Source organism: Vigna unguiculata, chromosome 6 (assembly GCF_004118075.2).
Source record: "Vigna unguiculata cultivar IT97K-499-35 chromosome 6, ASM411807v1, whole genome shotgun sequence".
Lineage (NCBI taxonomy): Eukaryota > Viridiplantae > Streptophyta > Magnoliopsida > Fabales > Fabaceae > Vigna > Vigna unguiculata.
In genome coordinates, this window is record NC_040284.1 from 28,033,480 (window position 1) to 28,275,159 (window position 241,680).

Sequence of the window (241,680 nt, forward strand, 5' to 3'; positions counted from 1 at the left end):
CTTTTCGTTAATACAGCTTTTACTTTGGGGTGTGTTTGGTTAAGAGAAAATTGATTCTAACTTAATTATTCAATGCAAAAGTAAAAATTTGTTGTTTCTCATTTAATGTAATTTTTTGACTCTTTAATTTATTTTGAAAATCAAACACACACTAATTTTATCTTAAAAAATTAATTATAATGAATTGTACATCAATTTAATCCATAACCCAACACGCACTTAATCCTGGTAACAATAACTTCTCATATTTCTACAACTTCATGGAACTTACAATTCTATCTATCTGCTCCATTTCTCAAGCTTAATTTTTTTTAATTGCAAACTATAATTACACTATTTTGATAAATAAACTTTCAATGTCGATAAGATTTTTCTAACAGCGTTTACTAAAAATAAGCATATTTCATAAAACTACTTTTTTAAAATCCAAAATTTGGAATAACTCGCTTGTTTTATTTATTTTTTTTTTCACTTTCAAATTCAACATGGCGAATGTCCTTCTTCAGCCTCCACAACATTTTTCCCACTCCCAGTCTTAATATTTCAAAATTATAAATATTTAAAATCCCAAAATACAAAGACACCCTTAATTTCCAAAATATACAAAAGCCATACACGTGTTTTCTTGGATCAACATTTGTCTGAACAATGAAAGAGTGGCGAGTCAAAAGTGTCAGGCCATGACAATAATATTTGAGGAATCAATCTCGTAACAGTAGTTATAAATACATTTGATAACACCAAAAGTCAAGACTGAAGATGTGTTGTATAAAAACAAAATAAATGCGAACAATAATGTGGAGTTTGGTGAATTTTGTCTATTGATATAGTAGAATTTACATGAACAGATAGAAATGGTAACAGAGAGAGAGAGGGGATGAAATTCAGGGTATGGTATTACACGTGGCAAAGGACGAAGTTGTTTGAACGAAGAAGTAAGAGGAGTGAAAAAAAAAAGTAAAGGAAAAAGCGAGATGTATTGAAGAATGAGCAGTGATGTGCTAGAAAATGTCGAGGATCTCGAGGATGGAGCGATTGCAGAGGGGACAGGACCCTCGATTCAGCCACAGTTCCCTGGAACACACTCTGCAAAAAGTGTGACCACATGGGATGAAGGCCGCGCCTTTCTTCCTTCCCATGCACACGCAGCACACCGAATCATTCCCCACAACACCACCCTTCTCCTCCTCCTTTTCCTTCTCCACCGCCGCGGACTCCCCTGCTTCGCTCTCCTCCAGCAGTCTCATCAGCGACACCCTCCACGGCGTCCCCGGCGCCCTCGCCACCTCCTCCTGCGGCCCCCTGATTTGCCGCTCAGCCGCAAGCGCCGCCGCCAAGTTCATACCCGAACCCGCCGCACCGTGGTCCACACAGTCCAAACCCGACCCTTGACCCGGATCCGTTTCCTGCTGGTTCGCTTGTTGCTGGTGCTGTTGCTGTTGTTCTCCTTGGGAGAAACTTAACGCGTCCGAACGGAACCCCCATGTGGCCCCGCAACAGCCGATGCCTATGAATCCGAAGCGTTCCTTGAAGGTCTTCCTCCTGCGTGCCCCACCCTCTACACCGTCCATCTGATCCCTCAACAACCCCAGAATGGTTCTGGGCTCCCTCTGTAGCGATTCCTGCAACACCACGCCGAGTTGACTCATAGCTGGCGCGAGTGAGAACAGAGGAGTTAGACAGAAGAGGAAAAATGGTAAGAAGACATTGTAGAAGAGAGGTTAGAGGTTAGGGCCACAGAGATCTCGTGAATTGGAGAGAACGAAAGAAAGAGAATTGGGAATTGGAATAGTTGGCAAACGCAATGCGGGGTTTAATTAATAGTGTGGGTCTTGTGAAACGAAATGAAGTAAGCAAGGACAAAATAGAAGCACCAAGAGAAGGAACGTGCTTCCCTTTACAGAGTGTGACCCTCCTTTATACTCTCCCACTTTCACTAACACTGTCACGCAATACTTCTTTTTTTTTTCTTCCTTATAATTACACTTTGTTTTTTGTTGTCAGTTATATATATAGTTCAAACCCTTATATCTTACGTATCCTCTTCACAATATAAACCTTTTTTTCTTACTTTATTTATATAATAACATCTTAAAATTTTGTATCATATGAATAATCTTATATACCTTTGTATTTCTTTAGCTTATTTTATATATATATATATATATATATATATGAAAAATTGTAAAGAAATTATTCAAATCTATTTCCTTAGCTCATTTCTCAACTTACGTACCGTGTGTATTCTACTTCTAATTTATTTGAACACGCGTCACTGTTCCGTTGGCCGAACTTGCTATTAAAGTCAAAAGCCAATGAAGCCGGCACTCTATTAGTTGAATATTACCCGTCTTTTTTTGATAATACTCTTTAACTAAGATTAAAGTTTCATCTAAAAATCACGTGACGAAAGTCCATTAATTGTTGAAGTAAAACTTTAATTCCAATTAAAAGTTATACTTATTACGTAATTTTAGTCTTTTGATATTTCTCTGTGAAAGTAATTTTGATCGAATCAGTAACTTCTTGAACCCTAGTATCTGAAAACCGTAATTTTCAACTAAAGTAAAATAATTTTGAATCTCTGAAGCTAATTACCCGTACCTGAAATTATTCATGAGCCCGGAATAAATTTGGATGAAAAATAATAACTTAAAGAAGAAGAAAATTGAAGAATTAAATTTGCTTAATTTAAAAATAGAATATTTGAATTGCTTCATAAAGTTTTGTTAATCTAGCGTCGCACGCAATCAAATTAATGAACCCATAATAATTAAGCCTAGTTAATAGAAAACACACGTAAGAGTTTTTTTAATAATCGATTCATGGAATAATGTATAGAAATTGAAATACAGAAATGGGAAATTATTGTATTGACGGAAACATTGTAATGTTGATAACGATAAGGACATAGTTTAGAGAAGTGAAATAGAAGTGAAATTGTTTATTCCTATCCAATCTCGGGTATCCTTAACTGCACCAAATGTCACCTAAACCAACATTAGGTTTGAAGATTCTTTAACGCCTGCTCAACCTCATTACTTAGTTGCACCAATGTTACTTCTTAAACCACAAAATATACCCTACATGCATTTAAAATACAAAAATTCAACCATCTCTCTCAATTAAGTATAGTTTATCTCAATAAATTATACACTCTACACAAGCTACATGATAATTTTTTTATAACAACACATATTGTGTAAAATGGAAAAGAAATAATGAATGAGAAGTTAATCTGTTGAGCTACTTAACCATAAAATAATGAATCATACATAAGGGTAGTTTGTTGGATGAGAAAGGTTTATGCATGAGGACGTGTGGAAGATAGGATAAAGTATGAAGAACAAAATAAGGTGAATTCAGAAAAGAAACACATGGAAGTGAAGTGAAGAGAGAAAAAAAGTAAGAAAGAGAAGGTTGGTTTGGTGTGTGGGAGTGGTACCTCTCGGTCACAGCAATTATTTTCTGGAGATTCTGCTCAGAATTCAGAGACCAAAATTAAAGTACCCCATGTTATGGCCATCATCATCATAATCATCCTCCGTGATTAAAGCAATATTTAATTTCTTCAAATAAAATTTATTGGAGAAAGATTAAGGATTTTGAAATTTGATTTAAAGAATAGAATGATTGTTAATTTGAATGATGATAAGATTGTTTAGTCCTGATGCAATTTTAATCAATGATTGGTGTTGGTTAGTAGATGGAGTCCAACCAATCAATCTATACGTGGACGTCCTATGACTCTTCAAAAAGCAAAATCTTCTGCCTCCGACCATCTAAGCACGGTAATAATGAATAAATAATTTTTCAGTATTTTAATATTATTATAACATCGAGATTAAATATATGTTTACTTTTTTTTTTAATAATAGGCGTACTTAAAAAAGTTACTTTTGAACCATTTATTTATTAAGAAATGGATTCTAAAAATATGCTTTCCGATGAACAATTGAGGTTTTTTTTATCATAGTATTAAATATTTTATCACATATATCATGATATCAATTAAAAAATATTTAGAAATAACGAAACGCTTTTATAGCTAAAATTTTGAATTGTGATGATTTTAAAAAATATTTATTGCAGTCGTTGTTACTGACTTTGAAACAAAAATGGCAGTTGTTCTCCGATGTAAGGGAGAGGTTGACCAAATTACAAACACTTAAGGCATCAAGCCCAAAAGGAAGGGAATTAGGAAAATGCCCAAACACGAACCGAATTGGGCCCAAAATCTTGAAATGACTTACCAATAATAATGTGAAAAACTTATATATGGTGAACCTCCTCCTATGACCGTTGGCTTATGTGTTTTTTAAACCTATAAACTTGTTTATATGCATTTTTATAAAACAGATCAAGTATGTATGTTTTTTTACGTTCGATCCACTTCAAAACATATCATATATACCATATCTTAATTTGGTATGGGAAAACTAAAAAATAAACTCAATCTTTGTGACTCGTGTCAATCACAATTAAATAATTTGGCTTATTTTCACTTATACATATATTCAACTTTTGCCCTGTTGAAGATAATTAGTATAACTTAAGTGAACAGTATTTTAATGGATATCTAGATTGACCGGTGATTACTTGAAGTTTTAAAGAGATGATATGTGAATTTTTGTAAATATATTTAATTTAATTTTTTTTAAAGAAAATTATTATATCGATAATGTAATGTTTTACCCTAATGTTTATTAGATTTTTTATAATAAATATAGTTTGTCTATATTTTATGAGGTATTATTTTTTATCATGAATTTGGTTTGATTTTTATACTTTGTATTTATTTATTTTCTTTTTCATTTTAATAAGTTTTCATAAAATAACAAATAATTGATAAATTTTGAAATATCAATATAATTGAGATATCAAAGTTTATAAGAATATCTAAGATAAAGTTATTTGAAAATTATAACATGTATTTATATATAGAATGGTGCAATACTCATCCTAATATGATAACTAATTGGGTCAAAATAATATGATAACCTTTTATTCTAAATTAGACTGTGTTGACACTAATACAGTGATTTTTACTAGTTGAATTTTTCAAGAGAGAATCACCAGAGAGATACAATTTCAATAAGACATGAGTCCAACTCACAAATAAGGATTGACATCACTTCTGACCCAAAACTTGAAAACAATGTGTTTATGGATATTTATCTTTGTATAATGCTCAACTTTTTCATTTTTACTCGATGTAAAACTTTGTCTCACACTTATATACCCAACTGTAAAACTAAGTTGAGAATATTAAAATATTTTTTTGGAGCAGGAGATAATTTGTAATCTTGAAAGAATTTATATTTATCAACAAAAATATGCATTGAAATTTTGAAGACACATGTTTATTAGGTCTCAAGTCTACGAATTTTTCAATGAAACAATACGATAAGCTAACATTGTTTGTGACTAAACTTGATCTTGTGTACTTTGTACACAATTTATTTTAATTTATGTACAAATCTTGTGAAAAGCATTGAGAAACAACCTTTATTAGATGTTTGAATAAACATTCAGGATAAGGTATTTTACTTGAATAAAATAATAAACTAGAACTACAAGATGGTGTGATTCAAATTGCACGACTTTTCTTCTTACTATACATTTTTTTGATTGACCGAATGGTACTTCATGATTTTTCTACAGTGTCTTGAACTAATAAGAAACAAATAATTGTATTTTTTCTTTTTTATAAAAGTTAAATATCATTGTATAACAACGACTACTTGTGAGTTAATGACTTAAACAATCAGTTGGTTATTTGGGGTTACTAATTCTAAATATATGTAGTCGTACTGTGATAATTAGTCAAACTTACATATTGATCGAAATTTATTATTTTGTGAAAGAACAAAACATATCAAAACAAGTGATATCATTTATCCTCACATGCACAACTATGAAACAATTTTGCAAAGATCTAAAAAACATAACTTGAATTTTTTCTTTGCAAGCTAAATATTCAAAATATTTATACTCCAGTAAGAAGGATATTGACATTATTGATATATTATTATTATAGTAATTTATTTTGTTATTAATTATGAATTATGTTGTTGATTTTTATGATCATTTTTAGAAACCATATATTTTCTTAATTTAAATTTTGAGTAAGTATCTTATTATATGTATTTATATAGGTGATTTGATGAATAGAAAAATGATAAATTTTCTTACAATAAAACTTATGATATATTAATTTTTGTTCTGAAATTATATTATTTAATTGACATATGTTTAATAAAAAATAATAATAGATATTTTAAATGAATGACATAAAATTCGGTTGCTAAGTATTTATAGTTATTATTTTTCTGAAAAAAAATGAATTAGTTGACAGATCTTATAAATAAAAATAAAAGTAATTTTTAATAATTTTTAAATAATATAACACGAAGTGTTAAAAAAACCTAAAAAAAATTGTCTTAACCATCTTTCTTGATTATAAATACATGGATGACACCGCATAGCAATGTGAAATTGGCGAGAAATGCAAATGAAAACGAAAACGAGAACGAGAACGAGAACGTGACAAATGTTGAAATTTAAGCTTCAAAATCAACGAGGAAACGGAAGATTCTAGAGTTGTCACGACACATTAGAGTGTCCTTTTTCACTTGAACATATCAGAAAACGATAGTTTAACGAGTGGCTCAAACTTTCAATTTTTTCTTGGCAAATTGAAAGCCTCAAAGCAAGTCCATAATCAAAATATCAGCCCTGGTCCATTTGACATGACTCATAAAATTGGGTACAAGGTCCTTAAGGATTCTACAGTATCACACGTCTCTTCTAACTCTTATTTTCATATATTTAATTAAATTTTTGTTTTTAATTGATTAGATTACTCATTTTACCTAACTAGCATATTTATTTATTTATTTTATTAATAATATTTGTAATTGTTAAAATAATCAAATTATGTTCACATTTACATGAATTCATTAATGTTTTTATAAACAGAGTTCATTGATAAAAAAATTAATCATGTGTTCAGTTCCACCCACCCATCCAGACAAACAATTGTATTCATGATTTGTCAACTTAACAGTATTTTAAATTATATGTGTTTTTTTAGAAGAAATTGTGTTTATATTATAAATCATAATATAGTGAAGCATTTATGTTTTTAGCACCTCCGATTAATGATTTTCATTCATTTACATCTTCTTTTATTTTGAAGCATATTTCATAACTAGTTAATTTATTTTTCTCATTTTATATTTCGTTTACACGCTTGATCTTCATAAAAATGTATCCTTCTGAAATTATTATTTTTACCTTTTATGATTAAACTAAACTTTATTTTTTATCAAATAAAAACATTTTAATGAATTTTATATACAATATAAATTATTTTTATTAATGTAACTATAATTTATAAATTTATAAACATCTATTCAGCGTAAAATATAATATATAGTATTTTTTTGGTTAAAATACTCCATTGGTTTACATTTTTGTTCAAAAATCTCAATTAGGTCATAAAATTTTTTTTAGTCCCAAACAGGTCCATATTTTTTAAATGCGTAATAATTAGTTCAATTCCGTTAGTATGATGGTAAAGGTGTTAAGGATGTTTCACGTGTCAGCTCCTCATTTTTTAATTTTTTTTTGAAAATTATTCATGCCATGTATCAAGTCAGTAAGGTGACACATGTCAAATCATTGTTTGAATCTCAATTTGGTCCATATATTTGTTATTTTGATTATATTTCAGTTTATTTTTTAATTATTTTTAATTGTAAAAAAAATATGTTTTTGGTTCCTTAAATTTCAGTGAATTTTGGAATTAGTCTATTTTTTATCAAAATTAAGATTTTTGAAAAAAACGTGAACCAACGGAGTATTTTAACTTTTTTTTTCATTTAAAAACATATACAATGTAATTAAATTGGGACACAGATATTATATTTGTTGGATATCTTTTTGTTTTGAAGAAGTGTAAAATACTATGCTATATTATTTTTAAAATCCTATATCTACACATCTACACAACTCGTAAAATATTGATTAATGATATATTATTTATGTTTTAACTCTATTATTTTATTATAGAATATTTATATGAATTAAAAATTCCTCTTAGTGTAAAAAAAATTCTTTTTAATTGTAAAAATAAGAGTTTTATTTAAGAGTTAAATATGTTTTTGGTCCCTTAATTTTCAATGAATTTTAGAATTAGTCTATTTTGAAATTTTTGACCAATTTAGTCTTCATCTTTTGAAATGCGTGGATTTAGTCCTTTTAATCAAATTTTGTTAGGTTTATTTGATGTTTTGTACGCATTTCAATATTGTATTTAAGTTGTTTATACAATTTGACACATTTTTACTTTAATATGAAGTCAAATATTATTATGAAATACGTTTGAAATATCAAATAAACTTAACAAAATTTGATTAAAATGACTAAATCCACGTATTTCGGAAGATAAATGACTAAATTGGTTCAAAGTTTCGAAATGTGTTAATTCAAAATTCATTCAAAGTTAAAAGACAAAAAACATATTTAATCCTTTATTTAATATCAAAGATTTTAATTTTTGTTATCATCTCAATATCGATTAATTTAGAAATTTTATAAGATCCGGAACTTAGAAATGGAAATGGAACTATTTATGTCTTCTTTTGCATTATTTTGTGTTGTATGAATCTAATTGAAGACTCTTTCATTGATGTCATAAATTCAGTTTAATTTCGAGGTTCTGCTAATGAATGTTCTAAGATAAGATTAAAAAAAATTAATATATATTTAATTTTATAAAAATATATTAAATAAAATAAAATTTAATAATTATTAATATAATTTTATTTTATTTAAAAGATAAGAATGCCCATATATATTATATGATATATTTAATATTTTATTTAATGATCATCGATAAAAATTAAAAAATAATAAAATTATAAGATAATTATATTTTAATGTTGCTGCAAATTAAATATAATTAAATATAAAAAATTTTAAGTTAATATAAAAATCAACGACAATAAAGTTAAACATTTAAAATATAAAAAAAAAGTTAAATATAAATATTTTCTTTTCTTTATTGATAAAAATTTTAAAATTTTTGAAATCCTTATTTTATATCTTATTGTTTAAAAATTAGAAAATATAACATTTTAAGATTTATAAAAGGTTTAATGACTCCCGCTAAAATAAGTGTCAATTTAGTTCCCAGATAAGTTTAAGTGCCATCAAGTCTATCCCGTAGATTATCAGAAATCACATTAAGATTGTGGTGATGTGGCAATGAAGAAGTCATTCACCGAAAAACAAATTATTTAGGTCCTCACCGATATTGCTGTCAGGAATGTCATTGGCGTCGATCGAGCCTTGCTTCTTCCTCTTTCTCGTAAGATACCAATTTGACACACTTCAACCAAAGTGAGTACCATACGAATAATTAAATCTTTATAAAATCTATTATATATACTAGCGAACACACAAGTGTTATCGCGCCTGTGTCTTCGTATTTTTTAATTTTCAAAAAATTTAAGATCAATAATAAATATATAATTTTTAAAATAGTTGTTAAATATAAAATTTTAAAAAATAAGATATGTAAAAAAAAATTTAAATAATGATTTAAAACAAAAGAGAGAAATGATTAAAAAAAATAAAATATGTAAAATAAATGATTAAAAATAAATTATTTATAAAATAATTAGGATAAAACGGATTATTATGAAAATCTCTTTATTATTCTAGAAGATAAATATATATATATATATATATATATATTAATATTATTTTAATTATTTCTATTTTTAATATAAAAATAATAAAACTGATGCAAATTAATTATTCTTCTTAATATAATATAGTTAATAGAAGGAAATTAATGTCTTCCGAATCCGGACGACACGCTCTTTTCATTTTACTGCATTTTCAACCTTAGACCAATAAATTCTGATTTCTCACTTGTCCTTATAAATCCCACTGTTTTGCTTGGCTCTTCTGTGTTCTGTTCTCTTCTATTTTCTCAACAATGGCGTCTCTCTCACACCTCAACAATCTTCTATGCGTTCCACCGCTCAACTCTTCGGCCTCTGTTTCGCGGCCACCACGCTCGCTTGGGAATTGGACCAAGCCCGTCAGAAGGCCGAGGATGGTCGCCGAATCAGCGACTTCAGCGTGGCGCGTCCGAGCGGTGACGAGCGAAGACGAGTGGGGCACGGAGAAGGAGGAGGCGTACGGCGGTGGCGTGGCGGTGGAGGAGAAAGTGGCGACAGAGCCGGAGACAGAGAACCTGAAGAAGGCTTTGGTGGGTTCGTTCTACGGCACGAATCGTGGACTGAAGGCAACGAGCGAAACGAGAGCGGAGATCGTGGAATTGATCACTCAGCTTGAGGCCAAGAACCCTACCCCTGCTCCAACCGATGCCTTGACTCTCCTCAACGGAAAATGGATTCTCGCGTAAGCTACCTTCTTATACCAATTGCGCCAAACCCTAACATCAACTTCATCTATATATTATACATAGACCAATACAAAAGCCTTAAGCCTTCTTAATACACTTTTATTTTTCTCATTTCAAAATTACCTTGGGGTTGAATGCAAAAGGACTGGGTTTCTGCTACCAACTTCGGTTTTTTAGTTTTAGCATAATTTAATCCCCCAATCTGTCTGTCACGCCTTTTGTTCAATTCAATATTTTGTTGTCACAATATATTTTAAGGTTTTAATCCTTTTCTATGGTGGAAAACACCTTCATCCAGTTATTATAGAATTGAATGCTCTTAGAAACTGAAGTTAATACATTTCTTGTGTCGCTGGCAACATGTTTTATGTTCCTATAAACATAATAATTGTAGGTTTTTTGTTTTTATTGTTTGCTGTCATGGTGTGTGAGTGAAAAAATTATAGGAATAAAAAATTAAAAAATAATTGTATGGGAACCGAAAAGAATAAGCTTTAATATTGACAGGAACAAAAAACATATTTGAAGTTTTTTAGTTTCTTCTATGGATTGTGTTCTTTCCCCAATATGTATGTGTATGTGAAAGGTAGAGGTTGTGAACTGGAACTTACGAGCTCATGGGTGGACTTGTGGTGTTCGCAGATATACATCCTTTGCAGGTTTATTTCCGCTGTTGTCAAGGGGAACACTTCCGTTGGTGAAGGTAGAGGAAATATCTCAGACAATCGACTCGCAAAATTTCACTGTCCAAAACTCTGTTCAGTTCGCCAGTCCTTTGGCCACCACCTCAATTAGTACAAATGCCAAATTCGATGTCCGAAGTCCAAAACGCGTTCAGGTTTGTGTAGTGAATTGAATTTTGACACTCATCGTCGTCTACTTTAGCATCTTGATTTTGACTCTTGTTTAGCTTCACAAGTAACGTTTTTCTGATGTTGCATATTGTTTAGATAAAGTTTGAGGAAGGCATCATTGGCACACCACAGCTTACAGACTCGTTAGAGATACCAGAAAATGTCGAGTTTCTGGGTCAAAAGATTGACCTTACACCTTTCAAAGGCATCCTCACCTCTGTTCAAGACACAGCCTCATCGGTTGTGAAAACAATCTCAAGCCAGCCTCCCTTGAAGATCCCAATTTCCAACACCAATGCCCAGTCCTGGTTACTCACTACATACCTTGACCAGGAATTGCGTATCTCAAGGGGTGATGCTGGCAGTGTCTTTGTTCTCATCAAAGAAGGAAGCTCTCTTTTAACAATTTAAACACAACAATCGACTCTACTTCGGATTAATATCCGGTTAATGTCTATAATAAGTACAGGATCCCAGCTATGTATACAATGATTCTGAATATACATGTGTAGAACAGAGTTGATGCCGTGACGTGAATTATTGTTCGTTAATGAGAAATTTTACGGGTAAAAGCGAATGGCATCAAGCAGCTTCAAGTAACATCATAAAAAGTTTTCTGCTTTTGTTTTGCCGATTTTCTTGTCTATCTATACGGGTCCTCACCAGAACCGAATACTTTAATTTCAATATTTAGGATAGATAATTAAAATGCAGACTAATATTAAAAAGGGAACAAACTTTCTACTTATCCCATTTCCTCTGCTACTGACTCTCTTCTTTCGATCCATCACTCGCCCATCCCCTATCTATTTTCCAGCGGTTTATTTTAGAGAAAGAAATGGTCGCAAACTAGAATATCATTTCGTTTAGTCCAATGAGAAATTTTATTATAATTATGGAATATTGTTGATGTACACCCATTCAAAAGCTCATAATGTTTATTGACAAAATAATCTTTTTTTTTTCTCTTATCAAATACTTTTATTGATTTCTTATATCAAATAAAGAATGAACAATTTTTTTAAAGAAAACTAAACGTCAAGACACTTTGTTATTAATAAAAATGAAAAATGAATAAGGATGAAACATAAAAAAAAAATCTTCGAAAGAATAATACTGTGTAAAAGTATCTTAATAAAGATTCTCAAAACGCTCTAGTGACATGTCATAAAAAAACGTAAAACGTAAGGTAGAATAAGAAAGAACAAACTAGTATTAAACAAATGTCAAAATACTTACATGACACATCTTTTTGCAGATCTTAAATAAAGTGCAAAAAATTAAACATCATATATATAAGGACATATTTCACAAACATTGTATACTTTTATAACACCTACAATCATGATGAATGAAAAAAGAGTTAATATGGATTTTCTCTTCATTTTAATTATGGATTTATTTGTTGTCTTATTTATCTCCACTCGCATTTATTTGTCACTTAAAGTCCTTTATTTTATTTTCCTTTTGATTGCTTTTTATCTCATTGTGGTTAACTCTAAATTTGTAGTTCTGATACTTTATTCTTCAAAGTTATCTCGTTCTTTTTTGCATCATTTGTTTTCCCTTTATTTACAACTCTGTAAGTATGTTTGTGGAACTTATCATTCAACACCTTACCTTTTTACAATTTGCATTGGCAAATTCCTTACATTTGGTTTGCTATTTTTTTTTTTTAATTTACATACAATATTTGTAATTAATGTTTCTCGAACTAAGTAATTTTGCTTAACCTTTATTATCTTTAAAAACTTCTTCAATTTTTTTTTATGAATACTTTCTTTCAAAATTTTAAAGTTCTTATAAAAGGAAATAAAGGTAAGATAGTTAAATTTTAATCCTGAATATAAATTTTAATTCTTATAACAATTAATCAAGTATTAATATTGGTCATTCCCCATTAAACTTATTGAATCTCAATAAAAAAATTCCCCAAAATTATATAATAATTCTAATATAAATAAAACAACTATTTTCTTTTATTTTCTTTTTTACTAAAATGTCCTGATTTATATTTTTACGAAAAAGCACATTTTAATTCATCTTACCAAAACGTAGATGTGAAATTATTGTTGCACTTAAGGGATGTCAAAACAATTCGTATCCACGAGTACATGCAGATAAAATTCACAACGAGTAAGAAATTGATATTGTAAATGGATATCCACGTGTAACGGGTACGAGTAACTTTTATACCCGTTTGTTAACGGGACAAGTACCAATATCATAGTATTTGTACCCGTACCCGCTATACTTTAATTTAAATTAAAAAAAATTATTAAAATATTAATACATTGATTTTGAATGAATTGTTTTTTACAATTGGTTTTAAAATACAATCTCCATTTCTTTGTAAACTGTCATCCAACACTATTTAGATGTGTTCTTTGACTATATGAATGTTATGTATATTTCATTTGAATTTATGGTCAAGATATATTGTTAAATATTTTAATTTTTAATTTTTAAATACCTGTAGGTACCCGTGAATGTCCATAAATATTTAAAAAATATGTGGGTACTCACATGATAGATACATGTACGTATATGGGAACGAATACGAAACAAACATTTATCCAGAAAAAAACTACTACATGTAACCTACCTGTCTCATTTTCATCTCTAGCTGCACCCATCTTCCTTATTTGCTGTTGGTCAATTTTTAAGACATTCATTTATTTTTCCTGCACATACTATTTACTAGATTCTATATTACATAACTCAATAATTTATTTATTTCGAATTTTGTAATCCGTAAATACATATTTAAATTTTAGATAACAAAATTTGAAAATATATTATTAATGATAAAATAAAAAATATATTTATAAATTAAAAAATATGTTATAAATTAAATAATTTAAAATTTAAAATACGTGTTCAATTTACATAATTTAAAAATATATTTTAAATTATACGATCTAAAATATGTGCGTAACTCAAAAACCATTATAAATTAAATAAGTTGAAATTTGAGATGTTTTTTTCAAATTCAGAAATTTATTTTTTATTTTTAATTCAGAATACGTTATTGGGTTACGCATGTTTATAATGCATCTCAGAATCCAAAAAGGGGTCTTTCTTCCTACACCTCCAAGCATTTCTCCTGCACCTCTAATTTTTTTTTAAATTCCTAAAATATCTTTGACCATTTCAGGATTCTCACAGACATCACGATTCACACCCCCAAAAATACTTTTGGAAGTTTTCCGGAAGTCAAAATATATGACTTCCGGAAGTTAAAATATATAACCGGAAGTCGACTTTCGAAAGTCAAAATATATCACCGAAAGTCAGCTTCCGGAAGTCAAAAATCATTACCGGAAGTCCACTTCCGAAAGTCAAAAATCATTATCGAAAATCGACTTCCGGAAATCAAAAAACATGAAGTCGACTTCCGTAAGTAAAAAAATTAAGTGATTTTAAATATTTTTAATTTTTTTAAAATTTATATTTTCTAACTAATTTTATTTTATTTTTCAAAACACATATTAAAAATTATAAGACACGTAAATTTTTTAAAAAATTACTTTAAAAATAAAAAAATAAGTAATAAAAATACTAAATAAAATATTGAAAAATAAAATTAAAAAATAATTTAAATTAAAATAACAAAACTTTAAACTTAAAAAATAATGAAATATATATATATATATATATATATATATATATATATATATATATATACATACTAGTGTAAACACAGGCGCTATCGCGCCTGCGTGTACACATTTTTCGAATTATATTTATAATTGATGATATTGTAATGTTATTAAGTTAATGAACAAAATAAAAGTATATTTATAAAAATTAAAGTGAAATGTATGGAGAAAATATGAAAGAAATAATTGTTGATGAATTGTATGAGAAAAAAGAAAAAGGAGATAAATAAATAGTTTTATAAGAACTTGTAAAATTAACCGTTAATTTTTAAAAATTTAATAAATAATTAAATTGTAAAGGGTAAAATTGGAATTATAAAATGTGGACACAAAAGAGGGAATCCCCTTTATATATAGTTATATATATATATATATATATATATATATATATATATATATATAAACGGATCCGTTTATATATTTATACTATATATACTGGAAGTTGATTTCGTGTATATATATTTGTATATTTATTTTCTTTTTTATTATTTTTTAATTTAAAGTTTTATTATTTTAAAATGAATTTAAATATTAAATAAAATTAAATGATGGAGAATAAATTTTTATTTTTTTGTTTTTTATTTAAAGTTTAATATTATCTTAATTTTACTTATATTTATATTTATATTTATTTTTCAGTATATTAAATAAAAATAAAATTATATATATAAATATTAATATTTAAAAAAAATATATATATTAAGAAATATGAAAACATAAAAAATAAATAAAATAATAAACTAAAAAAATCATTAAAAGTTAAAAAATATAAATTTTAAAAAGAATTAAAAATATTCAAAATAAATTTTGTTTTTTGACTTACGGAAGTCAACTTCCGGAAAATTATTTTGACTTCCGGAAGTTGACTTCCGGGAATATTGTTTGACTTCCGGGAATATTTTTTGACTTCCAGAAGTCGACTTTCGGTGATAATTTTTGACTTCTGGAAGTCGACTTCCGGTGATTCATTTTGACTTCCGGAAGTCGACTTCCGATGATATATTTTGACTTCCGAAAGTCGACATAGTTTTGGGAGTGTGGTGTCTGCAGATTTCTTTAAATGATCAAAGAGTTTTTTAGGAATTTAAAGAAGGTTTGAAAGTGTAGAAAAAATGTTGGAGGTGCAGGAAGAAAGACCCTCCAAAAAGTAAAGTGCAAACACTTTAGACTTTTCCAGCATTTTCCATGAAAAAACTATGGGGTGCAAAAAGTAATTTATATTCTTCTGAATGCCAAATTCTTTTAAGGGCCGAACCTGTTTTTGAACTGCCAAAAGAAAGTGGAGTAGGCCCATTTAATTAATCGGTTTAAATGTAGGTAATTTATGTGTATGTATATCCCACACAATTAAATACTGTAGCTTACATAATTATTCTACTTTCTATTATTTTCTTCATTACCTTTCCGTTTTATTTTTGTTTTCCAATATTCTTCCATAAACCAACCTGCCTTAATTATTTCATAATCATATTTCAACTATAATCTCAACCTAATGAATTTCCAATGGTTTCTTAGAGCCCTCTCCCTCCCTTCCTCGATTTATTATCAACTTTGCGTATAAAAAATACAAAAAATACTATTTTGTTCATAACTTCTTTGGTCTTTGTAATAGCATTGGCTTCCTAACTCAATTTAGATTTAGGATGGAAATATAATAAATAGATAACGTAAGATAAAAAATAAAATACAATTATAACATATTATTTTTCACTATAAGGTGTGATGTCGTTGAATTATTTGAAGATGTGAAATCAATTAGTTTTAAGTGAATGTTTAAAATCAAGAGGAACTCAAATGATAATATTGAGAGACATAAGACTCGTTTAATTCCTAAAGACTTCACTAAAACACGAAGAGATTGATTATAAATAAATATTTTCTCCACTTTCTTCAAAGATTCTTTTAGAATAATAATGACACTAATAATTCATTATGATTTAGAGTTCCAATCAGATGTAAGTTAAGACTACATTTTTAAATGGTGACATTGAAGAAACAATTTATATGGTGCAACTAGAAAATTTTGTGTATGATGATTCAAAGTCTATGGTATACAAACCAAAGAAATCCATATATGATCTCAAACAAACTTCTCGTCAACAGTGTCACAAATTCCATCAAGTTATTACCTCATATGATTGAGGTAAATATAGTTGATGATTGTATTTATCATAGATTCAATGGGAGTAAATATATATTCTTGGTGTTATACGTTGAGGATATAGTGCTTGCTGGCAACCATATATGCTTATTGCATGAAACTAAGAGATTTTTGACAAAGAAATTTGAAATTAAAAATCTTCTCTTTTTGTATTAGGTATTAAGATACTTCTCATGGTATTCTAAAGTTATCACAAAAGAGTTATATCGATAAAATTTTAGACAGATTTGACATGAAAGATAGTAAACCAAGTGATACCCCTATCATTAAAGGAAACAAATTTAGTCTCAAATAGAGTTCTGATAATGATCTCAAAAGAAATGAGATGCAAAAGATATGCAGAAAATTAATATCAAACCCATCACTTGTAACCCTTTCAACCTTAACAAATCACTCCTCTAATTAAATGATTAGATTATTAGTATCATGTTTCAAATTATGTAAAAGAGTTGAATATTTATTTTGTTTTCATCTTCATGAATAGTTTCCCTTTTATTATTTTTAAAAAATAAATGTATTTTTTTATTCTTCACCAATTTACCTTTTTTTTTTTAAAAAAAAGAGTTTAAAATTCAAAAATAGTTTAAAATAGTTTGAGGGACCATGGCCCTCCTACTACTAAAAATTTTCATATTACATGGGATTTTTCTTATAAATTTTGTTAAATAATTCACAGGAAAAGATTTTTTCTGTTATATTTTTTAAGAATCTTAATTGGTATGTAATTCTTTTGTGGATAATTATTTCTTACAAAATTATAAAATTCGCAAGTATTTCTAACAAAATTTGTTGTAAAAAGTATTTTATACAAAATATTTTGCAAAAAAATTGGTGACAATTTCTTACAATTTTTTTTTCATAACAAAATTTATAAGTATTTTCTATAAATTTTTTTTAGTAGTGATCGTATAAAAAGATCCATTCCTAATATAAATATTTCATTACAATTTATATTTTATATTTTTAGTAGGGATCGAAAGTATATGTTTGACTATTTTAAGTATAATCTATATTTCATTGACTGAGCTATTAATAATTTAAATTTAATAAACTTAATAAATATTAACAAAAAAGTGTATGAAATATATGTATTATGAAATCATAAGATTTTCAATTTTTTTTTTGGTAAACTCCATTTTTAATTAAGTGTTTATATTTTCAAAATAAGTATTTTCCTTAATTTTACTTTAAAAATATCACCGTATAGTTGATCTCGGGTAATAATACGTAAAAACTACTATTACAATAACTCTGGTAATTTTTTTAAAGAGAAGACATAATTTTTGTATTTCATTACCGCATGATTATGTCAGTGTAATGACCGTATAATCACATTATTTTCATCAACTATGTCAGTGTAACATATTTTTGTTATGTAAGTACAATTTTTTTTAATTCATGAATAGGAATTTTTGGTAAAAAATTTATGAAAGTGGTTTAAATTAAGAGGGAAATAGTAAGGTAGTTAGTAAAACTAGTAGAAGGACATAATCACAGTCATGGATTAAATTTGGTTGAGCTAACATTGCCTTTAAGAGCATCTTTTATTACAGTATGAGCATTAAAATGAATAAAATGTGGTAGAAGAGAAGGACACATGAAACTGACTGAGATCTGATTTTGAAGAATCTGGTACAAATTGCAATTGCAAAAGCAGAAGGCAAATAATAAAGATAATTAGGGAGCCTGCAAGCAATATACAGAAACAATTATACGTATACCATCACACTATATATGTAAATTGTTAAATATACATTATGGTTTTAAATTTTAGTTGTTATCCATTAAATGATACGTGTAAATTAATAAAAATGAATAATTAATGAACTTGCTTGAGAATGAAGTACATGACGTGCTATAAAGTTGGCTTGGCAATAAGAAATAAGTGAATGGAAGAAAATTTGGGTTAATGGTGGGTTCAAATTCCCTTCTAAAAAAACCAACATATTAATAACTATATTATTTATTGATAAAGAAAGTACATCTATACATTTGAAATGTCCTAACCCATATAAAATAAAAAATACATAGAAAAAAATATTGTGATACCAAAAAATACACTATGGACCTATATATTTGTTCCCATAGATGTTACATTACTCTTCTTAAAAGATTTCAAATGTTGTAAGAAGATTCCAAATGTTTTACACATTTGTAATAGAGTATGCATTTTTCATATAATATGGACGTCTTTGTCTCTGGTTGATATTGTTTTGCATTGTTCCTAATATGTTTTCTCTTTTGGAGTAATTATTGTAACTTTCTCCCAGTATTAAAAATTCAATACCATTTAAAAAAAAAAACACTATATAAAAAGCAACCTTCTCATACTTCAAATGATGTAAGTGTCCCAAGGTTTAGCATATAATTTATTCTTAATTAAAAATTTAGCAGAAAATTAGATTGAGTAGTGGATATATAAACAAGTATTTGAAAATATGTGATATGTAATTATTTTGAAGTTGCGAAAGGAATAATTGAAGAGATAAATAAAAGTGAAGATAACTTTTAGAATAATATGGAGTAGAATGTGAAAACAATAGTTGACAGAAGTATAATATTTTGTAATTCTTTACTTCAAATATTAGTGTACATGGTTATTTACAGATCTGTGAATATTTATAGACTCTATTTTACTGACATAATTATTCTAGAAAATGTTAATCACAATTACTTATTTATATATATATATATATATATATAATCCATTCTTAATTAGAAATTTAGCAGAAAATTAGATTGAGTAGATATATAGAAAGTAATTTAACAATATGTAGTGTAAGTATTTTGAAGTTGTGAAAGAAATAATTGATGAAATAAAGAAAACATGAAGATAAAATTTAGAATAATATGGAATAGAATGGGAGAGCACCGACGGAAAGAAATATATTGTACTTAGTTGTCTATTTCAAATGTTAATATACTTATGTATTTATATAAATACCATTTACTCACATGATTATTCTAAAAATCGTTAACGGCTACATAGAAAATTCTATATTTTTACCTTCTATCTTACACTTTTTTTTCATTGTTTTAGAATTTACGTTAACATTCTAATATATGAACCTAAGTTTGTGATTGTTTTTGTTGCATATTACTAAAGTTTTAAAATTAAAAAAAGTATTAAATAAACTTTTGGAATTGTACGATAACGGTACAAAAGTAAATAAATTTGTGTAACTTTGGCAATAATATGTAAGAACTGACATGATATTAAATATTTAAAAGATGTATTTAATATATTTTTTTCTTAATTTCAAAAGCTAACTTGAAGGGTTAAGTTTTTAGACCGAAAATACAAATGAATAAAAAGAAAAGTAACCAGTAGTTAGAAAATGCAAATGGTTCTCTGTAGAACTGTATCTCACCTCGAGTTTGTGCTAGCAAGCAACTCAATAAGCAATTATGACAAAAACATATCTCCTACCACAATCTACGACACACGTATTGGCTCCATCGATCAATTATCAGTTGCTGGACAATGATACGCAGTTCTGGTTTGTTCTTAAGGTTATTATTATTCTTAAATAATATTGTATCAGTCATGAACTGTCTTTTGGTTTAGACCGTTTGGTACCAAGTTGTCAAAAGGAGTAACTACACTGAGTTCAACAAGAAGGAACAACTTGCTCTCATATCTTCTCAAGATCCAACATTTTCAGAAGGATCAACCCTTACCCAGAAGCATAGTAAAAATAACAAAACCAGTATTTAAAAAGGTTAATGCTCAGTACTTTCTGTGCAAAACTCCTATTACTACTAGTACTTACAAGAATGAAGCTTTTGGAAGGAAATGGATGAAAAAAGCAAAATTTTGAAAGATGAGCATGTTACAACTCAGGAAAGTAGTTAGTAATTGAAGTTGGAATGTTGTAATCTATCAGGAAAAGAAAAAAGGTTGGAAATATGTCATTTCAGCGGAACAGTTCTCCGTTATTTATACGTGTGTGTATATATATAATAGTGAGGTTATGGGTGATGACCACATTGATGATAATAATGGTTGTGCACCAGAAATGATTTGTGGAGTTAATGACAGAGACTATTTGGCATCTGTCTCTGCATCAGAAATAACCTTTGAGATTTAGTTTCTATCAACTATACTATCGGCTATGCCAAATTTATGAATAAATATTGATGAAAGTAACCAAAATTAGGAACAAGTGGTCCAAAGATTTAGCAGTTAGCAGTGGTAGGCTACACTCCACGTATCATTGAAGTTAGTTATTGGTCAGTTTCAGTACTTGGTTTTGAAATCTTTACATATCAAATCAAATTAATTGACTTGAGGGAGCAGGTTGAAACAAGATTTTAGTTGCTTATTCTTTTATGGGTGTGTCTTTACTTTTTTAGTACATAATTTTTAGGGTATGGTTTCTTCAGGTAAAATTTTAATTGTTGAATGTAATTGAGCCGATTCATGTTTCGCAGCACCCTTGTCGAGTTGTGAAGACTATCACTTGCAGATAGAACCATCTTTGAAGAGTTAGTTCAGTTTTTAAAATTCTTTTCTATTTGGTTGGTGGAGTCAGAAACAACTTATAGTACCATACATTCATTTGTTATTTGTTAAGATGTCGATCAATGATTCAAGGTGGAAACTCTGATTTAGTTTAGATTTGAATCTATTATCTAAGTTAATTTTTATAAGTAATTTTTTTGTAGTAAAGACATAATTTTAATAGTTCATTAATTCATGGAAAATTTGATAAAAAAAATGATGAAAGTGGTTAAAATTAGGAGGGAAAGAGTAAGGTAGTTAGTAAAAATAGGAAAAGTATAGAATCGGAGTGATGGATTAAATTAGGTTGAGTTTATAAGATTGGCTTTAATGGCATCTTCTACTACCACATGAACATTAAAATGAATAAAAGGTGGTAGAAGAGAAGGACACATGAAACTGACTGAGATCTGATTGTGAAGAATCTGGTACACATTATTTGGGATCTGCAGTAAGAGATGACAGAAACAACTACCATCTAATATTGGAGAGACATGTGTGTCTTAGGGTTTTTTATCTAATCTATTTCAGCACACTATTCACGCTGTTAGATATACATATTCATTATTTATTTTAGTTGTTATCATGGAAGGATATGTGGAAATTAATCCAGATGAAATAATTAATGAACTTGTCTGAGAATGAAATGTATGACATATTAAGGTTGGCGTGGTAATAAGAAATAAGTTAATGAAGGACTTGGTTAGTGAATTGAAATTCCCTTCATAAAAAAAAAATTAACATATTAACGATGATATCTACCGATAAAAAAACTATATGTACAAATAGTAGGTAATGTAATATTAGTCGAACGGTATTATATTAGTTGTATTATATTACGAAAAAATAAAAATACGGAAAATTCTGATTTTCAATTCAATAAAATTTCACATTGTGTAAGAAGTAATAGAAAAAGTATTATAAAAATAAAGAGTTCTTTTTGAGTTGTCATCATAACTTAATAGGTCTATTAAATGTACAGGAAAACGAGTAGTGTATGTTGAAGGATTTGTAGTTTTGTGATTTTTTTACAAAAATGGGTCACTTTACTAATTAATTACATGACATGGTCAGTTTACTAATGATTTGACTACTCTTTATTTATTTTTAACATTTATATAATTTCTAAAGTTTCATATATATATTTTTAAAATTTTTTAATAATTTGATTAAAAACATTAAATAAAATTTTATTAAAATTTTGATATTTTAAATTTTATTATAAAATTTAATTAAAAATATTTTAAAAAAATTATTAAAATTTTGATATTTTAAAACTTAATATTTTAGATTTTATTATTACATTTTATTGTAAAATTTACAATAATAAAATTTGATTAAAAATATTATAAAAATTTTGATATTTTAAAACTTATATTTTAAATTTTATTGTTTCATTTTAGTATAAAATTTTATTTAAAATAATTTTAATCAAATTATTAAAAAATTATTTAATATATATATATATATATATATATATATATAAAATTTTAGAAATTATTATAAAAGTTAAAAAAAATAGAGAGAAATCGTTAATCAAATTTGCGATGTAATTAATTAATAAACTGACAATCTTTGTAATAAATAAATCAAAATGACCCAATTTTGTAAAAAAAACTAGTCAAATCATTAGTAAACTGACTCTATCATGTAATTAATTAGTAAACTGACCTATTTTTGTAATAAATGGGTCAAAGCCATCCATTTTTGTAAAAGAACATAGTTTTGTGAATAAAAGATGGTGTATGAGTATGTTTCGGTTTGGAGAAATTATTTTTTTAGTGTGTGATTCCCAAGAACTAATAGTATTTTTTTTAAAATATAAAATAAAATTTTAAGAAAAAATATATAAAAACATTTATGGTCTTCCACCAATAATATTAGATTGAAGTTCATATATTTGTTGGTTAAACAAGTTTGATTTGTTACATTAAATTTAATATGTGAGTAGTATAAAGAGATGAAATTTTCAAAGTAACAGGGATATTTAGATTTATCTAATATTATTATAGGGTGGTCTAAGTTCCTATATAGGACACTCTAAACTTACTTTATAAATTCCTTCAAATCACATATCAAGTGGCCAAAAAACCTCACAAGCACCTAAATAGGCGAGTGTCATTTCTGTTATTTTTTATGGATTTGCAAATAAATAGAAATGATGATTTGAATGAGAACGAGAGATGATCTTCGATATGAATAACAGATTGGAAGATGATTACGGTTTAATTTGGGTGCTTTTACTTTAGTGCATGCTTACTTCCATGCTAACTTGTTGTCCCTTATTTTTGATTGTACATGTATACTTTTCAAGAAGGTGGAATCGGTTTCATGTTTGAGGACCGATTCTGTAATTAGGAGACTCAATTGGAAAATTGATTCTATATTATTGGAATCAGTTATACACTTTGAGGTGACTTTACTTTCTTTCCACTAGTGATGATAATCCATACATTTTTGCACTCCTCTTGCATCAATGCAACTTCTTATAATAAATAATGAAAATAATAACAATAAAAATAATAATAACTATAAGACAAAAAAATAATTTTACGTTTTAATCTATCACATCCATCAAATGTTTCACAAACTTCATTCCAAATTTCATCCATTTTCACTTTCAAATTTCATTAAAAAAAAAACATAAAACTTTTACCTTCAAATTTAGCCAAATTCATTCACTCACTCTACCTAAAACTCATCAAACACTTGTGATATCAAACCTTAATTTTGTTATATTAAATACACAATTAATGTAATTCCAAGATACTTGCAAGATTCCTTAAACACACTCTTTAAATTAAGGTTAATTTCGGGGAAAATCCAATCCTAAAGAAAAGAAGCAAAAAGTTGATCAGGTCATCCAACCTCCTTGCGGTAAAAAAAAGTATATACTAAAACTTCAATAATGTATTTAAACGAAACATTTTAATCATTTCATAAAGAATTGAAAAGTTTTGTTCAAATTATTTTTGTAACTGTTTTTTTTAAAATATTTTTGTTTAAATAAAGTAATAAAATCTTTATATTTTAATTTTCTCGTTTGAATAAAAAGTTGAATTTTATTTTAAAAAATTATTTCAAATTATTTATTTTAAAATGTAAAATTTTAAAATTAAATTTTACAAAAGAATATATTATCCAAATTTAAACATTTAAAATTTTATTATATATATATATATATATATATATATATATATATATATATATATATATAAAGAGAACGAATTAATTGTGAAATGTTTTTAGTGACTTATAATTTTTTTTCAATTCTTTCCTTCCAATAACTTATTTCATTTAAAAAAATTATTTTTGTTAAATAAATAAATTATCCTTGGAATTATCTTATAAAAAAACTGTTACAAGCGTGATCAAAAAATAAATTTTATCACCTTAAAAACTCACTTTCGGCAAAATATTAAAATATTTTTTTATTGATACAACATATTCTTACGACATTTTTTTAATAATATATTACTATGGTACTAATTTCATCTATTATACAAAAATAGTAAGTGTAATTAATGTACACATTTGATTTCTTAGTCTAAGTTATTTTTACCAGCTTACCACGAGAATATGAATTATTTTTATTATAAATTTTATTTTTATAAAATATTATTTTTATCTAATTTTAATCATTTCAAATTAAATTGTTAACTTTATTAATCTGAAGAATCATATTGTTAAGTATCATGTGAAATGAAAATTTTAATTTTGAATATATTACACACTTAAATAGCTTTAAATTTTGTTTTTCTTAGACTAAAAAGCAATTAAGAAAAATTACAAAGCACACATGATGAAATGTGGATTCTTCTTAGCCAGAAGATATATTCTTCTAAGAGGAGACAATCGTGATTTGATTACAGTGTTAGATTCATGTAACCTAAAAAAATATTAAAAATAATTTAAATATGAGTCAAAATTTTATAAAAAAAATAAAATTAAATATTATATAAAATGAAAGATTTATAATTTTATTACCTTAAAGTTTTAAATTAATATTAATGTCAAATATTTTATATATATTTATATAGAACTTATATAAAAACACAATCTCTCCATAATTATAATTCATATAAAAATATATATAAACCAAACCATAGCTTCGGTGTGATGAAATAAGTAATATTCAACATTGACACAACAAAAATTCTTCAACCCAGAAAATATTATACTACATTATCTTTATATATGTCATTGTCATAAATATCGTATGAATTTCAAGAAAATTTCATACCTAAGTTGTTACAATAACTTTATTATAATGTTAGAAAGTTGGAAGTTTCAACCGAATAAAGTTGAGAAAGATAAATAATTTATAAATAAAAAAGATAAAAAAAATTGTTACTTTTAATTTTGAGTTGAAGATATTACTAAAAATTAATACATGTGTAGAAAATATAAATTAGATAAGGAACTGTGAACATGTTTCTCACATCTTTCAATTATTTGAAGATAAATAGTATTTTTTTAAAATACTTAATATAACAAGTATTTTTGTTCAAGTACGAAAACAAACTTTCTAAATACCAAAAATAATCTGTGGTAGGGGAAGTATTTTTAAACTATACAAATTTTCCTGAAAACATAACTTCTAGCAGCACGTAAGAAAGAGAAAAAGGCATAAAAATGCTAAAACAGAATTTTGGTTTCTTAAATACATTTTCATATGTAGGTATGATCTTTTAATTCGACTAATATCGTGACAGGTAAGAGAAGTCACATCAGTTACAATTGAATAGAAAGTTTATGAAAAAATTCAATAAAGGACTGGATTCATCAGACGCAAATACCGAGAAGACCAGACTGAAAATTTCAAATAAAAAAAATACTGAATCTAAAAAACCTAGAAAAACATTAAAAACAACTGAACCAAAAAATATAAAAGAGAAAATATATCGGAAATAGTATGAAATGTATGCAAATGAAGGAAAATAAATAGGGGTGCCGGTGACTTCATGGGAGACAGAAACATTATGATTTCCGAAAGTCCCAACTAACCCACGTTCGTTTTCTCCCATGTTTTTGCTTTTTATCTTCTTTCTCCTTTTGCTTTAAACTCTGACGTATTCATGGCCTCCAACAACAAAACTCCTCCCGACCCAATCATCTCCTCTGCCCACACCCTCCTACCACAGATTCCTCGTCACCGGAAACATCGAAATCCCGGCATTGCCATCGCTTTCCGCCTCAGAGGTTCACACAACAAAAAACACTCTGCACGTGACAACACTTCCCCTGTCAATTTTTGGAAAGGATCTCCGAAAAACGAGATTTCAGCGAGGAACCTCGCTGCAGAGTGGTGGCAGTGGCAGTTTATGACCGGTGACGTGTTCCCATGTGCATCACCGTTGCCTTCGTCTAGGTTTCAGGTATATATATAAACGGTGTCAAATTTTGGATCGTATTTATGACGTCACTAAAAGCAAGAAAAGATACATTCATACGTATATGTAGTCACCGTTTCGTGCTTCTTCGTATCAAAGAAAGAATACTAGGTTAGCCAATACTTTGTTTTGTTTTTGTTATTATTGCGCGTTCTAACTAGTTATTTATTATTAGCAGTATTACCGTGAGTATATTAAAAATTATAAAATTATGTACGTGGATTAATAATAGTATAAGTATGAGTTAAAGTCCCATATTAAATAAATAAAATTAAATATTATATAAGAATAAAAATTCATAATACTATTATCTTAAGTGGTGTCAAAGGTCTTATGTGTGTAAGACTTATATAACTCAACATATCCATAACACTATTACCTTAAGATTTTGAAGTTAAAGTGGTGTCAAAAGTCTTATATGTGTAAGACTAATGTCATATAATCATATGGAACCACAATCTCAACGAGTATAACTATAAACCATATATATGAAAATATATATAACCCAAAAGTTATATACTGAGAAGACAACAAATGTTTATCCTCCTTTGCACACTATTCACTTAGTCTAGGAAAGCAAAAACCAGGATATGAAGATTCATAAAGAATAAAAAATAGCAGGCCCTAGCACAAGCTGTGATTAATTAAGTCAAAGTGTTGCGAATGCAGGCGTATATAAACTGTTCCCATTGTAGCAAGTAGAAACTCTTCTGAGTTCACGCACGTATTAGCATATGTTTTACAAAATTTTCACTCTAATTTCTTTAAAGTAACATTTTACAAAATTAAGAACTAATGGGAGATTATAAAATCTAAAAAATTAACTCGGGGGTTTATTCATTCTCTCTTGTGCTATTTTCATTGTCTCTTATATCATCATCTCCTCACGCATGTTTGCTTCAGCTTGCTAACGGGATAAAGCCCACGTTTCGTCATTCTCACAATTCTGGAGAAAAACTAAAAGAGAGAAAAGATGAGAAAATGAAGTCAATAACCATTTTGCGTTCAAGAAATGGACTTCGCCGAGAGGTATATATGATTTACATGCTTCTTGTTTTTCTCATGCATCTGGAAGGCCGTTTTAGTCAACTTAATTATAAAGTTCATTTCTATTATCTATTCATAGAAAATCGTATTAAAGATTAAACAGTAAAACTTCAATTATATCATTCTTCAATCAACGGAATAAAAGTTTATTATATATTTTCTTTTCTTAATTTCGAACCAATTTAAACTTTATTTGTTCCATTTTCAAAAGTAGTAAGAGATTATATTGAGTAAAAAAAATTTTACGATATATAATACATGTAAATCTCAATTTATAAACTAATTTTATAAAGTTAAATTATGTTTAAAATTTACTTTTTAGAATATCAAAATTGTTTGAAATTTATTGTGTATATTACATGCTATTAAACTATTCATCAATATCAAATATCACGTCTAATATATATATATATATATATATATATATATATATATATATATTATAAATTAAGTTAGATTTAAAATTCATTATATTGTTAAGAAATATACAAAAATAAAATATGTTTCTAAAAACTTTTAATGTAGTCATAGAAATTTAAAAGTATTGAAACTGTTATTTTTTTTATCAATATTCGCATGAATTTAATATTATTTTCTCTCTATTTTATGTGTACATATTTGTTTAATTATTGATTAAAATAATTGTACCAAAATGATTAGATTTCTTTTTTATTATTATGAAAAAGTTTAGCCAACGCAATCCCAACATCAAAGCTGGATAACATGTCTTAATAGAAAATTTCTATTTCAAATATCATTTGTAAACTAAAAATAAAATAAAAATTAACCAATTAGCTAAAAGACGAATTGGAACTTAAATATATAATCATATATATGTTTCGCCTCCTGAAAACAAAATTCAGATACAACAATTCAATCTACATATCCTTGACGTGGTTTGTTTTCTTCAGCTTGAATCTTCAATGCAATGTCTCAAGTGTTCAAAAGAAGTGGCAACAAAATCGAACCCTGCCCTTAAAGATGAAAAATCCAACAAGTCTAAGCATCTTGAAGACAAAGAAATTGGTGGTCACCATTACTTTGGCATCACTAATTTGCTAGAACTCCTACGCTCTCAGAGGGCCATCAATGAACTTAAAGCCACACAGAAGTCCTCCAAGAAAATAGTGGAACAATTGTCGCAGAATGTTGAAGACAATAGGGTCTTCCACAAGTGTAGAGAATGCAAGAAGAGTGAAACGGTGTTAGATGACTTAAAAGACAAGTTGTCAAGGGAAAAAAGAAGTAGAGAAAGGACGGAGTTATTGAATGCCAAATTGGTACATGAAGTGGCTAAAACCAAGATATCTTCGAAGCAGTGCATGACAAACTACAGTAAAGAAAAGAAAAAAAGAAAAATGTTAGAGGAAGTGTGTAATGAATTAGCCATGCAAGTGAGAGAAGACACGGTTAAACTTGAGGGGTTGCTAAGCGATTCCGTGAAGATTTGCAAGGAAGTGAAAGAAGAGAGGGAGATGATGGAAATGGCTGAGCTATGGCGAGAAGAACGTGTACAGATGAAGCTAGCTGATGCACAGATTTTACTTGAAGATAAATATAACGAGATGGTCCAGTTGATTGCTTTTCTCCAAGTGTTCTTGAGATCAAGGGGTGCCGAGATAGACACCACTGAACTAGAGGACGCTCAGTTTATCAAACAGATAGTTGAATCGGTGAGTATTAAACGCATTGTGGAGCTTTCATATGATTTCTCGAAGTCAGATGTTGCAGTTGAAACATTCGAGGAGCTAATTGGAAAAGACAACACTGGTTCCTATACAGCATTTACTAGCCCCTTGTCCAACATACACATTGAAAGTCTCGATGAAGTGCAGAATAGAAGTCCTAAACATCATACAAGTCCTTGCAGTGATTATAATATTGGCTTAGAAGTAGCTAATTCGATGGAACCTATTGGGGTTGATTTTAAGCAAGAAAAGGATATATTTGGTTGTGAAGAAGAATGTAGTGAAAAGGCGTGTCTGGAATCTTTGAAGACAGGAATTAATGGGGTGTGTTCCGCATCTGTGGGAAACTTAAAGAGGAAAGCTTTTCTTACTTCTAAACAACTAAAGTCGTGCCTCAACGGTGGAATAACGATTTCGTCGTCAAAATCGTGTCGGTATAAAAGGGTAGGTGATGGTTGGCACAAACAAAAGGAGTGGAAGCATAGAATTGGAAGAAGCCCTATTCAGAATGCAGGGAGTAGTTCTCAGTGTGAAGATTGCGGTGAGGGTAGCTTCAAACCCTCGGAGGTGTTGGAACAAGGAAACTGTGCATACAATAACATGAACCCACACATAATCCGTGGGATGAGAGGGTGCACAGAATGGCCACCACGTCTTCAAAAACGATAAACATTTCACACCAGCAAATTTTTTACACCTATTTAATATTACTCTTAAGTATCTTTTATTTTATTTTATATTCCTAAAACATCACTTTTGTTAGGACCGTTCATCTATAATGGGTGGTTAAAGGAGAGTAACCAGTGCCCAAGATTGTTTTTCCATTTAGAAATGTAATTTCAAAGTCAACTGTAGCGTAAGAAACAAAGTACAAGTACAGAATTTTTATTGAATTTTTTATGTTATTTTCTGAAAAGATTTAAAATATTGATATTTTAATTTTTTTTGACATATTTAAAATGTTAAAATAAGTGCCTTTCGCTATATTTTGAAAGTACTGAAAAATTTGTAATAAACGAAAATTTAGTAAAGAATTCAAATTTGTAAAAAAAAAAAATAAGAGTCTTAATTTTAAGTTTTATTGAAGAGATTTTATTAGGGAGATACAACATTAATGAGATATGAGCTTAACCATATAAGGCATTTACACCACTCTCAATCCAAAATCTTAAAGTAATGAGTTTATGAGTCTTTATTCTTATATAGTTTACACTTATATAGTTCACACTTGAATTCCTAACACTTAGATGATCCAGACAACTAAAGAGTAGGAATTAATTATCCATAATCATTAGTATTTATAGGGGATAGATGACTTGTTGATATAGGAACATATTTAATATATATCAAATATTCATTCTTTTATTTTGAAATCTAAAACTATAAGATATATGAAAAAAATGATTTCTCCATTTATGATATATGAGATATAGATATTTCTACTGCTAAAATTGAAGTATATTTCTTTTTAAAACATTATTTGTTTTAAATAGGCATATTTGTACACTTCAGAATAAATTTTAATTTTAAGAAGTATTTTTTAAAGTCAAAATATGTTAATAAATTGCATAAAAACAAATGAGATTATGTTTCTTATGGACTTAATTAATCTAATATTTTGAAATATGTTGAAATAAAATTTGCGATTGAATTTAACAATATCAATTTGAGAATTTTAGTAACAATTCAATAAAAAAACTTCCCTCCTTAATATTTTATTTTGCTAAGTTTTTGGTCTCTCCCAAATTACGTATCCATTGTGAAATCCCAAATTCATTCAGCAACACCTTACGTACTCAAGATATTGTGTATTCGTAAAATTTTTTATTGTTCATAAAGCTTCAAGTTATAGTATTCATACTGTGAAAATTTGAATTGCTTCATGTATCCAATTAGAGGAATAACATTTCGAGAATAAAAGAATTAAAAAAGTAATGTAGAGATGATTGATGATGATGAAAATTATATATGACAATGCCGTTTCATATTTGGCAAGTTAAAAACGGATAAGTACTCCTTAAAAATTGAAAAAATTTAAAAATTTAAAAAAATATAATCAATTCTTCGTAATTTTCATTTTTAAATTGAAGTTTATGTAAATACAAAGATTTATTACTAGGTATAACTATTATAGAAAAAAAAAACTTAAAATAGTAATATTTGTTGTAATCTCAAGTATTGTATGATTTGGAACTTGTATTGATCATTCTAAAAAAAATTAAAATTGACTGTGAATATTTGTATTTAAATAATTTTTTTAAAAGATAGTTGTAATCCTCGTCGAGGAAAAGTTTTTAAGATATTTAGTTATTCCATGTATTTAAAGTGTGAGATTTTTAAATTTTGTTTTCATACATAAATATAAATAAGATAAAATGGTGTAAAATCACAATATAAAAACTCTTTTAAATTCACAAACTCTGTTTTGTAGGACTAAAAATAAATAAGTTTTATCATAATTAAAGAAATATTCCAAAAATAATTGATATCGAGAAATATTTATTCATTTAAATTTTTAAAGTGACATCTTCTCTTTATTTCATAATAATATTTTAAATTATTTTTTATCATATTTATTTGTCATAAATAAATAAAATAAAAATTGTGAAATTAGTCAATATAAATCAATAAAAAGGACATTACATGTTGAAATGAATAATTAAATGTAAATATAAATAAATAAGAGTAGAATGTAACTAACTAAACTAATAAATAAATAAATAACATAGATGCATAACGGAATATAAATATAAATAAAGAAATCAATAGACCGATTTATAACTAAAGGTAAACATAAATAAATAATTAGGATACGAGAAAAAAATATATAAATAAATGAATAAATAATATCGATGTGTAAATGGATAACTATATATAAATATTACTAAATAAATAAATATGTGAATAAATAATATTAGAGACTTTTTCGATGAAAATATATAAATAAAATATATGAATAAATATGTGAAATGAGATGAGAGACACCTGAATAATTACAATCATAAAATAAATACATAAAACAGATAATATAAAAGAAATTTCATTCCATTAATTGAGTAGTGGTAGAACATACACTTAAATAAACATATTTTCTTATTTCTTTTTCTCTTTACTTTCTCTCTTCGTGTAAACATTTATAAGTTATTATGCATACATATAAGTAAATTTTTATTTTATTTTATTTTATTTAAAAATTTTATAATTATGAAAAAAAAATCATTTTATTCTCTTCCTTTTCTTGTAATTATGAAAAATAAATTTTTATCTTTTCCTTATCTCATATCTTAAGTGATAAATTAATTCAAGAACAGTTTTAATATATTATATATCTTATATTATTTAAACAAAAATAAGAAATATTTATATAATTTATAAATAACATAATTATAATATATTGTGTAAAAAAAATTATATTACAAATTTTGAGATACTACAAATAACTGAAGTCAACATTTTTAAATTATATGAACAAAAAGCATTGAATAAATAAGAAAGAAAAATGAAAGAAACGGTGATATTTCAGGTACATAAACACATTTAACTCGATACAATTTATGAAATTATGTTATTGTATATTCAATTTTACAGACAGCAACCTAAAGAGACGCTAAACTGTTATCGAACTTAATAAAAGTTATAACTATAAACATTTTACTTGGATCTGAAAATAACGTCTACATTGTATTACCAAAACATGTTATCAATCATAAGGCACGTTATTTTGTAGCAATGCGGAACCAAACATGCTGTAACATTCATAGTTAAAAAGGATAAAAATAAGAACATAACCTTTTGTCCAACCAACCAGTTAAAGGGAAACAGATCCACCAAAGTTAGGTGTGATTTTTGAATCATTTCAAAGTTAGGTGAACATGGGCTCTTTTCTTGAATTGGGTGGGGAAGGATGGGTGTTGCTTACCCAAAATAACAAAGACCATTTGAAATGACCATGTTTCGCAATTGAAAATTAAGTCTTCAGAACTAATCTTAATTATCAATTGAACAAAAACATTTTTTCATATAAAACCAAAACTCATCAAACGTATCAAAATTTTCAAGCCACAGACGCATCTATAATAACATGTGCTGCTGGGGGCTTTTAAGGAATACTACCTGTGTGGGTAAAATTGGTTGATTTGATTATTCTTTTTAAAGCTTTAAAGCATCTTTAATACAGTAGTAATGTAATTTTATGGCTTAACTAATTTTTTGTCCTCATTTTCGTAATGTTTGTTGCGGATGATCTCATTTTGACAGAATGTTTAAAATAATCATTATTTTTTACCGAATGTTTATAATGATCCTTATTTTCGCAATTCGTATTTTATTTGGTCCTTTTCTGTGACGCACAGAAAAGAACCAAATAAAATACGAATTGCGAAAATAAAGACCATTTTAAACCTTCGATAAAAATAAGGACTATTTTAAACATTCTGTCAAAATAAGGACCATCTGCAAAAGATATTTAAACCTAATTTTATGATATTCACTTTCTATGGTTCTTTCCTTTTCTCTGACTTTATAGGTAAATGTAATTTGGAACAAAATTTATTTAATATAATATTATCATTTTGTTTATATATGTCAGTTTAATATCATTTTAAAATAACGTTTAATAATTTTTATTTTTTAAAAAAAATCTAATTAAAACATCTTCTTACATATTAAAACTCAATTGAAATTTTTTAAAAAACGGATTCTGATACATTAAATAAAAATAAATATCATCTCATTAATTAAATATAAATAACTAAACACATAATTGAAATAGCATCTCCGAAATTAATTGAGGATTTTGCCAAGGTGGCACAAGGACAGTGTGGGTTTTACCTTCGCTATTAAAAGCGGCGGATAGGTATATTCAAGACCCTTTTCAAACCTACTTCACCTCTGTTTAAAACATACCAAACACATTTCTCATTTTAGATTCACGCTCCCACTTCACTCTCTCTGCAACCAAACCAACCAAATGGCACCCGTACCTAACGGTACCGTTCCCTCCGCTCCCGTCACTGGACGCCTCTCCGCCGTCTACAGCGAGGTGCAGAAGAAGCGCGTCGACCACGCGCTTCCTCTTCCCTCCGTCCTCAAACATCCCTTCACCATTATCGACGGTCCTCCAAGCTCTGCTGCCGGAAATCCAGGTCAGTCTCCCTCCATCATCTCGATCCGTTAAGTCTCCTTCATTCTCATCGCGAGTGCCCGCGTGCAGACGAGATCGCTAAGCTCTTTCCACATTTGTTCGGCCAACCTTCCGCCGCGTTGGCGCCTAGCGATCCGCGTGTGGCGCAGACGCACCATAAGTTGAAGATTGGGGTGGTTCTGTCTGGAGGCCAGGCTCCTGGAGGCCACAATGTCATTTCCGGAATCTTTGGTAACGCTCATTTTCAAATCTGATTTAGTGAAACGTGTTTTTCTTCTTCTTCTGTTGAGATGTAACTTCTCTTATTGTTTTCTGCGTCTTAGATTATCTTCAAGAGCGCGCACAAGGAAGCACATTGTATGGTTTCAGAGGTGGCCCGGCTGGCATTATGAAGTGCAAATACGTTGAACTCACCTCTGAGTATATTTATCCTTATAGAAATCAGGTCATTTTTTCTCTGTTACATCTTTCGAATGCTGTTTAATTTGTTTTTTGCTGAAATTTGGAGGATCGTGATAGTTTGTTAGTTTTCTAATTTTATAAGTATATCTGGTGATTTAATTGATTGGAGAATTATAATTATTATTATAATCATAATGATTAAAATAATTATAATTATTGTTCTTATAATATTCTTTTAATAATTTTTGTATGTTTGTGATGGTGTTGGTTAAACTATTTTTTAAAAACAAAATTTCATTATTTTAATTGCTTTTCGTAAATAAATTATTGGACAACACAAATGACTCTCCAAGTTACTTACATTTATTCATTTGGCCCGCTACTCACAATGACTCATGTCTTAAATTCAAACTAAATTAATATAAACATTAAATTTATAAATTTACACTTATTTATTCATATATATATATATATATATATATATATATATATTTCAATCATTACTTATGAACAAATCATTGTCTCATAATAATGTAAACTAAAATTAATATAAATAGTACATTTTATTTCAATAAGCTAAAACTTTATAAGTATTTAATTTTCAATTCAACTAAATAAAAGGCAATTGTTTTCTGAATTACTTTTTTTATTAGAGTAACGGTATTAAGAATGTTAAAATAATTTGTACACGAAGGAGACAGAACAGGAGACCGGAAGAGGGGTGTGGTGTGGGAGTGATCTAGATTTCTTCAATTGATTTTTCATGCATTCACACACTGTTATTTGGATGGCTATATTTAACGTTAGCTGTACACTCATATATGTATTTAAAACTGAGGAATTGTATGCTTTATACGATAACAAACCGATCTATATGATCGGATTATGAAAAAGCGCTTCGAACAAAAGCAGTTTGGTATTGTTATTTACAGTAGATTGTCAGAAATCAAGACCTATGGAATCCCATGATTGTGTGATTAACTGTTTCCGAAATTTAAGAAACTCTGTCTATTTGACCGAAATGCTTGAATATTTCCGGTTGGTTGGGAGCAATATCTAGCCAATAAAATATTAACTTGATTATATAACTATAAGATTACCGGAGGAGCTTTTTATATAAATAAGCTTTGAATTATTAAAAAAAAAATAACATACACTCGAATACTTTTAGTCTACTCCCAAGATATTAGAATAGAACATTAGTAAATCAGCGTTGTCAGTTATAACACATTTTGAAATCTGAGCATTCGGGATGAGAATTTCATGCTTTAATGAGAAGAAAAATAGGATCACGACCCTTAACTTTTTTTTTTTTAGTTATTAAGTTATTAAAACAGAAGAATTTTTTTTTCCAGAATAATGACTGCAGGCTTGACTGACTGAAACTTACCTGACAGTAGTGAATCCAGGTCTGCCCGGTTCCGAGGGAAGTAAGATAAGTGCTAGTGAGAGATTGAGGGAAAAAAATGAGTGTGTAGAAACTGTCGCCATAATCTGTTGTAAGAGTACACCATTATTGATTTTTGTAATCATCACAAGAATTTGACATCTAATAATAATCATTTCTGTTGGCAGGGTGGATTTGACATGATTTGCAGTGGGAGGGACAAGATTGAAACTCCAGAGCAGGTAGTTTTATGTTGCTACATGTTTAGTATTCAATTAATTCGTCTCGGTACTTACATTACATGACATAGTTTAAACAAGCCGAAGAAACAGCTAAGAAGCTAGACTTGGATGGGCTCGTTGTTATTGGTGGTGATGACTCAAACACCAATGCATGCCTCCTTGCTGAGAACTTCAGGTATGTTTTAGCTGGTATAGATTATAATGTTTCCTTGGATGTTTTTGTATGAAGTAATGTTTTCTCGTTGGATTTTTATTTACATTTCAAGACCCTTTTCCTTTTATCAGTATACTTATTACGTAATTTAGTGGATGGATGGTAATAGTATTTACATGCGAAGAGGACATTTCAATTATGAATATGTACAATGTTTCCGATTGTTCAATGCTTTAATATGGATCCATGCAGGAGCAAAAATTTGAAAACACGTGTAATTGGATGCCCTAAAACCATTGATGGTGATTTGAAATGCAAAGAAGTTCCCACAAGTTTTGGGTTTGACACTGCTTGCAAGGTGAATGGCGATAAGCATTCGATCATTTATAGTCTTATATGGTTCTGGTCTCTAGTCTACATATTTAAATTTAAATAATGCTACAAATTTGTAATTTCTCTTTTTATCACCAGTTATTTGTTAAGGAAATAATGCTACATTTGGCAAGAAACTCTTAGCCATAAAATAACATTCATTTCATTTTGTACATTGATCTCATTCTTGCAATTCTTTCTCTATCTCAATAAAGTCTTGAGAACCCTTTCTTCTATAAAGTTCTCTTCTCTAGAAGTTCTTCGAGTAAGAGTATTCCTGCAACTGAGTAAATCTTACAACACTCTTAAATTTATTTTCGCAAGCTTTCTCTTCTTGGTGGATTTTCTGTTTCTTTTTTGAAAGGGTACGTTGTAACTTTTTTCTAACACTTTACTTAAATTTGTTTTTTCTTCATGATTTCAATTTCCTTTAGTATTATGATATTTACAAATTTCTATACTAGAAATAATTTTAAATATTAATTTAGTAAAGCAAATGTCCTAATTGCTGAGTGTTGTATAGTGACCTGACTATTTTAGATATATGGCACATGATTACATGACCTGACTATTTTCCTATTTTTATGTTAATGTAATGCAGATATACTCTGAAATGATTGGAAATGTTATGATAGATGCCCGATCAACTGGAAAATATTACCATTGTAAGTATACAAAATTGAGAAACTCTTTAGATCTATATAGCAACTAAAGACTGTAGTCTTTGAAAGTTGTAGATACTATGCTGTACTGTTTTTAACGCTTTTCTTTTCTGACAAACTGCTTCACTCTTTAAACATTTTGCACTTTAAAACTCTGCTATCATCTGTTCTTATTCTATCATGTGAAGACCTGAATTCTTATTGAGTTCTTTTCTTACATTAATACGGCCAACAAGATATCTAACAAGTTTTCCAGCTAAATGAAACACATGCTATCTCCTTTTATAACAAATTACTCATAACATTTGTCATTCTCTTCTCCACTTTTATCAATTATAGGCCAGAACATTGAGATGGAAGATGGTTATGTCTATTCTTATTATCACCAATTTGTTTATATGGTATCAACATTTTACTTTTGAGTGATAAATGACTAGTTCATTCATTCATTATCCTTGTAATAAAAAACCAGCTTTGTTTTGTGATTTTTCTGCTTCTCATTTTTTATTTGCTTGAATGGTTAAATTATATCTAAACTCTTGCTTTTGTGCTGTTGAAGGGTTTAAATAATTTGAAGATGTTTTTATTGAATCATTTTCAATTATTGGAATATCATCAAAGCCTTCAAAATCAGAAAAGAAGTTCTATACTTTGTTGAGATTCTTCCTTTAATACCTAAATAAAATGTGATATTCATAAAAAGGTTGATGCTTCAATTTATATGGCTGATAACAGATAACAGACATCATACTTTCACCAGCCTACAGCTCTCTCCCTTTATATCTATTCATCGAATGTGTGTGATTTCATAATTGAATAAATTTCAAGCAATAAAACATGCAATCATCTGTCTGCAGTTGTGCGGCTTATGGGGCGTGCGGCTTCACACATTACACTGGAATGTGCTTTACAAACTCATCCAAACATTACAATTATTGGAGAAGAGGTTCCTCCTATATTTGATCATTTTATCTATATTTCATACATGCAAGTGGTTGATGGAATCGATTAAAGAAAAATGCTTCCATGTTAATCTTATGATTAAAGTTTTCTAAGGGGAAAGCAGCCCTTTATCAGATTTGATTTAACCCATAAGTATACATTTCAGGTAGCTGCAAAGAAGCTGACGTTGAAAAATGTCACAGACTATATTGTTGATGTTGTTTGTAAAAGAGCTGAAATTAATTACAATTATGGTGTCATTCTTATCCCTGAAGGTCTAATTGATTTCATACCTGAGGTATCTATTACTTTACACAAGAGAAAAAAATAACTGTGTTTCTCTGTGTATTTGAGATATGTATTTGTGTTGTTCTTGTACTATCAGTATTAAATACACTTTGATGATACTTATTTGTTCTTCATATTTTGCTGTTTGCAGGTCCAGCATCTTATTGCAGAACTAAATGAAATTCTTGCTCATGATATTGTGGATGAGGGTGGATTATGGAAGAAGAAACTCAGTGATCAATCATTGAAGCTTTTTGAATTTTTACCTCAAGCAATTCAAGAACAATTGATGCTTGAAAGAGATCCACATGGAAATGTTCAGGTGCCTAATGTTATTGCTGTGTTTATTTGTCTCCTCTATGGAATTTGAACCAGCATCAATGTTAACCTTGCTTACATTCCCATATAGGTTGCCAAGATAGAAACAGAGAAAATGCTTATTCAAATGGTTGAGACTGAGTTGGAGAAGAGAAGGGAAGAAGGCAAATACAAAGGCGAATTTAAAGGGCAGTCCCACTTTTTCGGGTATGTTATCTAGTTTTTAAATTATGATTTTGAGTGGTAAACTTTAATACATATTGCTGCAAACTAAAAAAGTTTCCGGGGACATGCTTTTATTCCTCTTTACTTGGATTGAAATTTATTTTGCTCACATATGTATGTTATGTGTGATCTTTTAAATGACACTATGTAAGAGTTTGTAGTTACCGATTCAAATTCAAAATATGCAGTTACGAAGGGAGATGTGGCTTGCCTACTAATTTTGACGCTACTTATTGCTATGCTCTGGGTTATGGCGCTGGAGCCCTCCTCCATAGTGGGAAGACTGGACTTATATCATCAGTTTGTGCTTCTTAACACGCCTTTTTTTTATGCCTATTTAACTATCTTAGACTAATTGGCGTTGATAATTGATTGCACTTTGAAGTTGTGCTTGTTTTTTTAATATTGAAGTCACCAACATACTTCTTTAACTTGCTTTGACATTTTTTTTATCAGGTTGGGAATTTATGTGCTCCAGTAGAAGAATGGACTGTTGGTGGAACTGCACTCACCGCACTGATGGATGTGGAGAGGAGACATGGTACACGTTTTGACCTTGTGCTATATTCCAATGACTATTCACAGACTTAATTTTCATGCAATATTCTGCTGTAATTTGATAAGCCAAATCTGATTTATGCAATTATAGTTCTTTGGTAGGAAGTTATTTGGCAGTTATTTTTATATTACTTAAGGATCGTAGAAATATACAAGCTGTGTTACATCTATAACAATATATAAAGGGGATTCCCCTTTTTGTGTCCACTTTTCAAAATACCGATTTTACCCTTTAAATATAATAATTTATTAAATTTTTAAAAATTGACCGTTACTTTTATAAACTTTTTATAAAATCAGATGCCTCTGTTGTTCTGATATATTTCACTTTATTTTTAATAAATATAATTTTAATATATATATATATATATATATATATATATATATATATTTACTTAATAACATTATAATATTATCACTACTAATAAAATATTACGTATATTTAATAAATATACACACAGGCGCGATAGCGCCTGTGTTACGCTAGTACTTGTAAAAGGGAATTACGTTGTCAGTTGCTATTCCCCATGTTTTGTTAAACCTTATGATTTTACTCAAATGTGGCCCAATATTCATAATATTTCTATATTTATTCATAGCTCGGTGTATTCTTTTTTTCTCGAGGCCAAAATAATTAACTCAAAATGTGTTTTGGTTAGAGATATTCTTCTCCTGCAATTTTATGTGACCGCTTTGTTCACTGTTCAACTCTTTACGAATGTGTGATTTTCTTTGCAGGTAAATTCAAGCCTGTGATCAAGAAGGCAATGGTGGAGCTTGAAGGTATATTTATATTCATAAAAACATTCTTTTGGACTCGATAGTCCACAAACGTAGTTAGCAAGGAAAAATAAATGAAAGGGAGGATAAAATATTTTATTTCTTATGTTCAAATGTGGTTCGAAAGATTAACGCTTCAGTTGTTTGTTTTAACTCATCCCTATTACATACTGAAACATAGATTATGCAATATTGAATACTATACCAATTACAGATTTAAGCTTTTAATATAACTCCAGTTATCTTTGGATACTGAATAAAAATATTTATTGTTGGATCACTCAGGGGCACCCTTCAAAAAGTTTGCCTCCTTGCGGGATGAATGGGCCTTGAAGAATCGTTACGTCAGTCCAGGTATGCTATATGATTATTGATTATTGTTTCACCTATTTTTTCTGCTTGCTTCACTGAAGTCATGTGTTGAACTGGAGTGATCGATTCTCTCTGCAACATGATTAGTTTAAATGCTCATGATGATGATGATTTTCCTTGTAGGTCCAATTCAATTCTCTGGCCCAGGATCCGATGTAACTAATCACACTTTAATCTTGGAGCTTGAGGCGCAAGCTTAGACATAGAATGAGGTCCTTGTTTTGACGTTGGCAATTCATATTGTTTTTTGGGTTCTTTTAATAAAATATTGAAACTAGCTAGGGATTATTGAGTTACTTTTGAAATTTACCAGGTAATGGTTCGAGTTAGTTGATGAGTTTTGATTGCTCAACTCTATAGTTGCTTTCAACATGGGCAATTTATTTTCACGACTCCCATCTTCACTTTGCCTGAACATTTGTCAGAGTTAATAATAGTAATAATTAACAAAATAAATATTTTCTCATTGGTTGAACTCCATGACATAGATTGCTTTAAGTAATTGAGTTTGGTTAAATACTTAGTCTACAGGAACAATTTATTTCATCGGGTTGTAAAATAGTTTTATTAACGCCAAAAAAAATCTGATTAGCATTTACCTAAAAAACATCTTAACATTAGTTAAGAAATAACTCAATCTGCTAAGTTTAATTTAGTAAGTCACACACATTCATTTAAGCATATGTAATTTCAAGACAATTACAAAGATAGACTTTATTGTTGCATTGTTTACGTTTTGGAAATATGAAGTTTGACCTCCTACCGTGTTTTAGACGACTTTATTATACAATTATGTAAATCCATTTATTTGATTATTTTATAATTCTTTTGCGATATATATATATATATATATATATATATATATATATATATATATATATATATATATATATTATTTAGTTATCTAGTGAAATTTTACATTTTAAAATTTTATCATAAAAATATATATTTCACTTACAGATAAATAAAAATGGACACCTTTTCCTATTATATTAAGTAGATCATGTAAAGCGAAAAAACAACATAAGTATAAATAATGAAAATGTAATTAATATGAAAGATGGGAGATCAGTAAGAAGCTGCATAATATTTTTATAAATATTTTGATCAATAAGAATGTAGAAGGTAGATCTCTTGACCAAAACACTTAATTGTTAATTGATAATGTTGGTCCTTTTTTCTTTTAGTCTTTCTTTTTATATTCTTTACTTATACTTCTGTCTTCCTTTTTGTTCTTTCTTTCTTTTAGTCCTTATTAAGTTATTTAATCCCTTTTCATTTTATCTTCACGTCACCCTTTATTGGACCTTAACATGTCTTGTTGTACTAATCAGGTAAAAACCTATCATACTTATTGGTATTGGACATAATCCAAAACCTATCTTACTCATCGCTAATCGACCTACCACAACTAAAAAACTAAAATCATCAACAGGGACTATATTATCAAAATTATTTCTCCTTGTTCTTTTCATTTTTTTCATTTTCAAAGTTGGACTTGCTTTCTGCAATAACAAGAGGGTGAGGCTGCAGGCGCAATTTGAAAATGGATCTTTTTATAGGGGAAAGTCTGTCTGTAGTAACTTCTACCCTATATTTTTTATGATAGACACTTATATACTCTCTATTTTGAATAAATGTTTATTTTTTTTATATTTTTGATAAATAACATTCACATTTTCTATCTTTTGTAATTTTTATTTTTAATCATGTGATACTTTTTTTTTATAAAAGGAAAAATAATTTGTTTATAAATTTTTTAACTTATATTTTATCATTTAATTTTTATTTAAGATTAAGTAAAAAAATTATTGTTCAAGTTTTAATAAAAAAATTAAGTATGACTGTATTAAAATTATGAGAGAAAGTATGTGTCATTTATTAAAAAGGAAATACCAAAATAAGAATGTTTATTTAAAAATTAAAGTAAAATGTTAATACAATTCCATTATAAGCATAATAAATATGAATTTTTAATTTGAAATTAGAAAAATTACGAGTATATTTTTTTTCAGCAATATCAAAATGCATATAGTGTACCATAAGGTAGGTAGAAGAAACTCCATTTCAAAAATAAAATAAATAAGAGTATTTTTACTTCACTTAATTTTGTTGAAGTTATAGATGTAATTATCATGTAGGGTAAGTATATCTTTCAAATATTTACTTTAAAGGAAGACTCGGATTTGAGTAACTTATAAGCTAAAAATCAACCATTTATATGCAAACATTCTCACACACTCATCGCAAAATCTCAAAAGAATCTGGAATAAATCATACTCATATGTCTTCTGATTTTGATACAGCAGGGTTCTTCAGAAGTTGTGTCTGCCATAAAATTCTGAACCAAAATATTCTACATTGATTCATGTTGATAAGTGGAGATGAGGCCAAGTGGCATGGTATATGAAAGATATGAATGTGGGAAACATAAGATTCAACGAATTATGATTGCATTATGAAAGATTGGTTTCTACTTTTTGGGGTGACTACACAGACACAGACCCAGCACAGCTAGTAAGACGTTGACGATCAAACGTGGTGGGCTTGGAGTTGGGTGAAGGGGAAGGGTTCTTTTGTTGCTGGCTCTGTCTGTGACAAATCAATTGACACTTTATGATTTTGGTTCCTAGTAAAATATTTAAATCCACATGAAAAAAATCTATCACTTTCCCTTCATCACACACATTCATCCATGCAGATACAGCCAGAGAGAATGCTGATTCAGCACCATCACTCACTAATTGGTAAGCATGTATTAAGTTTTTTGACTCATAAATGTGTAGTGGACTTGTTCAACCATGCACATGACTTCTTTTATGTCTCACCAACATGGGTCCATGACACTAAGCTTCTAATTGAGGTGATTTGGAAGGTAATAAGATAAGCACAAGCATTCAATTCTTCTTGATGCTTTCTGCTTCGTTTCTTTATCTTTTGCACTGAATTGGTATCTTTATCAGTGACTCAGAGTGAGTTAGTCTTGGTTTCATTGTGTGAAACTGAAAAGGACAGGTTTTTTTCTTTTTTTCTCTCCAAGACACAGCATGCAAGGGTTTATCTTTTGGTCTTGATGGGTGCCTCTATGTGCAATGCTTGTTCTTTCACATGCCATGCTTATTTATTTGTGCTTTTTGGACTGTTCCACTTACCATGTTATGGAACATCACCTGACACCTATGATGTATAAACCCTCTCAACCTCCTCTGGAGAACTTTTGATGTTCCTGTCATCACTCAAGATTCTGCTAAGAACCAAATTTTCAAAGTAAACGAGAAAGGATAGATCCATGCAACTTTACTGTGCTTTTGTTTTGAAATTTGGTGGTTCTTGACTTGTGTGTATTCATGGTTTTTTGTTGTGTATTGTGGCAGGCTCTACTCTTTTTGATTATGTTTCTTCTTATTATAGATGTTTTTGATGATGGTCTTAACAAAACAACCCAAATCAAATCCAATTATATTAACAAAATGCCAAAACCTGTCACGTAAACTAACTTAATTACTCTATGGAATTCGTTCTTGACACAGCATACCCTCAATAATTGTTTAAATTAGTGGAGACTTGGTGAAGAAGCTTTGACTTGACTGCATACATACATACAAATTATAAAAGAAAAGTTTGAGATTAAAATATATACATTGCATCTTTATTATATCTTTGTATTTATTTATATAATTAAAGATTTTTTATGACCATTATTTTTGTCAGTTAAATTAGATAGTTTAGTGGAGGTTCTGATTGATGCAATAAGCATAGTATTATGAATTTATAGTATAAATGACAGTATATTGTTTTAAGAACTAGGTTTTGTATATTCATTAAATTACAATGGATTAAAGGTAGGTTTAGTCATTGATAATTTATCTAGATGGGTTGGAAACATGAAGATAGTCACCTATCTAAGACCCTAAATTAGTAGGAACAATTAAAAATTATTTAGATTTTAATTAAGTAATTTTTGAAAATAAAAATAAAGAATTAAAGAGAACAAAATTAAGAGAAACAAATATATAAAATTAAGAAAAAATATATAATTTTTTTTAATATTTAAAAAAAAAATTAAAAATCAGTGAGTTTTTGTCAAGTTTAGTTATATGTAATTCTGCAAAATTACATGAATGAATGAAATTGAAGTGAATTAGGGTGAGAAATTATGTGAATAATTTAGGGTTTGAAAAAACTATTGAGAGTGAATCCTTGGTGCCTTACTATTTTTCTTTGTTGCACTAAAATTGGGAGGAAACGAATATACTTTCCTTTCTCCTACAATCAATGAACCAATGAACGTGCTCTATATACACATGCATGCTTCTAAACTCAAAAAGGCAAACAAAACAGTTTTCATGTTCGATCAAGTAAACCTCTTCTTGAAGTGTTTTTTATTTATTTATTTTAGTTATTAATGCAATATTTTAATTAAAACACGTTTCACAAAAATATTTGTTTATTTTTTTAGTTGACATGAGTGAAGACCTACGTATTTAATTATTATACTGGTAAAATCGGTTTGGATTGCAAATTGGGTTATAATCTCATCCATCACACCAGCAAGTCAAAGGCGGTGAGACACAGCTGCAAACATGTTTTTTTTTTTAATTTAATATTATTTGAATAACGTAAATATATAATAATTTAAATTATATTAAGTTAGCATATAAAGTTATAACCATTTTATTTTATTTAAGTAAAAACATTAATTAATTCAAAAATTATAAAATATTATAATCTGTGTTTTTAATATATATTTGTGTGTATATGCATATATAAAATAAAGTTTTAAAAAAAGTTATGGTTAGATGATCAAAATTCAGTTCATTTTATTTATCATGAATCGGTTCTCTTCATCCTATTCCATTTTTACAGGTAGCCAAATGAAAGTGGGTCCGTCTGACACATGGTAAATAAGTAAAAGTTGAATCCTTTTCAAATCGTCAAAAAAATTATATTGCACATCAAGTTATTTTTTAAAAAATAATTCCAATACTAAGAATAATTCAACTTTTTAATGTATATTTTTAATATATTTATTTTTGAAATAAGTAATTTCATATTTAATTGACAAATCTTGGACCAACTTGTTTGTTTGTGTTCATTAAAAAATAAATATTGTTTAATAATTAAACAATCAGTTTATTTTAATACGTACATAATAGACGAGTCTCAAAAATGATTTTTAAAATAAATTATTTAGAATTCAGACAACTTAGTTTTTATTTATTTTTTTAGTGTTACATCTCAGATCAAACCCAACAACACCTACTATTTAAGCAAACTCGATTACATTTTCGTTACAACACATAACAACAAAACAAATTAATAGCAAACCAATTAGAATTTCCGTTGTCATTAATCAAGAAAAGGAAAGAAAAAAAAAACTTTTCTTGTTTTGGTTTTCAAGCAACATTTGTTGAATCTTGGTACGGTGATCACTCCTTCCACTTTATCTTTTTCAATAAGTCTTCCTCCTAACTCTTAATTAACTCTTCAATTGTTTTTTCCTTCCTTAAAAAGATAAGAGGTTAGCAATATATATATATATATATATATATATATATATATATATATATATATATATATATATATATATATATATATTTATTTATATTAGTTAAGGTCGTTCAATTCCAATTCAAATAACTACATTCTTAGACAATCTATAACAATATATAAAGAGGAATATATAAAGAGGATTTTCTCTTTTATGTCCACATTTTAAAATACCAATTTTATCCTTTAAAATATAATTATTTATTAAATTTTTGAAAATTGACCATTACTTTTTACAAACTTTTTTATAAAATCATTTATCTCTACTCTTCTCTTTTTCTCTATTTATTAATAGTTATTCTCTTATCTTTTCTATATATTCACTTTATTTTTAATAAATATAATTTTTTATATATTAACTTAATAACATTACATTATTATCACCTACTAATATAATATCACATATATCTCATATATCTAAAAAATGTGTACACATAGACGCGACACGATAGTATTAATAAAGAGCTTCAATTCGGTTCTCAAAGACTTTCAAGAAATTTCAATAAAAACACACCATTTGTGTTTATGTCTTCCACGCACTCAATATAATCATGTTTAAATTGAAATATATATATATATTCTTATGTAATAAAAATGTTGAACAATTTGGTGGAAAAGAGCATAAGTTAGAGTGATTTAATGAAAATGAAGGCACGTAGATAAAAAGGGAAAAGGTTGATAAGGCAAGTGGCACAGGAAAAAGAAAAAAAGGTTTACATTGGCGAAACATCTTGGAAACACACTGAAACTATAATTATGTTGAACAACTTGATAACCGAAAGTTTATATAGAAGATTAATTGAGCTATAATTATAAATATGTAGCTTTACAACTCACTAAAAAAGTTTAGGCTTATCCTAATCACTTGGTGTTACGGTGTGTTCTCTGTTTCCCCTATATGTACCTAATTGAGTGGAGGGAGGGAGACAAAGGAAAGAGATTACAACTTTAGTTCTACACTGTTGCACATAAGATCTTTGTAATTTAATTAAATTAAGATTAAAGTACTTAAGTACTGAACCCTCTTCCTAAACATGGACCAGCAATAATCATCAAAACTGTTTCTCACAAACTGACACCCTGCCTTCAATTGACAATTCAATTTTACTTTTTCTTCTTACTTATAATGTTTTATTGATTTAATATTTTAAGAAAATAAATCAGAAAGATCTCTTTACTTTGCATCAGGAGCTAAATTCCAATGATTTTTGTCTTTTCTTGTGTCTGGAGTAGGTGTAATCAGAACTAATATGATTCTGTATAATGTTTCCGCCAAAATTGAAAAGGAACACTGGGATTTAGTCTATGCTTCTATTCAAACTTAAATACAGTGTGAAGAGAAAAAACTACAAATAACCATGATTATTAAGAATTTACTTTTATTACAAATATTTTTCTTTCATGAATATGTTATTTTTAAATAATAAACTCGTTTTATATATTGTTTTTATAGTTTTGTGTTTTAGCTAAACTAACTAACACCTATAATTCACTAACATTATCCGAATAAAATTGAACTTTTATCACACACATAGCGTGGATAAGAATAGAAGTGTGGTTAAAAAACTATTGAAATTGATTAGGTTTTCAAATAAAAACTATCCATCAAACTATTGATTATTTTACTTCTTGATGCACACACTTTAACTTTTATGATTCAGATCTATAATTTATAATTGCAATTTCTATTCGTTTATGGTATTCAACCTAATAAATATCATAAATAATAAACCTAAATCACTGTTTTTAAATTTCGTACTCGTGATATCTGCATAAATTTGCAAATCTATTTGGATGAGTTTCTACCTACACACTTACAATATACAAAAATGGAGAAAAAAATGTGTATAAATTGTGAATAAAAGTTTAGGATAAAATATATAAATTTTGTTAACAACTTAATTTGTGTATAAACTAATTTTAGTTTAAAAATATATTTTTTTTCTAAAAACACTCCCCCACACATATTCTTAAAACATTAATATAAATAGTTTACTCATTGGACTTGTTCTGATCAGGAAAGGCTGCTCACCTCCACTAATATAATTTTCATTTATTTTATTCTTTATATTTAATTTAATATCATGTTCTAATATAATGCCATGATGTGATATTAATAGCATGTTATAACCTTATCTATCTAATGACGTAATATATTTTTAAAATAAGTAAAAATATCTTACAAAATTGAATCAAATAGCCAAGTGTTTGAAAGCCACAATGAACACTCGTCCAAGATTAAATAGGCCGCGGAGAAACTGACAAATCACATCAAATCATAAAAAATGCTGTAGTCATCGTGCAAAATATTTAAATTTATAAAATATTAGTTAATATTTAAATGCTTAGTTTTTCATTTAAAATCATCATTATAGTAATGAAAATTGATTAATGATTAATAAAGTATTTATTTCAATAATGTTAAAATAGGAGAAGTATTCGATACAACTTATAATAATTATTTTAAAAATTCAAAAGATCACCTTGTTATTGATTATTTGAGGAATTTTTTTCCAAAGGTCTTAAATGAAGTGAATAGTCTTGGTGACGAGAAGTCCACCTTAATTTATTTTTAAATTGTCAATTTTACTTTAATAATTTATGTTGTATTCAGTCAATTGCGGTGAAGAAGAATTATTTTATTTTAAAATGATTATTAAACGCCTTCATTTTAAAGTAATATAATTTGAGATATCATATGTTTAAAGTAATAAAATATAATGAATATTGAGGTAAAGTTTGTACGGTGTTGACTAGTGTTGAATAACGCAAATATATAGTATCTTAAATTATAATTCTATCTAATTAGTTTACTCAAATTAAAATATACTTAAGTAATTGGAAAATTAAAAAAAAAAAGGTATAGTTCTGTATTATTGGGAAGGGACTGATGGAATGTGGTTAGATTTTTAAAAGATAATAAAATATTGTGAATTTTAGTTGAGAGGTGCAAACAAGACATTTCAAATGGTATTAAAAAAGTGAAGAAAAAACAAACTAAAGGTGAGTTTGAAGTGGAGCCACATTCATTGATGAAACACTGTTTCATTTCGTCCACACAGGCCACAATCATTTTTCCTCCAAACAAACGCTGTTTTTTTATTTTTCATAAATAAATAAATAAATAATATAAGAGTAGTTATGAAATGTTATAACTCTTTTTAAAAAATACAGGAAAAAGAAATGCAAAGTTTGATATCATAGCCAAACAAACGCTGTTAACAACCTCAACTCAACACCGTTCCTTTTTTCTTCCATGATTCTCATTTGCAACTAAATATAATAAATAATTTATCTGTCTATTCTTTTAGTTGATACTATTAATTTACTTATAAATTTCCTTCAAAATAAATAAATGTTACTAATAAATATTTTTAAAAAGAGTGAGATGGTTTATTATTATTCAACGATTGTGTTTTACTTGTGTATTATAATTTTATGTTCCTGACATGTATTCAGTTATTCTTTTGAGTATGGCAAACATTAAAAAAAGTTACATAAGATCCTTTTCCAGGAATTCACATCTATGACCCCACACATTCCTCATTAGTCTGCAGCCACCTGTACGTTAAGTCCTTCAGTTGGGCCCCACCCCGTTTATTACTTGCTGTTATAACGGGCTTCTTTGTCGGCCCGTTAATTTTGGGCTGCTCTCACCGATTTCACACCCATTTCTACCCAATTTCCTTCCTTTTGACTTTGAGAGCAAGTAGAATATTTCATTAAAAAATTATAAATCTTCGTAGTCAACCTTAAGTTATGGAAAAGAGCGTAACATGTAAGTTTGACTCACTGTGTAACAGAATATACGAAAAAAATAATAAATTAAATTAAATTGAAAAATAAAAATCATGTCATGATATTTATTAACAAATTCAGATTTGTTGAATGTATTATTTTTTGTGTATAGATTTAACAATTTATTTTTAATGTATAATACAGATAAAAGGGTTACTAGTGATTTTAAAATCCCAAACTTCTGAATCATAAGCTTAATTTGAAAGCTATTTTTAAACTTATTTATTGTCGAAAATAATAATTGAACACTTCATAAACCAAAAAACTTATTATTTAATAAAAGAAAAAAAAAACACATATATAAGTGAAAACGACACCTTAACCTATCACATCTTTCTAATGATTATACTAGAAAAAGACATTTAACCATGCCACTAAAACCTCATCAACTTTCTCATCTCTAATAGAACTGCAATTCAGGGTTTCAAACCCATTTCTTGTGATACTATTTGTTTATAGTTTCACTCATGAACAAATGTGTATTTTAAATAAGTGAATGCATTAATAATGGATTGTTACTGAAAAAGTAGTGACTGTGATATTCTTTCAAAAGAAATAGTGATGATGATAAGCGAACCTGACAAATGATATATTATTCATGATGGTGTGAACCCAACCCAAATTAAAAACATCTAATGATACTGGAATAATAACACTTCGAAGGTAGAAAATTCCAATTACGTGTTAAAAATTTTGTTGTGGGGTTAGGATAATTAAATTAGGAAGTGATTAATGATTAAATTGTGATAAAGACATCTATAAAAAAGGTAATGACGAGGGAGTATGAAGCTGAAAAAGCTTGATTACATGTGATTAAGATAGAAAATGGAAACGAAGCTTTTAGCAGAGCATCATGATCATGCGTGTAATAATAGAAGTAAAAGTCAACACTTACATGTTTATACATCACGAGCTTTCCAATTCATTTGTGTGTGATTCCACTCTCTTAAATTATCCATTCATTACAAATTACAAATATATAACCAACAAAACATCAATATTCCTTGTACTGAAGAAAAAAAATTATTAATATTCATGTCACTATATGTTTCATGATACGAAGGTAACGCAACAAATATATATTTGATGTCGGCTTGAAATAGTATATACGAATTATTATTGATTTGTATGTTACAAGTTGGCTCCCATAATATATAGATATTTTGAAATTACACAACATCAATATTTCATGGACCGTAGTTATGAACTCATTATCTTGTTTCAAAACTAGATTGGGTAATCATAATTAGGCAAAGAGATTAAAATAAGTTAGCTCCGGTAAGTGATTGATTAAAGTAATTTCACTTTCTAAACTTTGATGATTGACGTTTGCTTACTTGAAAATAATTATGATTCGAGAAACAAATAATCTTAATACTGTTAATTAAAAATAATTAACATTAATATTAATTACAAAAATTCACTTATAATGGTTAAAAAATCTTATTAACATCAATAAAAAGATTTTAAAAGATGTTGGTTGAAAAATATTTTTGTTTATTTTAATAGAAGAAATCTTATAGTTAACATTGATATAAAATAATTTCAATTCACACCAACAATAAATGACATTTGTTGACGTTAATTAAAAAAAAAATCGTATTTGACGTGATAAAAAAAAATTGTGCTTACGAATAAAACCTAAATAAAAAATAATATTTACATAAAAAAAAATTGACAATAACAATAGAAAAACAGTTATAATTATTGACTTGGCATAAAAGAAATGTCTCTTCAATGAGTTGAAAAATATGAAATCGAGTTAATAACGTTTTAACATTGGTCAAAGTAATGACTTCCAAGAATATATTAACTGAGATTTAAAAAAAGTACACTAAGAAAAGGAGACATTAAAAAAATGAGAAAAGAGAGTATAAAAACTTTCAAATTCTTGCTTTCTAAAATTAAATTAAGCTATTTACTTTTAACTAATCAAACTATTCCTATAACTTATTATAATTTTCATTTTTTTTATCTAAACTGCATGTTTTATTATAAAATATTCTAACTTTCTTAAAATTATTCTTTAAAAATTTCTGATTCAAATTTGCATGAAAGTCTAATTTTTTTCCGTCCAAACATAAGGTTAGTATTTTCTCAAGTATTGTTGAGTAGCGGATTCATTCATTTAAACAATTAAAAGAAATTTAATATAACATAAAGTTAGTTTTTAAAAAATAATTTGTATATATGACATAAAATTTCTTAACAACAAAATCTTTTATACTCGTTAATTATATATTCTTTACGACAATAAAAACTGAAATATTTTTACACCCACAATCGTGTATAACATCAATTTATAACTTATTTCAAATCGTTGCATTCTAATTTGTCTAACTTCGAAATATATTTCCAAATGTTGTGTCGAATAATAGGTACCTTGTTTAAATATGCCACATTTTAAAATTATAAATATTCTTTTTATTTGTATAGTATATATACAGTAAGATTTAATTTCTTAGAATCTACTCCGACATGTTTTTTTTTTTCTACTAGCTATCTTATATTATTGGTGTGAAATATTTGTTATTTTTAAAATTATTAATATGTGTAGAAAAAATTGGTTCAACGTCATGTCTAAAAGACTTGTAATATTAGTAACCTAACTGTTGTTCTACTTTCCCTTTTGCAATAATTTGTTGGACTTGTTCCTTCTCAATCAAAGTGAGATTTAACAAGATTTTGCGAAGCCATAAAACCATTCCTTCGTGTGGTAGAGATTGGAATGAAGGGAAAGAGTTAAACAATAATTTTGTCATAATTCAACAGCATTTAATCATTTCTTATTTATTCTCGAGTGGTTGGTATCAACGAGTTAGTGCTGAAAACACACTACTATCTTACGCAATCATCCGCGTCAACCTCTGTGGATCACACTCATACAAATGTTACAAACCTACGCATTAACGTTGTAACGCTTCGAAAATTAAGCACTTCCGTAATAATGTTGTAAGAAGTGATTCGGTGTATCGAAGTGATTAAATGCAATTTCGGTGAATAGGAAACTATACCAAATTGAAAAAGTTATGATTTAATCATCTTAAAGAGCTTTTATTACAGTTAATGATGATTGTTCATGCATGACGTACTATCTTTCAATTTGGATTATACACTTATTCACTTTCTATTACTTTAGCTGTTTGGGCTTAATCGTTTATGGTTATTTTAGTCTTTTAATTTTAATCATTTACTATTTACTATTTAAAGTTAACAACTTTTATATGTTTAGTGAAACTTAATTTGAAAATTCAAAGCAAGGACTAGAATAACACTAAATTGTTAAATTAAAAGACTAAAACGTTAATAAATGATTAAATCTAGAGATATTGTCGTTTAAATCTTTTACGTGATGTTTTTTTTTATAAATCTGTTAAATAAGTAATAAAGTATTGACGTGTCTCAAAATCATATCCTTTTCTTCATATACAATATTTATTTGTGGTTAATATAGTACTCGAAGTGAATTTAAGTTTTGAAAATATAATGATATTGTGGTAGAGTTGTATATATAGTATTAGAAATGAAATAAGAGGGAATTGAAATTGGTTGGAGGAAAGTGGAAGAGTGAAATGTTGGTGATTAATATAGAAGAGAATGAAGGATTAGAAATAGAGGGCATAGCATGTGCACCCCACACATATCCACCATTATCTTTTGTTTTCCTCGGTGATTGGCGAAGAAAGGCAGATATAAAGCTGCATAAGGAGGTGATTATTATGCACACACACACACTCTCCAAACACCAAATTGTATGGCACATGCTTCTTCCAACTCAATGGACCCCAACACCCTCCCTTAAAATCTATGCCATCCCTTTCCCCTCTTTCTTTCTTTAATGCCTCATTCTCTCTCTCTCTCTCTCTTTCTCTCTCCTCCTCCCCTCATCTAACATCGCAACACAAGAACCTTCAACCACCGCTGCAAAACGCCATAAATTCAACACAACGCAACTTTCTCAACACGCAGACATGGACAAACCCCAAACACTTCTCTCCCCCAACGCCACCAACTGCAATTCACCGGAATTCGAGTTCTGGATGCTCCGAAACCCTTCTTTCCCTCAGCCCCATCTTCTCTCCGCCGATGAACTCTTCGTCGACGGCGTCCTCCTCCCCCTCCACCTCCTCCCCAACAAACCACACCCATCTCCCAAAGCCTCCACCTTTACCCCTCCGATCCACGAACCCGACCCCGAACCCGGTTCACCGCCCGACCCAGAACCTTCCCCTTCCATTTTAACCGAATCCACCACCTCCTCATCCGCGTCCAAACGCTGGAGGGACATTTTCAGAAAGACCGATAAGAAAAACACGGAAAACGCAGAAGACAAAGAGAAAGGGAAAAAGAGAGAGAGAAAAAGTGGTACTTCAGCGAGTTCCGCGGAATTGAACATCAACATATGGCCCTTCTCCCGGAGCAGGTCCGCGGGAAATGCGGGTACCCGACCCAAGCTCTTCGCCGGAGCCCCGTTGACCCGGAAGGTTAACAGCGCGCCTTGCTCCCGGAGCAACTCCGCCGGCGAGTCCAAGTCCAGAAAGTGGCCCAGCAGTCCTGGCCGGGCCGGCGTCCACGTGGGCCGGAGCAGCCCGGTCTGGCAGGTCCGCCGCAAAACCTCCGACCCTCCCAAATCTCGCCGGAGCAAAGTCGCCGTCGGAGGAGGAACCACGAGGGTTTTGAATCTGAACGTCCCCATGTGCATTGGCTACAGACACCACCTGAGCTGCAGAAGCGACGAGAACAGCGCCGTGGGTGTTAGTGGCGGCGGCGTCATCACCAACGGTAACAGTAGTACTTCTATTAATAATAATACTCATAATAGCAACAGTGGAGGCAATGATGGAGGAAGTGGGGGTAACATTTTTAACCTGCGCAACCTCTTCACCAAAAAATGCGTAGTAACTTCTCACTAGTGTTACTTTTTAACCGCGCCATAAGTTGTATAATTAGTGTTTTTTTTTTTTTTTGGAGGGGTTTATTTAGATTTTCGTATACGGAAAGCTATAGTTTCTCTTTTCATTTTGTGACTTTGTATGTAACAAAAAAGGTATCTCTTTCTGACTTACAGAGGTTAGGAGTTGAAATTAGATTCGTCGTGTCATAGCTCGTAAATGGTATCTTTTCCTTTGTGCTCTTCCTCGTGTAATCTGAAATGCTTTATCAGAATGTATTTACTATTATATTATATATTATTATTTAAGTTCAGTTTGGACTTTCCTATGTAACTTTTTGCTGTTCTTAGTTTTCTCATTGCCTTTTTTATGTTATGTTTTCACATCGCTAGAACACAAAGCAGACAACAAAAAATTATAATGAAACTTGTCTGAGGTGGCTGATAGATAAAAATTGTTTGAATAATTCTTGATTTATCGTTTATGATCCACTGAATGGCATCTCAAAGGGAAAGGTAGAATTTGTTGAGAAGGATTTTGAATGTGGTTGTGTTGAGTCGAGAGAAGACTTTTAACGAAAGGGTGTGTTAATGATTGTTGAAAGAAATGAATGCTCTTTACAGTTGTGTCAGCAACTATTTCTGCATCTTTGCTGTCATGCATGGCATGGCATAAGTTGGATTGTTAGGCTTTTAGGTGCTTTTGAGTTTTACATTGTTGCTGATACACAGACCCTGAAAAATGAAAAGAAATTAAAAATGACAGAAGAAAGTTAAATTTGTGGAAAAGCCTCCCCTGAAATAATGATTACTGTGGGTGAAAGAAAAATCACCATGTTTGTTTGTTCTAAAATGGGTGTATATACTGCACTTTTGTGTTCTCACTTATTTTTTGGAATTATGATGAATGTAAGTAAGCTTGTTTTATGAAGGTTTTTAATGGGTTGAATGTTCTTTCTGAGTTATCATCACCTACTATTAATTTAAAACCAAAATAGGATGGAACAAAATGAATTTATTTTAACCCCTGTAAACATATAGAATTAAGTTACTTCCCAAATAATTTATTTTCATTCTAATCATTTATGGTATTGAAATCTAATCGGTAACTGATTTTAATTATTGGGTCTTAAAAATGAAAGGAGAAGAATAACTTCATAGTATTTTTTTAATATAATAATAGAATAATAATATGAAATATATATTTTGAAAAGTGCTTTTTTTTTAGTCTGGATGATGCATGAAATGCTGTTCGTAAGAATATAAAAGTAATAATTTTGAGAATTTTTAATCGAAAAAGTTAAGAGAATAGTTTCCTGTCTAAAACAGATATATTTTCCCATGTATAGTGTAAGAATAGATAATTTAAACTTTAAATGAGATAAAGATTTAAAAAAATTAAATTCGTGTTCGTAAAGATGTTTAGTCAGGGTCATTGTGTACGAAGTGAGAATAAAAGATTTAAGTTAAATATATTTTTGTTACATGAAAATTGAAATTAGTCTATATTTTTTTTAAATTTTGATTTAATTTAATTTTTAATTTAAAAAATAAGTAAATTTAGTTTTTTAATCAAAATGTATTAAATTTATTAAATTGATTGCATTGATTGAAATATTTATGTTTTGATATTAGTTAAGAAATCCATTTAAAAAAATAAAACAAAATTTATTTAAAATAATTAATTCAATTCAATATAAACAATTTATATAATGTCACATACTTCTTACCTTAAAAAGTATTTCACAAAAATGAGTATGTCTTAAAAGATATAAGTTGAATAAGTTTTATTATAAATTGATATTTGACTTATATATAAAAAAAAATCAATTTCAATGTTAGATACTAAAATGGACAAAATATCATGGCTAGTGGTTTTTCATTTATTTAATTACTTTAATATATCATATTTAATAATGAATTTACTTGAAACAATTAAACAATCGCATTATATATATCTTTACTATGTAAAAGACTCTTTTTAAATAACAAAACATAAGTTTTAAAATAGAGAGATATTACTTGCACGAGACATCGTAACTTACTTAAACATCTTTACCTAATACATAAAAAAATAATCACGATTCTCCTCCCTTCAATCAATAAACTTATAGTTTGAGCGATATTTATGATGAATAGTTATTTTGACTTACTGTTTACTTAAATTAGGAGTTATGTTTTAAATATGAATGGAAACAATATTTTGTCTTCTATCAGGAAAATATGAATGGAAAAAAATAAATAAATATCTAAAATTTCTGGAGAGAAAAAAAAATGGAAAATAATTGCTTACAGAAAATGAATTCGAAATAAAATACAAACAATTTAAAATTATGTCAACCTAAGCTGTACTAATATTTTGCTTACATGAAATCGATAATGGTGGATAAAATGTGCAATGATAAAATTTCATCTCTATCAAACTTTGAAATATCGAGATTATAAAAGAAAAGGAGGTGAAATGCCGAAAGGTGCTTTTTGTCGAAAACTATATCCGGCTTTCCTTCTTCCAAGGTTGTGAAACATGGATCACAAATTTTTGTTTGCTCAAAGAAACTAATATTTTAGTTAATGCGTGTTAATTACACGAGAAGAAGCTTCAAACACGTAGCGTGCTTAAATTGAGTGAAAATTGCAGTGGACAAGTGTGGTATTATTATAAATGTACCATGATTTGGTTACGAAGGTAGATTTTAGAAGATGCCCATACAAACAGGGAAGCTGCAAGAGTGGTGTGAGTAATAATTGAACCAACACCAAATGCGAAAAGGTTACAATTTCGTACACAGTGCATGTGGCCCATTACATAAACCCATATGCAATGCTTCATTCTCGGTCAAACTAAACTACGAGGGAGTCAAAAATTTCAAATTTAAATTCATGAAAATTAGAAAGAAGAAGAAGAAGAAAAAATTTATTGTTAGAACAAAATAAATATGCAGTTTTTCATATTATCTCATTCACCTATCTAACGTAAGGCCAACAAAAAATCTTGTAACTTTGGGTCTTTTCTCAAATATTCGGTTTATGAATCTACTAAATTTATAAACCTGTTAGATATAGTAAATGTTAGTTTGGGTTTGTGATCTGGATAGTGATTAGTAAGTTTAAGAAATTACTTTAGGTATGTGAAATAATTAGAATGAAACAAATAATTTGTAGTTATAAGAAAATTTATGATTCTACGATGTATAGAAAAGACATGCAATTTTTAATACATATATTTAGAGGCTTAAACAATTTTTTAACTTTTAAAAGACATGCAATTTTTTTAGCGTTAATATTACTTATTAATTTAATCATTCGTCTCACTATTTGATTTTCTACAACCTTATAATTTTTAATGTAGGTTCGCAGTAATAGAGTGTTTTCATTTTAATTCCTACATATCACGTCACTTTGTAATTTATGAACACGCGTCAGGCTCTTCTATTGTGTTATTTTCTCTTCAATTTTTCGTTTCTCTCTCCATAAAGTTCTAGAGAGATATAAGATATAAAGCGGGAAAGTTGAAGAAGGACTTCCAGAGCACGAAAGACGGTGCGGTACTGTAGTGTAACGAACTATACTATTGTAGTCACGTCAAATTCACTTTCGTTTCTTCGTTCTTCAATGTCAATGGAGCGTTTGGCTAGGTCAGCTCGAGGGTGGCGTTGGTATTGGCGTTCGTTCTCCTCTTTTCAAACCCTAACTTCTCGCTCCTCACGTCTTTCTACACATCCCAGTAAGTTCCTCTTTCTTTTATTTTCCAGAACTCATTTCGTCGCGAATGCTTCATGTTTGTTGTTTTTTCTGTAGAATTTGCGTCTTCTTGGTTTTCCTCGCCCGATGTTTCCATGTCCAGAGTCTTGTCCGAGGATTATTCATGGCTTCCGGTCTTCTTTGCTGGTGTTTTTGGATCTGGATTGGTGGGAGTGGCTTATGCGGATAATGGTGCTGTGGATATCCAAGAAAGAGCCAAGAAGGAACGCGAGCGAATTGAGGAGTTGATTAGAAGTAGGGGAATTCGATACGGTTCTTATCCTTTATTTTCTGTAGCCGTTAAAGGCCAGAAGGTTGGTGCACATTGTTATTCAGTAATTTGCTTCAAGTTCAGGACGATTTTCATGGGAGATAAAACTACAAGTGGTTATTGATAACTTCTTGGTTTATGTTTTCCAAAGTTCTTATGTTTTAAAATGGTATTTGGTTAATGCCCGTAATTACCAATCTTTCCCGTTTCAAGATTGTTTCAAGATTGTATTCTAATGAAATCTGAACTCTACCGATATTGCATTATTTATATATATTATTTTTCAATTTGAAGTGTTGTCTTGCGTGTCATTGTTAAACTTCAACCTTTCATTTTTCTTCAGTCACATTGATTTGGGCATTCTACTCTTTTTGTCTAGAAAATAAAAAGAAAGAAGTCACAACCACTATGCTCTAGTTTTGATGATGCAATCTTCAAGTTCTGTTACTATAATAGAAATAAAAACTATCTGATGGTGGAGTTACAATTATAGGTCAGTGTTAAGTTTCAAATTCCTCATGGTTGTGATATTTCACAACTTATTGCAAGTCTTACTGCACATCTTGGGACGAAGGCTGAAGGCCATGGAGGTGGTTCAGACATGTTGTTACGAGCTTGGAACAGGTAATTCATTCTATATTTCTGTGTTTTAGGGAATATTAGTTTGCATGTTTATGGCATTTGATATACATATTGAGTTTTCTCATTTACAGTTTACTGTATTGACGCACTCAATTCATGATCCTCAATTTTCTTGTGACCTATCCACAGCCCAGTTGCTTGGCAACTTACCCTTTCTAATCCATCAGAACAAAAACATATTCCAGAGAATGGCATTGACATGTCATCGAAAGATATAAATACAGAAGATACAGATCTATGTATACTCATATTTCATTCTCTCGTTGGCTCAGATAAGGCTGTAAGTATATTTTTTTTTTCATATTTCTTAATTTGATCTACTCATTATTTTTACTTTTTGCATTGAAAAAAATGGTCATTGTTCAATAGAAAAATGTGAATATTGCAGGAAATTGAATTCATTAAGCAAGGGGAATTGAGTCCTGAAGAGCTTGATGCTTTCATCTCTGTTTTACAATTAGCCGGTAACAAGTTGGGACAAAAAAGCACCCTGGAAAGAAAACCAAGGGAAGAGACTGAAAAGGTGCCATCTGTAGATAAATCTATTTCTGATCTTGAGGGTATGGGAGTGAGAATTTATGGACTTGATGAACCCGTAGGTATATTGAAAGATGCTGAGATATCATGGGACAACATTGCTGGTTATGAACATCAAAAACGGTATGTAAATCTGGACATTTGGCTTGTGCTTTTCAACTATCTGAATTTTCTATATCTAATTTTGTGAAACGCAAATGTTTTTCATGATGCTTTTCAATTTTATGGTTTTTGACACCTCCGTTGCAAGTGGGCAAAACTGAAATAGACGTATATATTTCTTTTTTCTAACTATTTATGTTTATATTTCAGCTAATGTGATTAGATTCTAGTATTTAAGGGAATGGGAGTTTTGTCTGTCAATCCAGCCAACTGGGTCATGCTTATATGATTAATGTGGTTTCTATATCTCACAAGAGCTCTGTAACACTACTTTTTAACCCCTAGTATCATTTATAAACATGGTGTGTTCAGCTTTTATTTCTCATTATGCACGAAAGTAAATTTACTTAAATCTTTAATTTCGTAGATTAATAGAAGATACAATACTATTGGCATTGCATAGTCCTGAAGTATACGATGATATTGCCCGAGGGACTCGTCATAAGTTTGAGTCAAACAGACCTCGAGCTGTGCTATTTGAAGGTCCACCTGGTGTGTCATTTAGACTCTTTTACATGTTTTCTGTATAATGTTGTAATCCAAGCAGGGCATATGCTTAGTTTGATTGAATTTCTATATTCTGTTTTGCTTTTTCCATTCTTTTATAAAAGCCAATTTTTCTCACAAGAAATAGAATCTGAAAGGGAAAACATATGTATGGGAAAAAAAAAGTTCTCATTAGGAAAGCTATTTTCTCAAATACAAACTGTTGATAACCTAAAAAACCATTTACAAAAAGGTACTAAGATATGTAGAATGGCAAGCTGATGATTCTCTAAGACTGTCATGAGGCAAGCTGATGGAGGGAGTGGTGGCAGCAAGGCTGAACTGAAAGCAAAGGTCTGAACCATCTTGAATTATACAGCAGTAGGTTGCCTGCAGCAGCAGCAGCAGCAGCCAGAAACTATCTTGGACATGCTAAAATACATGTCAAGGAGATTGAAACCTTGAGTAAATGACAGGACCCAAAATTGTCTAACGCATTAAAATTAAAATACGTGGGAAACTGGTGAAGTAGATAGTTGAAATGAAGAACAAAGCTGATGATCATGAGGATGATAAAATAGTTGTGACCTAATGCCAAAGAAGAAACAGGCAAGAGAGACAATACAGTTGAAGGGAAATCATGAAAATGTTCCTGAGTTGAGGTAATTTAGCAGCTAATTAGTGGTGAAACAGGTCTTATGATGGTATCACTTTGATACCATGTTGGAAGTATGTGATTTTGGATACAGAGGGGGAGGAGATTGAGGGAAAAATGGGTTTTGCATAATATTCTGTTATGTAATGGAATGTCTTGCTAAGTTTGTTCTTAAGACCTAGATCTATACTGATCATAATCTTAATTAAAATTAGTGAAATAAATTGTATGAACATGACAGCCAATGCTAAGATACTTTTGAAATATTTTCACATATTCTAATTTCTAACAATCATTTCATTTATTATGTGAGCTTTTGGCATATCAATATACTCATGATCTCCGAAGTTTGAACTGCGTTTATTTCATGCGCAGGATCCTAGATATTTAGTAGATTTTGCCACTGTTTCAGTAAGAAACTGCATCTTTGAAATTTGAATCTCAATAGAAGTTACTGGCATCAGTATACAGCCTTTAATATTCATTATCCACATTAAATTATGTTTGATTAGCACATTTTATGGTTTCAGGTACAGGGAAAACATCCTGTGCTCGTGTTATTGCCAATCAAGCGGTATGTTGCTTTTAATTGTTTTACAATTTTACCCCTTAGCTTTATTTTTAAAATGCTTTCTGAATATCCTGCTCTATCCTCTACCAACAGAAAAATATACTTTAAAACTATTCTTGAAGTTACATTTATGGAAGTTGTTGCTTTGGGTACTCATGTTCCACTTCGATGTCAAAATTGGTTGTTTAGCTCTGTCACTTACCAGGAAGTTGAATCTTGTGTTTTTCATGGGGAAAGCTCCTCCATGTATTGACTACTGCTGATTAATATTACTATATATCCTTACTTTGTTTGTGCATGTTTTCATTCCTCATAGTTTGGTTTGTATGTCTGTTCTGTAAGCTTTGAGATTGTGATTTTCTGTATTTTACTCTTTGCCAGACAGAATTATTTTTTATTTCAGAGCTATGCTTTAAGAATGTTGTTGTGGTCAAAGTAAAGAATGAATTCATTTGATGAAGTCTAGGTGCTTCAAAAAGTCTTGCTTCAATATTTGCAATTACCTCTTCTTTTTGCAACTGTGGTTGCAAGGAGGAGGAACAAGGGTGATTGAGTGGGAAATCTTTTCATAATTGAAATATAGTTACTATTTGGACACAGGGGAAGAGCTGGTCTTCTTGCCAGCTGGAATTCTGGGGGTAAGGGAAGTAGATTGATCAAGTTGTATCTCCATCTTTGATTTGGGCTGGTGATTTGGGCGGGGTAGGGCTGATCAAATTAACTGGTTGTAAATTAAGTTAACCATAACTGTACATAAACTTTTTCATGTTATCTGGTTAACTGAAAACAGCTATAGCTTATGGTTCTGAGCTCATGTGTAAAAGAGCTGTATTCAATATGGTCACGTACAGGGCAATGATAACTATGCTTATGATTCTTGATTGTCTGCAATATGGTATTAATTATGAGGGGTAAATATAGAGTGAACTGAAATCGGTGAACTTGATTTGGCAGGGTGTCCCTTTACTATATGTTCCACTTGAGGCAATAATGTCCGAGTTCTATGGTAAAAGTGAACGTCTTCTAGGGAAAGTGTTTTCGCTGGCAAACAATCTTCCAAATGGTGCTATTATATTTCTGGATGAGGTAACAAAATGAGAATGTTGATATGGAGTTGCTTTGTTCCACTTGTTGATTTTCTGGAAAACTTCTTTACGTATTGTTTGTGTTTTTACTTTTTGCGATACAGATTGATTCTTTTGCTGCTGCACGTGACAATGAAATGCATGAAGCTACACGTAGAATATTGTCAGTCTTGTTGAGACAGGTTAATCTTGTTGGTTACTGCTTTATGATACATATGTCTTTAGAAAAGGATTGTGTGCTGGAGTTTTGAAGTTCTATTTTGTAGTGAAGAGTTTATAAAGACTTATTTTCAGTTTGTAAGTTTTATTTAGCATTATATTATATGTACTCGTCAAGATTGATTTACGATATGTTCTTTGACTTTAACAGCTTTCTAGTATTGGTTGATTTACTAACCATTTACTGGGATAACTTTTGATTGTTGTGGTAGCTTTTTATAATATTGAAATTTTAGTATTGCCGGAACCAAAGTAATGGACTTTCGTATTAAGACAGTAAACAGCTTGATAATTCTTAAATGTAGAAAAAAAATCATTGTTAGGTAGAAACTCTTGTATCAATAACTCGTCTAAACTAAATAAAAACACGCTGAAAGGTTACTTTTTTATGCAATTTGACGGATGGATGAAGCAAATTTTGCAGATAGATGGCTTTGAGCAGGATAAGAAAGTAGTAGTCATTGCTGCCACAAATAGAAAGGAAGACCTTGATCCCGCATTAATCAGGCGAGCATCAATACAAATTACGGTTAAGCATGGAGGAATTAAACCCTAACTGTTTTTTTCTCCTTTTGCTTGTAGTCGGTTTGATAGTATGATCGCTTTTGGCTTACCTGATCATCGGAATCGTCAGGAAATAGCATCCAAATATGCAAAGCACCTGTCCAAACACGAACTAGAAGAATTTGCAAGAGTTACAGAAGAGTAAGTTGGGTTAACTTTAGAAGAATTGACCTCTTATTTTTACTTTCGCCATGACACATTCTTAAATCGTTGAAATCATGTATAACTGCTCATAAGCCTTTTTCATAACTTGAACACTCAACAGGCTCCAATTAACTACATTGTTTTACCTTGTCTCAAAAATGTTTTGCTCATTTTTTTGTGACTTTTATCGTTTTTTGTTGTTTCAGTATGTCTGGAAGAGATATCAGAGATGTTTGTCAGCAAGCAGAACGATCGTGGGCGTCAAAGGTAATCCTCTTTCTTTCCGATTTCCACCAGTCTTAGTGTTCAGTGGATATCTTAGTATTATTAATTGATGGACAGATTATTCGAGGACAAGTGCCTAAAGAGGGGGAAAAAGCGAAGCTTCCAGCTCTTCAAGAATACATAAAATGCGCCGAGAGTCGACAGGAGGCGCTGCGTAGTGCTGCCGCAAACAGGAAGGTTCCAACCTCTTCCCATCCCAAGATACTATACTAAGCGACTGAGACCTTTTTTTACGCTACAAAATACAAATGTTTGTCTGTCTGTTCATTATTCAATAGAGTCGCTGGATTTGATTGGTTTCGCATGGTAAAAATAGAAACCAGAGAATATAAAAGTAAGTGTCACTAGCATTTTCTCTTCTATTTTCTTTGAAAGGGAGCATTAGAATTCTTTGTTTGACTGTGATCTTAATTTATTGGGATAGAAAACTGGTTTACCTAGTGAAATTCTGACCTTTTTTTCCTTTTCCTCTAGTAAGTAGCTCAGTTGAAATGCGAGGTGAAGTTTAGAAGTTTAATTATTTACGCTTTTTGGTTCTCAAACTTGTTTTTGTATTAGTTACGTCATCAAGAATAAGTTTATGCATCAAGAATAAGTTTTTACCGGGTTATTCAATCATATATTGCTAATGTTTTTACATTGAAGTACTTTTATTAAATTAGTTGTAAAAACAATTTATCCAATTAATTAAGTTTGCTTGACTCTTTTTCTAATCTATATTTTTAAATTTAAATTCAATCTAATATAAATTAGTTTTTTCGGATTGAATTACTTTTTTTAGTCGTATTTTATGCTTTTTAGAATAAAATCTTATATAAAGTGTGTAAGATGTACAATAAAGTTTAAAAACTTTGCAATTGTAAAACTTGGATCAGATTTACTTATCCGACTTGGATATGAGCGATAAACCAGATGTTAGATCAAAAAATTATCTGACTAATAATAACATTAAGTTTCAAAATACATTGCGACTACGTATTTTTGTGATTCAGAAATAATAAAAAAAGTAAAATATACTTTTAATAGGCATTTACACAACTTGATATTATATTGAACTTATATATTCAAATTTATATATTTGCTAAAATATATCTAAGTTAATTATTTTCATAACTAAATACAAGTTATATGACAATTTCATAAAAAAATTACCAACATAGATAATATAATAAATTCAAAGATAAAATATATTTTATTTGCAATATGTTCGACTCATTATTTATTAGATTTTAAAATTTTATATCATTGTTTATCACATTCGGTTTTTAAAAATTTCAACAAAAAATACCTTGCATTTATTGAGTATAATGAGAGTATTAAATATTAGAGCGCAAAGCAAAAAATAGGCGAGTGACTCTTTCTCACGATTTTTGTGAAATCCTGATCGACATGGCCTCGCGGGACAACAAGAAGGCATCGAGGGCGTCGAGCAGCCAAGCAGGCAAAATTCGCACTCTCTCCGATCTCAACCGTCCTTCCGCCGATTCCGACAGCGACTCCGATGGCCCTCAGGAGTACTACACCGGCGGCGAGAAGAGGTTCTCTTCTTTCTTAGTCATTTTCTTCTTTTCTTCATATCTTCTCATCCTTCAATTCTTGAATTCCAACCAACAGAACACAATTAGAAACAACAAATGGCGTTTTATTTCACTCGGTATATTTTCAAGTCCACGCTATACAAACTCTAGCAGCTTCCTAATATAATTTCTTGTATACATATTCCCTTGCCAATTATTACTGTAAAGATTGGTAGAGTTGACTTGCATCAAGCTGGCGTACCACCAGTCCAAGGACTAGGTTAGATTTTGGGAACAGTTTTTTTCGATCGTATGAATTTCTAGTATGATTTATGTTTATTTGAATTCAGAATTGCGATTATGCTTGCATGTTTGCTTTTGTCTTCCTGTAGTTGTTATTATTTTGTTGATCTTTTATGACCTAAGTTGTGACTGTTTTGTGTGTGTGGATTGGTAACCTTTTCCCCCATGTGCTCTTGCATGGGTCAACATTTACATTTTGTTGGAGATTCCATATGATGGACATGACCAAATCATAATAGACATGAGTGCAAACCTCAGACCAGATTTGAGAGGTTGAGTTATGCATAAGTCTAGTCAAGTTCATTGAAACTAGTTTGCCGCCTACAAATATCTAATCCTAATTTAAAGATATTGAGCAGTTTTGTTAGAGATCTATATCACTTAGATATATTACCAAATCATAATATATAAGTGGAGTATAAACTCCATTTTACAAGTCAATTTTGTGATATTGAGTTAGACACAAATACATTTACCAAGACATTTATTGGCATACTGCTGTGATGGTACTCGGACAATTTTCTTAAACCGAAATTAGTGATTAGATTTCAGCTTATCACTTGTATGTGTTACTGTTGAAACTGTTGTAGAGGTCCTGATGCATGTTCAATTCATAATCAACGGGAGTAGGGGGGTCTTCTGGAAATGCAAGGTTCAGTGAATGGTAACACAAACATGCACGTATTCTTTGACACTTTAGTAGTGTAAAGTGGTTTAAGATTTTTATAAAACTCTTTTTTGGTTTAAGAATTTGAAAACTTATCTTAAGGCATTAAAAGAAATAAAATCATGCTTATTATGAGAGGTTTGGAACTTTTGCTTTGAAGCTATTCTGCTTAAAGTTTGGTTCCTTTCTTCTGGTATAGAAGTTGGTTTTTCAAAACCATTCAGATCCATCTCAGCTAGTTAAAGAATGGGACAATGAAGTGATAGCCTTCAAAGTCTATAATACCAGTGTAGTTATATTATGACTTCAAGCATTGCCCACTTGATTAATGCTTTAAGCTGGTTTAAGTTCACAATATTTGAATTTATCAAACTAAATAGCCTAGTAGCTTGGGGTACCTATATGTCTATATTTTTAGTGATATTTTCATATAGTATGTAATGTATTCAATTTTAAGCTGTGTTTGGATGGGTGGAGCAGAATGAAAGAGGATATTCCCATTTTCAGATGGTTAGGGATGGGAACCAAAATTGTCTCACCATTATGACTAATAATTTCGATACTCTCTAATTTAGAGGGTTTTCAGTGGTTATAATTTGAGGTTAGCCTTCAATAATTTCAACCCAACACCTTAGCCTGTTTGCTAAAAGTAAGGATATTAAAAGGGCAATACTAGAAGATGAATTTGTAATATACTCACTTGGGTAATTATTATTTTTACTTTCAAATAAAGGAAAGGGGATCTCCACAATCCCTCATTAGAAGTTTCAAATAATAGAGTGGCACCATGCCATCTCCAACCGACTCCACTTCATCCTCTTCAAAATTTACAAATGTAGCTGTATGCTTCACTTGTATTCTTGTTTAGATCATCAAGCACCATACAGTGAAAAATCACTTTGATTTTCTTGATAGAAAGTATTTCACATTTGGAATTTGAAAATTTAAAATTACTGGTACATCAATTTTTCAAGAGATTTGCAGATACACTTGTTCAGTTGATTTAACAATTTGATTATTTTCTATCCAGTATTTAACCATTGTACATTGTATCTTCAGTGGAATGCTTGTCCAGGATCCTTCAAAGGGAAATGATGTGGATGCGATTTTCAATCAAGCTAGGCAACTTGGTGCTATTGAAAGGCCTCTTGATCAGCTTCAGGAACCTCCAAGGTCAACTAGCTTTACTGGAACTGGTAGGTTACTCTCGGGGGAAACTGCACAGTCTACTACTAATCAGCAACCTGAGGCTGTTGTTCACAACATTGTTTTCTGGAGTAATGGTTTCACTGTAAATGATGGACCTTTGAGGAGATTGGATGATCCTGAAAATGCATCATTTCTGGAGGTGATGCTGTTTAAGATTCTGATTCCATTGATGGTAAAATAATTCGGAAATAATGAGGTTGAGTTCTTGGAAAGACAAATCCTGATGTTGGAGTATTGACCTTTTAATGTTTTTCGGGAAATCGGGGACTATCTTAACAAATTCCACTTACATTTTCGTGAAAATTATTTAAATTCTTTCTGAAATCCAACATATTTTATTATATAAGTATTTGGTTAGTTGCTTTCATAATTTATTTCCAGACCATGTAAGAATGTTGCCCCAGAAATGTGTTTGGGCTACTTTTAATTTCTTATTGGTTGCATAAAATGGTTTCGTTGTGCTTAATGATATTTGCTATTTTTTAATGCAGAGCATAAAAAAATCCGAGTGTCCCAAAGAGCTTGAACCTGCAGATAGGAGGTCATCTGTTAACGTTAACCTCATCAGAAGGAATGAGAACTATCCTGTGAGGTTTCTATTTGAGTTTTTTTATTCGTTCCTGTCCCATTTATGTTAGACTGCACTGAATTTTGTTGACATTGTTTACTAGTTTTGGGGCTTTTTAACTTTTGAATTCAATCCGGGTCCTTTTGTTATGCATAATTACTTGAGTCTGAAACCAAACACGCCCAGAGTGTAAATTATAAGTGCATTTGGTCATGGTTACAGGAACCCGAAAGGCAGCATGTTCCATTTCAGGGAGTGGGAAGAACTCTTGGAAGCAGCTCTACATCTGTGCCAACTGCTTCCTCAACACCGCCGACCACTGCGCCAACTCCTTCTGCGGGCCTGGTTGTTGATCAATCACTGCCATCGACCTCAATACAAATCAGGTTGGCTGATGGAACCCGCTTGATATCACAATTTAATCATCATCACACGATCAGCGACATCCGTGCCTTCATTGATGCATCTAGACCTGGGAGTCGGCAGAATTATCAACTTCAGATGATGGGTTTCCCCCCAAAGGTTCTAACTGATGAAACTCAGAGCATAGAGCAGGCAGGACTTGCAAATTCAGTTGTTATGCAGAAATTCTAGCAGACTGCCGTTTCATATTCGTCGTTGCTGGTTAAATGCTGCATTGAAGGGATGCAGTTTTATTGGGGATGTAGAGGTGAGGTACTTTTATTTCCATCATAAATATATTGAGATCCCCTGTGTTGGGGAACATTTTCTTTTATTTTGCTCAATGTTACCAAGTAATTTATTTGCTTTAGGACCAGTTGGATGACTTGACTTAGCATTGTTTTGGACCTAATTTCCTATTCTATATGATGACTGTGTTATTCTATTTCTAGCTGTGCCTAGAAACTTAACAACATATTATATTCAACACTTTACCACTGAAATATTTTCTTACCTTTGAAAATGTGGTAACGACTACATGTGTGGTGATATTGTATTATATTTCTTCTAAAGCTAACAAAAAGTGTGGTTATCTATTTCTACACACGTTTATATGTTTTTAAAGAAATTTTATTCCATCAACTAACCACATAAAGTTAATGTATACGGAACGGAAGTAATTATGACAATATATAAAATTTAATGTAATTTGAATATTCTTTTTATAGTATGATTTTAATTATAAATTAGCCTAATATAAATTATTTCACAATGGGAATAGATTATTTCTTATTTGAAATAATCCATCCATTTTACAAAATAATTTTAATTTTTTTTATAATTATTAATCATGTATATAAATTTAACTTTTTTTAAAAAAAAACTTTGTTAAAATTACACCAACAACAATTTTACTTAATTCACAATATAAAATTATTTAATCATTACATATTCATTCAAGTTTTTCTATATTTATTTAAGTGCATATAATTCAATTTGAATTCATTTTTTTAAAAATCAAATTCAAACATCAATTCAATTATCAATTCAATTGAACTACAAAATGTTTAATTTTTAGATAAGCTTTTCAGTTTTAATTGCATTAGATTTCGGAAAATATTTTATATTATAAGAAAAAAATTCGTTACATTAACTACTAACAAATTATACTGTGTTAATAGTTAAGAAATTAGAAAATCCAAATGTATTGATGATACAAAATATTGTATTTTTCCCTGAAAAAACAAATTGCTTTTAATGTTGATATTTAAAACAGTTGTGAGCAAAACGGAATTACATACTACTGGGCTGAGCTATCTCAGAAGAAAGACACAGATCAGAACTACTTGGCAGCAACGCAAAGGCAAAACATTGTGTGTGAAACATGCCTCAGCCTCACTCTTCTTAGGACCAAATCACATACTCCCTAAAACTCTCTCTCTCTCTCTCTCTCTCTCTCTCTCGCGTTTCGCTGCGTTTCGTCTTGTGAAATCTTCATAGGCATGGCGTCACGGGACAACAAGAAGGCATCGAGCAGCCGAGCAGGCAGAATTCGCACTCTCGCCGATCTGAACCGCCCGTCCGCTGATTCCGACAGCGACTCTGATGGCCCTCAGGAGTACTACACCGGCGGGGAGAAGAGGTTCTCTTCTTTCCCAATCTATCTCCTTCTTTCTTCAATCATTCACTGACGCTTCAATTCTTGCATTCTATCACACCGACACAAGAAAACTAAAAACTATGAATAAGTTTTATCGAAATCACTAGTTTTAATGTTAGTCCGCATCTTAGAATAGAAACTTCTTAATATCACACTGTATGAATAATATATTCCCTTACCGATTATTACTCAGAATTATTAGAGTTGACTTACAATAAGTTGGCGTCTCACCAGTCAATCAAACTAGGTTAGATTTTCGGAACATTATTTTTCAATTATATAATATTCGTGTATGACTGAAATCAGAGTTGCAATTTTTGCTGGTAGGTTTCATTTTGTCTTCTGAATTCTAATGTGTTGGTTTGGTGATGTTATTGTTTCCTTAGCTTCGCGTGCATATAGATTGTGACTGTTTTTTGTTGGTGTTGATTGATGACTTTTCTTCCCCCATTTCTATTGTCTGGGTTAACTTGATTGATCGCATATTGCTATGATATTGCAGAGGAAGATTTTCTAACAGGAATTTATCAAATTATGTAGCTTGGTAGCGTGAACGTATCGAAAGGGATAGCTATATATCTGTATTTTTAGTGATATTTTTTTTGTAGTGTATAGTATATTCATATTTAAGCTGTGTTTGAATGGATGGAGCAGAATGATAAAAGGTAATCAACCCACTTTTACAAACCTTTTTAGGTAATGAAGTGGAATGGTTAAGGACGGGAACCCAAACTACCTTACCACTCCTAACTTTCAAAATTTACGTACTCTCTCATTTAGAGGGTTTTGGATGGAACACTTCTTTTTATATTTGGAGGCAGTTTTTTATAGTTGTAATTTACTCCACTCAAGTAATTATCATCTTTAGTTCCAAACAATGGAAAGGGGGATCCCCACCATTCCCTCATTAAACAAATTTCAAGTAGAGTGGTATCTTACATCTATGCTTCACCCTCTTCAAAATTTCCAAGCATAGCTGTAAACTTAACTTCACCTGTATGCTTTACTTTTCTATAACCTCAAGCACCTTACAGACAAACAATCACTTTTGACTATCTTCGGTGAAAGTGTGACATTTGGATATTAAAATTACTGCTGTAACAATTTTTCAAAAGATTTATTGATCCACACATCTAATTCATTTGATTTTTTGATTTAATTATTTCCTACAAAGTATTTAACCATTATGCATTATATCTCCAGTGGAATGCTTGTCCAGGATCCTTCAAAGGGAAATGACGTGGATGCAATTTTCAATCAAGCTAGGCAACTTGGTGCTGTCGAAAGGCCTCTTGATCAGCTTCAGGAGCCCCCGAGGTCAACTAGCTTTGCTGGAACTGGCAGGTTACTCTCGGGGGAAACCGCACAGTCAACTACAAATCAGCAACCCGAGTCTGTTGTTCACAACATTGTTTTCTGGAGTAATGGTTTCACTGTAAATGATGGACCTTTGAGGAGATTGGACGATCCTGAAAATGCTTCTTTTTTAGAGGTGATGATATTTGGGATTCTGATTCCTTCATGGACTGAGGGTTAAATGATTTGAAAGTAATGAGGTTTTATTCTGGAAAATGCAAATTCTGATGTTAGAGGATTTAGAATTTGGTGAATAATGTTCAGGAAATAATGAAACACCGTAACAAATTTAACATGCAATTCACCGTTTTAGTTACATTTTCAGAAATCAAGCATCTTTTCTTATAGTTATTCTCTCAGTTGCTTTCGTACTTTATTTCTGACCATGTAAGAATGCTGCCGCTGAGTCGTGTTTGGGTTACTATTACTTTCTTACTGATTACATAAAATGGTTTTGTTTGTGCTTAACTATATTTGCTATTTTTCAATACAGAGCATAAAGAAGTCTGAGTGTCCCAAAGAGCTTGAACCTGCTGATAGGAGGTCATCTGTTAATGTTAACCTCATAAGGAGGAATGAGAATTATCCTGTAAGTTTCCTGTTAGTTTTTTGGTTTGTTTGTGCCCGATTTACTATTAAACTACAATGAATTTAGTAGGCATTCTTGACTACCTTTGGAGCTTTTGAACTTTTGTATTTTGAAAAGCAATGCTGTTATCTTGTTGTGCATAATTACTTGAGTCTGAAACCAAACACGCCCAGAGTGTAAATTATAAGTGCATTTGGTCATGGTTACAGGAACCCGAAAGGCAGCATGTTCCATTTCAGGGAGTGGGAAGAACTCTTGGAAGCAGCTCTACATCTGTGCCAACTGCTTCCTCAACACCGCCGACCACTGCGCCAACTCCTTCTGCGGGCCTGGTTGTTGATCAATCACTGCCATCGACCTCAATACAAATCAGGTTGGCTGATGGAACCCGCTTGATATCACATTTTAATCATCACCACGTCATCAGTGACATCCGTGCCTTCATTGATGCATCTAGACCTGGTGGTCGGCAGAATTATCAACTTCAGATAATGGGTTTCCCCCCAAAGATTCTAACTGATGAAAGTCAGACCATAGAACAGGCAGGACTGGCAAATTCAGTTGTCATACAGAAATTCTAGCAGACTGCTTTTTCATGGTATTGTTGCTTACTGGTTAAATGCTGCGTTGAAGGGGTACAATTTTATTGGGGCATTATAGAGATGAGGTACTGTTATTACCATAAAATCAAAAACAGATAGGAATATTCCCCAATGTTGGAGGACATTTTCTTTCTGTTGCTCAATGTTTACCAAGTTTGCTTTAGAACCAGTTGGATGGCTTGGCTTGGCTTTGCTTTGAACCTAATTCTATATGCTATGATTATTCTGTTGTGTCCTCTTTCTAGCTGGGGCTAGTGACTAAAATTTTATATTATTGAATACTTCACTGAAATATAGGATAACCCTCGGTTACTCAATTCAGTTTTTGAAAATGTGCTACCAACTACCAATTTTTGTTATACTATGTCTTCTGATTGCAGGGCACGTTGTACATATTATTTGTACGAATCCAAAGATTTTAGGAGAAGCAATATTGAATAGAGAGAAAAGTTCATTTTTTTTCTCATTTTAGTTGAATGGAAAGGAAAACAACCTGTATATCACTGTATCATATTTACATTTATTTTTATTCATTCACAAATATTGTTACTTTACCCTTATATGATTCCAAAGAAAACGTAAATAAGGACATTAGACCCTTCACAGTCCATTAGAATTGTTTTAATTTAATTCTTTTCATATTGAGAACCAGTTTGTGTTTTCAAAAGGAGTCCCTATTTGAAATATAATTTAACTACCATTATGACTGTATTATTGAAACGTATGATTTGATGTATGTTTACAATTGACGTGCAAAGCTTTCTAATAAGAGATTACACTTTCCTCGTTAATATAAAAATAGGTTATGCTAATAGTAAGACTTTCATTGTTTTGGAAAGGTTATTCTTGTGGCGGAGTTTATAGGTCGCGAGGAAGCTATGTATGACCCTCGAAATTATTTAATTTTTAAAAAGTTATGTATAGAGAGGAATATGGAGAAGAATTTTGAGAGTAAAAAAATGTAATATGATATACAAAATTAAAATGAATCATGCGAGTAAGAAAAATGTAATATGTAACTATTTGAAAATATTTTTTATTCAAATTATTGTATTTAATTATCAGCATAAGTATTGTATAATTAATTTTTTTTCTGATCAATGCGCTCTTATCTCCCTTCGATGTTCTTCAGTCTCAATTTCTCATTAAACAAGAGAAATTTTCTCTGCATGGTTTTATCTCTAGGTGTTAACATTATTAGGAATATATGTTTTACGTGTTGTAGTTTTATAACTACAAATTTCTCTTAAGTTTTATATATATTTTTTACTTAAATATGTTTTTATTACTTCTGTAATTATACAGACTTTTGTTCATTACCATCGCTAAGAAAGAGTTTTTATACGAAAGTATAATTAGAACGTATAAACACAACAATTAAAACTACAAAAAATATGTTTGTTGTTGCTCTACTATAATTTTAAAATAATTAATTTTGATATATTTAAAAAAGAATATATTAAAATAATGTAACTTGGAGGTTGTACAGATGAAACTCAAAATGGAAATTCAAAATTAAGGTTTCAATAATAATAAGATATAGGTGAAAAAGTAGGATTAAAGTAACATATGTGGGGGGTGTAAAAACAAGGTTTAAAGGGGGTATACATTCTAATTGTAAAAAGAATTTAGGTACGGTTGGAGAATACAAGTGTAAATACCAATAACCCAAGAATTTATAAGTTTTAGCCCAACAACATTTTTGGCTTGGGTAGACGTTAGTTTCTGACAACCAAACCAACCAACGGATTTAGATCTTAATAAAATATTTACAACATTTTCTAGTTTATCCTTTTCATTAATATGAAATTCAAGTTCTGTTTGTCTTAAATAGCAATAAAAAAATTAAAGATGATGAAATGAAGAATTAAATTTCCAAAAATTAGAAATGTCAAAGTGTGCTGCAGCCAGTATGCTAAAATTTAAACAATTAATACTTATAAATTAAGATAAAAATAAATTATATTTCATTTGTATTATATTACTGATGTAAATCTTTAGAAAAAGATTAGAAAAAGAAAATCTTTAGCATGCCTTACTATATTCATATCAGCATATACTTTTAATATAAAATATAAAATTCGACAATAGTTCACTCTCTACATTTTTTTGCTTATTTCAATATAAGTTATAATTTTCTTTTGATAAAAGCAAGTTTTCAGTAGAAAATACCATTTCCTTTCACAACCATTGTCAATTACAAATAATTATCAAATTACATCTGCTGTTCAAGACTAAAGAGATTGGCAGAGAATCTAGGGTACGCAGAGAAACAATTTTCGTGAAATATAAAAACAATATTTTCTGGTGAACTGGAAGGATAGATATCGAAACATTAAATCCAGATGTGCCCTGAAACATTATGATAGTTTGATATTCTTTCAAGGTCATTCACTATCATTCTGTGATAATTTGCAATTGTTTCAACAAAACAAATGTCCTCCATTGTCATCAGCTAATGATCATTTTGTTAAAAAATTCAGCATGTTCAGGAAAATACTCTATCAATTCATCCTTTGTCACCCAAACAAAATCCTCACACTCTGCAATGTTGAACTTGTTTTTAGCAATTACTTGAGATAGAATAAGCACGGGAAAGGCTAGTTTTGGAATCATGTGACAACCAAACAAGTTAAAGTCCTAAGCACTTGAAAAAATAAAGTGCCAACATATACTGATATAAATAAGAATATTATAAAAATTGAAGCTTCAATAAGTAAGCCAGAAGTACAACAAATTTCTTATAAATATACCTTGTAAGATGTGGATCCAGACTGGTCTTCTGTAGGCTGAACAACCATATGGCCCATTGGAGCGTTTCCAACAAAATATGTATTAGAAAGATCTCCTATGATTGATTCCAATGCAGACTCTGCACACTGCAAAATTAAAAGAAGTTAATAGGGAAAAGTTATAGAAGAAGAAAAGGAAAGCCATATGCCAACGTTCACCTTGCGCATGGTGTCCTCAGATTCATAAACTTTCTCAGGAAAATGCCACACAGGCTTTGCACTAGGAGCCCCATGTGCATTACCATAGATGAGAAGGTAGAGTCTTCTATCAAGAGCTCGTTGTAATGACCTAAGTAGACATGTGGTAACAAGTAAAAGAATGAACAGCCATGAAAAAATGATGTCTGAAAGCAAATTCATTTGTTTAAAATAATGAAAAAGAGAAGGGATAAGTATAGATAAATGTAGGTAAGTGTCTCTCTGTTTTCTCAGCATTGAAATTATGTTTTAGTTTTGACTATGTTACCTAAGACACAGAATGAGGATTGGTCCTTGACCTAGCATCAGTGTATTCTCAGTTTGAAATAAGAGCTGTATACATTACTATGATGACTTTCATAAAGACTAAATGCGAGTATGAGAATAAACAAATGGCAAGTTTGCTCTACATTATATAATCAACAATTTATCAAAGCAAAATTCATTCACTCGCCACTAAAGCAGGCAAGGGAATAAAAATGGAATTTAAATTCTAAATAACACTTGCTAACAATTATCCGTAACTAAACAACATGCTACAGAAAATAGACATTGGTCCACTCCCAAGGAAGATGAGATCAAGTAAAAACCAATATCTCATTAGAGAATCACACGTACTGAGATGATGGCTTTTCTTTTATAGCATTCGTCTTCCTTCATATGCTAGTGAAATTTAGCATTCTCTTATGGTAAAAGTGTATTCATATTGGTACATACCTTTTATCATTGTTTTTGTCAGCTTCAGTGAATCGTGGTGCTGGCACATAGTCAATCTGATAATCACCTTTTCCCCTGAGAACATATGAAAAGAAGAAACTATCTGTATTGCCAGGTATGATAAATATAAGCATATCAACACTTTGAGAAGGAGGAAAAAAGAATATGAAACATGTGTCATTGCATCATAGTCCAAGCCACTAAATTACATTTGGCGAACCAAGTAAAATAATCTAAAAGGCGTCATCAACTTTATAGGTTTGGCAAAAGATCCAAATCAACTATATAGCCAATGAAGTCATTATAAGGCTTCGGCAATCCTTTCCTACTAAACTAATTTTGTAAGATTGAGTTAAGCCATATAAATTTTAACACCGTGACAAGTTTCCTAGATCTGTTATTGGGTCACACCCATATAAGTCAATGCTTTAGGAAGAGGGTTTGTCAGGCCTTCGACAGCCAGCATAAAACATGCCAATATAACACATGGATCACTCAGTATTTGAAATGCCACCTTGCGATCTCTCTCTTCAAAACTAATTAAATGTAAATACCAAAATATTCAAACTATAGACATAGCCTTGAGTACTTATACCTTGCATCAGATTTGTCTAGAAATTCTTCGGGATATCTGCGCTGATATTGTTGTCGCCACCGAAACCTAACAGTTTAAACCCCATACAAAAAACCATTTAGCACGATAGTCACTGCCAAAACAGGTTCTTCATCAGGTTAGATAACTAAAAAAATTCACCAGAATACAAGTTTTTCATTTTCCATATTTTCTCTTTTGAAACTTCGAGGAGATGGAAAATAGGATATTCATCACTAGAATTTATCTAAACATCACCCTGCACCTAGTTTACAAATCACCAAATTCATAAAAGGAGAATCTAAGTTCAACAATTCGGGTTCACATGACATCCCTTCCTCCTCTACAGTCCTCCAGCGGAATCACATTTTTTTGCCTTTAAAAATGAATTAATATCTTCTATGACTACAAATCCAAGACTCAATGAAGGTCAAATTACCCAATTCATTTTATCTTTACTAGATAACTTTTTATTCAAGCAGACCATAATATCAAAGTCAAAGCAGAGAGAAACTCACGAGAATTCTTGAAATGCGTAAACTACAGGGTCAATTTTGGGAATGACCACCGGCAGTCTCTCAAAGAGCACAGAAGCAACGAGGTTCTCAGAGCTTGTGCTGAATCCTCGTCTGGTCAAGAGAGGTCGAACCAATGACAACTTCATCCTAGATGTTTGCAGAACCATCAGATGCAGAAAAAGAAGCAAGAGAAATAAATCTAAAATCTTTGCGGAAGAGGATTACACTCTCTTCAGTAGAAATACAAATGCTCAGTTTATTAGGAAAAATATTTTCTATATTCAATTTAATTATTATTGCTGTCATGATTTCTTCCCCAACTTTGTATGCGAACAAATTTGAAGATCAAGTTTATACAAGTACACAATAATGCTATTTTTTCTAAGATTTGACAGAATACATCATATAAGCAAATGCTTGATGTGCAATAATACTCAAGAGCACAGTAGCCATAGCTTCATAACAGATCACGTGTACCTATATCCATGGTAGTAATAATTAAATTAATAAAATCCAAGCCCAAGGTTCTAATCTTCATCTTAACGTACACATGAATTAGTTTAAGTGTCAGATATTCTATAGATGGGGGTTAGGGGGGTAAGGTCCTACAGAAGGATTCATAGCTTAATCATCAATGCAGTCATGTGCTTCTGTTCTAGGAAAAAAAAAAGTAACACACAGTTTATGGTTTTGAAAAAATCACATCACCAGGCACCAACGGCTTCTAATATCTAATATGAGTGCTAAAGTTTCAAAGACTGACAATTAACGCCATGAGCTTGAAATTCTGGTCACATCCGCAGATGAAAACATATAAGAAACAAGTATATAAGCAGGCAGCTGATAACTTGAGGTTTCCCAAACTCAAACAAAAATTCAAAATTAATGTTTTCATGAATTTGATGCAACGCCATATCACTTTTCTGATGGCATTGGGGGTTTCCTTTAGATCAGAATCTATAATCTATAGAAAGGGAACAAAAAGCAGAGAATACAGAAAGAAATGGCAATGCCCAATCAATCAATGAGGTCCCTAAAAAGAAAAAGAAAAGAGCTTTCTTACGTTAACGAAAGAACGGTAGCGTACAGCCCGAAATATCATTCCATTCCGTACAAAATACGAGAGAGCTGTTGCAGCAAAGGTTACTAGTGAAGGGAAGAGAATAGGGGTTTTGAATGTGGGGAAGCCATAGACACCAAAAGCATAAACACCGAGAGAAGGAAAGAAGGTTCTGAGAGTACTTTATATTCTATATTACACTCTCCAGTAAAACATACAAATGCTCTCTTATACAGAAATTCACACTCTTCCTTTCTTTCTTCACTACCAACTTTTATATCAATCCATTCTTACAAATTTTAGTCCTTTGATTATGATGAGATTGCCAACATAATATAGTTAATCTTTTTCATATATAAAAGTTAAAGATTCCATTTTCGTATATTTTTTTAATTAGTGATAATTAATAATTTAATATATGTTTTTTCAAAATTATGGACATAAATTAAAATTATAAAAATAATGTGAACTTAATAACTTTTTGTATCTGGAAAAAATTAAATCATAATGAAATGAAAATAAATACTAAAATTCTAAATTAATTTCTTTTAAATTTAAATGAACTTCTTTTGCCTCTCATGGGGACTCCCTAGTTACAATATTGTGATGCTAAATTTTGGTCCATATTCATCAAAGCATAAGTTATTTAAAATAAAATGAAACTATAAAAATTATTCAATAGATAAAATGACCATTAAAATTTAATTAAATGCATTAACTTGAGTTCTTATTAACAAAATCCCCAGCTCATAAATTTAATTAAATTGTTTTATCAAAAATAAAAATGTAAATACATATAAAATTAACTCAATTACAGAAACTAGTTTCCATATGGGTCTTCGATTAAGCAAACATTATAGCCCACGAAATCCATTCTATGTACAATTTTTTAGGATTTTACGGTACCTTTTTTATATTTCTATTAATGCACTTCGGTAACACTCAAAACTAAATTATAGTTATTCATGATAAATTTGTATGAATTAAGGGTAGTTTGTGGACCGGGGAGTTTGTTCTCGTACACCTTATAAGTTTTACATCGATTAAGAGTTGAGGTCAAACGTAATTTAAATATTTTTTGTTCATTCCATCATCTGAGACATCTTTAGAAAACAAAACCGTGATAGAATTCCACGTTTCAAAATGAACTACATCTCGAAAACGTGGTGGATATATCAGTGTGTTGTTTATTAAATCCTTGCAAAAAAGGTTTATTGTTCTCGACTAAAACATGACAATTAGAATTTTACAAAATAAATTTGTCTCTTTTTTATTTTATTGATGTGTAAAATACTAGACAGATACCTTATTAAAAGATTTTTTTTATGAACATATGCACAATTACATCATATTATATTATTTTAATTTTAATATTTACTGTTATAAAGTAAACTTTAAGCCTAATCCAATCCTAAAAAACTATTTTGTAAGTGAGGCTTGTACCCCACTTATATATATTATGAAATTATCTTATCTCTAGTCAATATGGAACTTTCAAGACTTAATTCTCTTATATTATAGATATAGCATTATAGTTTTGCATTTTGCATCATGCTTTTAGATGGTGTAATATACCATAAGGGAAAAGTTAAACTTGAAGTATGATGTCTTTAAAAGTTAAAACACTTAAAGCTAAAGTGAATTACTTATGTACAAGAAAATGTCATGGGTGAAAGTATTGTATATTTGGTATCTAATATATTTTAGATTTTGATATTTTGATTTTAATATTTATCTTTTAACAAGATTTTATTATATGTTAAATTGATTTAATGTGATATCTTTCACTAAATTGACATTATTATCGTTTAAGTCTTTTTAAAAGGTTTAGTGATTAAGTTAGTCTCTTTATAAGTCAATTGAGTTTTTGTATTGTTTAAATAAATAGATAATGTGGTCATTTTTGTGAAATGAGCTTTAAATTTGTTAGTAGGCGACCTCTCTAACCTCTTCTTTTTCAGGGACACAATTTCACTGAAATCTTCTTTGTTTTGCCTCCTGCACTGTTGATGATGGGCACATGAACCCAATTTAGATTTGTTTCCCAAATTTGTAAGGATAATATTGACATAAATAAAACCACATTGTCTTTTATGTAAAAAATATAGAAAAAAAGTATAGAAATCAAATTACTAATTAAACTTTTTATCCAATTGATACATGATAATATTTTAAATAACTTTAACACCAATTTAACATAAGATATCACATCGAATAAATTTAACGTGAACTTGAACAAAAACAAATACAATGAAAAAAAATCAAAATCAAAATAGAAATTAAATCAATCTCCTCTAAAAATTGTAATCCACATAAATAATGGGCAAAAGCTGCCTATTTCTACAGTAACTTACAACTAGACTCCGGATACCTATACAACCTTAAGGACATGTTTCATTGCAATTCTTATAAACACTTTTTTAAAGAAAAAAAACATTAAGATGACTTAAAATTAGCTTATAGAAAAATAACATACAAAAGATATTAAAAAGATTTTTTCACAAACTAATTTATACATTACTTAAATTGTATTAATAAAAACTTAATTTATTTAGTTTATTTTTTTCTATTTAAGAACCTTAACATACTAACTTAACCTTAGTTAATAAGAATTTCATTATTGAAATATTGAATAGCACAATTGCGTAGTTTTTCTATATTATTGAATTATACATGTAAGCACACATGTATATACATATTTGTCATGTCAAATATCTTACTCAAATCAAAATAATATAAATCTTATCTTTCTAACTAATTTTATAAAATTGACTAACTATCAAAATGTATTATAAAGAAAATAGATATTCATCCACTTGTTGGGTAGACATGGAACCACCAATTCCTATTCATGCGACTCAGTTCAACTCATTCATACAATTACATCCATCTAGTATTAGAGACAAATATACCTTCGAAGTTATGTATCATACCAAATTCTAGAATTTTACCACTTCTGATGGGCAACAAAAATAGGTCACAAATAAATTATTGCTGTAAAAGATTAAATTATTATAACTACAGAAGTAACAAGGACTTCAACATTTTTTGGAATTTTATTTATTCATATAAGGTTGTGAATATTATGTTTGAGTAGATGATCCACACCTGCGTACAATATATATAGCAATCTAGGATTTCTTAGAATGCTTACATGAGCTCTGGGCATATTAATATTAATAACATAAATATAATATTTTTAAGGTTTTAGTGACAACAGCAGTCTACGAGAATCCGAGGTAGAAACTATGATCTTGCTAGAGCATGGGATGTGAGAGATCCATGGGAAATGGATTGGCCATAACAGTATCCACGTAGTAGTGTGGATGGCTTGGATCCATCACCACAAACTGCATGTCCTCCGAGGGTTTCCAGTGTCGTTTCCTTTGATTAATAAACCAGTTGTTGATTTGCTTCTGATCCAAACCTGTGGACTCTGCAAGAGCCAGCTTCTGTGACTCCTGTCAATGAATAATAAACCTTCAATCAAAACCTTGTTTTTTTCTAACTATTGTTATGTCGAAGACATTAGAAAGATTGAACAACATACGGATGGATAAGGCCATTTGTAATGTCTGCTCCACCATTCCAGCAATTGTTGTCTTGCTTCTTTAGGTAGCTTTCCCTTTTTCCTCTTTTTCATGAACTCCTGCTTCAGACTGCCCAAGTATCCACTGTACTTCCGCAGAAGCTGACCCTTTAATTCTCTGTCTTCTGCCTGAGGATCTATCATGCTCTGTAGATCAACATCTTCTTCAGATGATCCATTCCTATCACCCCCCTCATTACAACCTGAACATAACATCATTCAACTCGATTACGATAAGAACAGTCACCAAAAACATTCTCTAGATATTTCTCAAGCAATAGGTTTTATTCAGACTATAGCTTTAAAGAAAAGAATAACTAGAAGTACAGCTTGCAATCATGAGGAAATAATTGATCCACACCACTGAAAGTATGCACTTGAATTGGTGCATAGGATAAAGAGCCGGGTGACAAGTTGAAACATTATTCTATCCATTTAAACTCAGAAAATGGACGCTACGTTTTCTTTATGTCCGACAAAGTTATGGACCAAAAAGTGTACTCGTGTGTGTGTATATATACTGTTCCAATGTAACTTATGAATGGCTACTTTATCGATATACATACCCTCACAAACTTTCCATTGTAGTTTTAAGCTACAATACAGTGACTCATTCTACTTAAGAATGGCTCGTGATTATAACCAGAAAATATGCAAAAGCTTTTACACATTTCATCTATAGTCATCAGCACAATTGCAGTAAAGTTTGACTAATATGGATGGTTATCAAATTCAAATGTAGATTTCATTGAACAATCAGCATTATGTAGATATGACAGCATGCATATCCATTTTCAGTTTAAGCTATGTAAATAAATAATTACCACAACTCTATGGTTAACAAATATGACAAATGCATCTGAAGATTTAGTACCTATGGAAGCACACGCAGTCACAGGAAAGGCAATATGCATTGACCAACTTTTGAAATTACACATAATAGTTTGAGTTTGAGGAAACAAATAGGGCGAGACTAAAAATATATTTTGATTTTCAATTGATTTTTTTTTTGTACACAACAGTTTTAAAATGAGTTGCACATCATCGAGTGACTATCATCCTGATAAACAATAATGGAAGTTAGTATAAAGTGGTATCTCATCAATGATGTTAACCCCTCACGCCAAAAACCCTTTAATGCTGTGAAGTGAAAGATGGGATTGTAATATCTCACATCTACAACAGCATCATATCATATAGAGGAATTTGGATGGAGAAAAAACAAAATGTAAAAGATCTTTTATCGCTTGGAGGGAAAACAAAGGAGTGGAGAGCTAAAAGAAAATGAATCAAGCTAAATTGCATTCAAACCCTTCCTATATAGCAAAATGTAAAGTAAATAGCATCTTTAATGCTTTACTTTTCTAATAGCTTTAAATTAGCTCTTCTTATAAAACAATAAATAGGAAGAAGATAACCCTCTTTAAGTCCATAAACTACCAATTTTTCTGCTCACGGTTGAAATCTTTTCTATGTTTTCACACCATTCTCAACGGTCAGAAAACATCTCACCGACAGAGTTCTTTGAAGTTATCAATATATCCAATTTCTTTTATTTCCAAATGATGCTAATTTGAATCCACTGAAATAAATGATTTTGCAGATTCATTTATTGATCCATACCTCAAAATCATAACGACTAGAAGAATTCAGATCACACCTACCCTTCATTTCTTTTTTTATCTTTGGTTAAGATAAAATACAAATATAAGAAATACAATTACTATAATTATTTATGTATAAACTATTCTGCTATAACCCTCATTGTTCAAGAATGAAAAGAAGAAAAAAAAAATACAACTGTACTCCAGTCTCTGTGTTTTAAAACAAAATTATGCAAAAACAAAGGTAATAAATTATTTTGTCTTCATGAAATAGTTGAGATTATCTTTCTCATTTTTACATCATTACACACACAATATAGACACACACATGTATTGATTAAAAAGTAGGAGTATAACAAACAAAAAATAATATCATCTTTAATTATTATAAACCAGAAAACAAAGCCAATAATAAAAAAACATTTTTAAAAACTGAACTAAAAAAATAAAGTATATAGCATTTAATATTCCAAATGTATCTCCCCACAGTTTCACTAAAAGCCTGCGATGTAGTGATAAACAAGAATAGAAGGTTTCCTCTATTGTTTTTGTTGTAGTTAAAATATCAAAAAATATAATAGTAGTATTTGATGCTTAAATTCACTCTTCCAATTTAAAAATTCTGCACTTATCCCCAAAGAACTTTGGTCTTTTGTGCTACTTTTTAGTCTGCATATTACGTTTCCAAGGAGAGCATGTAGCTAAGTTCCTAAGTTCCTACCCAGCAATTACCACTCCAGGTCAAGAAGAAACCCTAATCCCTAGGTTATTTACCAGACCTAATTTTACCAGCAAGCTTCCCTCGGCCATTTCATCCATCATTCAACTCTATTCATTTCAAGTAGAATCTTTAACGCATAAAGGAAGCAAAACCAGCCAAACCTGAGAATCCCGGTAAAAATCAAATGGGGAAATAGATGACAAGAATGTAACTAAAGTCTTATATTTCCAAAAAAGACAGCTGTGTACATGTCAATATCAGGCACACACGAGATGACGAATTAGCAAGATACCAAAACAGTTTAATCAATGCACTAACACCAAGAAGACGATACAGATATGTACCACACCACCATCTACACTTTCACAGACAAAGCCACGCTTTGAACAAGGGCACCCATGCCAGTATTTGAAACCCTCACACATACAAAGACTAGGGAGCAAAATAAAATACATCGTTCAAAGAGAGCGTATAGCCCAATCATTGTTAATTCTTAAAGACATCTAAAGTTGAAAAGAAAAAGTGGTGCTTCATCAACTTTAGGCACCTTTCAATCCTCACAACACACATCCTTAAAACACAACACAGGCATGCATTGGTAGTCAATTAATCAAACATCAAATACTAAGCAATTAACGTTAGAAACAACCTGACAACGTCGATATACTCCTTAGGAGTTGTTATTTAAGAACACTTTCCGATGTTTTTAAAAAATTTTCAATTGGAATTAGAGTTTTATCTCGATAGTTTATGTAAATCTTTTGATAAGTTCCAATTCTGACAGGAGAACAATACTTACTCACGGAAGGAGTGTATCCAATTTTTTCACCGAACTTAATAGATCATGGTATTAAATATGAACAATAATTTCAGAAGATAGCATAGATATAGAGAGAGAAAGAGGGTCATCACCGAAGTCGGAGGAAGAAACTGTAAGATTTTTGAACTGACACTCAACCCGTTGAAGGAAGAGCATGGCTTCTTTTAAGGGTTTGGAGAGTTCTTGCTCGTACTTGGTCAGCATCTCGCAGTAAGCTTCCATGAACTGATCCAGAGCTGGATCTTCACCTATGGAGCTCGATCCAGCTGCATCTCCGGCCATTGTCACCGCAGAAGCACAGGCTTCCTCTAACCTTGCCACCACTTCAGGCGGGGCTCCAACCTGCAAAGAACGTGTGAAAACCATGTAGGGTGTAATATGTGAAGGTGCCACAAACACATGATATAACTTCCATGAAGTAAACTGTCTTTATCACTTCTGCTTTAAAGGGTTTTTTGACTTCTTTGCAAATTCTCTTTCTTACGAAGGAACATAACTTATCAACATAGTGTTTTTAATAGAAAGAAACAAAAATACAAGTCCACAAATTCACAGTACACATGCCACACAACTCAGATCCGAAATTGCCAAAGAAAGGGAGTGTGCAGAAAGTAATTAATTAAGCATCGATCGTTTTCAACCACAAAATCTGTCCACCTTTTTTACACAAGGAAGGGGTGTTTGAGGTGAACACATACATCACACAAGACTCAACAAGTTAAAAGAAAGCTTTTTCTTCTTTTCTCACCTTCTGACAGTTGACGTAAGCAGCCAAGAGACGGTGATAGTGAGGATGGGCCATGATCTTGGCCTTGACAGCAGAAGAGGAAGAGGAGGAGGAGCTTCCATTGTTGTTGTTGTTGCGGTGGTTGTGGTGGCCACTCTCCATGAAATAGTACCCTACCCCAGTGTTGTTGTTATCATCGTTGTTGTTGTTGTTGTGGTTATTGTCGAGCATGATAGAAGGAGTTCCACTGTTACTGCAGTTGGGAATGAAGAGACAGTTTGTGTTTGCATTATTATTGGTATTATTACTAGGATTAGGATTTATTGGATGATGACCAGCATGATGGGAAGTCACCAAAGGCATCATCGTCATTGGGCATAGCCCACCACTGTTTTCTCCAAAAGCCAACAAATAAGAAGTGCCATTAGAACTACTACTACCCTCCATGGTTTGCTTGCACATTCACTCACTTGTCAACAACACACAAACACACATTCATTCACTCACTCACTCACTGTCTTATCTTTTTGCCAACCAACCTCTGTGGTTCACTACAGTTGTTCGCTCACTACTTGCTAGTCTTACGACATATAACTAAAACAAAGGCACTCTCTATTTGATGAAGTCCGAAGATGTTTGTCTTTCAGAGCTCTCCCGGGTTTTATGGTAAAAGTATCAGGCTTTTTACAGAAAATCCTAAATAGTGATAGTGGTGGCTATAGTCAGTTACATGAAGTAAGTAGTATAGAGGTTTTCCCACTTGGCTTTTCTGGCAAAGCCTGCACAGAGTTTTCCTTTGGAAAATGAGTGTTAAATGTTAAACTTAGTTTGGAGCATTAATGAATGAAATGATTTTCTCTCTCTGATTCTAGTGGTTACACGGTTACACCTGTGAGTGAGAAGACACAGCAGAGCGCACGCGGGGCACACTGAGAGAACGATGAGTTAGCGAAGAAGAGAAGGGGGAGAGGGTTCGTATAAGGCACTGCTACAAACAAAGGCTTTTACCTTCCCAATGAAAGCTCTCCCTCTCTTTTCCTGCACTGCCACTGATACGCTGCCATTCCTGGCATAAAACAAAACAGAAGAGAGAGATAGAGAGCCCAACCAAGTTTTTAGTTTGTTTAGGAGAGAAAGGAACGATCAAATCGAGGAAGAGAAAACAAGTTACCTACTACTGACCATCAATGGAGAAGAGATAGATAGATGGATAGGTTTATGTTTATGTTTATGGGGCACGGAATCCACCCTTCCCCTCTTCTCTCTCTCTCTCCATCTTTGATGGCAATCCTTCCACTCATTTAATATTCTCACTCCCTTTGTCCTCTTCTCACCACAGTGATTAAAAAATTCTCTAGTCCCACAAGTACTAACCCGTATTTATCACAACATTAGGGATTTAACATCTTTGCTTGATTTGGTTGATTGCTGTTTTAGCTCCAAAATAGAAGTTTTATGTCTCTAAAGATGAGCGTTAATCAAGAATACTTACTTTATTATAAAAATTGTTGCATGTGCGGAGCTAAACATAAATGAATACACAGTGGTTGGTGCGGTAGCATATGATCTAGAAATACGATAGAAACTAATAATAATTTAGCACAGAAAAAGCGCGTCTGTGACTAGGTAAATAAAGCTGGCAAAGTTTGTGGGACAGTCCGAATGTCTCTTCCTTTCAATCTCTTTTTCTCTATTTCCAGCACAATAGGTTTTCTCTATATCCCATCCCATCCCTCGGTTCATAATAAAGGCCTAGAGTAGCATCACTTCCCGTAAAATACCGTAGTGAAAGCACCTCCATCAGGTTACGTACACATTGTCGCTTCCCATTGTCCCCCTCTCCCGGTTTCACTCTTCATTTTTCTTCGCTCATTTATTGTTAACAAGTACATATATCACTTCATTTCCTTTGTTTAAAATAAATATGTAACGTTAGCAACAAATAACTCTTTTTGATTCAAACATAATAACTCATATCAGGTGGTGTATAATACGCGTATGTAACTGTTGGTACATTTGTGAAGATAGTCGTAGTTCTTGGAAGTTCTTAGAAGTTGTTGTTCTGATAGTATTTGTGCTGGGGGTGATGATGATGATTTCAGAAATTGTGAAATGCAATTTGCAGAGAGATAGTGTACTGTAGCGGGTGTGGTAGGTCTAGGAATCTCCACAGTCCATCGCGCCATGAATGAATGACCACTTCAGGCTGCTCCGCTGAACTGTTATCTGTCTCTCTACCTATTTTTGCATCTTTATTCTTATTGTAGCCACTCGCCACACTTAGAAATAATTCTATCTTTTTAGCTTTAAATGTACTTTTTTTTTATCAGCATGTAATGTATTTTGCAATTAACATTTATTTTATTCTAAAATCTATTCATCCATATCCTTTATTATTTCACACATATTTTTTAGCGTCTTATAAGAACTGACCAAAAATGAAAGTTATTATGGTAGAAAAAAATTCATTAAGTAGGTATAGTTCATGTTTAGGTTTGCCTTGTAAAATTGATTTTTTAATAATGAATTAGTATGTATTTAGTTTCCAAAATTAATTAAAAAATAAAAAATTCACCTTAAATAAAAATCAACTAATTCCTACTTCTACATTAGAAATTTGACTAATGTTAAACCAAACACACACATAGTCTCATAAATATATTGACAAATTTTTACCAAAAATCAGTAACCGAGTATTCTAATTTTTACCTAAACTTGAATTTGCATATTTTTCAAAGTGAATTGTGTTAGTTTCCAAATAGCCATCTTAGAGCCTATTTCTAAGAAATTAATATTAAAAACACATATACGATGATGTTGGTATAAATATACTCGTTAAATGAAAGTAAAAGAGACAAACAAAAGTTTATATCTATTAAATTAGGGAAAAAGTTGAAAATAAACATTACTTCAATATAGAAATGAGATAGTCAAATTTGACTCATCAAATGTCATTTTTAATCTTATATAATAAATAAGATGGTATTAAAAATGTATATTTTTTAATTATTAATTCTGAAAATTATAGATATAATTTTAGAATTTAGGATTTGAAATAAAAAAAATTCTTCTATAAATAATTTTGTTTTTTTTATATTTTCTGTTAAAGTCGTGTCGTAGTGCGTGTAATTTAATTTATACTAAAACTTCTACTAACAAGTTGAGTTTAACTTCTTGTTCCTTTTCAAAATGATAATATAAATTGAGTTTAATTTTTTTTAGTTTAGCTTAAACATTAAAAAATGTAAAGGAAAAGTACACCATCAACTTGAGAACAAAATGCTATTGAATGTGTATAAATAAAATGTTAAAAGAAATGAAAAGAAGTTATTTATGATTGTTTGTCAGTTAGGTTCTCATTTCCATTCTTATTGGATAATGTGATTCTACAAAGTTTTAGAATCTTTGATTTTCTTATTATTTGATTTCCTTGCTTTTGTGTTATATTTTTAATTTAATATCATTCTCAATCCTAATATACAACAGTTAAGAACCAACATTTCAAAAAAGTCAAACACTACTCACACACACACACACACACACACACATATATATATATATATATATATATATATATATATATATATATATATATATATATATATATAATAAGATGAAGAAAGTAATTCGAAATAAGTCAATGTAATATTTTTCCAACCCAACGAAAGTATTAATTGTTGGTGGAGGAGGAAATTAGCACATTGGATTTCATTGAGATCACCACATATTAAATGAAGTATGTTTTAGACCTCGATATGCATTTCTGCAACTTGCAAGCTTAGTCAAATTTTGATGCTTTGAAACCAATAGGGTCGTCATGTCAACTTTGTTCTAGTACAGAAACACGTTATTGATATGAAGTTTATGTAAATATCAATGCCTAGCACCATCATAGAGCAGGACTAACAAATTTGTGGTGAGATTCAGCAGCGATAGAAAGCTTCCATGAAATCTAAATGTTCCAATTCTTTGTTAATCATAGCCACTGATTGGTCTTCGCTCCATTCTTACATTTTCTACTTAACTTTCTTTTAAACATTTTTTATATACGAAGACAGTATATATCAATTTAAATTAGATGGTAAAAGTAAGTTAAGACATAATAAATCTGGATTCTTAAGATTTTTCTTTTATACCTTTCAGTTCAAAATTTACTACATTCTATTTGTACCTCCACCAAGCATGTACAATTCTTTTATCATTTGTTTTATTTCTCTTTTTTTCTTTATTTGTTTTCTCTTACAAGTCTTCTATATTTTTATGGATGTTGAGCTACTTTAGTTATTTGCATGGTCTAGTCCTTATCTTTTGGATATTTTAACTTCTTATATTGCATGTTAATCTTGATAGTTACCTTGTTTAGATTTGTGTAACTTTCATTCTTTTCATCACTTTTGTGGTAGCAGGGAATGTGTGAATGTGCACGTAATGTCGGTTATGTTATGGATAAGTTTTTTTAGAAAGTCAATATTTTTTATTTTATAAAATTTAAACAAAATTAAGAAATCTATTTGTTCACTTTTTTGTATTATAGTAATTATGGAACTCATTAAACTTTAATTATTTTTATTAAAATATTTAATTATGTTATGATTTGACTTAATATTGATTTAGTTTAATTTCACTTTAGGTATATTTGCTCTTATATGAGTTTAAGTTAATTTGATTTTATTTAGGTTCAAACTGATTCCATCTAATATGGATTTTAGTTGTTTTGATATAATGTAAATTTTTTGATTCACGTGAAATCAATTTGATCGAACTTGATGTGGATCTATGTTGGCTCAACTTGATTTGGACTAACCTGTTTCAACTTGATTTGGTCTCATCATATTTTCTCAAACTTTGACTCACTCAATTTGGTTTTACTTGAAATTAACCCAACTCAACCTAATATATATAATGGCCAACCCACCTAACCTGAGCCACACTTATCTTACTCTTATGTGGATCCATGATGACTTAGTTATACATTAACTAATGTTAAATGATCAATCTAAAACAAATGTAGGTTGAATTAACCAACTTTGGCATTATCTAACTTGGTCGAATTAGGTTTGATCAAACTCTACTCATTTTAGGCTCTGTCCAATTTTGCCTAACTTGGACTCGACTCAAATTGGTCTTAATTGGGTATTTGTTAACTTAACTTGACGTCAACCTTGGTCATCTTAATACAACATAAAATTATAATTGATTTAGATCTTACCAAACCTAGTCCCAAGCAACCTTGGTCATCTTAATACAACATAAAATTATAATAGATTTAGATCTTACCAGACATAGTCCTAAGTAGACTTAACATGACATAGACTTTGATCCAACTTGATGTGAGTTACACCATTATCGGTTTACGCTAGTGTTAACTTGGCTTGTCCTAATTGGGCTTAACATGAATTCTAATTAATTTGTTTAATAAAAATTTAACTCAGTTCAATCTAACTTGAGTCTGACTTAACTCAAGTTGTTCCAAGTATGATTTGATTAAATTTAACTTTTGTATCGATTAATCAAACTTAACTTGAGTTTTAACAACTTAACTCATCGTAACATTGTTTAATATAAATTGTGAGATTATTTTTCTAAATATTAATTAAAAACTCTCACCTGATTAAAAACATATTTTGTCATAGATAAAAATATTACTTGTTATCATTCAAAAAACAGTTCTATTAATGTAAATAAAAAAAAAACCTTAATCAACATTAATAAAAAACAATAATGGTCAACATTTAGTGAAAACAAAATTTATTAAGATTAATTGAAAAATGAATTTAACATTAGTAAAAATTCTACATTAGCGTTGAAAATAAAAACTTTGATAAATGTACCTATTGACTCATATATGCTAAAAAATACATCTTTTATGACAACAACAAAAATAATTAAATTCGTTTTTAATTTCGAAGAGGATCTCACAAAAATCACGAAAAAAGAGAGTTAAATTTACTATACTGATAGTAGGACCGAGCCTTAGAAAAAACATAAATTTAAGAAAATGAAATACAAAAAATCCCAGATACTTATTGGTTTTTGGGTAGAACTAAAAAAATTATAATTTAATTAATTAAATAATTTTATGAAGTACTACTAATTTATTTTTTTAATTATTTTAAATAACATATTTGGTAAAAAAATTAAATTATTTTATAGATAATAACCTCAAAATAAATCAGTTGTCATGATTTAAGTACCTAAGTTTGAGTTGCATTTAATTTCTAAAGGAAAAGAAATGTCAAACATAATGACGTGATATTTCATGAGACTAAAATTTAATTTAGTGTTGGAACTGAAACTCTTATCACTTTATTTTACTTATTTTTATTTCTATACATAATTATGAACTCTATATTTTTTAGTATTAATTAATGCTAAATAATTTTAATTCTATAAATTAATCTATAATTAAAGTTCATAAATAAATAAATTTAATTGTAATATAGAATTATTATGAATTAAAATAAGTGTGTGGTAAGGAAAATTAAATGTGATACTTTTTTAATTAAATTTTCGATAAACACCTGGAAAAGAATAAAAAATAAATAAATACTTTTTAAAATAACAATAATTTATGTAGTTAAAATATATTTAAAGAAACTATACAAATAGGGAATTTGCATAAATTAATTTACTTATAATTAGTTTTAGTTTTACCGAAAAGATTTCATAAATTAAAATTACTTTTACAAAACAATTTCTTATATATTAATTTACTTTTATAAGTTGTTATTAATTCTATACATATAAAAATAAAAGAAAGATAGATTTATATTATTGAAAAAAATATATCAAATTTTTAAATTTTGTGAAATGCAACTTCATAAAAGAAAAAGAGACACTATTAAGAATTTCTAAAATTGGTGTTAAGAATAGTTGTTACGACTAAAATCTGAGATCATGAGAATAAGTCTTAAGGGTATGTCCACTTTAAAAGATTTATTGTTTAAAATGAAATTAGACGATGAATTAGCAGGTTATTGTGATGTTCATTTCGGATGAAATAAAGGTAAGTGATTGCAGTGATTTGTAATATGAATGTATTTTGTAATCTCGCAGGATAGAGCAGATTTGAAGGATTGTTGCAGTAAATATGGTACCCATTATCATGATTTTTTCACGTGTTGTATGTAGAGTGAATCGATCTGTGTAAAGTTGGAACCAATCCCAACTTCGTAGATCTGGATCCCCTCTTGTTTGGAACGGAGATGGTCAATTGAGAGAGTGGAATGCAGATACAATCCCTTACTCGTGGATCTGCTCCCATGGATTATTGTGGAAATTAATTTTATATGTGTAATTTGTGGATTGTTGTGACAATTAATTTGTATATTTATTGTACATTGTCTTATTTTGTGAAACTTTTCTTGTTATATAAATTTTATAATAGTCTTCCATACTATTGTTATTATTTAAAATAAAATGCCATTAACCATTGCTTCGTAGCATTTTTTGCAATACTATGAAAAATTAAATTGTTTTATTAATTTTTGTAATTTATTTTTTTAATTATTGTATTAAATAAAAAATAAAAAAAGTATAATTCATACAAATATTAATTTATATTATTTATTATATAAAGGACAATGTGGTAATCTATCATTTTCATATATTAAAATATTTTTTTAATCTATCACATCAATCAAATCATTACTCTCACAAATCTTAATTTATACACTTACAATTACTCATAAACTCCTTAAAAAAACAACATATATCTCACTCTCAAATTCACTCAAATTCATCAATTTCCTCTCCTTCAAACCTATCTTCCAAATAAACAAAGCATTTCTTTATGAACTTTTTGTAAATCTATAAACATTTGTATTAATATAATTTTCTGATACTCAGAAAAAAAAAGTTAAAAAAAATATTTTAACTTATTTTTTATATATATTTTTAATTTATTACTTTTATTATTGTTAGATCATCTTATAATATTAAAATAAATCAAAATATTATTATCCTTAAGTACAAAATCCAAATTTTTCGAATAAAAAATATAATATACCATTAAGAAAAATCTCCATGGGGTAAATAACGTTACTTAATGAATTCATTATGTGTACAGAGTGAAGAAGTGAAATTAATGAATAGTTTAATAATTACACGCGTGAGGTGATGATTTTGACGTTGTTCTGCTACGTTGAAAAGGAAATTAATGATAAGTAAAGAAAGGGATTGACGCAAATGAAGAGAGAGAAAAAGAGTGTCCCCCGGAGGCGGAGGAGAAGTAACCCAACCCTACCAGAGAACACTTCACCACACCAACGTTTAGGTTTTGATTTTCGATTTTGATTTTGATTTTGATATCATGGCAGAGACAGCACCATCTCCTCTCCATCAATCCAATCACTGCCTCCTAAACGATACTCATTTCTTCATTCATTAATGTCAATTGACTGTTTAAGTTGCCATAAATCTCTGCTTGTGGTTGCGATTACCATTACGATTACAATTAGGGTTAGGGTTTAGGGTTGGGAGAAAGGGATAGATAGAAAGAAATAGGGAAATGGGTGATGAGAAAAAGCGACAGAAAGATGAGAGACGTCACTGGAGCGAGGTGTGATAGTGGGTGGGGCATAGCCTTATAGCTGGGACACCAACCCTACAATAGCTTTCCTTTTATTTTATTTTTTTCTCCATTCTCAAACTTTAAGTCACCTCCATCCACAGTTCCATGATTAGACATAAAACAGATCATTTCTTTGATTTCACCTACTCATTTTTCATTTCACAACCAATATTTATATAATATATTTAAGGAAAATACTATCTCATTTATCAAATATGATAACATTTAATTATGCATGACGCAACCTGATGTGCAAAATGCATTAAATTGATCAATTTTATAGTTTATTGTATATTTTCTTTTATAAATTCATAAACTTTAATAACTCAATTTTTTGTATCATTTTATTGTTAATTTAAAACAATTAGAATAAATGTTAGTTAAAAAAAATATTAACTATATAAAAATCTATCACTTCTGGTTGGTAATTGAGTCCGAAAGGTGAGAAAATGAAGAACTCAATTTAATGTTTTAAATGGTATATGGTGCATCAATCTTTATAATTTCAGATTAATTTATTTATTTCTCCCTTTGAATTCGCATTTCTCTTTTATTCCTTCCTCATCACTGTAGAATTTTTGCCATGCTCTACTTATGGAGTTCATCATGCAACCACACCACTTTTACTCCCTATACAAAATGCTAATTTTAATCAACACTTAATAATAATAGTAATAAATACGCATGTATTGATCACCTTTTTTTTTTTCTAATGAAATAGGCATTGTCTATCATAATGTTGCCATATTCTTGACACCTTAACTGTTACAATAATATAATATATTAAATGTTAATTTCTAAAACTTACTTTTTATTATTTAATTTCAATTTCAATAATAATATTTTGCATCAATTGCTAAAGTTGCTGCTAAGAAAAACTATAATAGGTAAAAACTGTTCGGAGTTTGATTTATCAACTTATGTTTTCTACTTTAAATTTATAAAATAAAATAACTAAAAATAAATTTATTTAAGCCTACACGTCATAACTTTATTTGCACTTGCATTAATACCGTAGATTGTAATGTTACTTATATTATCCTTTGAAATAAAAGATTTATTAAAAATTACTTTTTCAATAATCTTATTTACAATTTTAAAAACTAAAAATTTAAAGAATATCTATAAATATAAAATAATCTCGGGATAATCTTCATACGGTATAAATTAAAATAAAGCGAGTTGGTGTATCCAAGAATGACTGACACAAACTTTCTACAGAGAGTAACACACTTCCTTGTTGTTTATACATTGTTAGAGAAAGATAAAGAATCGGTGAAAGGGAAAAAGAAGGATAAAAAAAATGATGAACTACTCTTGGGTACGTTACGTGATATATATATATATATATATATATATATTAGAAGTTGCAGAAGTTTGAGTTGATTTGGTGGATCATTGACACAGACTCACATGACATGCAAATTGCAATGCAATCCTCTCCAATTCCATTCTCTCAATGCTATGCTATTGGTGTCTTCATTGCCTTCTGCTTTTGCCTACAGCGACACACTTCGCACCATTTTTGTTTCTTTTCTTAATGTCTTCCTTTCTACGTTGTTCTTTGTTCAAGAAAAGAAAACAGCACAGAATCAGTTAACGTTATTTTTTACCATGTCAGCCTTTCATCATCTCTTCATTTCATTTGCTTATATGTGAAGAAACTTTCCCTCTGCACTCTATTCCAATCTTACTTTTCTTCTCTCGTCACACTCCAACAAAACATGGGACTAATTCGATGCTGCTTACGTAAGGTCTGCATGGTGATTAATTACTGCATAAAGAAGAAATGAAAGACTATAAATTTATCCATTTTAAAGAAGAACTGTCTTAAAAACAGAAAAGAAAGCTGAATTACGAATCTATTTGTTATGAAGATATGTGAGTAAATTGGTATGTTGCATGCAAATGGTTATTAGAAAATGTTGGGTAATTAGTGTGGGGTCCATGCGTGTGTGGTTAAATTAGTGAGGTTTGCAGCAGAAGGAAAATGACAATTACTAAACTTTTGTTTTTAGGCAAATCAATCAAAAAGGTGTTACATAGTATATACTTTTGAACGAAACAGCCAAAAGATGGTTACTAACACTGTCATAAGAGGCTTTAAGGAGACATGCAGCTTTTAGAATGGTGTTAACTCAGGGCAGTCATTCAAAGCAATAGTTTAAACATGACAATAAACATCAACATCAACATCGAACCATAATTTGGTGCTATTGTTTGATTGATATTACCATCCTGAGTCATCATTTGTGGTTGCTTTTTATGCTATAGCTTGTAGATATCGTTGGTTTTCCCACTTTGTAAACGACTGTGGTAGATTCAAAAAAGTAAACGTTTATTATATTGAACTTCAAATAAGATGACCCTGTTACCTGTGGCAAATGGAGTTAGGGTAAAAAGACCAATTACAAAACAAAAGTCGTCTATTCCAAATAGGTATGCGTCTAATCTTTTTTTCTTTTCTTTTTTTCACTTTTGCTTCTTTTTGGACAGTGATCTCCGAAAGATGACATTATAACACTGTTAAAAATTGAATCCATAAGAAAATGATTGCAAACTGATTTAAAAAAGAGTGTTTTTTTCACATTTTAGGGGTGATTTCACAAAGTCCCCCAAAAAGAATACAAAACTTTAGTTCTTGAACTTCAATTCGAAGGTTTCATTCCAAATTCAAATGTCTCTCCTACTAAAGTGAAGGGATAAAAAATATATGCACCAAAGATTTGCCTTTTCCCCTTGTTTAGGTTTATGATACAGTACTAATTAAGAAGATTGTTAATTTATCTGAGATGAGTTTGGTAGAAGAATAAATGATGAGAAAGGAGTGGTGGGTCCAAGGCACATTTGAAATTGCACATTATGTGTAGACCACAGAAGATGATAAGGAGAAAAGCACCCACATCACATGTTGACTATCTTCAAATGGGTAATTTTATTTCACTTAGTCAGAAGGCACCTTGCTACTTCAAAAGTTGGTGTCATGTGTAATTGATATTTCCATCACTAGTGTTTGGCTCACAATTTTCCAACATAAATCAAATCTTGCTTTTTCTCCTAACCATATCTATCTATACTGTGCCTTTTGCCTTTTGGGTCTTCTTCTCTTCAACATCTTTTTGAGGTTCCAATACCAGATTGTGGTTAATACACATTGTTCCCAAGACATTCAGCTTTATTTCCGATTCAAAGGTTAATCTGTGTCTGGTTGGATGAAAGAAAATGCTCAGGATTTTATTACCATTCTACGAATCACACAATTGTGGGTGGCTTTCACAATTATTTTCATAATGAATATCCTTTGTTGTTGTTTTGAATGGCTGCAACTTTTTTTATTTTCTACCTTTTATTCTTGTGTCTGGTTCATGTCATGTCATACCACTTGGAAAGGAATTTGATAAGAGGAGTCATAACACTTTCTCATCAGTTGATTTTTTTTCTTCTTTAAATCAGAAAATTCCTTAAATAATCAGTGAAGAAACCCATAAATTTATATTTTAATTAGTGATATAAATATATATTGTTAACATCTTCGTTGCAAAATTCCTTTGGAGGGCAACATAACTTAGCGCTGGTTAGTATTTAGGGCCCAAATATTACCACTGGACCAAGATTTAAAACGTGCTGCTCGCGCTAGCGATGTTGCTACTTCGTAATGGCCACTTCTTCCTGGATTTCATCCTGCACCCCCCCCCCATTAACATATGAAACTATTTATTTACCCTTACTTTCTTTTCAGCATCTCTTTCTTCCTCAATCAGCGCACCCCTCCCTTCACTTTTAACCTAAGCCCAGAAAGGCCCATTAACAGAGTCACCCTTTGTTGTAAACTGTAACGAGCTCGAGAGCACCTTCCATGGAGGCAAAGACGGAGACGTAATAATGAACCGGAGAAAGTACAGATTCTTATTCTGAGCGGAATTTGGGGCAGCAGCGAGCTAAATCCTATATCATCATTACCTTACCTCTCTGTACTGTCTGTGGTAAATCTTTTTTTTTTTTTCCTCACATCTTTATTTGCTCTGTAGTTGTAGTGTAGCATCAGATTATTGTCTTTGGTACTTGTTTCATTTTTTACACCGTTTTTATAAATTGACGAGGTACCTTCCCTAGTGAAAATACCTAGATTAGTGAGATTATAAATGTAGTGGTTGATTTCGCAAATTTAAGTTGCGTGCAATGCATTTGACGAAATGTCTCGCTTCCTTCTCTGCTTTAGTTTGAGCCCTTTTAGTAGTTGCATTCTTACCGTTGCTTCTGCTCTGAATTTCAAATGGGAAGGTGCAATATAGAGTAGATTGTTTCGTCAGTTATGGCGGCGTTGATTTCCAAAAGGCTACTACGTTGTTCTTCTGGGTCCTTGCCTTCACTTGGACGATGCTACTTTAATTCACCTAATCCTGGGTCTCCCCCTTTTTATAAATCACGTGGTAAGACCTTTCATGTAGTTCCTTAACCGTGGACAGTTGCCATTTCCCGTCAATTTGATTTTTGTTCTTTTTTCCAGCTTTTGTAAATCTTTATATATGCGATTATTTTTTGTGCACAGATGTATACAGCAGATTATCTGGGGAAAGACTTCTTTCTGCAGAATGTTGTTTGGTATATTGCCATATCATTTGAATATACTTCTATATTTCTTACTACTTTCAGGATGAAAGCATAATCAATGCAGTTCTCTCTTGTACTGGCTTTTACTAGCTCTTCTTCTTTAGTAATGTGGTATAGTGTGTTTAAATGTAGGTCAGATCAATGATCCGACAATTTTCTACTTCTATTTTAACTCCTGGGCCTGATGAGAGCGCATTTCCGTCCGATTTATTGTCCAAGAAGACTCTAGCAACATCTGAGCGTACTATAGGTATGAAGGATAGTTTGAAGCATCTTGTACCAGAATATAACTGTGCTTCTGTTTTGCTGACTTTGATATTTATTTCTGAAAGGAGAGAGTCAATCGACTGCAAGGCACGAATACCAGTGTGGTTTAGATTATGAGATATTTTTTGTTGTCTATTTTGTATGATCTAGACTAATATCTTCCGTGTCTATGTTTCTTCTTTATCTGTACTTCTTCTGAAAATACAAAATTTACACCAAATAAAAACATGTGCGATTGATTGAATGCATTTCTACATATTTACATGTCAGAACTTGCATATAGTTTGTTCTGAAATTGATCCTGTAAGTGAGAACTTAATATTTATTCATACTTAATGATCTTATTCTGCTCTGAAATTAAACGAACTTTGGCCCAGTCTTTAACTTTTTTGTGTCCTCCACAAAAATCATGTATTTAATAAGTTACCGATAGCTTTCCCTAGTTTTTAACTGCATGTACGGCCACAACCTTATTATTGGAAAATCACGGTGGGGTTGCATTGGAATCGTGGTGAAGGTGCTTATGTAACACTCTTCCATAAAGCCTGACCTAGCGGCACTGGTTAGGATTCTCCCTATTATAAATCAAAATTTTGGAGTGCTTCTTTTGATTGTTTCACTGTTTGCTTCACTACCTACCATCTTTGGTGACAGACTGTCTACCATCTTTGCTGATTTATGTCTCAATAAGATTCTAGAGTGTCGTAATCAAGTTCTATATATTGTAGGGCTTTGCCAGGATCTTTTGATTCCAGTTACCAACTTTCATAATGAAGACAAGGGCTTTATGGTTTTACCTGGAGATGTTTTTGATTTGCCTATTCGGAAGGACATTATTCATCGTGTCGTTAGGTGGCAGCTCGCAAAACGACAACAGGTAGTGACATATTTATTTCTTAGTCAAGATGGTGATATTTTTTCTATATTGACTTTTAATAATTTTGGGATGTGAAGCAAGCATTTTGGTTTTGGTCAAAACTATAATTTAGAATATCTATAAGGATAAAATGTTTTCACTGTTGTCTTATGCTTAATAGTTAAATACACACACACACACACATATTATCTAGGAACATGGATCTAAATTTAGCTATGGAGTCTCCATGAGAATGTTATGTATTTTGCTAATTGATTTGGTCCACAGGGGACTCATTCAACAAAAACTATCAGTGAGGTCAGTGGGACTGGAAAAAAGCCTTGGAAACAAAAGGGAACTGGTAGAGCAAGGCATGGTTCATTGCGTGGGCCTCAGGTAGTGGAGCATTCTCCTCATCCTTATTCCTTCACATTTCTTTTGTTCTTTGTTTTTTCACCTGTTTGAAAATAATAATTTTTATGAATTGTAACAGTTTAGGGGTGGTGCCACTATGCATGGCCCCAAGCCTCGAAGCCATGCTTTCAAAGTCAATAAGAAGGTTCGGCGTCTAGGGCTAAAGATTGCCTTGTCAGCTCGTGCAGCAGAAGGAAAGGCAAGTTTCCTCTCCCACCCATGACCTTATTCACCGTCAAAAATTAAAATGTGGCATCTCTACATGAGCGTACATGCTTATACTCATTATAGTGTGATTTTTCAGTTTTCACTTCTTGAAGATTTCGTTTCTATAATTTACAAATAAATTGTTTGATTGTTTTGTAGCCTAACTGAAAAGATATAAGATGTTCTTATTTCTTCTAAGGGTTTCTTTTGTTGACATCGAAATTAAAAGTATGACATAGAAGATATAAGATATTCTTAGTTCAGTGAAATGGATTGTGTTGTCATCCTCACCTCAGCCTACCTGGTTGACAATCAATCATAATGTTTTTATTACCTCTGACATTTTAATTATATCACTTAACGTAAATATATTTGTGGAAGTAACTAATGTGAGATCTTCTTTCAAATGAACACCTTCATGTGTATAACTTCACAGAATTGTGGTTGGGGTGTAGGGAAAATTGAAGTAGGAACAAAGGAATCATGCATCTAGAGTTATGACGAGGAACTGATTGGAAAGACCTTAAGATCATTTATAATATGTTAACTGTGCTTTCTTAGGCCCTGCTAAAAATGCATGCCCCCGTCTAAACTCGACACTCTAGAGTCTGGTTGTTATCAGCTAGAATTGTGATTACAGAAATACAATAAAGCCTCATAAAGGAGCGTAAAGGGAAACAAAAAAAAAAAAAACTCAAATCATGAAAAGACAATGCTCGTACGATAGCTGTCCTGTCCTGTATTGCCTTCTTCAAGGTAAAATGGTTATTTTTGGCATGTATCCCTATCCTGATCGTGACAATCGTTTATGATAGATTGTATTTCTTTTAACTGTTTAGTATATGGCGTTTTTTCTTTCATCCAATAATTATCTTGTTTGTCCTTATTTTGTTTTTTATTACTGCATTATATCTCACATAAGAGTTTCTTCGTGCTAATGTTCCGGTGAACTGTGTTTATACAGCTTCTCGTGCTTGAGGATCTGGAGGTTCCCACACATAAAACCAAAAACATTGTGAATTACTACAATCAAATGGAGAATACCAAGAAACTTCTGCTTGTCGATGGCGGGCCTATAGATGAAAAGTTAAAATTATCTACACAAAATCTACACTATGTTAACATACTTCCCTCCATTGTAAGTTTCAGTTTTTATCCATTTGAAATTTATATGTTTCTTAGAGTCAAAGCATTTCGAACAGTGACAACAGGTCCACGGATTAATAATCTATCGACACAATTGAGATCCCACATTGACTACACATTAGGCAATAGATCTTATAAGGTTGGGCAATTTTCATTTCGTGAGCTAGTCCTTGGAGTTGAGTTAGACTCAACCGAAATTGAAGATAATGTCAGCCTGTAATATTTGATATTGGGTCTCAACTGTTAAAAAAAGAACCTGGGGAGTGCGATAAAATCACACATAGATTATGTGTCTAAAATAGAGTTTGTAGGGCTTTGGGCAATCCTCACTTCACGAGTTCGCTTTTGGAATTGAATTAGGTCAGCCTAAATTCAAGAGACACCATTGGGTCCATCAAACAACATTTTTAGTAAAACTATTTAGACCAAATTATTTTTTAATGGTGTGTCACAGCTGCTTTATTCATTAGAACATCTTTATGATCAAACGGAAGATGGTCCTAAACGTGTTTGAGTAGCCATCCTTGGAGAAAATAGTGGTAACTCTTAAAGACGGACCCATCTCCGTTCGATCAAATAATCTGTACCAGTTGTGGTATGATTCAAATTATCCCAAAATTTCACCTCCGAAACATTGGTAATTCATACCTCATTGAATCTTGTAGATGTTGCTAGTTCCAAAGCTTTTCCTAAAACAGGTGTTTTTTTTAATATTATATAGTTATGTTTTACATGTTTTTTTGTAGGGCTTGAATGTCTACAGCATTTTGCTGCATGACACATTGGTGATGTCCCGAGCTGCGGTGAACAGAATTGTTGAGCGTATGCGCACTCCAATAAATCGTTGAGGCAATAACTATTTTTTTGTGCTTTAACTTCATTTACTCGGAATAGGAATTGTATCCCATGTCCCCATTTCTGTAACAACATAAAGGGATCCAATGAGAATATCTTTGGTACAAGATTTCTGTTAAAAGTTAGGCAAGTTATGCCATTTTGCTCATGTTGAAGGTAAACTCTGGAAATTGTTGGTCGAATTTGGATGTTCAAATTGTTAAGTTGATCATGTTTTCCGATGACTAAATCTCTTTTTCTTTTCTTTTTTTCAATCTTTTCATATGCATAGGATCTGATAAACCGGCATGTCATTCCTGTCCTTCGATCATGAATTTAACCAATATAATGTCTTTTGCTTTCAATGGTTGATGTGGATTTGGCAGAGCAGAAGCGTGTTCCCTTCAGAAGTTTTAGTGCATTTTGACTCTCCTCTGTTTCCTCATATTTGGATAGTTAATATTATAGGTATTCTCTTACAGCGGTATGATAAAAGAGCAGAATCTTGAAAAATTAAATGGAGTGTAGATATTTAATATAGGAAAACAAACATTTCTCATTCAAAATTAATCATATAGGTTTATAAATTTATCATTTTCAAAAATGGAAATGGTCTCATTGTATTGCATTTCAGGAAGAAATACATTCTCATAAATTTTCTAATAATTAACACATTATTATTTTTATTTGAAAGAAACTGTCAACCGTAAAGTTATGATGACACTTAGTTGTGACAATGGAATAAATGTGATTTATAGATCTAAAAGAAGACCAGGAAAAAAAGTTATTTACACCTCAATAAAATTGTGAATTTGGAGACTACGTATTAAAAAATTACTAAAACTACCTGATTAGATACTCAAAGAAGTGTCAATCTGTACGAAGTGATTTCACTAGATTGCCAATCCTCCACTCAAGGGTAAAAGATCGAAGATTCTCAGTAAGTTTTAACATAATTATTAATTTAAACTCCTTAAAATAAATATTTAAAAAATTATCGTACAAAACTAATTATCTATAAAACACTTGATACCTATCTTAAATACTTGAAAGAACATTTGCCCAAAAATAAATTTTTACACCAACTTAGTTCAAATACGATTAACAGTATCCAAACAAATTGAGTTACAAAAATACTTTTACAAACTCCAATGAAAAATGAAAGTTCCTTTCCTATATATAAAATGAGAAGAAAATCATTACTCACAAAGTAAAAATATTTGCAAACTCTTAGTTTTTTAATACAAACATGCACCGACCCCAGAACTCATCTTGTTTGTTTGTTTGATTACCAGTTTAAACCAACCAAACCCACTTTCCAGATCAGTGACAATTTCTAAATTCTCCATTTCATACTATGAAACATGTGAACGTTCCAAGGCGACCCAAACATGCTATAACTAAAAAGGAAAAAAAGGAGTTTGCTGTAAATTCAAAATAGTTCCTAGGATTATGCAGAAGAAGACAAGAAAGTGCTAAAAAATGCAAGGAAAAGGCCAAATGCGTGTCTGTTAGAGAAATGGAATGGAATTATAGAACAGTGGGACCGTGCACCGCCCAATAATAATCCAACTCATTACAAATGAATAGCATCCACACTCTTTTCCGAGGCCTTTTATGTCGGTGGTTGGAATTTCATCTGTGCTTGCCAACAAAACCTAAAACTCATAAAGTTGATTTCTACAATTCTCTTTTTATGCGACTATTTTTGCATCAAGGACTTTAAAATTATATATATTACACCATGATGAGTTAACTAAATATACACTTTATTTTCCAGAGTAATTTCTAAATGTTGTGTGAGAAAATCCAACACGTAAGTAATTAGTATCTTAAAATTACTTGATACATTTTCACAAACTTGCTACTCCTTCCTTGCTTCCTGTGTTTTATAGTAGTAAATTTTAGCCGGGGCAACTGCACAAAATTGCAAAAGAGTAGAGGCACCAACACTTAAAATGACATGTCTATGGCCTCATGTTCTGGGGTCTTATGACCAATGCCAGATTCGTCACTGGGTCGTCTTTTAACCACACTTGCTCTTTGCACCAGCCGGACTAATGCTTGCACCACCTCAGACATTGGAGGTCGAAATTCAGGTTCCGGCTGTGTACAAAATCAAACTCATTAACATCTTCTGAAGAATTGTGGTGTTGGCAATAACACCAAATAACTATAACTGCAACATATTGGTCAACAATACAAATAATTACAATGGTCTCTTTATAAGGTGCATTAAATACACCCTATTCAATGCATCCAATGACTAGTACTACTATTTTTCTATAGTAATTACTTTGCAATCAAACTCTTCTCCCACAAGTTGGAATGAAAAAAAAAAAAAATGAAACTGTAATGTTTTGTTGTGAATAATTTATATAAACAATCCATTCACCATTCATTATATTCTAAATAGTTTTTCCTGTAGTTTTCCTCTGCTTTCCTTTACCTATATAGGACTGTTCTCCATCCGATTCAGATTTAGTCTTCTTATGGAACCTCTGTCAAGTGTACTCCACATATGTCCACACAATCTTAGGCAAGATTCTTATGTTTGTTCTTTTAATAATAAACCCTACCTCAAGTTTCTCTCTAGTGTATTCATTCTTAATCTTGTCTAATTGGTCCACATCTCCCTTTACCTCTAGTACTAGGACTATCCACTATCTTGTCGTAGTCCTCTTAGAGGAGCCTATTTGGACTTTTCCACGTCAGATGATACCTCAGCTCTCTCTTTTAATACATTCACCTCTCTTACTGTTTTGTATGGATACTCATCCAATGGAACATTCTTGTATTTACTATGTGAATTTTATCGTTTTGTTGGCTTTTTACTTCCCAACACTCAACTTGAGCGGCATCTTTTGTCATGTATAATAACACTAGAGGCATTCAATAAAAATTTCTTCTTTCGTTTCTTTTTTGGTACCAGTTATAGCATTTTCTGTATTATAAAGACTAAACTAGAGATCAGAAATAAATGCACTACTGCAGCAAATGAAATAAGTACTAAAACAAGTTGCTAGCAATCAGTCGTTCAAGTTTTACCTGAACACAGAGGGCAATGATATCAGCAAAGCGTGACAGTGACTTTGCAGGATACATGCCATTCAAAGTAGGATCCACCATTTTTGCCAAGGCATCTATATCATGGAGTTGGGGTGTAGCCCACCTCACAAGTGACTGCTCTGATCGAATTCGTGAACTAAACTTGCAAAAATTTCATATGCATGTAAGAAGCCATACAGAAAAGGAAGAAAAAAATAATAATCATGATGAACATTATTAATTTCCAAAGTGTATGCAGACTCACCTGTCTAGTGGCTTCCGACCAGTCAACAGTTCCAGCATAACCACCCCAAAGCTGTAAACATCACTTTTTACGGTGTATACTCCTGATAATGCAAATTCAGGAGCACTGTAACCAAATGAACCGACCATCTGAGTCGATACCTGTTAAAATTAAAACTCAATGATTGTAATCAATGTAGTAAGCAAATAGCAAAGAAAATATACAATAAAAAAACCATGTTCATCTGTTTAAGAAGGAAATAGTATTTCACCAACCTGCCGCTCTGTGTTTGGTGTCAAAGCAGCTAAACCACAATCAGAGAGGTGAGGATTTAACTCCTCATCAAGTAATATATTTGCTGATTTGAAATTTCTATGCACAACAGAGGGCAAGCACACTTCATGCAAGTACCTGATAGACAAAGCATAACTCAAGAAATTAGCCTTTATGCGATATACTAACTCTAACTCGCCCTACAGGCTAAAGCAAATAAACTAGAGGGTAAAAACAAGGCCATGCTCAGGAGAGACTTAATATACTCATGAAACATACTCTAATGCTCGGGCTGTGCCGAGTGCTATGCGAACACGAGCATTCCAAGATAAAGCCTTGCCGCTGTTTTCTTCAGCAAAATGGAGCATGTCATGCAGATTTCCATTTCCTATATACTCATAAACTAGAAGTCGTTGGCCATGCTCAGCACAATATCCGGTCAATGTCACTATGTTTGGGTGCCGCAGGCGCGACATATTTGAAACAGCTTCGAGAAAATTGTCTTCCTCCTGTAATGACAGTGCAGAGTTGTCGATCTTCTTGATAGCCATTTCCTAGACAAATGCAAATATCAGAACCATTAGAATATTATAATGCCCATAACTTTTATTTCGTAGGATTTAAAAAGAATTTTCTCCAAGTTCAAATTTATAAGACAATAAACATCCATGATGGACAGAAAATGAAGAAACTGGCAAAGATAGATGGATCATTGTACAAAAACTGTGTTAAATGACAAACGGCCTTTGTGAATGAATAAGTAGATGTAGAAAAAATGTCCATAAACTCTCGTGACATTCATCCAGCACTGGTTCAACAATTTCCCATCTATTAGTTTGAAAGACATTTTTCATCCACAGATAAAGACAATAAATTCCAAAAATGCAGTGTAAAGGGAGATAACAAATGTAACAGTAAAAGGTGTTACCTTCCCATTTGGGAAATCAGCCTTGTAGACACGGCCAAGAGAACCTTCACCAATTATAAATTCTTGACTAAAGCTATTTGTAGCACTTTGGAGAGAAGCAATTGTGTACGACGTTGAAGTTATAGGGGACTTCATATGCCTTACTGATCCACTTTTAGTAGGTAATCTCTCAACTGATACATTTTCTGCTGGACGTGGCTTCAGGTCTGTAACAATAGCAGCGCTCTTTACCCTCTGCTCTTGCATCTGAGGAGTTACTGCAAGCAACCCAGAAAAAGCTAAACTAGTCAGGATGCATAGATGCCAATCAATGCACATTTGCTATGTGCATTTGTTGGTATATTCACATCAAAACTCAAGTTTACACAGCAGCTACAAGATAATGTGTTGGTATTGACATAGATCTTACTTAATTAACGTTAAACCAAACATGCTATAAAACTATAATGCTTTATGCATGGAATTTACACCGAATAAAAAGCTCCAAATCCTAATTTTCCTTAAAAATGTCCTTCTAAACACCTTACTTGTATCTGCTCCCTTTAGTGCCTCCAAATATAGAGGCAAATTAATGCATATAACATACTAAACCACATTTGACAAAGAACCAAAATTACAGAGTCATAATATGTGTGTGTGTGAAAATAAAAAGGAAAAAGGAAAGGAATTCACCATTAATAACACCACGAGGAAGGCTCCCACTAAAATTCCTTGCACCCTTTTTCTTCCCCTTTTGCTTTCGGATGCAGAAAACAAAAGCAAGCAGTAAAATGGCAGCCACCACTACTGAACCTAACACAATGCCGACAACAGCCCCCACTGACAAACCCGTATGGCCATCAGAATTTTCATTATCAGAGGCTTGTGTTTTATTATGTGAGCCAGATCCAGAATGATGATGACCATGAGATCCACTGGGAGGAGAAGTTACTGCTGGTGGAAGAGGAGCAGGAGTGTTCTCAAATGAATTTCCATCATATCTAGTCCATGTTTAAAGAGTCACAATAACCACAATGTTAAAGCTATTAATTAGAAAACACAAAGGCATTTCAAACAAAAATCCATAATACTTACATGAAATGATGTATGGAAGTAATCTCACGAGGTAGCCATCCACTGAAATTATTGTTAGCAACATTTCTGGAAAAATTGTAAAGCAACATTAGAAACCGATATGCAGATAATCAAGGCCAAATGGGAGAAGAACTTACAAAGTATCCAAAGGCAAACCAACGAGAACACTAAGAGAACCAGTCAACTGGTTTTTCTGCAAGAAACTACAAAAGAATTTTGATAAGCCTTAACTTAACATTTACTGCAAACCGCTATCAGTCCATCAATTAAAATATCAACCAACATACAGAGAAGAAAGATTGGCCAGTCCTCCAAATGAAGGAGGAAGATCCCCGGAGAAGTTATTGAAAGATAGATCCCTGCATCATTGAAAATGAATGCAAACAATCATCAGATAGAATTCATCATTCCATCATAAAACTATTATTAGTAAGTCCATAATATCCAATCAACCAATTGACAATAGAAGGTTTCTGTATGAAACTATTCCTCTTTCTCTAATTCTATCAGATTTCTGCCAGAGCATTAGCTCTATGTTAGTGTGGTAAACTGATTCAGATTCTGATATATGATATACTAAAAGTATGAGTCAAGTATAAAGTCAATTTAAGAGCATGCTTTAAGGCAAAAATCCAAAACTCAAAAATTTGGCCCGAAAACAACACTAGCTCAATCCTAAAATGTAAAAGTTCATCTATTCAGCAAAGGAAAATGCTTATTCATATATTTTGAGGGGTAAAAACCATCAGAAGCTGATTAACCATTGCCATAAATCAGCATTATAAACATTCATATCTTAATTAGAATAAGAAGAAAATGAAATGAGGGGAAGTCGGACTTAAGACACTATGTACTATATCTTACAAGACTTACAGGGTATCTAGATCTGAAAGATTAGCAAAAACATCGCCAACTGTCATGGAGAGTGCATTATTGCTTAAATTCCTAAAAACAACAAGAAAACACAGTAAGCGGCTCCAATGTATGATCAAATTGAATATTATGAAATAAAACTATATACACCGAAAAGAAACTTACAAATAATTGAGAGAAGCCATTGCAGAAAAGGAATAGGGAAGATTTCCAGATAAATTGTTTCTTGCAAGATTCCTGATTGTCCCAATTGAAAAGATATGACACGATTCAGAAAAAGAAATAACAGTCCTAGTAAAGAAGCAAACTAACAACGATCAAGAGATGAAATGAGTGGGTAATTGGAAGTTAATATTACAGGCTTGTAAGATTTGGCGGCAACTGGTAGGGAATTGTATCATGGATCTTGTTGTCACTCAAGTCACTGCAAAAATACAAAATAAAAATTGAAAAACCAATAACCAAGTTACCAGCATATGTTAAAACAATAAAGATTATATGTAGTGTGGCACGAAATTACAGAGTAAAATGATCTCACAGCTTTCTGAGTGACATAAGGTCCGAAAGCAGGTACCCCAGAGTCCCATCGAGTCCTAATCCTGACAGCTCACTAGCCAGCATCACAAAAAAGATGAATTAGTTTTCTCGGCCACAAACAAGCCTGAAAAAAATCGAACAGCAACCGCGATTCCGGTCACAACAGCAAGGTTTCCAGCACATTTGTCTGCAATTTCCGGCAATGTCAAGGATTGCGACCAAATCATAGCTGATAAAACCTTGGCAATAATAAAGACGCTTTAAAAAATACAAAATGAATAAATTAGAAATCTGCAATATGACTCTCATACATGGAAACAACGGCTGAACCTTCACAAGTTACCCCTTTCCATGACTCTCCACATGGATCACCACCACCGATTCTCCAACCCGTTAACTCAGTTGAACTATTCAACGCATTGTACATAACCTCGAGAGCTTGAACTGCAACAGAAACAAAACATCAATTAAAAAAAGACCATTTTGGTATGAACAAGCACCAACCCACAACTTCATTACTTGCATTACCACACACGTCCTCTGCACCCAGAGTCCAGAAACCAAAAATCAAAACCCAATGCCCTCGACGCAAAATCATATTTTTTTCCCCAAAACCAATCACTCCCCAGTTCCCATCACATGACTACATTAAAACCGAACCCTTCAATCAACCGCCGCATGATCACTCAAAAAAAACAGAGAGAGAGAGAAAAGGGAGCAGCAGTAATATATTACCATCGGTAGGATCAGTGTTGGCGAGGGACAGCAGAGGAAGAAGAGCAAGGAAGATGAAAGCGAGGGAGGGAGAAAGAGAAGAAGGATGAGCAGGCATTGCGGTCAGAATCGTGGTTCAGGTGTGGAGAGGCACATGCAGAGTACCATGGAGGCGAAAGAGATGTGAAAGGAGAAGAGGAAAACAGGGGTAGCAGTAGTAGAAGTAGTACCGTAGTAGTTGAGTTTCAGATCGCGACTGGTTGTACAAGGCAGGGCCATTAAAGAAAGAAAGGGACAGATATTAGAGATTCGAAGCTTGGTGTAATGAAGAGAGAGAATAACCAAAAGCACACAAGACTGTTGTGTTGTGCTGTGTCGCTTTGAGTGTGTGAGTTTGTGTGTGTCGGCGAAAATAAGAAACTCGGAAAAATTAATACTACAATGTACTACTACATAATAATGCTGGAGACCTAATAATAATTTAGAAAAAAGCGAAAAATAATAATGTGAAATGGGTGGATGTTTATTTTATTTTCTTGGGTCCCACACCTTTTTCCCTTCTGAGGTTTTGGATTTTGTGGCTTTCGTTTGCACAGTCTAATTCTACACCTTTCGGGCTTTTACCCTTCAAACTCTGTCATTTCAGCTTTCCCAGCTTCTCTTCATTTCATACTACTTTTGTAGTCTTGTTTTCCCTCTCCAGTCACATCCCTCTTACCTGCTACACGGGGCAAATATCATTCTAAATTACTATCAGATTGGTCTTAATTAAAAATCGCAATCGCGTATGTTCAAACATGAAATCAACCATAAATCAGTAACTTACTAGGAGCAAAAGATGGAAAAGATTTGGAAATGTATTAATGTAAGATAAATATGCAAATAATCCCTATCAGCAAGTAATATGGATTTTTAGGGAATGAGAAATAATGATTGTCTTCAAAATTACTATCAGATTTGACGCATTAGGTACTCATCCAGCTTTCCGTTGTTGAGGTGCCAAGTCTTGTATATGTTAGAAGCAGTTTATACCGTGTAAAATTTGAAATGTGAGTTTGAATTAGTTGGAAAATAATTTGTTTAACTATGCTTGATATAATATTAAAGGATGATCATACTTTAATCTATTTCTTTATTTATTTTTAATTTATTATTTTTATTATTTTTAGATTATCACATCACATCATAAAAAATTAAAATAAATAATTTAAAGATGATAAAAATATGAATTAAAAATGAATAAAAAAATAAGTTAAAATATTATTTTTTAATATTAAAATAAGAGCTGTAGTTACAACTCATCGTTCATAAGTGAACCGGCAGGAAACTAATATTAGCGGCAAGTAGGTGGTTTTCAGCCGACTTATGTCCGGTCGGACATTAAATTCTGAGACTACTTAGAAAAGAATTAGCGAAATTAGTATAGGATCTATATTAGTTTTTTACATCTGAAGATAATTAAAATATTGAAAAAATTATAAAATTATAAAATTCATGACGTTAGGTGAGATTTTTTTAACAGGTCAACCATAGTAGATATTAAATTCATTAATATATTTGGACAAATTATTCATATGAGTTTTGACTCTTGAATATGAGATGCTTTCCTTTTTTTCAGTTGACTTCTGTCTTTTGAATGTTTACTATTTATGTTATTCAAGAAGTTGTTTATTTTAATGAGTTTTATTTAAATTATAACCGTGGTATATGTTTCTTTCTCTATAATTAATATTGTGAACTACCGCACTGCATTTGAAAAGGAGTGTACTAAATACATGTATAGTGTAATTTAAAAAAATGTAAAAAGAAAATATATTGTATATTCTCTTTTATATATATATATATATTATATACTTTATTTAGTTATCTAAAATATATATAACTTAAATTCAGTTTGATTGAATATCTCCATAAACTAAACAAAGTAAGCCAGATATATATATTTAATCTGACGTAAACCAAATAAAACTCAATTAACCTAAATTTCACTAACCAATTTAACCCGAACTTAATTCTACCTAATTTATCTCGATGTAATTTGAACTTGGATAACTTAGACATAATTCAACCAAATATTGTAGGTTAAACTCCACCACCAAATCTAAACACCCGTTTTAGAGGCTACACGAATGAAACCACACAAAAACAACTCAATCCATATAAGATCACAAACTCTAGTCTCCCTGGTATTTTATGAATTTTACGAAACTAACCATAGGATGAAGCACATTTTCTTACGTTTCTAGTCACAAAAAGACAATAACAAAACCATGTTCTCAATAATCTTGAAATCGATCTTCGAATCATTTACCATCACTCTTCCTTTTCGCTTACATTCTCGTCATTATGGATATGTTGATAAAAAAACAAAATAATAACTTCAATAATGGTAATTTAGCACGTAGGAAGAAGCTACGGCTTTCTCATTATCTCTTTTAGGAAAACCACAATAATTTTCAAACTTTGATGTCTGCTCGCTTTACAGTTAATCCAGATATGAATTGTTACATAATTGGAAAGTGTTAGTGATGTAATCATTATTTTAAAAGTTGCATTTAGAACATTGTTTTTACTATTTGGCGATGTAAAAAATTTACACCAACAGTATATCAACGTTAGAACAACTTATACGAATTACTAAAAAATAGTAAACAGGGAAGTTGTGTATATGGTGAATAAGAGTATAAAAAAAAATACTCCACTACGAAATTTGGATTGAATTCTATTGTTAATTTCGAATATATATAATAAATTTAATATTGTTAACTAATTTATTTAATATTGAGAATAATAAATATCGTACACAATTAATTGGTTAGCTTTTACATAATTAAAAATCAATAGAATAGTAGTAAAGGAAGCAACACTTTTTTAAAACCGGAGTTTTGGCATAAAAGTTATAAAATGGAGGTGTGGAAAGTAATCATGTAAAGACTAGGAAAGTAAGAAGGGAGAAAAGAATAACTCGTGAAAAGTGTTCTCATAATTGCATGGGGCCAAGGGCTGCTCACAATAGTTTAGTTTTAATTGCCCGTGACTTATCATAGATTCCTTCAATACATTAGGAACACACAATTCCATATATTGCCCACGTGTCATGCACTTTACTCAATACCAATAATTAGTAATACACTTTATAATAGTTTAAATTCATTAAAAATTATAAAAATACGACTGAAATTCGATAAATTTTAAATTGATAAAAAATTAATGATTGGACAATTTGTACACAGTTCCCGATAACAATTATACTAAAATTAGTTACACTTGAATTTTAAAAAAGCAAACATGTCTAATTAACGTAGAGTAAACATGCATTAAGATATTAAAAGATTTAATTAATAGGAAGGTACCTAGTTTGGTACTAGTGTGTCAAATTGGTATCCGCTTTTAAAAAAGTGTCAATTTCATCTCAATTTTTGAAAATTGCTTCAATTAGGTCCCTTTTAGACAGAGTTGACTAACGCCGTTAGTCAACGTGCCACGTGTCAATCTGTGGTTTTTTTTATTTAAAAAATAATAATTTTTTTTTTAATTTTTATTTTTTTTTAACTTTTTTCTAAAAAAAATAAAAATGTCACGTGTCAAGTCTCTGTGTGTGACACGTGGCATTGTCAGTGCCACGTGGCATTGTCAGTGTCACGTGGCATTGTAATGCCACGAGTCAGTGTCAATGTCATTGTGTTGATTTCGATTTAGTCCCCACATATGTTTTTTTGTTACAATTTAGTACCAAAGTATGTGTATCTGATTCAATTTTGTCCCAATTTTTTTTAATAATTAAAATATTTTTGTAATCCATTTTTTATAAGATTAAAAATAATTAAGTATAAATATTTTTACAAAATTAAGTACTAATATTTATAATGTTTCTCTCAATTTCAGACCAAATTTATTATTTGTATGAATGTTATGCTATTTTTTTTTTATTAAAAATGACTTAATAAAATGACTTTTACCACTAAATTTTAATATAAATATCAAATACTTAATTTTTTTAAAACTTTTATACTTAATTACTTTTAATTTTATTAAAAAATATTTTAATTATCAAAAATTATTAGATCAAAATTGAATCAAATACACATAAGTACTAAATTGAAACGAAAAAACATAAATGGGGACAATGACATCTGATAGTGACACTAACACGTGGCATTACAATGCCACGTGGCACTGACAATGCCATGTGTCACACAAGGGACTTGACACGAGGCATTTTTAATTTTTTTTTAAATAATTAAAAAAAAATTAAAAATTAAAAAAAAATCAAAAAAACCACAGATTGACACGTGGCACGTTGACTAGCGGCGTTAGTCAACTCTGTCTGAAAGGTACCTAATTGAAGCAATTTTTAAAAATTGAGATGCAATTGACACTTTTTTAAAAACGGATAACAATTTGACACACTAGTACCAAATTGGGTACCTTAGGATTAATTAAATCATATTAAAATAAGCGTGATTTTGGTTTGGATGACTAGATTAACAACTATCCAAGTGATGTAGTAATGCCTTGTTAACATGGTTTGTCATAATCACTGAGAGCCAACAACTAGAATCTCGAATCATGATGTTTCACATTCAATAATTATATTATCGAAAGCACTCACCATAATAAGTAACCTTGCTCAGTTGTCACTACTAATAAATCCGAACGTTAATTGTCTTTTCAACACCCGATTCATTCTGTATATTTGATGAACAACTTAGTCTTTTAAAAAGCAAATAAAGCATCTTTTGATCCTTTTTTTCATAAGCATGAGGAAAGACAATTAAAATCCGCTATGTTGTGTTGAATGAAAACATTCATAAAAGTTAGACCGAAATGAAGATGTTTTTAGTTATGATATATGCCTATTTACAAAATGTAATGATGTTATTCTAATATAAAACGACGTCGGTGGTGGCCCTTGCGGTGAGATGGACGTTGCAATTAATTTGGTGAATGAAAACTCCTCTCTTTCTCTGGGGATCAAACGATGAAAATAGAGATTCAATCACGGATTACGGAACAAGCAACATTCACGCCAGAGGAGATCCGGTCAACGCGTTGTGTATCAGTTTTCCATATTAATGCCAACAACCTCAAATTTCTGACCCAAACACCAAGACAACATCAGATCACACACCCATAATACTTTTACCTAATCAAAATTTCCTATGAAGATATTTGTGCGCTGTAATTGTCGTATCGTAGCATCATTTGCTTTCATATATATTGCATTTAACTTATTTTCGGTGATATTTTGTCATTAATTAATACTAGGTTTAAAGAGAAGATTTTATTAAGGAGATATAACATCAATATCATCTAAGAAATTAATATTATTCTTTATCCAAACCTTAAAACAATAAATTTATGAGTCTTTATTTTTGTATAGTACAATATTTTCTCATTTCTATTCGATGTGAAACTCACATAAAAGAATCAATGACTCACATTAAGTCATTTTAAGAATTAAATGATAGAAGTAAAAAAAATAAAAATTAAAGTATAATTTTCCTTTATTATTCATTTGATAATTTAGCCATTATTGAACAAATTATTTTAAGTGGAGATAACCATTTCAACAAATCAAATTTGTATGGAAAAAGGTAATGTAGAAGAAGGGAAGAGTATTGGTGAATGAGAGCAGAGGAGCATTTTTGAATATACTGTAAATGGATGAAAATCAAAGAAAAGAATGTGAGCTATCCACAACCATTTGTCATTTTCTTGGATTGTAAGTAAGATATATGCATATTTACAGTGACCACATGCTAGCAACTAGCATATAGCATTCAGAATAAAAAAACCTTTTCTCTTTATTCTCTTCCCTCTAATATTTTTTGCATATCCTCTCTTCTTCAGTTTATCGTATTACATTGGTAAATTAGATGACCAAAGTATCTTCATTGGCTCATTCATAGTACATGTTTTTTATATAGGTTTTAGGTACTCCGTACTTTATTTTAATTCATGATTTACAAGATAGAGAAGAAAAAAAAGTGGCAACTTGAATAAAGATAAAACAAATAATGTCCATTGTCCAAAGACCGTTCCTTATTTCAAAGGAATCAACCCAAGTATACGAATAAATCAAGGAATAAATGTGACGCAACTTTTTAAAAAAATAAAATAAAGGAATGAAATTCTAAATGAAAGAGGAAAAATCTTTAATTATATTTGTTTGGGTTATTGTTGGAAATCTCACATTGACTAGAGATAATGTCAATTCATAATATATAAGTGGGTGTAATCCTTAACTTACAAACCGGTTTTGTGGGGTTGAGTTAGGCTTAAAACCCATTTCTAACTTGAAATCAAAGCCAAATTAGAACCTATTTTAGCGACACATTATGTTTGTTGTGCTTTTTCTCCCTACTTTATAGTAATTATTTTCTACATGAAGTAAAAAGATAGAGATAATTGACTACATTTATTTTGGACTTTTAAATTTTTGTAGCGGGTAATGCTTCCCAAGTTCCATGTTTTTTTTTTAATCTTTTGGGAATTTTGCTTTTATCATTTATTAAGACGTAAGACATCATTTGCAACGATTCGTTCATTACAAAACAAGATAGAAACTTGCTTAAGTAGCATATGGTAATGATAAAAATCGCTAAATAAGGAATAATGACACAATGCCACTCTACATTATTTTCCCACAAACTTGACATTTTTCCAATGTAGAAGTCCAATTTAGCTGACCCGTAAAGGGGTTTCTTCCTCCACCCAATTGTTTTCTTCCTGCACCCCAACTTTAACTGCAGTTCCCACTTTACCCTTACAAAATATATGTTGAATAAATAAATTATTGTTATATGTGTGATATGGGGTGTATGAAATCCGGAACACACATTATCAAGTTCAGGACTGCATCGTATTACAAAATCTGCCTAACAAACACGAAAATTCACATAAATAGATTTCACGATAAACAAAAAAAATATATACTTAACCGGATTTTGAAATCTGACGAACTAAAAGATTGGCACTTAACTGGATTTTGAAGTCTTGTAAACAAAAAATTGATGCTTAATCGAATTTTGAAAACCGATTGTGTATTTTTTTTATGTTTATCTTATTTCAGAATCTGACTATATGGATTTTTGTGTTTATTGAGCGAATTTCATAATCCGATGGAGTCCTGTTTGGGTGTGCAGAAAGGAAACAATGGGGTGCATGAAGAAACTCATAAAGTAAAGAGTCCAATTTGGTAGCATTTTGGGTCATGGAGCCCAAAACCTGAATTGGAGAAAGCGCGAAAATCTACAGTGATGTGGATAGTCAACGTCGGACGTTGACCTAAAAAAGGAATAAAAAAATGTGTGTGGCTTGCACGCAACGCGCTTGCTACCTCGGAATAAGAACTTAAAACAAAAATAGTAGGGGTTGTTGCCAAACAGCGATGTAACGCACGATCCAAAAGCAGAAAGCAAACTTCATTATTCACTATACCAGTAGTTGATTTCGATTGTCGAACAGCTTTCACCCGATAAATAGGAGAGTAATAATAATAAAAGAAAATGTGCAAAAAAGCTTGGTCCATTTTGATGCGCGCCAGAATGAAGCCCAACGATCGTACAAATCTTTCTCTCTCTCCCATCCCTCTAGCCGTGAGTAAAATAATCTTCCACTTACACTTCTCTTCATTCCTTCTACTTTCCCCTGATTTTTTACTGTGCAGATTTGACTCATACGAACACTTTGTTTTGATTCGATTATTCAATCAAGTCGATAACATTTTATGTGCTTGAATTAGCTTGGACTTTGTTTCTTGTTGATTTGTGGTTCTTTCGATTCGATGAATACACAACAGAACGCGACGAGTCAAACGCAGCAGCAGAGTTCCCGCCAAAACGGATCTCCAGGTGAAGGAAATGCGCTGCCTAATGACTCCGGCAACTCCGAGAGGTTCCTATTTTTCAGTTATTTTCTTAATTTTTGTTTCACATACCTGGAATTGGGTTTTGCTTACTTTATTTTGCTCATTTTTTTGTTTTCTGTTATTTGTGTTGTTCTTTTGACTTATTCACAGAGAGTTTAAGCGTGTCCGTTCCTCAATGCACTCTGCTATATCAATGAACAAAACAGAAGTTCTGGATGATGTTCTTAACAACTTCTCGGAGGTAGTCTAATTTTATATTTTAATTAATGCGGTGAAACTTTCTCAATTCTATTCTTTTTTGTTGTCATTGCTTATTTCATTTCCATATGCCGGTGATGATTATGTAGGGTTATTTTAGTCTTTCTCATGAAAACCGTCGCAAGTTGCTCCTTGTCCTTGCCAGAGAGTATGATCTCAATCGATCACAAGTGCGTGACCTGATAAAGCAGTACCTTGGACTTGAACCACCTGCTGGTGAGTTATTATGTGGCGTGGGCGTGGGCATGCGCGCTTGTGTGTAACTCTTTCAATTATTGCTTTCAAAACTTTGGTTTGAAAGAAAAATGATTGGATTGGCAGACAAAACTCAAGTGAGTGGCTCTGAAGATGAAGGCTTGTTTTCTCCTTTCTATCGCATTGAGAGGAATTTGAGGCATGCCCTTCAGCCAGTTTATGAAGTTCTTTTTGAGCGTCTCAACACTCATCCAGGAGGGTTGAGGATCTTATCCATTCTTCGAGAAGATATCCTAACCATTCTAGCGTAAGTTTATGGCTGGTGCTACACGATTTTATTTTGAACAATTTTTCTGCTATATCTGTTTCCTTTAATTTCCTTATCTTGCAATGACAGAAGGAGCAAATAAAAGAAATCTTAGTTCATCATTTTGCTCTTTGAAATTTAGTTACCTTTGTCTGCACAAGGAACTTTTGCTACGAGAACCTTAAAATAAAATAAATTTATACAAGTATAAATTTTAGATACCTGTAGTTCATAACGTTTCTGGAGGAAATGAAGAAAGAAAGATAAGAGCAGAACAAGAGCTCAACCTGCTTTCCTGAAATTTTGAGTCTAATGATTCAATTCTTCCATTACAGAGAGGAAAATATTGCATCTCTGAGAGCATTGGATTCTTATTTAAAGGAAAAATTTGTTACATGGCTTAGTCCTGCTGCCTTAGAGCTTCACCAGATTACATGGGATGATCCTGCTTCTTTGCTGGAGAAAATTGTTGCTTATGAAGTACTTTTCTCCTTTTTTCTTGAATTGTTATTCAACGTATCTCTGGTCTTCCACTATATGAATAATCTTTCATATCTTGTGTAGGCTGTTCACCCAATTAGCAACCTTCTAGATCTCAAGAGAAGGCTAGGAGTTGGCCGTCGTTGTTTTGGGTATTTACATCCAGCTATTCCTGGTCAGCAGTTCCTCTAACCCTTTGTTACTGAAAGATAGTTCTCTACCTCTCACAGTTTTATAATTTGTACTGGTGCACTAACCAACATCCTAGCAGTAATTGGTTTCACCTCTATTTAATATTTTGAGTTTGTATCATCAGCTCAGGAAGTTAGTAACGTCAAAATGCTTTCTAGTGATCGTATTAACTAGGCAGTACAGTGGAATTTCATTATTCTCCTGTGCTTGAAAAATTAAATTTGGTGCAATACTTTCTATAGTCTACACTATTTGCCCCTTTGTGATCCAGTGCAACATTGGTTTAAAATATGTCTTTATATACCTTTTCTCAAATCCGCTGTTCGAAAATTGTGATTGTGATTAATATGTCACTGAGAATTATAGGAGTTAATTTAACATTGGTAAGATGGCCAAAGGAAATAGTTTAGTTCTTTATTGTTATGATAATTATTATTATTCTTGTAAATGCAAAAATAATTTATTGTTATAAATATCAAGGTTGCTGAGTGCTCCTACCCAACAGTTCACTTAACTTCTGTGTCTCATTTGAAGAGGTCTATTCTTAAAGCTTCAAGTGTGTTTAAGTACGTTATGTGGTCTATATTTTCCTCAGGTGAACCCCTAATTTTCATTGAAGTTGCACTGCTGAAGGATGTTGCTCAGACTATACAGGTTAATGTTATTAAAATTCAACTGGACCAAATCCTTTTTCAGTAACTTAACAGTGTTTATTTATTCCACAGGAAGTTTTGTGGGATAGTCCTCCTATACCTGAAAGTGAGGCAACATGTGCCTTGTTCTACTCTATATCATCAACTCAGGTATGCTATGTCTCATGAAAGTAATGAAAGTTATGGCTAGTGGAGATTTGACTAAATATCTAAACATTGTTAATTATTACATCATATATCATGGTGAAGTTCAGCACAATCATTCTTAATGCAAAGTGAACTGTTTATCTTTGGCTTTTTCTCCGACTGGAATTATTGCTACAATTTGCTTAAGTTGCCCACTCTCTTTTATGTTCTGTTTTTATTCATGTTTGTACCTTTGATCTGTTTGCTTTTCTGTTTATATCATTGTCAGTTTCCCCCTCCTGATTCCCTAAAGAAGAATAACGATGGAGGTAGTTTTATATCTGATATGTTATAATTTGCAGCCAGGCTTAGCAGGGATCAACTTAGGAAAATTTCTTATCAAACGAGTTGTAACACAGGTGAAAAGAGAGATGCCGCACATTTCTGTAAGTATTTTATCAATTATTCGGAGATTCATGGGGTTTTGTGAATGCACAAGAATTAATGAAATCTTCATATTTGATGGGAGGTTTCAAAAGAGAGATGCCGCACATTTCTTTTTTCTTTTTTTAATCTCAGTTTCTTACCTTTTATTTTCATGGTTTTGATATAAATGGAAATGGCTAAACAAAAATCTGTTGTTTTCCCTTTAAATCTTCATATTTGATGGGAGGTTTTCCAAGTACTTCAGTACAACTTTATGGTTTCATTGTTTAAACCCTGGGTTTTAAAAATTTTTCCTTGCTCTAAAAGATGTAGATTTCTGGAGTCATTGTTCGAAAAAGCACTATAGAACTATAGACACGTGGCACTTCGGCGAAAAGACTATTCTTCAAATTGATATTCCCTTGTTCTTTGTATTGCAATCTAAAAGTAATATACTTAATCCCAGTAGTTATTGGGCACAGGTGTATGAATTTTTCTTGATAAATGTCATATTTCTTAGGATAATGCAATTTCTTACTTATGCCTTCCCACATCCAAGATTGCTGATCATATTTTGGCTGTAGACCTTTGCAACTCTGAGTCCCATCCCGGGATTCATGTCATGGCTTCTATCCAAGTTAGCAGCATCTCAGACACCACTTGCTGAAGGAGGCAATTTGTCTCAATCACAAGCCGAGGAATCTAGTTCCACTTTCTACGAAAATATACTTGAACCCGAGGAAGAAGAATCACTTATGAGTTTATCTAAGTAAGATGCATACTGTTCTATCTTCATATTTTATGTTATGATATTCTTGGATATTTTTTGGCAACACCACTGTCGCATATTTATGTAAAATAAACTGTCGTAATAGCTGCATTACATTTTTTTTTTTGTCTTTTTTTGTTTCTCCTTTATGTGTCCAATTGGCTCTAATGTGTTGAAAAAAAAAATGTAAAAGATTTGCGCAGTTATTAAAAGGGCACGATTCAAGATTCAAATTGCATGATTAAATATGGTATGATTTGACAAGTTCACAATTCATGTATTCTGATGAATCAAAATATGACCTTGAAACGTGTCATGCTTGCGGAAACTGTTGTTATTCCCCATCATTAATATTAACTGCAACATTCAGTGGTTCAGTTTTTTTCCTCTTCTTTTTTGCTTTTCTTTCTCATTTACCCCCTACTTTGTCTCTGGGTTACTGTGAAGTGACTAATATGAATATGAAATACAGGGATATTGCATCGGGAAAAAATGGAATGGATTTGATGTTCAACTTGCTTACTTCTACATCCTCTAAGTGGATCCATTCTCCAGAAATTCGTTCAGCATTAAAAGCCCCATTGATGCGTTTGTGTGCCAGGTATTGGAACACTGGAAACAAATTTGGGAAATAAAACAAAGCCATGTTACAAATGACTTCTTTGAAAGATCATATTGAGCTAGGCTGGTTGCTAATACTCATAATTTAAGTCAAGGTAACCTGGAAGCATTTTGGGTTCTTTCGTATCACAGGTACCTTCTGAAAGAGAAGAAAAGAGGAAAAGCTTTGGACTCTGTAGCAAATTTTCACTTGCAAAATGGAGCGGTATGTTTTACAACCATAATGTAGAGCCAATAAACTTCATTGTTATTGTTGATGGTATTTTCATTCTGAAAGCTGTAGTTTCCATATAGTACGTTATACTTTTTGATGGCTTTTTCGCGGAAGTCATTGTATGGGTTGTTTTCTTGGTATTTCTTTCTCTATAATCAATATGATAAAATGGTTCTTTCATGTAGCAAATTTGTGTCCTAATTCAGTTGTAATTTGAGTAAATTGGTGTGAATAAAATTTTGCTTCTCAATGTGGACAGATGGTTGAAAGAATTAATTGGATGGCTGATCGATCAGAAAAGGGTCTTTCTCAAAGTGGAGGGATCATGGTGAACTATGTATATAGGTAATTGTCCTATGGCTGTTGTTCTGGTCGTACCATAGTTACATTTATAGTGTCAATTTACTCTGTGAAGGCCTTTTTGGTCGTACAAAGAAATCTTGTTTTCTAAGATGAAAGTTCCTCTTTATCCGTTTTGGTTCTGTTAGTAAAGCTAGGAAATCTTACCAACATGAAAGGAGCAATGACTGTACTTGTCATTTCATGCTTTTGAGGGTCACTAGTATTGTCTATATATATATATATATATATATATATATATATATATATATTGATTTGATCAAATTTAAAATTTCAATTACTTAGTCAAATTTCAAGTATATGCTGCTAATGACACGTAATTTTGCAGGTTGGATCACATAGAAGAATATGCCCATTCATACTTCAGCAATGGTGAAATTCATGCCTCAAGTGATCTACATCGCTATGTTGATGAAGCGGATACTGCTTAGTATCAATTCAAATTTGATAGAAGATAAACTTCAACGTATTTTCAACAATATCATATGTGCATGTGCTTTGGAAACAAATCTCGTCGGCAGCGGACAACCTTATTAACACTAACCTTTACCTTTTTCTGTCTCAACCTCTTTGCTGTCATCTGCAGCCACAATGACAAGTAATTGTGAAGTCTGCTAGATCGGAGCATAATGGAAGATTTTATTTAAACAATAGGACAAATGCATTGAACTCTAAAACCGAGGATGCTTGTATCTTTAATCATTGATTCCTTCTGCCGGAGAACATTGTGTTGCCAATCCAATTCTTTGGCAAAATTGGGTAGGAGACAGCTTCTTAAACTGCACTACTTTATTTGGTCATAGCACGAGAGGTGAGAAGTAGACTAGTTATATTGAATAGGCTATGCTTGGTAAACCTCAAGCTATACATCTGATGTGATATTTGTAGTTGGTATTCGACAATAACAAACCCTATATCTTAGTGAAGATGGTGATTTTGGCTGTGTTGGTTAGAAATCATGAAGTGTAAACTGTAAACCATCAAAGATAAACTATTTCGTTGAACATTGAGGATTAAAAGTAATGCTTGTTGCTTGTTTGTTTCATCCTTAGACATTTTTCATTTCAGATGCAAAGGATAATTAGTCATGCATTATCTGTCTTTCAGAATGAAGCCTTGAAAACAGCACCAATATTTGTCCCGAAATATGACACTTTATGTGTGCTTGAAATGTTTACATATTTGGACCAGACAACTCTTCTACTCCCAAGTAATTAAGCGTGTTTCTATAAACGGCTTGACTTGAATTGAAAGGGATTTCACACATTTCAAGCGTCAAATGCGTCTTTAAAATTTTGAAGCTTTCAAATACAACCGAAGTTTTCGAAGGTTTAATAATATATCTGCTGATTATCAATTTGTATATCGAATTTGTCCAACCATTCTATGATCTAACTATTTTTTTAATCATAACCTTGCTAAAGCTTAAGTATAAAATTGATTGATAACCGTGTGAACGAGTTCTTTCTGTACATATAAATTGGTACATTGCCCTAGCCCCTGATCGGAAGGAATAAAGGGGCTAATGCTTTGGTTGAAGACTATTCACTTCTCACTTTCAACATGACTGGTTTCTAAGACATATTCCGTCATGAGCTTCGTGTTAGATTCCGTGACCATCTACAAGACGATAAGGGCAGAATTATAAACATTTTTCAATCATACAGAAAGTTGAATAAACTTCTGCAGGATTCCTGAACATAGACGTTATTGAGTTACGAACCTTGAGGGCTAGGCGCTTCAAGTTGTCCCATTCAAAATCACTTTTGCAGTATGCTGATCTCACCTATAATCATACATCGTTGTATTTAATCATAACTCCTTAACATGTGATGGATAATCAAATAATATAAAAATAATCTCCTTACCTCCATTATACGCAGGGCTATTCATGTACATGCCAGATTAGTTCGGAGATTTTGTTCATACAATGGCAATACACAACAAAGTTGCTAATCAGATATTAATAATTAGATACCAATTGAGGATTGAGTAGCTTGATAATAGCCGTTACCTAAGTTCTTATGTCCTGATGATTCTCTGAACATGGCGGCACAAAATTTGTCACCATCATTCAACGAGTGTCTACCAAGAAATTCAATCAGCTCATCATATGCTTCACGGTTGTAGCTCTGCTACGGAAAATATTATTTGACAGAAAAAAGTATTAAATATTTAGTTGAACAACGTGCATCAAAGTAAATCCACTGACAAATCATTGTTATTATTATTTAGCCTTGGATCAGATTGACAACTAAATCTCTTTAAATATAAGTTCACAAAAATTTCATCCAATAATAAAGGGATTGTCAAAGCCAAAAAGGAAAAGGAACCTCAAGTTGAGCAGCAACAATCTTCACAGCTATGTAGGTGAAGAAATTGTGAAGGTTTTTAGCCGCCTTTGCTTCTGGTGATGCTTCTCCAAATCCTGCATCCCAATCGATATAACCCAACCCCATTACATACAATTAATGCTAATTTGGTCACAAGTCAATGTATCAGTGACAAATTTTTTTCATTGCCAATGTTTTGTGGTTTAATGTTAGTTCCTTTAGTCATAATGGAGAAGATGAACAGAGTAGAAAAGTAACCGAACCAATTACCTGGTACAAACATCTTGTTGCAGTGTAAGCGTGTTGGCTGCGAGCTTCTTCGCTTGCAAGGCCAAAAGGGGTAAGCTTTGTTGCTCCTGGGTGTTGCAGGGTACACAAAAGGAAGCTGAGAAAGAGGTAGAGTTGCAGAGGATTCCATGGCTAAACAGTGTTAAAATTTTTTGTTCTGTATATTGGAAAAGAAAAAGGCCTTAATTTTTATGATGACAATTTAAGCATGTGAACACCATGGTGAGGTTGTAGTCACTGCAAAACGAAAAATATCTACATGCTTCAATCCACGTAGAGAAATATCTTTGAGCTTACGTGGAAGATTGAAGGAGAACCTTTACATCCATGGTGGAACCCACCGTTCCTTATATCTGTATTAATTTGAAGAAACTTCTCCTTTTTCAGCTCTGAATTTTTTTCTGCAACCTTTCTCCCATACAAGAGACACATTTGTTGTTATTCCTATATATCTAACAAAGTTCTATTTATCTCTTGAAAATGTCCTTTTTAGGCCTTCTTTCTGAAAAGATTATTCTTCAACTATAATCTCAAATATCTCACTGCAGTCCAAAAGGTTACATCTGGCCTCATTTTTCTGAATTTATCATTCTTGCTTAACTTAAATTTCTTACCATCAATTGAATATGATTATAGTTAATTTAAAAAATCTCTTCTAACCAAAATTTTAATACCTGGCCCAAGTAAAAACAAAAAGAAACTAACAAACCATCATATTGTTAAATAAACCCATACTATTAAATATTGCTGTACAAGCTATAGAAAATTCAAAATTTTCGTGTTACCGAAGAGTCCCTCCTTGAGCTTTTCCTTTCATTTTCACGAGCTCGTCAAAGTATATTATCTTAAGAAATCATGTGAGGTGAAAGGAAAAAAAAAAGATCGAAAAAAGCAAGAATGAAATCATAGTTAGTGGTTCACAATTATTTAAGAAAATAATGTTAACTATGAAAGGATGAACACAAATTAAAGAGCAGGAACGACAATTTATATATATCCACTCACTTACAGAATTAGCTTCTAAACAAATTTACTCAAGGGAAAACAAGTTGGCTATATAATAGAAAAAGGACTTTTTGGAGAGAAAAAAGTACAATAAAAACAAATAATTGAGAAGTGACGTATAATTCCTTAAACTTTTTTATTCATAGTTTAACCTTTAAAAATCCAAGACACGCCCATTTGGAGTTGCTCTCCATCCCCTTTTCATCTGAAGCGTAATTGGAAGTCACATTCTTCACGTAATCTACAAATTTTAAATTAAGCATCATCGTCCCAAAAGTATTAGAAAAACACCACCATTAACAATAACAACAGAGAAGACTGGTTCAACACTTACACTGTCGACCACAACATTGACGTCAATAACATCATCAATCAATGAAGCTGCACATAAAAAAGCAGTAGTGTAAATCACCTATAATCAATAACAAGTTTTCAAGCTCCTAACTCTTCTATTCCCTAACACACAAAATGACCACACATTCGACAACAAAACCAAAGCCACACCATCTTTTCCTTCTCTTAATTCAGTTGTTAATTTCCACTGGAGTGAAAGGTGGCTGTGATTCTGGTTGCGACCTTGCTCTAGCTTCCTACTACATAGCGGAGGGCCGGAACCTCACATTCATTAGCAATCTTTTCGGAAAGCCCACATCGGAGATTCTCAAGTACAACCCAAGCGTGAAAGACCCCAACGTCATTGAAAGCCAAACGCGGATCAACGTGCCGTTCTCGTGTGAGTGCTTAAACGGGGAGTTTTGGGGGCACACTTTCTTGTACCGGATCCAACACGGCGACACCTACAAGGTTATTGCGAATACCAGTTTCTCCAACCTCACCACCGAGGATTGGGTGAGTAGGGTCAACAGTTACCCGTCCACTCAGATTCCCGACAACGTTAACGTCAACGTTACCATCAACTGCTCCTGCGGAAACCGACACGTGTCCAAGCATTATGGGCTGTTTCTGACTTACCCGCTTCGGCTGGGTGATGACTTGCAAGGGGTTGCGGCGGAATCCGGTGTGCCGGCGGAGCTGCTGGTACGCTACAACCCCACCTCCGATTTCAGTTCTGGGAATGGACTTGTCTTCGTGCCGGCTAAAGGTAATTAACAAACACTTATTACATTTTTGCTAATTAATTAATTAATTAAGAACAAAAACCGTCAACACTAAACAATTAATGTACCTCCTTGTTCATGACTCTTTCTCATACATGGGTTGAACAGTGAAGTTTTTTTTTTTTTTTTTTTTTTGAGAAATATTGTAGCTTTTGCTAAATAGATTTGGTATATTCCGTCCATATTTGGAAACATCAATCTTGACAGCAATTAACCACAGAGATTAAAAAATACAGAAAAGTTACATTTTATTAAGGATGATTAGTCCTCTGGCTATAAAACAAAAGAATACAGATCACTGTTTGTTCATATGTTATCACTCTCTTATGATTATTTTGTTGATCCATGCATGACCAATAACCACAATTAGACAGATATAGTAACATTTGAGAATTATTTATTTTGAAGATAATTTTCTTCATAGAAAACAAATAGACATAGGTCATCCATGCAATAAAGTTTGTCATTTTGCAATGATAGTATACGGAATTATAATTTTGTAAAAATAGTTTACAAATGATAAACAGTAGTAGTTTAAAATGAATATGTTATGTGTTTGAATAGAAAACCTGTATTATTAATTGTTTTATTAAATAAATTTTTTATTTGTAAAAAGATTAAATTATCTAATTAAAAATTATGTAACACATAATTGTAAGCAAATGCATTCATTCTATGCAATGCCGTCGATAACAAGCATTATTATTTTGTACTTTATTTTTTGAAGTTATATTTTTCTACCTATTGAATGACAGGTTAAATAGTTAGAAACAATACGGAATGTCGTCAGTTATACATGTGAAATTATCTATCATAAATAATATTTAATGTGAAATAAATCAGAATTTTAATAAGATTTTGAAGAGTTTTTATATTTTATTTTATTCCGATATAAGTAATGGGGTCAATTATAAGGTAAAATAAATACCGAAGTAGAAGGATGCCATAATTAATTTGTATTAATTTGGGTTATCCACTAATAAGTATAGATAAGTATCAATACAATGAAGAAAGTAGCTTAATTGGTAAAACAATTTTAAAAATAAAAAAATGAAGTGAATTAATTAGTTTTATTGATAATGTATATTTGAAAAACAATTAACAAAATCAAGTGAAATAAATAGTTTTACTGTGTTTATTGTCATGTTAGAAGTATCTTATATACAAACAAGAAAGAAAGGACATGTTGTATTAGCAATTATGCTTTCTTTAAATAAACTCTAAACAGATAATGGATTTTGTGTTTAGAAATGTCAAAGTGGGTTAGACTTATCAGTATGTCAAGAAAAAATAGGTTGGGTTAATTTTCCAACCTGCCAATCCATTATGGTCTGGTCTGTTAAACTAGCAGATCAAAGGTGGTCAGTCTATCTTGGCCCGCTGATATTTTTTAAATTTTTTTATGTTTAAAAATTGAAAAAAAAAGTGACGAGCCAACCTGATTTCAGACAAAATAGATCGTAGTGTTTAACCCATTTGTTAGTATCGGATTAATCCTGTTTTTAGCGAAACAAGAAATGGATGGACCAAAAGGGGCTAGATCAATCCATTTTATCACTCCAGTTCATGTTACTTTGACAATTGTTCTCATGTTTGTATATTCAAGGAAAGTGATTTTAATTAATTAATTTTTAAATTAAAGCATGATATTTGGTAGTCATTTACTATGAATCATACATTTATAAAGGGTCCAAAACTTAACTAATCCAATTTAAAAACTAAAGATTGAACAAAAAAAATTATAAACTGAAAGAAAACCTAAATTTTGTCATATTGCATTTTTTTTCCAAATTAGGCAGTTTGGTTAAATTGGCAGTTTGTGGTTGAAAATCAATCCAAATGGACCAAAATAATCTGCATAATATTATATATTATTTTAAATTATGTTTGTTTTTTTTTTAAAATATAAGTAAATTTCATTTAATTGAGCTATTGATTTAATTTGATTACATTCTAATTTATATATATGTTTATGTTTATTAATTATAACTATTCTTTGTGTTGTTTCTTTTAAAAAAAAATTTACGATGTTGTAATGTAATTGGCTTTTTTAAGTTTTTAAGCTTTCTAATTAGTATAGTACAAAATTAATTTTTTTGAATAATTATTTCACTGTGATTGTTATAATATTATGTCTGTGAAGAACAAAAATATAATAATATACTTTGCATAGCAAAATCGTTTTGAAATATTCTAAAACTCGAACTACACCTCACATTTCTTTTTTATTGGTTTGAATGCTTCTTAGTTGAAGATCGAACTAAACCTCACAACCAAAACTGCTGCTTGGTGATTTAAATAATTGTTTGTATGAGAAAAGTATAAGAGAAGAATAAGTAACATCGCCATTTCTTATTTTTGTTTAGAATTGCTATTTGATACAGTCTAAATCTTCTGATGCTTTATATTACAAATCCTATTTTGCAGATGAAAATGGAAACTTTCCACCTATGAAGCTGAGGTAAGTTGAATTTTATATACTAAGTTTACATCCCAATCCTATGTTGGCCAATTTGATTAGATTTCTGAAATTTACTCTTTAAAATAATATCTATGTTTCTTCCAACCTTTGGCAGATCAGGTGATGTGGACACTGTGCAAACTGCTGCTTCATAAATGATGGTGGGTTAAATTCCTATGACATGCTGACATTGTTATGCAAATTTAAGTAGGAATATCTGGTGGAGCCATTGCTGGCATAGCCGTTGCAGGAGCTTCTGTGGTCTTAGTTTTGGCACTTGTTCTATATGTTGGACTACACAGAAGAAGAAAAGTGGCTGAGGTATCCCTTCTCACACTCCCAGGAGCATCTGAAGATCAGTGTAGTCCACTCTATCATGGTATATTGCTATGTCTTTTCTTTCAATGCTATTTCTAAAACACCCCTTTCTTATTTTACAATGTTAGAATTAAGGCCTTGTTTATTCTAGATTTCAGGGTTTTTTGTGTTTAAATAAAATGTGAAACTGTAGGTCTTATCTGATACATGGATTTAGGTTTGGGAAACAGCTTGGACAAGGCATCGGAATCTTCGGTTGTTGCTTCTCCAAGGATGACAGGGATTACAGTGGACAAGTCAGTGGAGTTCTCATATGGGGAGCTAGACAAGGCCACTGATGGCTTTAGTGTGGCTAATATAATTGGTCAAGGAGGCTTTGGATCTGTTTACTATGCTCAGCTTCGGAATGAGGTTTGTCATAAACAGATATCGTGCATTTGCACTCACCCCATACTTGTCATAAGTGAATTGATCTTATTTTGAAGCCAAGAAGTTACTGCTAATTAAACACCATTGTTTTCTTGCATTACATAGTATTTGCTTTAAGATTGATTAACATATACTTATCTCTTGTATTGAATCCTATTTCTTCAAAGTCTTATCATGCAGGTCTAATACTGATCTTTTGTAAGAAATGGAAAATTGAAGTTATTACTACCAACGCTTTGTTTTTTTTTTTTACTTTTTGCAGAAAGCTGCAATTAAAAAGATGGATATGCAAGCATCAAATGAATTCCTAGCAGAACTCAAGGTTCTAACTCATGTCCATCACTTGAACCTGGTATGATCCTAGGCTTGTTTGTTATATGTAACTAACTAATTAACTAATCAGTACTATACTTGAATATATTTCATTACACATTTCCACAGTACATGATTTCTTGCAAACATATTCTACACAGGTGCGGTTAATAGGATATTGTGTTGAGGGCTCCTTGTTTCTGGTTTATGAGTATATTGAGAACGGCAATTTAAGCCAACATTTGCGAGGCTCAGGTTTCTTTTGTCTTACTCATAGATATAGTTCATCTTAAAATGATGAAATCATTTTGATTTCAAGGGTCTGAATGTAGTTGGTTGCAGGGAGGGATTCGTTAACATGGGGAGCTAGAGTGCAAATTGCTCTTGATGCAGCAAGAGGATTGGAATACATCCATGAGCATACAGTTCCTGTCTACATCCATAGAGATATTAAATCAGCAAACATCTTGATAGACAAAAACTTTCGTGCAAAGGTTTGCAAATAAATTTCGAGACTTTTCATACGTAAAATTTGAATGCTGAGTCCAATCTTTTTCCCACAGGTTGCAGATTTTGGTCTCACAAAATTGACTGAGTATGGTAGTTCTTCATTACACACGCGTCTTGTGGGTACCTTTGGTTATATGCCTCCAGAGTAAGGAACCACTTATCCTTAACTTTAATTTATACGAAGTTTGAAGCTATTTTGACCAAGTGTAGTGGTTTTGGTGTAGATATGCACAATATGGTGATGTTTCCTCGAAAGTAGATGTATATGCTTTTGGAGTTGTTCTGTATGAACTCATATCAGGCAAGGAAGCTATTGTCAAGACAAACGATCCTGAGGGTGAATCAAAAGGACTAGTCGCCTTGGTTGTTTTTTCATGCTGCTCTTAACTCAACAATAGTTGTAACTCATCACTTCTACATTCCTTAACTAAATTTAGGACTTGTTGTATCAAATGCAGTTTGAAGAAGTTCTTGGTCTGTCAGATCCAAAAGAAGATCTTCGTCAACTTGTTGACCCTAGACTTGGTGACAACTACCCTCTTGACTCTGTATTCAAGGTAGGTAACCAATTTAATGAAAATGCATCAACAATCTAAAAGTAAGATAAAACCATGAATAAAATGTATGAGAAACAGTGATAGAAGTGTTACTATTGCAGGTGTCTCAGCTTGCGAAAGCATGTACACATGAAAACCCTCAACTTAGGCCAAGCATGAGATCAATTGTTGTTGCGTTAATGACACTTTCGTCTGCAACTGAGGATTGGGATGTTGGTTCCTTCTATGAAAACCAAGCTTTAGTGCACCTTATGTCTGGAAGGTAGATCATGTTCCCCTCCTCGACCCATTTTTCTGAATATTTAAATTGTAAATAAATGTTACATATCTTACCAATTTCTTTCTTCAAAACCAAATACGCAGATATTTACACATTAGAGTTGATGTTGATGATTACATTTACATTTTATTTTTAAGAAGGAACGAAATTAGGATATATTGTATACGACAAAATTTACAAAAAAAAAATAGTATTGTTACTAAAAACATTTTACAATAAATTCTTATAATTATATTTGAAAAAACTGTATTATTGACCTAAACATTAATTAATAATCAGAGAATAATATGATTGCTTCGTGACAAAAATTGTAACTTTAACGTTATTTTATGCCAAACCTCCTATATCTACTTTTGTTTTCTTAAGATTTATATATTATATGTGTTTTCACTCGTCCATTTAAAATTGGAAATATGTTTAAACCTCCCAATGAGAGAAAAAAGAGATGTAGGATAAATAAATAAAATGTAAAAGTGCTAATAGGAAAATGAAATATTTATCGACGTGACTCAAAATTTAGAATTTTGATTAGGTATAATATAGTGATTTCATTTATTAAAAGTTTGATACATAATTTTTAATTCTTAAATCAATATGGAATAACTGTTAATCTAGTTTGATTATAAATTATAATTGTTTATAGATTTTAATTAATAATAATAATAATTTAATATTTTATGTACAAAACATTAACAACAATATACCTATCTCTATGATAAAAATTATAATTAAAGAATAATATTTAACACTTATACATGTAAATAACATAAATTAAAAGGATTTAATTATATTTTAGTTTTATTATTTATTTATTTTAATTTGGTTCATTGTTAATAAAATGTTAAATCAAATTTTTCAATTTTTAAAAACACAATAATATATCTAATTTTCATTTAATTGGCAATAACGAAATTAACAAATAAATATTTAAGATTGTATATTACTTGTAATATAATAGATAATTAATATATTGCAATAATTTATGAAATTAACCAAATAATATGGGTAGAGACGTTGTAATTTATATTGAACCAAAATTTTATGAAATGTGAGTGAATCTATATACAACAACCATTAGTTTCCTTCAATTTTACCTTAGGAACTCTCCTATAAAATTCATAAATATTTTTATGTTTAAATACTGTTACTTAAATGCAGTTAGTTTCTATTTAATAAAAACTAACCAATAAGATAAAACGTAATTTTGTAGTCCAAATTAATTAAATTTGTTAAATTTGAAGTATCTGAGAAAATTAATTATTCAATTAAATGATGAATGCGAAACGATATATAACAATGCCATATAATTTATATATTTTTGTTTTATAGAAAAAATGTTTATTTTCTTCTACTATAGTTATATATGCTTAAGTATCTCACTTATACACAAACGTAAATAATTAACTTTAAATAACAAATATAGTAAAAATTGGACAGATACATATTTAGTTTTGTTCTTTAAACTTAAATACTAAGTTGTGTATATATAACATTATTTCCATATGTAAACAAAATTATATGATTAAACTTTCTGTGAAGAAATAGTTTAGTTTAAACTATTTATCAATAAATAAAACAATTTTAGTAATTTATTAAAAGTAAGGAAATTTATTAATATCTTTTTGAAATTTAGTAGAATTATTATAAATAAATACTTGCTTATCTACTCACACAAGATGGATTATTTTATTGTTTTTTAATTATGTATTTGTATAATATAGAAATATTTATTAATAAATGGTTAAATTAATATATTAAATTGTTTTGTTTGTTTATGTTATTATGATATAAAATTCTATACATATTAATATTAATAATATAATTATTTAAATAATAGAATACGTAAACTTTAATAATGATAAAAGGCTTAAATTATTTTTTTCGTCATCATTTTTGCAATTTTCGCAGTGTTTGTTGCGGATGGTCCTCATTTGAACAGAATGTTTAAAATACTCTTTATTTATACCGAATGTTTAAAATGGTCATCATTTTCGCAATTCGTGTTTTATTTGATCCTTTATACGCAATTTAAATCACTAACGGAGCATTAGAGTGTGTTACATGTACTGTACATGTGTGGTAATTTAGAAACCATGCAGAACATCACAACAATTCAAGCACAAACAAACCCAAAATAGAATTACGAAAATACTAACCCACGAGCAAACACAATCCAGAAAACCCTAAACCTACTTACCTCGTTGATGATGATTAATTGGAAAATTGAAATGAAAAGCGCAACTGCAAGATGAAATGACAAGTATTAGCTTCCTCTGCAAATCCGAGCTCAAGAAAGACGAAGATGAAGAAATCACCTCCAACACTGAAGAGTGCGACTGCAATCCAACTCAAGCCCTAATTGCAAAATTTCTCCCAAATTGAAAAGTTAAAGTTGATTAGCCATCTGTACAGTACACGTAACACACTCCAATGCAACGTAATACAAAAAGTGCTACATGTACAGTATTCCGTTACTGATTTACACAACGTCACATAAAAGGACCAAATAAAGTATGAATTGCGAAAATGATGACCATTTTAAACATTAGATAAAGATGAAGACCTTTTTAAACATTCTATCAAGATCATGACCATCCGCAACAAACATTACAAAAATGAGGACGAAAAATGTATTTAAGTCATGATAAAATATTTATATACATTATATTGAAATAATTATGTCGTAATTAATTGTATTATGATTCGACTATTTGAAATTATTATGTGTATACCTTTTTTCCAAATATATTCTCAATTATGCAGGAAGTTAAATTTATAATTTTATCTTCTTTTGTTTTTTTGCTTTTTACATTTTTTTAGTACATTCAATTTCGTTTTCCTCCTTCTTCTTCTTTCAATATGTATGAATATCATTTGAAGGATCCAAACAGAGACCACGATGAATGAATTGTTTTCTGTTGGTGCACGGTTTGAATGAGTTACCTTCTTTCCTTATATGCGATTATTATACTATACTTTTTCTGTCACAAATCCCTATTTTTCTTATGTCATTCATTCTCATCACAGAATCTTCATACCAGCAAAGAATGTTGAGTTTCATTTGCTGAAACATTCTCTGAATTTTTTTTCATAATTACCAGGTTAGTTTTCTTTGTTTTTTTTTCCCTTGATTATATCCATTACTCAGAAAATTTCATTATTACATTTTATATAAAGTTTGTCAATTAAGATTGAAAAGATTTGAAGAAATATGAATTTCTTGTAGTTAACCTTATCTATCTGCACCTTTTTTTGCTATATTTTAGTTAAGGCAGCTGAAATTTCAGTTTCATTATTTTTTAAACTTTTGGTTTTCTATTTTAGGCTTTTGGATTAAAAAAGTCATTAAATGTTCTGTTTTTAGCAGAATTTGAAAAAGTATAGTTAAAATAGAATGAATATTTAAAATTAACTTTATTCCTTTTAAAAAAAAATCAAATTCGTTTTTTTAGATTTAGAAAACATTATCTTTTTGCTTTTGGTTTTATCATCTTTTTATAAAAGATGATAAATTTAAAATTAAAATCTATAATACTATTTTAAAATTATTTAGAAAATTAAATCTAATTAACACATTTCTTAATTAAGAAAAAAAATGAATAAATTGTAAAAAGATAGGATCGAAGATTATTAACTTATTTAAGATAATTGCAATATCTTATAGATCAAAACACGTTTTACCCATGTTTATATATCCTTATCATATCTTTATTTTCACAGAAGACGGATGCACATCGCACTGAAGTATACGTATACAAAAGTTCTACGTTAAAATTTAATCTAAATATATATGGTAGGCATTTTTTTTTAATTGAAATCGGACACACAATTAATCGTAATACATAAGATCTATGAATTGCATTTTAATTGTTCAGAAATTGCTTTTTTTTTTTTTTTTAGAGTAGGTTATTATGTTACTTTTCATGTTCATTTATCTATGATTGTGGTATCAGTATCAGTATCTAAAGGATTTTGTGGAGAGTAAATTTTGGTGGAAATCAAGAAACTATAGAAAAAGTTGGCATGTTTATTGTTGAAACACAGTTGCAGAATCTCAGACATAATAGAAATATACGTTGAATTATAAGAGGAAAAGAAGAAGAGCATTAACCACCATCTAAAACTAGAATTAACAAAATTAAATTAATCTCTTGACATTCATAGTTGAACGAGTGATGTATTCATGGTTAATACATGAAGTAATGAAGCCTTTGCAATGTCTTGATACTAATTAGTGTTCTTTCTGCAGTGAGAATGAAACAAAAGAAGTCAAAGGATCATACTGATTATAAGACCAAGTTCTCAAGTCCTGCAAAATCCTCTGGAATTCGAAAGAGATCGAATGAGCAATACTTATCTAAGTGTCCAAAATCAGGAGAAAATGGAGAAGCTCCTATTGTACTAGAAGAACTGTCAAACCGATATACTGATAACCTTATTGGAAAAATACCAAGATGCTCAAGAGGTTTTGGAAGTTCAAAACGGAGAAAGGTTAAAGAAGACTATACTATAAAATCAAACCCTGAAGTACTTTATCATAATATTTTTTTTCTTGGTTTGAATATTGTATTTGTGTTAACAGGATGCAGAGACAACTTCTAAAAAGTGTCATCAGTGTAGGAAAAAGGAAAGAGCAGTATTCGTACCTTGTACTAAATGTCCGAAAATGTACTGTTTGTGGTGCATCAGGAAATGGTAAAGTAGTAGTTCACAATTAAATAATCATTGAAAGACTGTGTATTTGTTCGTGTTGTGGTTTATAAGACACTATTGCAAAATATAACAATTTCTCATTTTACACATAGGTATCCAAATCTTACAGTATCAGACATTTCACACGAGTGTCCCTTTTGCCGAAACAATTGCAATTGCAGTGTTTGCTTGCGCTCAAGAGGAACGATTAAGGTTAGTTTTCTCTGCTTTCTGGTAGATACAATTAAATCAATTAATAAATTGAAAACTTTACCCAGAAGAATTTTCAGTACTTTTTAACTCTGCGTTTTCCCATCTGATTTGATGTGTTCAGACATCTAACAGCAGCATCACAGACGAAGAAAGGGTTCAACATCTCCAATACATGATTAACTTACTCATTCCATTTATACAACACATTTGTGAAGAACAAAGTCAAGAGCTCGAGATTGAAGCTAAAATACAAGGTATCAAATTTCAGCATCGGTGGGGCTAATTTAACTATGAATACATAACTAACAATAATATGTCTTGCCAGGAAAATCAAGTTCTGAGATTGAGATACCACAAACATCTTGTGAGAATGAACGTATCTATTGGTATGGTATTCCATTTGCCTATATAACTAGGTTTGATTCCTTTCACATTTTTCTAAGTATTTTTTTTTTTTTGGAGCAGTGACCATTGTGCTACTTCATTTACTGATCTTTATCGAAGCTGCCCCGAGTGTTCCTTTGAAATCTGCCTTAACTGTTGCAAAGAAATACGCAATGGAAGTATATCACCGCGGTGTAATATGAAGTTTCAATATGTGAATAAGGGGTGTGATTATATGCATGGTGGTGATCCATTACCAGTGTCTAGTGATTTTGGGACTTTAAGAGGTCATTCTAAGATATTTAGCAAATGGGAGGCCAACAGTGATGGAGGTATTAGATGTGCACCAAAAGAAATGGGGGGTTGTGGTGGTCATGTGATGGAGCTGAGGCGCATTTTTTTAAACGGGTGGATATCAGACTTGGAAGCCAAAGCTCGTAACATGGTAAAAGGTTTTTCTAAAACTGAACAAACAGTTCTTCAGAAAGAAGCAATATCAAGTTGCAATTCTAAGATAAGAGCAGCTTTTAGAGATGGCACAAGTGATAATAACTTATACTGTCCATTGTCAAGTGACCTCATAAATGAAGGGTTGCTTCTCTTCCAAAAACATTGGACTCAAGGAGAACCAATCATAGTTCGTGATGTTCTTAAGCAGGGTACAGGTCTTAGTTGGGAGCCAATGGTCACATTAAGAGCCCTATGTGAAAACGGGGTTCCAGGAATCAGCTCAAATACTACTGAATTAAAGGCCATTGATTGCCTTTCTTGTTGTGAGGTTTGCTTCTATCGTCTCTTTTTGGCTTTTAATACCAAAATATGCTTCTAAAGTTTCAAATAACAATAGTGATCATGTTTTTTCTAAACCTTTGCAGGTAGAAATCAATACTCGTACATTCTTCAAGGGTTATACACAAGGAAGAGCATATGCAAATCTCTGGCCAGAGATGCTGAAGTTAAAAGACTGGCCTCCCTCTGACAAGTTTGATGATCTTTTGCCTCGCCATTGTGACGAGTTTATCCGCTGTTTGCCATTTCAAGAGTATTGTGATCCTCAAAATGGGATCCTCAACCTTGCTGTAAAGTTGCCATCCCATGTTCTAAAGCCAGACCTTGGTCCAAAAACATACATTGCTTATGGGATTAAAGAGGAACTTGGCAGAGGAGATTCAGTAACAAAACTTCACTGTGATATGTCTGATGCTGTAAGCAACACAACCTTAATTTCTATTCAAGCCTTGTTGTTTTGAGGACTTACAACTTGAATTCTGTTTGTACATTAAAACCAAATATCACTGGAAGATGAGCATTCCTATGGTTAATAACTCTACTATCCGTATTATTCAACCTAGTTCAAAGTTGTTTTCATGTGGTAGTAACTTAAAGTTTAGTCTCCTAATGTGTAAAGATGGGACAATGATCACGTTCAGTTTGCTATGTATTTCTTGTTAACTTAATTTAAACTTTTAGACTATGGCACACGGGATCACAAAATGTACTTCCTTGTGAAGAAATTTAAATTTACTGCACATTTACTTTATTTTTCTAACTGGTGTTCAATAATTTCCAAAGGTGAATATTTTGATCCACACGACTGAGGTAACATTGAGTGATGAACAACATTCTGCTATTCCAAAACTGAAAAAAGCACACATTGCCCAAGATGAGAAAGAGGGACGTGCTCGAGGAAGGGTCGATGAATTCCTGAATGAAGGACTTTGCAAAGACAACAGAGAAGAATATAAGAGTTCTGTTTCTAAAGAAACAGGTGGTGCTCTTTGGGACATCTTTCGGAGAGAGGATACTGAAAAGTTAGAAGCATATCTAAGAAAGCACTCTAAAGAATTTAGGCATACTTATTGCTCTCCAGTTGAAGAGGTAATTTTATATTTATTAGTCTAAATTTCTTCCTATCCTTATTTTTTGCTCTGGCTCATTTATTTCTATGTTGGTTAGGTTGTCCATCCAATTCATGACCAATGCTTTTACCTGACTTTGGAACACAAGAAGAATCTGAAGAAGGAGTTTGGTTAGTATTAATATTTGCAAATTGCTTGCTCAAAGAATGCCATTATTTACTAACATGAATCTTAATTTCCTAGGTGTAGAACCTTGGACTTTTGAGCAACAACTTGGGGAGGCAGTATTTATTCCTGCGGGATGTGCACACCAAGTCAGGAATCTTAAGGTGAAACGTGTTTTGACTCATTGAATTAACTCATATTGTCGGCATTTATAATTGTATTTATAACATCAAGTTCCACATCATAAACCTTGCAGTCATGCACAAAAGTTGCTGTAGATTTTGTGTCCCCAGAAAATGTCCATATGTGCCTGCATTTAACTGAAGAGTTCCGTCGTCTTCCCAAGAATCACAAGGCCAGAGAAGATAAACTTGAGGTGAGATTAATTTGCTTTCAGCATGTTTTCTTGATTTTTTGGTTTTCCTTTCTTCCTTTTCTTTTGAACTTCAAAGTTTAACCTTATAATATGTTTGCTTTTTATGTTTTCATTTTTTTCATGAAACAGATACAGAAAATGATAGTCTATGCTGTTGACAGTGCTGTCAAAGAATTAGAAACTTTACGTTCTTGATCGAATCTGATGAAAGTATGCTCATTTTGGCATGATAGTTGATTTTTTTCATTTTTATCGACGAATGTTAAATATTAGTTTTTGTAAGCAGAGGAATTGAACCACAAATTTTCTCACCCTCTCTTCTAAATTCACCGAACCAACCTTATTTTTTCAATTTGTTAGTCAGAAATGGAACCCACGACATTTTCTTTCCTTCTCTTCCATCTGACTATTAAGTCACCTGATCAGTCCAAATGACAATGGCGTGATAAAGACTTAGACGATGGTGGCGGTTGGAGTTAGAGAACAAGGAGGAGAAGGAGAGAAGGAAAAGAAGAAAAAAGAGTAGATCCGATTACGATATTTACGGATAAGTTTTATCGAAAAAAAAAATCATTAATAAATTAGTAAATTACCGATAAATATAAGACATAAACATGAAATAAATTATAAAAAGATAGATATAATAAACAAACAAATATATAATATAATATAAAAATAAAGATAGAAGATAATAATTTAAGTTTTAAATTGAAATATTGTCAAAGAAACGAATTGAAAATACACTATGAAGATGTAATGGTGGAATTTAGAAAGAAAAAAAACACTATTTATATAAATTACTTAAAAGTAAACTTATATTTATAAATTGCAATCTCATTATTAATTCATTAAATCATTCGAATCTTACTTTTCTTTTAAGTAAATAAACCTAAATTAATTTGTACGATCTAAATTATAAGTATTAAATTTTCATTATACATAAGAGTTTCAAACATTTATTAATTTTAATTATGAGTTTTTGATAATAATTTTGGTTTAAAATACGTGTAGGTTAAGTATGTTGTTAGTCCGTAAATTTTGATGCGAAATTGGAAGTTAAGTATAAAATTTTGATATATTTTGGTCTTTAAATTTTGAAAATGAATGTATATACTTATTTTAATCTCGTAAAATTATGTTGACGTGTCAAATGCGTTTTTCAATTAAAATTAAAGTAAAAATGTGTCAAAATAGTTCAAATATTAGTATGAACATGTTTGACACGAAAAAACAAAATACTGATGCTTTTAATAATAATTTAAGGCTTAAATACCTTTTTGGTCCTCATTTTCGTAGTGTTTGTTGCGGATGATCCTCATTTTTACCGAATGTTTAAAATGGTCCTCATTTTCACAATTCATGTTTTATTTGGTCTTTGTCTGTAACGCCGTTTAAATCATTAACTGAGCATTGTACAGGTGACACGGTTTGTATTAGGATGTGTTACGTGTATTGTACAGGTGGCTAATTAACGTTAATTTCTCAATTTAGGGAAAATTTTGTAATTAGGGAAATTTCTTCATCTTCGTCTTTCTTGAGCTCGGATTTGCAGAGAAAACAGCTAATAATTGCCATTTCATCATTGGATTGCAGTTGCGCTCTTCATTTCAATTCTCCAATTAATCATCAACGAGGTAAGTGGGTTTAGGGTTTTCTGGGTTGTGTTTGCTCGTGGGTTAGGGTTTTCGTAATTCTATCTTGGGGTTTATTTGTCTTTCGATTGTTGTGATGTTCTGCATGGTTTCTAAATTACCTGCTGAGACTGCACCAGATGCCTAAACTGCTGAGAATGCACCAACTGCTGAGAATTCACCAACTGCTGAAACGGTTGAGAATGCACCAACTGCTGAAACTCAAACAACTCAACCACCAAGGAATGAAGTGGAGAGTCAAGCAGCACCACTACCAACACTAGAAGAATCATCTCAACAGTTTAGGATAAAATTACAGATTAGGAGGAGACCATGATAGCATCTACAAAAGTCTTAGTTATTTTTTGGAATTTCTGATGTAGAATTCATTATTGATGTATTGCATTTTGACTTTCCTTAAACTTCGTTCAATCTCACTTTTGCCAAACATTGATGTAATGCATTTTGATGAGGATGAATTAACGTTATGAATTTTACTTCTTCCAGACTTAGATCAATTTAATTTTTTCCAAGTTTAGATCAATATCACTTACTTCAATGCTCAGATTAAGATGTCATTTTAAACATGTTGGGACTAATATCAACATAATCAAACTAATTCATTTCTTCATTTAATAATAATACAAAATAAATTGGACTTTAAAAGATTACACACAATAACAGTACGAATAATACAATAACAACACAAGTGAACCATATTACTAATTGCAGCCTCTTCTCAGCAACCTTCAATGACTTCTCCAAATCATTAATCTGTCTCATTTGTGTCATGATGATGACATCCTTTTCATCAACACCACCATTTGAAAAAGTTGCAACCCACATTATTGGAACCACCACTCTGTAAATCAATAAACCAAAAATTAAAACCAATTTATTATTAACACAAAAATAAAAACAAATTGTACCCAAAATTTTCTACCAATATTCTTTGGAGTTCTTGTCATCCTCAAAGCTGCCATCTTTCCGCAGCTACAACTCGGGGTTAATCTATTTCTCGTTGAACCACCAACAGTGCACGAAGATTGAGACCATAACATACCTATATAATGGGATTGCAGCAACATCAATTGGGAATGGAGGAACAAGATTGCCAAAACTCATTAAGTGCCCAAACATTCTTTACCATAACCCTAGTTCACTTATTTATCCCCGAATATCTAATTATCTAATTACCACACCTGTATAGTACAAGTAACACACCCTACTACAAACCGTGCCATCTGTACAATGTTCCGTTAATGATTTAAACGGCGTTACAGAAAAGTACCAAATAAAACACGAATTGCGAAAATGAGGACCATTTTAAACATTCGGTAAAAATGAGGACCATTTTAAACATTCTGTCAAAAAGGTATTTAAGCCATAATTTAAATTTAAAATATTTCCAATGAAACAAATCCACTGGTGATACATGAAAAATTAAAGAAATTAAATCAAAGTTAGTGTCCCTAGCTACATTCTTATTAAAACTACGAGTTAGTAAATTCATTCATTGTCGTGAATAGTTCTACCTTTTCTTATTAATAACTGTATGGTGTGGTGGACCAACTCTTGCTACATATAAATATGTTAATAAAACCTATGAATAATAAACATCTATCGGGAGCAACATGTACATTTACTAGAAGAGCTTGCTAGCAAATTCATCTATGGCAATTCCTTCCCTACGACACGAAGCAGACTTAGATGCAAGCTCTCTCAGCTGAAACCCGCTTCTTCCCAATTGCATAGCCACCTTGTTCTCAAACACTTCACCATTTTCTCTTTTCTCCATATCTTTCTCTTCGAGTGTTGCCTCAACACTTTCTTCCAACAAACGCAAAAACCCTCCACAGAATCTGTACATTTCAAACACCATTCCCACTTGCCCTCCATGCTCAAAGGAGTTAACTATAGCACCCAGAGACCCCGCCAAAAGGGTCACCAAATATGTCCAAGACCACCACCCTATATTCTCCACAAACACTGACCCAATTGTTGCAATGCTCATGAGCAAAGGCCCTAACATGGCCAAACTCTTGCTCATCTTCAACACCATGTTTCCTAACCTCTCATAGTCCTCAAAATCTTTTCTCTTCACCACTTCAACAACCTCCCTCAGTTCCATTTCTAGTTCTTCGCTCCATCCATTCATTAACTCTTCTTCCATCTTCTCTCTCTTTCCTTTGTGGCTTTGTGAAATCTTATTAGGCCTAGGCCACCACACAACAGGCTCAAACTTTTCAGGGAATTTCTCGATCATAGCTCCCAGAAGGGGAAGTGGGTAAGCTCTATCAAGAGCCAAAACCCTCTCTATCACATCGTTCACATCTTCCTCTGAAGGACTTCCAAGAGCAACAGTGCCTTCCATTTTTGTCTGCAGGCACTTAAACAGTCTCGTCGCGTTTCGTTGTTCCTCGGCCAGCTGTGAGGGTTGGATCTTGTTCATCACGAGTTGTAACCCCGTGGCAGCACAAAACAAGAGCGTGGAAGATAGTTTAAGAGCCAGTAACGGTGCACCTGAACCTGGACACGTGGCTGCAAGACCAGACATGGTTGTGGCTGAGAGAGTAATCATGGTGATAGAGTTCAAAAGAAGGATGTTCCAATTGTCTCGTTGCTCCCCAACGTTGTGGTGCATTTCTATCCTGTCGGTTACAAACTCTAAAATTGCAAGGAATTTAGTGGTGGTGGTGGTGGTCTTATTCTTGTTGTTGGGAGTATCAAGATTACGTATACTTTCATCGTACAATGTTTTTGGTTTGACATTCTCTTCAAATGGGTTTGTGTCAATTGAACCGTTGGTTTGGAATGAATTTCTGGCTGATATCTTTGGAACTAACAGAGGCATTGGTCTGAACTTCGACACAGTAACATGTTTTCTCTTGAAGGAAAAAGAAGAAAGATGCATAGATGAGATTTGTAAGGAGGCCATGGAATTGGAGTTTTGGATTACATTGAAATGGTGATTTGATTTTTATACACAAAACCAAACTGATGGCAAAGGAAGTGGTCGTGAATAATGTTGAGGACTTAGCCTTCTCTGACCCTTTCCCTCTTTTATAGCTTCCCCTTGGGGTGTGAAATCCCTCACATCAGTTACTGTTTCTTACTTGGTTACTTGCAAAGACAAACAATGCGACGTAATGAACATTAGGAAAATGGTATGAACATTTGTTCTTTACTCATTCTGGGTTAAATTTCAGTCAGAACGCAAGTGTCAAGTTGAGCTTAGAATATGACTAAGTAAGTACTCTTAAGTACTAATTTTAATGAGTGCATGAAAAGTCAACAACCTACTACATGGAAAGACTACTTCGTATACTCTAAAAAACTGGCTACACGTAAGAATAAAAATCTGCAATTACTTTAGTCGTCTTAGGAACAAATGTTTTTTTTTTTTTTTTATCATTTTTGGTTTTTTTTTTGTTCGAGATTCAGATTGGATCTTATATGTTTTGAAAATGTCAATTAACTCTATGACGTATTTATATTTGAAGGCGATGAGGAAGAATTATCAATTGGATTTACATTTTTTGTTTTTTATTTTTAATATTATAGTTTATTGACATAAATTATTATTTTGACATCTCTATATGACATCATATAAATTAAATAATATAAAAGTGAGTTGTTTATTAGATACTCTGCCAAGAAGCAACCACCTTTTTACAAGTGTTGTTTATTCCAGAGCCGGTGAATTATTTCTGTTGGAAGAAATAAATGTATTTTGAAACACTTCTATGCTCATTTAACACTTTATTTTTCACTCTTCTGTTATAGAAAATCATGTAAAATGACATCCTATTATTGCCCTTAATGTTGTTGGGCTTCGGCTTTTAGATGCATAACTTAACTGTAATATGGGTTTCTAACTTTATTTCATTTCATATACTCCGTGCTTTTTTCGGTTTTACATCCCTCTATTTTAAACTGAATATTAAGAAAATTGATAACGATGTTTACTTTTGAATAAAGATAATTTCATTAAAATAACTTATATAATTAATATTAATTAAAGACATAAATTATCTTCAAAGATAAGGAAAGCATGAGTTATTTTAAAAGGTGAACAAAAAAAATAGGAAATCACTGCATAAATTTAATATTAATAGTAACGGGACAATTATTTATTTATTTATTTATATATATATATATATATATATATATATATATATATATATATATATATATATATATATATATATATATATATATATATATATATATATATATATATGTGTGTGTGTGTGTGTGTGTGTGTGTGTGAGAGGTTTTATGGTTAATAAAAGTTAATATAAATGACAAATTGCCTTTGTTGTTTTAATTAAAAATATGTTGGATAATAAGAGATTAATTGTCAGTCACCTACTCGGTAATGATAATTATACTTCTTTAGTCTATGTTTATGATGCATGAATATAATTAAATACGTTTATTTTAAAAATAATAAAATATGATATGTGATATGTACATACTGAAAGATGTATAAAAATGTTTTAAAATATGGTAAATATATGATTGTTATTGTGTGAATTTAAATTAAAGTTATATGTATTAAACATTGTGAAAATTAGAAATTATTGTAATCATAAAAGTACTATTGTTTTATAGATTAAATACTTCATAAATAAGTATTAGTGAAGTATCAGACACGGATACATGTAGGATACAAATAATTGACCCAAATTAAAGTATTGGTACATCATATGTCACTATAAGTGATAAACAAGATACGAAAACAATTACATCACATAATTTAAAAATAAAAATAAAAATAGAGTAATTACAAATTATAAAATTTAATTACTCAATAGATAAAGAAAATACAGACTTGACTAAAAATATCTAACTTTATAAAAAATTTAAAACTCTATCAAACTTTTTTTTTTAATCTCCTTATCAAATTATTCATTTTATTTCACATTTCTTCCCTTTTATATTTATTCTTTTGGAATTATTAGTGTTGCGTATTGGTGACTTCGTGGGTTGTGTTTTTCTTTTTTGGGTTCATTTATGGGCTTTAGTTTTGAATTTCCATTTGTAGCAACAAGGTTAGTGGGCCTGGTCTCAAATTTTCCGGAAATGAAAAGTAGGCCATTAGCATTGACTTTGGAATCGTCAAGATGACATGACCGAGAAATAAAGAAATAAGTTTATGTATAAACATATTACAAATAGGTTAAAATACTTTTTTATCTCAATTTTCGTCAAGTTTTTTCAAATAAGTCCTAATTTTGGTTTTGTGTTCAAATAGGTCTCAATTTTTGTCAATTTTGTTCAATTGAGTTCTTTTTTATTAACACCATTCAAATTATTAACGGCCATGAAAAGTGACTGTCACGTGACACACTACTGGGTTGACACGTGAACATTTAAAAAAATTAGGACCTATTTGAATACAAAACCAAAATTAAGACTTATTTAAAAAATTTTGACGAAAATTGGAATAAAAAGATATTTTAACCTAAGTTATATTATGATTAAAACATGTGGCAAATTTAGATTGTGTTATAAAATTATTTTTAACCATCTAATAATTTAAAAATGCTAAATTCAGTTTACCGCTAAAAGTAATTTTTAAACCTTTTATCCTACCTTAATAGTTTTATCATCAAACGGAAGAGAACATCCTCTCTGCTGTTAAAGAATACACATAAAACCAAAATCCAGTGTTTTAAAAAGCTATGCAGTTAAAAAACACAATACAAGAAAAGAAAACATGTACAGTTTAAAATTTTTGTCTTTAATTATTAAACACATCATTGGTGAAATTGAAAGTTGTAAGACATAGCATCATGTGTAATAAATTCTCACATGTTCAAAGCAATCCTATTTCTCTTTTTGTTTTGCTGAAAAAGGAAATCGGCACTGAATATGTTTGGTGGGTAACAATGTGTGCAATGAGGAGCGGCGGTGGCGGTGCCGCGTTGAGTGCTACCACGCGCTGACGTGCAAAGGGTGCAGCTGTGGGACCCACCGACCTGTACAGGTCAAAATTGCTGGTAGCGACGACGACGTATTGATGTAGTCGAAGTTGCGTGTGAGGCTTCAGAACAGTCTCAACACCTGTCTCCATGAAAGCGGAGAGAAAGAGAACCAAATTATTATTAATAATTACTGAGAACAAAGAGTTAGTGTTTCTCCCAGCATCTGCATGTGCATAAGCTTCGATTTCAACCTCTTCTTCACGCTATGCTATGCATATATCTAAACAGATTAGCGACAGTTATTACTAGTGCTACAGTTAACCAACCTGAAGCTGAAGCAGGGTCGGAGGAATGGCATCGGCGGCTAGAGGCGCCAAGAGGCGCCACGCGATAAGTAGAAAAATGCTGATCTTCTTCGCCGCTTCCCTCTCATGCGTCGTCGTTTTACTCCTCCTTTCTTTCTTCAGATTCCACTCTCCCAAACCCTCAATTTCCGTTTCTCGCGTCTTCGACGGCCCTCCCAAGATCGCTTTCTTGTTTCTCGTTCGCCGCAACCTCCCTCTCGATTTCCTCTGGGACTCTTTTTTCCAGGTTTCGCATCTTTCTCCTTTGATTTCCTTATAATCTGAAATTTGGGGAACGTCTGAACTGTTTGTATTTTTGCAGAACGCTGACGTTTCGAGATTCTCGATTTATGTTCACTCCACGCCTGGCTTTGTGCTGGATGAGTCAACCACCAGGTCGCAGTTCTTCTACGGTCGACAAATCAGTAATAGCATCCAGGTTTTTCTTTTTCTCTCTCGAATCGGTTGTTGAGAAAGCGATGCCACTAACTTATTCACGAACTTGCCTTCCTTTTCGAAATTGTGAGAACGTTGAAATGTTGCTTTTATGATAAGTTTTGCTTCCTAAAAAATAGGAGAAAGTGGATTCGTTTTTATTTTGTCTTCTCCGTGGATAGCAAATTCTTTCTACTTGGTTAAGTGGTATATCGCTAAGAGGATGGAGGAATTGACAACATGGTCTTTTTTGCATTTATGTTTTTTTTTTTATATTGGCTTAATCACCAGAATACCAACTTGTATCACCGAATGCCAACGGGGTGATGGTATTACTCTGTAATAATCTTCAAATTTTTTGCACTTTTTATTTTGGAAAGGATTTGTGCCTTTGAAAGTAAGTAAATGAAGTTAAATGCACAAGTTCAATAAGCCTTTTCGAGAAGTTAAAATCATTTGACTTTTAGAAAAACCTTATTTTAACTTGCGGTTGGTTTTACTTATAGGAAGAGTGTACTTGTCCAAACATTATACACATTTTTTTACAAGGATTTATGCCTTCAGCGTGATAGTACATGCAGATATGATTGAGCGTAAAATTGTAAAACTGTAGTGCTGTTAATATGTTGTTTTATTCCTTATATGAATTCAGTGTTGCATATTTTAGGTTTTATGGGGAGAATCAAGTATGATTCAGGCTGAAAGGTTGTTACTGGAAGCAGCCCTAGAGGATCCTTCAAATCAAAGATTTGTTCTTCTCTCGGACAGGTTGGTATTTCCAATCTTCTTATATTAGTACAAGTTTCCTTTAGAAATTCTTGTTCTTTCTCTGTTTCTGTTTCTTTTTTCTTATTTTCACACCTATTCGAAGGAAGAGGCAGGTTTATGTGTTTGTGCAAAGTCACTTATCTGGGTAAGAATCTGAGTTTCTATTTTCCCTGTGCAGCTGTGTTCCTCTGTACAACTTTTCGTACGTGTACAATTATGTCATGGTTTCTCCGAAGAGTTTCGTGGACAGGTAGAAGAAGGCTTTGGTTCTTGAGGTGCTTGGCACTAATTCTTTTTCGAATGTTCAATTGTAATCATTTAAACTTGTATCTGTTTCATTTTTGTGAAAGGGAGCTTTAAAGGTGGAATAAACGAGTCTGTTTATATTGCAGTTTTCTTGATGTAAAGGAGGGCCGCTACAACCCAAAAATGTCACCTAAAATACCAAGAGAAAAATGGCGTAAAGGGTCCCAGGTTATTTTTCTTTTCTTTGTCATACCTTAAAATTGTTTTTCCGGTCATACATGTTTGGAATCTCTGGATCAAGTGGTTCTTAGTAGAATATTTTCTTCTGCAATCTGTCAGAACCTACTGGTTAGATGCAGGCCTTTTTTTGTGAACACATAGGTTTATCTTATACTTGCTGAAGGAGAAGCATCAATTTGACTAGCCATGGCACCCAGACTCTAAAAGCTAGATAACTATATATAGTGGCACAATTTTTGAAATGTTAATCTTAGAAAGTACCAAAAATTTAAACTAGTTTTTATTTAATCCAACTTAAGTTAAATGTTGTTCAGGAAAACCAATGTGTGAAGTTGGTATTATTTAAGTTAACTTTTATTTATTTTTCCCTATTTGTTTTTGTTTTTAACATTATCTCTTTAAATCGTCTTAATATTTGAACTATAAGCTTCTTTCTCTCTTTCTCTGTATTTAAATTCTGTTATGATTGCAAATTTTGGAACTGGTTATAGATTTTAACTGGAATAAGAATACATTCAAACTAGTTGCAAATTAACCTGAATTTATAGAATGGTATTTTTGAAAATTTCTAAACCAGTAAGGGTTGCAAAACTGCACTGAAGGTTCCATTTCATTTTCTCTTGACGTAGAGGTAGTTTTAAGCCGTGTTTCCTGTAGGTGATAATATTGACTAATTCAACTAGTGGAGTTTATTAATGGTTTAAAACCATTGCTGCTCACTGGTTTGACAATACTAAGTGCTTTCTAGTAAAGTTAAGAAGCTCCACTTTCCATGTTAAAGGAGAAATTTCCTATTGTTGGGTGTTTAACCAGAGTTTAGCTGAGTTGCTTTTGTGAATATCAAACTGACATTATTTCTTACATTGAGGTTGCGGCATAAAATTTTTAACATTTGTTTCTGGAGATTATGTCTTGATTTGAGTTTATTTTTGAATTTCCAGTGGATCACTGTAATTCGTAAGCATGCAGAAGTGATTGTAGATGATGATGTAATCTTTTCTATCTTTAAGAAATATTGTAAGGTGTGTAATCGATCTCAATTTTGTTTAACTACAATTCTATTAAGTTTCTGATACTACTGTATTGACTTATTAAATTTTATTCATTGTATAATGAAAGTTGTCATAGACTTCAAAATTGTATGCTTTAGCATACAATACTGCTCTCAATACTAACTGTAAGTCTGTACTGTGTTCATAATTAATAAGCACCTACCTAATTTTGTTCTAACTTGGCAGAGACGTCCACCAATTGATACAAGTAAGGGAAAGCTGAATCTGGTAAGTCTTCAAATTTTAGATTTCTATCTTAGTGTTGTTACTGGAAGGGTATCGTGTTATCCTATCATGTTATGCATAATAATGACACGCATTCTTCACTTGAGTGGAAATTATTAAGTCAAGACAGACTGGGTACTTTGAAGTTATGTTGATTGTGCTTCTAGTTCCAAATAATTGTAACTCACTAGTAGAATCTAGGTGATCATGGTAAAGCAACATCAGGCTTTTAATACTGATGCAGCGTTATACAAAGGCTTCGAATTGAGTGCTCAAAATCAGTTACATTTGGGACACTGCATTTTTCATGGGGCATATTTTTGTCTGAGTAATGTATTATAAACATTTAGTCCAAGCATTGATAACTTTCTGTCTGGATAATTAGTTCCGATGTATAGCGCTCTGGAACGTGTCTCATTTGTGGCATTTTCTGCTTTTGAAAACTGAACTAACTGTTATGAACGGTTGAACTAGCCTGTGAGGTCATACTGAAAGTAGTTAATTGGGGAAATTGCCCTTTGGTATAGTGTTCAAAGCTTTGGTATGGATTTGCTAGTTAGTGAAATTCTTCGGTAAAGTTTTTTTTCAAGACCCTGGGAGTTCGTAGGTTCCTGTTTACCCTTTTCCAGTAGCTTGTGGCTTTTTTAACCAACAGCTGTTAAAGTTCTGGATGTGAGATTTAAAATTTGATCAGTGATTCTTTAAGCATGGTTGGAAATTTCTATTTAAATTTTCTCTCTTTGGCTCCATCTATTATTTTGTCTTTTATTTACGTCTAATTTGCAAAGTATGTTCTGGTGGTTACTGTTCAACTCCTTTTAACAGCTGTTGAATGTCTCTTTTGCTCTTTTCTGTTATCTGCAATGGTATAATTTTACGGGGTATGCTGCTGAGACATAATGTTGTTTACAGTGATAATTTGTGATGCTACTCACTACTCATTTCATAATATATTTTTCTTTTATTTCTATACTGATAATTGCTTGCAGTAAGATATTTATGATTTTGGTGCAAGTGCAGAAACTTCAGAAGCAGCACAATTGTATTCCAGATGAACACTATGTGCAGACATTGCTCGCAGTAAGATACTTAGATATTTATTTCATCATCATTATCTATGTTGGTTTCGGGAATGTGTTCTTTGACTGAATTTATTCTTGCTTCTGCTTCATTCACAAAGTATTTTGATTAAATGTTATCATTGGTGTCCAGTAACTTTTCAAGGATCAATCTGCATGGATATTGTTTGTAATCTTAATATACATTTCTCTTCTCTTTATAGATGCATGGCCTCGAAAGCGAACTTGAACGTAGAACGATAACCTATACCCTATGGAATCAGTCTACTACAAAAATGGAGAATAAAGGCTGGCATCCTGTTACTTTCGGCTATGCAAATGCCGGCCCTCAAAGGATAATGGAAATAAAGGTTTTCTTCTGATGTTTCATACTTTACTCAAGCATAGATTTAGGCCAGTTATTGAGTGGAAAAATGTGAAAAGGTTCAATCTTTTAGGTTTTTCCTTCCGGGGGGGGGGGGGGGGGGGGGGGGGAGGGGGTCTATTGATACAAAGTAGGAGGAGGATTCAGTTAGTGAAATCTAAATGTATTCTGTTGTCCCGGCACTAAATGTGGATAGGAACTTAGATCGTCGAAAGCAGGACTCTCTTGAAATTAGTCTTGGTAATCGTTAATTATGGTGCAATTCATATTAAGTCAATAGATGAACTTGAAGTGCCTGGTTTCTTAGGTTGAAAGCCAACAATGATTTTGTTTGAGGACTTGAATAGCCTAATCAACGTACCCAGGTGTTAGAGGCTCTTTGTTTCGCGATGGAGTTATTTGTGGATTCAAAGCCATAATGAATTAATCACCAAGGCACAAATGAAAACGTTCGTCGTCTATTTTACTACTTTTTCGCAACTACTCCCAAGTCTTCTATTTTGGTTTTGTGCTCGAAGATAGATTTTGTCATTTATGTTTTTGCTAAGGTGATTATTACATGGTTCTTTAGTTATAAATTAGTGCATGTTTTGATGCAACTGTTTTCTTGGCCTGATATCCTTTTTTTTAACAGGGCATCAATCATGTTTATTATGAGACTGAGTACAGGATAGAGTGGTGTCGTAGCAATTCCACGTCCGTTCCATGTTTTTTGTTTGCTAGGAAATTCTCTCAGGGAGCTGCTATGCGGTTGCTGAGCCAGGAAGTTGTTAACCACTTTGAAGTTTCTGCACTGTTAGCCACTCCCCCGTGACTTAGCCTAAACTGATTATTGACTGACCTACTAAGATAGATACTCGACGTAAAGAAATTTTGATGAGATTTCTATACAGCATACTCCACACAAATAGATTTTGAAGACAAATGTGGCCACGGTTAATTAATGGAGAAGGTAAAGTAGCTGCGGATTATGAGCTCTGATGGGACCATTTTATCTGGGTTAGTGAGAGGTCTTACATACATTATACCACAATTATAAAATGATAATCACACAAACTAGTATGTTATTGTAATATAAAATGAATAATTTTTCAGTAACATCTGGAAATTTTATTTTGGATAGTTGGAGTTCCATGGCAGATTGAGAATAAGGCTCTCTCTGCTTATCCCTCAAACAGGAAAGACCTTGCTGGTGACGTGTTTGCCAAACCATATAAAATCTTTTTCATCCTGGATTTTTGTTATCATCTGAAAAAAATGTCAAATATATTTGGTCTATTTTAAACTGTTTTGGAGAACTTTTAGACATAATTATAAAAATAAAAAAAAAAGCATCTTTTTTCTTCTTGAGAAATTTCAGATTCTCATCCCTTATCATGGTAACTTTTAGAAGGAATTTTGAATGAAAAACGATATTTGTAAAACTTAATAGAATTATTCTGCCAGACAATTCCATTGTCATGTATGGGTCTTCATTTTCTTTCCGAAATGTAAGGGTAGTTTTCGGATTGACTTGATTAATCATCGGTAATTTAAGTGTTTCTAAAGTTGATTTTGAAAAATAAAATTGAAGTCGTACAGTGAATTTTAAATTAAAGTGATTTATTTCAACAAGTTAGTAGTAAAATTAGCTATTTTTTAAAATCCAACATGCGTTAAAGTTGTTTCAATTCAAAATTAAACTAATTTCTCCACATTAGGTAGCTGTTTAAAGTGGTTCTAAATGATTTAACATCAATCTGAAACGTAGTAAATTGGTTCAGATTTATCTCCTTTTTTATTTCATTTCGAATCTAAGTCAAACTATTTATAATTTTTGGCCTTTCAACTTGTAAGCTTTTTACTCAGATTAACTTTTAGTTAGTACACTACTTCTACACAGATATTATTTTTTCTAATTTTGCTTATTTATTTTAATGTTATAATCTTAGAGTTAGGACACAGATTTAATTGGTTGTTTATATTATATAATTTGTATAGTAGTTATGACAAAGAAATTATATATATGAATAATAATCATAATAAATAAGATTAATTTTTTTTATAAACTTGTGTATTTTCAGTTAAGTTTTTATTTGTTTATTAGATATTTTAAAAAAATTCAATAAAATTTGTATCATTTAACTTTTTTATTAATTTTTTTGTCATGTGAAATTATATTTTTTCAAGCTGCTTTACCTTTTAAAAAGAAATATAACTCTATCTTTTTAGGTTATTTTTTTTTTCAACTCAGTTTGCCTTTAAAGAGGACTATAACTTTATCTGTTTTAGTTCGTGAAGTTTTGCAATTTGTGTTTGGTTCTCTGTCTCAGACTAATTGACAAACATCGCTTTTGAAAAAAGAGGAAAACCTCTGCACTTTTCACATTTGACATGAAAATGTGAGTAAAATGCAAACATGCATATACATAACTCGTAGTGAAACACACGTCATGCAACTTTTGTCAAGCAGAAGACAACAAACAAAATTAACGATTCATGAGCAAACTGAATGGTTGAGTGCTAACTTGAGAAATACATGGCTCCATCTAATGCAAATTTAAAACCAGAAGTATCCTTGTGCATTTATTTTTTACTAAATAATATATGAAGTAACCACAATAATGAAAAAATAAATAAAAAAATAGAAGAGTGTAGAACTAGTGTGAAACAAAGGGACTCTAACCTAATCAAGAACGTGCTCGAGCTTTCTTTGAAATATCTTTATTCCAGCCTCTTTGGCGAGCCCTGAGCTCCCACAAAGCAGTTTCTTTCAACTGATTTTCAAGTGTGTTCTCAGCTCTTTCCCTTGCCTGCTCACAACTCTCCATCCCTGAATTGCACTTGTCAGCTTCCTTTTGGTACTGAGATGCTATTTTCTTAGCCTCTAAAAGCTTTGAATCTGCCTTTCTTTGTTTTTCCTCAGCTTCGGCTTCTTTTTCCTTTACTTCTTCTGCTAAAAGGTCAGAAAAATTCTTTCCCACCTCTTCACTCACCTCTTGGTCATGCCTCATGCAATCTACAACATATATATGCTAATATGTAAATTCTGAAATTGTATAGTATCAAAAGTACCAGAATTTGGATTCATTATAGTATTATCCTCCAAAAAGATATGTTGGCATCCACCAGATCAGACTAAATAAAATGTTAACATCATCTTGCACTTAAACTGCATGAACATAGTTAATTAACACATTATATATGGTCACAGTTAAAATATCTTGTTCGCCTCCATTTCCCCCATTTCAGCAAAATTGACTAACAACTAAGAAAGTGTTACTTTGAAAGCACATGTCACTTTTTAATTGGAAGGACTCGTGATTCTAAGACTCTCCAAATTTTCAATAATGTCTATGATTCTACTTCCACCACCAGTGTTATCATTAAAAAGTGGGACAAAATTAGATATCTCACAATTTGTGACTACCTCACCATTGTGCCAAAGTTATCTCAATAAATTACTCGACGTAAATCAAGTGTTACACCGTTTTAGGATGTGAGTAGATGCAACAAGCGGGGATAAAAAACCGATCCAACATCTTTCTTTTAGAGGAAAGTGCAAGTTAGTAGTATCCCTATCATTTATCAAGTCTCCAAACCCAAAAATTGCAGCATGATCCAACATGGGATACTTAAACCAAGGCGTATGTATAATCATGACCTTCTACCTATTGCTTTTCTCTAATGTACAAAAGGGTGGAGGAACAAACCTAAAATGGAATTGTTGGTCAATCCTGCAGAATCAACCAGAGACACCATGTTAGTAATTAGCAGTTGTCAGAGTATAAAAAACATATCTATGAAGACCCTATCAGCTATCTTGTTTTCCATTATACGGCCAAAGATTCTGTTTAATTAAGTTCAATATTTGATCACACTATTTGATTGGCCAATCCCTTGATCAATACTCCTTGGCTTACAAACCATGTTCAGCGAAATATATGTACAACAAACAACCCATTCACCATAATCAGAATGAAGGACCAAACACCAGCATAAAAATTTGATCATACGGTGTTTCATTTTTCACTTTGTAAAGGTAAAAAAATGAAAAAAAAAAAAAAAACCTTCCTATTTGCAGATGGAATCTACAAGCAAGTGTAACAAGACATGGTTAAGTGTGTGTTTAGTGTTTCATTGAATCAATTGTTTAAAGAGAGTTTAATAACATACTTTGTAATACACTCTATTATTATTTAAAATTAATAATCATGAGACTCATAATTAAATAAGCATTAAGCCTAAAAATGTTTTGTTAATCTTAATCATTAAAAAATGTGTTTAAGAGAGTGTGTATACTACAATGAGATGGGTTCTAACCTATGTATCCTAATTACCGAATATGACCTACATACGGAACAGTTTTCGTATATATTTTCAATCAAACATGATCATCACTGAGAAAAGTGAATACCTTCTGGAAGAGAAATAAGGGGTTGAAGAGAGCAATCACATTGGCAAGGAGGACAAGGAGAAGAGGTGGAATTAATGGATTCATAGAGATGCCAATACAAGGGTCGTCCTGCAATGTAAGCGATGAGAAAGAGTCCCAGAATCCATATCACCAATCTGAAGGCTTTTTGCTGCCTCCTATTCATCTTTGCAAATTGCAACGATGTGGTGTGCTAAGCTGCAGAAGAAGAGGATCTTGACTGTGAATAATAATTTATTTGTTAAAGCTTGGTTTGGTTTCAAGATTCGCATACTCCAAACTGCACCCCATGTTTACGTGTTTCTCTCTTACGTCCCATACACACACTCCTTATTTTCTGTCATTGTATTCATAATTAAAAAGTTTAACCTTGCTTTCTTGCCTCATTTAACATCCCAATTTTGTACTATTGTAAACCTCCCCACATACGTGAGGTCATGACACTTTTATATTATATTCTTTAAAATACATTGTTTAAGAAAAAAAATTAAATTCAAGATACTTTTACAACAATATATATATATATATAGATAAATTAATGCAATAAACAAAAAGATGCATAAAATATAAATTATTTTACATATATAATTTCTCTATTTTTTATTGATTGAATCATGTTAATTTAGATCTTTTTATTTGATGAGTGTAGTTTATAATTTTATAATTTTTAATAAATTTTAACCAATTGTAAAATGGTATGCTTTGGAAGACTCGCTTTTTATCCTGTAGTTTACTTATTTTATCTCATATTTATCTCACATTATTAATATAACATAATATATAATTTTTTATAACATTTGTTTTTATTTTATGTAGATATATATCTCAAAAACATTTTTCAAAAATTGGATAGTGATATTTTAACATTCAAAAAGTTTTTAGACTTATTTGATACTACCTTTCATTCTCTCTTTTTTCTTATAAATACAAAAGTATACCTTTTTTATGACTAATTTATTTCTCGAATAGGTTGTTAAAAGGTTTGTTTTTTATGTCAAAGAATATTTTCCTGAATAAATTTTTTCCTAAAAATAAATTCTACCTTTTGATCCAATGATACACTTTATTAATTTTTAATAATTAAAATCATTCTGAAAGCTAATAATATTATCTAATGATTCATTGAAAAAAGGAAGATAATTTATAAAGAACTGTTCCATCAAAATAAAAGGGAGCCTTGATAAAACAATAAGGTTGGCTTAGAATTTGGAGGTTGCAGGTTCGAATCCTAAAACCTGTCTCTTTCTGAGAAGGAGTAAGTTACATGTATTTATTCTTGAACAAATGATACACATGCACCTTCATCTTAGCTATTTATATTTTTTTCTATTTTTTTTCTTATCATATTATATAATCTACAAATGTATCATTTTTCCTCTTTCTAGGTATATATTAAAGTACCTTTTTGATGTACATGAATCATTTTTCTTCATCCTTGTCTTGTGCAACCCCTTTTCCATGTTAAAAATGTTGGGATGTTGCTAAAAGCTCTTTTGAATGTATTATGGTTAGTCATCTGCCTAGATACCTGATGCCATGTCAACCCAAAAATGTAAAAGAAAAGAAATGAATGGAAAAAATTCCAATTAGATATAACATTTCAGCACGTTATTGTGATATCCTGTGGCTGCTTTCAAGGTCAATGTCCACTTCCTGCATTTTGATCATTTCCTTTCTCAAATTTTTTAGTGTCCCAACTATTTCTTGAAACAGAGGGTGTGAGTTGTGATCAGTGAAAAATGTAGTGATCCTCCCATGTAAGTCAATAAAGCTCCAACCAGGAATTTTTTTCAAGCCAAGAGATCTCATATGAGTCCATGCCTCACCCACTTCTTCCCACTTGTTTGTTGAAGCATAGCAATGTGCTAACTGTACAAAATTTCCAGCATGCGTAGGCCTCAGCAGGAGAATATCATTAGCTATTGTATCACCAAGTTCATCATTCCCATTTGCTCGACAAGCATCAAGGATTATGCCCAAAACATCGAGAACGGGATCTGAGAACTTTTTCTTGTACACGTTGAGTGCCTCCTCTACCCTCCCAGCTCGACAGAGGAGATCCACTACACAAGCATGGTGTTCAAGATTTGGTGCAATCCCAAAATCTTTGGTCATTGATTCGTATATGTTCAAGCCCTGCTCTACAAGTCCATTATGACTACATGAAGATAGGACTGAGAGGAAAATCACATGGTTGGGTTTCATCCCACTTTCCAGGAACTTTGAGTATGACCTCAATGCAATCTCCCCTTTGCCATGATAGCCATATCCTGAAATTATGGCACTCCATGAGACCAAATCATGACTTGGCATCTGGTTGAAACACCTCTGGGCAGTATCCAAATCACCACATTTGCCGTACATGTCGACCAAAGAAGTGTCAACCAAGATACATTGCCTAAGGCCATTTTTTATCACAAAACCGTGGATCCATTTTCCCAAGTGAAGTTGTCCAGTGGACGCACACCCTTGTAGGAGGGAAACAATGGTTATTGAATCAGGTGTTTGATGATCAGATCTCATTTCATTAAAAAGGAACATGGCTTTACAAACATAACCATTTTGAACATATCCAGCAACCATAGCATTCCAGGAAACCAAATCCCTTTTGTCCATCATATTAAATACGATGGAACTCTGACCCAAGCGACCACAATTAGCATACATGGTAACAAGAGAGTTCTGAACACCAATATCCATGTGTAATTCCTGCCTTAGTATATAGCCATGAATCGATGCCCCCAAATTAAAAGACCCAAGTCGTGCACAAGCTGTGATTACATTAGTTATAGTAGCAGTAGATGGCTTCACTCTAAATTTTAACATCCGTCGGAAAACAGCTAGTGCTTTGTCTGCAGACCCACTCTGCGCAAGGCCTGAGATCATTGCTGTCCACAAAACTACATCCTTATCTGAACTCCTTTCAAACATTCTAAATGCAATGTCAATGTTCCCACATTTTAGGTACGTTACAATTAACGATGTTTCAACATGTGCATCCAAGTCAAAACCAGCTCTTAAAATCTGCCCATGCAAGCACCTTCCCAATTTCAACTCACCCCTTGATGCAGCCACAGACAAGACCGACCCAAAAGTCTGCAGATCAAGCATAAAACCTTGTACCCTCATCGTCTTGAGAAGTAGCAAAACTTCACATAGATTCCCAATCTGAGAATAGGCTGAGATCAACGAATTCCACGAAACCAGGTCCCTTTCATCCATGTGATCAAACAACTTCCTAGAATCATCAATTTTTCCACACTTCCCATACACATTCAGAAAAGAATTTGATAAGTTTATATCAGACACAAACCCACACAAAATTGCACAACCATGCAAACACTGCACGGTAGCAAGTTCAGAAACTCCAAGCAGCAAGTTCAACATGGTAACGCTACTGGGTGGAATTCCCTGGTGACGCATTCCATCAAACAGAAAAAAGGCTTCTGAAACATGACCCATGCGCGAGTAGCACCCAATAATGGTGGTCCAAGGTACAACGTTTCTCACGGGCATAAAGTCGAAAACTTTGCGAGCAACATCGACGCACCCAAATTTGGCGTAGAAATTGATCAAAGAAGAGGCAATGTAGGGATCAAGGGACAAGCCCTTAACAAGGACCCTTTGATGGAGGGAGAGACCGAGGGAAAAGAGGTTGAGAGAAGAGCAAGCTTTGAGAAGACTGGGGAAGGTGTAGGCGTCAGAAGGGACTTGGGTTTTGAGCATAGAGGCATAGGTAACAAGAACTTGTCGGTGAGCACCTTGGGATGAATGGCGGTTGATTATGGCATTGAGGGAGTTTGTAGTGGCTGAAGATGAAGTTGGGTGTGGTAGTGACACCACACAACGTTTTAGGACACTAAAACTCAGCAGTAATTGCGGCTTTGGTTTGTAAGAAAACATGATCCATTCCTATTTCATGCTGCCCGGCTAAGCTTGAACCAAATCACCAAATATCTCAGCTTGATAAATGGTTTGATAAACCACTTTGTGTACATGGATTAAAGGGTTCAGTAACTCCTCATGCATTGCTCCAAAAAGTTGCGGCTTGGAAAAAGAATTTTATTAATATTAAATGATTTATAATTTTATAACTTTCGTAGACCTCAACTTCATCTATTTAAAAAAAAATTAATTATTACTAAAAAAAAGGTTCTCCCGAATAAAAACGTGATATTTCTTAGGAGTTGGTACTTCAAAGATCTGAGGAGAGATCCAACTCTTGGACTCATGTAAGTAAGAACTTAGAGATATTAAAAAAAATATGTATAAAAGTGAATAAGAAAAAATTGAATAAATACTCGACTAATGTTAATCTATATTTGTGGGCTTTAATAAGGTTTGCGAAGGTAAAATCTATTATTGGGTACATGAAGTTTGTTATGCACATTTGATTAGGTGAAGAAAAATGATTTTCTTTACAAGTATAACGCTGCTCGTTTAGGAATTGATTCAGAAATTTTATTAGCTGGGAAGATGGGGACGCGCACCATGTTTGATGCAGAAGTGATTGGCGCGAAAGTTCACGAATTCAAATTCAATAGTAAAAAACACGTATGACCATTTAGGTAAGAGAACAAAGTTACTTCTAATAAAAATGTAACTCGTCAGACTGCTATTTTTCATATAATTATTTTCGGTGCTGCATATCATTATTCTTTCAAATTATCTTGGTTCAGCTTCACCTGAATAGGTTGGTTCTTATGTTTGACAGAAAATGTATACAGCTTTCAATCTAGAAGACTATTCCGAATACAAAGCTGTCCCATAACTCTGACCACCACCATCATTCATGTTCACGGATATACTAAGTTATGGCTTGAATAATTTTCTCATGCTGTTCTGAGTTTGATATGTGAATGTCAGCACCAATATACCAACCCAAAGAGACTGCAAAATTAGGATAGCTACTTCTCGTCTTTCTTTGGATATTCTCTGGCTCCAAATATGGCAGTCCCAATCCTAACATTTGTACTTCCCATCTCGATCTGCAAATTAGAGTTAGCTGGTTAAAAAAATATAATCACAAATCACATACGTATCTTTTCCTGTTTAAGCCATCTATTTTCTAAGGGGAAATTATAATTCCTTACAGCTTGCTCAAAGTCCCCAGTCATTCCCATTGATAGCTCACATTGCGTTTCTGGTATTCCAAGTGCTTTACAAACTTCACTTCTGCAATTGGACAACATCTTGATAGTGCAGAAGAATATTTAGTTTGGAGAATTATCTACAAAAGCAAACAAATAGGAAGACCCCAAAAAACCAATGAACCATGTCCAAAATGTACAGTCGCCACCTTAAAATTTTCGGGGGTGGATGAATAATCTAGCATGCCAATTGTCATTAGACCAGAAAACTCAAGGTTTGGGCAGTTTGTGATGTGCTTTGCAAGATCCACACACAGAGCCGGTTCAACACCAAATTTGGCTGGCAAGAAATACCAGGCAAATATCAGTCTTGATACCAATAATAAACTGAAAACTTTTACAACTATGTTTTAAAATGGGACAAATGAAAAACAAAGATGTTGGGCATAGATTATAAACTAGAAGTCAAGTAATTATTCTAATAAATATTCATTGCGTTTACATATTTACATATTTAGGTATTGAGATATATGATGCTACAATCAATAATTTTCCTAACATATTTTCAGTAAAAGAATTGGAAGCAACATTTTCTTGTGATTTTGTTGTTATTGTCACATTAAATCTATTATGGAGAAGCCGTGTCAAAAAAAATTGGGTTAATGATCTAACACAACCAAGTCAACATTATTAAGCTACCCTACTGCAGATAGTGATTAGTGAATTGGTTGGCTAATCTGTCAAGTGCAACTTACAGGTTTCTCCACTCGTATTCACTTGAACAAAAACTTTCAACGGTTTCCTCCCAACATTTGCTACAGCACGATCAAGAAGATTTGCAATCTGTCAGACAATAGAATACCAATAATCGGTACAACATTTGCAAGAGAATACTAAATCACATTCACTAAATAAAAAATATCTTGTTTGACAGCACATTTTAGACATAAACTATATTCTATGGGAGTATTTCTATAAATTAACTTATACATAAGCTGATAATAGTTTATGGAGAGTCTAATTCAAGTTTTATTCTTATTTTACTCTTTTAGAAAGAGCATACAAAAAAGTTCATCCAAACAAGACTAACATGTAATATAATTTTATTTCCACAGATCCAGAGAACTCATTGACTAAGAGGTAGCGCCACAGATTAATTCTAGAATGTGAGGCCTATCTGCAAAATTACCATTTATATGCGAAAGACTTCAAGTGAAACCCAAAAATCTTGTCTGAAACTCGTCATCATATTATACCTAATTTTCAGGTTCTATGAATTTTCCATATTCCGTCCCCCTCAGAATTTAAAACTCGGGATTTAGCTCCTTATATGTGTACTCATACACGAGAAAACATACTACCTCGACAACCAAAACAAATTATGAAGAAACAAAAGTACCTTCTCGTCATCCACAGTTTCTACACAAGCAAGGTTGGGAACACCAGCTGTGAAACATAAAAGAAAAGCATTAGAATCCCCATTCATCACCTCAACAGTAAACCCATATTATTAATGTGGTAAATATGAATTCATCTCCACAAAAACAAATTTTCCAAAACCCACCATCTAGCAAAATTGTGCTCATGTTTCTTAATAAACGAACAGTCAACAATTAGGTAAAATTATTTTACAAGTGCCCATTTTTTTAAAATCAAGTTTGAAAACAAAATAAAAGATGTCTTAAACTCTAAATTAATCGAAACTGAGACAATAATAATGAAACGTCGCCGTTTCAGTTGCAGCAATGGAAGTAGGGATAGTGAATAATAGATACCGATAAGAGGCTTGACTTTGTTACTCTGCAAATTGCCAATGAGATGCCACTCGATGTCATCGGGAAGCTGTGGTTGAGAAAGAAAATGTAAGTATTGAGAAGTGAATCCAAAAAGCATGAAAGGGAAAGAGCTAACCAACCTCTGGAGCCTTTTGAAGGATTTCCTGAACGTAGTTCTCGCCGAAGGATCTATGGCCGGCGTCGTATACCTGACGGAGAGCAGAAACTGACTTGGTCTTGCTAGCCGCCACAACACGGATCTCTTGCAAATTCCGGCCAGAGCGCTCAGTAGCCCCTTGGACGCGGTCCAGTACCGCTTTCAGCGACGGCGCTGCTGACGATGCCATTGGCCTTGTCCCTTCTCATTCACCACCCGATCTTCCACATATGTAAAAGGACAGGGTGATATGGAATATTGGACGTGGGCCCAGGTACTTGCTTTTTTAATACTACGTGGTTTTATATTATTTTGTAAATTAGTCATTTCCACGTGTTTGTACAGGAAACCCCGAAGAAAACAAAATAGTTCAACTTCAATCAAGTTTAAATTATATTACAAATTTTTATATTTTTAATTGAGTTTTTATTAAAAGGAAATTTATTCTAAATATAAATTAATAAAAGTGACATCATCTTCTCGTCAATAATAATAATAATTAAATAAGTGACCATTTACATAGAAAATAATATTTTAAACAAATGAATTTTTTTAATAAAAACTAAATTAAAAATATTTAGTTTATGATATATTTAAAACTTAGTTAAAAAAAAAGTAATTATATTTTAACCTTTAGGTTTTTATCTTTAAAATTATCAATTATATAAGTTTTAAATAATTGATTATTTTCATATATAATCTAAGTTTTTCATTATTATAATAAATAATTAAAAGAATTATATCACAAAAAATAAAATAATTTTAATTTTAATATTTTGTAAAAAAATATTTTAATATTTAGGCATTAATTTTATAAAAAAAATTAAATTCCATCGATTAAATTATAAATCAAACTTTGTATATTTTAAATTTTTAAATTGATATGTAGAAAACAAATAGTAATTTATTGATAATTAATTATTTAAATAAATTGAAAATTAATTTTTAAGTAACCTTTTTTATATTGTTCCCAACTTTATAAGATAATTACTCTATAATTTCTTTTTAATTGTAACTCTTCCTTAATTTTTATTAAATTTTAAACAAAGGTATTTTTATTAATTTACTATATTAATTAATTAATTAATTTTTATTCTATCATGTTAATACAAAATAATTCTTTATTTTTCATTTTTTTTCTCCAAATTAAAAAAAAAAACATTTTTACTATTTTTTTCCTTCTTTTATTTTCTTTTTAATTCTCTCCCAAAGTCAAACAAGGCATTTCTTATGTTGAATTACTAACTGTGTTAGTCTCAATTAATATGCTATACATGTTTTCTAAGATTTAGACTTCTTTTCTTGCTCTTGATAGATGGAGAGATAAACCTAATTAATAAGTTGGGCTGGTTAGATGAAATAATGTTACATTGCATTGTATGCACCAATGACAATAAAGTAATACAAATATTTTGAATTAGATTTAAACTTTATTTATTAAGATAATATCAAAATTTGGTTTTATCAATTTTTAAAAAAATAAATAATATATATATATATATAATGGATAATGATAAAAATATTATTAATAAATTAAAATATAAATTAGAAGGTTTAACATAAATTACTTTCAATACTTACTAATACTTGTGTCCTACAGTGAATATGTACATGAGTTATACAATGGGAAAATAAAGTTCAAATAAGAATTAATGTTTTTATAATTATAGACTTAATTAATTTGATTATTATATTTAGATTTATGATTACTTTTATTATTGTATTTTTTAACTAATTAAATCTTAATAATATTGTTGAAATGAAATCAATTCAATTATTTTTGTTAGATTGATATCATTTAAAAAGTATCACGTATCCAAAGTTGGATTGAATTATATTTTACTTTAGTATCCTCTGCTTTAACACAGCACAACTTCACATCACCTTCCAAAGTGTGTCAAGTTATCAGAAGGATCAAAATTGACTTTATTTAAAAATATTGATTCAATTAGTAAAAAATTTATACAAAAGGAAAATAAATCATATAAGAATTTTGTCACCTAATTGGTTGGTTATTTAGAATGTTTGCCTTAAGATATGCGAAGTCAAAATATATACCTGTACAAAACAACGGTCAAACTAGGCGATTGGAATGTCTGCATAGTATGGTGGTTCTGTAACGCATTTTTAGTTTCCTTAGACTGCACATAATTAAAAGACTAGTTGTTTTTCTTATTTTTCATTCAGCATATATATATATATAACCATTTAGTTGTTCTTGGATAATCTTTCCATTTTCAACTTATTAGTTATATTGAAGAAGTTCCTGCCAGAAATTAAGCCTAACATTATCTGGCCATTGATTTAGACCACCCCACTAACAACACTCACACGTAGGCTACTAACTCATGCACGTAATCTATGCAAAATCAAAACTCATCAACCTCCTCTTCTATAAATACATGAAGCATTCTGAACCAAAACATCCACCTCCACCCATTACTTAAATTTTCTATACATTAACGCAAACGGAAAAACAACAATGAAGTTGTTGAAGACCCTCTTCCTTGTGCTCTTCATAATGGCTTTGGCCATTACTGTAGCAACATCTTCAGAGTGGAATGAAGAGACAAAGTCTCTCCGAGGAACAAGCCGGTTCCTTTCCCAGAATGGAAGGGTGGCGTTGACATGTGAAAAAAACCCAAAGATATGCCTTGTTAAAGGTAGTGCAGGGCCTGATTGCTGCAACAACAAGTGTGTGAAGTTTTTGACAGATCGACAAAACTGTGGGAGGTGTGGAAAGAAATGCAGCTTCGGAAAGATATGCTGTGAAGGGAAGTGCGTGAACCCTAACACTAACAAGAAGCATTGTGGCAAATGTGGCAACAAGTGCAACGCCAAAGGTTCTTGTGTTTTCGGGATGTGCAGCTATGCATAGTGTGTTTGCAACACACTCAAGCTTATTATTATTCTTTGCAATGGTTAATTACTTGGTTTTTTTACGAATTATATATATATATATATATATATATATATATATATATATATATATATATATATATATATATATATATATATATATATATATATATCTCCTTGAATGTCTTTATTATTGTTTTCAAAATAGTTTGTAATTGGTGATTTGTGAAATAAAGCAATTATGTATGTTATTTTTTATTGAAATGTTTATTATGTAATCCTCATCATCAAATATGATAAGATTTTCAATTCAAATGCTCTTCACATACGTGTAAGTATTACACTTGACAATACAATGTAATATATATATATATATAATTCTCTATTATTCATTGGATGGATCAAATTTACCTATCAATAATAATGATTCATCTTTTGTTTTTCTAAAACTCAACGGATTGTACTATCGACACTAAATTAATCAATTTAATCTAATTGATTTTTTCAGAATTAAATCGTTCTTTTTTTTTTAGTTTTTTTAAAATTCATTTTATAATTGTCTTGAGTTTTTTTAAATATTACTTTATGAATGGATTGGATAGTTTATTTATTGAAAAAAAAAACAATGAATTGGGTCGAGATATAATCAAAAAAATAAAATACGAATAATAATACTATAACAACTATTATCAAAAAAAAAAAAATATATATATATATATATATATATATATATATATATATATATATATGAAAATAACCTACCAATGAAAAACCTAATCCAAACTTAAGTATAATTAGTCTATTTTTTATGCATTGGAGTATTTTTTTTTTCAATGTTGTGCGATATTTTAAAAGGTTGATCAAATAATAGTTAATTTAAAATGTTTGTTTAGAAAAACAAATTACAAATATATATGACTGACTGTGAAGAAAAAAACAGTCAATTTAATTTTTATGACGTTTTTGATTAAAGAAAAAGAAGACATGACAAGATTCTCATCATTGAAGTTTGAAGAAGAACAAGAAGACTTGATAAGATTCCCTAATCGAAAGTTGAAAAAAAAGTAGAAGTGATAAGATATTCATCATGACACGTTTGACAAAAGACAATATATTTTCATGAAGGAATCTTAAATAGTAAAAGTAAAGAAAAAAAATTGTAAATTATGCAAGAATATTATAGCAAATTATGTAGTTTTTAGTGTGTTCTTGTGTACCTATAAATAAGTGTCTAGGATGAAAGGTATGAGTTTCAAAGACAAAATGTAACGTAAGAGTTTGTAACAACATTTTATCAAGTAATATTCATGAAGACTTCAAAGTTTTTTCTCAATCGGTAAACATCTTTTTGGTCAAGATAAATTGTGATGCTATTACCCAACAAACTAATATTTGGATATAGTAAATATAATAACTCTAGTAAACACAAAATTAATAACAGTGCTAACTTGAATAGAAATTTACCTTGACCACTCAATTAAAATAAATTTGAGTGGACTGATATAAATCATTTTTCTGTTAAATCAAAAGCGAATGAACCAATTCAAAATGAGTTGACTTTAAAGTAATTTTATTTTATAATTTTTTTACCAAATTAGTTTAATATAGCCTAATAATGATGTTGCACATATTGTGATTAAATAATACATTTAAAATTACTAAATCAAAATTCAAACTTAAAAGGTGATGCAAAAGTGAAAAGTTAGTGCTTTCTTTAGAGAAAATGTCCAAAATTCAGTTTATATATATTACGATTTTCTCAATTTTGTTTATAAAACATACATAAAATAAATTAAAATTAAACATATAATGTAAAAAGAACAAGTTATTTTTTTATAAACTAAACATCAAAAACTCAATCTAATAAACATTTTGGCTGATAAATTGAATTTAATCAAAATACTCAAAAATATGTAATCAAGGTGCTTAAGTTCACCGATAGTCAAAAGATAATTTTGGAATAAAGAAAAGTCTAAGTTTATTTTTCCAAAAATAATAATAATATATAAACACCTTTTTTTCCACGAAGGCCCTTTACAGCAAAACACAACTAGTAATTTAAGCAAACATTGAAAAACATTTGTACGTAGACTAACATATTTACACCTTTAAATAAATTAATAAATCTAACATCAAAATATTATAACAAAAATTGATAAAATACTAATAACAGTGTTACTTTATTCATTTAAAAATGGATTAAGTTTGATAAAAAAAAAATTGAATGACTTTCAGACTTTTTTCTGAATTAAAGACTTTATTAAAAGTATTGACTTAATTTAGTTGGAATGTACCTTCCTCAAAAAGTAAGGTTAATATATTTTTTTCATGCAAATAGGGGACATAATAAGACTTTGTCATTCATGCAGAGAACAGTCTTTGGAAAATGTTGACTACTGCTTATATTTTATCATTCATGTAAAAGGATAACAAGTTTTTTTTTTCTTTACCCAAGGAAAAGTTTGTTTTGTAAACATCGACTTTCTTTCTCAGAGAATCTCCTCAATTAGCAGATGATAAAGGTAAAATTCAATTTAATGATATATATATATATATATATATATATATATATATATATATATATATATATATATATATATATATATATATATATATATATACTTAAAAAAAGCAATCTATAAAAAATGATTTCTGAACTAACTTTTGACTTTTTTTGGCATGAACAAAAATTAATTAAAAACCAATTAAAGTTGGTAATATTGTTAAGTTAAATTATTAAAATATTTAGTGAAATTATGAACATAAATAACATATTTGCGTATATATTTATACGACATTAGTATATAAATTTTCATTTTTTTTACTTATGAAATATATTTTGAAAGTATTTATGATTTAAATTTCCTAATATTCCTAAAATTTATTTACGGATAAATTACTTTACTTTCAATTACAATATATTTTTCATATTATATTTATTGTTAACTTATGCCACATCATACAACATTTTTATTACAATATAAAATAAAATAATAATATATTTTGAAATAGACATGAGACGTTAAAACAAAATAAAAAATAAAGCAAAAGTACAATTTGTAATCTTAAAAATATTTTAAACCAGTAAAAGGTATCTGAAATGAAACACGTTAAGGTGGTTGTTGACTCTCTATTATTTACTTATTTCTTTTTCTTATATCAGAAGGAAGAAAAAGCATAGCAGTGCCTCTGTAACGGTTTTTTCTGGTTTATTTCAGGAAAGACTGCGTTTCCTTAATACTTTCTTACAGACAATTAAATGTTCCATACGGCACATGTTAATCTTGGATCAGCACAACAACACACAACATATATGCTACATATTCACATTTCATACGTAAAAAAATCAAATCTATCTAATTTCGTTAATTCGCCACACATTAGTTAGCTAGCTGTTGAATTAGACCGTTCCACTTGCACACTGTTTGAATCTTTCCAATCTACTATACTGTTATCTTAAGGTTGTTGAATTGACTCCATTTCCTTCTATATATAGCCACCCAATAAGAACTCTTCATTCCACTGCAACAAAACCCTTTGATTCAGATATGAAGTCCCTTCTTCAGATACTCTTTCTTGTGGCCATGCTAATGCCTTTGGTCACTGCTGATTCACAAACACTACACCAAAAAGAATCACCATTCCTCAGCACCATCAAAAGCCACAACAATACAAAAAACTCAGTTACCCCATCTTCTGAAAGTGAAGAATTAGCCTCTCTCCGTGGAGCCAAAAGCCTCCATGGCCGTGGGGCCATGACTTGTGATAAATACCCGAGAGTTTGTCGCGCTAAGGGCAGCGAAGGACCTGATTGTTGCAAGAAGAAATGTGTGAATGTGTCGAGGGACAGAAATAACTGTGGCATGTGTGGGAAAAAGTGCAAGTACTCGCAAGTGTGTTGCAAAGGTAAGTGTGTGAATCCTATGTCTGACAAGCACCATTGTGGAAAATGTGGCAACAAGTGCACCAAAGGGGATTTCTGCGTTTTTGGTTTGTGTAGCTATGCGTGAATGAAGCATAGGGGCATCTACTTCGAATGAAGGACAATATTCAATTAATTAGTTTTGATTATTTGGTAGAGTACGAAAGATTAATGGTTCAAAAAATATAATCTATTATTTGTATGTGACTCAATAAACGGACCAAAAGAGATCATTTTAGGATTATATAGATGATTTGCTGTTATGTGTAACTATGATTTTTTTCATTTGTTCTTGTTGAATAAATTTAATTAATTTGATAGCAATCTTGAGTAAAAGAGTAGTCTAACTCTTATACACGTTTTGAGAATTTGATTATTAAGTAATACAAAGAATTTTTATATATTATGGGTCAACTCTATTCGCAGATTAGCTTTGAGCTTATTGGGTTAAAAATGGACCATAGACTTTTTATTAAGTTAAAAACAAACGAGTTTAATCTAACTCATAAAATTTTAGAAAATGGTATTTTAAAAGTGATACTAGTTTAAAAATACTGAAACTTAATTATTTTAATATTAAAATTTTTTAGTATAAATAAAATTGTTATAAACGATTTTCATTATTTTAAAACAAGTGATTTCTTTAGGTGTTTTGTCTTTTCAATAGTTTAATTAAAGAAATGAGACTTTAGAATTGATCCTTTCAGTAAGATCTTTAATAATATCAACTTACATTTGATAAACAAATAAATTATATATCTAAATTATTTAAATATTATTAATAATCTTTTAGTATTCAAAAATATTAGTAAATAATTATACTAAAAAAATATAAAATATAATAAAATATATTTAATTAAGTTTCAAGTCCTCCATAAATTTAAATTTTTTTAAAATAAATTCTTAATAAATTTTTATAATATATTAAATACTTAATAAATTTTTATAATATATCGAATACTTCGTAAAATTATATTTCTTAATTGAGTTGATGTTTATTTAATTTTTCAGTTAATTAATTGGTATAATTAATAAATGGTCGACATAAATGTTATCTTGATTTTTTCATGTTACTGAATAATTACCATATATTATTTTACTTTTACTATTCTAAAATTTTATAGTTTTACAAATAATCTCATACCTATTCTAATTATCACTTCTTATAAATTTGCAATTATGAATCCTATATGAACCGCTCTATTAGTTCCATTGTCGCACAAGCTATATTCTCATGTTTTCATATTTCTTTTTAATAAGGTTAGGTACAACAAGTAAAGATAAATATTTTGGTATCGGATCAACTTATATAGATTGTGATTAAATAAACATTGATATTTTATAAATTTAGATAAATATATTGGTTATAGACTATGTGAAAGAGAATAAACACGACCCAATAATAAATAATATAAATCGGAAAGCTATACGTAAAATGACAACTTTCGATGATAATGAGTTACAACAAAGACCTCAATAGTTAATTGAGTACTATAAAAAAACACTTAAAGGTTGCACTACCACATATTAGATGAAGAATGAAACCTAATTTTGGATTTTTCGTATTTCAGAAGAAACTTTCATTAACTTTAACGACCAGAATGGTCATTTGTTCAATATATTGTTAACTTCGATGAGTTGAATAAATTCTTAAATTTTTAATACAGTGTTTAATGTTGATTTAAATGATTGGTTGGATTTTAAAAAATTAAACATACAACACATATTGTCACTAGAATCAAGTTGTAATTTTAATATATAATTAAAAGTAAAATGGAAAAATTTGTATAACATTAAACTAAAATAATTACATTATTAATTTCACTTTTTAATTTTTTATATTTAATATTTTCTATTTGACATTTTGTAAAATTAAAATAATAATCTATAATAAAAAATTATATACAAAATAAATAAAATCATAAAAATACTAATATTTATTTTTATAATTATCATAGAATTTTTATAATTTATTGTTATTTTAAAAATAAAGTAAACACATATGTGCACTAATATATAATATTACTTGTTTGATACCTTAACTTTTTGGTTTAGTTCAATTTGGTCTCCATATTTTTTGTTGGTTCAATTTAGTACTCCAATTATTTAAAAGGGTTCAACAATTTAGTATCCCAATTATTTAAAAGTGTTCAATTTAGTCATCTCCATTAAGTTAATACCGTGTTCATACAGAATATGTGTCAAGCGGTGAAAATTTTTTAACTATTTTTTACTTTTTTTTTTTTTTTCTAAAAATTTATAGTTTGCCACACATGTCAAGTTACTATTGTGTCACGTGACAGTTTACAGTCATAACACGTGATAGTGGTATAACTTGTTTTCAATTTAGTCCTTTATTAAAAAATTTTGTTCAACTTAGTACCCAAATTCTTTAAAACAATACAATTTTGTCCTTTCAAATTTGAGACTAAATTAGTGAATAAGTTTAATTATAATTTATATATACATATTAAAATTATTGTTTTGAATTTATACATCAAATCACTACACCTAAATATTCAAATTAATTTTAAGGTAAAAATGTACAAAATAAAATAATTTGTGTATTTAGGTGAAGTGATTTGATGTATACATTACAAAAACTATTGTAACATGTATATAGAAGTTCTAATTAAGTTTATTTACTAATTTGGTTTCAAATTGAAAATGACAAAATTAAATTATTTTAAAATATAGGGTACTAAATTGAACAAAAAATTTTAATAAAGAACTAAATTGAAAACAAGTTTGATCACTACCATCTCCCATGATAACAACATGCCAACTTAACAGAAAGAACCAAATTGAACTCTTTAAATAATTGGAGCACGAAATTGAACCAACAAAAAATAGTACAAATCGAACTAAATAAAAAAATTAGAGGATTAAGTAATTATACCTATATAATAAAAATATAATTTTAAAATAGAAAAGTGATTTGTGTGAACTAAATATAAAAATTCTATTATATATTATCGTGATGACAAGACAAGAGGTAAATATTTTTTTAATAATAATATATTTATAATGCATAAGGTAGAATTTATTTTCTTAAAAACATGAAAAATTTCATATGAGAATGTACTCTAATTAATTAATTAATTAAGATGTGTTTGGCAACGTGAGAGCGTGGGGCTAGTGGCCCATGACCCGGTGTTGAGATTTATCAGTATGAGACTTGAAAAGAGCAGAAAGAACATCCAAATCCGAATCTGAAAAATATTACAGACCTAATTCAAAAGCACTCTAGTGAAGTGCTGTGTCGTGTCTTTTTTTCTTTTCGTGAATCTGTGTCTTCTCACCATTCAATTCAAATCGAAAAGAAAAGAGAAGAAGAAATGGTGTCGTCCCAAGTTGTGAATACATACCCGTTGTCGAGCTACACGTTTGGCACAAAGGAGCCGAAGATGGAGAAGGACACCTCCGTCGCGGATCGTCTTGCTCGCATGAAAGTCAAGTTCGTATCTTCTTTCCTTTCTTCTTCTTTTGCAAACCCTAGATTAAACAGCCCCTTTTACTTTAATTTTCTCGTAGACATAGATATGAAATCTTGACTACTCTTCTATTCTGCTTCAAAAAACCGAGGAGATAGAAAGAGATAAAAACCTTCTCGGATTACCTGTTCTTTGTCCTATGTGCTGCTCAAATTAGTTGCATACCCTAAGGCTTCTCAAATATCATTATTTCCTTTGTTTCAGCTATATGAAGGAGGGAATGAGGACCAGTGTGGAAGGGATTTTACTGGTATGTATGTTAACTTTTGTTTTTTTTTTTATCTTTTTCTAATTTTTTATCAGTGTAGGTGGTGGCGACACTCACTTTTTATCTGGTTATAATGTGAGAAGAAAATCATTTTGATCATATTTGTACAATGTTTTCCTGCTTTCTTCTGATAATCTGTTGTTATTATGACCCCATGAGATTAGTATAGGAGCCAAGTTGAAAGCAATGATAAATCTATGGTTGGTCACAAAATTATTTCTATAAACATGAAAAACAGTGTATGAAATATGGTGTCATCATCTACCAGGTTTTAGGGGTTTTGATTTTAGATGGGTTGTGCAGTAGGTACAGGACAATATAGATATTGTGATCTTTTTACAAACTTCTCTTGTTGGGACTAATGTCGGTAGGGATTTGAGTTATACTTGTGAAGTGTTAATTGATTTCAATAACTCGGGAAATTATGATATTAGTATGTCAATATTTGATTGTGTAATTATCTAAATTGAAGAGATGTTCCACTGTTATATAATCTGTTTCCCCAGTGCAACAACTTTAATATAGTTGAACATTCGAAACTAGTTGACTATAGATCTATAAAATTGCATTTAAGTGTTTCTCTATTTGACCCGGTAGTCATTAGGTCTTATCATGGGGACATCCTCTCTGGCCACGAAGATGAAGTTGTGTACATATTTGATTTTCCCCAACCCCTCATTATTGGAGCTTCATGTACCAGACCATCCCCTGTTTGGAACTTTGGCTCAACCAAAATGGGTCATCTAGGTGGAGACAAAATTGATCTAGGATCCTTTACGTACAGCTGATTAATTCTGCTTTGAACACATCATCGACACTTAGATTTTTACTATTTCAATTACTTATTTCTATAATATGGTTTCCCACTGGGTTCTTGTTAATTCTCTTATCTATGACATTACTTTCATAAGAAAATAGTTTCATCTAATTTCCTTTAAGGTCGTGTTTGTCCTAATCTCATCTTTATGACTTCAATGTTGCAGGTTCAAGAACATAATCATCCACATATACTTCTTCTGCAAATTGGAAACACATTTTGCAAACTCCCGGGTGGTCGTCTCAAACCAGGAGAGAATGGTAAGCTTTCTTCTGTATCACGAACTGGGTAGTTTGAAAATAGAAGCCTGTGATTATGCTTATTGACTTGTTTTTGGGGTTATTTAATGCTGTTTACAGAAATTGAGGGCTTGAAGAGAAAGTTGACTAGCAAGCTTGGTGCTAATTCACCAGCTCTTGTGCCTGACTGGCAGGTATTATTATTTACTTTTTACTCATGTACTCTGGAGAGCCATGTTAAATTTGCCATTCTGTGACAATCTTGAAAACTGCAGATAGGTGAGTGTGTTGCGATCTGGTGGAGGCCAAATTTTGAAACCATAATGTATCCATACTGCCCTCCTCATATCACAAAACCCAAGGTAATTTTGGGAAAGAATGACATCGAATCCATTGGGTTTCTGGTTCCCTTGGTTAGTTGGTCCGTGCTTACAATAATACCATTGAATATCTTGTATGCAGGAATGCAAAAAACTTTTCCTTGTTCACTTATCTGAAAGGGAATACTTTGCAGTGCCCAAAAATTTAAAACTACTAGCTGTTCCATTGTTTGAACTCTATGACAATGTTCAGGTATGGTAATATTGTTCTTTTCCGTTACTGGATTGTTGAGTGAACTCTTTATAAGAATTCTTCGTTCTCATTGGTTGTCCAATGGAAAACCACGTATAATAACTGAAACTATTTCAAGTAAGGGAATGCTTTCAATTGATTTGGGAGATTACGGAATCCATCTTTAGATGTTTCATTTTTTTGGGCTTGTGTTAGAAGTTATCATCTACAGATGTATCATCATAGTATTAATATTTAAACTTATCAAAATAGGTATGCTTGTCAGTAAAAATATGTTATACTTTTTTCCGTGTCTTATGAATTTTGTGTCTCATTTGTTTGCAGAGATACGGTCCAGTTATATCGACCATTCCTCAGCAGCTATCCAGATTCCAGTTTAAAATGATCACTAATTGAACGTAAATTACTAGTCTCATTTTTATTTCCGTAACTAGGACTGGCATTATCATTGTTGCGTAGACTGGCCAGAGAACTGAGTTTCTGAGTAGAGTAGTTATTTCGTGACATGCTTTGTCTGTGTATTTATTCCTTGCACTATGGGTAGATCTCGATTATCAACCATCAACCGAAAACATGGAATTAAGTATTCAACTTGTAGGTTATATACCTGATACCCCAGTAGAAATCAAGGTGATAAAGAAGTGCCCTTCAGTTCATGTCTGTTGCTTCTGCCCTCCTCAGGTTGCCAATATCGGAGGGCAAAGGGGCATTGGTTTTCGTTGCAAGTTTTTCTGGTGAAAGGCATTGAATGACAAAAAGTATGCATTTGAAATTCAAATATGATCCAGCAGGCAAAATGTATACAACAACAATGACTAAAATTTAAATGCTTATTTGACATATTATAGACAGTTTTAGCATATCCTATTTCCGAAGTTGCTGCTTGTGAAGGTGAAGTAGCACTTGATTCAAATATTGATAGAGTTTATTTTCGTCCTTATAGTTTCCTTCACCAATATAAAGTCCAAGGGCCTGGTGTGATTTATTCTTCTATTGATAATAATGAGAAAACGTGAATAAGACCGAAAATAGAAAATAGTATTGGAGGTGGAAGGAAGCATTCCGAATGACAATGTACATAATAGTAGTGCTTTGAAAAGGGTTGTAATTGCATATGGCCATGGATTGGATGTGATAATTTTCTATTCTTCAATTTTATTTTATTTTTTAGTGTTTAAATGAAATTCCTAAAATGAAATATTTTATTTTATTCATCTATCTGATTTTAATGAGTGGTATAGGTTAATGTATTCGAACTTTAGGGACTGGATTGCTTGAATTACTCTCAATGAAAGCAAATGCGAGTTTAACATACTAATTTAAAGGGTATCAGCATCACTTCTTGACAGGCTTATGCATGTCGAAACTCTTGAAGAAACAATCAAACATGATTTGTATAAAACATGGAAAATGATAGTTTCACAATTTTTTTTAACATTCGGCTCTTGCAAAATATTGTGCCATACTCGACGAAATGATTCAACATACTCGAGGAAATGATTCAAGGAGGTGAAACACATCTTAGCATTTTGACATTATAACCATAATTTATACATTCATCAGCTAGAAGTGACAAATGGTTTGTCTTGACGAGTTTTTTTTTCTTTTTTCTTTTCTTCAGTGTAAGGATCAAATGCCATTCTCTATTAAATAATTATCCTCGCAAAGAAAGCATGGTATCAACAACGATTTCAAACTATCATAGTAATATTTTAATTAGCTTAGTCACTAACATTTAATTTTCTTAATTATACATTTTTACCCAAAAAATACTTATAATATTAACGAGACACATTTTATTCATTTTTAAATATTATTATCAGTTTTTACTTTATTTTTACCATTAATATAATATATAGAGTTAGGATCTGTTTAAACCAAATGTAAATCTTCGTCAAATTATAAATTTTTAACAATTATTTTTATAAAATGCTAATTTCATCAATCCAATTGTTGAAGTTTGTCATATTTGGTGACTGTGTATAGGAATTGTTAACACGATTTTCCCACAAATAAATTTTACAGAAAACAAGTTGCACTTTCACACATAAATGTATCTAATTTACTATTTATTGAAATATATCTCATAATTAAAGATATTTTAAAAAAAGTAATTACTACAAGAGATATTATTGAGTGAGTCTTATAAAATAGAAAAAAATATAATTACTTCTAATCGGAGTCTTGTAACAAGTTCCCAAATGTTAAATCACAACTATCGAATCATTAAACTAAAATATTCATAAAAAACTGTAAAAATGTTTAAAGTATAATTTTTATAATGAATTTAATATAATCCAGTGTTTAGTATAGTTCTCGACGGGAGACAGAATACTTATTTCGGTACGTCATTTTAACAACAATATATTAGATGTTAATTAATGTTATTAATATTATTTCAATGTTGAAAATAGTTTTCTAATTATAAATGAATTTTACATAAGATTAAATTATTATAAATATTTAATTCATTTAGAATTTAATGAAGATGATGTTAAGAATCCAAGTGTGAGTCTAAGTCTCACATTGACCAGAATTGAGAAAGTAGAACACTATATAAAAATAAAGACCCATAAACACATTACCTTAAGGTTTTGGATTGAGATGTCCCCAGTGATACCCCTCTTTTAGAAACCTAACAATGGTTAGACTCAGTTCTCATTGATATTTGTATCTCTCCGGTTATACCCCTCCTTAAGAACTTAAGAGATGATTGATAAGATAATAATGTCAAAATATTCAATACACATGAAAGACTGTTTATATGATTAAAATTATTTGTTGTCAAAAGTAAATAAAAAATCTCTTTACTAAGATTGACACCTTCATTTGATCTTGACACAAGGATATGTTAATCTGTAATGTATCTTGTTTATTCAATTATTGTGTGTATATGGTGAGCATGTTTGATTAAACACAGTCCACCACTAACTAATTATATTTCCAATATAACCCCATCCGTTGAATTGGTAATTTTGATTCTACATTCATAGATACACAACATTCATGAATGTGTTTATAAATCTGGTCACTGTTCGCAGTTATATAGCCATAGATTGCAATCATATAGTCAACCGACCCACGTCTTTGTTGGCTAAATCTACACTAATCAATTCCTCACGAATAACTCTCAACTCAAGCAATTCACACCATGCATGCCCTTCTTCAAATCGTGTGCACCACCTTCTTAATATATATATATATATATATATATATATATATATAGCTCCACCATATATATATATATATATATATATATATATATATATATATATATATATATATATATATATATATAGCTCCACCATCCTTTTCTGGCGATCAAATTCTCAAGCTATGGCCACCTTAACCATTCTCATAGTGCTCTCAGCATGCTCTCTACCCACCTTAGCTTCACCACTCAATAACAGAGATTCAACAAAGGAGTTCAATGCCCTCTCTCCTATTCCAAGTTATATCACTGAGAGTAGCCCTAAGAATGTTGTGATGAACACAATTGATTCATGTTGGAGAGCCAAAACAAATTGGGCTTCTAATCGCCAATCCTTGGCGGATTGTGCAATTGGCTTTGGCAAAGATGCCATAGGAGGAAAGTTTGGTGATGTATATGAAGTCACTGACCCTTCTGATGACCCTGTAGACCCAAAACCTGGCACACTTCGTTATGGTGCAATCCAAACAGAACCCCTTTGGATAACTTTCGGCAAGGACATGGTTATCACGCTGAAGAACGAGCTCATGGTGAATAGCTACAAGAGCATTGATGGGAGAGGAGCCAAAGTGGAGATCGCAAACGGGGCTTGCATTACGATACAAGGTGTTAGCCATGTGATCATACATGGAATTAGCATTCATGATTGTAAACCTGGTGATGGTGGCATGGTTAGGAGCACCCCTGAACATGTTGGGTATCGTGAAGGCTCTGATGGAGATGCCATTAGCATATTTGCCTCCTCCAATGTTTGGATTGACCATTGCTTTTTGGCTCGTTGCACCGATGGTCTCATTGATGTTATTCATGCCTCAACTGCAATCACCATCTCTAACAACTACTTCACCCACCACGACAAAGTAAAAAAAATAGGGTTTTTTCACTTGATAGAAACTTGTATAATTTGTATCTCATTGTTGGGTTCTATGCACTCCTTGCAGGTGATGCTGCTAGGGCACAGCGATGAATACAGCGCGGATAAAGTGATGAAAGTAACAGTAGCTTTTAACCACTTTGCCAGTGACTTAATAGAAAGAATGCCAAGGTAAAAACAGTGGTTTGAAATACAGTGATCAGTGATTTTTTTTTTTTTTCACTTACTTATTTGGATGATGAAATGCATGCAGGGTGAGATTTGGTTATGCTCATGTGGTGAACAACCGTTATGACGAGTGGGTGATGTATGCCATCGGTGGCAGTGCCGACCCTACCATTTTCAGTGAATGCAACTATTTTATGGCTTCAGATGATTCTGCTGCAAAAGAGGTAACTAAGAAAAGCACTTCTCACAGAATATTGTAGCATGTGAATAACATATTACTAAGCATTTGAGTTTGTGTTACTGAATGTGGTTCATGGGTTGGTGACAGGTTACGAAGAGGGAAAGTAGTGAAAAGTGGAATAATTGGAAATGGAGGAGTTATGGAGATGAATTCTTAAATGGTGCTTATTTTGTGCCATCTGGGTATGGAAGTTGCAGCCCATTGTATTCATCTGCTCAAACTTTCACAGCTACCGAGGCATCCATGGTGCCCTTGTTAACTCTCAATGCAGGGCCACTCAACTGTGTTGTTGACAAAGCTTGTTAATTTGGTGAAACGTTTTCACCTCTTCTCTTTATTTCTTTTCATAAAAAAATTCCCAAATGATATTTTTATTACTAGATTTCGGACAACTTTCTCTTATAACATGAACATGAGGTGTCATCTTTTAAATGTTTTTGAAATATTGAGAAAAAGTAAAAATAAAAACTCACTTGGAAGATGACACCTAAAGTTGTTAGAGGAAGTTATAAAAATTTAGCTGTCAAAAAATCATTTTCCTTAGGGATAGAAAAATTATGAGAATAAAAAAATGTGAGTGATAATATCATTATATTTTGTTTTATGATTTTATCTCTGGAAGCCGCAATTATTTTCGATCATTAGTGTGAAAATATTGTTGCAATCCTAGCATGGTGCATCTTCGATCATTTTCTATTATTGTAATTAACTTCTTTCTTTATTTAAATAATTTTATATTATAGTCTTAATTTCAGCAATTTATTTAGTGGTATCTATAATCCCCCGCATATAGTAAACTAATAGCTCGTGGAAGCCATTAAAACTTTTTGCCGTTTCGAAAAATATATTGAAACCATAATTCCTAATTGATAGATTTTAGAAAGCGGATAGGTAAATAAATAAATTAAAATTAAGTTGATAAAAATTATTAAATAAAAATTTATTTACAATTTTTATTATTATGATTATATAGCTACTATTAAAAGTAAATTTATTTTAATTAAGTTGTCCATTAATTTTATTTAAATGTAAATTAATATAAAAATTATAGGCCATTTTTGTGAAATTTAAGTATTTTCTTAAACAGCCCTCGTAACATGTACCTGGACTTTTCTTGTTCACGTCTTTTGGTATAAATTGAAAGTGTTGCCGTTCTTTGTTTTTCTTTTCCTATTTCTTTAATTAAAAAGTGGTACAAGATAACTGTCTAAAAAAATGCCACAGTCCATTCTCGATTTGTTTATTTTCTTTTTCGTGACATTTGAGCGGATTTTTTTCAGTGTATAATTTTCTTTGTTGTTGGTTGAAGTCTCTTGTAATATCAAAACCAGTGACAATAACAAGAGAAAATGAAGAACATATTGTTATCTAGTGCATGATTTTACTATTAAAATTGTGGGCACGGAAAAACTTTTCCCTAAACAAATAAATAAGAAGCACAAAATGAAATGAATTTCTTATAAGTTAAAATTTGAGTCTACATAATTAATAATATAAATTGTGAAAAATTATATAATTTAAATGAGAGAATTTTTATATCGTTATGTATAAATTAATTTTAATTTATGAAGAAACTCATTTTATTAAGATACTCGTCCAAACAAATAAATTGAGCATAACAAAACAGATTAAATAACCAAGAAGATAGAAGGGGTTCTCAATAATGATATATAAGTGTTGGATCAATTTATTGTTCTTTTTCTTTTTAGGTTACACGTTAATTATAACTTCCTAGCTTGTATTAATAATCTGGAAATTGAATCCAACTGACCTATCAGATAAAAAAATAAGTGAACCAATAAGTGTCTAGCTCAAATAAATAATAGAACCAACCTAGAGAAAAACCATTTAAATTATTAAAAAAGAGGATTAGAGTCAACTTTAAAGTACCGTATATTATATTTATTTTTTCTAATCCATATTATTTGTTATTTTTTATGTAAACGTGTTACTTTTAATGATGCTATTATATATCAATCTAAATCTTAATTAATATACACCTCTCTATTTTTGTTCACAAAAATTTGAATATGGATGCTAGAGTTTTACCATAACTTACACCTATTGTTGAACAATCTAATTTATAATATTTATTTATTTATTTATTTTTGAGGAAATAGTCTTGGTTTAAAAAAGTCTCTGAATACATAATATATAATTGTTTCATGAAGTAAAAATATATGGATTAAATATTTTTTTTCTTAAATTATTATAAAAAAATGTGCTTTATCATATCTTAAATTATAAAGTATTTTGTCTCAAAGAGAAGATATGTAGAACATCTTTTACAATAAATATTATAATCTATTAAGGGACATATAGGTGTTGTTGTACATGTATGTTCTAATTTTTAATTTTCATAAATTGAAATTAATAAAAGATATACAATTAGTTGTTAAATATAAAATTAGAAAAATAAAAAATATATAAATTTTTTTTTTAAAATAACGGTTAAAGACAAAAAATATTTTTAAAATAATAATTAAAATTAAACTATTTATAAAATAATTAATTTTTAAAGTAAGAATTAAGAGTAAAACTGAAATAACGAAATATAGACAAAAAAATATCTTTTATATATTGTTATAGATTATAAAACCCTATTTATTATGAAAAAAAAACACTTTACACATTGTCCATTGAAATAATATTTTTAATAACTTTTGAGGGACAAAGTATTATATAATTTAACTTAAAAATAAAATATATTTCTTTTTAATAAATAGAGATGAAAATAATTTTTAACCTTAATATATAAACGTGATTGTGCTTTATCATCATTGAATTTGCATTGCTCCCTATTTTAATTGTATTATTGTCAACATTCACTTCCGTTCGATTTAATAAAAATTTCTTTAAAAAAATATAAATAAAATAAATAAATAATAATAAATAGAAAATAAATAAAGGAAAAAAAAGTTTTTGTGTGATTAAGTCTACTCCTTTTTTAACATCTCCGATCTTCCATTTATATTTTACTTTTATATCTTGATATTTATTTTTAGCCCAAATTTGTATCCACTACCCTTTGCTTTGTTATCACATTTATGCTATTTTTACCCACTATTTATTTTTTCTATCATCTTGTTACCCTGTTTTATATAGAAGAGACCGTGATATGAATCTAATAATTAGAATTCTGATAATTAGAAGCAATATATTTTCTTAGAATTAAAATCAATATTATTGAATGGTGATTGATTTTGTGCTTTGATTTGTTAATGATTAGAATCAATATTATAATATTATTTATGGTTATTAATACCAATTCTTGCCTTTTATAGTTTACATATTGCATTTGATTTATAATATTGTGTATATAAACCCATCAAGCTGGGAATGAGAGGACATTTTTGATACTTTTTTTCTTTTCCAATCATAATTCTTAATATTATTCTGTCATTTTTGATTTGTTAATGATTAAAATAAATATTACAATATCACTTATGGTTATTAATACCAATTCTTGTCTTTTATAGTTTACATATTACATTTGATTTATAATATTGTGTATATAAACCCATCAAGCTACAGGATGAGAGACCATTTTTTATACTTTTTTCTTTTTCAATCATAATTTTTAATATTATTCTGTCATTCTTTTCACTTTAACACGAATAGGAGGGGAAGATTGTTAGTGACGTGGGTTCTTGAGCAAGTTCCGCTGCAAGTAAGTTTCTCATTATAATGTATTGAATTATTGGTCTGTTTGTTACTTCTTGTATTTTGTTTTAAGTTCACATGTTGGATTAACACTTCCCATCACGTCTAGAGGTACAATACTATTCTCCAATCTTCATCATTCTCCTCAGTCACCACTCTCCCGCTAATAGTACACTCACTGCACATTAATTATTCGTTACACCATGCGTTTTATTAACTCTGCACTCCTCATTGTTTTTATTCCATCTTTGTCTTCCTTTTAATTTAACTTTACTTCTTTGCACACCCACATAAAAAAATTGAAAATGATAATTAAAAATAATAATGTTTTAATACTAAAAAATATAATAAATAATTTAAGAAAATTAAAATATGAAAAAGGTTTTTAGAATTAAAAATTAAGTCCATAAAAATATAAAAAAGGTTTTTATAAGAATTGCACTGATTTTTGATTTTTCACTATGAATGAAGATAAGTTAGGAGTAAAGTCAATCCTAGTTAGGTTCACTTCCAAAAAATCAAATCAATTTTCAAATAGTTGTTCAAATCTTTTTTTTTATTTAGAACTACGTAATCTCTGATTTTCCATTGTGAATAGAGATACCGGGAAGGAAGGAGGTTTATCAAAAGACCAAAAAAATAATTATTTTTTCTTTTTTACATTCTTTTATTATTATTTTTGCAGAAAATAACATTTTATACAACTAAATCTTTATGCACCTTTAATTAAAGGTACTGTTTTAGGATGAACAATGTGGATTTGGAGTGTTAATACTTTCCTCACGTATAATAGACTACTCTCGAAACCAAAATCCCATTTTGTAGATCTTGTACTTATCTTTATAATTTTTGTTTTTTCATAGTTTTCTCAAAATAAACTATGGTAATAACTTTACATTTTGTTTTTTTTCTTCTCAAATCTCATTTTTGTTAGTCATTTTTGACATGATTTCAGTTGCGAAAATTGTCAAATTCAAAACCCAATTAATAATTAATTATGACCAAATTAGGAACTAAACTAGTTAGTTTTACAATTTTTTTTAGAGAGAAAAAAGTTCTATAATGTTAGTGGTCGAACTAAACTACCAATCTCATTAAGATATACTAAATTGAATCATGTATGTGAAAGTCAAAGACTAAATAATTTGGTACTATAATCCAGAAATTTAATCAGTGTACAATAAATTTTAAAGCATGCGACATTAGCTACGCATTTACATTTTTGTTATCCTTGAGTGGAGTTTTAGATGGTAATCGGCAATTAGCACAGTCAAAGAAGCAGCACTCGTGCCTCCACGTTTTGGTTAGCTCAATTAACAAAAGCAGAGAAATTAAAAGTCAGAGCTCTAAAGTGAATGATCAACCTCATCAAACATCTATTAAATGCACTCACTCCAATATTGGTTTTCTCAGGTTTTGAAGCATGGCAACCTCTTCCTTACTCCTCTTGCTTTCATGCATCATACTACACCTTCAATGTTCATCACAAAGTGCAGTCCTCAACATGATAGACTCATGCAGACTTGCCAAATCCAATTGGGTGTCAAATCGCAAAGCCTTGGCTGATTGTGCCATTGGCTTTGGAAAGGACGCTATTGGAGGCAAATATGGAGCAATATACGAAGTCACAGATTCCTCTGATGATCCCATAAGCCCAAAACCAGGAACACTTCGCTATGCCGTGGTCCAGACACAACCCCTTTGGATCATTTTTGCCAGAGATATGAGTATTCAGCTGAAGAACGAGCTTATCATGAATAGCTACAAGACCATTGATGGAAGAGGCGCTAAAGTGGAGATTACAAATGGCCCCTGCATTACCATACAAGGTGTTAGCCATGTTATCATACATGGCATTAGCATCCATGATTGCAGACCAAGCAAGGCTGGTCTTGTTATGAGCACCCCATCTCATGTTGGCCATCGCCAAGGCTCTGATGGAGATGCCATTAGCATATTTGCTTCCTCCAATGTTTGGATTGATCACTGTTTGTTGGCTCGTTGTGCTGATGGTTTGATTGATGTTATTCATGCCTCAACTGCGATTACCATTTCTAACAATTACTTTACCCAGCATGACAAAGTAAGCATTATTATATATGGAGTATCTTTTTCTTATATTGTTGACTAAACAATAACTGTGAAACTATGGCCAGAACCAGTAAGTAACCAAATACCCTATTTGGACTCATTCTGTGTTTTTTTTGGATGGTACTGTTCCTTGACTGCAGGTTATGCTGCTAGGACACAACGATGAATACACAGCAGATAAAATAATGAAAGTAACAATAGCCTTCAACCGATTTGGTAGTGGTCTAATTGAAAGAATGCCAAGGTGAGAGTGCATTATATAGATTGAATTTCCAAAGAACAGGTTTAAGAAAAGTGTATCTGTTAACTTGTTTGTATTCATGCAGGGTGAGATTTGGTTATGCTCATGTGGTGAACAACAAATATGATGGGTGGAAGATGTATGCCATAGGGGGAAGTTCTAACCCAACCATTCTCAGTGAAGCAAACTACTATGTAGCTCCGAATAACCCTGCTGCAAAACAGGTAAGGAAAACGATATAATCAATGTAACATGATCAATGAAACACCCTATCCCATTAATACATGGCAACACAAATTGAGTTAGTTGGCTTTGGATGACAGGTTACCAAGAGGGAAATGAAGGGAAAATTGAAGAGTTGGAAATGGAGGTCTTCTAAGGATGCATTCCTAAACGGTGCTTATTTTGTTCCATCAGGATATGGAAGTTGTGACCCAAACTATTCACCTTCTCAATCTTTTAATGCTGCACCTGCTTCATTGGTGCCTTCTATAACTCTAAACGCAGGTCCCCTAACTTGTGTTGTTGGTAAAGCATGCTAGTTTTGTCTTGCAAGCTGCATATGTATCTCTCTCTCTCTCGTTTTTCTTGTTTTTGGTTGATTCCCGAAGACTCAATTTGGAGTCATACATATATCAGAGTAGGCCAATTAACTCCTTTGCAGAATTATGACACATGCCAGATTCGTTTCGTAAGGATTGTTGTAAAAAAAAAAGTGTAAAGGATATGATTCTCCAGCAGAGTACATTGTCTCTAATAGACTATACATAAAACCGACATTAGTAAAGAAGACCATATAAAACTAAGAAAAATTGGGGCCCAATTCTATGACTGTATAATTGTGGTATATATAAATAAATAAACACAATGAAAAAGTAACAAAAGAAAGATGTGTGTGTGGTTCACATCATTTGGTGTTCTTCAGAATAGCCTATTTTCATTGCTTTGTACTCCACATGTGACTGGTGCTTTAGCTCTCACTTTCTTCAAGTACCAAACAGCAGCTCCAATTCCAAATGCACCCGCAACGGAAACGCCCGTAACTGTTCCTGCAGCCACAATTCCAAACATAAGCCTAATCATCCACTTCAAAATCTCACATTAATTACATCTGTATCAACCGTATTTAATCTCTGTACCTGCTATTACATGGACCCTCCTATTGTGCCTTGCAATGTCATAATCTGTCAAACAACCAATAGTCTATTACACACTTAAGTAAAATTTAAACACTTAAAAACCAATCACTTAATCCACATAAGTGACAATCATACAAGAATAAAATTCTGCAAAGAGTTCTTCAGTTTTAGTCTGTTAAAAGATTAAAACTTGAACATTTGAGACATCCAACCGATGTGTATTAATAAGGCCCTTTGAGGACTAAAAAAGCTGGTAGTGGTTTTGTGCTGTATAATACTGAAGAACCAAATGATGAGTATAATCTTAAAATAGTATTGAACATGAACATACCTTTGCAATGAGTTGTGGAGTTTCCATCCTTACAAAGACACAAGAAGCTCTGGTTCTGCGTGTCAAATCCACAAATCCCACCTCCTTTCAACGGATCCTGGCACTGAAGGCAGCGCGTGGTAACAGGGATATCAAAATCAATTCTGATCCCATATTCCGGAACCTGATCATAAGGCATGGGAGCACCAACGTTCTTCCAATAAACGCTAGCATAACTGGTGCAATACTTAAGCATCAACCTGAGAGACTGGGTGGCTTTGGGATAGTACGAACAACAAGTACTGCGAGGGAGCGCAAAGGAGCACCCAGGCAAGTGTCTGCACAGATAGCTAGCACTGTCACAGGAAGAGTCACAGTGTTCGGGGAAATGCTCACAGAACATGGGCTTGGGCTGAATGATGACGTTGTCCTCACTGCAGTTGAAGAACATGTACTCGTTCTGAGGTGAGAGCTTGAAGTGGGTGCTGCTGTCCAAGCTGAAGGGTCTGGTGGGACGAAACCTCTCACCATCCTCGCAGCTCCACATGAAGGGATCGGTCACCACCACGTGTGGATCAGCGTAGCTAACGTTGCGAACCGGGTAACTTCCCGAAGGGGTTCTGAGTTCGAGTTTTCCCGAGTTGGAACATGCGAAAAGGTGTCTGTAGTACGGGCTTCCGCATCCGTCGTCGATGCCGAAGGGGTACTTGATGGGGATGTCCCCGCAGGATGTTCTGCACACGCTGGATTGAGATGTTGTGAGAGTGAAAGATGATGAGAAAATGAGTAGTGATAATGAGATTGTGTGAATGAGGTTGTTGTGTGTGAGAAGCATAGCCATGAGAAACTTTCTGAATCACTAGATGGTTTTTTGAATCAGAAGTAGACACAAGTAAGTAAGTATAGGTGGTGAGAGTGGAAGAAAAGAAGAATATTGGTGTAGTGTTGCTTTTATAGTGTTCTTTTGCTTTTCTTCTGTTTGCTTGTTGCTTTTGCTTTCTGCATTGTTAAGCTGTGGATTACTGGATCAAGTAATCATAATGAGATTAAACAATTTGACATTATCAATCTTATTCCAAAAAATTGTGCATAAATTGGCTATGAACTCCATATAACCGAGAGCTAGACTCTTACTCGTGAATAAAAAATGAAGTACAATAGTTTGGAAGCACTAATCACAATATTTAACGTTAGATTAATCTAGTTACTTTTAACGTAACCGAGTTTTTAAAAACTGGTAGTTCAAAAATTGTTAATCAAATTAAAGCAGCCTTCACTAATTAATCCGTACTGTTGAAAATAATTCGATCGATATATTATATGAAGAAGCTATCAACTTTCATTTTTTGTACTTATTTCTATCTTTTTAATTGATTTTTCCACTTTTGAGGCTACAATTTCTTTTGGGTCCAAAATGATAATAGTCCAAGTACAAAGAACGAATTAAAAAGCTGGCCCAGATTCGGAAATTCAACTGGCCTGCGACTTAGGAAATAATGGAACAGGCCTAAAGAAAAAGGAAATAACAAAAGCAATCTGAAGACACTGGAGACAGATGCAATCGAATGGGCTTTCAAAGATTTTGGACAACACAGAATAAAACTCCAAGCCCACTGGAAAAATAGTTTAATTGTTGCTGAAGAAAAAAATAGCGATGACGGATATTATCACACACCGTCTATCTTACCATTCACCACCTCCATGCCCACATCAATAGAGACACCGTCATCATCACTCACATCACTAGGGTTTTGAACCAAACAAAAATAATTTTATGTTGGAATTAAACTACAAAACCATTAAAAAATTACGTCCATGAATCCCAGCTATTAATTATTTTATTGATATATCAAATATTAAAAAATGAACAGGATTAAGTTATTTAAGTGCTATCATGTAGTGTATGTATATTTATATACACATATTTATATAATTGTGGCAATAGCAGTGCCATGCATCCAATGCCACTGAAAACTATATTATTAGTTCACGACATTTTCTCCCTTGCGGCTGAGAAAAGAGACCAAAAAACTCATCAAAACACGAAAACACGTGACATCAGAGCTGGCCAACAAAACCAAGTGAATCAATGAAAACAATATTAATTTTGGATAATTTGTATTGAAACAAATAAAACAAATTCGACTTATTTAAAATTAAAATTAGTCAAAACATGATAATGCTTTACTTAAGTGAACACTCTTATAGATTTATTAAGAAGTGTCAACAATAAATATATAGACCAGTGAATCTTACTATATATATATATATATATATATATATATATATATATATATATATATATATGAGATGAAATGTTTAGCAGTTAATTAATTGGATTTATTGAAGATGAGGGAAAAATAATTGTAATGTGAAAGGTATCAATAGGTGTCTAAAGAGCGTACGCAAGAAATAGCTGTCATGATGCCGTTCGCCGCATGGCTCTCTCGCAGAGCTTTTCCTCTTCACTGTGTGCAATTTGGTCTGCTTATTTTCTACAATCCCTGCTGTCACAACCTAACCTCTCACCATATTTCTACGTCAACACAAGTAAGCCACGTGGGGCAGGATCTAATCGTCAACCCTAACCTTCTCTTCCTTTTTATTACTAACATCTCTCTCACCATCAATAATTCAACTCAAATTACTCTTTAAATAATTCCACGCTTTTATTTATACTAATTTTGAAATTTAAGATTTCACCTTGACCTAACGCTGAGTATAGAGTGAAGTGTATGAATGTGCGATACGTACGTCATTGACTATTTCCCTTATTATATATATACATAACACTCTATATTTCTCGGAAAATAAAACCTATATATTACCTGCATTTGCTGACCAACGACCAACCATGTCTGACTAATTATGCTCATCACAACAATTTTTCCTTTCCAAAAAATTAAAGTTGCACTTAACAACAACTTGTAAGCTCATCAGGTCCCTCAAATTGAACGCTTTGAATTCAAGAATTATTACGTCTAGTGGTTTGAACTTGCGTTCTGCTGCTTTTAATGAACCTCCTCCAGTACTATACTACTGCTACTCTCTATCTATGAACGTTGTAAATTTTTTAAGGTGCGTGCTCCTTTTTTCTACGTCGGCATTCGCCACTGTATGTATATATAATATAACCATGTGCCAAACGTCTGGTTTCGTTGATAAAACTATATTAATTGTAAGCTTCTTTTTTTTTTCTTCGTTGTGTTAACCTTTTCAGATGGTTTAGGAAAACAATTTCTACACGGGATTGTATTTTCTCCCTCGGCAGCCTCATGGATCTGTTTGCGAGAGATACTTTTCTTTGGGCGTTGGAAATAATTTGAACGCAGACATTTCACTCGGCTACTGTCTGCAAATCGATGCAGACAAAGCCATGCGTGGACAATATTATCCGCTGTCGGGTTCACAGTCCAACCCACGAGTTTCGCTATTTAATTATAATATTAAGGATACAAAATAAAAACAAATAAAAAACCAATTATTATAGTTCAATATGACTGCCAAAAATGAATTTGGAGAAAGGACGTTGTTCTTTTTCATTTTTGTTGTCGTTTTGGATTTGTGTGAATGTAGAGAAAATGTTGTGGGATCCACTACGACAATGCCTCCCTTGTCCCTTCTCATGTGATCTACGTAGAAAGCCAGCTGGAGACACAAATTTGACCATTTTACATCTCCCATCCAATATTTCTATTTCATGTGTTTTCAAATCAGCCTTATAATAACAAAAATTTGAAGTCATTGAAATGGTTGCTTTAATTGTATGTACTCTAATAATGTATCAATAATATAATAAAATGAAAATTAATTTAATGGATATTTTATTGTTTTCTTGTAATAATTTTGACCTTTTTATGTGTTAGGATTTACAGAGATGTTTCATCGAGAATATACAACACCAATGAGATCTGAGTCCAACCACATAAGTTATTGACACAACTCTCAACTCAAAACCTTAAGACGATGTGTTTATGGGTTGGTTTTTATCCTTATAATGCTCTATTTTCTCATTTCTAGCCAATGTGGGACTTAGACTCACACTTGGATTACTAACATTATGAAGTCAACTTTTACATATTTATTGAAACTATTTATTTAGATTAATAAATTATTTGGAAATAAAATCAAATATGAAAAGTGATATATACATTTATATTATTTGGCAATTAATTTTATTAGAATTTTTAAATTCAATCAATTTAATATATATATATATATATATTAAACTTAATTTATAGCTTCAAATTGAGTAAATTAATTATAGTTAGCTTAATTACAAATTTTTTTTCAGATATAGTTTATAAACATATTTTATTTAGATACGATTCAATGTGGCTTTAAAAATTAAAAATCAATTTAAAATAACACTTTCCTTTCAAAGTCAAAATAAATCTAACACTACTAATTAATTATAGTAAATTTTTGCTTTTTGAACTTTTGGCCCACTATAAATATTCAATTTATTATATTGTTAGTACTAATATAAAAATTGCTTAAAATTTAGTTGTTAAGTAAATATAAATACTTGTTCCCCATCTTCCTATTCTTTATATAGTTTTGAGGTGTAGAAACTTATAGGGAAAGATTAAGCTAATGGCATAGGAGTTAGTGGAAGATGAAGAATTACTGTTGTTCTTTTCTTTTTTTCTTCAAGAATGAAAAAAAAAAGTTCTTTGAGCTGTCACTTTTAATAATACAAACTACATATATTTTTATAAACAGATCAACACATAAAAACAACGTAATCATAGAATAAATTAAGATAAAAAAAATTGTTAAAACAATTACAATGGTAATGACTTGATCAATTAATTAAAATTTGTCCCACAATGTAACTTGGCAGCGGTTGAGAATTTCCTGGACAACAATCAATAATAAAACAAAATCAAACTATCGGTCAAAATATAGAAAAAGGCCATAACTCCATGTGAACTGAGACTCAATTAGGGAAGAAGCGAAACTACAAGTTTAAAAGTTGGATTTTGTTTGTATTTTTTTTTTTTGAAAAAGTTAAATAAGAAATAAATATTTTTGTTATGAAAATATTTTAAAGCAGCTCTAAATCTGTTTCTATTATTCGAGGAGGATGACCAATTTTTTTATATTTACATACACGTTTATATGTTTCCATTATCCGGTGAGGGTAAGCAATTTTTATTTATTTTATATGCATGCACGTTGTTTATTTTAGGAATCTTCCTCTTAATGGGGAGAGAAGTAGGTTGAATATTATATTATATTATTTTTATATATATTACAAATTTCCAGATTCAGAAATTAGTTTTTTTTTTTAAATTTAAATTAATTCATAACAGACAACTTATAGAGAAGTTTTTTTATTAATTCCTTAAATAATGTCACATTATTATTTTGTTAACTTTTATCTTTAATTTTTATTATTTGATTTACTTTGTTTGATAAAGAAAGATGGTATTAAATCATAAACAGCTAAACTTTTATGTGAAATCTACGTGTCACATGTGTCTGGAAAGAATTTTCTGCTTTATGCGTTAAACATACCTTCACAAAGAAAATGCAAAGTAGAAAGTAAATTAGGCAGATGAGAAAAGAAGTATTTTCTTTTTTCGTCAACAAATACATATTACTTTTCATTGGTCACATATATTTCACTTTCTATTCAAATAATTTTTTTTTCATTTTCATATCACTTTTCCCACAAGCGAATAATAAAATTCTCTTTCGAACTTCTTTTATTTTATTGGTTACAAATGAAGATAGGAGAAAGGTGATATGAAAATGTCTCTTTCAATGTAATTATTTTTAGAGTAATATACATAATCGAAATAATGAATTATAGAATATGAGATTTAAGTGTTGAAAGTGGTTAGTCAACGTTCAATGGACGTTGTCTTTCCATTAATGTGGTTATGTTCAATGGTTTGAAGGTGATTAATATTTTGGGGCAAAATTGAAATTTTAGTTTGAAAGAAGGACTCTGAGTAGTCAAGGTAAAGAAAGGAAGCTTGGCTCGTGTGTGCTCTTTTTCCTTTGTCTGGTAACATCAAGAATTGCCTTTTCCCCCCTAACTTGAGCCATTTTTCAAAAGAAGTATTAAAGGCAATTTGAAAGAGACCAAAGCAAAAGAACGACGTCGCAAGGAATTGAAATTTGTTGATGCATGGAAGCAAGAAAAAGTTGTCTGTACGGATACTCTATATTAAACTACTATTTTCTCTTTCTAATTACCATTCACAAACAATTACATGCTTTGGGGAATAAAACGGTTGAGAAGGTAACCTCGTGTTAATGGTTTCCTCTGTCATAATTTGTGGATTTTAATTTCTATTTAAACTTTAAAAAATATTCCGGGTGTAAAATTCATCTAATCGACTATTAATCTTTATAAAATCGAATGAAATTTATTTTAATAATCTTAAATTTGATTATTATTATTGCGAAAAATTTTATGTTTTTAAAATGACTCCTCATGGGATCATATTACACCAGTGATTATTTGGAAGTAATGTAATTCAACCGTGTAAACTTATTTTAAAAATTTAAAATTTATGAAACTAAAATAATGTTTTAACGGTTAAAATTAAAGTTAATCATATTTGAAAAAAATTGTATTGAAAATATCTACTAAAAGTATTGAAAACACATGAGATTATAAAACTTAACATAAAGACAAATATTGTATAAAAAGAACATAAAATAAAAATTCTAACTTAGAACTTAGAACGTTCGTAACTAAAATTGAACGATAAAATATGTAAAATATTCGAGGGTTAAATATGTTTTTGATATTTCAAATTTTAGTTAAAATTATAATTATTTTTTTTTTAAATTTTGAATCAATTTAGTTTCTCATATTTAGAAATGCTTGAATTAAGTCTTTTAAATAATTTTTTTTAAATTTTATTTAAAGTTTTAAATGTATGTCTCAGTTAATATTGAAGGAAAAACGTGTCAAACAATATAACTAAACTAAAATACAATAATAAAATGTGTTTAAAATATCAAATAAATTTAATAAAATTTTATTAAAAGGACTAAATTCATGCATTTAAAAAGTTGAGAACTAAATTAATTTAAGATCTTTAGAAAAAATTAATTATAATTTTAACTAAAAATTGAAGGATAAAAACATAATTAACCCAATATTTAAATTACAAGCAGAAGAAGAAGAAATATGCATATAAATATAAAAAAAAAGTTCATATTAAAACAATTCACAAATATAACATTTTAAGATTTTGGATTGATGTTGTTTTAATTGTTTATATGAGTTTATTTATTATTTAATGGTGTAAGATTTTCTAGACGTCTCTGCTCAAGAAATCTAACAATAGTTTCACAATTGATGATTCATCTTAGTGATGATTTCAAATATAGAGTCGGTGAATAATTTTGAAGTTTTACAATTTTTTACATTATCTTTTGTTTAAGAAACAAGCGTTTGTTGCGAAACGAATCACTTTAAAATTTTATTTTATTAAGAGCTTACTTTTTTTAGTACCTGCAGTGTAATTTGTACAGTTAGTGAGATATTGTGACCATTACTTTTGTCTTCTCATCTCTCAATAATTAATCGATTTTTTTTTTCTCTCATATCTTTTTTAACTCGTTAAAGAGATTTCATTAGCGAGTTAGAGAAAATTAGGGAGGCAAAGGATGACTTAATTTAGGAGTTGTACATGGAAAGATGAAAATAATAACCACATCGTTCTTTTAACGACAAAATCAAACAACATAGTTCTTACATAAAAAAATTATTATAAATAATCTGTAACTTTTTTAATAAATATTAATTTAAAATGCTCACTTACATGTAATCACTTAGATTAGATTGGTCCCTTAAGAAAAAAAGAAAGTAGCTATTATCCTTTGCTAAATATGTTTATAAGTCAGAAAATAGTATCTTATTTGAGTGAGAATAAATAAGAAAAGTGTTTTCAATTACTTTTTTTACTTTGATTGTACAATGTAAAAAAAAAAACATTTGATATTAGTTTAAACTATATTTGATGTGGATTTTTTCTTTTACATTTATTATTATTATATATACTCAAAAGATTTTAGAATACAATAATTTTTCTATACATAATTTTAACTTAAATCAATCTTATAAAATTTGTATATATTTATATATTATAAAATTGTTTTATCACAAATAGATGTGAAATTTTGAACACATGTACCCTTTCTCTTAAACACAAAATCTTTCTTTCCTTACTATTGACGCGATTCAGTGACACAATATTCCTCCTTATGTTTAGCATTCTACTTTGTCTTCTGAACCATATAATATTTGCCTGATATATATTTACAAAATCCTCTTATATATTGCTCCCACTTGCATGTTCTTGCCTTCATCATTTCCAACCAAATATCCTCTAATCTGATATACTCATCCTTCTCTCGTTTATGAAATCAAAGAAATATTTTATAATAGAATAAATGGTTGTGTTTTTGAAACATTTTTTATTTTTCATTTTATGCTCTTTTAGTTTAAATTTCACACTATTTTCCTTCTTTCGTTATTCTCTTTCACACGATTGGAGGGAGCTTATCTCCAAAGTTATTAGATAGCAACTTTTTGGTGAGAAGAAGGCAGTGAGGTCACAATTGGTGGAGATATGTGTGAGATAGTCAATGCTAAAGACTGAATGAGTACACACAGTTGAGTATAAAGATTTTTTTTTAGTTAACTTCTAAGCCCGAATTAAATGTCATTTAATCTAATTAGATTAGAGAGTGAAAAAAAAATTATAACAGACCATAAATTTTTATTTGTTAAAAGTGATTCAGTGACCAACATTTTTTGTATTAATTGTGAGACTTTCTTTGTTGCAGTAAAAAATATTCAGCATGGATGTGTGACATCATTGAGAGAAAGTTTCCTGGCTCAGAAGTCTTCAATTCACCTGTTCATTCACTTTGTAACAAATCCCTTTTACTAATTATAAGATTGGACATTAATGGAGTGGTATTTTTGTCCATAAATGGTAAAAACAGTTGTTTTATTTATTTTGTATGGTCATTATAGGAGAAAGAGTGAGGTTCATTGCCTACTTTGCTTTCGATCAGTCACCATCTTTATTCAGTGTATGCACCGAAGAATCCTTGTAAAAGTCTATAACGATCGGTCCAAAATAAGAAAACGCCATAATGTTGTTTGTTGCATCAATTTTTTGAAATATAGGCAAATACTATGCTATCTAAGATTAGGTGATTTGCTACGCATTCAAATTGTGAAAATGTCAATTTCTTGAAATTGGAGGAGGACAGTTTTTCAATTTTAAAATGCTACAACCTAAAGGCACACGACTTCCACCGAATTAAAGACATGAATTTATTAAAATATATACATTTACTTTGATCCGGTAGCTGCATAATATTGAAAATAAGTGAAGAAAAAAAAAATGATTCAGGCTTAGAGAAATATTGTTGATTGTAGCTAGACCAATTCACCTTATTGTATTCGAATTTAACATTGTTTTTTCCTGAGGTACTTGCTGGTTTCTTTGGGTCAACGAATGCATAAAATGGCAAATGATCAATCATGCGAGAAGTTGACGGACGACTCATGCTATTTTCTCCAATGGAGGTTTAGGAAATACAGACTTGTTATCTGACCAATATAACAAATTAAACAATTTAATAAATGATTAATTTATTGACTGCCATCTTCGCCATACAAAACTTAAATCATTAAGCAACTTATTTACTTGCAAATTATCAATTACTTTTGGGTTTTGTTTGTTTGTTTTTTTTTTTCTTCAAAATAAAACTTTGACAGAAGCACCTAAAAGGATGGTCTAAAGGTCTTAAGTTGTATAGGAGTACTTGAAATTCAAATCAGTGTATACATGTGTGGAGTTTTATGATTTTTATAATGGAATATAATTATATGATTGAAGAGATCAGAGATAAAAAAATAATGTGGAGGGAGGGGGTGTGAAGAGAAGAGGAGGGTCCCACAAGTAAAGAGTCAACAAGGTACCGGGGGGTTGGGATCTGAAAGGAGGTGGGTGGGGCCATGTAAAGACTAAGTTACTTGGGCAACCAGTCTTCGGTCACCCTACGACAGAGAGAGAAAGGGAGAGAGAGAGAGAGCCGGGCCGTCAAATTGGTTGACTTGGCTTTTCCTTTATTGTGTTTTGTTGTTGAATTTGTGGGTGTTGAGAGAGAAAAAGAGAAAATTGGATCATTTTCATCACGTGTATCGTTCGCGCACTATTCGGGGGCGGTGGCTCTTTTTCTTCCTCATTTATGAGTCAGTCAAATCCTTTCTTCACGAAACCCAGACGAAACCCCCCGCACGTCGATACTTTTATCCAACACATTTCTTTTTTCTTCACCAATTAAACCTCTTTCCCTTTTCTAAATCAGAGAGAGACAAAGACTGCTACCCCCAGTACTATCCAATATATTGACCCATCGGGTCGGGTTTTCTTTCTTAATGGACCCACGTTCATCCAACAACTTCCACAATTTATTCAATTACCTCGGGATTGCATTTCCATCACGTACTCCTAAATGTGACTATTGTCTTAAAGTACGGATTTCTTGGGAACATATTATTTTAACCACATGAGTTAGTTATAGTAGAGAAAATAGTAAGCAGTAAAAATTTAATGCGGTGATTTTAATTAAGAAAGAATATAATAATTTTGCATGAAATGTTATTGGTATGAGAGAGAAGAGATGAAATCCGGGGCGGGTTGTGAGGTGTGAACTGGAGAGGTGGACTGGGTATGAACTGTGGGCGGGTACGTGGTGGAGAATTAGACATTGTCCAGGATGACGCACCATCTGGCGCAATAATTTGCTACATTTTTCACAAATCTCCAATTTCATTTCCATTTGGTCCACGCTCCTTCTATCCCCCAACTCTTTTTATACCCAACCCCATTGCACTGGACAAAGACTTCATTTCCTGATACCATTCCTCTTACCCCTCTCTCTCTCTCTCTGTAGTTTCCTTCATTTCTATTTCTTTCTCCCTTGTTGTGCTTGTTTTATGGACAAAGGATGGGGACTCACCCTTGATACCTCTTCCTCGCAATCTCTCTCATTATTACCTTCCAAACAGCCTTCCACTTCTTTAACCAAACTCACCGGCGACACCATGTTCCCTCTCCTCGGATTCCCCGTCAACCTTAGCCGCCCCGCTGCCAAGGACGACGAACACAACCGCAAAGTCCTCGGTGAAGTCGACTTCTTCTCTGATAGACTCACCAAACCAACATCCCCACCCTCCCACGACCACCACGTTAAACCCAACATCGTCAAGAAGGAAATTGTTGAAACACCTCTCCACGTTAATGTAATTAACCTCCCTAAACTACTTTTTTCTTTCTTTCTTTCTTTTTTATTTTTTCCCCGGATTATTTATTACTTTCTGCTTCTAAATCACTATTTCTCTCTCTCTAGACTGGTTTACAACTCCTTACTGCTAACACCGGGAGTGACCAATCCACCGTCGATGACGGGGTTTCATCGGATGCAGAAGATAAGCGAGCCAAAACCACTGAGGTACATATATTTTTATTTTATTCATAAATCCTATTAATAAATGTCGTGTTTGTGGTTATTTAAGTTTTCATTATTTGTGAAATTGATATATATTTGTTTGTTTATTCAGCTTGCGCAGATGCAAGTGGAACTTCAACGCATGAACGCAGAGAACAAGAAGCTGAAAGAGATGCTAAGCCATGTGACCGGTAACTACACGGCCTTGCAGATGCATCTCATGACATTAATGCATCAGAACCAGCGGACAGTGAACACAGAAAATGAGGTACTTATAAATTAAATTTACAAATAGTTTTCTTGAATTGCCCTACCTTTTTTTAATAATTATAGTGAAGAGACTGAAACTGCTTTGCCATACAGTGAATAACACGGTTACTGTATGATTTTATTTTGCTTACGTAAACGATCTGGGTTGGATTTGGAACATGTTAATAATAATGTTGAAATTCAGGTTGTTCAGGGAAAGGCCGGGGATAAAAATGATGGTGTTGGTGGAGGAAAGGTTCCAAGACAGTTCCTTGATATAGGTCCAAGTGGCGCAGCCGAAGCAGATGACCAAGTGTCTGACTCTTCTTCCGATGAGAGAACACGATCGAGCACACCTCAGAACAATAATATTGAAGTTGGAACGAGAGACGGTGCGAGAAATGTTAATGCCAAAAGAGAGTTGGGTAGGGAAGAGAGCCCAGACTCAGAATCCCAAGGTTGGGCTACTAATAAGCTTCAGAAAGTTAACCCTTCCAATGCTATCGATCAATCCACTACAGAAGCCACAATGAGAAAAGCTCGTGTCTCAGTTCGTGCCCGATCAGAAGCTCCCATGGTACGTATATCATACTATATATACTATGTTTTATGAATTCATTAATTAATTTACAAACCATTAAAGCCAGCGATGACTAGTAAATTGCTTCTCTAACTCAATGGATCGTTGTTGCAGATAAGCGATGGGTGCCAATGGCGAAAATATGGACAAAAAATGGCCAAGGGGAACCCATGTCCTCGAGCATATTATAGATGCACTATGGCAGTTGGTTGCCCAGTTCGCAAACAAGTGAGTTTTTCTGATTGATCAATTTATATATAGTACTATTATCAACAAGATCTATTAACTATGTATTAAGTGTCAATCATTGTGGTCAAAACTAATAGAAATTTCTTGCTCTTTATTAGGTTCAACGTTGTGCCGAGGATAGAACAATTTTGGTTACAACTTATGAAGGTACACATAACCATCCACTTCCACCAGCAGCTATGGCCATGGCGTCAACCACTACAGCTGCTGCTAGCATGTTACTCTCAGGGTCAATGTCCAGTGCAGATGGAATAATGAATCCCAATTTGCTAGCCAGAGCAATTATTCCTTGCAATTCTAGCATGGCAACACTATCAGCTTCGGCGCCATTTCCAACTGTGACTTTGGACCTCACACATAACCCGAACCCTTTGCAATTTCAGAGAGCAGCTACCCCATTCCAAGTGCCCTTCCTCCAAGGGCAGCCTCAGAACTTTGGGTCCGGAGCCACCCCAATTGCACAAGCACAAGCTCTTTATAATCAATCGAAATTCTCTGGTCTTCAACTGTCTCAGGAAGTAGGTTCCTCCCAGTTGGCCGCACAAGCCTCTAGACCACCCTTACAGCCTAGCCAGCAACCCTCGTCGGCTGATACAGTCAGTGCCGCCGCGGCCGCTATCACCGCCGATCCAAACTTCACCGCCGTCCTCGCCGCCGCCATCTCCTCTATCATAGGCGGTGCTCATAATGCAAACAATAACACCAATAACAACAACAGCACAAGCAGAACTACCATTAGCAGCTTTTCAGGAAACTGAAGCCTTTTCCTTATCGTTCCATTTTTTGGTTAATACTATATTATTCCTTAAACTTTGTATTTTTGTACATGGGTATAAGGGAAAATGACACCGTAAATGTTCATATTCTTATTAGACCATGTCTTGGGAGGGAGGGATATATTAGATCAGAAAATGTTTAATTTTTTTGTACCATTTGTTTTCCTTTGAATAATGTTGTATATTTGATTCAAAAAAAATTCTGGGGAGTAAATAGACAGGGCAAATGAAGAATCGTCTTTTATCTTCTTCCTTTGTCATGTGGTTATGTTTTGTTTTCCATCTTGGCCAGCATGGTTTGTGACAATATCGAAAACAACCTAGATGGTAACCCATCCGAAAAGAACAAAAAAGAAAAGAATAAAAAGAAAAAAATTGATACGCTAACAGCCAATATTGAACGTGTTGCGAGGAATATTCGGATTTTCCCATTGGTCAAGAAATACGGCCATTACTCTTGATATGACACGTAAATGACCAGTTGTTGGATGGGAAGTAGTAATTGATAGGTGGACTTTAGCAAACGCAAGTGAGTTTCTTGGCAACTTCGTGTGCCCTGGGTGTAGGTGTAGAGGAGAGTAATTGAAATAATGAAGTGAGTAATAAATTAATAATGGGGTCAACTTAATAGTAATGTATGTGGTGGAAATGGGAAAAGTTGGATACAATTTTTGACTTTGTGTGGATGGACGTGGCGTCCACGTTAAGGGCATTGGACGAATGATGTTAGAGTATTTAAAACTAGGAATGGAGACAGACATGTCAGCTTGTTGGTGTGTTTGAGCACTTGCACGCACCGTACTTCACACACCGTACAAATGGGTCTTCATCACCTTTTATTTGACTCTATCCAAACCAACGGGTGACTTGCGTGATTGGTGAATCACCCAACCATATGTAACCAAAGATAATATTTTCTTTTCTATCAAACACTTCCATACACCACCATGTGCTTCCATGTGAAGGAGGAGACTATTTTTGGATTTCCGATCAACTCCTTTTCCTTCACCAACCCTAACACGGATGCAAGAAAAGTATGTGTTCCAGAAAGATGCACTGCATCCATGATTGAAGTGCTTATATTCACTTACTTTCTCTATAACTAACTATAAGGGATACCATTTTTACCATTTTTTGGTATACAGAACATAGTGAGCGTAACGTGGGTGGGAGCATTTGAGTCAATTTCAATGACTATCGAGGATAACATTTTTTAATCATGCCTGATTCAATGATTTATACGAGTATAATGAATGTACAATAAAAAATATTTCTACTTGATAAAAAAATTAACTACAAAACAATGACTTCCTTTCAAAGTATGTGTAATAAATTATGACGCGTGATGGTGTAAATTTTATATTTCTTAAATTATAGTTTACTTTTATTTTAGAGGAAGAGTTACGTTGACTAATCAATACATTGTTGTTAGAATCAATGAAAAAAAAAAACACATTATTGTCATTACATGCGAACTGAAGCACAGATAACAAAACACGAAATAAAACAAAATAAAAATGATATTTTTATTTTAAATACTTTAGTGCACACTAATTATATATATAGATTTACGTTGAGTAAAAAGTGTTGTAATTAAGAATTAAATTGAATTCACTTGTGAATGGCATTTTCGCAGTTGAGTTGATAAGAAAATTAAAAATTAAAAATAAAAAGCATAATTAAAAATATAAGATAATAAGTTCTGGTTCAACTTCATATATAATATGTCCTATTATATTGCACTTCCAATAGAAAATTTAATGTCAAAAGATAAATAACTATCTTTTGAAAAAAAAATGTTATTTTCATAATATAAGTGATAAAATATATCATTGCATTTTATCTCATGTTTTATAATTTGATATGTTAAATTTGTAGATCAATTCATGAATTTGATCATGGTTCACGAATTTGTTTGACTCACTTTGTCATCCTAATTCATACAACACTTATAATAGCAAAATTTTTATATATGGAGCATTTTTGACATTTTACATCAATTTTAGACTCACTTAATTTAATTAATGCCTATTAAAACATAAACTAATGTAATAAGACAAAAACAAATAGTAAAGATTTAGCTTAGTTATTATGATACAAAAATTAATTAGAAAATTTTATTGAGAAATATCGTGTACTTGTATATTTGAATAAAATGTCTTAAAAAAAATCAACTATCAAAATTATTCTATTTAAATTCTTGAAGAAAAAGAAAAGTAACAATGAGAAGAAAAAATATTGATATATTTAAATAAAGTTATTCTCTTACATTGGTATTGGAAACAAAATTTAATAGTAATTTATTAGCATGAGCATGGATTAGGAGTGTGTTGTGAGTATGTGGGTTCATAGGTTTCATGTGAGGCGTCAAATCAAGTCACCTTAGTCTCGTGATGCTCCGAAACATGTCATCGTATCCCATGTTCATTGCATATGAATTATTATGATTGTTTATAGCTAGCAACTTCTTTCAACATTCTTTGTCTTTATCTCCTATATACCAGAACCCTTCGGTTTTATCTACACTCACCATTTCAATTTGTCTTTTTGCATCTTTTGCGCGTCCTTTCTTTTCCAAATTTTAACATGAAGCATCTTCTTCAGGAAGTTTCTTCTGTATCTCTCTCTATTACAAATTTTATTCCTAATCATTATTCCCTTACATAACTTTGTTCTTTTTATTATATATCATCAATACTTTATTCTTTTATTATTATTTCATATAACATACATACAATATTTACATAATCATTTGAATTAATTACTTCACTTTTGTCGATAGAAAAACTTACTTCATTTCTTTATTTATATTTTTTATCGAAGAAAATATATATAAACATGCTCATTTATTATAATAAATATCACTTATTAAATATTGTTGTCATTAAAAAAATATTTTAAAATGAAATATTACTAAAAATTATAATAGTTAAAAACGTAACTAGGAGGAGATAAATTAGTTGAGAAAGATTTTTTTTTTAAGTTTCAAACAAACTTTGTTTAAAATTATTGATAGCAAAATAATTTTAATGCAGTTGGGCAATGAATACTAAAAACAACATAGATAAAGAATAATAAGAAAAACAAAATTTAAGAATTTTTATATTGATCTACGTCAAGTTAATTCAAATAAAAGGTGACTTTCCATTATAATGCTAAATTTTACTAATTACAAAAACACACATGTAACTAGAACAAAATATATAAATCATTCCTTAAATTACTTTTAAGAAGATCAATTACCTATGCTAACCCACCAGGCTCTAGTGCATATTATAAGAACAAAAATTTATAACAATTCATTGGTATCTCAGAGCTATTCAATTTTAATAATAAATGGTTAATAATTCACAAACACTTTTAAATGGTGCATCGGTAAATAAACTTTATCTTTCTGTTGGAGAAAATGATTTATTTTTAAATTATAATGAAATTTTTTGTTGAATATGTTGAAGAGAGGATTTGAGAAATAGTGGCAAATTATTTTTTTAAACCCACTAAAATTATTGATAATGTTGTGGTTTTAGAAAAAAAAAAATCTCTATGGACTCAAATAAAAACACTCAACTATTGTAATTTCTATCAAATATTATTAGATAAAAAACTCAATTATTTTTATTATAACTAAAATTAAATTATATATTAAGTTTTAATACAACATATTCCATACCAGCGAACTAGTAGTTTCTCCTTAAGTTTGTTTGTTTATAAGTTATCAAATAATTTTAAATTGATATACTTTTTTTATAAATAATATATTTCTCCATACTTTATAAAATAGTTCAGTAACGTATGTCTTTTTAGTATAAATAAATAGTCATATGAACTTTAAATAGTCAAATCCAGTTTTAAAGAATTATTTTTAATCAAGTTTAATTTTGATTTAGGTTCTCTCCAATCTTAAATAAAAAACTGATCAGTGAATTTAAAAAAAGTTTTAGTAAGTCATCCTCAATATCCATTTTTGAGGATAAGTTGAAAAAAAATTAAAATTATTATATAGAGATAAAATAATGAGATATTTCGATTAATTTATATATATTTTAATTTTTGTTATCTTTGTATGTTATTATTGTGAGTATGAAGTCTTAGATGGGTTATCTTTCCCAGCCCATTACACAATTTATGTTTAGAGGGCCTATCAAATTAACCAAGTAGGCTGTTTCTTGCTGCACCTCGTTTTTTCTTCCTGCATCTCATAAAACTCTTCAACTCCGAATTATCCTTCATTAAAACTATAATAAAAACATAAATGTTACTTCTGCACCACAATTTTTAATATTTTCCAATTTCTGCAGTAGAAAGGTATTTCAAAATTTCGAAATACACTTCATAGACATTTCATAATGAATTAAAACAAATACGTTTTGATTGTATAATATATAAGGTATTTTTAGATGTGAAATTTTTTGAATTATATAATTTAGAATGCATTTAAAAACAAAATTACATTTTAGAATACGCATTTTGAAAGGTATTTTCAAATTCATAAAATCTTCCAAAATAAATATTCTGAAATGCATTCAAAAAGTAAATTCTGGAATGTTGATTCTGAAGCATATTTTCAAATCCATAAATATGTTTCAGAATATATTTAAAAAATGAATTTAAAAAAATTATATTTTAAATTGGTGAATCCAAAACTTTACTTTCTATGAAATTTTGGTTAATCCAAAAGTATTTTATAATTCAGAACATACAATGAAGGTCATTTCCAAAGGAGGCTCCGGTTACTTTTGCATTAAGGGGATTTCTTTCTATACTTCGAAAATTTCTTCTACAACTCCAAATTTTTTCTAAATCTCAGAAATACTCTTTGATTATTCTAATAAAATCACGTAAATCACAAATTTAAAATTACTTTTTGTTGATTTTTGATAAAGAATACTTCCGAAACCAACTTTATATATATATATATATATATATATATATATATATATATATATATATATATATATATATATATATTTGGTGTATATACTTTTAAAAGTCGATTTCCATTCCAAATTTTAAATTTTTCTAAAAGTATCTTTATTGAAAGTCGACATCTAGATATAATTTGGAAGTATAATCTGCGTTGTTGTGATTAAATGATCAAAAGATAATTTTAAAGGTGCAGAAAGAAATCACCTTGCATTAAAGGCTCCCAAAGCATGTTGTCTTGTCCATTGTCATCTGATTTGCTATTCTAATCAGTAAATAGTTGTATTTTACTATAGTTTCTAATTTGCGGTGAAGAGAGAACGAAGGATGAAGCATTTTTAAGTTTTTATTAATTTTTTAAACAGGGATAAAATGAGATTTATGAGTTTTATGAGAGTGAAGAAAGAAAAAAACGAACGTACAGGAACAAAGAGTCATACTTTGAAAAACTTTCAAATATAGAACATACACTTATTACCACTAATATGAATGACTAATATAAACTAAAATAGATCGAGAATAATTAATTTCACACTAAATTCATATATATATATATATATATATATATATATAATCAGAATCTAACAAGTTATTTGACATTGATATGAATATTCAATAACATATTTAAGAAATTTAATTATTAAACTTAAAATAGGTATAACGGGTAGAAACATTTTGTTAGTGTTAAAAGAATATATGATAATGAATAATATGTTATGTGTCATTTGGTTAGTCGGTCAAGGAGAGTCGTGTGATAATATTTTTTGTAAGTACTAACATTCTCTATATCATTCCTACAAATAAATGCACAATGTACCTCTTCCAGTTGTCATCAATAGAATTGTTTATATAATTTCTTTTTTGTTCTTTATGCAAATTATGTGTCATGTCAACCGGCTAACTTAACTTCATGTAAATTTGATCCTAATTGTTATTAATTAGACTGTCCACATGATTCCTTCTTAGTCCTTTATACAAGTTATATGTCACGTCAGGCGACTAACCAAACGACACAACTAAAACTCAGTTAACTAATTAATTAACATACACAAATCAATAATTAGGATTAGATAATAATAGACTGACCCTAATCACATACTCATAATAAAAATTATAAATATAGAAAAATATATACTTATTGAAACTTTTATATTACATTAATTACAATATTTATTATTTTAACTGATGAAACCCACCCCAATTTAACATAAGAATACCTTAAACATGGATTCACCGACCGATTGACAAACAAGCAACAGAACAATAAACCGGAAGAATTCAAAAATTATTTAAATAGGCATCTGACATCTACACCCAAAACAAATAGCTTTACTTATAAAGGCAAGCTCATTATGAGAAATAATTTCACAATATATTTTCTTTCATTAGCGCTTACAGGTAGCCCGTCTGCAAATTTTATTTAGTCATTTTTTTCTCAAAATATGATGTTTAACATGATTTATTGGCAAAATTAGGCATTAAAAGTAAAATTGTTGCATAAATGATTGGTAAACTGTAAAAGAATTTGTTTGTTGATGAGTGTTTGTTATGGCAAGCTCACTAAAGTGGGTTCCTACTTGTAATCCCATCACATTCCCTTTCTATTGTTTGCAACTTGACACTCTGTCTTTGCTTCTTGGCAATGTCTTCAACACTTACTTCACCACGTTACCTTCTACTCCATGCTTTTTTTGCTCTTTCGTTTTTCCCACTCTTTCTTCAACTTCCCTTTCATTCTTTCCCACTATATATATTCTTCTATTCATTCAAAAATACCACTCCATAAAACAAAACATTGATTTGACACCTTCCTTAGTTTTTCTTAATTTGATGATGTCTTATCCCCTCTCATTAATCATTGCGTTCATGCTTGCAAGTAGCACTCACCAATGCTTATAGGAAAAAAAAGTCTAATTATTGTTTCAATTATAAAGAAACTTTTTTTAATCAACTTTATTCCTGCTCTTGCCTGTTTCATCAATGGGTTGCTTCGTAGGATGTTCTTAAATTTGGCTTTTGTGAATCAAATTTTTAAATGAACCTTACACTCTTAAATGAATTCGACTCACTTTAATTGAATTAATTAAAATGTAATATAAATTGGAGATGATAAGAATCTCATTCTGAAATATGAAAATCAATTATGTACTTGTGATGCTTATTTTAGATGAGGACGAAATAACACTAAAAAAAAATTAATGTAGCTTTTAAAGTGTTTTGCACAGCTTAGCCACTTTTAAGATATATAAATAAATGGAAAATGTGAGAATAGGTACATATATAGTTAAGGATTTATCTATACGAAATTCTCCATAAGTATTTTTCAAAGAAAAAAATGAGAAGAAATATCATATACTAAAATTATTTTAAGCAAAAGTTAAAAACAAAAGTTCAGATAAATTAAATGAAGAAATTTCTAGAAGAATAACTCATGAATAAACTAATTTTAGTTTATATAAAAGTCTTTTTTATTTTTTATTTTTTATGGAGAATTTAAGAAAACACTCATCTAAATAAATTTTCAATTAAGAAAGATAACATCCTTAATCCCATAAAAAATAATTCTATTATTTAATTAACAAGAAAATCAACAACCGCGTTAATGTGAATAAGTTTAATATTTTCTTTCCAATCATATACAAATACACTATAGTTATCCTGATTTTTTTTTTATATTAAATGATAAAGATATTATATATCTCCTGTTTTTATTTATATTGATAGAGATATCATATATTTTTTCTCCTTCTATTATTGCTTGTGATACTTGTGCTTTTGCCAAACAAAAACATCTGAAATATTCTTCCAGCACGAGTAAATCTCTACATTTTTTTGAACTTATCCATGTTGATATTTGGGGTCCGATTTCCGTCTCTTCCATTGATGGATACAAGTATTTTTTGACTATAGTTGATGATTATAGCAGATTTACTTGGATTCTTTTTCTTAAAAATAAAATAGAAGTCAGATCTCTTCTTCAAGGCTTTATTAATTTGACAGAAAATCAGTTTTCTTGCAAGCTCTGCTGATCACTCTCTCTTTGTGAAGAAATCTACCTCTGATATTACTGCTTTATTGGTTTATGTCGATGATGTGGTTCTCACTGGCAATAACATTGCTAAAATTAATACTGTAAAAGCTCATCTTCATTCTAGATTTCATATTAAAGATCTTGGCCCTATCAAGTATTTTTTGGGCCTTGAAGTTTCTCGTTCTCTTGATGGATTAGTTTTGAATTAAAGGAAATACTGTTTGGACCTCATTTCAGAGACAAGGATGCTTGAATGTAAACCTGCACCAACACCATCTGATCCTTCTATCAAACTTCATGCTGACGAGGGAGCTCTTCTACCAGATCCTTCTTCCTTTCGGCATTTGATTGGACGATTACTTTACTTGACTAACATCAGGCCTGATATTAGTTTTGTTGTCGAACAACTCAGCCAGTTTGTTTCTTCTCCACGTGAACCACATATGCAGCAGACTTTATGGATCATTCGGTACTTGAAAAATGCTCCTGGATATGGCCTTTTGTATAAGTCCAACACCTCTTTTAAAATTCAGGCGTTTTCTGATTCTGATTGGGCAACATGTGCCACTACCCGACGCTCTGTTTCTGGATATTGTGTTTTCTTAGGCACCTCTTTGGTTGCTTGGAAGTCTAAGAAACAAACCACTTTCACGGTCTTCTTCTGAGGCTGAGTATCGTGCCTTGGCATCCCTGCCATGTGAACTACAATGGATTCAATACCTTTTTCAGGATTTTCATTTTTCTGTTCCCACTCCCTACACTGCCTTTTGTGACAACAATTCTGCTATTCACATTGTCAAGAATCCCACTTTTCATGAGAGAACCAAATACATAGAACTTGATTGCCCCATTATTCGACAAAAGCTTGTTGATGGTCTTATTCACCTTCTTCATGTTCCTTCTAGAAGTCAATTTGCTGATATGTTTACTAAGTCCTTACATCCTTGTACTTTTCGGGTTGCTACTTCCAAGTTGGGCCTTTACAATCTTCATGCCCACCTTGAGAAAGGGTGATAAAGATATTATATATCTCCTGTTTTTATTTATATTGATAGAGATATGATATATTTGATTCTCTTCTATTATTATCAAATATTTTTTTTATTTGGTTTTTATTTTTCCCTCTATATGATGGGACATTATACTATATATATTGAACAAATGTTCTAATAAATCAAGAAGTAAGCAAACTCTCTTTGAGTGGTTTTTCACCCAAACCTTTCTTGTGCGTTTTTTGTACGCATCCTTGTTTTCTTTCTCTCATGGCTTACACATGTCTAACATGGTATCAAAGCCAAGTTAAAGCCTATCCTAGTGAACTTTCTTGGACATTCTGTTCCTCCCGATATCGGGCCACTGACGGACCACCGACTAATTTCTTGTTCCACGCACGAGATGAATATACCTCGACGTGAGGGTGTGTATTGGAAGTCTCACATCGACTAAAGATAAGACAATTTTATAATATATAAGTGAGGTGCAAACCTCACCTTACAGGCCGATTTTGTAAGATTGAGTTAGGCTTAAAGCTCACTTCTAACATTAAATGAACTAATACGAGATAGGGATATACTAAATTTTTATTCAGGCAAATTTTTATCAAATAGCTTCTATTCATGTTGAAGTTTCTTTTTCTTATTCTAAACCTTACTTTTAATGTAAATTTAACTAAAACAGGTAAGTTTAAAGTTATGAAAATTAATTTCATCATGATAAAATTGATCTGAGAGTATCAGTGGTGTAAATATTTTTCAATATAACTAAAATTTATAACATTAAATGTTTTAAAATATAAATACGTTTGAACTAACTTTTCAATAAAATAAAATTTAAAGATAAAAACATAGAATCCTTTTTTTTTTTTACAAATTAAAATTAGTTTACGCTCAATTTAATTTCTAGAGGTTTTCTTGTATAATTTCTTTAATTTTTAGTTTTAAACTATGCATAAGTTAATTTAACCAAATCCACAATATATATATATATAGATTATATTGATATTTAGAATAAATAATTTATATCTTGAAATAAAGATATTTTTAAGTATTTAATAATTTTAAAAAAAATCTAATTTAGACATGAAATATAAAAGAACAGATTGAAAAAATAGTTAAAAAATCAAATATACGAAATTGATGACAATTCGAAAAAATGATGTTGTTTAAATTTTAAAAGGTATTCTCACGTTTGATACATTTATTCTATCTCGTAACGAGAGAATATCTCAATTTTTTTGAATCACCTCAAAAGTTAGATCTCAAATGATTATAAAATTTTGTTCTGTTCTGTGTATAGTCGTTAAACATAATTAAAAAGTCATATATTTAATCGTTAAATAACATTAAATTGATCAGTTGAAACTGAAAGCTGAAACATAAAAAAGAAAATGCGTTAAATTAGATCCTTAGCATCAGCAACCGCTAGGGTGAGACAAAGTGTGAATAAATTGAATTCGGTTTATCCATACTCATTTAGTTTTAAGTAATAGCTAATTACTAATTAAAAATAAATACAGTAATGAAATAATTTTATTATACATATTTAAGATGTTTAACGATAATTTATATTTAGGGTTTAAACGAAGGTGGCTAAAGAAGAAGAGGGGATAAATTAAGGAGGATGAGTTGTGTTGTGTGGCGTGTTAAAGAAAGCAACCATAATTAACTTTTGAGGTACGAAAGCGAATCAGTTACATCGGAGGGTCACGAGAAAACCCACCCTCCCAATTCCTCATCCTTAGTTTGATGAACGGTTACAGATGCGGGACCCACAATGAGTACGAGATTAGCTTAAAACCTCAGCTGGCCCCACCACACTGCCACCCAAACCCAGATACTCACTTTCTCTTCTTCCCACCTTTAAATTCCCCTTCGCTTCCTCAATTCAATTCCATTAATTCTTCCTCTGCTTTCGTTTCCTTTGGTAATCGCATTCTTCATCTTCTTTTCACTTTTTGCATGCATGCATTCTTGGATATGTCATCTGTCTCTCTTTTCTTTTTCTCTTCTCTTTCATGTTATTACTATCTCTAATCGATGCGTTTTATGAAACATCTGCACTCTTGTCCTCACAATCGTAACTTTTTCGGTTTAATAATGGCTGAACAGGTAGCGTAAATGGGAAGCATGTCAAATGTGATTGTCTTCTGTTTCTGTCTGTGGACCCTCTTGTTTTCTCTGGCGTCGTCTGCACCCAACGATGGGTTGCGCCGGATTGGGCTGAAAAAGATCAGATTGGACGACGATGACGTTATTCGATTTAAGGAATTGCGGTCTTCAGCCACAGAGAATGTTCTTCAGAACATTCTTCACGGCGCTGACGGCGCCGATATTGTTGCGTTGAAGAACTACATGGATGCTCAGTACTATGGTGAAATAGCCATTGGTACCCCTCCTCAGACGTTCACTGTGATTTTTGACACCGGTAGCTCTAATCTGTGGGTGCCGTCTTCTAAATGTTACCTCTCGGTGAGCTTTTTTCATAACCGTCATATGAAGGCGTGTCTGTTATTTTCTCTCTTTTTTTTAATGGAAACTTGTTAATCCTGATGTTTTGCATGACGGTGCAGCTTGCATGTTACACGCATGCTAAGTACAAGTCCAGCAAATCCAGAACCTACAAAGAAAATGGTTTGTCTTATTTTTTTATTTTCTTCTGATTCTGAGGCTTTACCTTTTTTTTTGTTCAGAGTTTGTGGAGGTTTTGTAGTTCTTTAATTCGACAATGCATTGTGCAAGTGTTTGATTATCTTGTGAAGTTTCTATCTGATTAATACTCAAGATTTGTGTAATTTCAATACAAAAAACTGCGTACCCTTTACAGACGATTTAAAATCGGTTTTGGAGGAGTGGGAGTCTGAATACCGTGCTTCTATCATGTAAAGGATCTAATTTAGAGTTTTCTACCGTCTAGCCTTTTCACCTCATGGAATTATACAAAGCATTACAATTTTTTTAAAATTATTGGCAATAGCAGTGTTTAAAAGTTCTTTTTTTCTTGAATATATGTAATTTGGATTGCATAACATTTACGAAGTCAAATGTCATTTTTCTTTTACTTTGGGTAACTTGACATTTAAAGAAGTGATGCCAAGATGTTGTCCTTATTCAAAACTCGGGTTTGTCATCCTGTTATTTAGGGACTTCTGCTGCAATTCAATACGGTAGTGGAAGTATTTCTGGTTTCTTTAGCAATGACAATGTCAGAGTTGGAGACGTAGTTGTAGACAACCAGGTAATGCTGATTATCAATCCCTATCTTCTTTTTCTTTTCCTTCACACCAACAGAGTATGATGTTAGTTGTGCGGCTTCTTTCAAAATATGTTGATTAATCATCGATTAATATATAGTTCTCTTTAATTTCCATTAGGCATTTATCGAAGCAACTAGAGAACCTGGAGTTACATTTGTGGCAGCTAAGTTTGATGGTATACTAGGACTTGGATTTCAAGAGATCTCAGTAGGAAATGCTGTTCCAGTGTGGTATCTTTTCACATTTTAACTTTAAGCTATCATTTCTATTATTATTTTTATTTTCGCTGTCATTATAAGGCATATTCATGTCACAGGTACAATATGGTTGAACGAGGTCTTGTAAAGGATCCAGTATTTTCATTTTGGTTAAATCGTAAACCAGAAGAAGAGAATGGGGGTGAGATTGTTTTTGGTGGTGCTGATCCTGCTCACTACAGGGGCAAACATACTTATGTGCCAGTGACAAGAAAAGGATATTGGCAGGTCAGCATCAACATATTTGTTTATATAGCATACTTGTACTTTCTGATGTATAGTAACCTTAAATAGTTGATATACCTGGTATTAACTGGGTATACATGGTTCTGTACCCAAAACCTATCACTTCAGTACATTATAGTTCATGCATAACATTGTAATCTTAGTACTTTATTGTTTTTGTTTTCATATTTCTATACGGTATATCTCCTATAGTTGCCCTTAAATCTTGCTGCACTACCGCACTTGAATTTGTAGCAAAGCAAAACAGAGACTCGTTACAGTATTCATGCAGCATAGCTTATGCAACACGTGTTTTTGTTTTGTTTACAATAGTTTTTCTTTGGTAACTTTTTCTCCTGAACAGTTTGACATGGGAGAGGTGCTTATTGCCGGTAAACCCACTGGTACGTAGAAAACAAGTTAGCCGAAATAGCTATTTGTTTCTTCTATGGCATGATATTGATAGCACTGCCATAAATGGTTCAGTTTTTAATTTCATTGCTACTGACTTTATTTATCATATTGTCCTCCAGGGTTCTGTGCTAGTGACTGTTCTGCAATTGCGGACTCTGGAACTTCTTTGTTGGCTGGTCCAACGGTATGAATAAAAGCTTGTAAATGGGAGGCTGCTGTTTAGATTTTCATGATTTTGTAATTTTTAAAGCATGCTTTTAACTGATGGGTGGGCCTAAAAATTGTACACTGAGGCCCGTTTTTCTGATTTCCCTTTTAGCAATAAAAATGAAAAAATGTCTTACATGGTTTTTGTCACTGTAGCCTATAATTACCGAGATAAATCAAGCAATCGGAGCATCTGGAGTTGTAAGCAAAGAGTGCAAGTCTGTTGTCGAACAGTATGGACAAACAATCTTGGAATTGCTCTTGGCTGAAGTAAGTATCATTTTTAACTCATGCTTTGCGTATCTTGGTTGATGGGATTGTGATGTGGTTATCCTTCAGAATGAGATTTCTTATGGTTTTCTCTTGATCCTATAGGAAAAGCCTAAAAAGATCTGCTCACAAATTGGATTGTGTTCCTTTGATGGGACTCGTGCTGTTAGGTATGCCCCGAAGATAATAAACCATCTCATTAGCTGAGAGACTAGTATATTTAATGTTCTCTGATTGACATTTTACTAAGGAGTTCCTATTTTTCCTCTAGCATGGGCATTGAGAGTGTGGTGGATAAGAACGAAAGAGAATCATCTGGTGCCATTCGGGATGCTCGTTGTTCAACATGTGAGATGGCTGTTATTTGGATTCAAAACCAGCTGAGGCAGAACCAGACAGAAGAACAGATAATAAATTATGTCAATGGGGTGAGTTGGTCTTAATTCTGTTATTTGGGTACTCAAATCCTGCATTTGATTCCAGCGTTAATGGTTAATGACATTTGGTGATAATATTTCAGCTTTGTGATAAGTTGCCCAGCCCAATGGGACAATCATCCGTTGATTGTGGACAAATCTCTTCAATGCCTATTGTTTCCTTTACGATTGGTGGAAAAGTTTTTGACCTTTCCCCAAATGAGGTATAGTTTCAGACTATATTAGTTATTAGTTACTTTTGCAATGACTGAACATTGACTGTGCTTAATTTTTTGTAAGAGTTTGTAACTAGAAAAAGGAATTTAATTGTTGGAGGTAAAGAAGAACGAACTAGAAAAGATAAACTAAGTTTTGTGAAGCTAAATTATGCTTTGAAAAGTCCTCAATTTGCAATAACAATTCACTACTGAAATAATGGGTTGAATCGCAAGGATTTAAATCAAACAAAGACAACCTCATCCTTTGACAGCCCATTAGAAAAACATTGTTTTACTTAGTTTCCCTTAAATACGCGCAGTGACTAGTGTTTATTGTTTCAATGGGGTGGGGGGACAAATCCAGAAAGACCAAATAGCCTTTTGAATTTGTTGGTTGAATAATATTTTCTATTTGTTGCTTTATAAATTTGTTAAAAAAAAAAAGAAGGTGGAGCAGCAGGCAGAACTAAAGCAAAGAGAAGCAGAGTTTTAAACTGCTACAATAGTGATAATTACACTTATGCAATTTCTATGAATGAATGATTGCTATGTTTCATGTATTTTTTGTATCCCTGATTCAGTTTTGTATTTGGTTTCTTCAGTATATACTGAAGGTGGGAGAAGGTCCTCAAGCCCAGTGCATCAGTGGCTTCATTGCTTTGGATGTGCCTCCTCCTCGTGGCCCTCTATGGTACATTAAACTTTAATTTGCTTGAGACTTACACTGTAGCATTTTCCTTTTTATTGTGATGCGTTTGATATGATTCTCACTTCATTACGCATGCATCATAAACGCAGGATCCTTGGAGATATCTTCATGGGACCCTATCACACCATCTTTGATTATGGTCAGCAGAGAGTCGGATTTGCTGAAGCAGCATAGAGAATGTTCCCGTGTCTCGCAGAATGGCAACAGCACTTGTCTGGTTTTTTTATTTATTTTTTCCATGTTCAAAAAAACTGAAACTACCTCGTTATATTGAATATTTGCAACCATCATCACCTTATAGTTTGTATACCTTTGCTATCAAAATGGGCCTAAAGCTATGGTTGTATATATATTAACATTATCCCAATCCCTCCCCAATGTATTACACACATTAACATATGTCTGTGGGGCTCTTAGGCTGTGGCCATGTAGGGACTCTGCTATGTATGCTTGCTTGTTGAATGGTGTAAATGTGACTTTTCTGTTTCTTATTTTAATTTCTCTCAGTTCTTTATGTTTTGCATCATATGTTAGAAGATGCTTCAAAGTGCAAACTGCATATAAATAGTACTGCTATAAATAAAGAGAACAATGCATATAAAAAAGATTAAAAAAGGAAGGTGTGTCAGATTTAGATGCTTCAAACTATGTTACAAGTATGACGTTGGAAGTTATTCTACATTAATAATGTGAATGTGTTTACAGCTCAATGATACCATTCTCTAATAGCTAAGTGTGTAGTGATGATATAAGAACTTTTAATTTTATTAGGCAAACGGTAAATCTTTTTAAAAGAAGGAAAGGAATCAACAATGATTCCGATTTTTTTTTTCTTTTTGAAGTTGCATCAAGGAAGTAATTTATAACAAAACTTGTATTATTCTCGCTTCACTATTATATCAAATAACAGCAAGCACTTTTTTATCCTTAACCTGATCTTTGTAGTTGGTAAGGTAGCATCTTTCCAATCAATATATAGTAAAGAGAGGACCAAAATGAAAGATTGTTAACTGGAATGACCATAAAGCTGCCAATCAGTTTTTAATTTACCTATTTTTTAGGAAATAAAGTGTCAAATAATTGTTACTATCAGAGATTCCTTTTCTAAATGCATCTGTTATGCTAACAGCAGATATAATATGGTTTTTATTTCCTATATAATTTGCCTTATCTGTATGAATCACCTGCCGATAAAAAAGAAGTGAAGTCTTCTACGATTCAAATTTTGCTTTCTTTTCTTTCATGTTGCAGCTCTTTATATTTTCCGAATAACCAATGGAACAGATTCTCGATAAGTGACGACATTTCTTAACCTTATCAGCTTGAACTGGGTCATGAGTAGAGCTTGTTTGTATGTTTATTTTTTGCATTTTTTTTTGTTTGGCATTTAGTGATTAAACACTTACCCACCCTAAGTGTCGGTATTTCTTCATGATGGATGAAGAACCAAAGTATATTATTAAGGACAATGAACTCTGAAGTTGGTGGCAGAAATAATGTTTTCGAAAATGAGTAGTTGTTGGGTTTTTCTATAATGTAACACATAATTCTAGAAAAATCAGACAGATATCTTGATAGTTACGACCATTCATTTGAAGTCTAAGAGCCCATCGTTTGCACAAAAAGAAGAGCACCTCTTAAAAAGAGTTTCTATAGTTAGTAAAGGTGTCTCAAGACTTATATTTCCGATAATAATAAATTTAAAATTTTAGTACAATAAAACTTTTTCATGAAAGTATATTCACATAATATAAAATTTAAGACCACAAGACTTGAAATTGATGTGATATAAATTGTAATGTGGAGAGAAGAAATATTGTTTTTTCACTTTTGTTTAGGATCTAATTATGGAGTAAGTATGGAGATTTGTTTTTAGATAATTCTTTTACTTTAGAGGTTTTACACGATAAAATTGTTAATGTTGATTTTCGATCTTCTTACCTCAATAAATTTTATTTAACAAGTGAATGTTAGTTTAGTAACTCCCAATAAAAAATCATCTTAAAGTAAGTATAACATCTTAGATATGTTGAAGAAATTCAAAAATGGAAATTTCAAGGCCAGGTTCTACAACAGTTGAAGAGGGGTTTAATTTGTCAAGAGAAAGTGATGATTGAAAAGTAATGGGGAAACCTCAATTATCGTGTTGTTTGACCTATTATTTTATTTAGAGTTGGAATTATTAGTTTATTCATGGAGACCCACATGCATGTCATTTGGAGGGTGTAAACAGAATTTCGAGATATATATTAAAGGACTTTGACTGAATTTTTTTTATACTAAAATAATGATTTTAAGCTTTTTGGATACTATTTTAGAAGTTTAAAAAATGCTTAAAATGATTCAAACTCAATTTAAAGGGGTGATGTTAGGAAATATTAAATCAATTTGAGCTCATAAATTTGGTTGTCCCACTTAAGATAAGCCAGATTCTCAACACCAAGAAAAAAAATTGTATCAAACCTAATTAGTTGCAAGTCGAAATTCAAGTTGTGTATAAGATAATACAATTAGTATTGGATGCATTTATTATTAGCTATTTTACTTCACAATTAAGAATGACTAGATGTTAATATTTGACTATTATAAAATGTTTATGAAAGGTCAATGTGTATGAAAGAAATATAATTTAATATAATTTATGAATAAATAAATTTGTACGTTAAAACTCTTTCCTTTCTTCTTTTCTGGCAAAGTGTGCATCTAAGGGGGGAGTTTATTTTAAATAAAGTTATAAGGTCTTTCTTTTATCATTAGACAAGCCGCGCCAATCATACTCTTGACTTTATTTCCATTGGTTTATTTGGATTTTTATAATAAGGAGGTTTGCTATAACATATTGTGTTATCAATACACTGTATAATAAAAGTAATTTGTTATATCGTCCTTTTATATAAATATTGTATGAAACAAACATGTTGGTAACCAGTTCTTTTTTCATATACAATAAACAAACAAATGCTAAGATAATAACTCAATAGAAAAATAGCATATATACAATAAAATGTTAAGAAAACGATGATTTTGAAAGTTTTGTAGTGAGTATAATAAAAGAAAATTGAGTGATATATTAGAAAGAAAAAAAAAACTGAAATGTAAAGTCTTAAGAGGTGAGGTGTGCATGAGTAAGAGTGTGAGGCAAGCATAGGGTTCGTTTGGGATGGATGATAGAGAAATAATGAATAAAATTAATTTGGAAAGGTATAGTGGATTATGCACCGTACAGCATGCAGCGTGATCCGATGCATGCATTGCAAATAAAAATGGTTGGCGGCATGTGATGTGATCATATGAATCACGCTTTAATCATTGCCTTCCTTCATATTGACTCTTCCTCTGATGCCCTCACATTACGCACGCAAAGCGTCAACGCCTACGCTCTCTCCTCTTTCACCTTATTCCTTTCAACAACACTTCTACTCATACCAACGCTCCAAAAACACTTTAATTTCTTTCTTTTGTTTAAATCACTGCTCATTAGGCTCAGTGGTGCAGGCAGTTAGTTGGATTTGGCCTTTTCTGCTTTATCCACATATTCCAACTCTCTTAGTGCCTTTTTGCCTTTAAATTCACTTTCACTGTTACAGTTTGTTTCATTTGCTTCGCATACAATCAATCCACCTAACTCACCAATTCACCATGTCTAATGGTTTGAGTTTGATAGGGTATATTCTGCAGATGCTAGTATGAATCCAAGGATTGAAGCATTGTTGGGCAGAAGCCATCTGTAATTGACAGCACCATAATTCTACCACCACCGAGGCAACAGGGACCATACACATTGTTTAATGTTTACTAGCGACAGATAGATAGAACAAGTGCTTAGCTTACCACCTCATCATTCACCAAGCACGCTCACTCACTAACACCGCAATCTTTGCCTCTCACCCCTTCTTCTCACCACGAAGCACGTGCCAGCATGTGCACCGCCACCTTATCATTCATCTATTCATGCCTGCCTAAAGCCAAGTAACACACACCAAAGGAGCCACAGCCATAGCCTGGCCGGCCAACAACACCATCATCCCTCTGACACCTGGACCTCTCCCATCACAAGATCGTGAAAGGACAAGACGGCGGCCGTCCATTGGACACAACCAAAAAAAGTGCAATGCAAACAAAAATTTAACTCTTTCCACATCATCATAACTTCTTTTCTTACCCTCTGCGTTAAGCCAACCACAACTCACCAAACCCCTTTACCTTAACCTTCCCACAAATATATATATATATATATATATATATATATATATATATATATATATATATATATATATATATATATATATATATATATATATATATATATATATATATATATAAATCTTCAATTTCATAAACTTATCCCCCAACCACATCCCACTCTATAATACTATAATTAACATCATTCACTCCCTTCTCATCTCATACTCCCTCACACCTCTACTGTCACAACTTCAAGCTTTCAACTTTTCCACATCTTCATGGACTGGACCCGAGGCCACATGCTCGGCCGTGGTTCCACCGCCGCCGTCTACACCGCTCAGTCCCGCCGATCCGCTCCCGTCTTTGCCGTCAAGTCGGCAGAGCTACACCACTCGGAATTCCTCCGAAGGGAGCAGATGATTCTTTCCACTCTTAACTGTCCTCATATTGTTGCCTACCAAGGTTTTGACACCACGTTTGAGAATGGTGTTTACTGGTTCAACATGTTCATGGAATACGCGCCTCACGGGACGCTGGCGGAGCGCGGTGGTCGCATGGACGAAGCGGTGGTGGGATCCTATACGCGCCAAATTCTGCAGGGGCTGCACTACCTCCACTCCCGTGGGATAGTGCATTGCGACGTGAAGGGGCAGAATGTATTGGTGACGGAGAAGGGGGTGAAAATTTCGGATTTGGGTTGTGCCCGGAGGGTGGGGGAGGTGTCGGCCATCGCCGGCACGCCGGCGTTCATGTCTCCTGAGGTGGCGCGTGGGGAGCAGCAGGGGTTTCCTGCTGACGTGTGGGCTCTGGGGTGCACGGTACTGGAGATGATCACCGGGAAGCCACCGTGGCACGGCGGAGGAGACCCGGCGGGAGTGATTTACAGGATCGGGTTCTCCGATGAGTTGCCTGAGATTCCTAGCTGTGTGTCCGAGCAGGGGAGGGACTTTTTGGGAAAGTGTTTGAAGAGGGACCCGAATGAGAGGTGGTCGGTGGAGGAGCTTCTTGGACACGGTTTTGTTAAGGAATGCACGGAATTGAAGTTGCTTTTGTTGGATTCAGACACTCCCACTGGTGTGTTGGAACGAGGATTTTGGGATTCCTTGGAGACAACTGAGCATGGAGCACGTGATTGTCCCTCTGCTAGGGACAGAATTCGTAGGTTGTTTTCGGACGAACCCCTTTGGGTATGGAAAAACGATGATGATAATGATGATGAGCAATGGGTGACGGTGAGGAGCAATGAGTTCCATGAAGAATTATCCTTTCACAAAACAGACACTACTTCTTTTAATATAGTTAGTGATGAGGAAAACGGTTTTGTTACATTATTTGAACCTAAAATTGTAGTAACAACAGTAGTTGAATTGAGTAGATGGAATGGTATTACTTGTGATGATTGTTATCTTGGAGGCAGAAACTGTGATTGTCGCTGCAGAGAATCATTATTGTCAGTTTTTGTGTGTGTAGTGATTGTTCTCGATGGAAAATTTGATTCTCCTGAGATGGGAATTTTTATTTTTATCATGCATTGCTTTCTGTTACTGCTCTCTCTGTCTCTCTTTAATTCAACTTTGGATGGACTCAACACTTTTCATTTTCATCACTATAATATAATACGGGATAATGTGTGCGCCACATAATTAATATATATATATATATATATATATATATATATATATAAACACTGTTATCTTAATCCCATCCATTATTAAAAATAGCCTGCGCCTGGTTTTGTGAATCATCACGCACAGTGAGCTCTATTAATGCGTATCAGATAATTTTTTAAATGTTATTAATTTGGTGTTTTCATTAAAAGAGCAACCCTGGATTTCCTTAAAATTTCGGTTGTTAAATGTAGACACGAGCATTCTTTCAAGAATTGATTGCTACAACAAGACTTGTTATCTGTAATTCATTCAAAATATTGGCACTTCATTGATAGTCACAGGCTCCTCCGATGGTGACAGCAAGTTATTCGACCCTATCCTAACTTATTCTGGCTATGAATTTCAAAAGCAGTGAGCTAGGATCTTTCTTATTTTTGGTTCTCGTAATTCTATTCTTCTATGCATCACCACTTACGTTTGCTTCTTTTAGTGGCCACAACTTTCACCGCAAAAAGAAAAGTATTGTTGTTGCCTATTGTAAAATAAAATGAAACTCTCCAATATACAGCACCAATATGTTATCTAATTACAAAGCTCTTAATGTAATTTTACAGCAAAAGTAAGGTTATTTACACACAATTATTTGGTTACACATTGTGTTTCATGAGATGTGTATACTTAATGTTATAGTTGTTTTGATGTGAATTTGAAATACAACATGGATAATTGACATTGATGCAAACACACAATTAATCTTATGAATGTTGATGTAATATGCCTACCTATGCTTTCAAAAAGTGAGAAGATCTCCCCTTTATCCAAAATAGCAAAAGTCACCAACCCTAGGAAACTTCCTTTACTTTTGTGTAAGCGTTTTATCACATTTATTCCATTTTCAATAATTTCATTTCGTTCTTTAAATGAGCTAAATTTCATTCCATGCGGACATTGAAACTATTACCATACAATAACATTATTTATGAACATAGAAGAGGACATGTATGGTTGTGTAATCTCCTTTCTCATATTCTTAGAACTGCATCACTTCTCAGGACTCTTCTATTACTTACTATTTTTAGACTTGGCCCATTTTAGTTATTTACTTTTACTTTAAACATTTAACCACATTTTTATCCCAAGCGAAAGCAATACCCACTCCATTAGTGGCTTAGAAGCAGAAAATTATACTTTATACAAAAAACAACGAAGCTAAATCGTCAATTTGAATAAACTTCTCAACATTCAATATACAAAATAAAACGTTTTAAAGAATTAAAAGTAAATCAAAATTTTCAAACAAGTTAAAAGTTAATTTATGTATATCATCTCTTTCGAAAATTATCTCATCTAACATTTTTTCTGTATCAACAAACTTAAAAGAGCAGCACATTTTTGTCTCAGAAGATCTTAATAGTGACAAATCCAATTAAAAAGTTCCCTTAGGTTAAAAAGCCAATCCAAATAAGAGACACACGTCGTGATATGCTGAAGCAGCTTCAATAACCCTGTATTCTTTTGCATTTGTATGAATACACAGATCCCAACCTTTCATTTTCATGCCAAATCCTCTGCGCCACAGAAGAATAAATGTGAAAAGTGAATAAAGATTTGAACCATTTCCTTTCTTCAAAATCATATCGTTCATCCTGTTATGAGAACAAAGGGTAATCTTTCTTGTGTAGAACTCACCAGTTATAATATACAGTGGTGAACATTCCTTGCTCAGAAATAATGTGTCTTTTCCTTTAACAAAGTACAACATAATGCCTTTCATAAGAAAATTATCCAAATCCAAAAAAAAAGTAATGTCTGCGAAAATTTGTTGAGTTCAGGCAATTTTTTTCTTAAAGTACATGGACCAGAGTGTTTGGGGGGGCTGCCTTTAAAACTAGTACATATACGGTGGGTGTATAGAGGATTTAGACAATATGCATCACACCAGAAATGGAGAAGTAATAAGTGAACGGCCAAAAAGAGATTTCTCTCTGGACCAAAATAGGATAAATGACAAGTTTAAGGGACAACTTTAATACCATCAAACACTATCCGTGAGCACATTCCTTCAGTTTGTCGAATCTTGAATAGTGAAACAGATGTTGCAAAAGTTACATATGTGCAGAAAAAACAAATCAGCACTATATTTCTTGTCATCACTCAAAAAATTCACAATTTGTCAGGACAAAATTGATCCAAGTTCAACTACAAGTGAAAATCGTATTCCTTGAGGAACAAGCATGCAAGGATTGACAAGCTGTTGTGAACAAACTGCCATGGAACTCCGGAAGAGTATACAAGAAGAAGCCATTCCTACCAGCAACGTTACTTACATATTCTTCTTAGAACCTGAATGTGACAATTTCCTGTCCAAGGACTGTAGTTTGTTGCGGAGGTTCTGGTTTTCCTCAAGTAAGCGATCATACTCAAGAAGGAATCCCTCAGACTGTTTTCTCAGAGCAGATACATTGGCTTCTGCAACATCTACGTCTTTAGTTTTTGACTGTAGTTCAGATTCTAGGCGCATAAGTTCTGTTCTCAATCTAGTCCTTTCTTCCTCCACGCCTTTCATTTCTTCGGAAAAGGTAAATTTCCCATCTTCAGACCCTCTGGTCTGTTTCTTGACAACTTCCATGCCCTTTCTTCGAATCCGCAGTTCTCTTATGTAATGATGTAGTCTGTCTATCATAAGCGCAAGAAAAAGTATACCGCCTGCAAATAATTGACCAAAGATGAATGACGACCAGCAGCCAAAGAGCAGGTTTAATATTTCAGAAACATTACAGAGAAAATAGGTCCAGAAAATCAGAACTGTATCATCTGGTTGGATTGGGGCTGCATTTTCACTCTAGTCATGATGCTTTTAAGCTGTGACCAGGGTTATGATAAATCAATGGCATAAAACTTCTTTGGAAGACAGCAAAGAAAATTATGTTAACCGTGATATAATTCATATAAGATACTTCCGGGGGCTTCTTGAACAGGAGTAACTCGTTTCTGAAAATATTGTATAAAGAAAGAGCACATTGTAAGAATTTTTGGCTACAAAAGAGGATTACAGGAAGCCAGAAAAACACCATAGAAGAAACCACTAGGATTGAGCACTGTGAAACCAGTAGGATGGCTGAGCTTCATTTACATCCATGCGGCCAAATTGGATCCCCTTTTCACGCGTTCATGCAGTCAGTGAATTGAACTGTCGGATGAAATGAGACGGCTCATATCTCGAATCAGTATCTTAAGTCTGATTCACCTAGATAGATTGAGTCATTTGATCTACATCCGATGATTCCGATTCATTGACTGAGATGGCTTGAAAATGTTGATCCAACTGAGCACAGTGCAAGTGAAAACAATTTGTTCCTTGTGGACAAAAGAAAATGAAGGAACAAAAGGTAATTTCTCCATGGATTTGACTCCAATGCCTCAGAAAAGGAGTCAACAAAACAAAGGTTCGTTTGTTAACATTTCCCAGACAATAAGACCATACAAGCTCACATTCATGATCAACACCAATCCTGAACAGAAAAATTTAACACCATAGACAACAACACAACTAAATGCTTTCTGGTTGTGAGAGAGAAAAAAAATCCCCAACATTGAAAACCATACACATATGATTCCTAGTTAAAATCCCCACCAACAAAAAAAGTCATCCTTTTCACCAAGTCACATTACTCAAGTTGCTCCAACATAAAAACTAGGGAAGAAAAGTAATCAACCAGTAGCATATAAATAGAAACCTAGAAATTCCAATAAGGACCCAACAAAACATATTGCAAACCTAACGCAGGGAATAAATTGATTCAATTATCCATGCAAGTAATTACACACAAAGGAACCAGATCAGAAATAGAGAGAACAAATCAAAGAATAGCAAAATAAGAAAAAGGGAACACAAATACCCATGAGTGTTGCTTCAAGGAGGTGCTTGGCCATGAGAACCTGATCGGTGGGATTAATGGCACCACCGTCCTCGATCTCACGCTTCTGAATGTTGACCATGCTGTACACACTGGAAGAGAGCACCACGAGAATCGTCCCTGCAACGGTCTTCACAACCAAGGGTCCACGACCCCGCTTCAACCGATCCAACCCCATTATCACAAGCTTCCTCAACGGCGTCTTGAACAGCAGCAAAGCTATCATCGCACCCTCCGAAAATATCAACGTGAACAGAAGCTGAATCATCTTCGTAATTCAGATCTTTCACTTCACCCGCACAATTCAAATGGGATCAGAGAAAAATAACAAATTTATGGGCCCCGTGAGAGGTTGTGCGTCGCTGTCATCAATATTCAATCACAGCAGATTGGAGAATCATAAAAATTTAAAAAGAAAAAAAAAAAGTGACAGACTGATAGAAGAGAAGCGAGACCCTTTCAAGAGGAGAACGACAATTGAATTCGAAGGCATGGACAAAATTTTGGGTTCCTACCTTCAAAAACATTTTGTTTTGTCACTAAGTCCTCGTAGTTTCCCTTTTTTAAGGTTTCTAACTTTTCTGATTTTGCATCACTTGCATGGTATTATCTTATATTTACATGTTTAGATCAATTGGTGCACAGAGTGAGTTTTTTCACAAAATTCTATTAATTTAATTATTTTTTGTGATGCCCGTAATAATTTGCATTACAAATTAAATGATTTTCTATTACTTTTGTCGTACTTAGTCTTTGAACATATGATTTACATTTGTTTCCCCTTGCTTTTAATTGTTGTTATGTTGGATGAAGAGTAGCGTACACAAAAATGAAATGAGAACTGGATTCCAAGCATGTAATTTCTAAAGAACTAAAATGTTTTACTTTGCTTATGCAGTTAGAGAATTAATGCATAATTTTTCTCATTTTCTAAAGAAAAAGTAGAAAAGTAGCATGAGCATAATTTGACAAGAATCCGCTTCAGTTAGGACAGTTACACTGACATAACTGTATGAATTTGAAAGGAGACATAGACACCTAAACTAATCATGTTTTGTATATGTGGAACATAGGAATCACCAATGGATGGTTCATAATAAATCAATAGAAAGGACACACGTTGTATTTCCAATTATCTACGGTATTTATTTATATCTTATGACCATACTGCCACGTAGATATTCGACTTCAAATATATGTTTAAAGGAAAGTAAAAAGTTAATTATATTACTATTTTAGATATTTCAACCTAAGCTACTTTCTTTCATTTTACAAATCAATTGTAGGTGAAATTATATTTTCAACTTAAGTTCAATGATGAAGAAAACTTATACATTTTCTCAATCGCTTAAAGTCCTCATTTTTTTATTTATAATCATTAATAAATAAAAGTTTTAACTATAACATTTTTAGCATATATAATTTACTATCAATTTTATTCTTATTAACATAATTTATTTTATTATTTAATTTTTATCAATATAATTCATTTTGTTATTTTACTTTTAAAATTTTATAACTGTTTCTTTACGAATATTGGACTTTGATATCATTATTAAATTTTCCTAAAAAGAATGTTTAAAGATTCAACACCAATTAATAGTAAATAAATTTATATAAAATATCAAAATATCATAATACTTTATCTACTCAAAATATAAAAAAATAAAAATAAATGTATAAATCTTTAGGGTTATAGGGTTAAATATGTTTTTGGTCCTTCAACTTCTAATAAAAATTAAAATTAGTCTAACTTTAAAATTTCTTGAACCAATTTAGTCTTTCAGCAAATGTGTGAATTTAGTTCTTTTAACAAAATTTTATTAAGTTTATTTGACGTTTCAAATAAAATAAACTTAAAAAAATTTAGTTTAAATGACTAAATCTATGGGTATATCTAAAGATTAGGAAGTAAATTGATTCAAAGTTTTCAAAAAGGATTATTTCTAATTTTTATTAAAATATGTTTGACAAAAAACATATTTAATTCTTAGAAAATTATAGTTTGACTCTCATATTACTCCTTGATGTGGTTTAATATGAGTTATTGATTATTTCAAAGGAAAGAAAAATATAGTGATACAATAATCAATGAGTCACATTAAGTAATAATGGAAAATGATAAGATATGAGAGTAAAAAAATAAGAATTTATCTTAATATCATATAAGACTTCTTAGTCACCTGGAGTTTCGGACACTTCTCACACCAAACCAAACCCTATCGATAAATTTGAAGTAGATGATGACGTTATTGTTGTGGTGGAGAGCTTAGCATAGGCCAAAATTACAATGCTGGCAAAGGTAATGGTAACAAACTTGGGGAAAAATGGATGAGCCACACCTCCAAGGCTGAAAGGTTGAACTTCCAAGGCTGAAAGGTTGTCAATTATTCTTTTTCCACAAAAACTCTAACTAGGGTTCTTAGTGTTGTTGTTTTTGTTGATCCTCATTGCCCAATCTTATATTTGGAAGTGAATTGATTACTCTATTATTACCCAATAATTTACATATTCTCTGTCAGTAGATAATACCTGTGATTAGAAGTTTATCTGTTTCCTGATGCCAGTAGATAAAACTACACATGTCGTATTTCACTCATTTACATGTTAAAGTAAGAATCAAACTATTTCAATAATATTTTTTTATTATGCTTTGTTCTTTAGAAGATCATCATTGCAGATAGCTTCGAGAGCTTTCCTGAAGAACTATTCCACATGAACAGATGTAACCATTCTGATATAATTTTTATTATTCAACTTGTATAATTCAATAACATCTACAGTTTATGTTCCGGTATAGCATTATCAACATGTGTGAATTTCCAAGCTGTCGAAATGGGAAGCATACTGTTGAGTCACATTCATCTTTGTCGTGACGCCAAATAGACACTGCACTGCTTCACGTGGTTCTTGTTGGTTTCATTTTTATTTCGCACTTGTTTCCAGCACTCTGAACCAATGCAAAAACCAATGCAAATGATTAAACATAAAACTGGATAGCTGTGGATCTAAGCTAACAGCTGGCCAATGAATAATAGGAGCAACGTTAAACTGTAGAAATTTTGTTTACGAAATGAAAGCTTAATAGTTAGTGAACATAGTAATAATTCTTGCTACAAACTATTCACAAGCATTCTCTAGCTATGACAATATTTACAAAAGAAAGCTTGACAATTACAACTAACGAGAAACTTGGTAATAATACTAGAAAAGCTTGCTAGCAAACTCTTCAAAATCCTTCTCTTCATGTGATGATGAAACTGCAGCAGCAATTTGCCTCAGTTCTGAGAGACTCCTACCTAGCTGTAAAGCTACTTTGATTTCAAACAATTCCCCATTTTCTCTTTTATGAGGATCTTCTTCAGTAATATTTAGGTCAATGCTCTCTTCCATGAGCTTAAAGAAACCACAATTTGCCCTATACATCTCAAACACCATCCCTACTTGCCCCCCATGCTCAAATGTGTTGACAACACTTGCCAAAGCTCCTCCAATAACCCCAACCATCACGGGCCATGATGAACTCACAGAACCCACAAAGCACGAACCCAATGCTGCAAGACCAGATAGTAGAGGACCAGAAACTGCCAATACCTTGTTGAAGTTCAAAACTTGTTTACCCAACTTCAAGTACTCTGCCATGTCCTTCTTTCTCAGAATCATCACAATCTTTCTCATTTCAGCCTCCAACCTTGCATCCCATCCATTCTTCCCTTTCATTTTCCCACCCAACTCTTCTTTTCTTGGACTGATCCTTTGCTTCTGTCTAGGCCACCACACTGCTGGCTCCACAGTTCGAGGGAGTTTTTCAAGCATTGAACCCAATAGAGGAAGAGGGTAGGCCCTGTCCAATGCAAGCACTTTCTCCATCGCTTCATCAACATCATACTCACTAGGATTCCCAAGAGAAACCCTTGTTTTGAGTTCTCTATGAAGCTGCTTGAACAGCCTAGCAGCATTTCTCTGCTCCTCTGCAAGTTGTGATGGCTGAATTTTGTTCATCACCAAAATCAACCCTGTGGCTGCCATATAAAGAATCGTGGAGGACACCTTCAAGGCCACAATAGGTGCTCCTCCACTTGGACTAGCAGCTGCAAGGCCAACCATAGCTGAAGCAGAAAGAGTGATCATATTAACAGATGTCATTAGAAGGCGGTTCCAGTTGTCACGCTGTGCCCCAATATTCTTGTGCATCTCTATTCTATCTGCTACTATCTCCATAATCAAATGAAGCTTGACCTCCTCCGCGGAATTTGGTGTGCTTGTTCCAGATGTTGTAGAACCGTTAGTGTTGATTTTGTAGTAAGGATCTTCTTTTGCATGAGTTGTGGTGGTGGTTGGAAGGTACTTATTTAGATAATCCAATTCTGCCACCAAACTTCTGTTAGGAAGCCTTGCAGTGGAGATCTTGGTTACCTTGATCTTCGGAACATCGATTGAGTCAGCTATTCTTCTTGCACTGAAATATGAGAAAGAAGAACATTTGCTTGAAAGCATATTGGTTCCCATGTGCTATTAATATTCACTATTTTTGCTGTTTATGAAGAAGGCCTTAACCAGTAATTGTTAGGGTGTATGTGATTGATGACACTCTCTCTTACACCACATACGCATATATGTATAGAAGCAGGTGGAATGTAATTGAGAAGTTTCATGACATGGTTGAACATGCTCTGAGCATTGAAAACTACTTGTCCTTTCATTTTGGCTATTTCTGCTTTTCTCCCTCCTATGCTGACTTTCAACAGAAATAACGAGTAAACCCTGCAAGCCTGTAATACCAACAAAAAAGAAATTGTTAAATAAAATAAATTATGCCCTCAAGAAGAGTTTAGCCAATGACCCTGATCAAAATTAAAGTGAACGTCGAGTTGAATGTTTTAACTTGCTTTTTTGACAACCAACAACATAATATGATAATAATATCTGCTATAACAAAACATACATAAGCCTCCACAATAAACTAAAACACATAATGCATTCCCATGCATTTACTCAATCAAAACATTTTGACAGAGTTTGAGAACGTATAACTCCAAGTCCTTTTTTTTTTTCACATTTATTGCATTCTCTCACGCGGGTTGAGTAAAATTGATTTTCCATAATTGATTACTGTTGAGTGCTGCGGCGCGGTTGTTCACAAGATACTATCACTTTGAAATTAATGGCTATACATATTTGTAGAGTATAACTCTATAGGGTCAGAGGTTTCATTTTCTGACCGGTTCCTCATAAAATCCCTACGCATTGTGATTATAACTTTTGATTAACTTCAGTAAAATAAGGCAAAATTCTTTCGTGTTCACACATCCTTTACATTTTTCAAGTTGAATACTGTACCTCATTTTTTTCAGGAAGTACTTTACGAGCTATACTTGTTATAATTTCATATATATATTGCCCAACATATTAAAATGTTTACTATACTAGTCTAAAAGTCAAATTTTAATAATAAATGCATTAAAAATGTATGGTGTGGTTTAAAATCAAATTTTGGATACATTGAAATTCACATGTTGAAAATGTTTAATCAATTGGAACTATTTCGCATCAATTAAATTTTGATGACAACGAAAATGAAAGGATGGATATTGTATTCAATCACAACTTCAACAAAAAAATAATAATAATCATATCATGTCACACTCTTTCTATTTTCTAAAAGTTTCCTGACGAAACAGTTTTGTGTAGAAAAAATTATAGCACAAGTGTATGTATATTAGTATTCATATCGTGTCATGGTCTTTCTAAATTGTTTTGTTGAAATTGTCGTGTAAAAATATGATATGTATATTAGTATATACTAACTCAACTTTCAAATTTAAAAGCCAACGAGTCAATGACCCCTTATTTTGGGTATATGCACTTCCTAACATCCATGAAGAGCAGGTGGAGTTGTCTCAATAAATTAGAAACCTAACCTAACACGAAGAGTTAGTTGTCTCAATTTCCACGTGACTTGAAACGGAACACGTGCCACTCATCTTCCTCTGAGGATTCAACAAAACATTGATTTTGACAAAAGACAATGTACTACATTGGGACTTTGGACTCTTGTGAGATGCTTCAATCCCTCCATTGATGCCCTTTCTCATACAAGTCCATAAAATCCCAGAATGTTCATCAATTATGCATTTATGCTGTTATGTTTATCTGGTATTCAAATATTATTATCAAACTTCATTTCACAACTGGATAATGATATTTTTTCCTTTCCATAGCTTATTTTACGACTTTACAACTTGGATAACAACAAACTAGACTAAATGAATGATGCTAATGATATTCCATAAAATTAATCAAAAGATTTTTCCAAAAAATATATTCATCCTTAGACTGTTGCCTAGAACAATTAGCTGCTTAGTTACTGTTTTGTCTCCAAAATTCTTTTGACATTTACAGATGAGTATAAAGTGTGTTCAATTTCACATATGATTCGAAAGAATCATATTAAAACATTAGTTAAAGTGTTTTGAAGTTAATTTCTCCAATATGAATCTATGATGAAGAACTAATTCTAAATTGAAGCAACTTTAAACAAATTTATACCGATTTTTATTACTAACTAGTTTTCATAATGAAAACATTCAAACATAAATCACACAACTTTAAAATCAATTTTAACCACAATCAGTTCAGTTGAAAATCAAATCAATCAACCCTTGTACAAAAACATCAACATTCAAAAACTTCTATATTTCGCTCAGGACAAACTAAAGTCTTGCCAACACATTGGAAGATCTTCTTTTGACTTGTTCAATCTGATGGAAACCGCTCTGGAAAGATTAACAGTCTCCTAACAAACAGTAGCATCTACTTCAAAGACTGTGATCAGTACTCTTCTTTGCTTCAGGCTTTAGTCAATGCCAGAGATCGTGCTCGAAGATTTAAGAATATTGACCTAAAATAAAATACACACAATCAATGATCTCAATTTACATGTTGTTATAGCAAAGGGAAATGGGAACGATCATTAACAAGTCAAGGAAATTAGAGGAAAAGAAAACAAAAAACACGTACCAGAAAAATGCTGCTACGCTGTGGAAAACAACACGGAAATGAAGAGGCAAGAATTTATGATTTATCCACCCGACAATCGGCGAGATCTGCGGTTCAAGTCAAGGGAGTGATAAAGTTAAAATCAAAAATAAAAAAATTGATATTTCATTAAATTCTGTCATTTTCTACACTTGAAATAGAAATATTACCGTCCATGCAGTGTACTGCACTGATGGATAATCCTTCCTAACTTTAGCTTTCACATTCACCCAAGGTTGGCCTGAAATCCAATTTTTCATCATAAACATGAGCACACAATTCATCAACCAAGTATGCCATTCATTTTGTACATCACTTTTAGGACAGTCTCGTGTTTTTTGATAAGTAAACAAACAGTAGCCAGGAATGTCAGAGTTGGAAATCCTGTTTTTCATATTGATAAGAAATATTCTTTTTGCCTACTTTCCAGCTGTATCTTACTTGGAGTATTCCATGTTTCTTCAATGTGAGTAAAGAAGTTATATGTTGAAAAATGACCAACCTTCAACAACTAATCCGTAATAAATCATGAAAAGCAAATTGTTCCAAGGAGAAGATGTACATTGTTCAATCAGAACCTGAAAACAAAAAGATCAATGAAAGAAGAATTAATTACAGAAGGATAAATTAAACTTTTCTATCATTTGTGTTGGGAAAGGTGGTATAGAAAACCCATCCGTCTAATTACAAATAAATTCTTGAATAAATATGATCACAAATTTCTTTTAAGGTTCAATTCATTATAGCATTTTAAGACAGCAGATATTTAATGCTGCAAAAATTTAAGAAAAGCAGACCGAGAACATGGTACCAACTGCAATGCCTGATATAGTTAGAACTTAGAACAGAAGGATTTGCAGTTTTACCTTCTTCGCCACAGTTTTTGTATCTCTCTTTCCTTTGAATATTTTGTCCAGTATTAAATGAAAAAAGTGTCCAAAGGGTCCAATATAACCGGCTCCAAAAAGCTGCATGCAATAAACGATTTATGATTCCCAATGCTGAAATATATGTATATAACCAGAAAAGGCGCAAGTCACTCGTAACTGTAGTAGTAGAAGTAGTTAAATTAAGACATAAAGGTTTAAGCAAGAAGCCTACTTGCTGCTACTTCGTCTATCAATTTGGGCATGGCATAGTTCATCAAGATGAGCAGCAACATGTTAATAACTAAAATAACTAAAAGACTCGTTTCATAAGTAAAAATTTTTCCTTCTTGTTATTATGGTAGATGGATTCGAAGCATTGCCATAAGTAAATGTTTGAATTTTTTTAAAGTTTTCCACATATTAAGACAAGGAAATAAAAAAGTGAGGATAGTTTAGCTAACGTGAGGTGCATATAAAGTAGGATTGGGTGACCTGAATATAGATTTTCTTGATTGCTTTGGTTTGGTCCCTTATATTTTCTTATTACAATTTTTTTTTCTTTCAATAAATATCCTCAGGAAGCATTTGATTGTTGAGGTATGAACTGTCAACCTAGTTGAGATGTCATATTCACATGATGATGCTATCCTTAGTGATATATATCACAAAAGAATAAAAAATAAAAAACTCATTCCAACATTTTAAAAACAGTTTTTGTTACCGATTTTCTATCACACCAACCCCCCAAAAGTCCAGCGAAATAGTCCGGCACTTTATCTTCCACATAAATATTAGAAGAACAAAATACTCCTCTTTCAGATGCTTAAATTATATATTCTTCCCCTTTTATTTTAAAAATTACACTCCCCTTTCTACAGATATCAATGTTCACACACTTTAGTTTGTTTGACTTGTTAATATTTTTGTTTCCTCGGATACGGAAATTGTGCGATTATAGTTCTCGATATTTCAAATTTGTCCATTGGCCCCTTTCGGTACCCCCAATGTGCAATTTTAATCTTTGAGTTCCAAATGTGTCAATTAGATCTACTATATATATCAATTGTGTGATTTTAAAGCCTCTGCTAATTGGAAACAGTTCATGTGATATTGACTGTCGTGTGTTTAAGGATTAAAACCACACAATTACAATAGTTGGGGGCAAGAATATGCAATTAAGTCTTTATTTCAACGTAAATGAGTCTGTTAATTACGCAAAAACCTTGTAAGAATGTTCTTTTCTTTTGAATTTTAAGATCACTTACAAGTTACAACTAATTTGAACCACCGACAGCATTCAATTAGCATACTTAACAGATGCAACGATATTTTGAACACTTGTCAAGTCAACACTGAAATTTGGCTCAGAATTTTCATTTCATCCTCTTTAAAGTCCAAAACTTTTAGTAGATATTCAAACCCAATTGCCAATAATACAAACAGCCATAAAAAAAAGAGGAAATTAACCCCAAAATATAGACTGCAATTTACTATATCAGAATCAGGTTACGATACTACTTAGGATTGGGTAGAAAGAACAAGATTGAACTAAATAAAAAAAGGAAAAGGAACTCACGACTTTGAGAAGAAGACGTTTCAATTGAAGTTTCTGTATCCCAGAAAGTTTCTGAGACACAATATCGCTGATCGCTGATACTACACCTGCAGTGATTACCTAATTTGACCCCCAATGACTAAGTCAACGAAAATGGATGGAAAATAAAAAAGAAGGAAAATTGAAAGTGAGATTGATGCAGGAGCAGGAGCAGAAGAGGTACCTTGGTTCTCAAAGGGTTTTCTTGGAGCTGTTTGACGTAATTGTTGAGTCCCTTCTTTGCCAAAGAACCCATCTTGCTCCCACCCTTTGACTGAATAGCAGGTAACTGAGTCTGGGTCCGTCACTTTTGTGCATATGTATTATTATGGATGTTTTCCCAAAATATCTTCGAGACAAGACATTGACCCACCCAAGTTGCTCTTATTTCATTTTTACTTTTTACACACCCAATGTCACATCCCCGTGTAGCACATGGCTATTTATTAATTATGAGACAACAATAGTTAGTAACACATACATAAATTATAAGCAATGAAATTAAAGATTCTATTTTTTTTTATTATCGATCTAAAATCTATATGTTAAAAATTTGACAATACTTTTTCTTACAGAAAATATTTCTATGATATTATCATTTTAAATCAATGTTAATTTCTATGAAGGAAAAATGTTTGCTTCATTATATATATATATATATATATATATATATATATATATAGAATTGAAATTGAAAATAGAAAAAGAAAGGAAGAAAGTAAAGTAATTGTCTTATTATGGTGATTTCACTTGAGTAGGGATGTCAAACGGGGCGGGTAGGGTACGAGTAGTAGTTCCCCGTACCCTACCCGCTAGATAAATATTTGTTCCGTATCCGTATTTATATCCGTCGGGTATCCGTTATGCGGGTACCCGTCTATTTTTTTTTATACCCACGGATATCCATGGGTGCCCACGGGTATTTACAAAATTATTTAAAAAATAAATATTTAATCATGAATTCAAATAAAATAAAATAAAATACATCACTGTCATAAATTTTAAATAAATTTTAAACTAACTCAAGTCCAAATAATTATAAAAATAAATATAAAATGACGTTCAACACGATAAAAATTCTTTAATTAGTGTTTTGATCAACAAGTTCAATTTCTCCGATTGATTTCTGAAAAATAATCAAATAATAAACCTCAACTGTCACGTGCCAAATATTCTTATTTTGATTCCATCATTTGACAACAAGCATACCATAAACGTCACTATCTATATATGGTTTGATGTATATACCCAATTTCAAAGAAGGAGAAGAGAAAAATGTTAAGGGATGTACTTGAAAGAAGACTACGTACCAATACTTGAAGTTGGAAGAATGAAGACAGAAGACAAGAAGTGCAACTTATAAAAAATTAGGACAAAATGTTTTTTACTAATATATATATATATATATATATATATATAAGGGTATTTTTGTGAATTAAAGTTTAGCGAGTACGGTATCCACGGATACAAATACTATGATACCCGTACCCGCCCCGTTAACATGCGAGTATCAAAAATATCTGTACCCACGGGTAGCGGGTATCCATTTCTTATCCATTGCGGGTTTTATCCGCGGATACCCATGGGTACGGATATTTTTGACATCCCTACACTTGAGCAAATAATTATTAATGCAGCTTTATTTTTTTTAGAAGACAAAAATACTCATAAATATTATACATGGGTATTTAATATTTTATTTAATGTTCACAAATAAAAATTAAAACTAATTAATAATAAAATAATTATATTTTAATGTTGCTAAAAATTAAATATAAGAAATTTAAATTAACTGAAAAATTAACAAAAAAATAGTGTTAAACATCTAAAAAAATAACATAAGAAAGTATAAATTAACAAAAAAACCAACAAAAAAATTTAGTGTTAAACATCTAAAAAAGTTACAAAAAGAGTACAATTAAAGTGTCAATTTGAGACTTAATTAAATTTTGTTTCTTTTTAGTAGAGACTTTAAAAATTTCAAAATTCTTGTTTTGTAACAGTAAGTTATTGTCTAAAAATTTAAAAAGATATTTTTATCTTTATAAAATTTATATGCATTTATACTATTTTAATTACTGTATTTAATTATTTCTACTTTCAATATAAAAATGATGATACCAAAACACATTTATTATTCTTTAATTAGTATCTTAGAGCATTTATTAGCATTTTTCTTTATTTTTTCGGTGTCTACCAAATACTTTTTTAATTATATATATTAGTTGGGAGCTCGTGTTGAAATGATTATTTTAACAAAATTATAACTAGTTGTGAAAAACCAGGTATACACTGAAAGCAAGTTATTGATACTTATGAAAATGAGACCGTTCGTAGCTACATTTGAAAATAATAATAATAATAATAATAATACTAATAATTTTTATTGTAATTATAATTACCTAAATGAGCATTGGATTGGACAGGTGATTTATGCAGTGTTATAAGTGTTATAGAAGGATCTAATAGTTTATAAATTGTAAAAAAATGGTATATATAAAAGAAAAATAGAACAATTAAAATAATGTATTTTTACATAAAATTCCATATGATGTGTTTTACAAATAAAAATGAAAATAATTTTCACAAAATAATATTGCTGTAAATATTATAACTAAAAATGTTATTTCTAGGGATATCTTAAAATATGTTTGAATTTAATATTCCAATTAATATTTTAAAATTTTAAAAATAATTAATAAAGATAAATAATGGGTGTAATTGTGAGTTTAGAACTTTTCACTTCTTTATTGAGGATAAAAATATAAAATAACTCTTTGGACAATGATATTATGATTATCAAATTTTGATTCTAGTCTTTTATTCTTTAATGTGACTTAGAGTAAACCATTAATTAGTGTATCACTATCTTTACCTTTGAAAGATTCAATGACTTATACTAGACCACGTCAAGAAGTAAAGAATAAGAGTTAAAGATAAAGAGTTATAGTATAATATTCTTAACACTTTTGAAATTAAAATATACTTCAAAAAATGGTTTTTTTCCCAAACTGGTGCAATTTTTTTTCCAATTTCCTAAAATAGTGCAGTTTTTTTTTTTAATTCCCGGCAGAGGTAAGTCGTGAGAAAATGGCACGACTTCATCTTGAATAAGTCGTGCCAAATTAAGGCGAATTTGATTAAAATAAGTTGAAGTCGTGCCAACATGGAGAGACTTATGTGTTATAAAGAAGTCGTGCCATATTCAGACGACTTTAATTAACATTTTAAGCAAAGTCGTGCCAATATGGAAAGACTTCAGTATTAAATTGTTAATGAAGAAGTCGTCCCATATTGGAGAGACTTCAGTGTTGTATTGATAATGAAGAAGTCGTATCATATTGGAACGACTTTAGTTCGAATAAAAATTAAATATTTTTTAGTCATGTTAATTAGTTAAATAATAATGCATATAAGTAATTAAAAATTTTATGATGATTTTGGTTTCTTATAATAGGGCATTAGAGTTATCTATGAGAGCCTGTGCCACAAGGAGGTCTTCTTCGGTGTCGTCTAGGTCTTAATTGAGGGCTCTGAACTGGATCGTCATCATCATTATCTTCACCTAGATCTAGACGACACCAAAGAAGACCTCCTTGTGACACAGACTCTCGTAGATAACTTTCATGCCCTATTATAAGAAACCAAAATCATCATGAAATTTTTAATTACTTATATGCATTATTATTTAACTAATTAATATGACTAAAAAATATTTAATTTTTATTCGAACTAAAGTCGTTCCAATATGGTACGACTTCTTCATTATCAATACAACACTAAAGTCTCTCTAATATGGGACGACTTCTTCATTAACAATTTAATACTGAAGTCTTTCCATATTGGCACGACTTTGCTTAAAATGTTAATTAAAGTCGTCTGAATATGGCACGACTTCTTCACAACACAGAAGTCTCTCCATGTTGGCACGACTTCAGCTTATTTTAATCAAATTCGCCTTAATTTGGCACGACTTCTTCAAGATGAAGTCATGCCATTTTTTCACGACTTACCTCTGCCGGGAATTAAAAAAAAAACTGCACCATTTTGGGAAATTGGAAAAAAAATTGCACCTGTTTGGAAAAAAAACCTCAAAAAATCTCATTTAATAAACTTTTTTAATAGCTTAAGAATAAATGTTTTTACTTTTTATATTCTTTAAAATGTAAGAAAAATATGTAAAAGAAATTATACATTTTGCATCCCTTGGTATTTTCCGCAACTCAACTTCTGATGCCGAAAACTTTCAACAATTATTCATAAGCAAGTTCATGAAAATATGTGTCATGAGTTGATGCCGAACATAATAAGTGGTCATTTATAAGCAAGTTCATGAAAACATTTGTCCACTCATTTAAGTTGATGTCAAACATAGTATTTGAGAAGCTAGTAGATAATAAGATTAAGAGTATAATACATGAGTTTACTACTAAGGAAGGTTATAATATTATTGGATCCTAATTAGGTATTTTAAAAGGTAAAAACCTACCAAGGATACTATAAATAAAAAATGTAAATAAGGTAATTTGTAATTTTTTTATCAC

The 241,680-nt window shown here is 31.3% G+C and overlaps 33 protein-coding genes across 43 annotated transcripts; 20 read left to right on the plus strand and 13 right to left on the minus strand.

The window, feature by feature from the left end:
* Positions 1–750: 750 nt before the first annotated feature.
* Positions 751–1,904, minus strand: LOC114186876. The gene has a single exon (XM_028074933.1). It carries the CDS (start codon positions 1,647–1,649, stop codon positions 1,002–1,004), a length of 648 nt encoding a protein of 215 aa, XP_027930734.1. The 5' UTR covers positions 1,650–1,904; the 3' UTR covers positions 751–1,001.
* An 8,036-nt stretch (positions 1,905–9,940) lies between these two features.
* On the plus strand, positions 9,941–11,930 carry LOC114188812 (plastid-lipid-associated protein, chloroplastic). Its single transcript, XM_028077456.1, has 3 exons — positions 9,941–10,440; positions 11,087–11,282; positions 11,395–11,930. Exons 1-3 carry the CDS (start codon positions 10,013–10,015, stop codon positions 11,707–11,709), a joined length of 939 nt encoding a protein of 312 aa, XP_027933257.1. The 5' UTR covers positions 9,941–10,012; the 3' UTR covers positions 11,710–11,930.
* A 14,773-nt stretch (positions 11,931–26,703) lies between these two features.
* On the plus strand, positions 26,704–30,422 carry LOC114188593. Its single transcript, XM_028077164.1, has 3 exons — positions 26,704–27,003; positions 27,922–28,047; positions 28,977–30,422. The coding sequence occupies exons 1-3, from the start codon at positions 26,704–26,706 to the stop codon at positions 30,420–30,422; spliced, it is 1,872 nt and encodes a 623-aa protein (XP_027932965.1).
* Positions 30,423–34,627: 4,205 nt separating this feature from the next.
* LOC114186927 (pyrophosphate--fructose 6-phosphate 1-phosphotransferase subunit beta) lies at positions 34,628–42,054 on the plus strand. The gene is made up of 16 exons (XM_028075006.1): positions 34,628–34,897; positions 34,966–35,127; positions 35,220–35,341; positions 36,874–36,927; positions 36,996–37,102; positions 37,334–37,439; positions 38,055–38,118; positions 38,973–39,061; positions 39,224–39,355; positions 39,497–39,667; positions 39,755–39,870; positions 40,077–40,188; positions 40,345–40,429; positions 41,185–41,229; positions 41,512–41,580; positions 41,722–42,054. Exons 1-16 carry the CDS (start codon positions 34,723–34,725, stop codon positions 41,796–41,798), a joined length of 1,686 nt encoding a protein of 561 aa, XP_027930807.1. The 5' UTR covers positions 34,628–34,722; the 3' UTR covers positions 41,799–42,054.
* A 12,606-nt stretch (positions 42,055–54,660) lies between these two features.
* On the plus strand, positions 54,661–56,158 carry LOC114186975. Its single transcript, XM_028075063.1, has one exon. It carries the CDS (start codon positions 54,918–54,920, stop codon positions 55,857–55,859), a length of 942 nt encoding a protein of 313 aa, XP_027930864.1. The 5' UTR covers positions 54,661–54,917; the 3' UTR covers positions 55,860–56,158.
* Positions 56,159–59,284: 3,126 nt separating this feature from the next.
* On the plus strand, positions 59,285–65,670 carry LOC114188084 (cell division control protein 48 homolog D). Of its 2 annotated transcripts, none has more exons than XM_028076601.1 (13): positions 59,285–59,561; positions 59,636–59,892; positions 60,229–60,473; positions 60,621–60,771; positions 60,880–61,151; positions 61,558–61,682; positions 62,862–62,905; positions 63,857–63,988; positions 64,092–64,169; positions 64,631–64,713; positions 64,789–64,911; positions 65,121–65,181; positions 65,257–65,670. In XM_028076601.1, exons 3-13 carry the CDS (start codon positions 60,451–60,453, stop codon positions 65,410–65,412), a joined length of 1,248 nt encoding a protein of 415 aa, XP_027932402.1. In that variant the 5' UTR covers positions 59,285–59,561; positions 59,636–59,892; positions 60,229–60,450; the 3' UTR covers positions 65,413–65,670. The 2 variants fall into 2 exon arrangements, with proteins under 2 accessions (XP_027932402.1, XP_027932401.1); XM_028076600.1 differs by having other exon boundaries at positions 59,286–59,561; positions 60,343–60,473.
* An 845-nt stretch (positions 65,671–66,515) lies between these two features.
* LOC114188085 (plant UBX domain-containing protein 4-like) lies at positions 66,516–70,347 on the plus strand. 2 transcript variants are annotated; one of them, XM_028076602.1, is made up of 4 exons: positions 66,516–66,737; positions 68,746–69,067; positions 69,387–69,482; positions 69,686–70,347. In XM_028076602.1, exons 1-4 carry the CDS (start codon positions 66,589–66,591, stop codon positions 70,055–70,057), a joined length of 939 nt encoding a protein of 312 aa, XP_027932403.1. In that variant the 5' UTR covers positions 66,516–66,588; the 3' UTR covers positions 70,058–70,347. The 2 variants fall into 2 exon arrangements, with proteins under 2 accessions (XP_027932403.1, XP_027932405.1); XM_028076604.1 differs by having other exon boundaries at positions 68,746–69,034.
* An 813-nt stretch (positions 70,348–71,160) lies between these two features.
* On the plus strand, positions 71,161–74,404 carry LOC114188086 (plant UBX domain-containing protein 4-like). Its single transcript, XM_028076605.1, has 4 exons — positions 71,161–71,507; positions 72,729–73,017; positions 73,375–73,470; positions 73,680–74,404. The coding sequence occupies exons 1-4, from the start codon at positions 71,368–71,370 to the stop codon at positions 74,049–74,051; spliced, it is 897 nt and encodes a 298-aa protein (XP_027932406.1). The 5' UTR covers positions 71,161–71,367; the 3' UTR covers positions 74,052–74,404.
* A 1,843-nt stretch (positions 74,405–76,247) lies between these two features.
* Positions 76,248–80,177, minus strand: LOC114188828 (54S ribosomal protein L17, mitochondrial-like). 2 transcript variants are annotated; one of them, XM_028077480.1, is made up of 7 exons: positions 79,953–80,177; positions 78,890–79,036; positions 78,375–78,440; positions 77,780–77,854; positions 77,024–77,153; positions 76,826–76,951; positions 76,248–76,615 (listed from the first exon to the last, which is right to left on the minus strand). In XM_028077480.1, exons 2-7 carry the CDS (start codon positions 79,033–79,035, stop codon positions 76,592–76,594), a joined length of 567 nt encoding a protein of 188 aa, XP_027933281.1. In that variant the 5' UTR covers position 79,036; positions 79,953–80,177; the 3' UTR covers positions 76,248–76,591. The 2 variants fall into 2 exon arrangements, with proteins under 2 accessions (XP_027933281.1, XP_027933282.1); XM_028077481.1 differs by having other exon boundaries at positions 76,248–76,660; positions 76,819–76,951.
* Positions 80,178–82,983: 2,806 nt separating this feature from the next.
* On the minus strand, positions 82,984–88,816 carry LOC114187168 (homeobox protein SBH1). Of its 5 annotated transcripts, none has more exons than XM_028075328.1 (6): positions 88,593–88,751; positions 88,419–88,476; positions 87,432–87,663; positions 86,776–87,025; positions 83,500–83,741; positions 82,984–83,410 (listed from the first exon to the last, which is right to left on the minus strand). In XM_028075328.1, the coding sequence occupies exons 2-6, from the start codon at positions 88,472–88,474 to the stop codon at positions 83,207–83,209; spliced, it is 984 nt and encodes a 327-aa protein (XP_027931129.1). In that variant the 5' UTR covers positions 88,475–88,476; positions 88,593–88,751; the 3' UTR covers positions 82,984–83,206. The 5 variants fall into 5 exon arrangements, with proteins under 5 accessions (XP_027931129.1, XP_027931128.1, XP_027931125.1 ...); XM_028075327.1 differs by having other exon boundaries at positions 88,582–88,750; XM_028075324.1 differs by having other exon boundaries at positions 87,432–88,476; positions 88,582–88,816.
* A 10,914-nt stretch (positions 88,817–99,730) lies between these two features.
* Positions 99,731–104,567, plus strand: LOC114186843 (50S ribosomal protein L4-like). Its single transcript, XM_028074888.1, has 9 exons — positions 99,731–99,965; positions 100,264–100,412; positions 100,532–100,584; positions 100,726–100,843; positions 101,589–101,737; positions 102,005–102,112; positions 102,210–102,329; positions 103,302–103,475; positions 104,230–104,567. The coding sequence occupies exons 2-9, from the start codon at positions 100,295–100,297 to the stop codon at positions 104,329–104,331; spliced, it is 942 nt and encodes a 313-aa protein (XP_027930689.1). The 5' UTR covers positions 99,731–99,965; positions 100,264–100,294; the 3' UTR covers positions 104,332–104,567.
* Positions 104,568–105,850: 1,283 nt separating this feature from the next.
* LOC114188853 (protein STRUBBELIG-RECEPTOR FAMILY 8) lies at positions 105,851–112,418 on the minus strand. Its single transcript, XM_028077512.1, has 16 exons — positions 112,030–112,418; positions 111,606–111,738; positions 111,296–111,367; positions 111,116–111,181; positions 110,923–110,994; positions 110,758–110,829; positions 110,172–110,243; positions 110,022–110,087; positions 109,885–109,950; positions 109,483–109,790; positions 108,811–109,067; positions 108,162–108,436; positions 107,885–108,020; positions 107,631–107,770; positions 107,366–107,522; positions 105,851–106,423 (listed from the first exon to the last, which is right to left on the minus strand). The coding sequence occupies exons 1-16, from the start codon at positions 112,124–112,126 to the stop codon at positions 106,271–106,273; spliced, it is 2,142 nt and encodes a 713-aa protein (XP_027933313.1). The 5' UTR covers positions 112,127–112,418; the 3' UTR covers positions 105,851–106,270.
* Positions 112,419–119,382: 6,964 nt separating this feature from the next.
* On the plus strand, positions 119,383–125,527 carry LOC114186982 (malonyl-CoA decarboxylase, mitochondrial). 2 transcript variants are annotated; one of them, XM_028075078.1, is made up of 15 exons: positions 119,383–119,609; positions 119,813–119,907; positions 120,032–120,122; positions 120,229–120,355; positions 120,461–120,641; positions 120,977–121,121; positions 121,206–121,296; positions 121,909–121,967; positions 122,039–122,116; positions 122,455–122,538; positions 123,103–123,287; positions 123,760–123,888; positions 124,041–124,113; positions 124,382–124,467; positions 124,811–125,527. In XM_028075078.1, exons 1-15 carry the CDS (start codon positions 119,520–119,522, stop codon positions 124,911–124,913), a joined length of 1,617 nt encoding a protein of 538 aa, XP_027930879.1. In that variant the 5' UTR covers positions 119,383–119,519; the 3' UTR covers positions 124,914–125,527. The 2 variants fall into 2 exon arrangements, with proteins under 2 accessions (XP_027930879.1, XP_027930878.1); XM_028075077.1 differs by having other exon boundaries at positions 119,388–119,609; positions 119,756–119,907.
* A 221-nt stretch (positions 125,528–125,748) lies between these two features.
* On the minus strand, positions 125,749–127,459 carry LOC114186984 (chaperonin-like RBCX protein 1, chloroplastic). The gene is made up of 6 exons (XM_028075079.1): positions 127,086–127,459; positions 126,816–126,910; positions 126,497–126,614; positions 126,351–126,367; positions 126,206–126,268; positions 125,749–126,102 (listed from the first exon to the last, which is right to left on the minus strand). Exons 1-6 carry the CDS (start codon positions 127,231–127,233, stop codon positions 126,028–126,030), a joined length of 516 nt encoding a protein of 171 aa, XP_027930880.1. The 5' UTR covers positions 127,234–127,459; the 3' UTR covers positions 125,749–126,027.
* A 951-nt stretch (positions 127,460–128,410) lies between these two features.
* On the plus strand, positions 128,411–134,190 carry LOC114186981 (chitin elicitor receptor kinase 1-like). 2 transcript variants are annotated; one of them, XM_028075075.1, is made up of 12 exons: positions 128,411–129,210; positions 131,654–131,687; positions 131,803–131,807; positions 131,896–132,066; positions 132,223–132,416; positions 132,697–132,786; positions 132,908–133,001; positions 133,089–133,240; positions 133,310–133,401; positions 133,481–133,619; positions 133,715–133,813; positions 133,915–134,190. In XM_028075075.1, the coding sequence occupies exons 1-12, from the start codon at positions 128,577–128,579 to the stop codon at positions 134,077–134,079; spliced, it is 1,869 nt and encodes a 622-aa protein (XP_027930876.1). In that variant the 5' UTR covers positions 128,411–128,576; the 3' UTR covers positions 134,080–134,190. The 2 variants fall into 2 exon arrangements, with proteins under 2 accessions (XP_027930876.1, XP_027930877.1); XM_028075076.1 differs by having other exon boundaries at positions 131,899–132,066.
* A 4,157-nt stretch (positions 134,191–138,347) lies between these two features.
* Positions 138,348–142,178, plus strand: LOC114188594 (lysine-specific demethylase JMJ25-like). Its single transcript, XM_028077165.1, has 12 exons — positions 138,348–138,584; positions 138,676–138,735; positions 138,858–138,998; positions 139,120–139,252; positions 139,324–139,384; positions 139,464–140,160; positions 140,258–140,587; positions 140,955–141,260; positions 141,339–141,411; positions 141,485–141,570; positions 141,663–141,782; positions 141,912–142,178. Exons 1-12 carry the CDS (start codon positions 138,348–138,350, stop codon positions 141,975–141,977), a joined length of 2,310 nt encoding a protein of 769 aa, XP_027932966.1. The 3' UTR covers positions 141,978–142,178.
* A 2,713-nt stretch (positions 142,179–144,891) lies between these two features.
* LOC114188986 (probable F-box protein At4g22030) lies at positions 144,892–146,424 on the minus strand. The gene has a single exon (XM_028077678.1). It carries the CDS (start codon positions 146,349–146,351, stop codon positions 145,059–145,061), a length of 1,293 nt encoding a protein of 430 aa, XP_027933479.1. The 5' UTR covers positions 146,352–146,424; the 3' UTR covers positions 144,892–145,058.
* Positions 146,425–149,258: 2,834 nt separating this feature from the next.
* On the plus strand, positions 149,259–155,334 carry LOC114188167 (glycosyltransferase BC10-like). Its single transcript, XM_028076717.1, has 10 exons — positions 149,259–149,937; positions 150,013–150,129; positions 150,793–150,893; positions 151,072–151,143; positions 151,286–151,367; positions 152,321–152,401; positions 152,618–152,659; positions 153,677–153,736; positions 153,939–154,085; positions 154,734–155,334. The coding sequence occupies exons 1-10, from the start codon at positions 149,698–149,700 to the stop codon at positions 154,911–154,913; spliced, it is 1,122 nt and encodes a 373-aa protein (XP_027932518.1). The 5' UTR covers positions 149,259–149,697; the 3' UTR covers positions 154,914–155,334.
* Positions 155,335–156,648: 1,314 nt separating this feature from the next.
* LOC114189227 lies at positions 156,649–158,811 on the minus strand. 2 transcript variants are annotated; one of them, XM_028077944.1, is made up of 3 exons: positions 158,496–158,811; positions 157,792–157,815; positions 156,649–157,097 (listed from the first exon to the last, which is right to left on the minus strand). In XM_028077944.1, exons 1-3 carry the CDS (start codon positions 158,677–158,679, stop codon positions 156,769–156,771), a joined length of 537 nt encoding a protein of 178 aa, XP_027933745.1. In that variant the 5' UTR covers positions 158,680–158,811; the 3' UTR covers positions 156,649–156,768. The 2 variants fall into 2 exon arrangements, with proteins under 2 accessions (XP_027933745.1, XP_027933746.1); XM_028077945.1 differs by lacking the exon at positions 157,792–157,815.
* Positions 158,812–159,679: 868 nt separating this feature from the next.
* On the minus strand, positions 159,680–162,516 carry LOC114187682 (pentatricopeptide repeat-containing protein At4g04370). The gene has a single exon (XM_028075989.1). It carries the CDS (start codon positions 162,414–162,416, stop codon positions 160,122–160,124), a length of 2,295 nt encoding a protein of 764 aa, XP_027931790.1. The 5' UTR covers positions 162,417–162,516; the 3' UTR covers positions 159,680–160,121.
* Positions 162,517–163,076: 560 nt separating this feature from the next.
* Positions 163,077–165,767, minus strand: LOC114187151 (pyridoxal phosphate homeostasis protein-like). The gene is made up of 7 exons (XM_028075297.1): positions 165,519–165,767; positions 165,379–165,445; positions 165,003–165,049; positions 164,359–164,446; positions 163,813–163,943; positions 163,607–163,705; positions 163,077–163,501 (listed from the first exon to the last, which is right to left on the minus strand). Exons 1-7 carry the CDS (start codon positions 165,723–165,725, stop codon positions 163,421–163,423), a joined length of 720 nt encoding a protein of 239 aa, XP_027931098.1. The 5' UTR covers positions 165,726–165,767; the 3' UTR covers positions 163,077–163,420.
* Positions 165,768–167,971: 2,204 nt separating this feature from the next.
* Positions 167,972–168,473, plus strand: LOC114186574 (stigma-specific STIG1-like protein 1). The gene has a single exon (XM_028074526.1). The coding sequence runs from the start codon at positions 168,018–168,020 to the stop codon at positions 168,411–168,413; it is 396 nt and encodes a 131-aa protein (XP_027930327.1). The 5' UTR covers positions 167,972–168,017; the 3' UTR covers positions 168,414–168,473.
* A 3,455-nt stretch (positions 168,474–171,928) lies between these two features.
* Positions 171,929–172,577, plus strand: LOC114189187 (stigma-specific STIG1-like protein 1). Its single transcript, XM_028077893.1, has one exon. It carries the CDS (start codon positions 171,943–171,945, stop codon positions 172,402–172,404), a length of 462 nt encoding a protein of 153 aa, XP_027933694.1. The 5' UTR covers positions 171,929–171,942; the 3' UTR covers positions 172,405–172,577.
* A 2,844-nt stretch (positions 172,578–175,421) lies between these two features.
* On the plus strand, positions 175,422–178,639 carry LOC114186862 (pre-mRNA cleavage factor Im 25 kDa subunit 2). Its single transcript, XM_028074905.1, has 7 exons — positions 175,422–175,773; positions 176,015–176,060; positions 177,062–177,155; positions 177,255–177,328; positions 177,410–177,496; positions 177,597–177,707; positions 178,032–178,639. The coding sequence occupies exons 1-7, from the start codon at positions 175,655–175,657 to the stop codon at positions 178,101–178,103; spliced, it is 603 nt and encodes a 200-aa protein (XP_027930706.1). The 5' UTR covers positions 175,422–175,654; the 3' UTR covers positions 178,104–178,639.
* Positions 178,640–181,041: 2,402 nt separating this feature from the next.
* LOC114188877 (putative pectate lyase 2) lies at positions 181,042–182,882 on the plus strand. The gene is made up of 4 exons (XM_028077535.1): positions 181,042–181,778; positions 181,860–181,963; positions 182,046–182,184; positions 182,289–182,882. Exons 1-4 carry the CDS (start codon positions 181,044–181,046, stop codon positions 182,505–182,507), a joined length of 1,197 nt encoding a protein of 398 aa, XP_027933336.1. The 5' UTR covers positions 181,042–181,043; the 3' UTR covers positions 182,508–182,882.
* A 4,398-nt stretch (positions 182,883–187,280) lies between these two features.
* On the plus strand, positions 187,281–188,933 carry LOC114187421 (putative pectate lyase 2). Its single transcript, XM_028075676.1, has 4 exons — positions 187,281–187,947; positions 188,096–188,199; positions 188,282–188,420; positions 188,520–188,933. Exons 1-4 carry the CDS (start codon positions 187,288–187,290, stop codon positions 188,736–188,738), a joined length of 1,122 nt encoding a protein of 373 aa, XP_027931477.1. The 5' UTR covers positions 187,281–187,287; the 3' UTR covers positions 188,739–188,933.
* Positions 188,934–188,968: 35 nt separating this feature from the next.
* Positions 188,969–190,553, minus strand: LOC114187422 (LEAF RUST 10 DISEASE-RESISTANCE LOCUS RECEPTOR-LIKE PROTEIN KINASE-like 2.7). Its single transcript, XM_028075677.1, has 3 exons — positions 189,667–190,553; positions 189,336–189,380; positions 188,969–189,245 (listed from the first exon to the last, which is right to left on the minus strand). Exons 1-3 carry the CDS (start codon positions 190,484–190,486, stop codon positions 189,118–189,120), a joined length of 993 nt encoding a protein of 330 aa, XP_027931478.1. The 5' UTR covers positions 190,487–190,553; the 3' UTR covers positions 188,969–189,117.
* A 9,977-nt stretch (positions 190,554–200,530) lies between these two features.
* Positions 200,531–203,256, plus strand: LOC114188682 (probable WRKY transcription factor 31). The gene is made up of 6 exons (XM_028077274.1): positions 200,531–200,941; positions 201,049–201,150; positions 201,260–201,415; positions 201,602–201,973; positions 202,091–202,204; positions 202,324–203,256. Exons 1-6 carry the CDS (start codon positions 200,636–200,638, stop codon positions 202,981–202,983), a joined length of 1,710 nt encoding a protein of 569 aa, XP_027933075.1. The 5' UTR covers positions 200,531–200,635; the 3' UTR covers positions 202,984–203,256.
* Positions 203,257–213,765: 10,509 nt separating this feature from the next.
* Positions 213,766–218,420, plus strand: LOC114189151 (aspartic proteinase-like). The gene is made up of 14 exons (XM_028077854.1): positions 213,766–213,877; positions 214,063–214,422; positions 214,524–214,584; positions 215,094–215,188; positions 215,325–215,437; positions 215,524–215,692; positions 216,054–216,093; positions 216,223–216,287; positions 216,467–216,580; positions 216,686–216,750; positions 216,852–217,008; positions 217,101–217,220; positions 217,817–217,905; positions 218,013–218,420. Exons 2-14 carry the CDS (start codon positions 214,072–214,074, stop codon positions 218,095–218,097), a joined length of 1,524 nt encoding a protein of 507 aa, XP_027933655.1. The 5' UTR covers positions 213,766–213,877; positions 214,063–214,071; the 3' UTR covers positions 218,098–218,420.
* Positions 218,421–222,279: 3,859 nt separating this feature from the next.
* LOC114188595 (mitogen-activated protein kinase kinase kinase 17-like) lies at positions 222,280–223,751 on the plus strand. Its single transcript, XM_028077166.1, has one exon. It carries the CDS (start codon positions 222,387–222,389, stop codon positions 223,749–223,751), a length of 1,365 nt encoding a protein of 454 aa, XP_027932967.1. The 5' UTR covers positions 222,280–222,386.
* Positions 223,752–225,674: 1,923 nt separating this feature from the next.
* Positions 225,675–228,137, minus strand: LOC114188850 (B-cell receptor-associated protein 31-like). Its single transcript, XM_028077508.1, has 2 exons — positions 227,618–228,137; positions 225,675–226,424 (listed from the first exon to the last, which is right to left on the minus strand). Exons 1-2 carry the CDS (start codon positions 227,901–227,903, stop codon positions 226,042–226,044), a joined length of 669 nt encoding a protein of 222 aa, XP_027933309.1. The 5' UTR covers positions 227,904–228,137; the 3' UTR covers positions 225,675–226,041.
* A 2,279-nt stretch (positions 228,138–230,416) lies between these two features.
* LOC114187550 (probable F-box protein At4g22030) lies at positions 230,417–232,463 on the minus strand. The gene has a single exon (XM_028075823.1). The coding sequence runs from the start codon at positions 232,142–232,144 to the stop codon at positions 230,840–230,842; it is 1,305 nt and encodes a 434-aa protein (XP_027931624.1). The 5' UTR covers positions 232,145–232,463; the 3' UTR covers positions 230,417–230,839.
* Positions 232,464–234,167: 1,704 nt separating this feature from the next.
* LOC114187021 (peroxisomal membrane protein PMP22) lies at positions 234,168–237,516 on the minus strand. The gene is made up of 7 exons (XM_028075122.1): positions 237,321–237,516; positions 237,119–237,217; positions 235,540–235,641; positions 235,176–235,251; positions 234,844–234,914; positions 234,656–234,741; positions 234,168–234,536 (listed from the first exon to the last, which is right to left on the minus strand). The coding sequence occupies exons 1-7, from the start codon at positions 237,390–237,392 to the stop codon at positions 234,485–234,487; spliced, it is 558 nt and encodes a 185-aa protein (XP_027930923.1). The 5' UTR covers positions 237,393–237,516; the 3' UTR covers positions 234,168–234,484.
* Between the last annotated feature and the right edge of the window lie 4,164 nt (positions 237,517–241,680).

Coding starts and splice junctions, on each gene's coding strand:
- LOC114186876 (XM_028074933.1), bottom strand. CDS start 1,649: ATGAGTCAACTCGGCGTGGTGTTGCAGGAATCGCTACAGAGGGAGCCC.
- LOC114188812 (XM_028077456.1), top strand. CDS start 10,013: ATGGCGTCTCTCTCACACCTCAACAATCTTCTATGCGTTCCACCGCTC. Junction 10,441..11,086: donor AACGGAAAATGGATTCTCGC/GTAAGCTACCTT, acceptor TGGTGTTCGCAG/ATATACATCCTTTGCAGGTT. Junction 11,283..11,394: donor GAAGTCCAAAACGCGTTCAG/GTTTGTGTAGTG, acceptor CATATTGTTTAG/ATAAAGTTTGAGGAAGGCAT.
- LOC114188593 (XM_028077164.1), top strand. CDS start 26,704: ATGGCCTCCAACAACAAAACTCCTCCCGACCCAATCATCTCCTCTGCC. Junction 27,004..27,921: donor TGCCTTCGTCTAGGTTTCAG/GTATATATATAA, acceptor TGTTTGCTTCAG/CTTGCTAACGGGATAAAGCC. Junction 28,048..28,976: donor GAAATGGACTTCGCCGAGAG/GTATATATGATT, acceptor TGTTTTCTTCAG/CTTGAATCTTCAATGCAATG.
- LOC114186927 (XM_028075006.1), top strand. CDS start 34,723: ATGGCACCCGTACCTAACGGTACCGTTCCCTCCGCTCCCGTCACTGGA. Junction 39,871..40,076: donor GGGCAGTCCCACTTTTTCGG/GTATGTTATCTA, acceptor CAAAATATGCAG/TTACGAAGGGAGATGTGGCT. Junction 40,189..40,344: donor AGACTGGACTTATATCATCA/GTTTGTGCTTCT, acceptor TTTTTTTATCAG/GTTGGGAATTTATGTGCTCC.
- LOC114186975 (XM_028075063.1), top strand. CDS start 54,918: ATGGACAAACCCCAAACACTTCTCTCCCCCAACGCCACCAACTGCAAT.
- LOC114188084 (XM_028076600.1), top strand. CDS start 59,450: ATGTCAATGGAGCGTTTGGCTAGGTCAGCTCGAGGGTGGCGTTGGTAT. Junction 61,683..62,861: donor GCTATTTGAAGGTCCACCTG/GTGTGTCATTTA, acceptor TTATGGTTTCAG/GTACAGGGAAAACATCCTGT. Junction 64,912..65,120: donor TTTGCAAGAGTTACAGAAGA/GTAAGTTGGGTT, acceptor TTGTTGTTTCAG/TATGTCTGGAAGAGATATCA.
- LOC114188085 (XM_028076602.1), top strand. CDS start 66,589: ATGGCCTCGCGGGACAACAAGAAGGCATCGAGGGCGTCGAGCAGCCAA. Junction 66,738..68,745: donor TACACCGGCGGCGAGAAGAG/GTTCTCTTCTTT, acceptor TTGTATCTTCAG/TGGAATGCTTGTCCAGGATC. Junction 69,068..69,386: donor AGATTCTGATTCCATTGATG/GTAAAATAATTC, acceptor TTTTTAATGCAG/AGCATAAAAAAATCCGAGTG.
- LOC114188086 (XM_028076605.1), top strand. CDS start 71,368: ATGGCGTCACGGGACAACAAGAAGGCATCGAGCAGCCGAGCAGGCAGA. Junction 71,508..72,728: donor TACACCGGCGGGGAGAAGAG/GTTCTCTTCTTT, acceptor TTATATCTCCAG/TGGAATGCTTGTCCAGGATC. Junction 73,471..73,679: donor GGAGGAATGAGAATTATCCT/GTAAGTTTCCTG, acceptor TCATGGTTACAG/GAACCCGAAAGGCAGCATGT.
- LOC114188828 (XM_028077481.1), bottom strand. CDS start 79,035: ATGAAGTTGTCATTGGTTCGACCTCTCTTGACCAGACGAGGATTCAGC. Junction 78,441..78,889: donor TACGCATTTCAAGAATTCTC/GTGAGTTTCTCT, acceptor TTAAACTGTTAG/GTTTCGGTGGCGACAACAAT. Junction 76,952..77,023: donor CTGAGGACACCATGCGCAAG/GTGAACGTTGGC, acceptor TTAATTTTGCAG/TGTGCAGAGTCTGCATTGGA.
- LOC114187168 (XM_028075324.1), bottom strand. CDS start 87,872: ATGTGCAAGCAAACCATGGAGGGTAGTAGTAGTTCTAATGGCACTTCT. Junction 87,026..87,431: donor CTTACGTCAACTGTCAGAAG/GTGAGAAAAGAA, acceptor CGTTCTTTGCAG/GTTGGAGCCCCGCCTGAAGT. Junction 83,742..86,775: donor AGTTTCTTCCTCCGACTTCG/GTGATGACCCTC, acceptor TGTTATGTTCAG/GTTGTAATGAGGGGGGTGAT.
- LOC114186843 (XM_028074888.1), top strand. CDS start 100,295: ATGGCGGCGTTGATTTCCAAAAGGCTACTACGTTGTTCTTCTGGGTCC. Junction 100,413..100,531: donor CCCTTTTTATAAATCACGTG/GTAAGACCTTTC, acceptor TTTTGTGCACAG/ATGTATACAGCAGATTATCT. Junction 101,738..102,004: donor AGCTCGCAAAACGACAACAG/GTAGTGACATAT, acceptor TTTGGTCCACAG/GGGACTCATTCAACAAAAAC.
- LOC114188853 (XM_028077512.1), bottom strand. CDS start 112,126: ATGCCTGCTCATCCTTCTTCTCTTTCTCCCTCCCTCGCTTTCATCTTC. Junction 110,244..110,757: donor CTTTCAGATCTAGATACCCT/GTAAGTCTTGTA, acceptor TCAATGATGCAG/GGATCTATCTTTCAATAACT. Junction 107,523..107,630: donor GGTCGGAAGCCACTAGACAG/GTGAGTCTGCAT, acceptor TTGCAAGTTTAG/TTCACGAATTCGATCAGAGC.
- LOC114186982 (XM_028075077.1), top strand. CDS start 119,520: ATGTGCAAAAAAGCTTGGTCCATTTTGATGCGCGCCAGAATGAAGCCC. Junction 119,908..120,031: donor GACTCCGGCAACTCCGAGAG/GTTCCTATTTTT, acceptor ACTTATTCACAG/AGAGTTTAAGCGTGTCCGTT. Junction 120,356..120,460: donor TGGACTTGAACCACCTGCTG/GTGAGTTATTAT, acceptor TTGGATTGGCAG/ACAAAACTCAAGTGAGTGGC.
- LOC114186984 (XM_028075079.1), bottom strand. CDS start 127,233: ATGGAATCCTCTGCAACTCTACCTCTTTCTCAGCTTCCTTTTGTGTAC. Junction 126,911..127,085: donor CAACAAGATGTTTGTACCAG/GTAATTGGTTCG, acceptor ATTGGGATGCAG/GATTTGGAGAAGCATCACCA. Junction 126,615..126,815: donor TTGTTGCTGCTCAACTTGAG/GTTCCTTTTCCT, acceptor TTTCCGTAGCAG/AGCTACAACCGTGAAGCATA.
- LOC114186981 (XM_028075075.1), top strand. CDS start 128,577: ATGACCACACATTCGACAACAAAACCAAAGCCACACCATCTTTTCCTT. Junction 129,211..131,653: donor TGTCTTCGTGCCGGCTAAAG/GTAATTAACAAA, acceptor CCTATTTTGCAG/ATGAAAATGGAAACTTTCCA. Junction 133,002..133,088: donor CCAACATTTGCGAGGCTCAG/GTTTCTTTTGTC, acceptor AGTTGGTTGCAG/GGAGGGATTCGTTAACATGG.
- LOC114188594 (XM_028077165.1), top strand. CDS start 138,348: ATGAAACAAAAGAAGTCAAAGGATCATACTGATTATAAGACCAAGTTC. Junction 141,261..141,338: donor ATTGCTCTCCAGTTGAAGAG/GTAATTTTATAT, acceptor TATGTTGGTTAG/GTTGTCCATCCAATTCATGA. Junction 141,412..141,484: donor GAATCTGAAGAAGGAGTTTG/GTTAGTATTAAT, acceptor TTAATTTCCTAG/GTGTAGAACCTTGGACTTTT.
- LOC114188986 (XM_028077678.1), bottom strand. CDS start 146,351: ATGGCCTCCTTACAAATCTCATCTATGCATCTTTCTTCTTTTTCCTTC.
- LOC114188167 (XM_028076717.1), top strand. CDS start 149,698: ATGGCATCGGCGGCTAGAGGCGCCAAGAGGCGCCACGCGATAAGTAGA. Junction 151,368..152,320: donor AATGGCGTAAAGGGTCCCAG/GTTATTTTTCTT, acceptor TTGAATTTCCAG/TGGATCACTGTAATTCGTAA. Junction 152,402..152,617: donor TCTTTAAGAAATATTGTAAG/GTGTGTAATCGA, acceptor CTAACTTGGCAG/AGACGTCCACCAATTGATAC.
- LOC114189227 (XM_028077944.1), bottom strand. CDS start 158,679: ATGAATAGGAGGCAGCAAAAAGCCTTCAGATTGGTGATATGGATTCTG. Junction 157,816..158,495: donor CCTTATTTCTCTTCCAGAAG/GTATTCACTTTT, acceptor TTGATTCTGCAG/GATTGACCAACAATTCCATT. Junction 157,098..157,791: donor GACCAACAATTCCATTTTAG/GTTTGTTCCTCC, acceptor TATATGTTGTAG/ATTGCATGAGGCATGACCAA.
- LOC114187682 (XM_028075989.1), bottom strand. CDS start 162,416: ATGTTTTCTTACAAACCAAAGCCGCAATTACTGCTGAGTTTTAGTGTC.
- LOC114187151 (XM_028075297.1), bottom strand. CDS start 165,725: ATGGCATCGTCAGCAGCGCCGTCGCTGAAAGCGGTACTGGACCGCGTC. Junction 163,706..163,812: donor CCACCCCCGAAAATTTTAAG/GTGGCGACTGTA, acceptor TGCACTATCAAG/ATGTTGTCCAATTGCAGAAG. Junction 163,502..163,606: donor CTGGGGACTTTGAGCAAGCT/GTAAGGAATTAT, acceptor TCTAATTTGCAG/ATCGAGATGGGAAGTACAAA.
- LOC114186574 (XM_028074526.1), top strand. CDS start 168,018: ATGAAGTTGTTGAAGACCCTCTTCCTTGTGCTCTTCATAATGGCTTTG.
- LOC114189187 (XM_028077893.1), top strand. CDS start 171,943: ATGAAGTCCCTTCTTCAGATACTCTTTCTTGTGGCCATGCTAATGCCT.
- LOC114186862 (XM_028074905.1), top strand. CDS start 175,655: ATGGTGTCGTCCCAAGTTGTGAATACATACCCGTTGTCGAGCTACACG. Junction 175,774..176,014: donor CTTGCTCGCATGAAAGTCAA/GTTCGTATCTTC, acceptor CCTTTGTTTCAG/CTATATGAAGGAGGGAATGA. Junction 177,708..178,031: donor AACTCTATGACAATGTTCAG/GTATGGTAATAT, acceptor ATTTGTTTGCAG/AGATACGGTCCAGTTATATC.
- LOC114188877 (XM_028077535.1), top strand. CDS start 181,044: ATGGCCACCTTAACCATTCTCATAGTGCTCTCAGCATGCTCTCTACCC. Junction 181,779..181,859: donor ACTTCACCCACCACGACAAA/GTAAAAAAAATA, acceptor CACTCCTTGCAG/GTGATGCTGCTAGGGCACAG. Junction 181,964..182,045: donor TTAATAGAAAGAATGCCAAG/GTAAAAACAGTG, acceptor AAATGCATGCAG/GGTGAGATTTGGTTATGCTC.
- LOC114187421 (XM_028075676.1), top strand. CDS start 187,288: ATGGCAACCTCTTCCTTACTCCTCTTGCTTTCATGCATCATACTACAC. Junction 187,948..188,095: donor ACTTTACCCAGCATGACAAA/GTAAGCATTATT, acceptor CCTTGACTGCAG/GTTATGCTGCTAGGACACAA. Junction 188,200..188,281: donor CTAATTGAAAGAATGCCAAG/GTGAGAGTGCAT, acceptor GTATTCATGCAG/GGTGAGATTTGGTTATGCTC.
- LOC114187422 (XM_028075677.1), bottom strand. CDS start 190,486: ATGGCTATGCTTCTCACACACAACAACCTCATTCACACAATCTCATTA. Junction 189,381..189,666: donor CTCCACAACTCATTGCAAAG/GTATGTTCATGT, acceptor GTTGTTTGACAG/ATTATGACATTGCAAGGCAC. Junction 189,246..189,335: donor GAGGGTCCATGTAATAGCAG/GTACAGAGATTA, acceptor TTGTGGCTGCAG/GAACAGTTACGGGCGTTTCC.
- LOC114188682 (XM_028077274.1), top strand. CDS start 200,636: ATGGACAAAGGATGGGGACTCACCCTTGATACCTCTTCCTCGCAATCT. Junction 200,942..201,048: donor AAACACCTCTCCACGTTAAT/GTAATTAACCTC, acceptor CTCTCTCTCTAG/ACTGGTTTACAACTCCTTAC. Junction 201,151..201,259: donor AGCGAGCCAAAACCACTGAG/GTACATATATTT, acceptor TTGTTTATTCAG/CTTGCGCAGATGCAAGTGGA.
- LOC114189151 (XM_028077854.1), top strand. CDS start 214,072: ATGGGAAGCATGTCAAATGTGATTGTCTTCTGTTTCTGTCTGTGGACC. Junction 214,585..215,093: donor CAGAACCTACAAAGAAAATG/GTTTGTCTTATT, acceptor CCTGTTATTTAG/GGACTTCTGCTGCAATTCAA. Junction 217,221..217,816: donor TTGACCTTTCCCCAAATGAG/GTATAGTTTCAG, acceptor TGGTTTCTTCAG/TATATACTGAAGGTGGGAGA.
- LOC114188595 (XM_028077166.1), top strand. CDS start 222,387: ATGGACTGGACCCGAGGCCACATGCTCGGCCGTGGTTCCACCGCCGCC.
- LOC114188850 (XM_028077508.1), bottom strand. CDS start 227,903: ATGATTCAGCTTCTGTTCACGTTGATATTTTCGGAGGGTGCGATGATA. Junction 226,425..227,617: donor CCTTGAAGCAACACTCATGG/GTATTTGTGTTC, acceptor AATTATTTGCAG/GCGGTATACTTTTTCTTGCG.
- LOC114187550 (XM_028075823.1), bottom strand. CDS start 232,144: ATGGGAACCAATATGCTTTCAAGCAAATGTTCTTCTTTCTCATATTTC.
- LOC114187021 (XM_028075122.1), bottom strand. CDS start 237,392: ATGGGTTCTTTGGCAAAGAAGGGACTCAACAATTACGTCAAACAGCTC. Junction 237,218..237,320: donor AAAACCCTTTGAGAACCAAG/GTACCTCTTCTG, acceptor GGGTCAAATTAG/GTAATCACTGCAGGTGTAGT. Junction 235,642..237,118: donor AACGTCTTCTTCTCAAAGTC/GTGAGTTCCTTT, acceptor TATTGCATGCAG/CTTTTTGGAGCCGGTTATAT.